This window comes from Martes martes, assembly GCF_963455335.1.
Source record: "Martes martes genome assembly, chromosome: 8".
NCBI lineage: Eukaryota > Metazoa > Chordata > Mammalia > Carnivora > Mustelidae > Martes > Martes martes.
In genome coordinates this window covers 37,686,982-37,975,339 of record NC_137895.1, presented here as the reverse complement: position 1 = coordinate 37,975,339, position 288,358 = coordinate 37,686,982, and the positions used below count along the sequence as shown (strand labels likewise).

The 288,358-nt window shown below is 38.0% G+C and overlaps 2 protein-coding genes across 5 annotated transcripts in view; one reads left to right on the top strand and one right to left on the bottom strand.

Annotated features, from left to right (window-relative positions):
• Positions 1–50,995: 50,995 nt before the first annotated feature.
• LIN7A (lin-7 homolog A, crumbs cell polarity complex component) lies at positions 50,996–170,797 on the bottom strand (the record flags this gene model as incomplete). 3 transcript variants are annotated; one of them, XM_080810563.1, is made up of 7 exons in its annotated part: positions 50,996–51,123; positions 57,743–57,961; positions 86,031–86,240; positions 88,606–88,677; positions 128,672–128,790; positions 169,818–169,904; positions 170,716–170,795. In XM_080810563.1, the coding sequence occupies 3 exons, from the start codon at positions 88,663–88,665 to the stop codon at positions 57,743–57,745; spliced, it is 489 nt and encodes a 162-aa protein (XP_080666689.1). In that variant the 3' UTR covers positions 50,996–51,123. The 3 variants fall into 3 exon arrangements, with proteins under 3 accessions (XP_080666689.1, XP_080666688.1, XP_080666690.1); XM_080810562.1 differs by lacking the exon at positions 169,818–169,904 and having other exon boundaries at positions 170,716–170,797; XM_080810564.1 differs by lacking the exons at positions 169,818–169,904; positions 170,716–170,795 and adding an exon at positions 155,258–155,274.
• A 106,821-nt stretch (positions 170,798–277,618) lies between these two features.
• The window catches only part of ACSS3 (acyl-CoA synthetase short chain family member 3), a 156,551-nt gene continuing 145,811 nt past the window's right edge, over positions 277,619–288,358 (top strand). The window contains exon 1 of one of the 2 annotated variants that reach the window (XM_080810786.1): positions 277,619–278,045. In XM_080810786.1, coding sequence (XP_080666912.1) covers positions 277,732–278,045 — 314 coding nt within the window. In that variant the 5' untranslated portion in view covers positions 277,619–277,731. Of the gene's footprint in view, positions 278,046–285,346; positions 285,465–288,358 lie in introns of those variants that run through there. The other variant, XM_080810787.1, reaches the window with a different exon arrangement.

The following is a 288,358-nucleotide window of genomic DNA, read 5'->3' as shown; positions in this document are numbered from 1 at the left end:
AAAAGCATGTGCTTTGTTTTGTTTTTTTCCTACTAGGTTATGAGTCCCCTGAATCCAGAACCCCTGATATCTAGTCTTGCTTCAGGCACATAAAAAGTATAAAATGAATGCTCATTGAATCGATTTCTATATTCTTGAATCAATTTGTATACATGAGTAGAACCTCTACTGCAGGAATTCAAACTTCTTTCCATATTTAATTGTAGATCAGAACATCCATCCTGTTTTAAATGTTGTAATCTCTTTCAGAAGGACAGGATATATGATATGAATAGTCTCATACAAATTTAGAATCAATTCAACATGAAGAAATGAGTATCCACTACAAAGACATCTTTTTACAATCACAGGATTAATAACAGAGCTGGAAATAATTGCATCAGGCTGCCAACATTTGAATGGCAGAAAGAATTTTTTTTTTAAAAGTTCCATGAAGAATTTTGAAAGTCTTTCATGCTTGCTATGCTGAAAGGATAAGTGTCTTTTACGCTGACACGTTGCCAACTCAGAGCATCTAAAAGTCGTTTCAGAATAAACAAGAATCATTTCACCCACCTCTGGGCTGGAATGTGACAGCTGGCTAAAGGAAGCATAGCAACACTACACAACAATGTCAAACAGGATGAATGGCTTAACCAATCAAAAATAGAGCATCAGAGTAAAACTGCTCAAATTAGATTTCTGGCCAGGCCAGGGAGGTTGAATGTTCTGTATTGGTATGAAGTCCCTAGGGTCCTTGATGACCACAAAAGTCATCTTAGTGCAACTAACTGAGTTTAAGATGTGATTCAATAGCTCAAGAGTTTCTTAATAACACATAGGGCTTCTTTGGTTTTCTGATCCCAGCATACAGAATGTAGAAAGCGATGGGTATAGTTAAGGGAATGAGCAGCAAAAGAAGAGTGACCTTGGACAAGTCACAGTTTCTCAGCTTAAAGGTTGATCAAGCTACTTTTCCTCTCTGTGCTGTATTTTCCTCAGTCATAACACAGAGTTCTTAATACTCGGCTCTGCAAGCTGTTTTTAGGATTAGTTATACACGTACCATGTATCAAGCTCTGAAATCAATTCCTATTACAGAGAACCCACACTATACATGGAAAAATTCTGGTAGGCAGAATTCATACAAAACACTGGGGAGGGAATTCTGAGACATATACTCCTAAATACTAAATTTTTCTTAACTTAGGGACCTGAAAGTTGTTGGCCCAAGAGAGAGTCTGGTTTAACTTAAGATGCTTTAGCAATAGCAATAGATTATACACCTTGTATAGTATCTTTCATAGCTGAAAGATATGTTTAGGTAGAACTAGAGAAAACACAAACACACTAATTTTTTGTTTTGTTGTTTCTGCCTAACAATAAATATTCAATCAAGATTACAAAATGAGTTGTTTCAAACTCAGTTTGATAAACTCTAGAATTTTCAAACAAATATTAATGTTTATATAGGACGTTATATAATGCTCCAGTATTAAATAAAGTTACTTAAATTAGTTACCTAAAATCATTATTCCTTTTATTTTGATTAATTTATAAGTTTTAATAAAATCTTACTTTCATCACCAGAACTATATCTTCTCCATTCCATCTCCTTTCTGAACTTTGGTCATCATTCTCTGAATTAATAACTGAAGATGTAAATTTTAAAATGTTTTCACTATATAAATCAAACTCTGAAATGTTAATAAATACATGTGTGCATACAATACAAAAGTGCTACAAAAACTATTTTCTAATAATCCTTAGAGAAAAATATCTGAGTTATACTTTGAAATCATATACTAGCGATTGGCATAAGTGAGTTGCAAGCAAATTACGATCAAAGTGCTCTTCACCTTGTCTGGGTATGTATGGTTACTTCAGCATTCATGAGAAGATAATTTTTCATTCTAACTTGAGTGTGGTAGGCGAAATCATCTCTTTTAAAATCGTTGTGTAACCAAAGTCGAGTGACAAGACTCATAGCTCACTGAAACTTAAATACATAGGATTCTAATTGTTAGTCTAATCCTGTCCGGAGGTTAATTCTTACAATCGTGGCTATTAAGTTTCATGTGTTATATTTGCTATGGCACTTGGGAACATTGACCAAGTGTTGAGGGTCTCTGGTATGTCCATTCTAGCTTTAATCACTGAGCCATATCACTTGCTGGTAAGTTATATGGAAGACTTCTGTTTTTATGGGTGGTATTTTAAAAATTACTTTATATATTAGTTGCCAGTAAATGGTCAGGCCAAAGTAATGACACTTTATAGTATGTGGCAAATTCTTCGTACTATAAATTCCTGGATATTAATGTACAAAGAATGACAGCACATCTGGGTGAGGGAACTCTGGATATAATTGTCTCATTATTTTCTTCTTTTTAGTCTTTTCCAAGTTTTTTTAAATGGACACTTGAATAAAGAAAACAAAACAGTGGATAGAAACTTCATACTCTTCTTATACCAACATTACTCAATCTGTAAAGTCTTTTTTAGAGAGTTAGTTGATTTTGAAAGTAGACCTAATGTTTCATGTACTGTATACATCTAATTCCATAAGTTTTAACCATAAGAAGGAAGGATAGGTTGAGAGGGAAGGAAAATGTGTTTGAGGGTGGGCCCTGGTATATTTACCAGACTTAGTAAAAACTCATTGTACAGAATTCTGACAAAAGCCGTTGTGAAAGCCAGTTGGAGTGTATCTCCTTACTCCCCTACTGATTACTTAGACCACCCCCATCAAAATATTCCTCCCTACATATTATTTATCCTCAGGACATCTTTGAGAAAGATCATGTTAATTTCAAGACAGAAAAATATTGATTTCAATTAAAGACTTTATCCAAAGTCTATTTCAGAGCCAAGAATAAGTAGTAATAATTATGACTCCAGTATCTCTGCTTCTCACTAACTAGCTTTCTAATGCAAGTATTAGTCTTAGCTTACTGCAATAAATAGCTTACATTAATCCTCTTTGCATAATTTAAATTTTTATTATTTTGCAATTTTAACACAAGTCTATTCATATATTCTTATCAATATTTACATGTGGATTTATTGCCAGTATATCTCTAGTATTTTTTTTTTCAGTACACAGAACCATCTCCCACTGAAAGAGAAGATACTTAGCGTCATTTGGAGAATATTCCAGAAGTCTGAGGAAAATATTCGTCCTTATCGAAGGCTAGAAAGGAGTGAATTGTAAAGCATAATAAAATCCACACAACAACTTAAAGATACATATTTTGTGTGAATTTCTCTAATAGATTCAGAGAAAAAAATCCTTTCTAATGAACATGATGGACTGGCCTATAAGGTAATGATAAAGAAGACAAGATGAATAAATATAATGTTTTGGTAGAATCTTGCTGAAGCAGAATATAGGGGATTGTCAAGGATAAAATTGTGTGGCTTCCATGGAAAATCTGACCAGAGGAGGAAAAAGACACGGAGGCACCTGAAACACGTTTCTCCATTGTTCTTCCTTGCCTGCAAATCCCTTTCTAGGTTTTTTGTTCATGTTTTTACCATAGTGGCATATAGCTTCATACTTCAAATATTCTCCCAGTGAATTATGAACCCCAAATAACTGTGAGTAATGTGCGTAATGCTTGCCTTCTAGAGAACTTAAGCTGGGCTGCATAGTTTATAGCTGATAAACTCGGCGTCTGTCTTTCACTGCAATGATGTATTCACCGCACTAAGAACCATTTCCACTGTAAATTCATTCTTGAAATGTTGGACCATAAATGTCATCAGTATCATTACCCAATCTGCTCCCAGAAGCAGTGACTCTGTCAGTCCGCTGCAGGTGCTAGCTTCTGGAAGCAAGGTGCTCCAAATCAACCACATTAAACCATGACTCCATTCTTAAGGGCAACTCCTTTCAAAGGCCCCTTTACTTCATGCTGCTTGGCAAAGAGATTAATGGATGCCATTTCTGATATGCAACTGGCTTGGGGTTTGTTTTTCTTTTTCTTTTTCTTTTTTTTTCCCCTTCTGGAAGGAGGCACCTTTAGTGCCTCTTAACAAATACATCTCCCAAATGTTGCCCCTTTAGAAGAATGTGCCTGTTCAGTCAGAATCCATCCTTGATATGTCTGCATTTAGAATACATAGACCAAAACTATAATCTGTTATCATGTCTGTATTGGATCATCAGTGCACAGGGAACTTCCTCGGGATTGTGTGGAGAGATCCAAGCAGCAGACAACACAGGGCTGGGCTTGGACAGCTTGGATTCTGGTAGGGTGAGAAACAACTCCACCATGGCAAGTCAGGGAACAAATAATAAGTGAATCTCATTTCAGGTATCAGTTACTTCATCATACATTTTGCAGTGTTAACTGGGGAGAAACGTTCTTGGGGAAATCTAAGTAATGTGAAGGTTTAAATCCTTGGCATGAATTTTGCAGAACACTACATCATTTGGAATATTAAATTGAGTCTACAATTGCTACATAGTTTTTCTTATTTATCTTTAGATGTTCTCTTCTTTCTAAAGTATTCAGATTAAACTCAGTGGACTGCGGATCAGATCTAAAGCCCAGGAGACATCGATCTGGTGAAAAACAAACAAACAAACAAAAAACCTTAGGGCCTGCTGCAGAAAACCATTCTTTCTTTAATGTGTCTTCTGATTTTGTGTTCTAGGAAAGTACAAAAGAGGTGTTCTGCTCCTTTAGAAATTGGTAGGAAAATGTTAGAAGCCATTCATCTGAAAGCAAAAGCCTGACTGAATAATTCTAAATTGGTGTTCAATCAATTCAAGGAATGAGTGGCAACCCAGAGCACCCCAGCTCCCGACATGTATTTACGAGCCTGTAGCCAGAACTCGAGGTGCACTGCCTTAGCTCAATAACGGGTATTACAGAAAGACACTCACTGCACTCACTCTTTGACATGCATTATTTTTACAGATTATGAAATCAAGGTGAAGAAATTTATAAAGTACCTGTCAGATTTTTTTCTGAAAGAACAACACTATTCACTACCTGGAAAAAATAATTGGAAAAATATTTTATGACCCCTTCCATGATGAACAAGTTATGGAGACTATTTTCAAGGGTTTACAATCACATGTGGAGAAAAAGCAACAATAACAACAACACAAATATTTTCACCTTTGGGCTTTAACCTGACTGACAGTCCCCTTCAAGCACTAATTACTAAACTCACTGATTAATGACATTGTAGCATCGGAAAGATCATAGATCATTCTATCCATCAAAATATTTACTGAGCTGCTTTTAAGAAACTTAAATATAAATATTGAGAGCCAACTGGATATATATGTTGGAAGTTAAAAAAAAAGACTGAGACAGAAATAAGATTTTGAAAAAATTTTTTTAGATTCTTTTTAAAAAATATTTTATTTATTTATTTGACAGAGAGAGACACAGCAAGAGAGGGAACACAAGCAGGGGGAGTGGGAGAGGGAGAAGCAGGCTTCCCACTGAGCAGGGAAGCTGATGTGGAGCTCGATCCCAGGACCCTGGGATCATGACCTGAGCGGAAGGCAGAGGCTTTAAACCACTGAGCCACCCAGGCGCCCAAGATTTTGAAATTTTTAATTAGCTGAATATTCACTGAATCCATGAACCTATAGGAAAGCATGTGGAATGATGAGATGGTCCCTGAAGACTGACTATATTTAGGACTCAAGGAGAGGTGGGGCGCGTGGGTGGCTCAGTCGTTAAGCGGCTGCCTTTGGCTCAGGTCATGATCCCAGAGTCCTGGCATCGAGCCCGCATCAGGCTCCCTGCTCTGCAGGAAGCCTGCTTCTCCCTCTCCCACTCCCTCTGCTTGTGTTCGCTCTCTCACTGTGTCTCTCTCTGTCAAATAATTAAACAAAATCTTAAAAAAAAAAAAAAAAAAAGAACCAAAGAGAGGAAGAAGAATGGGTAAAAGAAGCAGGAACGAGCTCTCAGAGAAGTCTGCACAAACTAGGAAAGTGTTGTAAGGAAGTCCCGGATACGGAATATAATACATGAGATTGTTTCTTAATGTTTCTTTTTGTGGTAAGGGACAGTATTGGTCGTTCTTGATTTGATGGGAGAGTGAAGATGGGGTTATTTATCATTAAAGGTTGTGTTCTGCATTGCATCTAGATAGATGATATTAAAGAGCTGATCCCTTATAAAAAGGGGGGGGTGAGGACACGGAGGACTCTAAGAAAAAGAGTTGGACTTGCGGTTTCAACTCTGACACATAAAAACCTTAGAAATCAGCCACCTGTTCTTCAACTAGAAAGAAAATGAACAAACTGAAAACCAATAATTTTTCTTAGACCTAACAGAAAACTGAGGTCGCAATGCAAATTGTCCCCCTGAAATCTGAAAGACACAAGAACCCGGGGAAACACAGCCATTATCAGCTTATCTGGAGCATAAGGGGCTGGAGTCATAAACTGACCGGAATATTTAGACGATAATTTTGACAAATTGCAGAGGATCCGTGTGGACCAACCTGAGAGTGAGATGCTCTTGGGAGCCTCAGTCTTAGAAGGGTCCCCATGCTCTCATGTGTTCTACCTCCAGGAACCCACTAGGTTTTCACTGTAGAGCCAAGAAAAATCACTGCCCATTTTAGGCAGGGGATGGGGGAAAAGTTACCGTTTGGAAATACACCCAACACCTTCTCCATAACAAAGTCCCACCCTGGGTGAAAACAGAAGTGAAGGTCACAGCCCTAGGGCATAAGTCAACTAAAAGTTGGGTATTTAATCATAGGCTACAGAATGCTTACATTCGAGCCTGAGTCAAGATGGCGGAGAAGTAGCAGGCTGAGACGACATCGGGTAGCAGGAGATCAGCTAGATAGCTTATCTAACCATTGTGAACACCTATAAATCCAACGGGAAATCGAAGAGAAGAAGAGCAACAATCCCAGAAACAGAAAATCGATCACTTTCTGAAAGGTAGGACCTGCGGAGAAGTGAATCCAAAGCGACGGGAAGATAGACCCCGGGGGGAGGGGCCGGCACCCGGCAAGCGGCAGAGCGACGGAGCACAAAATCGGGACTTTTAAAAGTCGGCTCCACTGGGAGACATCGCTCCAGAGGCTAAACTGGGGGGAAACCCAGGCGGGGTCAGCATAACCCCAGGACCCGCGGGGTCACAGAAGGACTGGGGATGTCTGAGTGCCGCAGAGCTCGCAGGTATTAGAGCGGGGAAGCCGGCTATAGCGACAAAGCCGAGGAGTGAGCTCTAAGCCCGGGGTTACCTTGTGCCGGTCGCAGGCTGGGTGGGCTCGGAGCGCGGCCGGAGGCCACGGAGACAAAAGCGACCCGGCGCTTTTCTCCAGCTCCAACAATTGACTGCTTTCCTCGAGGCGCGACCGCAAGCCAGGGAGGCGGGGCTATTGGGCGCTTTGCTCTGAGAGCGCACTGAGGAGCGGAACCCCAAGCTCTCGGCTCCTCCGGGCCGAGAGATTGGGAGGCCGCCATCTTCATTCCCGTCCTCCGGAACTCTACGGAAAGCGCTCAGGGAACAAAAGCTCCCGAAAGCGAACCCGAGCGGATTACTTAGCCTGGCCCCTGGCAAGGGCGGTGCAATTCCGCCTGCGGCAAAGACACTTGAGAATCACTACAACAGGCCCCTCCCCCAGAAGATCAACAAGAAACCATCCAAAACCAACTTCAGTCACCAAGAACAGCGGAATTCCACAGCAGGAGAAAGCAAATCCTACCTGGACAAAATGACAAGGCGGAAAAACTCACCTCAAAAAAAAGAACAAGAGGCCGTACCGAAGACTGGAGACCTAATCAATACAGACATAGGTAGCATGACAGATCTAGAGTTCAGAATGACAATTCTCAAGGTTCTAGCCGGGCTCGAAAAAGGCATAGAAGATATTAGAGAAACCCTCTCCGGAGAGATAAAAGCCCTTTCTGGAGAAATAAAAGAACTAAAATCTAACCAAGTTGAAATCAAAAAAGCTATTTATGAGGTGCAATCAAAAATGGAAGCTCTCACTGCCAGGATAAATGAGGCAGAAGAAAGAATTAGTGACATAGAAGACCAAATGACAGAGAATAAAGAAGCTGAGCAAAAGAGAGACAAACAACTACTGGAACACGAGGAGAGGATTCGAGAGATAAGTGACACCATAAGACGACACAACATTAGAATAATTGGGATTCCAGAAGAAGAAGAAAGAGAGAGGGGAGCAGAAGGTATATTGGAGACAATTATTGGAGAGAATTTCCCTAATATGGCAAAGGGAACAAACATCAAAATCCAGGAGATGCTAAGAACGCCCCTCAAAATCAATAAAAATAGGTCCACACCTCGTCACCTGATAGTAAAATTTACAAGTCTTAGCGACAAAGAGAAAATCCTGAAAGCAGCCCGGGAAAAGAAGTCTGTAACATACAAGGGTAAAAACATTAGATTGGCAGCGGACCTATCCACAGAGACCTGGCAGGCCAGAAAAAACTGGCATGATATATTCAGAGCACTAAACGAGAAAAACATGCAGCCAAGAATACTATATCCGGCTAGGCTATCATTGAAAATAGAAGGAGAGATAAAGAGCTTCCAGGACAAACAAAAGCTGAAAGAATTTGCAAACACCAAACCAGCTCTACAGGAAATATTGAAAGGGGTCCTCTAAGCAAAGAGAGACCCTAAAAGGAGTAGATCAGAAAGAAACAGAAACAATATACAGTAACAATCATCTTACAGGCAATACAATGGCACTAAATTCATATCTCTCAATAGTTACCCTGAATGTTAATGGGCTAAATGCCCCAATCAAAAGACACAGGGTATCAGAATGGATAAAAAAACAAAACCCATCCATATGCTGCCTACAAGAAACTCATTTTAGACCCGAAGACACCTCCAGATTTAAAGTGAGGGGGTGGAAAACAATGTACCATGCTAATGGACATCAGAAGAAAGCTGGGGTGGCAATCCTGATATCAGATCAATTAGATTTTAAGCCAAAGACTATAATAAGAGATGAGGAAGGACACTATATCATACTCAAAGGGTCTGTCCAACAAGAAGATCTAACAATCTTAAATATCTATGCCCCTAACATGGGAGCAGCCAACTATATAAACCAATTAATAACAAAATCAAAGAAATACATCAACAGTAATACAATAATAGCAGGGGACTTTAACACTCCCCTCACTGAAATGGACAGATCATCTAAGCAAAAGATCAACAAGGAAATAAAGGCCTTAAATGACACACTGGACCAGATGGACATCACAGATATATTCAGAACATTCCATCCCAAAGCAACAGAATATACATTCTTCTCTAGTGCACATGGAACATTCTCCAGAATAGACCACATCCTGGGTCATAAATCAGGTCTCAATCGGTACCAAAAGATCGAGATCATTCCCTGCATATTTTCAGACCACAATGCTCTGAAGCTCGAACTCAATCACAAGAGGAAATTTGGAAAGAACGCAAATACATGGAGACTAAACAGCATCCTTCTAAAAAATGAATGGGTCAACCAGGAAATTAAAGAAGAATTGAAAAAATTCATGGAAACAAATGATAATGAAAACACAACAGTTCAAAATCTGTGGGACACAACAAAGGCAGTCCTGAGAGGAAAATATATAGCAGTGCAAGCCTTTCTCAAGAAACAAGAAAGGTCTCAAATACACAACCTAACCCTACACCTAAAGAAGCTGGAGAGAGAACAACAAAGAAAGCCTAAACCCAGCAGGAGAAGAGAAATCATAAAGATCAGAGCAGAAATCAATGAAATAGAAACTAAAAAAACAATAGAACAAATCAACAAAACTAGGAGCTGGTTCTTTGAAAGAATTAATAAGATTGATAAGCCCTTGGCCAGACTTATCAAAAAGAAAAGAGAAAGGATGCAAATAAATAAAATCATGAATGAAAGAGGAGAGATCACAACCAACACCAAAGAAATACAAACAATTATAAGAACATACTACGAGCAACTCTATGGCAACAAATTTGACAACCTGGAAGAAATGGATACATTTCTAGAGATGTATAAACTACCACAACTGAACCAGGAAGAAATAGATAACCTGAACAGACCCATAACCAGTAAGGAGATTGAAACAGTCATCAAAAATCTCCAAACAAACAAAAGTCCAGGACCAGACGGCTTCCCAGGGGAATTCTACCAAACATTTAAAGAAGAATTAATTCCTATTCTCCTGAAACTGTTCCAAAAAATAGAAATGGAAGGAAAACTTCCAAACTCATTCTATGAGGCCAGCATCACCTTGATCCCAAAACCAGACAAGGATCCCACCAAAAAAGAGAATTACAGACCAATATCCTTGATGAACACAGATGCGAAAATTCTCACCAAAATACTGGCCAATAGGATCCAACAGTACATTAAAAGGATTATTCACCACGACCAAGTGGGATTTATTCCAGGGCTGCAAGGTTGGTTCAACATCCGCAAATCCATCAATGTGATACAATACATTAATAAAAGAAAGAGTAAGAACCATATGATACTCTCAATAGATGCTGAAAAAGCATTTGACAAAGTGCAGCATCCCTTCCTGATTAAAACTCTTCAAAGTGTAGGGATAGAAGGCACATACCTCAATATTATCAAAGCCATCTATGAAAAACCCACCGCAAATATCATTCTCAATGGAGAAAAACTGAAAGCTTTTCCGCTAAGGTCAGGAACACGGCAGGGATGTCCGTTATCACCACTGCTGTTCAACATAGTACTAGAAGTCCTAGCCTCAGCAATCAGACAACAAAAAGAAATTAAAGGCATCCAAATCGGCAAAGAAGAAGTCAAACTATCACTCTTTGCAGATGATATGATACTATATGTGGAAAACCCAAAAGGCTCCACTCCAAAACTGCTAGAACTTATACAGGAATTCAGTAAAGTGTCAGGATATAAAGTCAATGCACAGAAATCAGTCGCATTTCTTTACACTAACAACAAGACAGAAGAAAGAGAAATTGAGGAGTCAGTCCCATTTACAATCATACCCAAAACCATAAGATACCTAGGAATAAATCTAACCAAAGAGGCAAAGAATCTATACTCAGAAAACTATAAAGTACTCATGAAAGAAATTGAGGAAGACACAAAGAAATGGAAAAATATTCCATGCTCATGGATTGGAAGAACAAATATTGTGAAAATGTCTATTTTACCTAAAGCAATCTACACATTTAATGCAATCCCTATCAAAATCCCATCCATTTTTTTTAAAGAAATAGAACAAATAATCCTAAAATTTATATGGAACCAGAAAAGACCTCGAATAGCCAAAGGAATATTGAAAAAGAAAGCCAAAGTCGGTGGTATCACAATTCCAGACTTCAAGCTCTATTACAAAGCTGTCATCATCAAGACAGTATGGTACTGGCACAAAAACAGACATATAGACCAATGGAACAGAATAGAGAGCCCAGAAATAGACCCTCAACTCTATGGTCAACTAATCTTCGACAAAGCAGGAAAGAATATCCAATGGAAAAAAGACAGCCTCTTCAACAAATGGTGCTGGGAAAATTGGACAGCCACATGCAGAAAAATGAAATTGGACTATTTCCTTACACCACACACGAAAATAGACTCAAAGTGGATGAAGGACCTCAATGTGCGAAAGGAATCTATCAAAATCCTTGAGGAGAATGCAGGCAGCAACCTCTTTGACCTCCACCGCAGCAACTTCTTCCTAGGAACATCGCCAAAGGCAACAGAAGCAAGGGCAAAAATGAACTATTGGGATTTCATCAAGATCAAAAGCTTTTGCACAGCAAAGGAAACAGTTAACAAAACCAAAAGACAACTGACAGAATGGGAGAAGATATTTGCAAACGACATATCAGATAAAGGGCTCGTATCCAAAATCTATAAAGAGCTTATCAAACTCAATACCCAAAGAACAAATAATCCAGTCAAGAAATGGGCAGAGGACATGAACAGACATTTCTGCAAGGAAGACATCCAGATGGCCAACAGACACATGAAAAAATGCTCCACATCACTCGGCATCAGGGAAATACAAATCAAAACCACAATGAGATACCACCTCACACCAGTCAGAATGGCTAAAATTAACAAGTCAAGAAATGACAGATGCTGGCGAGGATGCGGAGAGAGGGGAACCCTCCTACACTGTTGGTGGGAATGCAAGCTGGTGCAACCACTCTGGAAAACAGTGTGGAGGTTCCTCAAAAAACTGAAAATAGAGCTACCCTACGACCCAGCAATTGCACTCCTGGGTATATATCCTAAAGATACAAACGTGGTGCTCCGAAGGGGCACGTGCACCCGAATGTTTATAGCAGCAATGTCCACAATAGCCAAACTGTGGAAAGCGCCTAGATGTCCATCAACAGATGAATGGATCAAGAAGATGTGGTATATATACACAATGGAATACTATGCAGCCATCAAAGGACATGAAATCTTGCCATTTGCGAAGACGTGGATGGAACTAGAGGGTATCATGCTTAGCGAAATAAGTCAGTCGGAGAAATATAACTATCATATGATCTCTTTGATATGAGGAAGTGGAGATGCAAGGTGGGGGGGTTTGGGGGGAGGTAGGAAAAGAAAAAATGAAAAGATGGGATTGGGAGGGAGACAAACCATAAAAGACTCAATCTCAAGAAACAGACTGAGGGTTGCGGGGGGGAAGGGGGATGGGAGAGGGTGGTGGGGAAATGGACATTGGGGAGGGTATGTGCTATGATGAGTGCTGTGAAATGTGTAAACCAGACGATTCACAGACCTGTACCCCTGGGGATAAAAATACATTATATGTTTATTAAAATAAAAAAATTAAAAAAAAAAAAAAAAGAATGCTTACATTCTCCTGCTCTTACCACCACATCAGCAGAGCTCTAGCGCCCCAAGAGTAGATTATAATGGAAAGAGCTGCAAGGCTCAGACTCTATTTAAGAAAGGATTTTCTATTTAAGAAAGGATTCTTAGGGAAACACAAAGACACAGAAAAAGACAAAAATAAGGATACTTAGGAATTTGAGGCTTCTGTTATCTATAGCCCGGGAAACATTAAACACAGCCCACCTCCTAGTCAGGTGAACATAAAACCTCTCACCAAAGTTCTATTCACCTCAGCTTCTGTTACTTGATGCATTATGCCAGGCTCTCCACAAAGTACTACAGTCGTGCTAAAAGGCAGGAAGAGACTCAGGGTGAAGACAACCATCAACCATCAGAAAAAAAAAAAATCATATATGACCCAAATTTTGGAATTAGCAGACATGGGATTTAAAATAACTCTGATTAAGAGGTTAAAGGCTGTAATGGAAAAGGTAAACAATATGGAAGAATGGATGGGCAATATAAGCAAGGAGATGGAAATTCTGAGAGTCAAAAAGAAATACTGGAAACCAAAAATGCTACCACAGAAATGAAAGATGTTTCTCATAGACTGTCTCATCAACAGGCTGACCAAGGCCAAGAAAAGAACCAGTAAATTTAAGGAGACATCAATAGAGACTTTCAAAACTGAACTAAAGAAAAAAATAATAAAAAAAAGAATAGACTATCCAGGAACTATGGGACAATTTTATTTTACTTTATTTTATTATTTAATAACTATTTAAAGATCTTATTTATTTATTTGTCAGAGAGAGACCACAAGCAGGGGGAGTGGTAGGCAGAGCAGGCAGAACAGGCAGAGGGAGAAGCAGGCTCCCCACTGAGCAGGGAGCCAGACTCGGGACACAAACCCAGGACCCTGGGATCATGACCTGAGCTGAAGGCAGTCACTTAACCAAATGAGCCACCCAGGCGTCCCAAGTATAGGACAATTTTAAAAGGTGTAACATGCGTGCAACTGAGATAGATATATGTTAACTAAATTTAATGTAGTAATCATTTCACAGTAAATGTAAATCAAATCATTATGCTGTACACATTAAACTATGCAGTTCTATTTGTCAATGATGTCTCAATAACACTCCAAAAAGAAAAGAATATCTTTGTGATGTTCAGATATAGTGATGGATTTCTTACATAAGACATGTAGCACAAAGCACAGAAAAGATGCTAAATACTTGTCCATTAAAATTTTTAGGTTATGTCCATCAAAGAACATAATAAAAAAGTGAAAATACATGCTACAAATAAGGTAGTTACAACACATAGCCAACAAAGGATTGTTATTATATTTTATATATATAGTACTTAGTATTTATACAATATACATATTAAAGCTATTCAAATCAATAATGTAAAAAACAAATTATCAAAAGGTGGCCAAAACATATAAGCCAAAACATCATAAAAGAGGAAACTGGAAACTGGAATGCTCAAAAAGACATAGATAGTTGCTCAACTTCATTTACAATGAAGGAAATGCAAATTAAAGCTACAATTGACTCTCATTTTATGCATACTGGATTGGCAAAAATTGAGAAGTCTGACAATTGTTGGTAAGGACGTGGACTAATGCTGGTGGGAGTGTTCATTGGAAAAACCATTTGAAAGAATCATTTAGGATCCTATAACACACTTAGGATTTTATAGTCAGAGGACATTTCATTTTTAATTAAATTTAAATTTTATGTGTACTTTTGTTGTGCAGAATTATGATAGTGAGCTCAATAAGAGACAATGGGTCATAAGCATAGGGGTGCATATATCCCTTTGAATAAATATTTTGCATTTTTGGGGTAAATACCCAGTAGTGTGATTACTGAATTATAAGGTAGTTCTATTTTTAAATTTTTGAGGAATCTCCCACACTGCTTTCCACAGCGGCTGTACTAGTTTGCATTCCCACCAATAGTACATGAGTGTTCTTTTTTCTCCACATCCTTACCAAGACTTGAGTTTTTGTGTTGTTGACTTTAGCAATTCTGACAGGTGTGAGGTGATATCTCATTGTAGCTTGGTTTGCATTTCCCTGATGATGAGTGATATTGAACATCTTTTCATGTGTCTGTTGACCAGATTTGGATGTCTGTCCGTCAACAGATAAATGGATAAAGGAGCTGTGGTATACATACAATGGAATATTATTCAGCCATAGAAAGAATGAAATCTTGCCATTTGCAATGGCATGGTTAGAGGTGAAGAGTATAATGCTAAGTGAAATAAGTCAGTCAGAGAAAGACAAATACCATATGATTTCACTCATATGTGCAATTTAAGAAACAAAACAAACAAGCAAAGGGAGAAGAGAGAGAGACAAATCAAGAAACAGACTCTTGGGGCGCCTGGGTGGCTCAGTGGGTTAAAGCTTCTGCCTTTGGCTCAGGTCATGATCCCAGGGTCCTGGGATCAAGCCCTGCATCGGGCTCTCTGCTCAGCAGGGAGCCTGCTTCCTCCTCTCTCTCTGCCTGCCTCTCTGCCTGCTTGTGATCTCTATCTGTCAAATAAATAAATAAAATCTTAAAAAAAAAAAAAAGAAACAGACTCTTAACTATAGAGAACAAACTTATGGTGACCAGATGGGAGGTGGGTAGGGGGATGGATGAGATTGGTGATAGGGATTGTTATGATCACCACTGGGTGGTGTATAGAATTATCGAATCGCTATATTGTACACCTGAAACTAATACAACACTGTATGTTAACTATACTGGAATGAAAATTTTAAAATACGAGTCATAAAAATTATATTGCATTAAGATTAAATGAGCAAAATGGGTAGAAATACAAGCTGGAGAGAAAAACTGTATGTTTTAAAGTTGATGAGTTTAAGCAGAATCAAAATATGAAGTAGAGTACAAAATATCAGATCATATTATATGTAGTAAGAATAAGTGTCATTTCTTTAAAAATATTCTTTCAGTTATATACGCATGTGGGAATGTGTGGGCGTGTATGTGCGTAGAGAATCATGATGTAAAAACATTTTTGTGAGAATAGCCGCAGAAATCACTCTGACTCAGATAATTCTGATGCGGTCATCCACACATTCAGAACTAATACTCTAGAAGCAGTAAGGATGAAAGGGAAAAGGTTTAAGACTTTGGCTCACCAAACAGATATATTAATGCATACGCACGTGCATGTGTGGGTATGTATAAACTTACTGAAGATCTCAAAATACATACTTGGGAATCAGACTTGAACACTTGAGAAAGACCTGGTAGCAAAGAATGCAGTGTTTAGGATCTTGTAGAGTACAGACAACATTCAGTAGCCAGAAGAGCCTTGAACTTTAAAAATGAATGCCAAGAAAAGAAACAAGTACATGCAAAAATACCACAGTAGTATGAGGTAGGTAGATGAAGAGAGAAAAACCTATTAAAGCCATCAGATCCAGCCGGGACAAAACCATAGACACACGGTGGGACTGAGTTTGGGGGAGAATCTGATGCTACGAACAACTGATGAAAATCTATCCCTTCATGTCTTGGGTTAGGAAGCTGGCATCCCTAGAAGTAGGTCCCACAATGGGGATTTATGGAAAGTCATTGATTAAAGAAGGGCTCCCAGAAAAACCCTGCAACAGAGTGTATGAATCAGAATAGAGAAGAGGAAGAAACTAAGAAAAGATGGGGATTTCAGACAGAGCTCCAGCATCAGCCCGATCGCTGGAACATGAATTCTATCTCAGAATTTGTCCTTACTGGAGGTGCAGGAATTGGGTTTTCTTGTCTGAGAATCAAATCAGTTATTGGCTAAGGGCTCTGCTGGTAATGTCCTAGGAAATTCCTATCTCTACACTTGGCAGAGTGGCTCTAGCCAAGGTCAGTATTTGTGGAGAAACAAGGATGGAACCTGGAGATGGGCACAGACAAGATAGAAGGGATCTGAGGGGACCTGAACAGGGCAAGCATAGTGTCTACTGCTCTTTAAAATAGTTTTCTCTTAGTAGGAGACAATGCTGTAGAAAGAACCAGTTGGAATCTACCAGAAGGGTAAAGTCGGCCATAGACAGGAAGGTCTCCAGAGGCTCCTAGGACATTTAAAAATAAAATCAATCCCCTTTCCAATAAAATAATTTTTTAAAATGGGAGAGCTGGAACTGAGGCTAGAGTGCTTAGAGATATATTCTAGTTTTCTTCATTTTCTTCACTGGTATAGAAATAAAATAACTTTGGCACGCTAACATATTACACAAATATGATTTAATTAATGTGGGCTTTATAAGCTCTGAGAAGGTTTGATATAATTCAGAGGGCAAGGGGAGGATATGAGGAGAATAAATTTCTTGCGTTGAGCCTGAGCCCTTGCTATGATGATCCTGCCAGTTTGCTGACTGTATCTCTAGCTACTAGAAGACACTCAGGACAAGTGTGTAAGTGCAAATGTGGGATTTGTCTTCAGGGTTATGAGGTAAAATTGACAAATAAAAATTGTATTATATTTAAAGTAGACAACTTGATGTTTTAATATATGTGTACTTTGTGAAGTGATCACCACAATCCAGCTAATTAACATATCCATTAATCTATTACTTCACATAGTTTTCTTTTTCCCTCTCTCTTTCTATTCCTCCCTTCCTTCCTTCCTTCTTTCCTTCTCCTCCTCCTCCTTCTTCTTTTGTGTGGTGAAAATCTATTTCTTAGATTTCAAGTATACAAATGTTCCTTGGCTGCTGTCAGCACCAAGTGAGGGAAAGACAAGTCTGGAATTTAAGGCTTTATAAGAATGAAGATATAAAAATGAAATACCAGTAGGAGTTCTGATTCAGTGTAGATGTGATTAATAGTGCATATTAGAGTAAGTTGCAGATTGAAAGGTTTAAAAGATCATCTTCTTTGGAATGATCAATGATAATTTTAAATGGATCAAAGTTGGCCCTTCCAATCATATATCAACTAGAAATTCTTTTGTTCAAAGTAACAGAAAACCCAACATATGGTGGATAAATGAATAGGATAGCATGGTGGTTAAAGCACAAGTTCTGGATACAGATTTTATAGATTGAAATGTTTGGTAGTAAACTTAAGCAAATTAATTAATTTCTTTGTATGTCAGCTTCCTCATCTAAAAATGGGGGGGAATAATGATAGGATCTACTTTATATTTAGTTCTAAGAATTAAACTTAACATATGCAAAGTATCTGAAATATACATGTTCACAAAAGGGTACCTGAAATGTAGTAACTAATATATAAGTAAATAAATTTTCTTTTGAGGTTATATAAATGAGACATAAAAATGGTTTTATTGTCATGGATTTTTTATTAATCCTTAGAGTAAGTTACCAGAGGAAATAGATATTATGTTTATTTCCCAACAGCCTAGGTGTTATTTATAGGAGAGGGATAATTAATTCTGTGCCTATTCATTTTTCATGCAAGTGGAACACTACCTGTTTTTCTTTACGTTTTGCACCATGTTTTAAACAAAATTTAGATTTCTTTCCATATAAGCGCATGTAGGTATCCCTTATGCTTTTAAAAATTAGTATAGTATCCCATTATATGCCATCATTTGTTTTACACTTTCCATACTGATGAACATTTGGCTTGTTTACAAACAACACTGCAGTGAATACTTTTATAGATCTTTGGATATCTATATGAATATATTTGGAAGGCAAAAATAACAGATAAGCATTTGATGTAGACTTACCCTGTGTAAGCCATTATAGCAAAGATTAAGAAGGATTCAGGAAGATGAGAAAAATAGTGGAGAATGTTAAAACTAGAGATTTACATATATCCTACATGATTTTGAACACTCTGTAGTTAAATCTAACTAAAATGTGTATTAAAAACTAGAACTGAATATCTTAAATTCCATTTGACTGATGCCATACAAGAAATCTACTGTCAACAAGCTCAGTCTGTGTTTAAAGAGGTTTTTTTTTTAAATCAGTTTTTTACAGCCAAGCTTTTCTATGAGCAGACAAGCAAGAATCGGTAGATGTATCATGAAAGAAGCAAAATAATTAGAAAATAAAAATTTAGAGGAAACAGGGACTATGCAGAGAGAAGAAAACCTCCAAAATCCTGTAAAAAATATCCCCAGAGAGATTCATTTAACAAATATTTGAGCATTTACTGTGTGCCAAGCACAAAGTATTCAGTTGTTTGTAGAACAGACCAAAAATTTAGCCCTTGTGATTCTTAGAAATTATTGTATCAAGAAACAAGAAGAGGGGCACCTGGGAGGCTCAGGCATTTAAGCATCTTCCTTCAGCTCAGGTTATGATCCTGGGGTGCCTGGATCAGGATCGAGTGCCATATTGGGCTCCCTGTTCAGCGGGGCGTCTACTTCTCCCTCTCCCTCTGTCTCTCCCCCTGCTCTTTCTCTCTCTTTTGCTCACTCTCTCTCTCTTTCTATCAAATAAATAAAATCTTTCAAAAAAATAAAGAAACAAGAAAGGATCCTACAGAAAAGGAATATTCAGAGAACAAAAAAGAACTCATGGGAAATAAAAGCACAACAACAAAATATTCAGGAGTAGGACTGAAGAATAAAGTCAAAGATGCCTCTCAGAACATAGAGAAAAAAGAGCAAAGAGCGAAGAAAAGACTGGACATCTTATTGGACTATGCCAAGTGACTTAACATCCAAATAATAGAAGTTCTAAAAGAAAGCAGAGAAAGAAATAATTCAAAAAATTCCCCAGAAAATAAGAAATGGAATTATCAGATTGAATGAATCTTTTGAATGCTCAACACACTGCGTGAATATTGACTCAAACCAAATAACGTCAGTATGCAATTTCAGAAGATGAGGACAAAAAGAAGATTCTAAAACCTTCCAGAGACAAGACCATAGATTTTACACACATGATCAAGATCCGAAAGCAATAAACATCTCAAGAACAATACACAAAGACAGAAGACAGCAAAACAATGACTTCATGATCCTATGTGAAAATGAATTTCCATCTAGACATTTTTCAATCAAGTGTGGAGATAGAATAAGGATATTTTTAATAGAGATGCATAGTTTCAAAAATTTACTGTCTTTCAGAAAGTTACTGGAGGATATATTTCACTAGTAGCAGGGAGTTTACAAAGGAACAAGTGAGACATAAGACCCATGAATAAACTAATGACAAATTTTGAGAAGACAGCTGTTTGGCTGACCAATCAGATTGGAGTGAGATAGAATTTTCCACAGGAAACATCTTCAGAAAATGAAGAATACCTCCTGTTTTTAAGTGAACAGAGAAGAGATTAACAGCCCAGTGAGAGAGAATTTGGGGTTGGATTAATATAAACGTACAAAAAATTCACACAACAGACAAAAAAAAACCAAAACAAATATTAATTCTAAGAAAAAAAATATTAATTCTATAAAAAACCAAAAAGTTGTGGATGAAGGAAAAAATAACCCATATACTGTGAGGCCCATCTGTGAGTAGCATTTGTAGAACTCGATCACCATTACTCCATTACAGATGGAGTAATCTGGAATACAGACGGTATCATAGACTGGTCAGTGGATGTTCGGATGTTTGAAGTCAATTCTCAACTGACTTTGACCATAGAATTTCAAGTTTATGAGTTGGTCAGATGGACTGAAAAATATATGGCTACAGTATTTTGCTGCATCTCAGCAAGGGGCTGACCATGCTGCTTGCTTTGACACATAAAATGTGGTATAAGTAATATTGTACAGGTTTTTGAACCTAGGATTCAAAAAGCCTTGCAGCTGTCACCTTCACCCCATTGGAACCTTGAGACTGTCATGCTATGAAGAAGCTCAACCAAGCCTCTTTGAGGAAAAGAGTACATTGAGAGAAAAACCCTGCCAACCCAGCTGCCCCAGCTGAGCCCAACCCCAACCAAAACACCAAATGAATGCGGCAGCCCCATGAGAAAGCTCAAGCGAGATCAGAAGAGCCATCCAACCCACCCCCGGAGTTATGAAAAACAATAAACTGCTATTGTTTCATGCTATTAAATTTTCAGCCATATTTTTGTGCAACAACAGATAATTAAAACAGTATATAATATTCATTTGCTACTTCTGCTAAAACTACTTCCCTTTCTGGCCCAATGTTATCAACCTTCCCGTAAATGTTTCTAACCGTTGCTTTGTCTAAGACACTAAGTATTACCATGATTCAAATTTCTTTACATTTGCTTGCTTTCATATCTCTTTCTGACATAAATTCAGTACCTATGATGTTATTGTGCTTCTTTGTACATACGATCTCCCCTCTGCCTTCGTTTCTGGACATTACGCCATTCCATCACTTGACTTCGCGATCCTCCAATTGGGACACTTACCTCATGACTCTTAGTCTTGAAGACACCGTTCCCTCTCTCTGGAATAATTTCCCTTCCTAATCAGCCCGTCAAATGCTTTACGTAGACATACTGTAATACTGTTATTGCCCTGCAAAGTTTAAAATCCACACTGTGAGATCTCCCGTGACCAGGTCTTACTCAGTAGACTCAAAACTCCTTCACTTCATCTTCCAGCAGAGCCTGTGTCCTGATGCCATGGTTCCACACTTACTGGAAAGCCTCCACTCTCTCCCAAACACAAGCACAGTGGCTGCTTTCACTGTTTTTTTGTTGTACTAGTTTTGAGGCTTGTGAAACCGCGTGCTTGGGAAGGTTTTCACCTGCTCTCCACGTTTGTTCAGCCACAAAATCACCTTCAGCACATTCCTGACTTGCCACTGCTGTTGACATATTGAGGCTCGTGTCCCAGGATGCATGCAGTAAAGATCAATCATTACCTCTGCCACGTGCTCTGCAAGACATTGTCTTCCTGAAACTTTTGAAAGTTCTAGATCAATCTTGTGCAGCTTTGTGATAGAGCTGTTATAGTTTTTCCTTATGACCTTTTGGTATTCCCTCATTGCTTTTAGAGACGTTCAGTTCAGCTTTAATCATTTATCTGATTCTTACATTTCTCCCTTTCCTAGGTAGGTAGAATTAGCATTATTTGCTAGATTCGAATGTCTTGTTCTTTCCTTTCTCTCCTTTGTTTTTTGGCTCAGACTTCATTTTTCTTACATAGTCATCTAGATTTTGCCTTTTTGGCATCTTCCATAGAAATATGTAATTTATGGCACCACTTAAAAGTCTCCAGTATTCAAACAAATTGTGTCCCTCTTTATTCCTTGCAAGTCAGATCATCTCACCCAGGAGATATTCTTCTTCAGGCAAACATACAGGTCAGGCATGGACTCTAGTATGGTTCTGCCCAGTTTTCAGTAGGATGTCTCATCTTGTCTGTGCCTTCCTTTGGATTTGGAATGTCCAAAGTTCCTGGCACATATTCCTTCAAAACACAGGCAGTACTTGCTAGCCTGCTGACAATTACTGTCACCCTGTACAGTCATTCACCAGATCATTCTTGAGTTTCTATAGCGATCTTACAGTTTTGGGGTTTTTTTTCAATAGGTGCAAATTTTCTATATTGAAACTGTCTGCTGTAACCATCCTAGTTTTCAAGGGGGCTTTCCAAGTGTGCTGACTTTGACCCTGCGGCCCTTTAATTGAACTATGTGACTCAAGGTCAGTAATTTCTCAAGTCCTGTTCTTTGAAAGGCAGTCATCCTAACCTACTCTTTAAGATCTGGCATCCCTTCTTCTATTAGAAGTTATTGTTGGACCCTAGTTACCCCTTGTGAATGACTGAAATGATTCCTCTAGTTTATATATTCTCTCTAAATGAAATGAGATCTGAAAACACTTCTTTTTCTGTTTTTTTTTAAGACTTTAAAAAATATATGTTTATTTATTTATGGGGGTGGGTGGAGGGACAGAGGGAAAGAGAGAGAGAATACTGAAGCAGATTCTTCACTGAGATCAGAGCCTGATTCAGGGCTCGATCTCACAATCCTGAGATTATGACCTGAGCTGAAATCAAGAGTCAGACGCTTAACTCACTGCGCCAACCAGGTGATCCACCCTTTTCTTTTTTAGTATCTGTTTCTTACAGTCTTGAAGATCTAATGTCATTTTCCCCTTCATATCTCTCTAGAATATCTTCTATGGTCTTAACATTAAAGAATGCTTTCTGGGGCACCTGGGTGGCTCAGTGGGTTAAGCCTCTGCCTTCGACTCAGGTCATGATCTCAGGGTCCTGGGATCCAGCCCCGCATCGGGCTTTCTGCTCAGCAAGAAGCCTGCTTCCCTCCTCTCTCTCTGCCTGCATCTCTCTACCTACCTGTGATCTCTTTCTGTGTTAAATAAGTAAATAAAATCTTTAAAAAAAAAAAAAAAGAATTCTTTCTCTTCCTCAAGTTAATTTTTTGCCTTCCTTGCTTTATTTTTATTCTTCTCTTGTTTCTTTCTGAGTATATGTCTGAAGCCTAATTTTTTCAAACCAATTCTTGGGCACTGCAATTCCAGGAAACATGTGGCTACAGGCATAGACCTTTACTTTGCAAAAAGTTCAGTGAGCACTTTCTCGGTCTCCAACAAAGAAGAAAGGATATCGTCTTTATGGGGAGGAATGACATAATTTTATTTTTTTTCATGAATACTAAAATCGGCCGCATTAATATGAATAAAATCACACTTAGGGCCTCTCCAATGTGGAGGTCAAAATGGTCAGGACTCATGTAATGAACAAAACCACAGCCATCGAGAGCCACTGAGTGATGGCGGTAGAGGGTACACATGTGCAAGCATGTGGACAGGGACCATGAATCAAAGATGTTAGCTCTTCCTTTGCCAAGAATGCAGTTGAAGACAACACAAAGGAGGGGATTTCAGGCAGCTAATACAGCACCGTCTGTTCAGGCCTGGCACCAATGATTTAAAGTCTGAAATTCACTACTGGGGCCCACTTGGAACCCGCCGGCATGTGCTGTGCGAAGTCCTCCCTGAAAGCCTGACTGAAAAACAGCACAAACGGCCAACACTTCTCTCCCTATTAATGTTCAGAAGGAACGAATCCACTTTCTGTCCCTATTGCAGTCCAAGTCAAAATAGAGCTTATGGTCAAGCTATGGCTGCTTGCCTTCTAGAGCCTACGCAGCAGACATCTGCCAAGGCCATTATGGCCCATTTTTGCTGAGATACAGTCTGTTGCCTGAGGATAAAGCCACCTTACACTGTGATGACCTGTCAAGGTCAAAAGAACCATGTAGCCTGCACACAAAAAATGCCAAGTCTTAAAGACACTCACCTAAATCATGTCAGTTTCAAGTCATCTCCACAACCTTAAAAGCATGTCAAATAGCACAGTTTTGACCATGATCTAAGTTTAAAAAAAAAAAAAAAAGTTGGTTCAGTAAATCACCACCCAAATCTTAAGTCCTGGTTATATGACCAGAAGACTAAGAGCAGAGCACGATACATCTGCTAACAGCAACAGATCCCAAAAGTCCAGCGATGCCAGACCAAGCATGCTTGGTTCCTCTCCTCTGCATCTCTAAAGAGCTAAGTCATTCCTCCCTCCCAAGAGGCCTAGAATTTTATTTGAGGGCAATCATACTATATCGTTAGTTCTGTACTGGGAGCCATCTTGCCTCAGTGGCAATGGCTGGAGAAATTTTTGGCTGTCAAAATCGGAGGGGTGTTGCCGGCATCTGGAGGACAAAGGCCAGAGATGCTGCTAAACATAGTACAATGCACAAGAAAGCTCCCACGACAGAGCCTTACCGGGCTCAAGGGGACAGTGGTGCCAGGCTGAGAACAACCGCTCCTTACAGAAGTACAAAGGTTGGGAAATAATACTTCTTCTTCACACTTAGATTCACGGCCTCCCTAAAATTCCACGTGAGGGAGGTGGACAGGACATTCCCCAGGACAGCAGAGTGCGGGTAGAAAGGGGGAAGATACTAGAGAAGAAAATGATAAACATCCTTTTCAAAATGATGTGTGTGTATTTGGAATTGTTAACTGTCTATAGGGCAGTATTTTAGGGGACTTCATTGTAATGTTGTCTTTTTTATTTATATTTTATTTATATTTTATTTTATTTATATATATATTTATATATATATTTATATATGTTTCTACAACGGTTAATTAATATTTCTTTAGTGCTACATTTTAAGAAGGAAATCGCTTCCTTTACTTGACCTGAGGCCAAGTCAGGGGAAAAAGAAGATATCCTGTGACATGATTCTGCACTTCCTGGAAACACCAGGGGGCCTGTGTCCCCAGTTGCAATATTGCAAAGAAGTAGTCTTCAGATTCTGACAGTCCTGCTGGGAATAGAGAAGAACTTATTACAATTATTATTATTTATCTTTCAAGTGGCAACAGAACTCTCTCTGCTCTGCAGAATATAAAGGAACAGATGACTTGGCAAATTCTTCATCACAAGTTCCCTGACGCCTGCATTCTCCTCTTTTGTGTTGCATAACGGGGGAAGACAGAGTTGCTTGACTCTTAACGTATTATTAACTCTAAATCACGTCTGAAAGGAGCCCTGTGAGGAGGATTTAGATAACGACACGTCAAAGAAAAAAAAACACAGTCTAAAAATATTTGGCTTTAAATCTCATTCACAAGGTGCCAAGTATTATTCTCCTTGACATGCTCTCTCGCCTGCTTTTGCAAAACCATAATCACAATAATTTCCCAATCATATTCAGTGGGGAAGAGGGTGGGGATTTCGGGACCCAGCTGGCAAATTTATAGAAACTGATGAAAGTCCAGTTCAGAGAACTCTCGAATCATAAAATTCTAGAGTAAAAAGATAGTTGTGATCATCCAAATTAACTTCCCTATTTTGAGAAACACGGAAACTGAGGGTCAAAAATGGAGGTATACCTTGCTGAAGGCCACATAGTATGTTAATAGAAAAGCTAGATGTTCTAACTCCAGTACCAGTCCTGTCTCCGCTCTGTGACACTTTCTCATCTACTGCTTCATCCTTCCATCAAATATTCATTGAACATCCATTATATGCCTTCTTTTGCATTCATTCAAAAATGAAGCACAGATACCTTACGGAGCTAACAGTTGCGGAAGAGGAAGGACTTGCGTATCGGTAATTATAAGAACAGACGGTAGGTGACACATGCCCTAAGAGAGATCCAGGCACTAAAATTGAAAACCGGAGAAATGAAATTCAAACTTCCCTAGAAACAGACAGTTTACATAAACAAGTGAAAGACACTGTGTGTGATTAAAGGGATTAGTGATGATGGGGCAAACAGGGACTCCAGAACATTTAGATGTCAGGTCTCGCTAATTATCACCAAGAAGGAATGCAGGCCCATTTTTTTCCCCCCAAGAGACACTAAGCATCTCAATTTTTATGTAAAATGGTCATGTTTGTAAATTATGTCGATGAAATAAAATTGTTTTCAAATCACGAATTTTGTACGTGAGTCGTGAGGAAGGGAGGACTGATCTGGAGAAGAGGGAAAAGGGATAGACCCACCAGAAAGGAGCTGACAGGTTTGGGGACGAGATGGCCAGTAGACAGATGCCAAATACTATGCAGGTTGGCAGCTGACCGTGCAGCAATCTCTCTCCTTAGAATCCTGTTGTGTTCCAGATTGAGTGCTTTGGTTTCGTTTTAAAATAAGGTAATTTTTTTTTAAGATTTTTTTTTTAAGATTCTATTTATTTATTTGACAGAGAGAGAAATCACAAGTAGGCAGCGCAGCAGGCGGTGGCCGGAGGGGAGGGGTGTAGTGGGGGGGGGCGGGGAAGCAAGCTCCCTGCTGAGCAGGGAGCCTGATGCGGGGCTTGATCCTAGGACCCTGAGATCATGACCTGAGCCAAAGGCAGAGGCTTAACCCACTGAGCCACCCAGATGCCCCTAAAGTCAGGTAATTCTTGAACGAGCTATTTTGTATGTGTTTTCATTATCTCAATAATAACTGGCACATTTTCTGATTCTAACAGGCTTCACAGGTACCCTGGGTCCTACCATTTGCCTTTTTCTTACAGATTGAGATGTGAGACATCTCTGCCGCTCTTGTGCTACCTCCTTGAACCTTAGGTGGGCAGTGAATCTCTTTTGTGACAAGTCCATATTGAAATTGCAGAACAGATGGGAGTTGGTTAGAAATCATAAAGAACAGAGAGAAGCCAGCCATGAATTATGATTGCCAAGAAATCCTCCAAAGTTATTCTATATTAAGTAGCATGGAATATACTGGAAAACTCAGAATACTGGAAGAATAATGGAGTTCGTTGTTTTGCCTTTTTGCCAAAGAATCGTAAAAGCTTTTTGATAGATTTTAAGCACCTGCTTTGTATCTCCTGAGACAGAGTGCAGGATGATTTCCTTTCAGACCTGGAATGGTGAGGGTACTGGGTGGGGAACAGTTGGTACCAGGCCTTTCTACCACCCACAACAGGAGGAGCTGCACCACTGAACTGAGAAGTCTTGTGCAGTCAGGGGACTGCATAGGAGACCTGGATTCTGTCCTTTAATGTACTTACAAAATACAGCACGTGGAGGCACGAACTCTATTTCAGCCATATACTGGTTTAACAGGAGAGGGAAATTGCGTTACCCTTAAATCAGATCAAGGAAAGCACGAAGTAATTCATTATGGGTGATTTTCTCATTTCCATAATTGTTCTGTTTGTCTATGGAGAAACCATACAACCACTGGGATAAAGCATTTCCTGAGTACTTACTATGTGCACGGCGTCTCCTTGCTATTTGTCAGATGAACAGCATAGTTCTTGACATATACCATGTTCGACTTGGACTTGGAAAGGCCATTTCTTCTTTCCGAACTGCAATTCCCTTCTATTCATTATTCAGATTTCAGCTTAAAGAATCTCCTTTTGAGGAAGCCTTCGTGGCCCGGCAATGCTGGGTTAAGAACTCTCCCCTGTGCACGCTCCTAAAAGCCGGTGCGTGGCTCTGTCGTGGGACTGACTTCCTGTCTCCTCCTCCAGACTGTAATGGAAGGTAGAGTTTTATCCGACCTACAGCCTCAGTGTCTCTCCTGGTGCTTAGTGTATTGCACACACGCAGTGAATGTTCGTGGTATGAATGAAGACATGAATCGTTGGATAGATGAATGGGTGGACGGATGAAATATGTCAGGAATATAGAGGGAGTGACTTCCTTCTCCTCAAGGAATCAGCAAGGACTTTACAGAGAAGATAGAAATATTTGTTGGGACTTCTTTTTTTTTTAAGATTTTATTTATTCATTTGAGAGAGAGCTCACTCATGAGGGGAGAGGCAGAGGAAAAGGGAGAAGCAGACTCCCCGCTGAGCAGGGAGCCCAGTGCAGGGCTCGATCCCAGGACCCGGAGATCATGACCTGAGCCGAAGGCAGACGCTTAACTATCAAGGCCACCCAGATGTCCTTTGCTGGGACTTTAAACATTATTTAACTCACTTAGTAAAGCTTTCTTGAGGGTTCACTCAGTGCCATATGCTTTTTAAGGCAGTAGGAATATAGTTTAGAACAAAACTGCCAAGTTCTCTGTTCCCAGAGTTTACAGAGTAGGGCTAGAGAGACGAGAGGAAGAAGGAAAGAAAGAAAGAAAGAAAGAAAGAAAGAAAGAAAGAAAGAAAGAAAGAAAGAGAGAGAGGGAGGGAGGGAGAAAGGAAGGAAGGAGAGAGAGAAGGAAAGAACACATTAGGTCATAATAAGTGCTATAGGAAAACAAAACAATATTATATGAAAGGGTGTGAATAAGGGCAAAAATGAGTAAAGCTTTTACACAGCAAAACTCAACCAAAAGTCTATAATTTTCTTAACTGATTCTGCTCAATTCTCAAGCTTCCTGCTTATGGAAGGTGTCAAAGCTGTGTTCTGAAGGATGATTTCTTTAGTTGGGCAGAGCCTTTGCTGTTTTTTCCTTGTTTCCATGCTGAACTTCTTGAATTTTTCTACTACACTCTCAACAAGACCCCTTCTTTCTGCTTAATTAAGCCTACAATCAAACTCTAAATCTCTTGGAAAACCACCTGTATCCTTTTTGCCTCCATAATGAAATGATCCAAGGAAAATGAAAGGAAATAAAGAAGAAGGTGGTGTGTTTTGTTTAGGCTTAGAATGAAAAGAATGGATTGCAGGAGTGGGCGGTCACAGCAGGCACTGTGACAACACTCTTCCTCCCAGATGGGAGAGTCAACACTGGGAAACTGTCCTGTCTTTGGGCTTTTGGCATGGATACGTCATAAAGCTTTGGCAGCATGAGATGCATGGCAGTCCAAATTCTCAGCAGAACTACGTAACTAATAATCAAGGAATTTAGATACTGGTCAACCCAAAATATATATTACAATTTAAAAATAACCAGTGGAGGGGCGCATGGGTGGCTCAGTGGGTTAAGCCTCTGCCTTCGGCTCAGGTCTTAATCTCAAAGTCCAGGGATCAAGCCCCACATCAGGCTCCCTGCTCAGCGGGGAGCCTGCTTCCCCCTGGCTCTCTGCCTACTTGTGATCTCTGTCTGTTAAATAAATAAATAAAATCTTAAAAAATAAATAAATAAAAATAACCAGTGGAAGTGTTGAGGTGTCAACAGCGTTGTCAAAATTCTCTCTTTGATTGGATGTGAGCATATTCAGGGTAGGCCTCTCATGACTCATGCCCATAGGCCCTGTGGCCGTGTTCCATAAAAATCCCCAAATTCAATGTAAGGACCATGGATGCTCAATAAGTCAAATTCCACTCATGCTTATTGCATGTTGAGCTGTGTGTTCTTCCAATGGTAATGCATAGGTGTTAGACACTCAGACTAACAATAGGTCACTTTTGTTGTCTGAAACATCCCTGAGCATGAAGGATAATATTCACTATTCTAGCTTCTGCATCACGCAGGCAAAAATAATCCAATTTGGTGGTAGAGTTAAGATGTCTGTATTACATACAGCTATCCCCGCTTTTCAAAAGTTTGTGTTACAACCACTTTGCTCTATTAGTAACTGTTTTCACTAACCGAAGGACATCCGAAAAGAAACTTCACTTCTACAAAAAAGGTGAAAAGCACAAACTAGTGTTCACGTTTGTTTTGCTGTGAGCCATTATGGACGCAGCGCGTGTCCCGCAGCCTTCTCTGGGAACTACTCTCCCACACAACAGCGTCTATGCTTTGTCTTCATTCATTTTGTTCACCCATGGGCAACATGTGTCCTAAGGTACCAGAAGAGCCTAAGGGAGGTTAAGTTTGGTGTCTGGGAATGCTTCAAATTTTTCTTATATAAATTAATAGTAATTGTCTCTTCACTTTATGCGATTTCACCTTATGAAAGATTTCGTAGGAACACTCTACTTTTGGATAACAAGAGGAAACCCATAGCTTGCTGTTTCCAACTTGGACCTTTCAAGGAAATGAATAGGCACTTTAAGAAAGCTGCCCTGTTCCACTAGAGCCATATATATATATATATATATATATATGTATATATATGTGTGTGTGTGTGTGTGTGTGTGTGTGTGTGTGTGTATAGTTCTGAGATCAGACTGGACCGGTGGGTTGAGGCTAGACCTTGTAGGGTCCAACTGGCCACGTTAGATAATTTGGTCTTTATTCTTAGAACAATAGGAATCTCTTAAAGCATTTGAAGCAAAATCATGGTCAGGCATTCAAATAAATTTTTTGTTAAGTATGCCTTATCCTGCATTTTAATAAAAATGAATAAAATCTTGTTTTTCTGTGCCATAATGGTGGTAAACATGCTCTTGTCAAGAGTTGCTCAAGTTGTGAACATGTTTTCTTCCTTTCAGATCAGTAGAGAGCACCTCACTCAAAGGAGATAAAGACCTGTTGTACCTCAAATATGAACCTGGATGGCTCAGTGGGTTAAGCCTCCATCTTTGGCTCAGGTCATGATCTCAGCATCCTGGGATCAAGTCCTGCATGGGGTTCTCTGCTAGGCAGGGGGCCTGCTTCCCTCCCCGCTCTCCACCTGTTTCTCTGTCTACTTGTTATTTCTCTGTCAAATAGATAAATACAATCTTTTAAAAAATAAAAAATATATATTTTCAAAAAATTTTTTGAAAGTTCTAAAATGCATTTATAAGGAACAACATATACAAAAACATTATATAATCAATTCTGGCATGGCTTAGGTAACTTTGGGTCTAACCAATCAGAATAAGGCTGATACCATTGCAAACCAATGGAATGTGAGACCCTTCAAGAGCTCTGGATTTCCCCAACTAGCATACAGCCTGCTGGTCAGACCATGAGCCATACTGACCCTTGTGTCCTACAGAGTGTGCAGAGCTGACTGCAAATTGCTACATGCAGACCATTATGTATCCCCTACCCTTGGCAAAGACATCTGCAGGTGAGACCTTGAGATAAACCTGCTGGCGAGGAGCAAAGTCTTAGCTGGTGGGAAAGACACACCCTTCCAGCCCCACTCCATCTGGCTTACTTGCAGATGTCTCTTAGCTTCTAGAGGAAATAAAAAATTAAAAGCTTTTTAAGCTAAGTGGTGTTTATGTACAATTTTTCTTGGTATCAAAAAAACCCAAATGTGGGGTGCCTGGGTAGCTCAGTTGTTGGGCATCTGCCTGCGCCTTAGGTCATAATCCCAGGGTCCTGGGATAAAGCTCGCACAGGGTTCTCTGCTCCCCGGGAAGCCTGCTTCTTCATCTTTTACTCCCCCCTACTGTGTTCCCTCTCTCGCTGTGTCTCTCTCTTGTCAAAAAAATAATTAAAATAAAATAAAATATTTTTTAAAAATTAAAAAAAAAAAGAAAGAAAGAAAGAAAGAAAAAGAAAACCCCAAATGCCAAGCCTGGGTCCTTGTGTTGACCTTAGCTTTATTTCCATAGACTGAAAAAGGCATATCTTTTGAAAATCTTTTTTTTTTTTTTTCTTTTAACACCAGATGGAGAACTGCCCCTCTGGACACATTTTAATTTTGTTTGTTTTGTTTTGTTTTGTTTTCCTTCATATTCCTGATCTACAAATGTTAGTGAGTCTGTGATATCTAGGGTACCTTAGTGAATTCCTTCCACCTCGTGGCTTTAAATATACTGGTCAAATTTGAAGACTCTCAAATTTATATCTCTAGCCAAGATTTTTCCCTCTGAACTATAAACTCATAAATCCAGCTGTCTGATCAACCACTCTGCTTAGATGTTTAATAAGCATCTCAAACTGCACATGGGAAAAATGGAATTTTTTTTATCTTCCCCCCTCAGTAAGGACAATTCATTATTTCAGTTGCTCAAGTCAGAAACCTTTGACTCTTTTTATTTCATAAGTTAATATGATTTATTAAAACATTCTGGCTCTACATTCTAAATATATCAAAAGCCAAATAGCTTCTTATCACTTAACTAGTCTCCCCACTTCTGCCTTGCCCCTTTCAGTCTGTTCTCAGCACAGTAGTCAGATCCTGGTGAAACATATACTTGAACATGTTATTCCTCGCTCAAATATTTCAGTCGTTTCTCATCTAATTGAGCACAAAAGCTAAATTCCTTAAAGTGAGCTACAAAGCCGTGGAAAAGGAGCTTCCTTCCATACTCCTTCTCGAATCCCACCTCTACTATTCCTCCCTGGTTCTGGTTCACTCTGCTCTAGCCCATTGGCGTCTTTGCTGTTTCTTGAACACATTAGTTCACTCTCACCTCAGGACTTGGATTTGCCCTTTCTTTTTCTTTTTCTTTTCTTTCTTTTTTTTTTTTTTTAAGATTTTATTTATTTATTTATTTATTTATTTGACAGAGAGAGAGAGAGAGATCACATGTAGGCAGAGAAGCAGGCAGTGGGGGCGGGGGGAAGCAGGCTCCCCACTGAGCAGAGAGCCCAATGTGGGGCTCGATCCCAGGCCCCCGAGATCATGACCTGATCTGAAGGCAGAGGCTTTACCCACTGAGCCACCCAGGCGCCCCAGGATTTGCCCTTTCAGGACCTGGAATGCTCTTCTCCCAAATACCCATCTGGCTCACACCTTCGCTTCTTCTAGGTCTTCATTCATATATCACCTTCTCAGAACCCAAAACTGTTTTCTTGACTGTCCCCTATCCTTGCATACTTCTTACACCTGCTCCCCTGTTTGTCTCCTATAGATTTTATCATCCAACATAATCTATATTTTACTTATTTATCTTATTTATTATCTGTTTCTACCAGCAGAATGCCAATTCCTGAGGGGCATGGATTTTTGTCTTTTTCATGTTCTCTTATTTTCTCCATGGCCTGAAAAATTGCCCGACCCATAGTTGCGCTCAACATATATGGCTCAAATGTAAGAATTCATGTTCACAGCACAGTGAGTGAAAATGTAGTGAATGCAGCCAACAAAGCACTCGGTAGCAGATGGAAATAATTAATTAGGTAAACAAATAGTGTCATAAATAAATATTTTTTTAAATCAAGGTAAAATGACCCCTAAATATTAAAATTTGGTGCTTTGATGCATTTGAAAAGTACACCATGGTGATTTGATAAGTGCAGACATTGTGAAATCTTTAAGAGCATAGTGATGAGTGAATGAAAATAAGATACAGAGTATAATCTTTCACATAGTAATATTTACACTGTTTAAAACCCCATTATGCTGAAACAACATCATGTTTCTTGCAAGTATATCTATCTACAGGAATAAACGAAATGAGAGAAGAAAATAATGGCGATGGGGGGTCGAGAGAGAAAATAAAAGCAATTAAAACAAGAGAGGAACGTTGTATGGACTGGTGATGATACTATGCCATGAACCGAAAACTGTGAGTCACTCGGCTCTTGACACCCAGGGTCCCCAAAATAGCGACACACGCAAATGGGACTCACTCCTGACACAGTGTGGAGAATGGCTTGTAGGAGGCGAGAGCCCATGTAGATGACCAGCCAGTGCAATTGTCCGGGGGGCATATGGTGGTAGGTTGAGCTAGCATGGCAGGAAATGGAGAGAAATGGATGCATTTGAAAGGTACTGGGGAGGTAAAAATCTTAGGGTCTGAATTGGCTCTAGAGTGCGGGGAAAGATAGGGAGATTTCAAAGACAGTTTCTAAGTTCCTGCTTCTGATTTCATCAATCACCGGAAAAGGGAATGTTGGCATAGGAATGTCCTCATCGTTTTTGCTTTGATCGTATATTTGTAATTTTGACCATCTAGACAAGACACCATCAGGTAGTAGTGTTCATGAAGCTAACATCATAATATTTTTCATTTGATAGGTGCTTGAAGTATGTTTTATGGGATTCATAATTCACATTTCCTGATTCATTTTGACTTCAGATAATGAGATGAATTAAATTGAGTTCAGTAGTACTTTAGATTATGGGAAGTTACTATATTAAAAAAATAATCTTTCAAACTTCAGGATTCAGGGCTTTGTACTTTGCAAAGCTTTACTTAAACAAATTGAGGGAATGACAAATGAAGAGCGTAGAGTCTGATAACATAAAATAAAAACCAGAGCAATTATTTGGAACGGGCTGAGGTCAATTTAGTCGAAGCATCTTGCAAGAGATAAACACATGCACAAATTTAAAATGAACTTTAAAAGTGAATATCTCCGCGTATTGGAATTAATCATTCTCATTCCTGTCTCTCTATTGTGCTCTGTACCTTTATGATAGCACTTATCACATTCTGCACTGAATTATAATTACCGGTGGTACATGTCCTATGTTTCCTACTCTTCCTGGGCGAACACCATGTTTCATCTGGTATTCTACTCACTGCTCACACATTGCTTAGTGCATAATGGTCACTCATTTTATGTTTGTTGAGTTTAGTTATCTTTTATTTTTTTTTAAGATTTTATTTATTTGAGAGAGATAGAGAGAGACAGAGAGAGAGCTTGAGCTGGGGGAGGGGCAGAGAGAGAAGAAGAGAGGGAATCCCAAGCACATTCCATGCTGAACATGGAGCCTGATGCGGGGCTTGATCTCACAACCCTGAGATCATGACCTGAGCCAAAATCAAGAGTTGGACACTTAACTGACTGAGCCACTCAGGTGCCCCGAATTTAGTTTTAAATTTAAGTGAAATTTAAATTTATCTTTTATGTTAATTAATTATTTTAAGTTACTGATTTTGACTTTTTTTAATAATCAGAAAAAGTTCCTAACCAGTTTTCCTAAGAAAATGACTTACAAATGTGAGTTTACATTGGACAAACTTGACTGCTGGACTCTGAAACATGTAAGGGCTGTGCTTATTACCTTCGGAAGCTCCATTCAAGGAATTTGCCATTTTCCTGTCTTTCTGATTCCTGATTCCTGTTCTTCTTGTTATGGTTTTGAACCGATTATATATGAAGAGGGGGTGATGACTATTGTGTCTCAGCATCTACCACTGATACCTGAAAAGCAAATCTTAGGCAAGAAATGATGATGCAAGTCTGTGTTAACAGAAGCTTGGATTTTGTTAATCATGTGAAAGAGGAAAGCAGGTAGATATGTATGTGAAATTGCTTAGATCAGTAATCAATAAACCTTCCGTTTACCTTGAATTCTGTCTTTGCACTACTTTTCTCCCCTCACATCATTCAGCAAATATTTATGGAGTGTTTTAGGTAGGGACACATCAATGAAAAAAAACGATCAAAATCCTTGCCCTTGTGAAGCTTATACTCTAGGAGAGGGAAATCGACAAAATAAAATAAGCAGCACAAAAAAAAAAAAAAAGGACAGAGAAGGAAGAGAGAGGATATACCAATATATATGACGGGTGGTGGTAAGTGCTAAGAGAATAAAGCAGAGCAGGGTAAATGGGTTCAGAGCATGAGGGGTGAGGACGGGCAATTTGCATTTGGGAACTAGAGAGGTTAAGATAGGTCATACTGTGAAATTAAGACCTGAACAAAGCTTTGAAGAATCTGCAGGAATTCGTCAAGCAGTTGTCTGGAGGAGAGTATGCTGGAAAGAGAGAAGAGCTAGCTCAAAGGCCTGGCGTTGTTGAGATACAACGTCAAGGACAGTGTGATCCAGAGGAGTGGGCTCATGGGGCCTTGGGGATGTTGTAAGAAACATGGGGTTTACTCTGGGTGAAGAGTCATCACAGGGCTGTGAGCAGAGGAGTTACACAATCTGGCCTGTCATTTTTAAGGATCTGGCCACTGTGCTGAGAATAGACTGGGGGATGGGGAAGTTACTACAGCCATTCAGGTGAGAGATGGTGGCCGAAATCAGAATGATGGTAATGTAAGTTGTGGAAAATGGTCGGCGGCTGGGTAGGTATATTTTTGAAGGTGGACTCCATCGAATTTCCTAACATACTGGATGTGGGGGTCACTCCAAACAAACAGCAGGGTGGGGCTGTCATAAATTAAGATGGGGGACCTGAATGTGGGGAAGGGGTGGTCAGGAGTTCAGTTTGGGATGTGCTGGGCTTGAGATGTGGGCTAGTCATCTGAGATCCTACCTTAATACTTCTTCATTGGGAAAGAGCGTGGAGATTACGGTTATGCGCTATTTGTTGGTCTAGTCAATAACATTTCTTTACGAATGGAAGGGTTCATTTGTCAAAAAGATTGGACGACTTGTACAGGGTTCTGCAGATGGCATTGTTGTCATGAACAGTTGTTCTTGTAAACTACCGTCTAGGCATTAAATCATAGCCAAGCTCAGAATGCTCTGGCCTATTTAAGGGAAAACCTGCCAGGGGTAATGACTCCAATCACTCGAGAAGGGGCTTATAAAAAAAAAAGAAAAGAAAAGAAAACCTCCCTTGTAATGAAGACGTATAACTAACACTCATTAAGAGTTTGCAACACGCTAGACACACTGTCCCATGATCTCACTTAAGGCTCAAGCAGCTCCATGAGCTAGCTGCTATGACTACTCTGTCTTACAAAAGATGAAAAGAAATCACTCAGAAGTTAATAAATTTGCTAGTAAGAGCAGAGCTGAGATTTAAACCAGCATTCTGAGTCTAAAGTTTTGGGCGGTATCTTCTTCCTTCGGCTTTAAGCATTTGAGGCCTGTAACACTTCGGTTGGTGCTCAGAAGGGTGACCTGGAAAGGTGGTCGCTGTGTCATTTATAGCAATTGAGGTTGTGACAACAGGTGTTGAGCAATCATGTATATACTGGCACTGAGGGAGGATGGTGGGGTGGGGGTGTACAGAATGAAAAAAGAGTTAAGGAACTGGGAAGGGAAGATTAGGACTGCCAGATTTCAAAGACACATTTTCCAACTTAATTCTAAGACCAATTATTTTTTGGAGAAGTCCTGTTTAAAATAAAAACCCAGGGGAGGTTTTTGAACATTAACTGATTACTTTAAATTAAAGGCACATGGCAGGTTGATCTTACATATTCAAGGATAACTTGTGTAAACTTGCCTATAAACCAGAATTTTTACCATGATTTTATTGATTGTATAGCTGATAGCCTGGAATTTAATTTAGAATGTGTCAGTGACTAAACTAAACTCTACTGGCACTGACACACCAAGAGAAATTGTGGATTTGCTTGTAGTTTTTCAGCTAGATGTGCTAGCACTCAGGAGAACTCCTTAGGGAAGAAGTCCGTGTTGAAGGTTTACTATGGCAATATCACAATGTCCCCTTTTTCAGACAGGTGAATTCACTTCAGGAAGTAAACCGGGTGCGTATGTTGCCCCTTCCTTTCTTTAGTAGTTGCTCACGTTCAGAGAGAGGAGGCACTGCCTCCTCAACTCAAACCAGCAACATGATGGTTGATGAAACCATCATATCTTTAAAAGATACTGAGATGGAAAATGGTTGAGATGGCTTGTCGTAGCTACACCTTCTGGCATCCTTTATTGTTAAAACAAAAGAACCATCGTGTTCATCAACGCACTTTATTTCTTTGGCTTTATTTGCGTTCCCTCGGTGGTAAGGTTTTGACATTTTCACGTCTAAGTGATTGAAGAGCTCGTCTTTCAAGGCCTTTTTCTGCCCCCTGGTGGTAAGATCGAAAATTGCACCTGCGAGCCGTGGAAAGCCATTTATGTATTTCCAGGCCACGTGAAAAAATTGTATTTCAAATTTGCATGCGGAAGTTCATTGGCTCTCATTTTATCAACAGGTGGATCATGCATTAGGTTACATCACTGTTTTCTTAATTTCACTGAAGGTTTTAAATGACTCTTTTATTATATAATGTGTATCCTAACCTGTCTACAAATTTCTATTTGCTTCATTTCGAGTGTATAGAGTTATAGTTTGGGACGTCAGTTGTTAGGAAACAAAAAAGGAGAGAAGCAAGATTAAGAGTCATTCCTGGAAGAGAGAGGAAGACTGAGATTCCTCCCAGTTGCTGGAGCGGTAAGACCAAGGATTTCCTCTGGTTCCTTTACTTTTTCTTTAACACACACACACACACACACTACACACACACACACACACACACACACACAGAATGGTGATTCAGTTTCCTCTAAGAATAAAGTGTGGGTAATGGCTTTATGTTTAAATTAAATTCCAACTTCTTCATTCAATCCCCAAGGTGCATTGCTGTCTCTCTCTCTCATGGGGAAAGAGACCTCCTTCCACCCTCTGAATTTGCTGCTCTTCAAGTCTTTACCGTCACCATGATGGAAAAACAAAACAAAATCCAGACAACCTTAGAAGCTCAGGGCCCCTTCCCCACTATTTTGTAACTAATGACAATTCTCATTAACTTTACCATGCTTCCCGTGATGAGAAACCACTCTCAAGATATACCTCTTTTTTTTTTTTTTTTTTTTTTTTTGCTAAAGTAAAAGACCCCTGGTGCTGCTTACACTATAAACCTTGGCCAGAGAAAGGTAAGCCACGAGTCTCAAGTTTTTATATAGCAGCTCTGTGTTTTGTGGGAAAAGGGGCATGTGTTTGACTTTTTTTTGTTTAGCGATTTCTAGTCAAGGTATGCGAGAGAATGACATCTTCCTACTGGGGTGTATTTCTGTCCAATATGAAATAGGAAATGCAAAACTCAATGCTATGTTGAATGTGATCTCTCTCTAAAAGTATATTTGAAATGAAAATTGTAAATCCAACAGCTTGCTTTTTTCCTGAACATATGAATTTCTGAAAATTTCTCAGCACAGCACCACAACAGGCCTCCATCTCTTGGCCCAGGCATTTTCTGTTGCAGGCCGGGAAAGCAAACTCTTGTCTGCGCAGTGTGTGTGCCTCTCTCCGACCTGAACCAAGCAATCGTCTACATGGAGCAGGCGGTAAGGAACAGCACTAAGGAGATTTCATTTGCCTTGCGTCCAAATAAAATATGTCTTATTAACGAGATTACTGCTTTATTATAAAAGGATGCAACTCAGAAAACTTCATGAACGTCACCGCGGTCGATCCCTTGCGGCTGATATCCTGACCAACCAGCTAGAGACTGGAGGTTCCAGTGACCCCCATCATGGTTTCTATTAATTTGCTAGAGTAGCTCACAGAACTCAGAGAAACCTTTTATTCACTAGATTACTGGTTTATTATAAAAGGATACAACTCAGGAACAGCAAGCATAGGACAGGGGTGGGGAAAGGGCATGGAGTTTCCACACCTTGGGGCACACCATTCTCCCTCAATCTTCCTATGTTCACCAACCCGGATGCTCTCTGAACGCCGTCCTTTTAGGAGTTTTATGGAAGCCTCAGGACAGCAGCGAGATAAATTACATCCTTGGCCATTGGTGACTGAACTCAATCTCCAGCTCCTCCTCCCTCCTGGAAGGGTACAGGGGAAGTCTTGAATGTTCCAGCCTTCTAATCATGTAGTTGGCTCCACCAGCAATCAGTCCACATCCTTAGGTGACCTAGGGACTTTCTGAAAGCTGCTTAATTAACATAACAAAAGACACCTTTATTGCGCTCATCCCAAGGGTTTTTGAGGAGCCTGGTGCCAGGAACAGATGAAATATTTATTATAAATAACAGTGTCACACAAGACAGTTGCTCTGATTGGTTCACTTTTGAAACAGATCATTGCTGTGATCGGACTGTATTCTAATGTAAGCACTCACAAAAGGGTAAAAGAAGTTTAAACTTAGAATGAGAATTATTATAAGTTCATGAATTTGTTGAAAATCTCTGTATTCTATGGTTTAAATGATATTGTTCTTCTGTTTTTCAATTTTTTTTCAGCAATTTTTTTTTAATTCTTCCTTGCAATCCTTTTTTGGCAGTATCTTGGGCAGATTTCACAACTTTCTGTTTGCTTTTGTCCATTGAAATGAAATCTTGGTTCTGTTTAAATCTGCAATCTTTATATTCGATCCAGAGTTGTTCTGCAGAGTGTATGTAGGCTGTGCTGTTTGTAGCGGTGGAAAATTTTTACCTTCTTTCCATCTAGATTCTTTGGTTGTTCTAGTAACTAAATGGACACGTGACAGGTTAACAGGAGAAAAACAAATTTAGTTTAGTCCATATGGGAGCCCCAAACATATGACACTCCAGGGCAAGTCAGGCAGTTGAGGCTTATATGCCATCCAGAGCTAAGGCATAGGATGGGGGCCTTCAAAGGGGAGGAGGGTAATTCACAGGGCAGTCAGAAGAGCAGATGTTTAGTTTAGTAATGAGATGTTTGCCCTGCCCTACCGATAGGTCTTTTCGATAAAAACTTATCTCATAATAGCTCTCTTTCTGGGCCAAGCCCCATATCTAAATTCTTTTAGGTAATTAAGGGAGGGGTAAAATTTTTCCTTGAGTCTGTTAGGTCTCGAATGCCTTGAGCTCAAAATAATCCTTAGGCCAAAGTGACCTATTCTGGCAAAACCTGCTCCCTTTCACTTTCAAAGTGTGGTCGATCCATGGACTCTTTTTGGCCCACAAATGGTTTACTACTGGTGAGAGGCAAAATAAGTGTCTAAGCATTTAGAAACTTGTTTAACCACTTGACATTGATGTAACACCCAAGTTCATTCAAGCACCTCCTCTAAATTCTATACTTCATCGTACAGACCTATTGGCACTACTGAGAACCCTCTTCCGGGTATCCTGAGGACCACAGGGAATTGGAATGAAACAGATTTGTTCTCCTCAAGCACCACACTCCTTTCAAGCCTTGATGGTGCAGGCCTTGGAGGAGTCTCCCTGTCTTTGGTCTCCTTGTTCATGTGTGCCCCACATCCAAGGGACAATCTCAAAGCTCTCCTAAGAACCCTCTCATCGCTCTCAGCTATAGAAGTAACGGCACTTTGGGGGAACGATGTTATTTCCACAGTTCAGCAATTGTTCAGGAAAGGAGTGAGTTTCCAATGATTTTTTCTTAGAGTTACCCCTACGTCTTTATGAGAGATTGTCTTAAAGCTCTCCTCTCTCACATGGCTTGAGCTGGATGGGAGTGGAGGCAGAAATGGAAAACTTCTAAAAAATTACATATTCTATATCTTTCTGTCTCTCTCCCTCTTTCAGCTGTCGTGGTGTTTGGTGATTGGGTAGAGGTTGACGTGAATGGGGCCAAATCTGCTACCTCTTAGAAAGTCTAACACTGTCTTTCGATTCTGGCAATGTTTGGTAAATTCTGATTTCAGCCTCAAGTCTTAACCATAATTCTTGCCAGTGGGGAGGGGGGGAAATCCTCTCAACATCCTATTACATCTGCCTCATTAGATTGCATTCTCTTTGGGAGGAAGAAGTTGAAACCATCTGTGATGGTTGATTTTTATGTACCATCTTCACTGGGACAAGAGATGTTCAGATAGCTGGCAAAATGTTATTTCTGGGACTGTATGTGGGGATGTTTCTGGAAGGGATTAACATATGAATCAGTGGACTAAGTCGAGATCACTCTCACCAATGCAGGTGGACAGCACCCAGGCCATTAGGGGCCTGAATAGAACAAAAAGGCAGAGGAAGGGTGGATTTGCCCTCTTGCTGGCACGGGGACATCCATCCTCTCCCACCCGCTGACACAGGCAGTGCAGGTTCGCAGGAAGTCCCAAGGCCCTCAGACTCAGACCAAATTATACCATCAGCTTTCCTGGTTCTCCATTTGGCAGATGGCAGATTGTGGGACTTCTCAGCCTTCAGAGTAACATGAGTCAATTCCTATGATAGATCTCTATCTATCCTCTATCTGTCTGTCTATCTCCCATTGCTTCTGTGGCTTTGGAGAGCCCTAATACATCATCTTATTAGTTGTTATATTCTACCTGGGCAGCTGGAAACCCAAGCAGCAATTACGCAGAGTAATCTGACTTCTGATGACAACAGCCCAGAGTTCAGGGAATTCCTGGCCTTGGACTCAACTATGGTTCCTTTTCTAACAATAAGATCCATCCAGACTTCCACAGGCAGGCAATCTATTTCTCTGAAATGAAAGGTGTTGTAAGAATTAAAATGTGTCAGTGCATGTTAGGCTCTTAGAACAGTGCCCGGCACACAGGAAACACTTAATGTTAGCTGTTAGCTATAGCTTTGTCTACCCGGGATGTTTTCTCAATCATCTTATTTTCACAAAAGCATTGCTGCAGACTGAAAAATTGCTCAGTTTTCTGTCCCTCTCTGTATTGTAATGTCCTTTGCATTGAACTTCTCCTATCAAGTGGGAGAGGCTCTTTCCCCAATCCTTGAATCTGAGCTGGCCTTGTGACTTGTTTTAGTCACTAGAATATGGCGGAAGTGACATTGTGTCCGTCTGAGCCAAGTTCTTTGTGGACTTCAACCCTCTCTTCAGAGGACCCAATGCTGGGAGGTCGTGTCACCAAAAATCCAGTTATGGAGCCTCTCTGGGTCTCCTTCCATGGCCGCCAGTCAGCACCCTGCTCTTACAGCCTGTTTAGATATAACACAGTTAGTGGACAAGAATCCACAGGGAGTTTATTAGACAGGTAGCAACTCAGCTCTTAGAAGCTATGTTGTGTTCATGTAGGAGATTTCTTGGAGTTCTGTTTGTAACTTAAAGAATTCAAAAGAGTGCAGGTTTCAGTCTCTGTGCGGCAATTTTCCTGTAACATACTGTGTTTTCTATCTTGTGGAGAGAAATAAATGAATATCATGCTTAAATTAGATGTTAAATAGGTTTGGCACAGACATGCCATACTCAGATAAAACTATGTTGGCCATACAAAAGACCACAATGTGTGACTGGGACTGGAGAAATTTTTTGATTTCCATTAACTTTTATTTTCCTGTATAAGCTAAAGCAGAGACAATATATTTAGCCTCCCAATCCTCCATTGCAGATGTAGAGGCTTGGGGGCTCAGGGAGGGGGAGGACTAATAATAAGTAGGTAGGCCTGTATTCTAGTGAATGGCAGAAACAGTCGGGACCATTATTACAGGACTGGACTCTAATCAGAAATGGTAACACGGTACCCATCTTGTTTGTTCGGTTGCTAACTTGAAACATAATTTTACCCTTTACTGTTTTCCCCATGTAATATGCAACCTAATAAATACATGGGGATAAGCCATCATTAAAGTCATTGTATGTGTGTGTATGTGTGTGGAAGGGGTGGTGGGGGGGATGTCTAAAATGTTTATATCAACCTTCATATTCATCCTGAGAGCAAAAAAATCAGATTAGAGAAACCTAGGAAATAAGTGATAAGAATTAACACTATTATCTTTATGTTTTCTTTTCTTTTTAATAAAAACATTCAGAAGTACCTTTTTTTCCTCTTATTTATTTGACACACACAGAGAGATCACAGGTAGGCAGAGAAGCAGGCAGAGAGAGAGGGGAAGCAGGATCTCTGCTGAGCAGAGAGCCTGATACGGGGCTCGATCCCAGGACCCTGAGATCATGACCTGAGCCGTAGGCAGAGTCTTAACGCACTGAGCCACCCAGGTGTCCCCATTTTTTTTCTCTTTTAAAAGTGTCTGGTGTTGGGGCGCCTGGGTGGCTCAGTGGGTTAAAACCTCTGCCTTCGGCTCATGTCATGATCCCAGGATCCTGGGATCGAGCCCTGCATCAGGCTCTCTGCTCAGTGGGGAGCCTGCTTCCTCCTCTCTTGCTCTGCCTGCTGCTCTGCCTACTTGTGATCTCTCTCTCTGTGTCAAATAAATAAATAAAATTTTTTTTTAAAAGTGTCTGGTGTTGAGTCCTCAATTCAGATGAGTTTCATGGGTGAACTACTGAGATAGACCCCCAAATAATCCAGAAGTCATTCTGTGATGTTGACAAATGAAAGGTAATTCCTCTTAAGAAATAGTAAGCACCCATTCCATAGATAATTACTAACTACAGGGAAAATTAGAATAAAGGCACAAATGGTTATATTATAAGCTAAGAGAAGAGCTGGAGGATGGTACAAATACCACAATAGAGTTTGATGATGGAGTAGATTGTATCAGGCTTGGAGGATAAAAAAAAGCTTCTTTGAAGAAGGACCATTTAAAATGAGCCTTAAAACTTGAGCAATTTTTTCAGGTATAGATAGAGGAAGGCAAGAGACATCTCAGAAATAATCAAAAGCTCAGGGGAAGGTTTACAGTATAGGTATTACAGTATATTACAGTATAGGTCTTACAGTTTTCAGTAATAGGTAGTGGTCAACTTGGACCACGAGACAGAGCAAGATGGCTAAAAATGCGATGCTATGTAGTAGGGAAATGCATCTCAACCTATACTCTTCCTAACGTTAGCATGGTAACCCATCTGTACACACACACACACACACACACACACACAAACACGAGCGTGCACACAAGCACGTGTGGACACACACACCCCCTACCTCAAGCAAATATTCTGGAGTTCGTGGATCATAATCTGATGGAATCTTGATAGATATCTTTGCTATAGAACACTGCTAGTGTCTCTTTGTTTTTAATTTCACCTTGAAAAAGAACTTGTAATTTTTTCAGTGTCATGAAACTCGTGACTTCTGTTTCACAATCCATGCACCAGATATCAATATTATCACATTTCATGTTCTGTATTTTACACTTGTGGGTAGGAGGGCACTCTAATGTCCTCTTTCCCCAACACCATACTAGTGTTTTGGTTTAGACTGAGAATCTGACTTTGTGTGTGTGTGTGTGTGTGTGTGTGCATGCGCACGTGTGGAGGAGGGTGAAAGGAGACCTGTCAGAGGATTTTGAGCAAAGGAATAGCTTCAGTTGGGGGGAGGGGATTACCTAGCATTGACATATAGGGAAAATTGGGGAAGCATGTTGTGAAAATAGTTAAAAGCTCATGAAAGTCTTGCTAAAAAATACTCAGGTTCTATGCATGGGTAGGAATAGTAAGAATGGGTCAAGGAAGATAATTTCAGGAGACTTTGCCAAAATGAAATCCAAAGAATCTAAGACTAGATATAAATAGAAGTGAGAAAGATGATAATATTTGTACAAAGAATATTATAGAGAAATAGTAGAAATAAAGAGGACAAAAGGAGGAGGGAGGTGGAGAGGTGTAACCAGTGTGATTTTGGATATAAAATATTTGAATGTTCCCCACTGGTGTATGATGTGCAAAGCTAAACTTCCTAAAATGTTAACTATTTTGGAGGGGCTAATTACTTAGTACTGGGGGAGAGTAATGATTTTAAAGTTTTCTTAAGAGGACCCCTTGCTGCCACCAACAGGAACCAGCACTTAAGTTGCATGTTGTGCACATTTAACTGGGAGGGACAGAGAGAGAGAACACATGTAAATCACGTGTAGGCTTCTTCTTTGTGAGTGAATAAGATGAAAGCAGGAGTTTGCTATTCCCACAGAAGGGGTCAGTTCCTGTCAGCCTCTGGAAATGTGGTCACATCTGCCTGACTGTTGTTCTAACGTTAGGCCAGTCTCAATTTCTGTCTTTCATATTGGATTCTGAACCCACCCCTTCAAAAATGTGACCCCACTGTACGGTCTGGACTGAAAAAGTACAAGGAAATTGGCATCCAAATATTCAGGCAACTTCAGCATCTAAATATCTTTCTATATCCATGTTTTATTATTATTATTATTATTATTGTTTAAAAAGACATAATTAAAAAAAATTTTTTAGAAATAAACATATAATGTATTATTGGCCCCAGGGGTACAGGTCTGTGAATCGCCAGGTTTACACACTTCACAGCACTCACTGTTTTATTATTTTTAAAAATTGATTTGAGAGAGAGAGAAAGAGTGAGTGAGTGTGGGGGTGGGGGAGGGGCAGAAGGACAGGGCGGGAGAATCTCAAGTAGACTCCACACTGGGCGCAGAGCCCGATGCCGTGCTCGATCTCACAACACTGAGATCATGACCTGAGCAGAAACCAAGAATCAGAGGCTTAACAGACTGTGTCATCCAGGCACCCCTACACCCTTTTTTTAAATGAACTTAAAAGTCATTTGATAATGAAGACAATACTTCCAGTCTGGTGTCTAATACTTTTACTTCCCAGCAGCATAATACCACTTTGGTCAGGTTGAACCACTGCACAGTTTTGCAGCTCTTTCAGAAAAATAAAGAAAACAATTGGAAAGACGCGATCACATGCAATGGTGAGAAAATAGTACTATTGCCCGATCTTTCCCTGGAAATGTGAAATATCCTTGGTTCAGCTTTACACTGTGTGTTTATCAGAAGCCCTTATAGCAAGGGATTTTGTTTCTTGTAGCACCAGATAGACACAGTGGCTAACACATAATTCTGAAAAGTCATTGACACATCTATCACACGTCAAAATTTTTCGGAACCTGCACTTTATCCGTGTCCCCGGCTTGGCGTGTTCTTCTCGAGAGTAAGCTGTTAATGTAAGATTGAGTTCTCAGTCTGCTTTTGCCACTGATGGACTGTTGACCTTCATACTGAACCATCTCTTTGTATACTACTTTACAACTTCAAAGTACTTTTATATACAGTGACTCATTTAATGACCCGTTTATTTTAATGGTGTCCCCCAAACCGCAGATCATGGTTAGACACATGAACTCTTAGGTTACACTGCATGGGTTCAGATCCCCATGCTAGCTGTGTGACCTGGACAAGTCACATAACTGTGCCTCAGTTTTCTTACCTATAAAATGAAACCTACTAGAGTTGTGGAAGGGATTCAATGGTACAGTCTATGGAAAGTACCAAGCACAGCAGAACCTAGTAATAGCTAAGTGTTATGAATAAATTATTACTTCCCTACCTTGCTGGGATCTAACTATGGTGTATGGACAAACTGAGTAGTATTTCTGAGTGTTGCTTTTAGAAAAGCAAGCTCCCATAAAGTATGAGCAGGGGGTCTTTCATGATTTCCATGAGCCAGGGGTCTTCTTTCTTTATGTCAGCTATGAAGAGGGAGATAATGGACAGTAAACCCTAGCTATCGCCAGAGTAAATGTGGAGGAGTTCCTCACAGTAAGCCCCAGGAGCGCACTACGTCTGTCTTGTTTGCCATTGTATTTCTAGAACCTACCAAGTACTCGGTGCACAGGAAAAATTTGTTAAATGAATAAATACATGGAAAAGGCTTAGTAGCCGTGATTCATCTTTAGCTCACGTATGGTCTAGAAATCGAATGGGAAAGAAGTGATCTTTTGAAAGCAGAAGATTTAGAGATGTGTCCCCAATTACTATGAACTCCTTAGAGAGAAGTTATCAGAAAATATGAAAGGTGATATTAATCATAGTGCTTGATGTCATGACGTTTCTTCCTTTTTTAAAAATTGAAACAGAATATTTTAGAAAACTCATAAATGGAGTTCTATGTTTTTTAATCGCCCTTACAAAATAACTCAGGGAGCTTTCATAAAGAAGTAGAAAGGCTGAGCTTTCTTCATTGTTAAAAACTTAATCCCCAAACACTATGCCTCATCTAAATGGCCTCAAATCCTTGAAGCTTTTCAAGTAATTGATTCCAAATTCAATCTATCTGAAAAGTATTTATTTATGAAAAGAGTCAATTCTGGTTCTATGAAATTCAGAAATTACAGTGCCAATTGCTGTATGCTGGTGAAATTTTTCAAATTATCTGAAGGCAAGATTCGTTTATTTGTCTACCGACCTAAACCCAATCCTCCATTCATTCAGCAAACACCAGTTGAGCGCCTATCATGTGCCAGGCCCCACACCGGATGGCAGAGATCTGGCAGGGCCACAAAGCCGGCACAGACCTTCTTCTCGTGGAGTTTATGATCCAGAGAGGGCCACACTGGGTAGGACTGCCCCAAGTTTGGGGAGCTATTGCCTAACGTTGGCTTCCCTAAGTCTTCAGAGCATTGATTTCTACTTCACAGCCCTATCGAAAGCTGGTCTTATTAACAGGCTGTCTGTATAATAAACACAAACCAGCTAAAAGATGAGAAATTCAGGCATTATTCACCCATTCACAGATATCTATAGATGTTTAAGATACCGTAGACAAGATCCCCCAGCGTCTTGGAGTCCTATGGCCACAGCTGAGTAAAATGAGCTGGGATCACATCCGTTCGATTTGTCGCGGTTGAGAACCGCATTTGTAAATTGATGTAATCCATCTCTAACCAAGTTCGTCAGAGACAGCCTTGAATTCTTAAAAAGCCCCTGAAAGCCAGATTTTACATTTAGATTTTAGCATTGTCTTAAAAGATAGGAGTAGTTCACAGAAGGAGAGAATTCCCCATTGATTACATGATTGAGGAAGCACAAAAGTCTGTTACTTTTCCAAAAGTCAATTGTAATTTAAGCTCATTATCTCCCTACGGATGTTCTATTTCAAATGGCAACAGAATCAAAATGGAAATGCCCCAAATGGAGAGGTTCAGGTATTCTTTTTACTAAACTGTGCTCTTTTTACTGAACTGTGTACTGCCCTTCAAAATCACAGCAGGAAAGAGTTTAGCAAAACCTGGCCACCCACCTGACCAAAGGAAAGAACTCAAATTCACCAGGATCATGGAAGAATAGTCATACCAGATCTCCCCCCTAACTTTGAATATCTAATTATGAGACTCAAAAGTGACATTCACGTAAGAGCAACCTGATATGTCCTTAATATGATTTTGGACACGTCAGTGGCTCTACCAGGATCATTAATAATAAAGAACATTAGAACATTAGTACAAGTTGTAGTCAATTTTTTCCCTTTCCCTCTGGCTTCGGTGAAACTTAGAGAACCACAAAGGGGCCTCTTTAAGTCTTAGGAACAGAAACTTTTGATTAAAACTTTAAGGGAAGGTTTATATTTCAATAACCAGATTTTACTGAAAACAAAACAAAACCCAAACCTGGCCGTGTGGTCATTTGTATGTAGGACCACTGTGACATGTAATCTGTCCTTAGATGCCTTAGGTGTGACGGATCGCCCCTTCACTTTGACAAAGGACTTGGCATACATTTATTAGCATTTAACATTATGCAAATGAAGCATAACATACAAAGACATCTAGAAAACACAAATGTAAGGTATTGGTTCATTTGATAGCTGCTTCTATAACACCATGACAATATATATTGATGGAAAAACATATGATCGTTTCATATCAACCATACGCTTACGGTTAAATGAAAACAAACCTTAAGCTCCAAATTTACACAAGGCATTGAAATGTGTTGAAATGACCATTTTCTCATTACAAGGGTGCAATGATTTCCCTTTATGAGAATCTGTGGCATCGTCTGAATAGCTTTTATACCTCTTTGTTAAATGATAACTAAAATATATGTTTTATTAAATTTTTCTTATAAAAATGAGAACTACCTCTTTCAAACTGAGTAATACTCACGCGTAGTCTCCATTCACTCCCTTTAGTCATGCTTATCTCTTTTGTAAACCTATTTTACATAACATTCAGGGTCCTCCCTCCCTTTGCCCTCCCTCCCCTCCCCCACCCCAGTTTTCTCCAGTAAAAAATGATATGTTTACAGGAAGGTTGTTGAAATTGGTGTAGCTCCTAGTTTCCTCGCTCTTTGCTCTCTGCTGGGTGATGTGTTGTGAAGAACAGGCAGAACTTGGTATTGACAATACTACCCCTTGGCAGGGCAAAAGAAAATGTGTGGTTTTATTTTATTCTGACTGGTTTTATCTTGTTTTCAAGCAATAGCTCTTGAACAGAGTTTCATTGATTTCTTATTTGGGGGACTATCTGAAATGTAAACTCTATGTTGGGGAATCAATTTCTGCATTTGAGAAAAGGGAACATCCAAATATTTGCCTCAGTTTCAATGCTCTTTCTAGAATGTTTCAGCTGAAACATTTATTCTTTTTTCTAGTACATTTTTGTGCCTAAGTTATTTAAGTGCCTAAATGATTATTGCTTCCTATTCATTCCATTGAGTAAAGTCAACTTATGTGCTTAGATTTATCATAAGTCAAAAGGGATGATCTGTATAGGGGGCTCCTAACAGATCATTTTCCAGCAACTGTTACTTCCTGAAAGATGGTATCTCCTTGTCTATTTTCCTACATGTATATGTGTAATGAACGAGGCATTTTTTCCCTCTAGAAGGGACAGCTTCTTTTCATTTACAATATTATATCCTGGGTTACAGCTGCATAATTTTAAAAGGAATAATACTTTTGGTCTTAGATTGCCAAAAATGTCCAGTTTATCTTTGGGGAAACTGATCTAAACTTTGTGTGACATATGTATTTGTGTGTGTGCGTGTATATATATATATATATATATATGAACACATATCATAATTGAGCTTTGTAAAGCTCTCAGCTTTAAAATATTAAATAAATTTCTATAACGACATATCGGTGTAGGTAGAAAGAGTTTAGATGTCTCCAGAGTTTATCAATCAAAAAATATAAAACTTAACCAAAAGCTAAGTCTGTTGCTAGTGTTCTCTTACCAGATTTGTAACATTTGGTAAGAGAAGACCTCAGTTTGTAGCAAATACACTCTGATAATATATATTATGTCGAATAAATATACATTATATTGTGTTAGAATTAATAATCATAGATAAAAGCAATACTTAAATTAAAAAAAAAATACCCTACGAGAGTTCTCTTCCCTTGCCTCTAGCAAACCAAAAGTTGGGCAAAAATTGTTGCACTCCATTAATGCATAATTAAATTCATGGAGACAGAATAGAGCTGAATAGAGCATAAATAGCATAACTTGCCATTTTGAAGAGTGGGGGGGTGGATAAATGCTAAATTTGCAATTAACTGGAATTCTATTTCGGACAATTCAGCAATATGGATGTGGACAAGGTCAGGGTACAGGTACCCTGAGTAGGTTTCTTGTTAGTGATAACAACCTTGAACTGATGCAGTTTGAAATACAGCCTAATGAGGGGTTCGTTAATCTCTGGAAAAGCTATAGACCAAAGATTCACTTTGTCTTGGCCTGGTGATTTATCTGAAAGTCATGGACTTGATTCTTCTTGTTCTACTTCAGTCTGCAGACTGGAAAACCTCTCCCTTTACACACTGAGAATTCCCACTGCCGCGAATGGAAGGTCTGTGTGTGTAAAGAGCCCGTGAGCAGTGGGATTCAGCCCCAGAGAAAGACGGTGTCGAGTCGCCTTGGTAAAGAATTCATACACCACGTGTTCACAGCTTCTTGACAGGTATAATTATCAATGTGGTCTCTTCCTTTTACTATGTGCTGGGATTCGGAAGCCCGGTTTCGAATTTGTGACTATCACATCTTTGATCAGGTAGCTTCTCTTTAAGGACCTGAGAAAGGGGGAAAGAGTGAAGGGAAGCCAGTGATTAGTATTCATTTGTCAATGACAATATGCTAAAAATATCAAAAGAGCATGTGCTATGCGAGAACAGCAAGAATTATTTTAGGCCCTGTCACTCATGCACAATCTTCCACATATGAAAAAAAAAAAAGTTGCTTGATGTTTGCAAAGGAAGTCATTATCAAATGAGGATGGAAAAGACACAGTTGTTCCCTAAAATGAAATACAGAACACCAGTCGGGAAACATTTCAAAAGTACAACATTTCTGCTTCCCACTTCCGGATGCCTCTCTTTTTCTTCACGAAGGCAAAGGCTAGCTAACCTTTACAGTGTGATTCTTAGGGCGATTAGTAGTGCTCTGGTTGGGGTACCACCAGCAGAGACTCCCACTGACAAGTGGGAAGCACCAACCTCCCTGCTCTGAAGCAGATTCTCAGACCCGATTCTTCTCGCACAAGGTCAGCCTGACACCGAGTTGAACGGAGTGGGCATCCGCCCACATGCTCGGACCCCGAGAAGCAGCCTCATATGAACACTCTCCCCGAGGCCAGTAACTCTTCCCCCATTATGGGATCATTTCAGAGACAACACTGCTTTCCGATCTTTGTTTCTAAAGCTGCAGATATTTTTATGCCCAAGAATGTCAAGCATGCTACACAAAATGGATTTTTACAAATCGTGGCCGGCCTCGTAATCTGCCTACTTTGCATCAACCCCCTCCCCCCTTTCTCCCCACCCCAGCGGCTGGCATGCATTCAGCAGACGTGCCTGGAAGTCCTTGGGTGGGGCTTCAAAGCCCTGCACAAGGCCATTGTGCTTCTTCAGGACCCCTACTACAATAGCACAACTACTCTAATTGAGTGCTCACTAATTGCCACGTATTTTGTTAAAAGTTCTACATATTTTTTTCTTAATCTCCATAACAGACCATTTCACTGAATCTTCTGTTGAATAACTTCCTATAGGTCCCCGGGGTGGGCAAGGGACAGAGATCTAGAGACTGAGTTTTTAACAAATTAATTTATTATATAGTACATGTCCCAAGGGAACGGGACTCAGAACAGGTGAATTTTAGTAACAGTCTTGGGTCTTTTCACCTTTCCAGAGAGTGGGGAGGGAGGAGGCCTGAGAGATATGCCAGCAGCTAAGAGATCACCGGGCATCCAAAATGTGGGTCACTGAAATACCCACTGGGAAGAACCATCTGCACCAAATGTTCTCATTATTTCTCTCATTGCTTTGATTTGTAATTCAACAGATCACTGATTTTTTTACTTGTTTAAATAAAAGCCTTTTTTCCCAATTAGTGTAAATTTTATCACTCAGATTGCTTTGCTAACTTTTATTTTTTTTATTTTTTTAAGGATTTTATTTATTTATTTGAGAGAGAGAGAGACCACAAGAGAGGGAACACAAGCAGGAGGAGTAGGAGAGGGAGAAGCAGGCTTCCCGCTGAGCAGGGAGCCAGACGTGGGGCTGGATCCCAGGACCCTGAGATCATAACCTGAGCCAAAGGCAGACACTTAACGACAGAGCCCTTCCGCCATGCCCCCTTTGCTAACTTTTAAATGAGCCATTGTGGTAGGCAGATTAATGGACCCTAAATCTATCCACATCCCAGGAACCTGTGAATGTTAGATACCACGTCAAAGGGAGATTAAAGTTGTGGATGGAATTAAGGTTGCTAAACAGCTGATGTTAAAACAGGGAGAGGATCCTGGATTGTCCAGGTAGGATCTGTAATTAACATAATTAAAAGTGGAAGATGGAAAGAGAAGGAGGAGCCAAGGGAGGGGATGTGATGTGGAAGCAGATGTCAAGGGCAGAGCAGTGTGAGGGCTCAACCACCCTTGCTGGTTGTGAAGATGGAGAAAGGACCACGAGGCAAGGGATTGGGAGAGTGTCTAGAAGCTAGGAAAGGCAAGGAAATGAATTTTCTCCTTGGAGCCTCCTAAAGCCCAGAGAGACTGTGCTCGACTTCAGTCCTAAAGAATTACGGGATAATAAATCTCTGTTCCTTTACGCCACCAAATTTGTGGTAATTTTTTTAAGGCAGCAGTTAAGAAATGAAGACAGCTGACGCGATGGGGTACTTTGAAGTATAGGGTAAATGGTAAGGGTGAATTGGATGACTCTAAGTAGCGTAAGAAGGAATCCCTGGAAAGCTCATGTGACCATGTCTGTGAGGAGGGATGGGGGAATGTAAGGGCAGATGCCATCAAAGAAAGCAGAAGAGTAGCGTGGCGATGGAGAGAAAGAGGCTTTGAAGCCCATGTTTCTGGGTTCGAATCATGGCCCTATCACTTACAAGCTGTGAACTGTGGTATAGATTTTTTAAAAATCCTATATGCCTCAGTTTCTCCCTTTAAAATGAGATTCAGGGGCGCCTGGGTGGCTCAGTGGGTTAAAGCCTCTGCCTTCGGCTCAGATCATGATCCCAGCATCCTGGGATCGAGTCCCGCATCGGGCTCTCTGCTCAGCAGGGAGCCTGCTTCCTCCTCTCTCTCTGCCTGCCTCTCTGCCTGCTTGTGATCTGTCAAATAAATAAATAAAATCTTTAAAAAATATAAAATAAAATGAGATTCAAAATAGTGCCTACTACTCATAAGATTGTTGTGAAGATTAAGTAATTGAACATGGATGAAGCAATTAGAAGAGGTTTTTGGCACACCCTGATTGCTTAATAAATGTTACTTGGCATTATGATGATTATTGCTATTATTCTGGTTTTCTGCTTGGTGACTCTGGGTTCCTTGGATTTGATTTTATCAGAGTCATCCTTTGAGGTTGGTTTCCTCAGTTCTGCAGTGGGTCCCTGTATTGGACAAGCAGGACGGTGACTGGGGCCCTGGTTGTGGGAGGTGAGATGGTCGGTAGTGGACAAGGGAAGGAGAGTGGGGGCCTGACAGTTGGTGAAGCCACTGGTAAGCTCCAGCTACTTTGTAAATCTGTTAAGATCCAGCCTGGTTTCAAATGCAATGAATTCTCCACTGTCAACCCAGCAACAGGAGGTCAGAGAAATTTGACAATCTTTCAGTCTTGGCTTCCTCAGAATGTTGACCACTCAAGAAGGATTCCTCTTCCTTCCTCCTTTTACTCTTTGTGAATCTGAGTGAAAGAGATGTCTATAAAATGATGCTTTAAAAAATGAGGTGCTTAAAGCTGAGTCAATGTAGTGCTCTTTGCCAAGAAAGTGGGGGTAGCATAAAAATAGCTATATTCCTCTTCTCTGTTAGGTTTCTATAATTCAGTTGTATAGTGATCATCTCTATTACCTTTTAGAAAATGTAATCTACTCCTGATTATGAAACATGGAAGTTAGGGGGAAAGACAAGTGAGTTTTATTTCAGGGGAGTTTGAAATTAAAAGTGGGCATCAGAGATAGTCTCCACATACCACTTGCATTCAACTGTTTTCCATTTGTATGCACCACTTACCATTACTTAATAAGTTACACCATTTTAGATTTTTAAAAATTTCTAATTTAGAGAACAGAAATTGTATTTTGCTTGATAAACAATAAGACTATCTGACAAGTATGTTGCTTTATTTGGTCTTTGCGTGACTTGTCAAACTTAAAAAAAAAAAAAATCAGAGACCAGTTCAAAGTAAATTAGTCAAATTAGCTTCAAATTTCTTCTCCAAAGCAACCATAGTATGAGTTAGGAAGTGTAACAAATCCCATTTAATCCTTAAAAATTTAATTAATTAAGAGTTGAACAAGAGCTAATGCAGGTCTCTTTGACTGAATTCACCATAAAATCCATGGGTGACACGACTCGGTACCACTTCGCTCCTACTTAAAATGGCCACTACCATTTCACCTCAAGGGGCCACGAGCGTGTGTGTAGCAAAGGGCTGTCTTGGCAGGCATAAATGTAAATTTCACGTTGATTTAAATAGAACTTTCCCCTATCCTCTACACAAGAAAAAGAGTTTGTAAATATCTTTTATTAAAAATATTAGTCTTTGGCAATGCGACAATAGGAAATTCTGAAGTGATTTAATGAAAACTGATGGAGCAGAGAAATGAAATGGAGTGCATGGCCCAGCCAAGAGTCATGGCCAAGTTGTATCCTTCCAGAGATGATTGAATAGATAGAACAGTGGAAGCTTTTAGTAAGACCTCAGAAGTCTGAACGGCAACATATTTCTTTTAAAACACTTTAGAATAATTTCACTGTGGGCCAGTGTGGCAAATCAATTAGGAAAACGGTGTAAGTCCGCATTACTGAGGAGGGAAGAAAAAAATGAGTTAGTGGAAAGAGTTCCATGTTTGACTAAAGAATTGTGGATGGATATTAGAAAAAAAAAAAGACCTTTGAAGGGATTCTGACAGTACTGGGTGAGGTGAAGTACCTTTGTATACGCAATGGGTTAGAGAGAACGATGTGGGCAAACTGACTTGCTCACATGCACCCTTATCACCCTATCCCAACCCTATCATCCTGGTCCAACCACTGCATCTGTTGCCTGGACTGTTCTGTAACAGCCTTCTAATTAGTCGCTGCTCTCACTCTTACCTTGCAATAATCCATTTTCCTCAGAACAGCACGAGTGATCTTTTTAAATACATAAATCAGATCATGTCACTCCCTTGCCCGAAACATTTAGTGGCTTCCACCGCAATAAAATCTAACTTCCCTCCGTGATTTAAAAAGCTTTCTGTGACCCGGCCCCCATCTACCTCTCTGTCCTTACTCATTATTTCCTAACTAACTACCCCAGCTTTCTTTCTATTCCTCAAACATCAAATAGCTCATGTCTCTCTTAGAGCCAGGCACTGGCTAGCTCCTTTCCTTCTTATGCTCATTTCTGGCTTCTCCTCAGCATTCAACCTCAGAATAAAAGTCCTCTCCTTTGAGACGTCTCTCCTGATCACCTAATAGAAGGTTGTCACCTAGCCAGTGTCTATCAAAGCACTCTACTTGAACTCTCTGAAGTACTGGTCCCCATAGGTTATTTTCATTTACCTGGATATTAACTATCTCCTCCAACCAGAAGGTAAGCATCATGATGCAAGGACTTTGCTTTGCTCAGGCTGTTTCTACGGCCCATTGAACAGTGTCGAGCCCAGGGCAGTACCAAATTGATACTTGTTGCTGAACAAATGTAGTTTTTAGAGTGAGCGTTAGGTGGGGCGCCTGGATGGCTCAGTTGGTTAAGCAGCTGCCTTCGGCTCAGGTCATGATCACAGAGTCCTGGGATGGAGTCCCATTATGGCCTCCTTGCTCAGCAGGGAGCCTGTTTCTCCCTTTTCCCACCGCTCCCCCTGCTTGTGCTCTGTCCCCACCCCACCCCCTCTCTGACAAATAAACTCTTTAAAAAAATTAGAGTGAATGGAAGGTGATTTTTAGTTGAAGTCACCAAACTATGGCATATATACCATAAAACCTACAAGCTATGAAAGAAAGTTAGACTGCTGAATTCTCAGCCATGTCTGAGGACAAATCCTGTAGTCTTTATACTTCCCCATGTAGCTTCTCCTTTTTGTGAGAGTCACAAACCATTGAAAGTCACATGTTATATCCAGTGTTTCTGGTTGTTCCAACAGTAGTCTGATAAAATCACTATTGCCTATTGCCATTTTCTCAAGAACATCTGGACCTCCCTTCAAAATCACATTTGCAGACATCAAAGTGGAGAGGTGTGTTATGCTATTAACTACCCTTCCAAAGGCAAGCAAGGACAATTTATAGAACTCCAGACTACCTGATGTTGGCAGATGAAATGGCTTGCAACAGCAAAAAGGAAAATAATTCTACACTCCTTGAAAGTGTGGTTGTGAGGGCTCCATGAAGCCACTGCAACTTCATATCATTCATCTAAAAAACGGGGTTTTAGAGATACTTACCAGGAAGGATTTTTCTGAGGATAAGGAATAGCATGGGAGAAAAGCCTAGCACATAGGAAGCACTTCAAAGATGGGGATTCTTACTCTTTACATTTTCCCCCTTAATGTTCTTAAAAGTGTATCTCAAGACCTGACTAAGAATTTTTGTAACAGTGGTAGTTAGAAAAAAGCAAGAGCATCACCTTTTCAGTGAGCACCCACAGAGAATTTCGGGTCTCTGTGAGCACCCACACTGGTAGGTCTCCCCGTCATTCTTCAACATGGAGTAGCTTTCCAGAATTTGTATCAGTATTCTAAAGGGATCTTCCCAGGATCCGCACTATATGGTTGTTAAGTCTGTACACTGTGCAAAGGCAACTGGCCAAGAGGGTGAGTGGGGGGCTGGAATCCAGCCCGCACTCTTGTCATTGAGCTCTGTGCCCGGGGTCCTGGGTTGCACAGAGGCTGCATTTCCCTCATGTGTATAGAGGCACCCTAGAGAGCCTCTACCTGGCCCTCCCAAGTATATTATTTTCCAAAATATCTTACATTTGCCCAACACGGCTGAATGGCATATAAAAAGTCAGCAACTATCTTGTTAACATTTTCTGAGGTCTTCATTGTTTTTATTTGCTTGACTGATTCGGGGGCACGGGGGTCGGGGTGGTTAAATCTAATGCTTCTGTCCCAGCGGTCTCAGAAACCGTATTAAAACCCTCAACAAACTCGTCCGTGTCAGGGACCGCGCTTGTGTGTGAAGAAGGCGCTTCTCACCTAGGACATGTGGTTCTGCTGTGTTTGCTGCTGCTGCTGCTGTTGCTGCTGCTGAATGAGCAGCTGCTGCTGCTGCCGGCGCCGGGCCGTGCGGAGCTTCTCGAAGCGCGCCTCCATTTCCTCCAGGACTTTGGGGGTGTAGCGGACCACCAGCTTGACGCTGTCTTTAGCAGCCTTGAGCAGCTCCACCGCTTTCTCGTGGTGCTCCCCTTCCACGCTCTGAAAAGACAGGGGCAGCGCTTAAAGGGGAGAGCTCGCGCCCTCTTCTCCCTGTGAGACCCATCTGCGATTAGGGTCTCGTTCAAATCCCGGTTTGACAGGTCAAGAAGGCACGGCAGGTGGGACGCGCTGCTAGGACTGTCGTTATTTACTGCGTTTGTGGTCGAAGGAGAGGCAGGTTAGGGCACACTAGGGAACAGGACGGATTGAGTGGGGGTTCAGGTTTGGAGGGTGAGAAGCCATCAAGACCTAAGAGACCACACTAACACTGAGCATGGGATTTCTAAATTTCAGCTGGAAGAGGAAATGCACTGGTCAAAGAAATTCTGAAAGAATTTAAGAAAAAATAATACAAAGAGGAACTTTCGCTATCAGAGACTGATGTGGTTGGGAATCTATCACGATTAAAGCAGTGTCTTATTGTTGTAGTGACAGACAGAACACAGAGTCTAGAAGCCGATCCATCGTACGTAAAACTTTGTTATATGATCAATGTGGGATTTAGACCAAAGGGGGAAAGGACGGCTAAATAATGATGCTGAAACAAATAATCATTAAATGATAGAAAATAATGTAGAGCCCGATCTCCTAGACTATGCTAAACATAACCAATTAAAAATTTACATGGAAAAATAAAACCATAAAACAACAAAAATGAAGCAGAGCTGAAATGGTCATCTGGCAACGGAGAAAGAATGCTTAGGTAAAAATGCCAAGGGGGGAAAAAAATCACAAAATCAGATTTACAAATTGTAAGTTTCTGTATCTCATATACAATAAAAAGGCCAAATAACAAACAAGAAAATATATTCCCAATATATGACAATTTGTTCATATTCTTACCATGAAGGACTCTGAAGAATCCATAAAGACCTAAGCAAGATGGGCTCATGAACTCAGGACAAATAATTAAAAAAAAAAAAAAAAAAAAAAACCTTACGAAAAGATGTTTAAGCTCCCTTGCCATGAAGGAAGTACAGATGAAAATAAAATACTTCATTTATAATTATAATTTTAAAATGGTGAATATGTATTTTTTAAAATAGGGTGCATTTGCAAGGACCGAGGGAAATGGGACTGTCATACAAGGCTAGTAACTTAACACAAACTGACACGATTTTTCCAGAGGGCATTATTGTTATGCATCAAATAAGCCCTTTATAAAGAATAGTTTATTTTCAGAAAAACTTACTAAGGATACAATCAGATATGTACACATACCTATAAGGTAGGAATGATGAAGCAGAAAGCAAAAAATAAATCACTTCTTGCCTTTTGAGTTCCAAGTCTTGTAGACATCATGGTATAGATAATAGTTGGGAAACTATGTTTTTACTACAAGTAGGTACAAAGAGGTTTCTATTCCCAAATCTTCTAAAGATTCTCCAGGTTGGGATTAGGGAGAGGCAAAACAGAAGAAAGCTGTAATCAGACATTACAGGTCCCCAAGAAAAGGAGATAATCTTCCCCGTTAGCTGATCCTCAGGGCAGATAACCTAACTCACATTTTATAGGATCAAAGTGCATAGATCTTTTTGACTTGCTTCCTGGATAAAGCTCCCAGAAAAAAAAGTCTGCATGAGGAGATAGGCTGAGAGAGTGTCAGAACACCTAAGAGTGGACTGAAGTGGCCGGGAAGACCACCCCAGGTTGGTTGAGATCACATTTTATAACCCAAGCAGAAAGGGGTCTAAAAATGGTATTATATCGAGCTACAAAAAAATAAAGTAAGTTGCATTTCAAGCACACTTCAGTTACATCTATGGAGACTCACGATTGCCACATTATACAGATTTGGAGACAAGAGACTGTGTTCCAATTTTATCACTTGCTTCAGCAAGGTAGATGTGGACTGAGAAAAAGGAAGTGCTTTGAATTTAGCAATGAGGCAGCCATCATGGTGTGTAAGAACGTTGCTTCATCACATGTACCAAGCAGATACTAAGGATTTAAGAAATGACCATGATGAGCCCTGGAGACAATTTACAGAACCAGCCTTTCCCCAAGTCTGGGGTCAGTGGAGAGCAAGGGTTTATAAACCGTGGCTGAGCAGAGTGAGTTTTTGCCGGTGGCTAACGCCTAGGAAAATAGGCTTGTTCATTGATCAATTCATTCTCTTAAATATTCATTCAATCATGGACTTGGTCCCTCAACAGATGCTTCTTTAGCATTTATTCTATGAGTTTTATTCTACAAGTTCTTGGGAAGAACATTAAAGGATAGGGGAAAACTCTGACCACTTTGTACAATATCATCCCTGTTTTCAGTGTGCTCAAAATTTCTTTCTAATTTGCCCCAAGATAAATGGTTAAGATGTGAAAAATCTCCTTCAAAAGGAAATCTGGGCGATTTGATTGTTTCCACCTTTCTCTAATTTCTTTTTAATATTAAAATGCATGTGTTCATATATTTCAATAACATTGAAATTGGTTCAATTTCATTGGTTCACCCGTTTTCTGGGCCAGAATATTAATCTCCAAACTCCTTTTTGGCTTTTGTTCTGTTTGCTTTCATTTAATAGGGTTGGAAATTCCAGGCCAGACCTTTAGAGGCCCATTATCCCCGTGTAGGCACTATGCCTGCAATTTAGAGTTGCCACGGGAGGGCTGTGGTGCTGATACATGGGGCTATCAAGCTCTCACCACAGGGACAGAGAGCTGAGAGAAATATGGCTGGTGTGCCATACTCAGTCCCACTGAACCCTCAGCGTTACCCTCTCCCAGCCCAACTTCTGTTCCCCCCCATACAGTTAGCAATTTATTAAAAAGCAGACTCCGTGGTCTTTGAATTTGGAATGTTTGCCCTGATGCTCTCTCTCTGGTTTAGATGATGACTCAGGCTCTCCTTCAGCTCACCAGCGATACCAGGTCTCCTGGTCTGACTCCACCTTCCGCCTTGCTTTCTTCACCAGGGCACAGAACCTTCTGATGGAATCTGGGCATAGTGTCGTACTTCTGCTTCCAAAAATGCTTGGTTCAAAGAGTCTAAAGTTTGTAATTGAAGGGTACAAGAGAAACTAAGAGGTAACTCAGAGATTCGAAGAAATAGAAGTATGTTTGTAGAATGTACTATTTCAAACCCTCTTTAACCTTATTTTTTAATTATTTTCAGCAAAATGTCTCAATTCTTGTCTTAATGACTGATCTGGATGGCTTCTTCCACTGGCCTTTGCCTACTTTACAGATGCTTTTGAATGCAGATGCTTGCCTCTTTAACCTATAATTTATCTCTTGAGTGCTTTTAGTCCCTTAGCTCAACTTATTAGAAGAATAAGGCTGTTTTCTCTTGCTTGCTTTCTTTTTCTTTCTTTCCTTCCTTCCTTCCCCCTTCCCTCTCTTTCCTTCCTTCCTTCCTCTCTCTCTCCTTCCTTGCTTCCTTCCTTCCTCTTTTTTTTTTTTTAAGGTAAGAATGAAAAAGCAGATCACCTTCCCATGGAGGTCTTATTCCATCCATAAAAAGCCACCAAACTATCTGCTCAGTGAGGGTATATGTGTTGATGTGCAAACACTTGTTAATACGTGTTCCTTGAGCCCTGAAAGTTGATCACCTATCCCTACTTTTGGCTTCTCCTACTTCTCACTTTTAATGAAAGTATGCCTTATTTTGAGCTAAGTATATAAAACATGCTTTGAAATGTAATAGTTCATTTGTTGGCAATTGAACTGTTTTTGTCAAAGCTCTATGTATAAAAGCCATCCTGACCCAGAAATTGTCCTTTGTGACACCTCGCTCAGTTGGAGCGGTCACTGAGACCCTGTGGCACCAGCTCGTCACAGATGGGGAGAGTGTGGCCCTTCTGTACTTTGAAGAAACCTCGAGGGGCTTCCCATTTTAAAGCAAAATCCCCTCTTGCAGTTAAAATTGGAAATTCTATATGATTAGATTTCATTCTCTTGCTTAAAGAGTTTTGGTGTACCTACTGCAATTTCAGGAACCCATAAGCAAGGATTCGTTTAGTAAAGACAGCTGGTGAAAGATGTTATTTAGAACACGAGGGGTGGTAGAGAAGGCATGGCGGAATAGTAGGTACCTAAGAAACATTTAGACTAAGAAGAATAGGGTCCTGAAAGAGAAAAGGCCCTACAGAGAGATATTATCTGCCCCACAGTTACACATACTTTGGCCATAATCATTGACCAAAATGAATTAAAAGGCACTAGGAAGAACAGACATTTCTATCCTGAAAATACATGTTTCTCCTGCTAAATCTTTTAAAAATACACATAGAAATCAGTATGAGAGAATATTAATCATTTGTTGTCACTTCCAAATGCATAAATACAAGCTAATAAAACATTAAATTGATATAAACCATAATCCTGTAATGTTACTATATAAGAGAAGGTATTTCATTCAGGAAGCCGGGGAGAAAATAGCTCAGTAAAAACCAGTTGCGTACTGGTTTCATCAGCAATCTCATGCAGTGGTAAGTTCTAGGAAGCTTTGAAGTTAGTTAATTTGATGAAAGTTTAATAAATCAGTGGCTGGTAAATGAACCAACTTAAGAACATGGCTGGCTTCTGCTCTTTCAATAGCTTTGCTATTTCCATAGGTTGGGAGATAGCAAAATGGTTGCTAGTTCATGGTATGCTCAATTTCCTGGTTGATTAAGAATTCTGTCTAATAAAAGAGAATTTTGGATCACACTGCAGACACTAATTTGCTCATGACTTGTGTTTCTTCCCCGCCGCAATAGGGAAACTCGTTGTTAAATTTTGACCCTGGCTGGCCCTCAGATAGAAGAGATGCCCGTCCTGGGGAAGAAGCTTGTTATCTGTGCGTAATTAGCTGTCAGATGGTCCATGCCCAGGTCTTTATGCAGGTCTCACTCTGTGGGGACTACCCGAACATAATCCTGAAAGAGTTTGCTGATAGAAAAGTTGCTTAAACACTTTATCAGATAACCAAGTATTCACTCTACCTCTCTGTTACTCTAGGCATATCTGGAGACAGGGTTATGTATGGGCTCCTACCATGACATCAGTCATTCCTTTGCATTAAGGGCCAAATGATCCAGGGAGTAAAATATAGTAAGAGTATTGAGTCATAGGAATCAGGTAGCTCAGAAACTCAGAACATTACATCATACATCATACATACATACATACATACAACATACATCATATATCAGCTGTAAAGACCCTTAGAAACAATCTTAGTTAATCCTTTTTTTAATCTTTGTCTTGTTAACATCCATCACCAATTATAGTTACAAAATGCTTTTCTTGTGACAAGAACTCTTAAGATCTACTTTGTTAACAACTTTCAATCTTTATTAATACAGAATTATTAACTACAATAGAGAAGCAATACAGAATTATTAACTACAGTTGCCATGCTGTACACTATACCCTTCTGACATATTTATATCTGGAAATCTGTACCTTTTGTACAGAGATCGGTTTTTTGGGGTGATGTGAAAGAATAGGAAATAATGACAAGGGTGAGATTTGTCAATTCCTAGCTCTAAAGTGCATGCATTGTCTAGTGAAGGAGCAGCATGAGGCTGTGTGAAGGGCTCCCTTTGGGTTATGGTTCTCACGTTGGAAATGTTCCAATATAGTCAAAGACAGACCTACTCCTTTTCCACAAAGTTTCCAGTGACTGACCATTTTGTTCTTAGGATAGTTTTTCTTTTAGTCCATTAAGTCATTTTATTATTTTAAGAGTACATATGTCTATATATAAAAATAAGTGTGTGTGTGACATTTATTGAGCACTTACTAAGTGCAAAGCACTGCTAGCTACTTTCTGTGCATTATATCTAATCCTCATAACTCTATAAAAATGGGTATGGAACACTTAAGAAATTTATCCAAGGCCTCCAGGTAGTATGTGGATCAGATTAAAATGAACTGAGATCTGTTACCAGAGATTAGACTCTTACTTACCAAATTCATTGCATTAAACAAGATATTAAAGAGAAATTAAATATCATATGGGGGGTTATTCCCTATTTGTGGTTTTTTTAAAGACCAGTAGTTCTTAAATCTGGATGTCCATAGGAATCAACTGAGGCATTTTTTAAAAATATTAGAGGCCTGGCTGTATCTCAAACTTACCATATCCTCAGCAACATGACCTAGGAATATGTGACTTTATAAAACTCATACAGCCAGCCAACCAGGCACGGACAAGTGGATCAGTGTTTGGGCACAGTACTCTAGACTATAATTAACCCAAATAGTAAACAATTTCTCTGCTATGTTATTCTGGGAAAGAGAGCTGAGTAGGTTAGAAAATCTTGTAATTTTGCCGTGGCGTAGCTCTAGAATCATCATTTTTGGTCACTGAGAATACCTTACACATATTAACTGGGTATTTAATTAAGAATGGAATATCTCTGCACAAGCTGCAGGACATATTCAGAAAAAACTTTTATGACTTTTTGATCCATTCCTTCCCTCAAATATGTTAATTTCCTATTCTAAATGTATTCTCTTTTGCCGAAGAAAAGTGACAAGTGTATAAAAAGTATCACATTTATCCCTTGGAAAAAATATGCTAATATTCTCCCATAGTACTCTTTTCCTGCCTAAATGCTAATATCTACTTCAGTGCACTGTAATTTATCAGTTTACAGTCATTCTGCTGTCACCAGACTGTCCAAGGGCAAGATGAGTCTTACTTATCTCTATGCCCAGCATCTATTGTGTGTACTGTGTGTTCAATTAATAGTCAATGAACAAACCATCTTTCTCCCTTCCCCCCTCCCTCCCCCCTCCCCCCCACTCATATACATATATACACACACAACACGTGTCTCATATATACCTACGATATGACACGTGGCACATACATATAATGTGTGTGTGACATGAGTCATACATATACAAATACTCACATATATACATATGCCTATAGATAAATGTATATACATATATGTATGTGTGCATGTATATAGCACTTTTTCTATTAAGCTAAGGAGTCAGTACTGCTTTGGTTAGAATTTGAACTTCTTCCCTTATCAGCTCTATGAGCTCAGACAAGTTGGTTGGTACCTCCAAGCTTCAAGGTCTTCATCTGTAAAACTGGTATCATAGATTATCCACTTCTAAGGATCATTATGGGCATTGAACTTAATGTACACAAAGACCCTGGAAAAGTGTGTGACATTTAAAGAAGGTCCAAGAAACGCTAGCTCTTTGCGATAATCTTACTGTAGGGCTTCAGGTGCTTACGGACAATAGCAACAACAAAATCTAATTCTGGAGTTAAGTAGACTTTTCCTTTATAATATCTAGGGGCCAAGTCTGTTAAATAAATTAACAGTGGGTGGAGTTTGCTGGAAGGACGTTTACAACTATTTAGGTAAATCAACTGCTTCTAATCACTGTCAAGTAATTTAGAAGTACCATTTCCATACATACAATCGATATGTTAATTATAAATGATCATTATTTATTCATGAAAAACTATCCCTCTCAGTCCCGCCACTGTGTCCCACTTCGTTAAGGAGAGGAACAGTGGGTAAGAGATTTGCTTGATAGTAGCACGCATTAGGTAAGCGAATTGGAGAGGGGAAAATCATCGACTGACCCAACACTACAAAAGAGTGGAGAGGTTGACTGGAGAAAAGAGTGTCTATAATTACACGTATTTTCATCCTGTGGGAGTAGTTACAAATATAAAAATTTCTGAACCATGACAGCAGAGAATGCAGAGCATTGCCAGCTGGCCCAGGGGGCAAAAAACCAAGAGGGGGCAAAAGCTTTAGAAGAAAAATCAGCACCAGAATACACTAGCATTTGGGTGGTCTCAGCCCACCTTTCAGATCTGGAGGCTAAAACGGAAAACAAATGCAGCTACGACACTTCAGTTGTAATGCTTTGTAGTAACTGCTCAACTCATGATGTTCTGGCTCCAAAGGAAGGGAAAAAATTCCTGATGCTTGTTCAGTTGAAGATTACACACACACACACACACACACACACACACACACATTCAATAAATATACATACACACATGCACATACACACAGTAAATATACACACATATACACACACACAGACACACACACACATCACCATCTTCAGTACAAATGTGAGCACTAGAGATCAGAAACAGAAGCCAGCTGCATGGGAAAATATTCCTAGAAAAGGAGATCTTCCAACTGGTCTGTTCATTTCTGAGGAGTGAGTTTCAGCAAGAAGTCGAGGTTACAGCGAACCCTTCCTAGTCATGGTTGACCTGATTTGGGCTGCTAACATGCATGCTGTGTCCATCCACACTCTCCCAAGCCACGGACTCTGTGACACCAAAGCCCTCTGCTGCAGAGACTCTAGAAACAGTCCTGCAGAAAATGCTGGTTCTCAACATCTGCTTCTGGGTGTGGTTTGACAACTGGGAGGGGGTGTGGTGGTGTGATAACCACCATCCCACATAGCCCTCCCAAAACTGCCTCCCCCGTACTCCCCACTATTATACTCCACTGAAACACGCAAATATATCTCAGCCTCTTGAATTTAGTGTGATTTTTCAGCAACTCGTCAGACTGACCCTTGTATAGCCCGTGTGACAGGGCTGAAAGCCCAGGCACTGGAGTCAGGAGGATCGAGGCATGTTAAGAGTAGACAAACCACTGATGAAGAGTGTGATCCTTAGAAAATGCCCTTCCTCTCCGAGCCTCAACTTCTAGATAGAGACAGTCTCTAGTTTGGGCACTCATGTCCCAGGAAATGCCTCCATCCCTGGCAACCTGTGACAGTTGTCACTCATTAAGATGCAGGAAGACGTTACAAAAATATACATAGTAACGTGTGGTACATCCTCTTTCTTTGGTAAATCTTTGGTTTTTTAAAAAATCATCAGTCCTTGTATAGATGAATTTTCAGTGGACATGAGGGGAAGCAGTTTTATCAAAGGACAGGTCCGCTGAATACCAAAGGCAGCATGAGGAAGGGGAAAGGAAGAAGAGATCTCACTTAAGAGAAAAGTTGGAAAGAGTAGGTTTTCTGGCACCTCGGTCATTAGTGCTCACTTTGCAATTTTGCCCAAGCCGGGAAAAGCCCACTAAGTGGGATCTGCTGCTACTGCAGAATCCCAAGCCCGGAGGAGGCTGGCTTTGACTTGTCAAACTAGTTTAGAAGGAGTACCCAGATTCAGTGGAGGTCTTTTAAATGTTGATGAGGTAGTGTTGCGTACCTTGACACTGGCTGAGATCCCTCAGGTCAAATTCCAAAGCCCACTCTTCAAACAGTCCCCACTGAATTTTAGGATGGGTGGGCTGTTGCTGTGATAGGGACAAGGCTAATACTGGAAGGTTGTATGAAAGATGTTGCAGGTTATAAAAAAGGCTTCATCTCTAGGGGGCATAGGGGAATCTTATTTAACTAAGCACAGTACACATCACTCTGTCTTCTCTCCCTGCAGTAACAACTGGGACTCTGTCAACCAGAATGGTGTGTTTGGTTTTGATTCCCTCCCCCCTCTTCGGTGTCTTAACTCTAGTGATCTCGCAGAGACCACTGTTTTCTAAGGGGTGTCAGAGAAAATAATAGGTTCCTGAAATTATTCAATCAAACCCTTCAAAGGATACACGGTTAAATAATAATTTAACCAGTTTTAGAATCCTAGACGTCCAGGCAATTCATATAAAGCATTCGGGAGAAACATAAAAAATCTAGGCAGAAATTGTCTGAGTCCAGAGCTGTCAAATGTGGTGTTTTGCTTTTTTTTTTTTTTTTTGAAGTGTAAAAAGCAGCAGGGACATTTATGTTGCTGTGCATCATGAATAATAAACATTAATAATAGCTATAACATTTAATTTAATTGTGGAGACTTAACATTACAGATGCCTTCTTGCAGGAGAAGCGAACATTTAAAGGCTATTTTGGGTTTACTGTCCAATATCTCTCTGGCTCTGCATATAAATGTCTTTTCCAATTAAAAGCACACCCACAGAATATTCTTGGATTTGTCACCAGTGACTTACACTAAGATTTTTCAGGTAGGTCCACAAAATAAAACTTATTTCCAGTGCTTTAACTGGCTCTAACCTCCAAAGCTTCTTTTCACCTTCCTCTCTGGTTCTTGCTGTCCCTGGCCATGCAGCCACCCACACTAGACGCTCTGGGGACATCTCTTGCATGCTCCCCTCGACCAGTTAGCCACCATACTGATCGACATTCATTCCCCATTTACCATCTCATCTCTCCTCCCTCTTATTTCTTATGATACCTTGCCTGGATTTTAAAATATCCTCTATCTTCTCTCTTCTCATCAAAACTGTTTTTCAAAAACAAACAAACAAACAAAAAAAACTGTTCTTCAGAGTCTTGTCTGAGTCCCTTGGTCTTTCCATGCTGTTGCTTACTCCGGTGAGGAGCAGAATACGCACAGCTCTGGCAGACACTGTCCTAGAGACCAGGGACAGGGCCACATCAATCGTTTCTCCCCAGTACCCAGCACAGGGCACAGTACGCACCCAGCGTCTGCTTAACCTATCTGGGAGAGCTGGCTTCAAAGCTTTGACCCAAAGATTACCGGCTGTATGATTTAGGGCAAACTATATCATTTCCCTGAGCTTCAGTTCCTATGCCTGCAAAATGGTGTGACATTTCCTTTAGCGGTGTCACTTAAGGATTAATGAACTACCCATGTAAAGCAACACATAGTAAACCTGGCCTACGGAATGCACCCAAGAAAGGCAGGTTCCTCTACCTGATGAATATTTTCCCATAACTTTGTATAGCATGCAAACTACTTCCCTCAAAAAGGTGGGTCCAACCCTGCTTCCTTATATTCATTTCCAATATATGGTCAACTCATATTCTGTTTTTACCATGTATTTTCATGTTTCCGTAATCTCTCAGTCTTATTCCCTCAGCCTAGAATGTCTTTCCTTCATTCTCCTGTGGTAGTAAATCCCCACCTGGCATTCAAAGTCCATTCCAGATAGCACTTCTCTATTAGGTCATTTTCTTGGTCCAAACACGCTACAGTGACCTACGAGGACCTTCCCTCTGCACTCCCAGCTGACCTCTTCAACTTTACCTCCTAAGACTCTCCCCCTCATTCATACCTCAAAATCACACTGGAGTTCTTTTTTGAATTGTACATGCCTTGTTCATTTCTGCCAGAATTTAGAGTGACTAGAGCCCTGTCATAGAGTGTCCAAGTAAAAAAATGCTCGACTTTATTACTTAGGGAGTTACAGAATAAATCCAGAATGGGACAAAAATTATCCATTTATTTTTAAAAATGGATAATGTATTGCCAAAGACTTGGTGAAATTTATGTTCTCATACAATTGTAGAAGTATAAATTGTAGGTCAATTTGGCAGTGTCCATTAAAATAAAGTATGCCCATATCTCCCTAACCTTAGCCCATGTCAGTATTCACGTCAGAAAAACAGTCACTGGTAAACATGAAGATTTTCATTAAAGCCATGTTCACAATAACAAGAACAAACAAACAAACAAACAAACACAACCAAAAACAGAAAGCCAATTGGGTAACAAGTTAAATGTCCATCACTGGGGGAATGCTTAGATTAACTGTGGTACTCACACACCACACAATACTACAGAGCAGATTAAAAATGTAAGCATATGGGGCACCTGGGTGGCTCAGTTGGTTAAGCATCTGCCTTGGGCTCAGGTCATGATCCTGGGTCCTGGGATCGAGTCCCACTTCAGGCTCCTTACTCAGTGAGGAGCCTACTTCTCCCTCTCCCTCTGCTGGCTGCTCCCTCTGCTTGTTCTCTTTCTCTCTCTGTCAAATAAATAAATAAAACCTTTCTTAAAAAATGTAAGCATAGGGGCGCCTGGGTGGCTCAGTGGGTTAAAGCCTCTGCCTTCGGCTCAGGTCATCATCTCCGGGTCCTGGGATCGGGCCCCTCGTCGGGCTCTCTGCTCCACAGGGAGCCTTCTTCCTCCTCTCTCTCTGCCTGCCTCTCTGCCTTGTTGTGATTTCTCTCTGTCAAATAAATAAAATATTTTTAAAAAAATGTAAGCATATACTGACAAGGGAAGATATCCAAGACATACTTCTTAAAAAAAATATTTATTTATTCATTAGGGAGAGAGAGAGAGAGAGAGTGAGAGTCAGCATTGGGGGAGGACAGGGAGGGGCAGAGGGAGAGGGAAAGAGAAACCCAAGCAGACTCCCTGCTGAGCACAGAGCCCAATGTGGGGCTCGATCCCATGATCCCAAGATCACGACTGGAGACGAAACCAAGAGTTGGATGCTGAACAGACTGTGCCACCCAGATGCTCCCCAAGACATACTTCTGAGAAAGCAAGTCATGGAGTAGTAAGTACATATGAAAATATCAATGCGTTTTTAAAACTTACTTATAAAAATAGCTTTCATTGAGTGTTTACTATTAGATATTGTTCCAAGTGCTTTAAATTTATCAAAATAGTTACCCTTCCTAACATCCGGGTGGGGTATGTAAGGTTATCATCTGAATCTTGTACGAGGAAACTGAGGCTCAGTAAGTTTCCAAGGACACAAGACCATTAATGTGTAAGGACTCTGCCTCCCCACTTGCCTTATAATCACTGTTCTGTATTGCCTTGTATGTTTAGGTTTAAAAATAAATAAGTAATTAAATAAATCTGTGTACTCGAGCACAAAGAAAAATGTTTGCCTAAGTACTCACTCTCATAGTGTTTCTTCACAAAGGCAGGTGGAGGGAGGAAAGAACTAGAATGGAATGAAGAGAGGGAAATGGTTAAAAGGGCTTTTTTTTTTTTAATTGACTGGGGTCTTTTCACACTGAATTATTTGCAAGTTTTGTAAGGATGGATTCATATTTTTTGTATAATTTAATACACTAGCCCAATATCATCATAAAGAAAATGAGAGGGGAAAGTCATTCTAGAACAAACCGAAGAAGGTGGGACAAAGGGTAATTTTGTTTAAAAAGTGCTTTGAGGCACAGCTTTTAAGGAATTTGAGCAAAAATAAATTATAACTGTAATTGCCTGGGTAATTTGGGTGAAATGAAGGGATTTTAGCTGCATTACTGCAAAAGTTATAGATGTAGAAGTGTGGTCTGTGAAAACCACGGAGATTCTGTTTGAACCGTCATCACCGAATGTTTTTTTCTGCTGGTATCGTTAATTTTCTGAAACCAGCCTGAGTTTTCCTTTCTTCCACGTCCTCTCGGTTGTTCATTGATCTGTGCTAACATTTCAGTTACACGGCCTGGTAGATCATTCGTGCTGAAGCAGGCATGGTATATCTCCAGGTTTTCAGGGAATGATGTTTGACTGAGAAATGGTAAAGAAGAATTATGAAATACTGCAGGTTTAAATTTTTGCTTTTCACCTAATGGCTCCTGAGTTGAAAAACGGCAGTGATTTCAAGCTTGATAGATGTGAGATCCCAGAGACGGGTATAAATCAGTCCTCCCAGGAAGTTTTTTGAAAATGACATGAGTTGACTTCATATTCCTTTATATTCATCTCTATGATGATTATCGATCCTCTGCCCCCGGTCGCCCAAATAACAAGGTGGGGCAACAAATCACGAAACAGAGCTATTCCCTAAATAACAGATTCATAATGAGATCTGTTTCTCCTCTTCCTAAGCAGTAGTTACGCCCACGCCTGGTCGCCCTGCCTCCACTTGGGGCCCTCTCTGAACCACTTCCACACTGCAGTTGCAGGAAGCATTCTACAATGCATATGTGATCGTGTCACTGCCTTGCTTCAAATGCTTCCGAGTAGCCCAGTCACTTAGATACAGCCTGAAGTCGTCAGGCCAGTCTGCCTCATCACGACCTGACCCCTGCTTATATTTTCAGGCTCCAAACAGAAGAGTTGGCCACTTCGTCTCGGGTCTAGACTCTGTTCTAGCTCCCCGTGAGGTGGCTCTTTCATTTTCCTCACTGCCTCCCTCTACCTGCAGCATCTACTTGCCTGTGAGTCTCGTCTGCAGGAGGAGTCTCATCTGGCCCTCCCATGACCCGGTTAGACGCCCGTCCACGATCTCCCACAGAGCCCCACACTTAGGCCTATTTCTTCCCCAGACCTATAAACATGAAATCAGAGGTGTTTATTTTTCTGTCACCAATGACTAAGACAACACCAGACCCAGTAACATTTTGCTGAATGAATGAATGAATGAATGAATACCTAAATTTTACAAATTGGTTAACGTTCATCAACAACTTGGTAAGTTAGCTATACTGACACAACTCCGAGAAAAACAATGATTTCCTAGTTAAATTAATGGCTGTTGCCATAATTATAAACTAGTAAAAAGGATCATGACCAACATTTTTTCAGTTCTTACTAAGTGTCAGGGACCACGTTACTCCATTTTAATACCAAATCATAAAAACGAGGTAGCCACTACTATCATCTTCTGTGGTGAGGAGAGTAGAGCCCAGAGAGGTTACCAAATTGCTCCTCAAACTCCACACGCTCCACTGAGTTAGTCTGTGAGAGTTCAATCGCCCAGGGTATTCAGAGTGCTTGGCAGATGCCTGGGCTATAAGATCTCCAGGGAAGCCTTCCCTGTTACTTTTGTTCCTGATTTGGGGAGTATGCTTGTTCCTGTGCCTGCTTCATTTCTAAGTCTAACATCTGGGGATTTTTAAGTTGCCATTTTTACAAAAGATTTTATTATTTATTTGAGAGAGAGAGAGAGAAAGAGAGCATGAGACCCCAAGAAGAGGGCAGAGATAGAGGGAGAAGCAGACACCCCCACTGAGCAGGGAGCCCAGTGTGGAAATTGATCCCAGAACCCTGGGATCATGACCTGAGCAAAAAGCAGATGCCTAACCGACTGAGCCACCCAGGCACCCTTTAAGTTGCCATTTTAAAGTAGTGGCATATATATTGAGTAGAAGATTATTTTTTAAAAAGTTACATAACACAGAGAACATTGGGTGAAGGAGAGGAGAGGTGAGTTGGGGAAAATCAGAGCGGGAGACAAACCGTGAGAGACTGTGGACTCTGAGAAACGAACTGAGGGTTTTGGAGGGGGAGGGGTGGGAGACTGGGAGGGTCTGGTAGTGGGTATTAAGGAGGGCATGTACTGCATGGAGCACGGGGTGGGGTGCATAAACAATGCATCTTGGAACACTGAAAAAAATAAAATTAAATTTTAAAAAAGTTGCATTTTTTTAATCAACAAAAACTTTCAACATGAAAACACAGGGAAGGAGCTACTACCACTGACCTCATCTGTAGCCCTTTCTTGCTTCTCCAACATGCCAGCTGCTCTTCCGTCTCAGGGACCTTACACTGACTCTTTCCCCGGGATGGCATGTTCGTCCCTACACTCTCATGGGGCTGACCCCCTCATCTCCTTTCATCCTTTCCTCCAATATTACCTCACGGACGCCCCTCTGACCACTTAGCACCACACGCTCTCCTCCCAGTACCCTGGCACTCGCCATCCTTACACCGTACTGATTTCTTTTCTTTTCCCTTAACGCTTGCCACGATCTAACATTATAGATGTTTATTTATTTCATTTATTGCTTATCTTCCCTACTGGAATAGAAACTCATGAAGAAAAGAACTTCCCTCTCTCTCTCTCTCTCTCTTTTTTTTCTCACCAAAGGACCCTGACTGCCTCCGATGGTGCCTGGCACCCTATAGATGCTTAAAAAATACTTTTTTTTTGCCCAAATGAATGACTATTACGACTATAACCGGGCAATGTTATATAACCTCGTTTGGCTACATATGTGCTCTAGACAGGGAATTTAACTATCTTTTGTCAGCCGATAGCCTGATTCTTCTCTCTCAAACTAAAATTTTGGTGGAGTAACTAAGCAGCTAATGTACTAGAGAAAGCAGACGATGTGGTTAGATCCAGAGAGAGTAACATGAAAAAGACAGTTGAAGTTTCAAGTTTGACTCAGGTCCCATATTTCTATAGATAATATAGATAATTGATATAGATATATAGAGAGTAACATGAAAAAGACAGTTGAAATTTCAAGTTTGACTCAGGTCCCACATTTCTATAGATAATACAGATGAAATGTTAATGACTATATTTGATTTGTTTTATTCACAGAATAATCAAATGTGCCTAATAAGTTGAACATAATAAATTTCTTGATGATTTTCTTAATAAATGTATTAGAGGTCAAGCAGGTTAAAAGTGATTGGGCTTCTTTGTGGAACACTCCAAATATGTGCAAAATATATTCAATACAACTAGAGGAAGCATTTTTAACATCTACAAATATCGACACCATAAAATGATGTGTGATCTGATAACTATCATCATACAGCATTGTACTATCCCTCCTGCCAATTTCATTTAGTAAAATAAGACCCAGGTGAAATGGTGTGTGCAGTGGGTTCCTGTGGGAATTAGCTCTGTCTCAATTGCTATAGCATGGCCAGTGATATTTAAAGTTGCTTCTCGGGGTGGCTGAGTGGTTCAGTGGGTTAAGCTTCTGCCTTCGGCTCAGGTCATGATCTCAGGGTCCTGGGATCAAGCCCCGCATCAGGCTCTCTGCTCAGCGGGGAGCCTGCTTCCTCCTCTCTCTCTGCCTGCCTCTCTGCCTACTTGTGATCTCTGTCAAATAAATAAAATCTTTAAAAATAAATAAATAAATAAAAAGTTGCTTCTTACATTAAGAATGAATAACGACATAATAATCATTTATATTTTCTAAAAATTTAGACAGATCGTAGACACAGCAATAAAGAGAATTTCAGGGTTAGGAACTGTCCCCCCTCCCAGCCTGGTAGTCAGTCTCATTCCAGACCCATTATAAAACTCAGAGGGCTCTCAGGATCTCAGGTTCCCTGCAGATTTGAGTTCTAGACTTTAATAGAATGGTCAAATAGATACTGTGCCATCTAGATTCAGGTGGAAAAGTGGAGAGGTCTTAGCCTATTTCTGTTCATAACATAGTGACCCAATATTTCTACCAATCACCCAAAGCTAAATCTAAGGCCAATTATGGGTAATGTAGCCATTTCTATTTATGAAAGACTTAACTTGATGTTTCCAGGATAATTAGATAAAAGCAAGCCCCTTCGTGGTATGATCTATGTTTTGCTAAACTGCTCCTTTCCCATTGCCAGCCATAGGTGCACATGGTTAATAATTCTTTTTTGGCAGTCTGATCGAATCCTTTAAAGTGATTTCTCAAAGTGCTGCCAGTCTGTAGACACAGATTCACTCACAATGAGCTGTCAGTCTCTTTGCCTTTGTCACCCACGGTAATTAAAGTCAATGGCAGGGTTCCTTCTCATGGATCCTATCATTCTGAGACAAGCCTTGGATGCAGTCTCCTTTCCAGAATGCTGGAAAGGAGCATGCTACTTGCTATGATTCTGTAGAAGTCTATGGTTCAATATGACACACTTTGCAACTTCATTAAATGTGGTCATACCCCCTGGCTAACTTAGAGAGGTGTTGTTCTGACACCACGACTGCCAAGACTCCTTCCTTCCATTTCCTGTAGCTGAGGCTCAGCAACTAACATCTAGGTTGGGGGGGATGAACCTCCCAGTAACCACACAGAGCTTATGATTTGTTATATGACTGCCATTTTTATCAGCATCTTCTTTCTTTGTAAATGTAATCAAGAACAAGACAAGATCAAAATCCATTGTGGAAAACCCCACAAACTTGGCTTAACTTGGTCTGCATTTCATTAGGCATAGAATCGTGGTATATTAACAACATCCTAACTCTGCTTTAGGCTGGTGCCAGCAGTCTGTGGACCAACATTTAATGACCTAAAAGAATGCTCTTTCTTGAGCCAGTTAAGCTTCAACTGAATCATCAAGCACAGCTCTTAGGCAATAGAAATTGGCTTCTCTGCCAGTGGTTACAACAATAACTAGTAATTGAGTTTGGTGAATTCCTCAAAGCCAAAATGATGCCAGAACTCGATGTAGCACAGAATTTGAAGACAAATGCTGTATTCCTTTGAGATAAACCACATGGTTCTCAGCCAACAGAAGAAGGATGATTACTTCCATTTTCAGCACTTGCAAATTAAGACTCTGTAGCAACAGGAAATACAGACAGACCCATCTGGGAGCTTGAGGAAAAAGGCTTTTTGATAGTAATATACAGCAATAATGGTGCATTTTTTGTGTGTGTGTGGAAAGATAGTCTTCTTTTTGCCAATGCTATCTATATTTATTAATTCTCTCTTTTACCTTCAATACTATTAAGCAAGGTAGATTAGACAGGTGCTCTTATATCAGTTTTGAAGATGTAAGAACACCAAGAAATCCAATGACTTGTCAATACCAACCAATGAATAGGCTCCAACTACCTCTGGACTTAGAATGGTCAACAGGGGACTTTTACTGTCTTTTGAAGATAAACAGAGAGCAGAGCAAAGGAAATAACTTAGCCTGAAATGAGAGTTTAAATATACATACAGGAAAAATTGTAAGATAGGAAGGGGACCCTTACCTGTCTTAAAGGAAAGTTATTTACATTAACAGTTAATATAAATAACCATTAGTAAGAATTAATGGCAGATATTTTCACATACTTTCTCTTAGTTAATCACATCTGCCCTGCAAGAAAGGTATTGTCATTTCTGCATTATACATGATGAAACAGAGTTTCAAAGAGTAAATGATCAGGCACCTGGTGGCTCAGATGGTTATGCGTCTGCCTTCAGCTCAGGTCACGATCCCAGGGTCCTGGAATCGAGTACCTCATTGGGCTCCCTGCTCAGTGAGGAGTCTGCTTCTGCCTCTACTCCTCCCCACTGCTTGTGCTCTCTCACTCTCTCTCTCTCAAATAAATAAGTAAAATCTTTAAAAAAATAAATGATCTTATTATGGCTAGAATATCCTTACACTCCTCAGAAACTAGGAGAACTCGAATTTCAATGTCTTAATTGAAATGTTGAAAATATCAATTGGCAATAAAGTAAAAGTGTTCTCATTTGCATTAAAAGTAGCATAGAAAGACAGAAAATGGCTTTGAAGTTGTTAGCAGGTGCCAGACCTTAGTCAAGTGGTATAAGGGTATAGAAAGAAAATGTAAATAAGAGACCAAAAAACACCATCCTTAAATAGTGGAAAAGTATCACGTGTTTCATTTCATAATGAATAACCACAGAAGCTATCAGAAATCCTTAGTCTATCACCAGGTTTCAGTGATTCCTCTTGCACTTAAAAGGAAATAAAACCTCTTTGGCTGCACCTATAAGAATCTGCCCCATTCCCAACCAGCCCTTGAGTTCATGGTATCTGACTCTCCATGATGCAGGCGCCCTGCTCATATTGGCCAGTCCCATGTGGCAAGTCACGGACTTCAGTACCTGGGTGCCCCCACACAAACTCTCTCCTCTGAGGACAACGGACTCTTCCTTGCCCTCTGTCTCAGACAGACTATCCCTAGCGGTTATTAAAAGTAGCTTCTCATACTCGTTTACACAGCACCTTATTTTCTTCTCCTTTTCCCTTTCTGGCACCTGTCACAGGGCTTAATTATGAGGCAGTTTTATATCCAGAAGAGTAAATTTTTGTGTTTTTTGTGTGTTGGGTCTCCCCACCCCCCATACCCTTGGCTTCCTTCAAACCACACCCAAAAAAGGACTCAAAAAGAGCTGAAAACCTTTGGCTCTTCCGCAGAAAGAAATGGCAGCACTGTCTTTCATCATCCAAAGATGAGATAGAATTGGGGCTGGGGGAACGGCAAAGAGGAGGCCAAGGGGCTTCATCGACTGTATAGACAAAAAGTGAAAGGAGAAAAGTTCCCAAAGTGGGAGGAGAGGATCAGGAGGAAGGTGGACAAGAGTCACCACATGCTTGGCTAAGAGTGGAAAACCAATTTGTCCCCAGCCTGTGAGGCTGTCCTATTCCATGGTCTTGGACACCCGTAAGCCCTCTGGATTTAGCACACTGCAGAAGGCCGTAGAAGGCTGGTTTTATTCCCTGGAACTTACAAAGGGACCTTACAAGGAAAAAGGGGCTTTGCTGATGTGATTGGATTAAGAATCGAGATGAGGAGATTATCCTGAGCAATCCAGGTGGGCCCTAAGTGCAACCACAAGTGTCTTTATAAGACGGAAGTAGAGGAAGGTTTGACACAGAAGAGAGAACGGTAATGTTACCGTGGAGGCAGAGATTTGAGCGAGGTAGCCACAGGTGAAGGAATGTCTGCAGCCACTAGAGCTAGAGGAAAGAGAACAGGATTGTCCTCTAGAGACTCAGGAAGGGGCAGAGCCCTGCTCACCCCTTGGTTTTGGGTCGTTCAACTGATGTCAGACTTCTGGCCTCTTGAACTCTGAGAGAACACTTTTCTATTGTTTAAGCCATCAAGTTTGTGATAATTTGTTAGAGCAGCCATAGGACTGCCCCTGTATCACTATCTGGAGTGAAAATCTCATTATTCTGGCCAGTGTAGAACTGAACTCAGTCATCAGGGTGATTTCCTTCAGGTTGGGAGAAGTGACAGATATATCACCAGTACCATATAGATTTATGTGTATATTCTCATTATCACTGTCAGCATCACTTTCCTACTCTCTACCAGGCAGAAAGTTCCATGAGACTTACAACCTTTTTTATTTTGTTCACCATCTGTACCCAGGGCTTAGCTCAGCAGCTGTCACATAATAATTGCTCTACAAATAATTGTTGAATGAATGAAAAAAAATTGCTTAAATAGCAGCACAAAACAAGGAAAACACAAACAACAAATGGTAAAAATAACTCTGAGAAAGACTGCACTAGCAACTACATTGAACCGTCAAAAACCCATTGTCAGCAAGCTAAGCAGAGATTTAGGTCAGTCTGACCCCATGTGTAGGAGTGCTTTTGAGCATCTAGAGATCTGTCCTTTATTACTGCCTACCTGTGAGTGTGTCCTGGCACTGAGCCATTTTCAGTCAGTTTTACCAGAACAATCTCAGTGGATGCTCGAAGCTCAGGTTGAGCTGTTCATGTCTGAGAACCAATACTCACAGGGCCCGCAGCAGCAGGATGAAACCACAGGGCGGGAAGGCAGCAGCTGTAGCCTGTGAGCTCTTGTCACCTGTTCTGTCGGGGTGGCCGACCTCACGAGCCACCTCAGGACGAAGAGGACCAGACCACCCCCTGCTCAGCGTTGCCACATACTGGAGGATATGGTGCCTGGTGCCTTGTGTGTGTCCCTCCCAAGGTGACTGGGATAATCAAACAACACAGTTGTACTTCTTGTGGCTCCTTCACAGTTGTGAGTGGAGTGTCTCGTGAAGACATCCAGAGAACAAAAGTTCTCAGTACTTAAATGAAGTTCCAGCTTGCACTCCTATTTAACTATAACTGAAACAATCTGCCACTCAGTTGCCAAGAAGGGTGAAGAGTCTGGAAAAGACTCCTAGGCAGAAAGAAGGGAGGAGAATCGCTTTCCTCGCGGCCCCACGGTCTAGAATGGAGCTGGGGATTCTCACAGCAGGCCTCTAGGGGAAGTGAAGACGGAGGCTCTGCTTCTCTGCCTCCCCCCGCTGAGGTCTATGCCTGCTCCCCTCTAACGGGCAAGCAACGTGGACACTGGTTGTGGGTCAGTCGGGGCTGTAACTGGTGGTTCCGGCCACGCTGTGGCCTCTGAAAGTTCTTCGTCTGGCACGGAGTGGGGTGAGGGGTTAGACAGATGTGGACAGCTCAAATACATTCAAACCAAGCTCTTCAGGCCCCTTCCGTATTCTGAGCCACCTGAATTCAAGTAAACGCGTCCTTTTCCAAAACATGACTATTTTTAGGAATGGTTCTTAACTTTTGAAAGGTCAAAGCCCTTCGTGAGAGTCTGAGAAAAAGGACAGACCCTTTTCCCACCAATAATGCGCTTATGCAAACCCATAAAGGTTAAGATACCTTGATTTTTTTCCTACATATAGATAAAAGTATGAATTTATTAATGGCTGAGGTATATATTTACCTTTATGAATGAATAAGGCCAGACTGCCTGAGTTAGAATTTCCAGCTCTACAGTAGCTGTATGACCTTGGGGAAGTTTCTTGATTGCTCTCTTCCTCGGTTTCCCCATTTGTAAAATGAGAGTACTAATAATAGCACCTACCACAAAAGATCATTATGGGGAAATAACAAATTCATTATGTAGAGCGCTTACAGTGGTGTCTGGTGTTCAACGATTCGATATGGAGCCTTGTCTACATACAGTGACTGTTCAAGGCTGAAGGTAAGTTAATGAACAAAAATGTGCTATGGAGAGTGCTGTGAAGTGTGTAAGCCTGACGACTCACAAGGCTGTACCCCTGGGGCCAATAATACATTTTATGTTAATAAAAATAATTAATAAAAAATTATTGCTGTCACTGGGCACACATTCTGATGTGGAGCTTAAATTTTCATAGAAATCTAAATACCTTTCATAGTAATTTTAAAAAATTATTTTATTTGTGCTTTCTCTTTGTTCAGGTAACAGGTAAGTAAGATTTTCACACAGATTTCCCTTCTGGGATACTGTAGCTCCTCAGAGCTCAAATCTAAGGAATTCTAATTTTTGTTTCGCCCTCATTCCACACCTGACAGCATTTCTGCATAAGTAATTCAGACTGTGAGTACTCAACCTTAACTTGGCATAGGTATTTGTAAAATGGGAAAAAAGCCAAATTCCAGGAAAACAATTTATTCTGTTCCATCCCTAAACTTTTGCTCATTCATCTGTTATGCTTAAAAATCAATTAGCACTGTGCATACAGTGTATCAACAGCTTTATTTAGGATTAACTACAGAGCTGGGCAAATTTAACTGCAATTTTCCCACCAATGATGCTCTAAAAACACGCATGGATTTCAGAGGCTAATGAAGGCCTCTTCCCACTAGGACATATTTTTAAAGTTCTAGTGCTTTTATCTTTCTGTCTTCTGCTGTCTGCTTCCCACCTGCCCTCTCTTCCATCAGTACCAGTAGGACCTCATATTTCAAGTTGATGCTTTTGAACTTTCTCTGTTTAAAAAGGATTACTAGAAAATAATTACAGAGTCATAGAAAGTTGAAAAGAAATAGAGAGGGAAGCCCCACGTACCCTTTACTCAGCTTGTCCCAATATTAACATCTTGTAAAAGTACTGTTTAATGTTAAAAATAGAAAACTGAGGTTGGCACAATCCATGGAACTTACTCAGATTTCACTGGGATTGACTTTTTAAATAACTAATAGTTAACATTTGGTAAGCATCAGTTATGATCACAATAAAGACCGGAATTCTGTGCCTGTGTGTGTATTTCGGTGTGGGCTTCTGTGTATCCATTTCTGTGTGTGTGTGTGTGTGTGTGTGTGTGTGTGTGTGTGCGCGCGGTGGGGCGGGGAACAAACTCTGGTCTAGCTACCCATTTCATGCTCGACTATTCTGAGGAACAACTGGGAGAGTATCATGTAAATGCCATTCATAAATTGTAAAGTTCTAGATAAACAGAAAGTATCATAGTGTAGTAGCTTCCTAATCGTTCTGTTCAGGAAAAATCTCTCATTAGTAATGTGCACAGAGAGTAGTTGGAACCTACTTACCTGTATAAAAAGGGGTGTGTGGGGGTATGTATAGTGGTCTCAGGGAAATTCCATCTAAGGACACAGAATCATAGGTACAGAGTTAGAAGAGAACTTGGGGCCAACTATCCCAGCTCTCTACACATACTCTAAAATACTCCTTCAGGGTGGTTCTTCTGTTCTCTGATTAAAACTTCAAATGATGGGCACATACTGTTTCAGGATTCAGTCTTTCCCGATTTATAGATCTCTATGTGTTTAAAAGCTCTTTAGTATAATAAGCTTGGAATACCTTCCTTATGACTTCTACCGAAGGGCCTTGGTTCTGCCATCAGGCACCTCACACAATGCGGGATGACTGAAGACAACCATCCTTCCCCTAAATGTTATCTTCTCCATCCTAAACAACTCCCTTCCTTCTTTAACATGTTCATTGGATACAAGACTGCTCATGTCTGGATGAACTTAATTGTTCTCCACAGGGATGGAACCAGGATTGGAGCACAATAGGGTGTGACATGAATAGCACATTCCAGAGCGGGACCAGTTTCCTCCCATGTCTGTACACTATATTTGTATTAATGCCCTGACATTCACATTAACATGTTTTTGTGGGTTTTTTTTTCCAACTTCCCTTATATTCCTCTTGAAATCAATTGAAATCCCCAAACTTTTTTTTTCCTCTCTGGTTTTGATGTTTAGTCATTCCTCCCTGATTGTGCACAGAGGTAGCTAGTTTTGTGGGCACAGGAGCAAGACTTCATGTAGATTCTTATTAAATTAGACCTATTCTACCATTCTACTGAGATTTTTACTTTTACTATCTGGGCTTTATCACTAAATTTATTTATTGTCGTTCCGCCTCCACAATGGCTGCGCCCTTTAAAAAAAAAAAAAAAAAGGCTTACACGCTTTAGTCCTTTCTCAAAATTGCTGATGACATACTTGGGCAGAGAAGGGTGAAAAGAGGATCAATACAAAGCTATAAACTCCAACTGTAACATTTTGACCCTCTGTTAATGTTAGGTTTTAATTGAGCGTTCAGCTCTGTTTTTACTGAGGGTTGACATAAGAAGTAGCCCTACACAAAAGGCCTCTGTATTTTCTAGAAAATCGTATTAGGTGATTCAAAGTCCCATTTGTAAGACTCCCATGGGAAATTTCTCTGAAGCTCAGGTTTAGAGGGAAAAAAAAAATTCCCTCCAATGATAGCTGAGCTGGTATGAGTTTCCTTCTGTTTTGTCTTCCAAGACACTAAGAGAGAAACTGAAAATCACTTGCTCCATTGCTGTATCTTTTCTTTATATCTACTTATTTATTTTTCCCTCTTTCCATTAACCCACTTTATTACCTAATGCGCCATGTTAATAGTTCTATATATATATTTTTTTATCAGACATTATGACATATCGTTTCTAAAAGGAGGCAGGGAATAAAAACAAACATACATAATCAAGACATCCTTTCAAATATATTTTCAGATATTTAAAGACCCATGGAATAATTTCTTCACTTTTTAAGTAGGACTTTAGGCAATGTTCCCCAGAGTATTTGTACTAAAGTAGTTTAGGTTTGCTTCAGCCCTTCAGATCATTTTATTCTAATTTTTTTTCTCCGTTTATAATGACATGTTCTCAAAATCTTCCATAGTAATTTCCTCAAATGGTACTTTAAGGTGTTAAGAGAAATAATTTGATCATTTGCTAATCTTTCCTCTTTTTTAGCTCTTCCATTATAGGGCTATTGTTATTTTTTCTAATTAAGTACTTCTATCTGACTGAAATTTATACTGAAAGGACTTCTGGATTAGGTGTTAGAAGCCCAGGGTTCTTGCCTGGGATTAACTACTCTTTGCATGGCTAGGAGAAACTCAAGAAGTTTCTCATCTACAGAATGAAAACTACCTCTTGATGAACATCTAGTCAATATTAGGCACTCTTAAAATGTATACAACTTACTTTTAAAAAACTTTAAAATATGTAGCTTATAACATGTAGTTTAAATACATGGATGTGCAATACTTGAATCCCCAATTTGAGAAGCTTAAACCAGTCTAAGAGCTTGGCCACCGTAAAAGCATTAATTATACTATTTCACTGAAAAAATGATGCTTTGCTTACTAGCAAAAGTATATCAGAAATGGATTCAAAATTGGTAAAACTAGTGACTCATTAACTACCATGATAAATGGAACTTCATTGGCAAGATTAAGAGTTTTAAATATACGTGGAATATTAAAAGACTTTTGGAGACATTTGCCTTCTTTGCACAAACAGGGTGCAAAAATCTTGAGGAGGCTCATGGCCCATACCATAGGATTAGTGGCCTAAATCTGATCACTAAACCTTCTGATTTCCAACTGCCAGTTTAATAGGATTTCTATTGTCTGAGACTGAATGTAAGGGTAACAAAATCCTGGCCCTGGAATGTTGTTTCATCTGCCTCAAGTGAACCTTTTTTCCCAGGTAATGACTGAAAGAAACATCTGAATGGACAGAGAACTAGAATTTCATCAACTTCTGAAAGAAACTGAATGAGTGCCTTTTTGCTAACATGTTTGCTGAAATAGGCCTACATGTAGGGGTGCCTGGGTAGCTTAGTCGGTTAAGCGACTGCCTTCCGCACTGGTCATGATCTCAGGGTCCTGAGATCAGTCCTGAGTCAGTCTCCCTGCTCAGTAGGGAGTCTGTTCTCTCTCCCCCTCTGTTCCTCCCTCCTGCTCGTTACCTCTCTTTCAAATAAATAAATAAAATCTTTAAAAAAAATAAAATAAAATACGCCTGCTTGTGTAGTAGAACTTGCCCTAAGACATACTTTTAGCAAGGCTAGCATTAACTATCATGGGGCTACCGCTAACCCTCTTCAACCTTCTTCAGTAAACACCCTTACTTATCAAAGGGTGTTTCACCAAATTATCACAGGACAGTTCTTAAAAGACAGTCTGCCTCATTTTAATCTTCATCAGGGCCCTTCCTTACAACTCCCCTTACTGTGGCTAGGGAATTCAAGTGTAGGGGATGTTAGCTTATGATATGATATGAAAATTCATATGAATTTTGAGAGATAGAGCCTGATGCGTCTGATTCCACTCTCCAATACTCCCTGCGGCCGCCCAGATAAAGTCACATGGTCATTTCAAGGACTAGACGAGAGATTATGAAATGCCTACAGCTGTTTCCTTGCAAATACATGGGTTAAACATAGGCTCTTTAGCTCCCTTGACAGGTATTTAAATGTCAACCAACCACCCATTAAATCGATTTCATTGACATTTATTGTTGCTATATATAATCACAATTTCTATTAGTGTATTTTTGGTTCTTTTCTGTACTTTTCATTTTTAAAAAAATCTATACTTTCTTTTAATCTTCCCTATATATTCAGATAAACTGTAGTAAATTCATACACTGAGGTACAGATTACTTTGTGACATATTTGAATGACCTAGCTCTACTAGAAAGTTGGACTCTGAAATGATCAGTAGGACTATGCTTTGAAAAAGTCATAGTTACCTAAAGGTCAACAAGAAAGCTCATCTCAAAGCATTGTTACATAGAAAAAAGTAAATGAAATGGTAATTTTAGAACTGGAATGCTGAAGGGACATAGAATATTCATGGATTCATGATTTTGATGGTCATCAGAGGTCAGCAGAGTTGAATGAGTAGTCTGGGGTTCTGTAAAACTATTAGGCCAAAAAAATAAAAAAAGAAAGAAACAAACAAAATACAAGATATAAATACACAAGAATTTACCCCCTCGCTACCGATATCACATTCCAGATGCGTTTTATTTTAGATGTTGTGTTCTAAGCAGAGATCAACATGGCCACAAATTACCCAGATCTAGTTGATTAATTAAAATCTTAAGTTCTCAGGAAAAAGCTGTTAGGAGAATAATACACAGGTGAACACTGATCTGTTCCTATTTAAACTTCTGAAATTTATGCTTTTCCATTATTTTTGATGTAAGTAGAAGCTAGGGGGAGAAAATGATTCAGATAAAGCTATTTCTTAAGCAAGTCCTTATTACATGCAGAGGTAATGGCATCCAAAGAATGCAAGGATATGAAAAAAAATATGTTCATACTTCCACTTGAAAATGTTATATATTTTAATCTGCCTTAACTTCATGCCAAAATGAAAATATACAGGATGAATATATAACATAATCAAGCTTTTTTGGGGAAGAGGCTAATATATTTTTATTAGAGCTGTACATTAAGGAATTAGCTGTGTGTTATCTTTTTCCATTAAAATTATCCTTCCTCTTTAATTAAAATAAAAAATACAGGGTGAGGAGTTTTATCTTTATTTCTTAAATGCATATATTTTTCTATAGTAATGTGAATAAAAAGTGCCTTGGGATTATTATGTTCTTCTAAACATTAAATCCATTAGAGTGTTGTATCAGGGAAATTTCTACTACTTGGGATGACTTCTTGGGATGGTTTTCTAACTAGTTCATACTAATCATACCCAAACCAATGAAACAAGAACTGAAAACTATACAAAATGACTGCTTTTGTGGGTTTACCGTCCATCACACGCTGAGGAAGCTGTTTGGACACAAAATTCTGATTTCTTCTAAGTTTTCAACATTGACTTCAGTAATAGCAGGGGGGGGAGAAATGTGCTCAGGGGAGAAAACCTCTGGTTATTTTATGAACATACCACTCCGTTCACTGATAGCAGCTGGTCTCCCCTTTTGAGGCCTCCGTGTCTTTCGGCCACCCCTCCAGGAATGATGCGAGAGATATAAATGGGGGAATTTTGCTCCTTTCCTCCCATCACGTTAAAACCAAGGCCTTCATCAGTCTTTGGCAGTTCGACTACCCGAGGGTGGGAGTGGCCTTCACTAGCTGCAAAAGCTGCAACTGTTGCCTGAAAGAAAAGATGGTCATTTGGTAATAAAACGAGGGAAATAAGGCTCTTCGTATGCTTTGCAGTGGGTAGGGTCGGGCATCTCCTCTTATTTTTATAGCATTCTCCTGTGGAAAAAAAGAACACGGTGGGGAGGGAGCTTGCTTCACTTAAATGTCATCTAGGAGTCCTTTCTTTGGCAAAGCCCCAACTGGCTATTTTCGGCTTTCTAGAATTTATCCATTATGATACAAATTTTCCCTTTTCACCAAACTCTTTCCCAGGTACCTGAGACAGCTGAAATTCCTCCTTTTCCTGCACTCCAAAATAGGGTTGGTCCATAGACTACCTCCGCACCCTACACATGCTCTAATGATTCCCTGTACGTGTTGACCGTGAGCACTAGAAGGGCAGAGATTACATAATCCGCTTCTCTGTGTGACACACAGTCTTGCCCAGTGCTTGCACATAAATGCTCATGGATATTTACTCAATGTACTTAGAAGCACTTATACATATAAACTCTGGCGGATACGTATATAATCTCACTCTGGACTGACCACTGGCTTTGCAAATTTAGTTTTGGATTTTTTTTTGTTTTTGTTTTGGGGTTTCTTTCTTTCTTTCTTTCTTTTTTGATTGAGGATACTTAAAGGAAAATAAAAGCTAAACAATAGATTCAAACAGATTATTAGTATTTCACATCAATGTTTGGCATTATTATGAGAAGTCTTCTTATCTGGTAAGGATGTTTTCCCCTACATTTTACATTTAATATTTCACCTCCTGTGGGGTGGTGGGCAAAAATGAGCAGCCTATGGTTTTATACCAACACGTCCAAAATTTCATTTAATATGGACATGGTTTTAAGATTCATCTATTAATTTTTAAAAATACGTTGAAAACACAACTTACCATTAGTTCCCACCCCTCATGGAAAGAAAAGAACAGCCCCGAAGTAGTTTCTACCAAGAAAATATTCTCTGCCTGCTTCTTATTTTCCACTTGCATTCACTTGCCTTAACCACAGTTGATCAGAGGCCTACCATACAGTGATTTACTCCACACGCTGAAAATACTGATTGCCAACTACTGTACATTCTTTTCCACACACAGCATTGTCACATCAATTGAGCATTATGCTACTGTCTGCATTTAGTGAAATTTAGTGAATGATATGGAAATAATGGCTTGTTTTTAGCTACATGCATTTGCTCATGCAAACCTCGTCGTCATGCATAGATTTTAATGGCTGACATGGATGCAATGCAGACAGCCCAGAAACAACCAGAAAATATTGTGCTATTGCAACAGTATGCTGCTATCCTGCTGTTCTACATGAATAAGAAATGAGAATGGTAAAACACTACATAATTCACTTTCCCCTTAATTAAACCATGTAGGGATCATTTTTCTGTGTGTGTTCCACTTCAGTACAAGCAAAGCAGGATATAATGATAATAACACTCTCTTTTTGTCTGGGTTCAAAACAAAACAAAACAAAACAACTTACAAATCTACACTGTTCAGTTACAGAATGACAACTAAAAAAATCAGGAGAGAAAGCAAACGAGGTGATATAACACAAAAGAATTAAATGGAAAATGCTGATTATTTTCACCAGTTCTTGTTTCTTATACATTATTAGAAAGAGAAGAGCTTTTAAAAAGCAAGTTGTTGTGCATTTATTATAACACCTCTGTGTTTGTAAAATAAGAACTACATCAGTGATCTTAGTTTAAAACTGTTTTTTCCTAATGGTCTATTTTCCAGATAATTTCATGATCCCATTGCTATAAGATTTCTGTTAGGGTAAGAGTTCCATTAGATTTCTCTGCAGTCTCTGGATTTGAGTCTTCAAGGAACAAATGTGGTCAGTACCACAAAAGGTGATGGGCTTTCCCTTCAGGTCAAGGTCACATTCTTTCAGCAAGCTACCCACCACTCCCGCTGAAGACAAGGAAGAATCCTAGGTCAGTGGGTCTCAGGGGAGATCCCTTCAAGTCTGCCTCAAGTCAAATCTTTCGACTTGTGCAAATAAATCTTCATGCACTGAATAGGGAACAAGTTCTTTTGGGTCAGAGACATGTGTCAGAAAACCACATATGATCTCATACAATGAACCAGTAGATTTGCTTGTGCCAAATGGACGTTTAGTGAGTTTAATGAAATCATTCTCCTTTCTTAAGCTACAGAAGCAGCAGAAACGTTCAATTTTCCATTAGGATTTTTACCTGGGAAGTAGTACTGGTTCTAGACTCTGGGCTGCCACTGATGTCTAAATTCTCTTACAGTGTACACACGAGAATACCTGAAACACACACGCGCACAATCAATTACTAGATCACTGGGGTCAAGTATATTTTCAAAGTTACTCAAGCCTTACCTTTGCTGTGGCCCTGGCACGGAATTCAGGACAGCCATTAACAGTGATCGTTTCATGCATGTATTGATACACCTAAAATGTTCACATAAAAAAAAAAGAATGGGTAAGAACATTACAAATATCAATTCTTTCATTGCGATAGGATGACAAATTTTCATTGTAAAACACAAGTTCTATGTCACAATGCGAAATAGCTCTGGGTCAGTTATCCTGGTGATTGGGACCAAAAGTCCTTCCTTCCTTTTTTTTTTTTGGTGGGGGAGGGTTGCAACAGAGAAGACGAGCATTTTTATTATTGGCTATCTGCATTCATCAAATATAAAAACTTTTATATTTGGTTTTATAAAAACTACTTTGTCAGTAAGAATTTTTACCATTCCATAAAGTGCTGTCTCTCAAATATGTGATAAAATTATATATACATATATATACATATATATACATATATGTGTATATATATATATCCTGAATCTAAGGAACACTTTAATTTTTTTTTAAGATTTTGTTTATTTATTTGACAGAGAGAGAGAGAGAGACAGTGAGAGAGGGAACACAAACAGGGGGAGTGGGAGAGGGAGAAGCAGGCTTCCCCTAAGCAGGGAGCCTGACATGGGACTCGATCCCAGGACCCTGGATCATGACCTGAGCCAAAGGCAGATGCTTAACGCCTGACCCACCCTGGCACCCCTAGTAAAGTAACACTTTAAAAATATTTAAAGTGTTTTTTAAAACTTTTAAAAATTTATTTTTAAAGTAACACTTTAAAAATAATTTTCAGGGCGCTGCGGTGGCTCAGTCAGTTGAGCGTGGGGCTCTTGTTTTCTGCTCAGGTCATGATCTCAGGGTAATGGGACAGAGATAGAGCTCAGCACAGAGTCTGCTTGTCCCTCTCCCTTTGCTCTTCCCCCTACCTCCGCTCCCGCTCCCACACTCTCTCTCTCTCTCTAAAATAAATAAATCAAATCTTAAATAGTTTCATAAATTAATATTCCACAAAGCTGGGCTAACAATATCTTTTCCTTGCATATTGGAATGTATGTTACCATTCATGACACATATTCATAATTCATAAATATAGAAGATAAATGGTATTTGGTATTTACTTGAGGGACAAGTAAAGAGAGAGATTCTTAGGACTAGTTGCAGAGAGGAAAATATCAGCTATGGTCTCATATTAACATTTAAATGAAATAAAAAGAACAGAAGTAAAATCTGGACTAAGAACGATATTGTACTAAGCACATAGTTTTTGCTGACTAATGGACCAAAGTTTAAGCCTCGCAGTCTAACTGGGGAACTACGAGGTCCTGGTTGAACCACTTCACCAGTTTGACCTTCTTTTTGCCCATCTGAGAAATGGGTAAAGAATATTTATTTAGTATAGTTTTTTCTTGAAATAATACTTTCAAGAAATAATACTCTGGCACCTAAAGACCATTCCTTAAATAGCAGGTATTATTATTAATTACGATTTTAGGCACAACTATGAAAATTGTTACAATGTAGTAGAAAAAAAATGTTTTCCTTCTAAATTGTCAGGGATAGGGTTATAAAACCTGTATATCAGTGCTAAAATACATTGCTTCATCATAAATAAGCTTAAGTATAGAGAAGGACCCTTAAAACATAGTTGAAAAAGAAAAAAGAAAAAAGAAAAAAGAAAAGAAACCAGTAAGGTTAAATATGTTAGACTCTCTGCCCATTTTAAAGATTTAAATAATAAAATTGTAAAAAATCAATTATATGATGTGTAGAGGTAAAAGTCCATTTGGAATTTTGCTGGGGTATTTTTTTGAGTGACCAATTAGCTACTTCAGTAAAAGATGAAGTAGAAAATTATTTTCCACACTTAAGTAAAAAGTTATTAAAGTGAATTCAGAATGTAATTCATGCATCCATTCAACAATCGTTCTCTGAGTGTCTCAGATGGATCTCTTCCCAACATTTCTTAGCTGGCTCGTCATTTCTCAAAATACATTTGGTTGAGTCTCCATTAATGCTGACGCATCTTTCCCAAGGGGCATGTTTAGAAGGAAAAAGACAAGGTGGCTTGGACTAGAAAGGTAGGGGCACCATTCAGAATCTACCACTTAGCCCTGTACTTCACTAAGAAGTAGTGAGAAGTCTGAATGGGAAGGGAATAGTTTTCCAGGAAAGCATTTGTGAAGCCTGCGACTTGTTAATGCAAATTCTCCGGGTTACCAACTGCTTAACATGTTTCCATGTTATTTTCTTGAAAGTGCATCACTTTGTTTTGGAGAGCTCTCTCTTCCACAAATTAATTCTACTTATTTGATCTTACAGACCATTTAAGAGCAAGATTCTCCTTACTCTGCTTTTCTTGTTAATAATCTCTCTTAAATCTGATCCCTTCATTCTACCTTTCTTCTAAAAGATTTTTATTTATTTGAAAGAGAGAGAGCACGAAAGAGAGTGAACACAAGTGGGGTGAGAGGCAGAGCGAGAAGCAGTCTCCCCACTGAGCAGAGAGCCCTATGTGGGGCTTAATCTTGAAACTCCAGGATCAAGACCTGAGCCAAAGGCAGATGCTTAATCAACTGAGCCACCCAGGTGCCCCTCCTTCGTTCTTTCGTAACTCATTATCTTTTGCTCAAAGCTCTGATTAGTGTCTTCATTGGGTCTCCCACCACCAAACACGATTAACTTTAGTTACCATTGTCAAGGACCTACCTGACCATGTCACTATTGTGCTTTTAGCTGTCTTCAACTCTTAGAGTAAAGGTTGCAAAGTCAGATGCCTCCAGGAATTAAACCAACGACAATAACGCAGAACCTACCCTTTTCTCATAATTTCATTTCCCTACTTGTTCTCCTCCACCCTCACTGTTCCCCAAACATATCACACCTTTCCAGCTGCCTACATCTTTGCATATACGGTTTGCTCTGTTTGGAATGCCCTTTCACCTGGCAGCCCCTTGTTTATACCTGTTTAACGCGATGCTAAAAGACCCAATTATCATTTTCTCCATTTCTTGTTCCTGGCTTCATCCAAGCAGAGAAATCTCTCCCTCCTTAGTTTTAAACCATTTGAATTTGTCTAGAGTCATTTTGGTGATCTTTTCCAGGGAAAGTTCTATCTTTGCTTGCATCCAAGGACGTTTATGAGGACAATCATTAGCAAATAATGAGGAGGTTGTCATCAACGGATGAAAGCAGAAAGCAATTTTGTGAGTTTCTAAAATAAAGTCAATAAAAATTTAAGAATAATTATCTTTAATATTCCAATTTGAATTGTGAATTAAAAAGTGGAGTATGCAAGAGGCAGTTTTATGGATAGATAAGCCACAGGTCCTGCAGATGCCACGTATTCATTGTACGTTCTGGGTCAGCTACTTGATTTCACTGGGGTTCAATTTTCTCATTTGCAACATAAACCTTAGAGTTGTAACTAACTTCTAGGTCTGTTAAGAGGATTAAATGAGGTCAGAGCAGTTTGCAACACGTAATAAGTTTATTAAAAAATGAGCTATTATTATGATGATGATGATTAATATTCAATGGGATCTTTTGGGAAGCATCTCCTGGGACTGGTAGTCATAAACACATTTTACAGAGAATCGATGGGAGACTGTAGTTCTCAGCTGGGGTTGTTTTTGCATAGTAGGAGACATTATTTGGCAATGTCTGGAGACATTTTGGGTTGTCACCGATGCGGAGGGGGATGGTGTTATTGGCATCTATTATTAGAAGACCGAGATGATGCTAAATAGCCTACAAGGCTCAGACTAGCTCTTCAGAACAAAGAACTGTCTGCCAAAATGTCAATAGTCTTGAGATAGAAAAACACGGAACTAAGAAATCATGCTTTATCATTTCTTCTTATACATAATCAATAGTTGGTCATAAAAAGACACTTGTGTAGCACTGGGTAAAGGATCTTGTAAAGGATCTTGTAAATGATTAAAAAAAAAGGGTCTTGTTCAAAAAATATCTTTTGGAGTAAATAGTCATGATTCTGGTGAGCATTTGATGAAGACTTGTTCAAGGCCAAGGGTAATACTAAGCATTTTATATTTGTAAGTTCATTCGATGCTCACAACTTAGGGCTCAGACACTCTACACACAAGGAACCAGCCACAGAGACAGTAGCATGCCCGTGACCACACAGGTAATGGCAGATTTGATGTAGAGATTCAGATGTAATTGCCTCCCAAATCTTCCCTCTTTCAGCCACACGAGGCTTTCTTATTGAGACAGCATCAGACTATTAATATTTTGGCAGCACTGGGGAAACAAAAACTTGGAGATGTCACCAATATTTGTTTATATTTGGAATAAATCCATCTAGGTTGAATATGATCCCTACCATTATACAAGTGGTGGCTGCAAATGTATCATACGATTTGGAAACTAACAAATTCATCAATCCAAATGAAAGTGAAATAGCATTTTTAATTCTTTTATGATTATAATGTACTAATAGTCAAAGAAAAGAAGCCAAATATTATTGTTAGTCTTTTCTTCTGTAAGGCACCGCAGATTCTGATCTGTTGGTTTTTAAACACTGGCTGACATGGTCGAGTTAGAGAGTCAAGTCAAAACTGGGAGATACTAATTCTATTTCCATTAGCTATGTTGCCTTATGAAAGTTACTGAGCTCACCATTTTCTGGGGACAAATTTATCCCTACCTATCTTACTTTTCAAAGACAATTGTGCAAACATTTGTAAAACTTTGAAGGAAGTTGTTATAGGAAGTTAAATATTTTACCAGATGCCCTGAAGAGAATTCTTAAAGGGAAAACAGAAAAAGGTTGCATGAGCTTCAATCAGGGACAGTGGGGCTTACAGTTTCCAGAATCAGTTGGGTCTCCAAATGTCTGGACAATTTCAGCTACAGCATTTCTAAGTACTTTCCACTTGGGTAAGATGGGTTTAATTTTCCTACCGACAGTCAAGTGCAAATTTGTTAATATCAGGGTTTAGACACTGAGAGAGGAGAGACTAAAATGTATTTAAAAAAAAAAAAAACAGATTCTAAAGATAGCAGAGTTCCATTTAATATTCACTCGAATAAGATAGCAATCAGGAATTCTCTTGGCTGAAAGTAGCAGAAAATCCAACTTCAGTGGCTTAAACAAATAATAAAGAACTTCCAAAAAGTCAAGAGTAAGAAAACAATCCAATTAAAAGCTGGATAAACTCTTAGAATAGACATGTCATCAAGGAAGTTCTATGGGTGACAAATATGAAGATCCTCATCACCACAGATACTCAATATCATTAGTCACTAGGAAAATTCAAATGAAAACGATAATTAGATACATCTATACTCTTTTAATATGTCTAGACTTTTTAAAAACATTGACAACACCTACTATAGGCAAGAATGTTGAACAACCAGAACTCTTGTACATTGCTGGTAGGAATGCCAAATGGCACAGCCACTTGCAAAAACAGGATAACATTTTGCTATAAAATTAAACCTACACTTATCTTAAGATTCCCTTATCTACTTCCAGCTATTTGTCCAAGATAAATAAAAACATATATTCATAAAAAATGGTGTGCAAATATTTATAGCAGCCCTCTTCATACACACCACAAACTGGAAACAATTCAAATAGCCTCCAACGCCAAATGAATAATTAAATGGAAGTACATCTGTACAAAGGAATACTGCTTGGCAGTAAAAAGGAAGAAACTACTCATACATGTGACGATGTAGATGAATCCCAAATGGGTGTTGCTTAAATGAAAGAAGCCAGAATCCAAAACTATTTCATTTCTGTGACACTCTGGGAAAATAATAGGAACAGAATATAGATCAAAGTTGCCAGAAGCTGGGGAGGGGGAAGAGTTGACGGCCAGACATGAAGAAATTTTGAGGGTCTTGGAACTCCTAATCTCGACAATGCTGATGATCATGTGATTGCCTGTGACAATTAAAACTCTTAGAATTGTACACTGAAAAGAGGAAATATTATTACTTTATGTAAATTATACTTCCATGACCCAAATTTTAAAAAAAGCAGAAAATATTTTGAGATGAAAATATTCTGAAACTTCATCATGATTTTGGAAATGAAACACAAGGGCTTTGAAATACAAAGAACAACATATATTTAAAGTGCTTAGTAGAATGAAAAGATGACATCAGTTCCCATGCCTTAAAGTTTATAAATGTGGAAAGCAACATATACTTTAATGGATGGTAACATTTCTTTCAAGTACAGGATGCTCCAGAGATTTTGTAGTACCTCATTACGAAGAGGCTGGCTCCTAAAATGTCAATAGAATTACAATTAGAATTAAATACACTCCTCTATATCAGTGACTAGAAAAAAGAAATAAACCTTTCAGCAACATTGTGAAAAATGAAAATTACATTAGGTAACTCGAGAAGGAAAAAAAAAAGTGGAAAGACAAACGATCAGAATTATCAGAGCAAATTAATGAGAAACAAAGTCCAAATGGGAAAATGATATGGTCCAAATCCTACTACATTACAGCGTTCATTGAGACTTATGAAATCTATAGTTTTTATTTAAAAAGCAATTAAGAATGCACATTTTGAAGATAAGAAAAAGCCAGTAAAAGTATTAAGACTGATACTTGTATCTATATTTATAATTTTTAGTGGTTTTCTTGATTTTTCAGATTTGGGAACTCAGATAAGAGTTGAATAAAGAAAGTTATTTGATATGGTATCTTGATTTCAAAATATTTAAATATTCTAATGATATTAAAAGCAAAGATTGAGCCCTTCTCATATCCTTTTATAATTGCAGCCACCTGGGTAGTTGGACAACATCTACAATATTAAGTCACAATATACCTATCATAATATACTAAAAATATGGAAGGTTTTCTGAAAGCAGATTTTAGGCAGGGGAGGTATTAAAATGAATTTGTGGCTCTAAATTTAACTGCATTTAGTGGAGTGGAGTCCATGCATGCAAAAAATCAAGTGCCTTGATGTGGATGTGCATACTATACTTCATATGGCTAAAATAAAATAGAGATAGAGCTTAAGTTACTGAAAATACAATCTGCTTATTTTAAGAGGTTTTGTAGAAATAATCTCAGATAAGCTCAAAATTGGTTCATCTATTAACAAAGAGATAGTTCAAAAAATACCTAACTTTTGCCTTGAGTTCTTCTTCCATTTTGGAAAAATGGCAACCATAAATAAATGTTATGTATTTAAAACTATAACTATCTATGTATCTATCATATATACTTTCCATATGCTTTTGTAGCAGCCAAACATTTTGTTTAAAATTGCAGTGTTAGAATTCCTATAACCTAAGGAATTTAAGGTATAAAACTTCATGTCTAGAACGAACCAACCATTGTTTGCAAAAAGGAACGAAAATGACACATACTGGTTACCAATCATGTCTGCTACAATTATACCATCAAAGGTCAAATTAATCCTGTGAAAGTCCAAGAAGGATAAAATTTCCAGAGTAATGTCTTTTTCTACAGCTTTCTAATAGCCATCAACTTTGATGAAAATATGCCACCCGCTGGACAAGAAAAATATTGACAGGTATAAAGAAGCAAAGGACAATATATCTCTATTAGGCTGAAATGATTTGCAAAAGAGGGTTCAGTCATTAAGGCAGACAATTGATGGTATTGTTGGAATAATCAATATGGCGACTGACATTGCTTCCAGAAATGGACCTTGAAGTAGAAGCCTTCCTCCTTGGTTCAGTGACAACTGTGCCATGTAAAATACTCTTTATGTCCTCAAACCAGGAAGGGGAAGACAAATGGACTCTGCAGTTTTTAGTCACAAAACACACAAAATACCTTTTTTTAGGGAGTATGCCTCAAAACTTCATTTTTTTTTTCAACAGTGCTGGTACCGTATATAGTAAATGCTTTTGAAAGAGAGCACTTCCTTTCAGCACTGAAGGAAAAAACCTCAATTAAAAATTGCCAATACAACTACTGTTCTCCAGAAGCAAATCAGCTTTCCTACAGAGCCCCCTACTTCACCAGTCTCCTGCCAAGATACAGCTGACAACCAAGTCATCAACAGGATGGCATTACCTATAATTAAAAGCAAAAATAAAAAACAGTAAACACTGAATTTGAAGATCTTAAACAAATATGACATTTGGGACTAAAAACTTCTGGCCCTCCCTCCCCCATGTTAGCCTCTGCATACCTGCTTACTTTTTGTCCCAGTAGCCACAGGGAAGGAAGACGTGTTGCTCATGTGTTTGGTCAGCAACCAGGAACTGTGTTCGGCCACGGTTTTACTAGTGGCACTGATCATGTTTCTAAAAGCTCAGCCGTCATGAGACACCCCTTCAACCCTTTCTGTATCCATGTCACAAGAAATCAGGCAGGAGATGCCCACCTGGGGCAGATGTAGCTGGCCGTGTTGTTTCATAGTCTACTTTCGCAGGCTTAACCAGACATCACAGATTCAGACTGGAGAAAAGGTAGGTTCATTTAGGTGTCTGGGCCCAAGATTCATTATCTAATCTATGTTTTACCAGACAGAGCTCCCCTGCAGAGGATTTGGTTACTTTCCATGCAATTAACAAAGCAGTAATATGTTTCTTATTTGGTTTTGGTCCTTTCATCTAGTGTCCTTGGTTGGTAACTCCCTGAGAAGGAAGGGTGAAATGCAGAAGAGGATTTGAGCACTCCTGGACCCACTGGCTATGAAAATATCTTAAGAGTGCAGACACTTCAGGTCTGTCTCTCACAATCCACTTGTGTAAGTCCAAGCTCAACTACCTGACTCAGACTTTCTGCTGTCATGTGACACGTCCATCTATGACTTTCTTCAAAGGACACTGAGTAGACCACAGCAGTAGAAAAGCTGTATTGAAAGGGTCCATAATTTGTGACCAGTCCCATGTCTTCGAGGATTTATGTGAACATAGTATTATTCTGCTGAAGGAAAACATAGCCTCAATTCGCAAGTGATCTCTAATGCTTAGAGTTAGATAAAGATGAAGAATATTTTGGACAAAATGATGCCTTTAAATATCTACCCATCTGCCTCACCAAGTTACAATGGAACTAAGAGTTTTTTTGAAATGTTGTTTATAGGTTAATGCTAACAAGAAGAACCATTAAGAAAGTTCTCCAGCACTCTACTGCTTAACTGATGTGGGAGGGATGAGAGGACCCTTAAGGAGGATATTCTGGGGTCACTTAACAATGAGGATTAAATGCCCCCCTCACGCCTGACAGTAAATGGCATATCTTTTAATTTGTTTTTGGTTTTGTAGGGACTCAGTAGGAAAGCCTCAAAACTATTGGTATGTTACATAACACAGTCCTCAGATCTCTACCAATTGTGAAATTTCCAGAGGTTATTTATATCGCTTGTTTTAAATGAATTAAAATGACAGTACTTATGCTTATTTTTCCAAAGGGAAGAGAAAATACTTTGTTCAGTTTTATAGTTTTGCAACTAATTATTCTGTTATATAAAAGTACAATAATTAGTTGTTAGGCTATAAAACTGAGGAATGGCTATAATTTAAAAGAAAACTGTGTCATTAACTATTAATTTCTCTACTTAGTTTTATGATGGGTTTATATTTCCTAGAAGGTTCTTTACCCATATAACTTTCATAAGGTAAGACAAATTAAATGCTTTGTACAAATCACTTAATAACTGTAGGAAAAAAGGGAGATCATAAGTAACAGCATTTCCACAGGGTCCACATGGCAGGTGGCCAAGCCACCAGGGAGAAATCTCTTTCCTTATGGTTGTCTAAAAAAGAATTCCCTTAAGGCAGCTGTTCCCATCCTGTCCTTGTTACACAGCCAGAGTCCTCTGTGACAGGAAATGCCTGAACAAAACATTGGGAAGATGTCATATCCAATTAGTCTAACACCATTCAAAGGGACTGGATTATCTCTATTTGTTTATTCGGGGTAAAATTCAAATGAGGTTTGGGGCTTAAAAATCTGTCTCATTTTAGTGATTGGATTAAGATGATGTGAAATTTCATGAAGGATCCCAAAACACGAGAATATTGCTCACTGGGAGCAATTTTAAAATTTAAAATTCACCAATGTACTTAAAACTTTGCAAGTGTTATAAAATTCTACTTCTTAAAACAGGTGTTTATGTGGTAAGCGAACTAATCATTTGGGTCATTTCGGTGTATACGGTCATTGTCACAGGAGTCATAAGAACTAATAAGTAAACACTAAAGAAAAACTCAACTCAGTTATTAAAAACCAACCCGATTATTCAGTTGACTGAACTGAAATTATTATGGCTAATAACAGGTTTCCAGAGGTAGCAGTAAAAATACAGGATGCCCAATTAAACTGGAATTTCAGACAATGGTTAGATTTTTAGTTTAAATATGTCCCACATAATATTTGGGACATCATAAATGGATTGTGGTTGAAAAAGAGACTATTATAGTTTGGGAGGCCAGAAATGTTGGATAAAATTCAGAGGAAAATAGTCAATACAATTACGGTGTAGACTGAACGGAATTTGCTGTTAGTAGGCTCTGGGTGAGAAAAGATGGAAAGAGGTCCAGTGTGGAAGTGTGGACAGGGATGCTGGATAATGGGTTTGACTTTGGATGATATTGCTTGAGTTGTCTTGTGATCTCCAAGAAATGTTCAGTAGATAGATAGCTAGATATGTAGATCTGAAGGCCAGAGAAAGAATATAGACTGTAAGATACAATTTGTGAGTTATCTACTTAGTTGGCAAATGAAGCCCTTTGTGTATATGTTATCCTCTAGGAGAAATTTAGAGTGAGAAAATAGGGTCTTGAGGGGCTGGCTCTAACATCTACTTATACAATTTATAAACTGAGCCTTAGTCTTACATTGAACCAATGGAGCCAAGTCATCTTTTTTGAACTTAAATAATTCACATATATGCCTTTTCCAGTGAAATATATCCAGAGTTGGTGGGTATTAAGGCGGGCACGTACTGCATGGGGCACTGGGTATGGTGCATAAAAAATGAATCTTGGAACACCGAAAAAATAAAATTAAATTTAAAAAAAATAATAAAATAAAAGGAAAAGAAAAAGAAAAAGAAAAAAACTATATCCAGGAGAAAAAGAATACAAATAAATACATTTTAAAAAAGTGAGTTAACAGCAAATATAATTCACATACATTATAGAAAATTTGTACAATATAGAACTGTACAAGCAAAAAATTAAAATAATTTGTAATTCCGTATTAGGATATAACCACTGTTAACATTTTGGGAGATTTATTTCTAGTCTGTTTTATTTGTTCAATTTTAAAAATCAACATCAATTCAGTCACTATACACTTTTTGTAATCTGATGTTTTCCTTAAAATATTGGGAATGTTTTCCTCATGTATTAAATACTCTTTCACATTATTTTAATGGTGTCATCGTATTTAATCTTATACTGTACCATATGTATTTATGAAAAGATGAGAGAAAAATAAAAGGCACTCTATACCTTATGCATAGATCTTATCATCTGTTCATGTGAAAGAGTTTATCAATTACCATTTTCGCTGTAGTTTATGCACTTGATATTTATTCCTTCCTACCTCGTCTTTCTTATGTTCAGATGGACTCAAGAAAATACAGACCCATTTAGTTGTAACTAGAAGTCTGTTAAAAAATGGAATAAATGTGATAGGGTCAATAGAAAAGAGAAGCGGACTGTAATTACATCCTGATCAAATACAGTACGTTCACTGTTAAATATACATTAGACTTGTCTTGATTTTCTTTAAATCTTAAGCATATAAATATAACACATAAAATTAAACTCTGCATTTTACCAATTAGATCATAACCAGCTCATTAAAACACAAAAGCAGATTATATACATTATCACTGCTCATCAGAATCCTCATGGCAAAACCATGCTAGGTAGTGAGTGGGTACTGATTGTCATAAAAAAGTGTGCATTAGAAAAAATCCTATTGGTGACAGACATGATTTTTCAACCATAAAAGTTTGTTGCTAATGCAAAAAAGAATTGGGATCAGATCATGTGACTTATTTTATAATCTACTAATTACTTTTGTTTTGTTTTCCTTTTTTCTTTCTATTTGATTACTTGAAAATTTACTGATGTTAAAACTGAGTTATAGAAAGTTGAATAAAAAGAGAAGATATTAACAAATTATTTTCAGTAACTCCCCATCTGTACCTCCTGCCAATTTAAGTGATACACAGAAACAAAATTTTCTTACACTCACTACAGGAAGCAATTCTTGCTATAGATAAAATTTACCCTAACAAGTAAGAAAATTACTAAAACAGATATTTCTGAAATTAAGTTATTACCAAAAAAGATTGCTTGATAAATGAAGTTTCAGAACAGGAGAGGCCACAGACACATGTTGAAAAATGAACAGAAAGAATCCCGAGTTTTGGGTTGAGTTTTAAGACAAAATTATTGCATAAGCACCGATTTTTCCAAATGTTCCATGGCTCCTTCTACTATTTAAAAAATAGTTTTAAAGTGAGTGCTAATTCCCCATTTAAAGACTTTGAGATAGGAGTTGTGCAGTCCTTGAAATAAATCTTCAAAATAGAGAAGTAGAAGATTTGGTTCTTTTCCAAAAAAGTTATCAGATGGCAGATGTCATAACTGTCAAAGCTCTGACCGAGTCTTCCAGCTTGCGCTACCTTTACTGTGAGGCACATTTTGGTGATCTCTGGGAAACTTATAAAAATAGTTTTATCATAATTTCTGAGTCTCCTGGAAAATGATAAATCATGAATCTTTATAATTATATATTTATACATATTAATTGCATTCCTAGGCCTGATGTCTCCTCTTGAATGATTATATTGAAAATGAGCACTACAACTGATTCTTGTGACTTGCAGTAGTTAAGGTCTATTAAGTGTCTGCAAATGCTGAATTAGCCAATACTGAGCCATTGTTTCCAGGGAAACATGGGGCTAGGCTCCTGCCGTCTCTGGTCACAACATCCTCATCAACCAACCAATTTATTAACTTGTTTTATGTGTGTTTTTGTTTAAAGACACTTAATTCAATAAACGTTTTTGATCTCTAACATTGAACTCAAGGCCAACAGCACTACCACTTACACCGGAATGAAGTTAATCAAGTAAGAGCTTTCTCCTGTAAGGCAAGTCCCAGCCTTCTTGCAGGGAGGAACACTGGCCAGAACGTCAGTGCTATGCTTGGGGGCCAATCCCAACAGCGGAATCACCAAAAAAATACAAAAATGAGATAGACTTGACACTAAACAGACCATGAAAAGAACCCTTGTTTACGGCGGAGCACTGCCTTGCTTATTTTCAGCCAGGAACATGAGGGTGCTCACCGGGTGACTCACGTTTTTCACAACTGTGCATGTATTCAAGAATGACCGCAAAATAAATTTTAGCAAATAAGTGAATTCATAAATACTGCATCCCTGAATAATGAAGACTGATTTTATGAAGATAATTCATTTAAGAAACTACAAAATGAAGAGTATCAGAACAGGCTTGCCTTTCCTGACCCTGTCCCGGCTCACCATTACCAAAACACCAGACTATCCTCTGCATGGACAGGACTTTTCCATTTCCTCTTCTCTGATGCGCTCTATTAAATTCAACTTCTGTTCAAGGCACCAGGCTTGGCTCTGTTCAATTAATCTCATAAAGTGCATAAAACGATCACTAAGTTCTAATTTGTCATCAAAGATGACTCCTAGCTCTTAAACATGTGCAGGTCTGATAAAAAGAGGGAGGGAGGAAATGAAGGGGGTTTTTTAAAACTACTGGCTTAAGAACTCTAACAGAGTTAGAGTTCTATTTCAAGCTCATTCATTCAAGGGCTAAATAGACACACAGAAGTGATTTTGTTCTCCATTTTCTTGTTAGATTAAAAAGGTAATTGAAGGGGTGCCTGGGTGGCTCAGTGGGTTAAAGCCTCTGCCTTCGGCTCCGGTCATGATCCCAGGGTCCTGGGATCAAGCCCCACATCAGGCTCTCTGCTCGGCAGGAAGCCTGCTTCCCCTCTCTCTGCCTGCCTCTCTGCCTACTTGTGATCTCTCTCTCTCTCTGTCAAATAAATAAATAAAATCTTTTTTTTTTTTTAAAGAAAAAGGTAATTGAAGCAGAGCAAGTAAGCAAACATAATTAAATATGAAGGTAGAGCCTAAAAATGGTTCTAAGGCCAGTCATACAAAAGGGCAATGTGTCCTCTCAAAGACAAGAGAAAGAGAAAACAGAATCACTTATCCCTAGGCACACCCAAACTTAACCCAGTTGCTACTAATGACAGAATTTATTTGGCTTGAATTACCCAGACTGTTCTGGGCCCTCCCCCTCTATGCTGGTGAGTTTTTTACTTATATGTCCTATGACCGTGATGGCTCATTCACCCAAGAAGGAGAGAGCTGGCTCAAAATAGCTCCCCTGGTGGTAAATAGGTTTTGAAAATGAGACTATTTTGGTCTGGCTCATCAGAAGTGGCATTTTGACATAGTTCTCTTAACACAGACAAGTATATTTAAAATGCTGTATTTTTCAATGACCAAGCAAAGGCTACAACAGATGTTTCTGGTCTTTACTCCATTCCTATCCCATCTAGTGGTACGGGTCAGTCTTGCAGGGAGACTGAGGAATAAATCGTCATGACTTTCAGGACACGCACACCTTTTCAAGATCTTGATTTCAATTCTTTTGGATGAATACTCAGAAGTGTGACTGCTAGATTATATGGTAGTTCTATTTTTAACTTTTTGAGGAAACTACATACTGTTTTCCACAACAACTGCACCATTTTGCATTTCCACTAACCATGTGTAAGGGTTCTAATTTCTCCACATCCTAACCAACACGTGTTGTCCTCTGTTTAAGCTAAATGAAATAAGCTAGTCACAGAAAGAAAAATATTGCATGATTCCACTCATGTGAGGGATGTTAAAATAATCAAATTAATAGAATCATACAGGGGCCTAATGGTTGTTAGGGCCTGGGGGAATGGAGAAATGGGAAATTACTAAACAAGGGACATAAAGTTTCAACGAAGCAAGATAAATTCTAGAGACCTGCTGTACAACATTGTACCTCTGGTCAAAAGTACTGCATTGCACACGTAACAATTTGTTAAGAGGATATATCTCATGTTAAGCATTCTTACAAGAATAAAATAACATTTTTTAAAAAATGAATAGAGTAAGGACACGTCTTGTGCATATCAACGGAAATTCTTTTTTAAAAGCTAACTGACAAAAGGCTTGTTTTCCGGAACATATTAAAATGTTCCTTTGAGGATAGGGCAGAATCAAACATTCACTAACCCCAAATTTTTTTCAGTTTTGTGAGAATCTCAGCTGCATTTTTGCAAAATTTCACATTTTTGTTCAATGTAAAAAGATTTGTTCAATTATATATTGACCATACTTATAAAAGGATTTGCTAAAAATTATTAACACATGTCTTTCAATATTTTCATCTAGAAAAATCCCAAGAATCAAAGTTACATTCCTAAGTGTAAGGACATATGATTGATATCGACTGTATTTCTTTCTTTACTGAAACCAAATCAGCTCACCCGGACCTAACATTCAAGATGACATGGCAAATCAATTTTAAGAGTGCATTCACAAGGCTTGAACCCTCTGCTCCAATGACACCCGCACCACTTTAAATACACCCACTCCACTTGGAACCTGCATAAGATTTTCCAAAGTTGGGTCAATTTGAGAGCCAGGGGGAAAAAAAAAAGTAAAAAAAGAGAATCACTTTACGGCTGCAACAGAACACAGCAGAAATGATGTGGAGAAAATCATGGACTGTTTACATTGGCCATCTTTGATAAAGGCATTTGAATTTTCTTACTTTCAAAAATTATTGTTTTTCTTTGCCAGGAAGTAGGCATGTGTTTCCATTAGGGATATTGTTGGAAGATCCCTACAAAGAAAAACATCTGCATCATTATCACTACTGTCAGAAAACTTCTCTGGCAGACAAAGCAGCAAATGTCACTTGTCTCAAGCAGCAGAAATGCTAACTCATTGCATAGCCCAGACCTGAAAATGAGCTAAACTTCATTTAACTTTTGGAAGTGATATGCCAGGTTTAATTATAGAATGTAAGAAGAAAGACACCAAAATGCAACATTTTTTAATGTGAAAATATTTCATGAGACTTTTTGTCTCTTGAAGAAAAAGTGGGTCAATTTTATCAACATCAAAGATGATGGGAATCTGAATGCATTATTAACCTGTCCTTATGCGGGACAAAAATCCACCTTTGTATTTCCATATCCTTCCAATTAAATCCTATAAAAGAAAATCTAAGTCTCAAAAGGGGGAAGAAAAGCTCAAAGATTAATCAGCTTGAAGTGCTTCATTACTCCCTACCCTCAATCAGTTAAATGCTATCCATTCAGATTGATACAAACAATCTCTCTCAGTCACTGATGATTCCTGTCACATTGCCACTCATTTTTTAAAAAGATTTTATTTATTTATTTGATAGAGAGAGATCACAAGTAGGCAGAGAGGCAGGCAGAGAGAAAGGAGGAAGTAGACTCCCTGCTGAGCAGAGCCCAATGCGGGGCTCAATCCCAGGACCCCGGGATCATGACCTGAGTTGAAGGCAGCGGCTTAACCCACTGAGCCACCCAGGCGCCCCTGACCATTCATTTTTATTAGAGCTAATTGTCAGCACAACTCAGCATTAAAGGGAAACAACCCTGTGATCTCGTGTCTGTTTTTTTAAAAGATTTCATTTATTTACTTTAAGAGAGAGGAGGGGCATGAAGGGCAGAGGGGGGGTACAGCAAGGAGGGGCAGAGGAAGAGGGACAAGCAGACTCCCCGCTGAGCAGGGAGTCCAAAGCAGGGCTTGATCCCAGGACCGTGAGTTCATGACCGACCTGAGCTGAAGTTGGATGCTTAACCAACTGAGACATCCAGGTGCACTTCAAGCCTGTTTCTAAATCTGTGGTGTCCTCTTCATGTTCTTACTACCTATGTAAATGCATATTCTTAAAAAGTCTTTTATTTAAAGAAATAGATTGGGTAGTCACTTTTCTAATCTGTTGAGAAACTTATCTCTCTGTATTGTACCTATCCCAGTTTTTATGACCTTACTTGAAGACAAAGTAGGAAATGGAGGTCCCAATCCAACGACTGAACAGGGGAGAAGAGAATGGGATCCATGATAGCTAGGGGATATCGAGAACATTTTTACAAAAACTGGAAGGTTTTTCTGGAAGCCATCATGTTAGATTATGATGTACTGTGATTACAAACAAGGTTAAAATTTAGGGAACCAAAAATAACCACCCTTGGGCTGGGGTGACACTGAAATTCTCAGCAAGATCCTGAGTCGGCAGCACAGTGTTTTAAAAGTGTGAGAAAGACACAGACTGCTGTCCTTTGGCTCTTGATAAGGAAACAACTGATGGATTATTGCTCTCTAATCTCTACCCTGAGAAAGGAGAAGACAGGAAGTTCCCCTCCTCAAAATACAGAAAGTATAACCTTCTGGAGAATAGAAAATGAGAATTCCTGGTTGAATCCTAGAATTATTGCCATGATTCCCAGTGAGCTGTTAGTTTTGTTGCCCGAGTTTCCCCATGTGGAGTGTAAGTAGATCATTCCTTAGATGGTTTCCTAAATTCAATATTATAATAATTATGGACTACACAACAAGATAAGATATCAGATGGACTTAATCTAGGATGCACCAGGGGTTAAAACATGATGTGTGTATATTTGCGCATGCACGTGTGTGTGTGTGTGTGTGTGTGTGTGTGTGTTCAGGGAGATTTGTAAGAGCTGACAAGGATAATGAATCTTCCACTCTTGAAATTATATATAACAGAAGCCAATATTTGTTTCTGTTGTGTGGACATTCTTCAAAGACCAAATTTAATAAAGATGGAAGGATTCTCTCACTTTTAATTATTTTACATAAATTAAACGTCAGGTTATTAAATAGACATGAAGTTTTATCAAAGGAACTAATCAGTAAGACTACTCTATCAAGAGTAGTAGGTACTTGATTACATTTGAATATGGTTCAATTAAATTGCTAAGTAACTGACTTAGAGTTCCTCCTGAAAACTACGAAAGCATTTTTGACTCTTTATTATACTCTCCTTAATATTGTTTCTATTTTCTTATTCAGTGTAGCTGCTCATACAAATAATGTTTTTAGTTTCTTTTTTCCTTTTTTTTTTTTTTCTTAGTTTGAATTCTGTCATTTCAGTTAGGAAGCACTTGGATGGAAATAACAAAAGATATACTTCAAAATGGCTCAGACCAGATGGTTTCCAAATGTTGCTACATAATGGAATCACCTGGGGGGTCCTTGAAATATACTGATATCTGGCTCCCACCCAACACTCTGATCAGACAGCAGTGGGGTGAGAGCTGGGCATTCAGATTTTTAAAAGTTCTGCCCATGATTCTCCTGTGCAGTTTGGAAAATACTTGCTCAAATACTGAGAAAAGCTAGCAACAAGAAAGTTCAAGATAAGGAGAATCTAGAAATTAGTTCAGGGACTTAATCTTTTTATCAAAAACCCAGGCTTTTACTCCTCTGGAATGTTCCAAACATCTGTTTTGTCTTTGGAGGCTTGTTCTCCTTATAGCCCTCAAAAGGCCATCATAGTTCCCAAAAAATCATATCCAGACAAGATAAGATCCAGTAGAAAAGAGGTATTTATCTGTTTCTATGTCTTTCCTTAATAGCTACAATAAACTCCCCAGAAACTTGTCATTGGACTTCCTCTCTTGCCACGTTAGCTGTATCAAGGTCACTTCCTCACCCCGCTAAACCAATCATTCACAAGGGGCTGACACTGGGGCACCTGCCTTACTTTAAGCCAGTAAGACTAACCCCTCTAACTGAGGGAGTAAACTCACCCTTCCCTGAATTATTCTGGGGGAGGGATGCAGAGGTAGGCAGTGTAAGCACCTAAATAAAAGTCATCATTCTGGCCGTTGGAGAGAAGTGAGGGAAGCTGTTTGGTAGGAAATGTGGAGTGTCTGCTCTATTCCTTTCTTCCCCATTCTACTCCCTCTACTCTGTCATCATAAGATAGGTTTCATCTTTTTTTTTTTTTTTTTAAGATTTTATTTATTTATTTGACAGGAAGAGATCACAACTAGGCAGAGAGGCAGGCGGAGAGAGAGGAGGAAGCAGGTCCAGGCTGAGCAGAGAGCCCGATGCGGGGCTCGATCCCAGGACCCTGGGATCATGACCTGAGCCGAAGGCAGAGGCTTAATTCACTGAGCCACCCAGGCGCCCCAAGATAGGTTTCATCTTATGTAAGATTTCTATCCGTTTTCTCACATTTTTCTTTGCTCCATAAAAGTGAGAAATTATGAGGATGGCAGGGCTCAGAGGAAAATCAACTGGAAACAATCTCGTTCTCCAAGCATGCTTCCTTGGTGGTATGGTCTTATTATAGTAAAATCCAATTCTTTCAATTTGCATTTCGTTAGTACTTGCAACCCATCCCCTTCAGGCCCAGAAATGTATCAAAGACATATCTGCTGCATGGGTATTATATTGCCAATTTAACGTATTAGTAGAATTTCAGTTTACATTTAAGTATACTTCAGATACACAGTCCACACCAAAATACTGATCCCTAAAGTGTTCCTACACTGACAGCAGAGCAAAAGAAAAGCTGGAAGCAGCTAGTCTGGGCCTGCGGTAGTGGAATAATGGATGGTTAGCATCTTGACCGCACCTTGGTAGCAATTCTTATCTTTGGTAATGCTGAAGTTGCCTTCCACAGGAGTGTAATGGTAATTATGGGAGGCCATCTGCTTAGTAGCGAGGTCATCACTCAGAGTTCTTCCAACACGTCAGTGTTTGCCTACTCAAGGATCCAGAGACATCAGCCCTGCTGGTAAGACAGGAAAGAAACTGGCAGGAAGTATGCCTTTCTCCACGGCCGTGTGCCATTCGTCTCTTAGGTCAAACTTGCCGGGAACTAATTAATTCAGAAACCAGGACATGGCTAGGATCTCACTTAACTGTCTCCTGACAAGATAGATCAGAAATGCTACCTGCCAAACTGCTCAGCAAACTTATGGCTCAGCTTTAATTAACTAAGTGAGCACAGACACCTCGTTGGATAAGATCACTGGAGGCTAGAACTCGCCTCTTGGCTGCTTTCACAAGCAGTCCCTGTTGGTTATAATCACTATGTGTTGGCGGGATTGGATCCGCCTTGAGGAAATCCTAGAGCAGAGACTCTTCTCCGGTGTCCAAAAACAGACCCACTGCACTGGAACTGCTCTGCATTTGACACCTAAGAAGGTCGATAAGGACGTGATCTTATCTAAACAAGGACACACTTGCAATTGAGAAGAGTCAAACTGAAGCCACAAGAGAAGCAGCTCAGGTGAACTGAGTTTTGAAAAGTAGGCGGAGAAAAGACATTGGCATTTAACAGTTTAATCCAAAATATCTGAAACGTCATTTTAAAATGTCACGTGGTATATGAGACCCTCGAGCAAAAGCCTGTGAGGCTCAGCTAAAGGCTTCGTGGGAACTCCCTCTGGTGTTTAAGATGCCTGTGCTTTCCGGTCACACGTAAAGAAAGAAAGCGTTTCGATACGAATTTGAGGATTCCCCGGTGAGGAGAATGCTGGGGACACGTCTGTCCCTTCTGCCCAATTCACACTGCTTGGGTAGATTGTGGAGTTGGCCGGGTGTGGAGTCACTCGGGCAGAGGGCACTGTACTCCATCACAGCTGTCATGAGTTGGCAAAGAGCCCTAGAGGTTTGGGCTGAGAACCATGCCTGCTGGGACCCTGTACTTTTTTTAAATTCACATCCCAGGTGTCCTTAGAATAGACATATCCTTTTTTTTTTTTTAAGATTTTATTTATTTATTTGACAGAGAGAGATCACAAGTAGGCAGAGAGGCAGGCAGAGATAGAGGGGGAAGCAGGCCCCCCGTTGAACAGAGAGACCAATGCAGGGCCCGATCCCAGGACCCTGAGATCATGACCCAAGCCAAAGACAGAGGCTCAACCCAGTGAGCCACCCAGGCGCCCCGTGAATAGACATATTCCTAATTTATAAACTTTTTGGAAATCGTTTCACTGAATAACATGTATTGTGGAAGATTCCAAGAAGTAGATGGCCATACAACGGTGTATGTATTGTTAGAAATTTAGAAGACTGTAACTATTAAGAGCATAATGCAACTGAATTATCCCTAAGGCCATATATATATAATCCCCATGGGGCACTGAATGGGCATGAATTACATAACAGTGTTACATGTAAAGCAATCAGGCAAAACTTAAAATTATAGAATCAAATATTTTCAGCAAGCATTTCTCATGAAGTTCCACATTTACTATAGACAGATAACCAGATTATAGAAAGGATGGGAGTTAAAGGATAAGAATGCTTAAATCAGGGAGAGGAAGCTTGTTGGTTGTAAGGCTCTGGGGACTTTGGCTTACTCCTAATAGGTTTGGGATCTCTCTTAGAATCTCAATGTACAAAGTACTACCTTCCTATTATAAATGTACAAAATGACAAAGAACATGTTATGGGAAATCCCATCTTGTACTTAGCATAATTGGTGCCTCTGTGCATGTTAGAGAAAGCTGGCCCTTCTTCAAGACACAGCCACCTGCCAGGACATCATAGTAATAAATATTCAAATCCAGGATGACCACAAAAATGAATGATGTCCCAAAAAGATGCAGTGCACAGTCTTACTTAGGATCCTTGAGAAGTTCCAGAAGAATAGCTAGTGTATACCTCCTCTTCAACAGGAAGAAAGGGAATCCTGCCAGTCCAGGTGATCAGCTCGATACTTTAAAAATTCTGACAAGTCCTGGGCACAGAGTGGAGGAACAGCAGCTGATGAGAAGTAAACAGAAGTTGGGGCTGTGGGGGAGGGAGGCACAGCAAGCACAGGGGACTGAAGACACGTTCCAAAGATGCATTAAATTGCAGCTAGCACCACAAACACCTTCGAGGTGTCTGGTGCCATCATCTATGGCTTACTGGGGGAGACCACAATGGAAGAGAAAGTCTGTTGTGACCAGAGATCATAAACAGGAGAAAACTTGCTGAGCTGGAACTCTGGCCAGATTATGCGTAGCAGAGTCATTCCTTTCCCTGGGAGCTCCTCTGGGTGCTAGCTACAGACTGAAAAAGTCACTGATCCAGGGCCTAATTTACCACTGTCCATGAACACCGTAAATGTAATATGTTTGTATTAATTTTAGCAGCAAACAGGGAGTCTAAGGGATTATTTGTATACCTTAGGAAAGGTCAATGGAAAAGTCTGCTATAAATGGAAAAAGCATTCATGTAGAAATGGTCTAAGCCCCGAGGCCCTAAAACTAGTAATTGCTACATTTTTAAAAGAACCAAAATCGCAGTCAGAATTAAGAAATCTTCAGCTGACAACAGTGACGGGGGAGTGGGGTAGGTATCCTTCTCACTCAGCTTCTTTCCCTTTTCCAGACACATTCAAGGATAGAAGCAGTGGGATGAGAGGAGGTAAAGAGAATGTTTCAGTGGTTACCTGATTTTTAGATGCTCAGAGAAAGGGAAGGTAGTGGAGAAGAGCGGGAAACAGGAAATGTCCCTGAGAGTTAACGCACAACACATAATGATTTTATTTCCTAAATAACCTGCTACATTAAGAATAAATTATGTATATTGAATTGCAGTGTCTGAAACAGTATCTCTAAAAAATTATTTGTTAGCAAAGCAAGTCAATAAGCTTAATTACAATGCATCTGGTTTTAAAGCCAACTAACTAGTTTTATATATTGAAATCAGTTACTGAGGAAAACTCTCCTTTTACTATTTTTTAGCTGCCAATATGTATATCAGTACCAAATACACTGAAGTATATAGTTCAATAAGCATATGTTTTCCTAACAATTATAAATATTGCTTTCCTAAAAGAAAATCCATGTTTGTAAACATCTGAACATTTGACATTGAATAAACAAAATAGCCTGACAGATGATGAAGTTGTGAATATTTTGCTTATAAACTCATGTTTAAGTATCCACTGTAAAACATCTTTCAAAATTAAATGTAAGTATTTGATAGTCAAAAACTTTCTGGAACCTTACAATAAGTTAACAAATGTAAATCTTACTATCACTGGTAATTCAATGAAAAAATATTTTATCTCCTACAGAATGGAAATATTTTATGAAATACAATTTTATGAAATATGAAATATTTCTTTTTCTCACTAGTAGATCATTATAACCAACTCGACTAAAGATGGAATAAATGTTCTGAGGGGTTTTTTTTTTACTAAGTTATAGCTTAACAGGGTCCAATTTTCATTATATAGAAATTCAAGTTAGGGAAAATTCATTTACATAGTCACATGTTCAAATGTGTGGCTACCTCAATCTGTTTTTATACTTGGCAATGCAGATATTATAAAGCCATAATTATAATAATAAGCAATTTCATTAAAAACAATTTTAATACCACGATGAGTAAATCAACATTTTAAATGGACTCTTTGTTACCCAAGTTTATCCTTTCTAAGATGAAAATATGAGTATCAAGTATGAGTCAGTGGCTCTCCTATTTTCCATCAGTAAGTTATGGAAATCTTAAAAATTCCTCCCTCGGCTGTAGTCATGTGCCAAAATTAATTAAGGCAAATGAACATTCTAAATGAATCTCTTCCTCTTAACTATTGTTTGAGTAATTGCCTATGCTTGACAAGGTATTTTGCATGAAATATCAACAATGTGATTTGAATCATATAATTACAAACTCTTCAACCATAGTAACTAATAAATTATTGTCCTCTCATGGGACTATCTTCAGACATTTAAAATATTTATTATTTAGAAGTTCTACTGAATAATTATGGTGTCTTTATAATTTTCTAAGACCTCAAATTTCTTCCAACTTTATGATTTGGCTATTTTAATTTTCACTGAAATATACTCGACACAGATCTTTGTCATTTGTGGAGAAAGGACATATATATATTTTTTAACCTTGTTTAGGAAAGTCTAATTTACTTAGCTAATGTCTAGCAGTCCCAATTCTCTCAGTGTATAGTGGCATTTGGCTAGTCTCTATCCTGGACACAGAAGTAATTACTGTCCCGTCTGTGAGGAAACAGAGTGATTTTCAAAGAAATGTAACAGAACCCAGTTATAATTCACTTTCTGAAATAAGGAGTAAAAAAATATCTGGCAGTAATGCAGTAATAAAAAAAATCTATGCAGTAAAATCATAAAGAAAATTTAACACAGAGTATTTTTTCAACTAGGAACTCTAGGAGGTAGGATTCTTTAATTTCGCTCCACAGCCAGTAACCTTTCCCACGCTGATTCCATATGGGCTTATAGTCCACGAGTATTCTTTAGAAAAATGTGTGTGGCACTATCATCCTTGTTATGACCACATGCCTGTATTGTTATCCTCAAGTGGATAGGACCGGAAAATTGTTTAGGAAATGATTTCTACAAAATCAGTGAGAGAGAAGTTATCTGTTCTACTAGATGTTCCAGAAAAACTAAGTCCCCTCTTCTTTCTTCACCTTAAACAAAGAGGGACATTACTGCATTTAACATGGAAAATACACATCTGTCCACTGTCATCAAGGCAATGCTTCTTGTTGGCTATTCAGACCTCCAAGAATTCTCTGTCACTGGTGTCCCTGGTCACTGGCCCCACCCTTCTAGAAGCAAGACTGAGGAGGAGAAGAGGATGTGTGCCTGTTGGCCCCATTGCTGACTTACGGGAAACAACATGGAAAAAATGTAGTTCAAAGGGTTTCCAAGTATCAGGCTTAATAAATATTTGGCATCTCTTATATAATCAACAGGTAGACAGGAGGAAAACAAAGTAGTCTGGAAGACAAGATTACCTGTAATAGATTTTTTTCCTCCAACTAGCATAGCAGGCATTCTCCCCAATATAGCTGTTTGTTGAAAATGGTGTTGCCGCCTCTAGGACTAACTTACTAAGAAAAGGACTAAAGGCATATTTGAATAGACCTGCATATTTGTGATAGATTCTGAAACACATTTGCTAAACTTTGATCTTAAAAATACTAAATTATTCTAGTAGAGGCTGAAATTTTCTGCAAATGCCGTAACTCTTTCAGTGATATGATGTCAATTATGCAATGATTAGTAACTAAAATTTTTACGTTGTCTCTTGGAAATTTGGATTACAAATATATGAGAGGATATAATACTAAACCACAATGTATTGTCTTGTGTTAAATGAAGCAAAGGAAGAACTAGAAGGCAAAAATTTTAAATAATGTTGTTGGTACACATGGAACACTGATATGAATAGGAATTATGGAAATGGGAACCATGATGCCATTTTCCAATTATTTTGGTTCATTACTGATAAATAGTGAAATAATGTTTCATTGTTCCCACATTTCAGAATGTTCTGAAATACTGTCCAAAGCAAGGGGAATTAGAACCGGACTAGCATTCAGGAAACTTTGCTCTGTTACTAACTCGGGCACTAACTAGCTTGAAAGACAACTTAAACTTTCCAGTTCTTATTTTCTTATCTGTAGAACTAGTTATAATAGATTAAGACCCCAAATGGCTCCGTTTTAGAGAACTTACCAACGCCCTGCATTTATAAAATCTGCAATGCCTATTCCTTAAAAAATGATTCATAATTTTATAAGAGTTGCAATCACAAGATTCACAAAGAAGTGTATAACTCCCCTTAAGTCTAACTTCCACAGGAGCAGGGTCTTTCTAAGGTTCCTTTTTGACCTATACACATGACTAAATTTTATGTCAGCTACAATAGTTATACATTCACCACATGAACACCAATGTATTACATATACGCACACCCACACCAGTGCATACATTTATACAAATACATAACAAGATTTGGAATTTTTATTTTAATTACTGGTTAGTTTTCACAGTCGGAAACAATTTTTAAATGTTAAAAAAAAAAGTATTTGGTTTTAATCACTGATCACCTTTCAAGGTTGGAAGCCATTTTAAGGTAAGTAAGATCTTATTCTGAACTAGAGGTGTTATCAGGTTTTACCTGGGATTTGTATGAGCTCAGGGTTCCATTTGAAAATCAAGACCCATGAAAATCAAATATATGTTTGTCTATTAATAAAAAGGTCATCTTAATGAATTTCTTATGCATACAACAAGTATTTATTAAATGCTCACTATTTGGCAGATACTGTGGTGGGCACTAATTTTGCTGTGATAACTGAAACATTCTCTGCCTTCAGCTGAATAAGATAAATGACTTTACTTAAAACCTTAATTAACCTTGATGAAAGAAATTGAAAGAGACCCACAAATTACGAATATGAAACTGTTCTGTATGAAAACATTAAACTATGGTATCCCCCCCACCCACGGGACCTTAATGCAAAAAACAGAACTGGTGTAATAAAAATCTTTAGTTTACGGCACATACTCATCACTGTTCATTGATGCATGAATGGTTTGCTTTCATCAATTTCCTTTTGTGCGCGCGCACACACACACACGTAATAAGCACTCATAAATCTCCTAATAAAACAAAAGCTAGGATTAAAACTATACCCCCCACCGCATACTCATTACCTTGCCTCTCCCAAAAGAAATAAGTAGGGCATTAATGAAGGGTTAGATAAATTGACCAATTAATCAGAAACCCAGAAACAGATCCATGTGTATAGTTCAGTGTGTATTAATATGGCAAGTCACAGAAAAAATTATGAATTATTCAATAATGGAAAAGTGAATTGAGGCAAATCAGAGGGGGAGAAGAACCACGAGAGACTATGGACTCTGAGAAACAAACTGAGGATTTTGGAGGGGAAAGAGGTGGGGGGTTGGGTGAGCCTGGTGGTGGGTATTAAGGAGGGCACATACTGCATGGAGCACTGGATGTGGTGCATAAACAATGAATCTTGGAACATTGGAAAAATTAAATTAAATTTAAAAAATAGAACATGGAATAGTTACCCTTATAAATAAAAGACAAAATCAGATGCCTACTTCATACAATATACAAAAAAAAAAAATCAATTCTAGATGGATTAAGAACATAAATTTCAAAAATAAAACTTCTACTTTTATAGTAGAAAATATAGATGAATATCTGTTAGACATTGGGGTAGGAAATACTTCTTTTTTTTTTTTTTAAAGATTTTTTATTTATTTATTTGACAGATATCACAAATAGGCAGAGAGGCAGGCAGAGAGAGAAAGAGGGAAGCAGGCTCCCTGCTGAGCAGAGAGCCTGATGTGGGGCTCGATCCCAGGATCCTGGGATCATGACCTGAGCCGAAGGCAGAGGCTTTAACCCACTGAGCCACCCAGGCACCCCTAGGAAATACTTCTTAAGTAAGATACCTCCCAAAATCATTGATTATTGAAAAGATAATTAATGTGACTATTTTAAATTAAGAATTTTATTTATGAAAGACATCTTGAAGACAAGTTATAACATGGGAAATACAATGTAGGAGAATTACATACACCATCAGCAAAAAATTAATAACAAGATTATATAAAGGGCACTTGGGTGGATCAGTTGGTTAAGCAACTGACTCTTGATCTCAGTTCAGGCCTTGATCTCAGGGTTGTGAGCTCAACCCCTGTGCTGGGCTCCATGTTGGACAGACTACTTTAAAAAAAAAAAAAGAATATATATAAAAAATGTTTTAAAAAATAAGCATAAGTCAGTAAAAAAAAATACATGAACAGATATTTAACAGAAAAAGAAACATAATGGCCAATAATTACAAGAAGAGGTATTAAATAATGTAGTGATCAATTAAATGCAACTGACGACTACAACGAGATACTATTTTAATATATTCAGTTAGTATAAGTTTAAATGTCTCCTATGCCAAGTTAGAGGTAATGTGGATACACAACTTCTATATTACTTGTTAGGGTATAAACTGGAGCAACCAAGTTTAAAAATAGTTTGGCATTATTTCTTAAAGTTGAATATTTTTTACACCTTATGATCCAGAAATTCCAGATCTACATATGAACCCAAAAGAAGTCTTGTTCATGTGACAAGAAATGCAGGTATGTTAATAGTAGCACCTGGAAACAATTTAAATGTGCCTCAATGAGAGAGTGAATTAATAAAAGGTAGTATATTTATACAATGGAATATCACACAACAGTCAAAATAAGTGAACTACAGTAACACCATAAAGTACGAGTGGATCTTGGGAGTAGGATATTAAGTGAAAAAAGGACATCTCCCAAAGACTTCAGCAGCATGATACCTCTTTATAATATTTTAAATAGAATTAAAATAAATACACATGAGGGGCGCCTGGATGGCTCAGCTGGTTAAGCATTTACCTTCGGCTCAGGTTGTGAGCTCGGTATCTAGGATGGAACCCCACACTGAGCCCTGGATAGGGGCTCCCTGCCCAGCAGGGAGTCTGCTTCTGCCTCTCCCCCTGCCTTGCCCCCACCAGCTCATGCTCACTTGCTCACTTTCTCTCCCTCTCAAATAAATAAGTAAAACCTTAAAAAATAATAAAATAATATATTTGAGGAAAATACACAAACACGCAGACTATATAAAAAACACGGAAATGATGAATACAAGATGTCGTGGTCAGCAGTCAGCCCTGAACCTTGTATGAAAGAAAAAGGGCAGGCAGGAGAGAAAGAAGGAAGGGAGGGAGGAAGTTAATCATCACCTTGCATATATTTGAATTATAAGTGATACTAATATGCAAATCACACCCAAGGGATAATAGCAAGCTGCTTAAAAATGACAATTTGCAATTTAACATTCACTTGAGATGGCTTGTACAAATGGACTTGTCTGCACATATGTTGGCAGTACTGATGCAAGAAAAGGCTAAATGACTTGTTCACTAAAAAAAAAAAGTTGTCATCCATGGTGCCAAAAATAGAAGTTCTGATTTCCAGCCCTATCATCTCAACAGAAGACAGGATGTTCACTTTATCTAACTGATATAAAATACAACTTCTCTGAGGACTCCATCATTTTGAACTCCTATGTAGGTACATGTAATTACAAGCCTCTAGAATTATGAACTGTTTATCATTTGTTACAGCAAATAGAAAGTCTGAGCTGAGTATTTACCCAACAGTGGATGCTAACAGCCTTCAGAGTCATTACGGACTATTTGTGAGGTTCTGTTTAGATATCTTTAAGATCAATGACCCATTAGTGCAATTACAGTCTAAGATGGTTCCTGCCACACAGACCCCCGTTCTCACTACCAGAAAGTGACCTGTTAATGCTATAAACACTCCTCACATTGTTACAAATGTGTCTTTCCCGAGAAATATAACTTAGTTTAAAGATTCCGTTTCCCATGCGTTAGTCATTCTGTTTTTGCAATTTCCTGTGATAAAATTATAATTATATTCTTCGAAAAACTCAATAAAATGAGTACACTTATTTTTCTCATTATTTTTAGCAGTTTAAAAATCTCCATCGTATCTGTCTTCCCTATACCAATTATATACGGTCTCACAGAGTCACATATTCCTACCATCCATACATGCTCAGCCTTCTAGAATTCCATGTCATTTATGTGAAGAAAAACATATGTCACTTGCTATGCAATTACAGATTCATAGAACTGGGAGGATCTTAGAGAGGGAGACCAGCTGAGTTAAGTAGTACATCTCCACTGATACCAGAATCTTTCATTAGGGAGTAGTCTTCATTTTCTGGGAGGTGGAGTGGGAGCCTAGATCATGGGCCCTTTTGAGAATCTGATAAAGTTATGGTGTTATCCCAAGAAAAACGTAGCCATGTGTGTAAGTGCTCATGCCATGTTTTGCTTTTGACATTGAATTAGTTTTATTAAGATTATGTGATTCTTTTCTTGTAAAAATGAATGGCTGCTGTCTGGAAAATTAATCGAATTAACCAAACCATATACAAAGAAGAAAATTCTGTGTCTGCTTAAAATATATTTCAATGAGAAGCTTGTTTGATTTGGAAGAAGTTAAAGTTTGGAGTGATCTTTTACACGGAAATATTTGTGTCCTTTTTAGTATTCAATCAGTTCTGAGTCTGTTTTAATACCAGCAAGGGCACAAAGCTGCCACCCACAGCACTTTCAAAGCAAACAGAATTAAGCTCCATTATGGCAGAACAGACTTATGTCAAGACACCTGAGCTTCCTTCAAGACACTTCAAGTTGAATTTAGGTCCTACCAAATCCCGTGTCCTTAAGGCAAATAAAGTTATTTTTGGAAAGGTTGGCATCAACAATGCAGCCTCTGTCAGCAAAGAAAGACGTTTGAAATCTTTTTTCCAATTTAAATCATCTATGCAGAAGTAACCTTTAAAAGAGTTTTGCAGTCTTTTCAGTTGCTCTAGTTCTTTCCCATGGTTAAACTGACAAGGCTTTCTCATTTTCAACTCCCTTTCCCCTCACAAATATCCTTGCTTCAGCTCTGGAAAGGTCACAAGTTTTCAGTTCTAATGTCTCCTTCCAAAATGGCAGACATTTCTAGCAGCAATCATACAGTGACTCTGGAATCTGATGACTAGCCTCCTTCTTACAGCCATTTTAGATGTTACTACAAGAAAGTCTAGCCACAAATGAACCTCTCTTGTCAACCTGTTCTAAGATACCAGGAAAAATAAACCCGATACTTAAAAAATGAATAAATAAAGTGAAATTTCTGACCCAAGTTCAACCAAGTGCATTAACACTTATCCTTGGGAAAGCCAAAAAAACAAAAAAAACAAAAAACAACAACAACAAAAAAACAAAAACAAAACAAACAAACAAAAAAACTTTGACAGTAAAGAGAACACAGTTTGCTCCATTTCTAAATAAAACCTTAGAAAGATACAGGTTCTAGGCTATGGCTTTGAAAATTATTGGGCCACTTTTCCCAGAGCAGGCAAGATATCTTTTAGGATAATTGTCAGAGTCTTTGACACTAATGCCTGCTGATGTTGAAAAGTAATAAATCTCCATAAAAAGTAAAAGCTCCATCTTCTTCTCCAGAGTAATCAAGCTGGATGTTGGACCCAGAAACTCCACATGTTACCCCACGTGCACTCTGAATATGAAGAGTTTTCTTCCATCTGGAGTTTTGCAGAACAAAGAAACTTTTTACCGTTGGAACAACTTGGGTCTTTAAATTACCCGTGGGGTAACACACACACACACACACACACACACACACAGACTTCAATAGGACCATCAGCACTCACATGATAGATAAAAATCAGAGATTTACCCAAACAATCAGACTTTGCACCAATTGCATGCCAAACAGCTGCTATTTTCACCATAACGGGTTTCAAAATAGTAGCAAAATGTCAGAGTTCAGGAGTAGGTTATAGCAAATGAACAGAGGCACTCTTTGAGATTTTTGTTGTTCTTGTAGTTCTGAGCAACCCACCCGTTCAGACATTTCTAGAGTACCTGATTTGATCAAGCTTTCCCCAATTATTTATGGTTCTTTTGGCTTGGAGACGTGTCAAGACACGCTGGGACAAATACAAGTTTTGGTAAAGAACATAAAAATTCTCTATCGTGCAATGAATCTTCAGGATGCTCAGAAATAAGATTTATTGACTTCATGCTCTTCTTGGCAGGAAACATATCACACAAGAAACAATCTAGCTTTTGTGTCCTATCACATTTGGCAGTGCAAATAAAATCAAGGGAAATGTAAGAGCCATCAAGCTTTCTTTCGTCATCTGCCAACTTAAGCTAAATTCAATATGAACAGAAAGATACGTGTAAACATATGTCAGACACATTTTTTGTTAATTCTCTTGATGTAATACTATTCTAGATGCCATTATATAACAGATTGATAATTTTACATAATGAACCCATGCCATTCTATCCATGTTTAAAGTAAAACATTAAAAACATATTTTTCCATAAAATTTCTCCACACAAATGGAAGGGAACAAAAATAAGGCATATAAATATAAATTCTGTACTCTATATATGTATATGTAAGTATATAAATAAATTACTAAAGCATATAAATATATTTGCTTTTACTTCATCTACAACATGAAGTTTATATGTGACATTAAGTTAAAAACTCTTGTGCAAAAATGGGTCTGAAATATGACCATCCAACCTCTGCTATTGTTATATAGGAAGCTTCTTACATTATAACTGAGCTCACTGGTGGTTATTGCTAGTTATCTGTAATCTGCTACTTTTCACCCAGTGGTCCACATTGGTTATATCCCTTTCACTTTATCCTACCAAATATTAAATGACAAATATGTTACCCACTATTTTTTTTTCTTTTGTGGTTAACGATCACCAAGTCCTTAACTTCTTGTAGAATAACAAGGTTTCCAGATTCCTTACTACACTGGTTTATTCTAAAACCACTCCAGATTGTCAAGATATTTCTTAAAATGTGAGCCTCCTATTGAGAAAAAGATTTTTCACTTGTTTGGATGATTAATAACTACAGAACAATTATTCTTTGTATTTATAACTAATATTTCCATTAGATCACAATAAAATTATATTGTCTTGTCAGTAAAACCACTGATTTTTTCACCAGAGTAACTACCATTTCTTACCTGCTGCTTCTTTTAGCTATACTTTTAGTTACACTGTGTTAGTCGAAGTATTTTATACTTTTTAGTCTCATTTGATTTAACCTTCCCAACAGCCCCACAAAGTTATTATTGTCTTCCTTTATGTTAAAAAAGAGGATAAACCTGGGCGCCTGGGTGTCTCAGTTGGTTAGGCATTTGCCTTCAGCTCAGGTCATGATCTCAGGGTCCTGGATCGAGCCCCGCTTCGGGCTCTCCGCTCAGTGGGGAGTCTGCTTCTCCCTCTCATTCCCCCTCCGTGCTCTCTCTCTATCTCTCTCTCTCCCTCAAATTAATAAATAAAAATATTTGGGGGGGAAACCTGGGTGGCTCAGTCGGTTAAGTGGTTGCTGTCAGTTCAAGTCATGATCCCAGGACCCCGCATTGGGCTTCCTGCTCAGCAGAGAGCCTGTTTCTCCCCCTCTCCCTCTACCTGCCACTCGGCCTACTTGAGCTCTCTCTCTCTCTCTGTCAAATAAATAAATAAAATATTTTTAAATAAAATAAAATAAATTTCAAAAAATCGTTTTTTAAAAAAAGGATACACAAAACCAAGAATATAGAAGTTAAGTAATGAGTACAGCAAGAGCGTATAATTAAAGGGCTAAGCAATGATTTGCGTCCAGGTTGTCAGGATTCGTTGTCAGTGCTCTGTATGACTCCATGTTCTTGCCATTTTTCCAATACACAACGCAAAGCCATGATTCCACATCAGTCTGCCACCCATCATTCCTTCCTTCCTACCTTTTTCTTTCTTCCTTTCTTGGTTGCTTCCTTCCCTCTCCCTCTACCCTTTCTACCTCCCATCCCTTCCACTCTCCCTTCCTCCCATCTCTTTTCTCCTCCTATGTATCCTTACTTCATCTCTTGTCAGTACTGATCCACGTATGTGTTTTCTTAAGGTAATTATAAATCTGTATTCTGCCATACCACCCACCATGAGTTTTCTCATAAAGCTGATTAAACTTACTGTCCACATTTTCATCCACACAGTAGATTAAGATGTACAGAACAGCACCAAAAACAAACATGTGTGTCATAAGGGTATGTCCCAAATGGTCGTGACATTAGGGTACAATGGCTCTGTTAATTTTATTTTCATGATTAACATTGGGGCAATGAGTAGGTCTATTAGTCTTACGGGTTTTCTTAAATCTAGCCTATAGAAACTAACACTTCTCCCCCCACCCTGTTTTCTGTTTCCTGACTTACCAAAACACTGGACCTAGGGATAATTTGGGAGTTTACTCTTTAATTACAATAGCATCCTCTGATTGGATGCCAGACTCTGTACTATGTGACTTTACATACAGGATCTCTAATAGTCAGAATCATTTCAAGACTGATGGTATCATTCCATTATTAAAAATTAACAAATAAAATATTACAGAGGTCTGAAATAAGTAGCCAAGTTGGGATTCAAACATTGGTCATTGACTCGACTACAACACTGCTCTAATGATGTTGCTGCCACACTGACAGAATGCATCCCAGTGACAGTTAGTACATTCCTGGTGGGAGGCATTGTGGTGATAATTCCTAATCTATAGATCCCTTCAGGGAAAGAATCTCACTCGAGAGTAAGAGCCATTGATTAACAGACTGATACATTCTAAATATCTCTTCTAAGTGGCTTATAACTTTAAGTATATAAAACAAAGAAATCCCTTTATAAGGCAACAGTGTAAGACTTAGATGGGGTGGGAGGTGGTGCTGGAGGGTTAAGGAGCTCCCCCCTCAGGGAGAAAAAACAAATGAGAATAGGAGCAAATGGAAAATAATCTAGTAGCAAAATCCATGACCTAAGTATCTCAATTTAAAATTAATGAGTCACCTAATGGGCATAGGTACTTATAGTGGTTATCAATTTCAATTTCATATAGTTTTAAAAAGATTTACCCTAGCTTACTGAAAATAACAACATACACTTTTGTTTTACAGCAGTTAAAGGGTTGCTTGCTACAGCTTGTAACATTTACCCAATTTGGGTAAATTGGCTTGATGGTTGTGTATTATCAGTCAGGATGGCTTGAATTATGTTGTGGTACTATAACCCCAATATCCTTAAAGGATATTTAATCCTAAAGGATAAGGAGGCTTAAAGTAACAAAGGTGTATTTCTTGCTCAGGCTACATGTTTGCAAAAGCTTGGCTAAAGCCCATATTTCTCATTTTCTCCCTCTGCAGCCCAGGCTGATTGATCATTTATCAGGTAAAACATCACTAGTCACATGGCAAGGGGGAAGGAACACAACATATCACGCACTGACTCAAAGGCTTCACCAAGGCAGTGGCACACATCACTTCCATTCACATTTTCTTGGCCAAAGCAGTTGTCATAACCACATCCTGCTTTAAGGAGTTTGGGGAAATCCAACTGTAACATGTGCTAAGAAGGAGAGGAGAACTGGAATGTTTTCCAACAATCCTACTGACTCTCACAGAAGGATTCCATATGGAGTTGGATTACTTTCTTAATCTACAGTTCTACTACAGTAGAGCACACTAGCACACAGCATCTGGGGACCGGCCAACAAGGCAGTCTTTGGTGACTATGTCATTGGGTTTTGCATTGTTGGTTCTCACATGAATATGATAGTCATAAATGTGGGAGCAAGTCCTCGCCACAGACCGCGCTCAGCAGCACATCAAATACCGGATCAATGAGCATATCACCCTGGAAATCAGGAAGCCTGAATGTTGTAAAACTTGGAAGATGATGGTGGTAAATAAATTCATTCTGTTTTTTGTTATTTTAGTTTCAGAAAGAATTTCTTTGAATTTTGTTGCAGAAACTGGACGTCCTCTTAAAATATGGCCACTCATATACTATTGATTTCTTTCTCTGAGGCACAAAGAACATGAAGTGTCAGGGAAAATTTCATCTCTTGGCAATCGAGCTATTTGAATTTAATTCAAGTTCACCCCCCAGTTCTCATGGGAAATTCTCTTATCCGAAGTCAATGTTTTATAATCCCTATATATCAACCCTATATTTCCTTATATTTCAATTTATAAACTTAGGTCACTCAACCTAAATAGTAGGGTGAGGAACTAAAACTTGAAGAAGCCACTTAAAATCCCAGAAATGGTCTTTACTGGGAATATCAGTACCATAAAATTTAATTTCATTTCTCATTCAAAAAGTTCTGTGAACTTTCCCTTGTCAGCCAGTGCCTCTCACTATGGGAGGGCAGAAGCATGTGTCAGTTCATTTACCAGCCATGGTACTTCAAAATTACTTGCACAGAATAGATGCAATTTAATTATTAATCAGGTCCTTTTAAGATCTTTCAGCAAGAAAACATAATATCAAGGTACTTAAGTATTGCAAACTACTACCTGTATTCTGTGGCTAAAGCTGTGTGTGGACTGGCATTCAAGTGAAACTCATTAATAGATCGATGTCTTTTTTAGTTATATACATAAATGGTCTTGCTTCAGTACTGAGCTCAACATGATTTTGTCCATCTTTATTAGAGATCACAGAAGAAGAGTTACGAACAGAAAACATCAAATGTCTTTTAATCATTCATTTGCAGCAAAAAACAAAATAAAATTTCATGAAACCATTCCTCCCATATAAATACTGCCCATAGGCCAAGAGTTGATTCAGTGGTTGCATCCAAATGTAAAGCAAAACATGGGATTGTAACAATAACTACTGTTACACTTGTGTAAGGCAATTTAAAAAATTGGCCATTGATTGTCCTGCCCTTTTTTTTTTTTTTAAGATTTTATTTATTTATTTGACAGACAGAGATCACAAGTAGGCAGAGAGGCAGGCAGAGAGAGGAGGAAGCAGGCTCCCTGCCAAGCAGAGAGCCTGACGCGGGGCTGGATCCCAGGACCCTGGGATCACGACCTGAGCTGAAGGCAGAGGTTTTAACCCACTGAGCCACCCAGGCGCCCCACCTTTTTTTTTTTTTTTTTTTTTTTAGCATAATTTGGATTTTACGGTCTTATTGACAATGACCTGCACCTGTTTTTGCTCTGGTACGTGCGACAAAGGATAATGCCCCAGGAGTTCTTTGTCTTTTCTCTACCTGTCATGACAAATTCATAACTTTCACACTGGAAAGTATTAACTAGAAAATATTCCTGAAAAATCAAATAATTTAATCATAGAGATTCTGAGCATAATTTGAGTAAGAATAATAACTGAATAATAATTGAATACAAATAAGAATAAAAATTGAATAAGAAACTGTAACTTCAAAGGTTTCAAGGGCGTATAATAGTACCCAAGAGACCAAGAGGGAAAGGATCCTTGACTCAAAAAAATTTAATTTTCAGATATTTGCTGTTGTACATCGTCATACTTCCTAGCTGCCCTTTTCTTTCCTGGCTTGTGGATTCACCTGTCTGGCAACATGGGTTCATATTTTACATTTTTATTGAAGACCTTTTTACTACATGGAGATACAGTACAATTCTATGATTCAGAATTGTTGTATACATATTGCTATTTTTACCGTTACCTCCCAGTTAATGTAGAGTGACATAATGAGAATAACAAGGAACATTCCAAACTTAAGTACGAATGATATCCTAAAACTAGTGTGGAATATGAGACTAGATGAAGTGATGAAAACAATTTCTATATAACATGCATGGCCCTTCAGGACAAAATTATTATAAGGGCTTTACTGTGAACCTAAAATTAATCTCATTAGTCCAAATTTATAAAATGTAAGGCAGATAAATTACATCACCTATGTCCCTCTGAAATTGTTGGACTGCCCATAGTTCAGTTAGAGATTTCCGTGGGTCACTAATGATACACACAGAACACTTTACCACAGACGGGGTTTGGAAGATATGTTTCTAGTGCCAATATAATGTCTTCATATTTATTTTCTTTTTTACTTTTATTCTCTTTTTCCTTAACAAACTCTTTAAAGAAAAAGGGCTGTGCATTTGTTTGAACATATATCCATAACACAGTTACATCTCCAGACCCAACCTTCCTCCAGGCTCCAGACTCAAGTGCCTGCCAGACTCTCTAGCTGGATGCCTGAAAAGCATCATCAACTTACTCTTCTCTACAACAGAGCCATTGGACAGTCCAAATTTGGTCCAACTGCAAAGATTCCTACCCAATTATGTAACCATTCATCCAACTGTTCAAGCTGAAACCTAAAAGGCGACTGAGACTAGTCTCTCTCATCTGTGTACCAAGTGCATGAACAATTCCTGTTAACTTGACTTCCAAAAAGCACACATTGAACCTGACGACTTACACTGTTAACCATGCAAGCTGCCATCATCTAGCCTCTCACTTGATCTGCTCATTACTTTGTTCCTGGACTCTCTGATTTCTTCTCTTGCCCACACACTTGTATTCTCTCACAGCAGTCAGAAGGACCCTTTTAAAAATCCAGTCAGGTCAGGGCAAAACTCCCCGAGGGCTCTCTCCCATGCTTAGACTGAAATCCACTGTCCCAACCTTAGCATGCGAGGCCTTACGTGATCTGCTCTCTGGCTGCCTCTGGGAAGTCTACCTTGCTTATTTTACTGCAGACGGTCTGGTTTGGGGGATATTCCTTCCATGGACTCAGACCATTCTTGGTTTTTGCACTTGTGGTTTCTTCTGCCTGGAAAACTCTACCTCACTTATATTTGTGACGTGTTCAATTACTTCAGTTAGGTTATTTTCTTACCACCTCAACTCAATTAGGTTATTTTCTCACCACCTCAACTTAACAGAACTTTACTCCTACCTCCCCTAACCCTGCTTTATTTATTTCCATAGTTTTGTCACCCTCTGACATTTTATTGCATACTTATTTAATCATATTCTCACTGGAAAGTAAATTCCATGAAGATAGATATTTCACATTGATCATATGCCAAACTCCCAGTGAGGAGAGTTATATATTTGATGTGTCCTATCCTTCAGTTAGTTCTGTGGGAAGTAAAAGAGATGATAGAATATCTAAAAATGAAAAATCGGCCATCAAATCTCAGAGGAGTAGCACTCTGTGAAGGAAGAAAAGTGTGTGTAGGGGATCTAACCTTGATCTACAGAGTAACTACAGAAATTTACCTCAGAGAGGCCCACAGGGTTTTCACATAGCTATACCTTTCCCACTGAGCAGCTGGTGGCCAAGAACTCATACACTTTGAGAAATTTCCTTTCAGCTTTTGGTTAAATCCACAGTTTTGAACTTGGAGACACAATTATGGTTATTTACTTAAGCTGTGTTCATTATAAAGAACACTTCAATAGCGAACAACTTCACCTGATAAAGATTTAGCACAAGCCCAGTTTAAGTCAAATCTCAGCAAAATCCAAACTGTAACCACACTGGATAGGCTACAGTTTAAACTTGTAGTGAAAGAGGTTTTGTATGTCTCTATCTTAGTGCCCTAGGTTTTTCCTGTGTGGTGACTGTTAGCATTGTTGAGGTAAAAATAAATGCATTAGCTACAGGTAGAATTGCAAGGAGAAAGGGAAGTTGATAACAAGTATTCCTTGTCGAGTGTATGTCCTCCACCAGAACAAACTCTCCGAACTGTCACTGGGTTCAACCGGCTTTGGAGAGGATGACAGTAGATAATTTATTATCGGGGGCTTCTAGTGGAGCAAATATGCTGGATTTAGGGACTTTAAGTTCTAAGTAATTATTTTTTTTTAAAGATTTTATTTATTTATTTGACAGAGAGAGAGATCATAAGCAGGCAGAGAGAGAGGCAGAGAGAGAGGGGGAAGCAGGCTTTCCGCTGAGCAGAGAGCCCGATGCGGGGCTCGATCCCAGGACTCTGAGATCATGACCTGAGCTGAAGGCAGAGGCTTTAACCCACTGAGCCACCCAGGCACCCCGGTTCTAAGTAATTATTAAATAATGAATTATTATTTAGAACCTGATGGGGAAGAAATGATGGGCTTACTTCATATTATTTTGTTCAAAAAACAATATGGCTTATACATCCCAAATGAACTCTTTTGTAACCAATTAAATTCATTAGTGGACTAGTCAATGCCACCACAAGTCAATACAAAAATTCAGTCATTTCTACACACTTGTGTACGTTAGGCTTCTTGCAACCACCAGCAAGGAAAGCATTACAAAAATTTGTTAGAAGGGCATAGCAGTCTGTTCAGAGATTTTCCATTATTTCACTAGACAGCAATGTTTGGATAATTATAACATTAGTCCGTAGGAAGTAACTCTTCCAGATTTATCTAAGATTCAGTTGAGTGTCCTTTCAAGAAAAGCTCAACCCTCACGAATTATGACTATTTTGAATTGAATTTCCATATGACTGCATGTGGCCACGAAGTAACTTAGACTACAAGTAAGTAACAGTTAACCTGCTGAGGGAGTGACCTCATCGGTACCATAAGGTCAACATTTGGTTTTACACGAATGTATAAATCCTGACTGGATCTAATTTAAGAATTTAGCAGACTAAATCATATTTTATCATCTGTCCAAGGAACTAAAAACAGAAAGCTTAAATGTAGCTCCAGTCTTAACTATTCAACTGTTTGTGTGGAAAAGACATGCTTTCTCTTCAGAAGACATATGGCTAAATATAAGTGATTAAAATGTAAGTGATTAAAAGTGTCATACCTCTCGAATAGCAGTACAAAACTCACTCTGAAGCACTTTTTTGAGGGATTGTAGCTTGTGCACTGGTACTTCTCCAGATTCCTGTAGTTTTTCCAGTAATTCAATTGCTCTGGCAACATCTGAAAAAAAAAAATCAAAATAAAGACATCTAGAATCAACGGTATCTCATCAGCAAAGTACTATTATTCCAGTTGAATGGTGCAATGAAAAACAAGTGGAATGAATTGCAAAATCACAACTTAAAATTCATAGCTTATTGATCTAATCTTTTGGTAAAAAGTCATTTTAATTTGTTCTACACAATTCATCGCTGAATATGCCTTCCTCGGTGGCATTTCATGTATGTTATTTCTGTCACACACACTAGTTTGAATATTCTCTTAGCAAAGAAGAGTAGGAAAAATGTCTTTTATTGACACCCAATAACCAAATAAGTCCTGTCAATTTTATCTCTGAGATGCTGTTTGCAGTCTGACTCTTCCTTTCCCATACTATATCACATCGGCAATTTTACATTTATTAGTGTCATGATTTGATCAATGTGCATTTCTTCCACTTACTGATAAACTCTTACAGGGTAGGAACTTATCTAAGTTCGGTCACCTTTGCATCCCCAGAGTCTGGTATAATACAGTGACTAAATATCTGATGAATTAATTAACTAATGGATCTATCCATTTAACTGCCTCTCTATTATTCTAAGCCCTCATCATTATCTCTTCTCTGTTCAGAGAGAGTCATTTCTTCTCCTCCAGTCCATAAGGTTATCTTCCTAAAGAACCTGATCTTGTACCCACCTACCAACTTCTAGAACAGTACCAAGCAAAAGAATTTTCTGTAACAATTAAGTTAAAGGCTCCTCTTGTACTTGTACAACATCAAAAGTTAATGTATCAAGAACCATTGTCTTGGGACGCCTGGGTGGCTCGGTTGGTTGAGCGGCTGCCTTCAGCTCAGGTCATGATCCCAGCGTCCTGGGATCGAGTCCCGCATCGGGCTCCTTGCTCAGCGGGGAGCCTGCTTCTCCCTCTGCCTCTGCCTGCCTCTCTGTCTGCCTGTGCTCACTCTCTCTGACAAATAAATAAATAAAATCTTTAAAAAAAAAAAAAAAAAAAAAAGAACCATTGTCTTTTATACCCATAGCTTTAAAATTCCCAGCATGGTTTTGTACTGCCAAGAAAAAAATGATATGATGAAAGACCCTTTTAAAAATACTTATGGTCTCTTCGGGTCAGGTCATGGTCCCAGGGTGCTGGGATCGGGCCCCGCGTGGGGCTCTCTGCTCAGCGGGGAGCCTGCTTCCTACTCTCTCTCTGCCTGCTTCTCTGACTACTTGTGATCTCTGTCTGTCAGGTAAATGAATAAAATCTTTGAAAAAAAAAAAATACTTATGGTCTCTGAAAAACAATCTGAGGGTTTTGAAGGGGCGGGGGGTGGGAGGTTGGGGGAGCCAAGTGGTGGGTATTAAGGAGCACTGGGTGTGGTGCAAAAACAATGAATTCTGTTATGCTGAAAAGAAATAAAATATATATATATATATAAAATAAAAATACTTATGGTGATCTCTTCTACCTGTTGTTGTAGTCAATAGCTCAGTGAAGAGTCACGTAGGTATTTATGTGTAAGATTGAGGGTTTTCAGTTCCTAAGGGATTAGTTCCAGAAAGCATCCCATATCCCTGCCATCAGATTTTAAATTCATCCATCCACCCACCCATCCATCCACTAATTTGTGTTCCTGTTAGACCAGGCACTAAGTCTGACAGTAAGAATAAGACACACATCCCTTCTGAACTCACAGTCAAATGAGGAGAATATAACAGCGTGGCTACCTATAATAAAATCATTACCTCCTCGGAATTTAGGAGGGGTTAGCATACATGTATGTACCTAATCAAAGAAAATAACCAGTAAGCAACTTTAATGTAGACTCTCCCTTGAAGTATTGCCAACTAATTGTCAATTGTGGCCCAACGAAGCAAAAATCATGAAATCGACATAATACTGCCAGTTTGAAAACTTGGTCTTTTTGTACATAAACTGGAAGTCAACATAGTCAATTGGATAATACCAGCCATATTCACAATCAGTAAGTTACCAAGCTAAGAATTTCATGCATTTTTTACTGCACAGAAGACTCTACCTAGATGTCCACAGGTATATGGAATTCTCCACATGTTAAAAACGGAGCTCAGTAATATTTTTCGTGAAGCTAGTTCTTCTCTTTCCATATTCCATAATTCCATTAATAACACCCCACCCAGCCTGTCCTGCAAGCTAGACAATGGCAACATTGTTCACATTCACCCCCACATGCAGTTAGTCAGTGGCAGCTGAAGATGCTATCTCAAATATCCCTTTTGAATGGAGCCCTTTTGCTTGATTACTTCAGAAAAGCCTTTATTATTTTTCACTCACAGAACTGAAACATCTCCCAGCTGTTCTTTATATTAGCCTTTTCTTGCTCATTCCATCCTCCACCTTGCTTCCAGAAGGACTACCCTGAATGATAAACCTCATTATTATCTCCCCCACGTAACACCTTCTCTGGCTTCCCACTGCTTACAAGGTGAAGTTCAGACCAGGTAGGGTTACACTCAAGGCCCTTCACAACCAACCTCTTCTGACTCATCTCTAAAAACTCTTCCCTGCTCATTGTTATTTTGAACATCCAAAATTTCTGTTATTCTAGGATGTGGCACAGAATTGCAACCTATATGGCTTTGCACACATCATCCCCTGTTCCTGGATGAGTTAAGTCACTCATCCGTGCTATGCATAGGATACAGTGGTAAAGGGCACAGCTGGCTGTTGTCCCTTTCATGACATTTATAGGTTTGAGGAGTCACAGACACTCAGTAAAGCGGGCATGTCCTATAGAAGAATCACCACAGGTTGCTGCATGGATCTAATGAAGGCATTTATCATCATTCAGGAGGCCAGGAAGGGCCTCCTCATGGAATTAATAGCTAAGCAGAGTCTTAGGTAGGAGCTGCAGGGTGGGGGAAGGGGAAGAATGTCCCCAGCAAATCAACGCAGACTGAAGTCTGGTCAAGAGAGTGTGGGGCACTCAGAGAACTGAAAGGAGTTCAGTATGGCTCAAGTTGAAAGCAAGGCAAGGATAGCAAGAAATGAAATAGAGAGAAATCACATCATGGGAACTGTTTTAAATCATGGGGGAAGACTTGGCTTAAATAGCATCTCCTTGGCATGGCTTTCCTGATTCTCCAAGGCGGATGAAGTTGCTCCCTTATCTGTGATCCCACAGTTCTCTTGACTCATCCGTTGTAGTAATTCCTACTCTCTGCTATGTCTCCCTCCTTTACCCTTGCAAATCTATGAGCTTCTTGAGGGGTCAGAACAATATCTTATTTGCCATTGTATCCATGGTTCAATGCAGAGTACTTGACAAATATCAGAAGTTTAATACACACTTACCAAATGAGTGATAGATTTATTAATGAAACTAACTCAGGAAAGCAGGGGTCAGAGGTTTGTGTCTACAGGGACACATGACTTCTCGTGAGACTAGACCTCCTTTGTCAAGACTGGCATAGATCTGGTGTGGGAGAAGGAGGCAAGCCTGCATCTCTAAGCTAGAGGCCACTGAGTAACCACACTGAGGGAAAATGACCCCAACCTGAATACTCAGGAATTCTCAACCTTGGCTGCACATTACAATTATCTGGGATACATTTAAAAATTATTAATGCCTAAGACTTCCCAACCTTGGCTGTAGATTGGTACCACTTAGAGAGTTGTAAAAACCAAAGATGCTTGGGTCCGACCCCAGAGATTCTGATGTGACTGGCACAGTGTGGGGCCTGGACATGGAGCTTTTAAAAAACCCTCCAGGTGATGTTAAAGTGCAGCCAATGTTGAGAACTACTGGTCTACTTGGCATGGGTATTTTTATAGCCCCTATGTGATTCTAACGTGCAGCCACGGTTTAAAAGCTCTGATACAGATTAATGTCTCTAAACCATGAATGTGCCTAACAATCACCTGGGGGAAGTTATTAAACCATATGTTCCTGACCCTATACTCCCACTTTAGAGAGGTTAATTCAGAAGGTGTGAAAATAAGGCCCGAGAATTGGCCTTGTAAACAAACACTTCAAGTGATTCCGAAGTTGTTGCTTCACAGACCCTGTTTGTTGAGAAAGTAAATAAAATGGATCTTTCAGGTTCCTATCAGTCCCAGCATTCCAGAAACCTAACATTTCCATTATTCTTTACTACTCTGTGTAACACTGAATAGGGTTTTTCCAGGAGCCTCAGAATGACTGGTACAAGTTCATGGATGTTAAGTACCACCCCATTCTAAAACAGTGTTCCTTAGAAAGGCTGTCTTTATTTTTTTTTTATTTTATTTTATTTTATTTTATTTTATTTTATTTTTTCAGTGTTCCAAGATTCACTGTTTATGCACCACACCCAAGGTTTTATGCAATACGTGCCCTCCTTAGTACCCACCACCAGGCTGGTTGTCTTTAGAATCACTTGTGGAGTTTTTAAACCAGCCTGCTACCCTACACTAATTAAATCAGAATCTGTAAGACTGGGATCCAGTCATCAGAATTTTTGTTTGTTTAAGCTTTCAGATGATTCCTACGCCCATCCAAGGCTAAGAGATATTATTAAAAAAAAAAAAAAAAAAGATCGAGGAAACCAGGCACATCACATTAAAAGCTGGACCAGCCCTATTACATTACAGGCTAGGCCTTTTCCAGTCCTTATGAAGAGGTAATGGTGAGAGGAAGGAAAACTCATGGAGAAGTGTTATGTCATTAACTTAGGTCAGAATACTAAGTCTTTGCTTCCCTTCTGTCCACTGAGGAATGTTCCCAGGAGAACCCATGATGGCTGCTGGGGGTGCCTGCAAGAAGGGAGACTGGAGTCTTTCCTGGTTGCACAGACAACGGACTTGGAGGCCTGCATGCCCTGTGTGCCTGTCTGGTCAGAGGGAGAAAACTGGAAAGCAGAGCCCACTGGAGCCTAAACCATCTTGCTGGAAGTCACCTAAGAGAATCGAGAAGGATGAGGTCATGGGATACACAGCAGTTGGTCAAAGCCAAAAGAAGTCTAAGGACCAAAAGTGGTAGAAATCAGGTCTCACCACCCAGACCTGGCTGGTGCTGCAGAAAGTTGGTGAGTCATCAACGCGATACAAACTAGAGTTTTCCATGGATTTCTAATTCCCTTTAGCTCTGTAAAAGTACCAGAAAGCTGCAAGGTCAGGATCTGGAAGGGAGCAAAAGAAGCTTTGGAGTCAGCAAAAAGCTTGTTCTTAAAACCACGGCAAGTGTGCCTACTTTACTGATGAGTCCCCTCCAGGTTCTTATTCAGAACCTCCTTGAACTTATTTCATGAACCTATTCTACCAAATTTGGTTACTAATATAGAACTTTGGGTTTACTAGTTTAGCTCAGCCTAGAAGGAATATTAGATAAGGACTGGGAAGGCTGCCAGACAAACAATGAAAATAAGATCTCAGAATATTTTCCTGAAACCGACTCCTCCTCTGCCTCCTGCCAATTCTCAAGTTCATCCCTCTAGGTAGCCTTTATCCCGTAAGTGCTGGGGTATTACACTTGCCCCCTCACTCTTTCTCATATCCTGGGTTCCATTAATCCTCACGTCTTTATTTTAATTTTATTTTACTAATTTAATTAGTATACAATTAGTAATTACTAATATAATTTTTATTGAAATATAATTAACATAACTCCGATATTGGTTTCAGGCATACAACATTCCAATTCAAGAATTCTATCCACTACTCAGTGCTCATTGCAGTAAGCATAGTAATATCTGTCACCATACAATGTTATTATAGTTTTTTCTTCCAGGTACAGAATTCAGTGATTCATCCCTTACATACAACTCCCTGTGCTCATCACAAGTGTCCTCCTTGATGCCCTTCACCGATTTAACCCATCTCGGTGTCCCCCCGCCCCAGCCACTTCCCAACTGGTAACCATCAGTTTGTTAAGAGTCTGTTTCTTGGTTTGCTTCTCTTTTTCCCCCCTACATTCATCTGTTTTGTTTCTTAAATTATACATATGAATGAAATCATATGGTATCTGTTTTTCTCTGACTGACTTATTTCACTTAGCATAATACTCTTGAGCTCCAACCACATTGTTGCAAATGGCAAGATTTTAATCCTTTTTATGGCTGAGTAATAGTCCTGTGTGTGTGTGTGTGTGTATACACATATATACCACATCCTCTTTATCCATTCACCAGTTTATGGACATTTGGGTTCTTTCCATAATGTGGCTATTGCAGATAATGCTGCTATAAACATAGGGCATGTATCCCTTCAAATTAGTATGTTTGTATCCTTTGGGTAAATACTTAATAGTGGAATTGCTGAATTACAGGGTAGTTCTATTTTTAACTTTTTGAGGAACCTCCATACTGGTGCAGAGTGACTGCACCAGTCTGCTTTCCCAGCAACAGTGTAAGAGTGCCCTCCTTTTTCTGCATCCTTCCCAACATGTTGTTTCCTGTATTGTTAATTATAGCCATTCCTGAATCCTCACTTCTAAAAGCAACAATAACAATAAAGATTTAATGCCTATGAAGTAGGGGGCATTGTATACTAAGAACTTTACATCTTTAACCCATTTTATCCTTACAACAATCTTTATGTGGTAGTAAATATCCACATTTTGCAATGAGAAAATTGAGGTTTCTACAGAGTTTTAAGTACCTCATTAACAAACAGGATCTGAGTCTGGAGTCCAGATCTAAGGGATTCTAAACCCTGTGCCTTTTATTTTTATTCCATTCACAGCTTTTCTTTTAGCAGCTTTTGCCTTCAACATTCAGTACTTTTATAATAGCTCTACGCTCTGCAGGCTTTCCTGGTCGGAGGCTGAGCTCTTAATCTTTCCTCCCTCAATAAAGATTAACCCCTATTTCATTTGCCAGTCTACCTCTCTCAGGTAGTACTCTCTGATCATCAGAATCACCTGGAGAGCTTTAAAATGGCAGGGAGGAGTGGTTTTCGGTCTTGGCTACCCACTGTCGTCACCTGGGAACACTGGGAAAAAATAAAACCACGTACCTAGATCCTACCTACATATATTTCTGATTTCATTGTTCTGGGGTATGGAGTTGACATCAAGATCTTCAGAGCTCCCTGGTGATGATAATGTGTGGTCATATTGAGACTCACCGATAGGGAATCTCAGTGCATAGCCCAGGGATTTTAAATAATAATGTTACTTTTAATAGTATTAGCTTTTGTATCTAGTATGTAGTATGGCACTGATTTAAACATTTCACTCCTCTAACAGCACTATGAGGTAGGTACCATTATTACTCCCATTTTACAGAAAAGGAAACTGCGACCAGTAGAGTTAAAATGACTTCCCCAGGGAAACAATAAGTTGTAGAGTTAAGATCTGAATCTCAGCAATATGGCTGTAGAATCTGGGCTACACTCAGGCGTGACTCAGGAATCCATATTCTCAAAATCATTCCCAGCAGTTCTCCAAGGTTGTTAACAGAGATTAAGTTAATCTGATCAACAAGTCCTTGCTTGAGGCCTGAAAGCAGTGGTTCTCAAATTTTAGTCAACATAAAAATTTAACTCTGGGGGCGTCTGGGTGGCTCAGTGGATTAAGCCGCTGCCTTCGGCTCAGGTCATGATCTCAGGGTCCTGGAATCGAGCCCCACATCTGCCTCAGCATCCCTGCTGAGCAGAGAGCCTGCTTCCCCCTCTCTCTCTGCCTGACTCTCTGCCTACTTGTGATCTCTCTCTCTGTCAAGTAAATAAATAAAATCTTAAAAAAAAAATTAACTCTGGGCCATTTATTATTATTAAAAATTGAGATAAAAAAAAAGATGTTGAAGGTTGACTGAACCTTGAAATCTGCTGTTTTAGTAATCCTCTCAGATGGGGCTGATGCAGGCAGTAGATCACAGACATACTCTTTGGGTTACTACTAACAGTTTCATATGTGATCCGGAACAGGGTGAGGTCATCATCTATTCAGCGCTTATTTGCCCTATTTATATCATTTTATAAAATCCTCAACCATACATACAAGAATTACTATTGTTTCCACTGTACATTTAAAGAAAAATAACAAATAAGGCTTAGAAAGATGAGTTATCTGGCTCAAGGCAATACAAGTAGTAAATGATAGGGCCAGGATCCAAAACCATACATGTTTGACTCCAGTGGCCATGCTCTTATTTATTTCTCTACCCTGCCACAGAAAAGGGATTAGAAATAAAACAATAAAGGTATAGCAAAAAAAAAAATTTAATATAGCACCATGGACCACTGTAAGCTGGGGCAAAGAGTCGTAACACTGCCCAGAGACCCAGGAGGTAACCCCTCAAAACATTATGGTATAATCAATATGTTCATATTGATAACATATTTTTTAAAAAGATTTTATTTATTTGAGAGAGAATGAGGGAGAGGGAGAGGGAGAGAGAATTTGAAGCAGACTCCACACCGAGCACAGAGCCCAACACAGGGCTTGATCCCACAAATGCAACAGCATGACCTGAGCTGAAACCAAGAGTTGAGCACTTAACCAACTGAGCGACCCAAATGTCCCTAATAACATATTTTGATCACTGAAAAATGATCAGTCATCAAGTACCTGATGATAGTAGGATAACCTATTTTGGAAAGATTTCCTTTAAGGTAGGTTGGACATTACAACCCCAAACAAGAAAATATTGAAACTTAATGGCATGAGCCCTCAGTGATCTAGAAAAATCAAATTACCTTTTTCTTTTTCCTTAATGATGAATTTTTATTAACTTGACTGACATTTAGACTGCAGAATCTGACCTATGACTCATCTCCTTCTGGAACCTGGATGAAGATGAAGCTGGGTTATTTAAAGCAGATTGTTGACTAGTCCCATAAACATTTATTGGGTACTGTGGCAAACAATATGAATTATCTACTCTAAAGCCATCTAAAACCTTCACGTCTCTTGCCTTCTACTATGAAAGCTGGAAAGCAAACGTACTTCTCTTTCCAGACTCTTGTCATTTGGCCAGTTGTTTTAAGTGCAAAGACATTGGGCACGGTTTCTAGGAAGGCTTTTTAAACGGACAAACTGCTGGCATAGGCCTTCAGCCATTTGGTCTTTGCACCCTTCCTCTTTCCCCAGTTTGTGATCATGCAAAGAACCTTCACTTGTTAAGGAAGGCGGAGCAGGAAAAAGAAAGGATCCCAGCCCTTGATGCCATCACTGAGCTGTTGTACTAGCCTTGAACTGTGCAGCCCCATGATTCCTGCGTATGAGACAAATACAGGCTTTACTGTTTGGTTTTCTGTGACTCGCAACCAGATATGAGCTAGCTGATACATGAGCCCATAACTTTAAAGACACTATTCTAGGTTGCAGAGCTAAGGTTGAAGATATCGGGTCACCTATGTTGGTCTTTTGATTAAGATGGTCTTAGAAAGCCTCCCTGGAAAGGTGACATTTGGAGTGAAACCTGAATGTTCAGAAGGAGCCAGCCTTATGCAAATCCAAAGCAGGGGCATCCGGACAGAGAACAGCAAGGGCAAAGACCCTAAACTGAGGGGAGCAAGTCTGCATGTTAGAAGAACAGGCAAAACCAAGGTCAATGCAACTTGGTGAGTGAGATGCGGAGCGCGTCAACAGTGGTGTCCTGGTAAATAATCCACAAACAGTTCCCCACAACAAAAAGACAAAACAAAACAAGACAAAAGTTCTGATCGGTAACACTTGCTGACTTCCGTTATGTAAGTACTCCTACCACAGCCAATTTCAAACTACCAGTATGGTATCACTAGATTGCAAAATTCCTCACTACTTACCAATCAGCTCCCATTGGGCAGGTAAATGGTCAGTTTAAAAATCTAATGCTGTACAGCGGAGCGTATGTACCAACCAAATAAATGCTCAATAATGCTGTGCACTTCCATGGCTCTGTTTATGAAAGGAAACACTCTCACCTCACAGATTACTAATGAGACACAGTCAGTATGCCCTTCTCATGTGCCAATCATCTCTGCTTTGATCCACCACCAACTTGCCATGTTCCTCAAATGCAGACCAACTGGTAAACTTGAAAAAAAGAATTATCCCAATTTAAATGTGCTCAACTTAAAAACCTCACTCACTATGTTCTTTAAAATATCCAACTTTATGTTATTTAGCAAAAACAGAATGAGTTTTCTTCATGGGATTTGGGTGATACTGGAATATATAACAACAACAAAAAAAGTTTGACAATACTAGAATTTTTAAGTCATGAATTTATAGAATGACAAAATCCTGGCCCAGACTCTCTGCAAAGTGTTTGCCAAACCTACCACAACCAAGAGAACAATTTGTGCTACAAAATGAAAAGCTGTAGTTGCTAAGAGATTCTCTGAAATGGAAGGTACCTATTTCATTTGAAAGTGATTACTTACCCAATAAACAAATCTTTAGGTATACAAAGCTTAAGATACAGTTTTCTTTGTTAAACAATCCATTATGTGGTCAGAATGAGTAATGTTTCCCAGTTTTTCTAGGAACTATAATCAGCATTTTGTTCTTTTTCTTTTCTTCTTCCTCCACACCCACCCCTCCCCCTTTTAAAATTCGTCTAATTTTCCCAAACAGCTGAACCTGAATCTTGATTTGCCTACCACTCCCCAAGACCTCAGGAAGTCAAAAGTTGCACGTTCCTTTTTTTGAGCTTTCTTTGAGCTCTATTGTATGTGATGTCTTCCCTTTCCTTCTATATTTTCACCTCACGTCCCTACTCAGTCTTGCATCCATGTCTGTACATCATGACAGCCAACTATAACTTATTCCTAATGGAAGTGAAATTAGCTCAGTCCATATTTTCTTATTTCCAACTTTCATGGCATCCATGCAAACGAACAGCTGACTTGAATGTGTTTTGGGAACCTATGAGGGATTAGACCTGAACTAAAATGTAAACTGTCTTTGCATGTCTGAAAGAATGAAATGAAACAATCTACTATCCTCTTCTAGGCTAAATACTAGAACATCTGTGTCCTACTAATTTTTGTATATTCCATTGTATCCAATTCAGAATCATGACAATTGTAGGCACTTAAAAAGTGTCTGTAGAATGGCACTGATTGTATGGAATTAAATTTTCTTGTTATAGTTCTATTGTATTTGTATTCATTACTTAACAGTGATACTTGTGTCGGGCCTCACTGACAAGATTTAGGTTTCTTACGAAGTGTGAATTCTAAGAAAATGAGAACTTAAGGGACCAGACCCTATCTTTCCGTAATGATCAACTTAATCTTTCTTCCACAAGCAGGAGTTAGAACCCATGGCTATGACTTAAAAGTGTATCAAAGTTCATTTTAGCACTTGTGAAAAAATTTAGAGAAGTCTTATTTTAAGCTCTCTAGGGAGGTATTTTAAAATACGCTGTCCAGATGACAACATTTTGTATGCAGACAAACTGTTTCTGAAGTTTCTTAGAACATGAGTATGATGAACACTTATTCATTAGCCAATTAACTGTACTGGGTATAGGACTGTAGGAACACAATAAAACCACCGTATCCAGATTAGCAATAGGATACCTCCACAGTGCACCCCCAGAGACCCAGCCTGTCCATCTACACTATTATTTATTTCTGCTTCATTTATGACCTCAACTGACCTTAGATGCAGCTGGTTGAAAGACCAGAACTTCTTTCACAAAGCTTTAGTTCACCTTAAAATTAAAGTCTGTGTATTTTTTACCTTCCTTTCTACAACTCCTTGTCTGTCTAATGATTCCTCAATGAAAGTTAGTAAAAAAAAATAATTATTATTTGACATCTTAAAAACACTAGACCCAAAATGATGTGGACCCTTAGGCTCTATAGTAATCTGTATAATATTTCCCTAACTTAGTACCTAAAAGAGCAACCAACTTTTTATATTGGTAGTGATTCCACCTGGGTCTATCATAAAATTGGGAGGCTCTTTTCATAATTATCATTAGTAAATCCCAATTCCCTTTTTCACAGTGCTCAGGAAATTGGAAGGGAAAGACTTTATCAAGAAATTGCTGGAGAGACACCCAATCAAACAGGGTGTTTTCAGAGAGCTTGTTACAAAGAAACCTTACAAATTTAACTTCTCATGTCCTCCAGTATCTCCTGTACCAGAAAATGGATGAATGTTTTTATCCAAACTGACACTTTGATGTATTATTTGGCTATCGAGCTACTTAACAATATGTTTGCTCTTCCGTGTTCTCGCTACTGTATCATACTGTCATCCAGTTTCTTAGTTACTTTGGAATTATGTGGTTGAGGTTAGTGTGGTCTATCTACATCTGTAAAAGGTGCTCATGGGACAAGGTGAAGCTTGGACTTTGCAGAAATTGTTATGGTGAATAGTTTATGTATTTTCTCGAGAACATGATTACTATTAAGAGGATTTAAACTGCCAAGTGAAACACATGAAATAATGAGTTTCTCCTCATTATGTTAGATTCCTTGGGGCTGCTTTCTCAGATTTTCTATTGATGTTTCCTTTATAAACTAAATCTTGGGAATAGAGAAGGAGGAAAAGTAATTGTTTAGTAACTTACCTCATTTGCATAACAAACTACCAGTAACTAATGAAGTGTTATTTGATTTAAGTACAGTTTTATGAAGTATTGGATAAAATTAGAGATTATCAAAATGAATTTGAGTATTTTTTCCTAATTATAAAATAAAGTCACATCTTGTGGGTTTATAGGGTAAGTCTGAAGCCCAGTCCTGTGCTCTAGACACTTTTTCTTTGTTTAAAAAATCTTTTAACATGTTCTATTACTAATCATTTTTTCCCAAAATTAAAATGAAAAATTTCAAAGATGATTCAAAATAATTTAACTAAGTGAATAACTTTAGGTTAAAATGGAAAGTAATTATTTAAATTTCTAAGTCTTAAAATTCATTATTTTATCAAGAATTGCAATCATGGGGGTCACCTGGGTGGCTCAGGTCATGATCCTGGAGTCCCGGGACTAAGTCCCACATTGGGCTCCTGCTCAGCGGGGAGTCTCCTTCTCCCTCTGACCTTCTCCCCTCTCATTCTCTCTCTCTCTCTCAAAAAAAAAAAAAAATCTTTAAAAAAATTGTAATCATGGGTATATAGTGATTCCATTCTATAAAATTTTAGTTTTATGATAATCATTTACTTTGTCATCAGATCATTCTTTATATTAGAATTAATAGAATCCTTGGCCTGCCTGGGTGGCTCAGTTGGTTAAGCGTCTGACTCTTGATTTCAGCTCAGATGTGATTTCAGGATTGTTGGATCTAGCCCTACGATGGGCTCTGTGCTCAGCATAAAGCCTATTTAAGATCCTCTCCCTCTCCCTCTGCCCCCCACCACTCATGTTTGCTTGCTCACTCTCTCTCACTTGCTCTCTTAAAAAAAAAAAAAAAAATCCTAATATCTTATTTACTGAGTTACCAAATATTATTTTCCCATTAATTTTAACATATACTCTGGAATAGGTAAAATACTTTAGAAGTTCCTGTTCTCTGAAGGACAGATCTTTATAAATTCATTTGGAACTGGGACCCTACAGTAGGTTTCAGCTTTTCTTTTCAGTTTCTTCTGCTATTGGGCTATTCCAATTTTCTCTCACTTCATTGTCCTGTGGTCTTAGAATATACATTTCATCTGATTTTCTCTTTTTAAAATTTGTACCAGTGCTCTTTTTCTTGATCAAACATGAAAACATTTCATTCATGATATTGGTCATTTCAAAAATCCAACATTTGGTTTTATGAAATATGTTTTGTTTCATTATTATTTTACTTACTAATATCTTTATTACCTCCTTCTTTATAGTTTGCTTAGGTTTATGGGTGTGTTCATGATTCTGCATGAATTCTGAGGAATCAGAATCACACCATAGCTGTATCTTTCTTCTTTTGACAGAGTGGATCATTTCTTTCCTGTCTACTGTTTAATTTTAATTTCTTATTAAGTGTTTTTTAAAATTATTTATTTATCTGAGACAAAGAGAGAGAGCGTGCAAGTACACACCCGTGAGCACACGAGTTGGGGGCAGGGGCAGGGAGGATGGAAAAAGAAAGAATCCTAAGCAGATTTCCCACTAAGCATGGAGCCCAACATGCAGGGCAATCTTACAACCCTGAGATCATGATCTGAGCCAAACCAAGAGCCAGTCTCTCAACCAACTGAGCTACCCAGGTGCTCCCAAAGAAAACATTATTTAGAGGGGAAAAAAAAGTTACCAAGGGAATGCTTTTAGAAGGACTATATTTTTAATCTTTATTTTGTGATTTTTTTACATATTGATCAGAGGAAAAAATTACTTGTTTCGTTTTTCATTTTGGGTTTTAATAACAAATTTGGAGTCATAGCACAGATGCTTGAAAACTTTAGATGATACATATACAAACCTATATGTATACTCGAGTTTGTTAAAATGACTTATTGAAATTTCAACTGGTCTTACATTTTTGTCTATTGGAGCTGGTCATCTCTGAGAAAGTTGTGTGAATTGCTAATTTTTCCCACTATCAGTTTTTACCTCATACACATGTATTTCAAACTCTGATCCTAGGTATGTAAGGATACTAATACATTCTCTAGGATACTAATACATTTTTTTTTTTAGATTTTATTTATTTGAGAGAGAGAGAGAGCATGAGAGAGGAGAAGGTCAGAGGGAGAAGCAGACTCCCCACAGAGCTGAGAGCCCGATGGGGGACTCAATCCTGGAACTCCAGGATCATGACCTGAGCCAAAGGCAGTGGCTTAATCACCTGAGCCATCCAGGCACCCGATACTAATACATTCTTAGTAATTTTTCTCTAAATTAAGTATCATCCTTGTCCCATTTAATTTTGGCTTAGATTTTATTTTGACTGGTATTTTAATATGATTTTGCTATATTTTTCTAATGTTTCCCTAGGATTTCTTCTTTCTAGTGTTTTTGCCTTTTTCATTATTGTATTCCATAAACTCTGATAGGTTCTTTACATCTTTCATCTCTTATTTTCAAACTCTTTCTCTATGATTGTCTCTTCTTCACCTCAGCTTATTATTTTCTTGATTTTTCTGATATTTATTTTTTAAAGAATGCAATGTTTGCTCTATTAATTCTATCTCCTCTAGGATAATTATCTATAATCATATAAATATATGTATCGTCATAAAGATGGTCATTCTTAAAGAGCTAGTGACTGTTTTTTTGCTTTATTTAATAGATATACTTAACAACTTAAACTATATGCTTCTGTAATCAAATAGGCATTCCCATCCATCTGTGAGGGGATAGAGTTTCTAATAATAAAAAACCTATTTCCAGGAGTAGACATGTCAAGTGGCTGAGGAACCGGCCTCTTCAGCAAAGGGTAATAAAGAGATGGTTTGTCCCAGGGTATGATGGCTCAGTTGCTCCTGGCTTTTGAAAAACATCTGGGGATTATTGCTATGCTTTTCTCATCTCAGCTCCTACTCTGAAATTGAAATGTCTTCCTTTAGAGAGTAATGCTGGAGCTTTTAACCGAGGAACGACTGCTGCTTTTTTGAAGTCTAAAGAAGAAAAGAGAAGGGATTCACTCTGTCAGTTCAGTTCTTTAATCGATCACCAAATGTTTGTACCAGGAATCTCTTCTGCCCTCTCTATGTGAGTTTAGGGTTCTTCTCCGGCCTTCACTAGGAGAATTTGTCCATACTTTGCTCTCTCAGGTTCATGCTTTCGAGTTTTAGTCCTCTCTGTTCTGCCAGAGTATTACAGTGGTTAGAAAGGAAACAGGGACCCGAGAGGCAGGGAAGCTGAGGGGTCTGGGCAGAGGGTATTAGATTAGATAGGGGTCTCAACCTTGTTGAGTTTCCTTCACCGTAAAGCAAAGAGCATGATAAAATCTACCCCAGAGTGTGTGCATGTGTGCGTGCCTGTGTGTGAGCATTACAAATGATAATGCTCAGCACTGTGCCTGGTACATAGTAAATGCTTAGTGAATGCTACTACTGATCATTCTTATCATCATTGTCACTCACCAATCTGATCCTGTCTGCTTGCTCACTTCTAGGAATTCTTCAAAACTTTGTGTTTTAGTAACAACCCTTTATCCCCCATCATCTTTTAAAATTTATTGTTTGTTTTACATCTATTTGACATCGATGATTTTTGAGGTGGGGGGGAATCACGTATGCTTAACCTACCACCTTGATACAAATCCTCCTTTTATCATTAACTGCTTGCTCTAGAAATGCCTTATGATATTATGGAAACCACAAAAGACTGGGAAGTCAAGAGTCCTGGTTCATAGTCCTGAAATTGTTGCTATAATTTTGGAAATTTGCTTAATTTCTATCAACTTCAGCATCTTTATAAAATCAATGTTTTGGACTAGTTGATTTTTTTTTTTAGCCTTAAAAAGTAAGTGTTCTGCTTAACAGGATGGCTCATTTATCAAGAGTGCCATTAATTAATGGGACACAAAAAAAAGAGTGGTGGGAGAGGATGGCTTGAGCCCCGGGAAGAATGGGGCCCAATACACAATTATGCTAAGATGGTTATGTGCAGGAGAGTTCAAAAGGAAGAACGCTCACAAGAGGAGGTAACAGAAAGCCCTGCTACTGGTAAATTAATAGTAAATAAAAGAGTAAAAGAAAATGAGTTATTTAAAAGTGTTCTCCATAGACAGCCTAATTCAAATTTTGTACATGCCTGAAAGTAATAAATCGGAATAGAAGCAATAAACTATTCAAACAGGAGTCACGCTAGTGATAATCAAATCAGATCTATAAATTTAAAGATGAGGAAATCAAAACCAAGTAAGATAAAATTACTGCCCACAATCTAAAGGTTGAGTACGGGGGCTCCTGGGTGGCTCAGAGGGTTAAGCAAAGCTCCTGGCTCTTGGTTTCAGTTCAGGTTATGATCTCAGGGTGAGATCGAGCCCTGTGTCAGGCTCTATGCTGGGTGCAGAGCCTGCTTCAGAGTCTCTGTCTCCTTCTTCCTCAACCCCTCCCGCCTCCACATGAATGAACTCTAAATAAATAAATAAATAAATAAATAAATAAAATTTGTCTAAGTACTCAAGTACTTAGACTAAGTAGTCTGAAATGTTACTTGAGTACATTTAAGTACTCAAGTACTTAGACGAAGTAGTCTGAAATGTTACTGATAAAGCCAGAACCAAAACTAAGATAGTCTGAATCCCAGGGCAGATCTTCTTCCACTATACTACTATTCAATAGTTAACTGAAATCGTTCAGACTTGCTTTTGTCCTTGAGTCCTAATTAAAAATAACTTTCTGTATACATAAATGTACCAATTATAAGAATGAGTCCAACATTTCCTAAATCAATACTCACTTATCTACTATATCAAGGTTTACCTTTTTAGTGTAATTCAGATATATTGGTAATGAGAGTTATAGTAAAAATTTGACTCAGGGGAAAAGGTTACAAAAATAATCTAAATAAATGTTACAGTTTTAATATGCACAATTGTAAGAGGAGTATGTCTTACCAGAATCTGGTACCTATATGCCTCTATTCCCACCATAGATGGGCCAAATGTAGGTGAAGAAGACTATTTTTGCTTGATTTTTTATCAAAAAGTTATCTCAATTTTAAGAGAGTAGTATCACAGAGTTGGAAGGGACTTTGTGTTCCAAACTCTACATTTTATATCTGAGGTCAAAGGACACAATATGATTTGTCTAAGGTTTTGAACAGGGAAAATTTTCGGAAAATGAGTGTTTATTATCAAAGAAAGGTGATTACTGGAGAAAAGACTGACAGCATTGAGCCTAGATAAGACCTCTTATATGAGGGAAGAGCCATTTCTATACTGTTCTGTAATTAAGACAATAATCACACAGAGTAAAGTCTACCTTTTTAAAAATAATACACAGAAATTAGGACTTTAAGAAAAAAAAAATCCTAGTAGGAATCTTAGTGTAGTTTTAATCTGCTTTTCCCTGAACACTGGCTGAATATCTTCATATACTTATTTACCACTTATTTATCTTCTTTGGTGGAGTGTCTATTTAAATCTTTTGTTTATTTTTTTATTGGGTCATTTTATTTTCTTTTATTGTTGAGTTTTAAGAATTCTGTATAGATTCTGGGTGAAAATCCTTTATCAGATATGTTTCAAGAGTGTTTTCTCTTATTCCTTGGCTTTTTAAAAATTTTCTTAAATAAAATGAAAGTAAATTGATTTTTTTTAAACCAGTAATTTTAAATTTGACCCTGTTTTCTATTATGGTTTATGGTTTTTACAGTCAATCTAAGAAATCTTGGATTAGGGGCGCCTGGGTGGCTCAGAGGGTTAAGCCTCTGCCTTCGGCTCAGGTCATGATCTCAGGGTCCTGGGATCGAGCCCCACATCGGGCTCTCTGCTCAGCAGGGAGCTTGCTTCTCCCCCTCTCTCTGCCTGCCTCTCTGCCTACTTGTGATCTCTCTCTCTGTGTCAAATAAATAAATAAAATCTTTAAAAAAAAAAAAAAAAAAAAGAAATCTTGGATTAGCCCAAGGTCTTAAATATTTTCTTCTATACTTCCTTTTTTTATTATTATTACTATTTAAAATATTTACTTATTTATTTGAGATGGGACATGGGGGAGAGAGAGACTCTCAAGCAGACTCCCCACTCAGTGGGGAGCCCAACACAGGCCTTGATCTCAAGACCTTGAGATCATAATCTGAGCAGAAATCAAGAGTCAGACATTTAAACAACTGAGCCCCCAGGGGTCCCCCCTGCTATACTTTCTTTTAAAATAATATAGTTTCAGGGGCGCCTGGGTGGCTCAGTGGATTAAAGCCTCTGCCTTCGGCTCAGGCCATGATCCCAGGGTCCTGGGATTGAGCCCCACATTGGGCTCTCTGCTCAGCAGGGAGCCTGCCTCGCCCTCTTTCTCTACCTGCCTCTGCCTACTTGTGATCTCTCTCTCTCTCTGTCAAATAAATAAATAAAATCTTTTAAAATAAAATAGTTTCAGATCTTACGTTTCTATTTATGGCCCATTTTGAGTTGATTTTTCAGCATAGCATATGGGTATCCAATTTTTATAGTACCATTTATTGAAAGGATTAGCCTTTCTTCACTGACTTTCCCAACCCACGTGCTGAATATCAATTGGCTATATATCTGTGAGCCTATTTCTGAGCTCTGCTCTATTTCATTGACCTGTATATTAATACTTACACTAATATCATACTTTCTTAATTACTATATCTTTATAGTAAGTTTTGAAATGAAGCAGTAGTATAAACCCTCCAACTTTGTTCTTGCTTTTCAATTTTGCTACTCTATACCTTCTACATTTCATATAAGTTTTATAATAATTACATATAATTACCTTGTCAGCTTTTGTTTTAAAAAAGACTGTGATATTTTAACTAGGATTGTGTCAAATCTATTCGAGAAAAACTAACATCTCTACAATGTTGGATCTTCCAAAACTGTAAACATAGTATGCCGTTCCACTTATATAAATCGTTAATTTCTTTCAGCAGTGTTTTGTAGCTTTTTTGTAAATAATTCTTGTACATATTTTGTTACATTTGATTCTAAATATTTCATGATTTTGATACTGCTCACTGTTATTATGTAGAATACAATTGATATTTTAATGTTAACCTTATATTTTCTCATCTTATAAAAATCAGTTTTAGTAACTGTTTTGGTAGATTCTGTAGGATTTGCTATGTAGACAATCATGTTGTCTGTGAATAAAGATCAACCACTCCAGTTTCTACTGGCATCATGTTCTATTTTGAACTTTTATTACAGGTTCACTCTTCTTTATCTGTCAAGTTCTATCTTGCCACCAAAACTTGTTTTTGTTTTTGTTTTAGACCCTTTATTCTTTGCCAAGTAAATGCCTATTCATGCTTCAGATCTCAGGTCAAACATACTTTCCTCAGGGAAGCTTTTTCTGGTTTTGGTTTTTTTTTTGTTGTTTTTTTTTTTTTTTTTTTGGAAGCCTTTTCTAAGACAAGTCTCTGTGCTAGCCCTTTTACTCCATTATTCTTTCATTAATCCAGCAAACAAAGATTAAGTGCCTCCTATTAAATGCCTACCATGTGCCATCATTCTTTCATAGTACCATCTACCCTTGCTTCCTAGTATTTATTATTATTTTAACTTTTACATTTATTTCCATGATTATTTGGCTACTCTCTCTCCTGCAGATTGTAAGCATCATGAGAACAAGAACCATGATTGCTTTTTGTTCTCCTTTGATGTCCATTCCTAGCTTAAGGCCTGTAACATGACAGGTACTCATTAAATATTTATGGAATAAATAAATGAGCCAAAAGAAAATGCCTGTCCAGAAGATGGAGGAAATATTTGGGGGGTAGGGTTGAATTGCTCAATGCCATTCAACACACACTGTTCAAAAGACTGTTCACTGATTCTATAATCATTATTCAAACTCTGTACACATGAAAATGTATCAGAAATATTTTTTAAATGAAATTTTAAGGCAGCTCTAGGAGATAAAATTGGAGGTTGAGTTGTAGATTCTAAGCATGAGGAGTTAATTTTTAAATTCACAAGTAAAACATTTAATTGGGTAAAAACAGCTGCTACAAGCTCATATTAGATTAAATAATAATTTAATATTTTGTCAGATGAAAAAATTTAAACCCATAGACCACTAGATGTCCTTGAAATTATACTTGTACCTTTTCTATTTCATGAGTCATTAGGATCTAATTAAGTCAAAATAAACAAGCAAATGCAATAAACTTGAAATGACTTACTCAACAAGGTCTTGAATATACAGTAAATAACTTGGTTTTGTTCTATTTGAGAGACTATTAAATAAAAAGCTTGGTTTTATCTTTTGAATGAGATAAGGTCCTAATCTTTAAATCTGATCATGAATTCTCTTTTTTTTTTACTGCAAGACTAATTTCTCATACATAAATGAGTTTAATTTGAGAGGCATTGTTTTTCAAGTGGTATTAATATAAACCACTCCTGCCATAATTTACGGAGTGGTTTTATCCTATCTTTAATTGTATGTGCACTGAGCACCTTAACATAGGTGCAAATATTTCATCACATTGTATAAATGCTTTAAACACATTTAGTTTTCTGCTACATTTATCAAGGGTATCTCTAACAAAAAAAAATAATGTGTATCTCTTAGGAATCACTTTTCTTTTACATGAACCTCAGTGTTAACACTTATCAATGCATAGAAGCACTGCAAAAGAAAGTGGAAATTACTGTGTTGGTTTATTAAGAACTGATGGTGGTAGCTTACTGTTTTTACCTGATATTTCAATAATAAGAATGCCAGTTCAAATGCCCCTGAAGTTTGAAAGCAGTGACTGAGAAAAGTACATTCTTTTGTTTATTGAGTCATTTGTTTATTAAGTCATTGTTTATTTAAAGGCACTGTGTTCTTCTCATGTATGGGGATAGATAAGGTACTTGACATGTGACTATCACATTCAAGGAACATTTTAAATTGAATTAGGTATGAAATCCCTATGGTTATTCTTCCCCCCCACCTTTTTAAAAAGACTTTATTTATTTATTAGAGAGAGATAGCGAGAGAGAGCACAAGCAGGGAGGAGAGGGAGAAGCAGACTCCCCGCGGAGCAGGGAGCCAGATGAAGGGCTGGATTCCAGGACCCTGTGATCACAACCTGCACTGAAGGCAGACGCTTAACCGACTGAGCCACCTAGGGGCCCCCATATGGCTATTCTTATCATGAATCATAGATCTACTTTAAAAATGCATACTATAGAAAACATGTAATATATATTTTGAAACTGAACAGATCTTAAAAGTTACTCAAGTCAGTCTCCTGAAAAGTGCAAGAAGAAATCCTTTATGTGTGTCAAACCACTATACTTGCATTTCTATTATCATAACATATCATACAATTTGAATTGTAAAATTCAAATAAGCATTTTAGGAATCCCCAAATACAAATGTGTTATTGCATTCCAAGAAAAAATAAGAGTAAAAAACATAGGGGGGTTTTTTGGTGAAAAAAAATCAGGATTTATTGTTTTTATTTGCAATTAAAATGTCAAATGCAAGAATTCACATGGCAGGGAGTGAGTTGAATAAAACACAGGTGCCTAATTCAGGAGCTACAAAAACAGTATAAAGGTGACCATCTGGGGAGAGCTGGCTGATTTAATTTTCCTATGAGCTTACCTTCTGCTCCCTATTTTTCTTCCAAACTCCACATCCTGACCTTGAAAATGCATTCATAGGTTTTGCTACATCCATTTCCTTCTAAACATAAAAGTAGGTAGACTTAATTATGTAAAGGATATTAATACAACAAGGGACATAGTGTGTTGTATTTTATTTAATCTCAGCTTTATGATATTTTAAAAGGTTTTGTTTCTAGTGATGGCGCCTTGTCAGCTTTTCAGCCATTCACTAAATTCCTGCACTTTCCATGATACACCTGCAAGGGCTGACAGGCACACTTCTAAGAATAAATACTTCTTTGCGAACTGGTGGTTCTCAAGGAAGCCCAGAAGGCAGACCCCTGAGCACGTCAAGTTGAGGCTATGGGAGCCTAGCACTGTAATCCTGATGTGACACAATGGGCCACCCCAAAGACTCAAAGGAAGGATAACAAAGCTAAGAGTGTGGAATTCCTGACTCATCGCAAAACTCTGATTGCCCAAGTATCCTGAGTATGTCAGGATTTCTGAAGGAGGCATCACACTTCCCTGCCATAGTGAATTAATATGCTGAGCAGAAAAACATTTTTTACATTGGTTTTCTTTTTATATCTCCATTTGAATACTGGAAATGATGCTAGTCATGCTAAAAAAAAAAAAATACTTACTTTCAAGTACTTGTTGCCATATCTTTTCTAAAACTAGTCTTTTGCTCTATCCTGCATTTTTTTCCAAAAAAACCAAAAAACCAAAAAAAAACAAAAACAAAAACAAAAAACCCTGTAGCTACTATTTCTTCAATATCCTTAATCAGTGCTCTAATCATTCCCATTATTCCCAACACGGTGTACTATATGGTGTCTGTGCTTCTGAAACTTCCTTCAGGATCAAAGCCCTAACTTATATATGGTTGTCCTCACAGCATCTCAAAACTTATTAAGTCCTAAGCTAACTCATCAGCCTTGTAGATCAATATGTTTCCCTTTGGGCTTTTCCCTTTCCCTGTTTTCACCCCCTATTAGTCAATACATGCCCATTATCACCACCTCCTTCCTTTCCATTCCCATAATTCTTCCTCAGGTTCAGGTTTGGTCATCCAGATCACAACGAAAATACAGACCAAAACTGTCAAACTGTTCAAAGAATAACCGAGTTTCTTGAACAAAGAGTTCCTTCATGTGCCTAGGACCTGGAGATTCAAAACCATGTTGTGGGCTTAAAGATGTCTGTAAGGTTTACAGACATCTCTAAGTTTGCTTAATCCAGCACTTTGGAGACCTGATATCTCCTCATTCCTTTTACCATGGAACTTTTTTCAAAGTGCATCCAATAAAATCTCCCAGAGTCATGTTTGTAAAACACTGATCTTCATACATTTCAATCTTGCAGCTAATTTTCATATTAGTTAATAAATTCACAGCTCAGATCATTTCACTTCCTGCCTTAAAAGTTTTAAACATTCTTGATTATCCATCAAACAAAGCTAAGCACCCCTATCTATCTGCACCGTATGTGTTTCATCTTATCTTTTATTACTTCATTCATCTGTGTAGTTCCCTAAATGTCGGGCTTAGGATCTGTAGTACGACAACTGACCATCCTCGGATCAAATACCTGTGTTTCATCACATAATTGTGTACCATCCCTTAGCAATGAATCAACCTTTGACACACAACTATGGCACTCCTTTAGAAAAGACTTTAGAAAAGACTTCATGGTTTCCTGATTCTCTCCAAACTTAAGTCAAAGTCTACTTTGTTGAAGAAAAATAAGATTTTCTTTCTTTTTTCTGTGATTTGAAAAACTCTGCTCCAGATAATTAAAGCTACCTGTGCTGAATATTTTTAGCAAATTAATTTGTCACATCGCATGGTTTTTCTGAAATAAAGGTGGTATGCGGTGCTTTGCATAATTAAGTCAGCTGGGGAACTGGGGAGTAGATGTGGAATAATCATATTATCTGTGATCGCTTCATTTTTTCACCAGTGTCAAAATACATATGCCTGTCCAATTTAAAAGAAAAAGCAATGTCAATTGAAAATATTTCTAAATGATAACAAATTTGAGGTTCTAATTTTAACTGAAATGGTACTTGTTTAAGAAGTATTTAATTGTGCTTCTGCTGTGGGTCAAGTATTATAGTAGGCAAACAAAGTTAACACAATGGACAGAGCTGTTACCACAACATAGAATTCTTACCATTCTTACAGACACAGAGTTTTAAGTATGTCAAGTATTCTACTTTCTTCCAGCTAGTCTATGTTTTCTCTAAACCTTTGAAAGCAAATTTCTCCAAAAACTCATTCATTCTGTCTCTAAAATACCTGTTCCCATCCTCTGTTGTACCTATTTCAATGAAGCTTTCACCTGCTATTCCAACAAGTTGTCAGGACCACCGATGAACTCCACACTGCTAGACACCATGGTCAATTCCTAAATGATATCTTATCTTACCTGTTTGCATTTCATAGAGATAATCCTTGCCATCTTCTTAAAAGACATTTACATGGCCTCTGATCACCACTCTCTTTTGGTTTTCCTCTCTAGCTCATGCTTCCTCATCTTCTCAACCTTTAAATTTTGGAATTACCCAGAGCTGAGTCAACAATCTTCATCTTTCCACCCTCCAGATGCCTTAAATAACATCTATATGTTAATAACCCTATTTATATCTCCATCTTGGACTTTCCCCTTGAGTTCCAGAATTTTATATACAGTTGCTAACTCAAACTCATTTGTGCATCCTATAGATACCTCAACATGTCCAAATTTGTATTCCTTTTGGAATAACCCCTTCCCTCTGCTCTTCTGTAGTCTTCCCAGTCTCAGTAAATTGGGGTCCCTCTTTCCAGATAGTCAGACCAGAGGCCTGATCATGATTGACTGCTTTGTTTCTCTCATACCCTATATTCAAACTTTCATCATCTCGCTGGCTAAATGTCTCCAATGTATACAGAAGCTGACCACCTATCACTGCTTCTCCTACTACCTAGGTCCCAAATGCCATCATCTCTGATCTAGATTCTTTTAATTACTTTCTAACTCTCCATGGACTTTTTACCCACTATTGTCAACTTAGCAGAGAGCCTGTTCAAACTAAAATCCCTCTCATGGCTTTAATATCTTAGGAGTAAAAAACCAAAGCCCTTAAAATAGCAAGCCTCACCCAGTCCGTGGGTGCAGTGGCCTCTCTCCAACGCTTAGCTCATCTCCACAAAAACGTCCACACCCTCTTCCAGGAGGCAGCCAACGTGGCCCTCAGAAGCCATGATCGTGGGGACTGGCTCTGTGGGACCCTCACTGCTGCGATGGCCCCAGCAGCACGGAAAGGAGCTGGATGCTGACCTTCTGCTGAGTTAGCTCAGCTGGACCCGATCAGTCCCCAGGCTGTGACCAGGAACTGCCCTTCAAGCCGGTGGGCACCACCATGGCCACGCCCTGACCTTGGGACCGGGATCTCTGAAGCGGAGCAAGCCCCATCTGAGGCTTGAGGAAAGGAGTTCCTAAGCCCACCAACTTTGCAGAGGGTTAGCTACGGGGTCCTCTAGAATCAGTGGTGGACACCCAGCTCCCAGCCCCACACCCCACATCCTGAATTGGCCTGTGTCGCCTGGTGCCATCTCACTGCTTGTCCTGGAGCTGTTGGGCCCCCGGCACTCCTTTGAACCCTCACGAGGCCAGAAGCTATACCATGTCCCTTTTCCCTGCACCATGCCCAGCTCTGTGGTAAATGTACCAACTAAAATGACATCACTCCTAAAATTAAAAAAAAATTTTTTTTAAAAAGTCCCTCTCTGACTTCATCTCCTACTACCCTTTCCCTCCTTCACACTGTTCCAACCACACTGGCTTCATTGCTGTCCTATAAGACTTTAGAACATTCTAGATTCAAGGCATTTACCCTTGCTCTTTCCTCTGACTGGTCCATTTCCCCTAGTTATTCTCAGGGCTAATGCCTCATTGCATGAGGACCTCTCTGGGCCCCTGTGTCCGTGAGCCACTCTCCAGTTCTTTGGCTCTCTCATCGCCCTAAGCTTGCTTCCTGTGTCCTCCTGCTACTTATAATTAAATGAAGTACTATGTATTTACTTGTTTACTTTCGTCTTGCCTGCCCTCGCCACCCCAACCACACCAGAATGTAAACTTCACAAGAGTTCAGATGGTCTGTTGTGTTTGCTACTGCATTCCCAGGGCCTAGACCAATGGTTGAGATGTCGCAGGCGCTCAAAAACTACTTGTCAAGTGAATAATTGAGTAATGTTACAGAAGGGAATTATAAGGTGCGGCAGAAGTATAAAACAGGGGTCTAAACTAGGCTGAAAGAACAAGAAAAGATTTCTTGCAGAATCTGAAACCTGAACGCTGACAAATAGAGGAGTTTTCCAGGAAAAGGGGAAGAAGAGGATGGGAGGAGTTTTCCCACAAAGTGAACATGAGCCAAGACCTTGAGTTTATCTGTTTCTTCAACAGCTATTAAACACCTGCAGTGTACCAGACTGTGTTCCAGGCATTTGGGACCTAGGAAGTAAAAGGAAGAGGTCATACACAAATAAATATTTGGCATATGCTCAATTAATAAAATTAAGAACATATAAAACATGTTAAGAATGTTGGACAATGAGAAGTCACTGAAGAGTTTAATGCAAGGGATGACATGATCAGATTAATTTCTCAGAAAAACAAAACCCAACGTAAGCCTCACCCCCAGTTCCTGGCTTGTTTAATATTTAATCCACAATAGCCTCCTTTCAGGTTCCCCAGTAATTTCTAATACAAGCCTATAACATCAGATAAAGTGAAAATGTTGCTATGTAAGTGATTTTTTCCCTGTATGTGAAACACAAAAATGGTCTTATACACTGAAGTTTTTAAATTTTTCAGAACTTTAACCTAATTGAATAGCATTTTATTTAAAAAAAATCTTTCAGCATTCTTTTCTCATGTTTTTCAATAATGTTTTTCAAATGTGCCTATTAATTTTTCAGTGTCAGCTTATTTCCTTATAGTTTCCATTCTTTTAAAATACATTTTTAAAATAATTATAAATATGTTTATTTTATAGTCTCTTTCTCATTTTTTCCACATCAAATTGTTTTTGTTTTACAGACATACCTTCTCTCTGAATTTCTGTTCCCTCTGCCGGAAACGCAGGGTTCATTCACTCACTGATTGGTTGTGAAGACTGACTCAGTCCAAGGTTCTAGCTCCTTCTGATATGGTACTAATGTTTAATTGTGAGCCTTCCTTTGGCAGGGATTATTTGTTCTATGAGAAACAAGTGTAGCTAGATGTTTCTTAAGAGCACTGTCTTTCATTTTACTTCCTCTAGTTTGTTCTAGACTAGCAATCATTTTATGTACATTTCTTGAGAGAACATTTCCTGAATCAACTCTGTAGCACATATTTAAAATCCAAGCTAAGTAATTAAGTATAAAGTATGGGTATAGAGCATATCTAACACCTCACCCCTAGCTCCTGGTTTGCCCCCAACCATGGGGCTAATTTATAAGTCTGGAACCACCTGACATGTTTTCCATCTCCCTCCCTCCACTTCTACCAAGATGTCATTCCAGCCTTCACTTCCCTTTTCATTTCTGGCACCTGAAGATTATGCTTTCTCACTTGCAATCTAAGCTATAGATAGTTTTTTTAATTGTTAGGTTTTATCTGGCACAACTTGATGTTTGTAATGGGAGAGGTTCTGTGTTAGCTCAGTCTGCCATATTACAGATTCACTCAAATTAGTCTCGGAATTGGATTTTAATTTGAAATATGAATAACAACATAAAGACAGTCTGCCTAACCAAATAGTTGCTCAGATGTGCAAATCGGTACTGAAAATTAACTAAGCTGTAAAAAATGCTTTCAAAGCCTGTCTTCCCAACTGGGAACACAATCCCTTACGCAACTAGGTTAGTAGGAATCACAGCTCACACAGATTGAATTAACCTGGCAAAACAGTATTAACAAAGTGTGTAGAAAATCCTTCAAGGCGAAAGGAGGAGTGAGCACAGGCAAATACTCACCGGCTTTTTCCACAAACTTTTACTGGGAGCTCATTCAGAAAGAATGGATCAAGATGAGAACCGGAAGTGAAGACACATTACAACAGGAAGATGGTAAAAGAAAAATTCTCTACCACAAGGGGGAAGGAAGAGGCAGGAAACTCCTAGTTCCAGGATCCTATGCCAATACTATCAGAAATCTCCTACCACTAGGGAAGGCGCGCTGAACTCTCCCACATAAGACCTTCCAGAGACGAAGGCACAGTTTTTAGTCTGTAGACCAAAGAGAGGCAGGATCATTTAGAAAAGGCCATCCTTGACACTCAGGCACAGGGCCTTCCTGAGACTGAGGCTGGGCCAGGACAATAGAGAAACCCCTGCGACCCCCACGACCAGACCAGTATCCCAAGTAACAAGCAACAGCAGTCTACCCTTAGGGGAAGGTAGAGAGCAAGGAGAGTGAGCCATCTGGGACACAGTTGCACAAGAAAGACTGAGAGCTGAGGGCATAGACCCTCAAATGGTTAAAATAAAATAAATATAAAAGACATATTCTCTCCTCTATTTTTTCTAATGCTCTAAAAGCAGAGGTCAGCAAGCCTTTTCTGTAAAGAGTCAGACAGTAAAGAGCATGGGCTTTGCAGACCAAATGGTCTGTCGCAACTCCTTGACTCTCAAAGTCTTTCTTTACAGCTGGAGAACAGCCAAGTACCATATGCAAATGAATGATCACATGGTGTTCCAATCAAACTTCACTTGTGGACCCTGAAATTTGAAATTAATAGAATTTTCTTCTGTCAAAATACTCTTCTTTTGAGTTTTCTAACCATTCAAAAATGTAGGAAAAAAACCCAAAAAACAATCTTAGGTCACACACTAAATTGGGTTTGGGGGCTCTAGTTTGTGACCCCTAATAGCAATGAATCATGGGCTTCTAGCATAGGTACAACAATAGGGCAAAAGATGGGAAGAAGCAATTTGAAGTGTATTGTTTGAAGGACAACCGTGCTACATTAAAGATATATCCTGTCAACCCTAGGGCTACAACCACAAACAATCAAAGAAAGGTAATAGCAAGATATGCAAAGGCCTACATCAATAATAGATCAGGAAAGTATTATTTGAATATAAGACAATTGATTAGTTAGAGCTCCTTCACATTCAGAAGACATATAATTCACAAATAGAAAATCTCCTCTTGGAAAATATCCCGGAGAAACTTTTAAGAAAAGAAAAATTAAATATATTTTCTTCAAAGCTCTGAAAATAATGGAGAGCAATGCAAGGCAAGAAGCTTTGAAAACTTGTTAGGACATGTAAAGCAGAGATTTCTAAACCCAGAGAGGGGAAAAAATGAAACCAAAGCAGGAAATTAGGCATACCTTAATGCCTATCTATGCACAGCAGATCTTGCCGGTGGCTAATTTGTTCAACTTCTTAGGTCAAAGGACTGCGGAGGCCAAGATCATGTGATGACTGCCACTCTGTCCAAGCCTAGATGGCTATAACCAAATATCATCGACTAGGTGGCTTTAAAAAAAAACAGGCATTTATTTCTTACAGTTCTGGAGGCTGGGAAGTTCAAGATCGAGGTGCCCACAGATTCCGTTCCTTCAGCTCCTTCCTACCTTGCAACCTCTGCCTTCAGCATGTGCATACTCACCCGGTGAGAGAGTCCTTTGGTCTCTTCTTGGAAGGGCATCAATCTCAACATGAGGCAAACCCCCTCATGACCTCACCTGAATCTAATCACCTCCCCAAAGTCCAAATACTACCATGTTGGGAGTCAGGGCTTCAACGTATAAATCGGAATGGGAGAGACACTTTGAGTACATAGCATATGCCCATCTGAATATTCTGCTCCTCACAGTTATCATTGGGATGCCAAATTGGCAATACTGGGAATGCATGTGACATCAGAAGAAATGAGTGTCTACACGATCCAGAATACTTCATTTATCTAGAGGCATGTATCTGTCACCCTCATATAACTAAAGGAGGTCTGAGAAGCTGGAGTGATGCAGAATTTCCCTTTCCTGTCCAAATAAGTATCCCATCTTTCCTTCAGTAATGTGCGTTAAGTTTTACTGCCTTATTTACCATCCACCATTCCTTCACAAAAATCCCATTTTCTAGAGAACATACACGGTATCAAAGAAGGAAAGTAAATGAATCCTATATTTTTTAAGTTAAAAATTAGTAAGTTTGGGGCCTAAAGGAGTAGACTTCAGTCATCTGGAAGTTTTACGTCGGTGCAACCTCTCCTCCACACTTAATGCTACATAAATACAGCATTACTTGCACCACTGAAATCCGTATTAAAACAGCAACACATATATTTTAATCATAATGGGTAAGCAGAGTGTGTTTACAGTCTTCAAGACACTGAAAGCTAATTTTGAAAGAGAAAAAGAAGTCACAATTTTCTCTGTGTGCCTGAAATTTGAGTTCTGTTATCTTCCCGGATCCCTCTCGCTAATCCCACTTAGAGGCAAAGACTGTAAGGAAAGGGGATTTGGGACATTATTATCACTCCCTTAAGAGAGTCTGTGAAAATTCTGGTTCTATAAAGAAGTTTTGGCTGTTTTAGCTGTGCAGTACAGATCGCCAAAACATAATCTGAATGCCACAGTCATTATTTTTGTATTCACCGGCACAGCATGGGAAGGAACAGCATATTGCTAGTACTTTCTTGTAATTCTATCTATGGGTATTTTCTCTTTGGTACTAAGAAATGAATACTAAGCACAGCCATTTATTAAACGCCTGCTATTTTACAATAATTGTGGTAGACTTTTAAAAATACCTCACTTAAATTAATCTTGAGCAACAATGGTATACATTCCTTTTGCAAGCACTGGACAAAGTCATTTCTCTCAGGGTATCATGCATTCCTGGTGTGCCTTCTGTCTGTCTGTCTGTCTGTCTTTTGAAGACTTTGCAAGCACCTCTGCATCTTTTGTCCCTTACAAGGTCAAATTCCCCAAAGCTTGCTACAGACCCTGTTACACACCTATGCACCTGCCCTCTGGCGTTGCATAGTGATGAAGCTGCAGGCCTCAAGAATCAACCAGCCTGAGCCTCAATCACTTTATTTAGCCCGTTTATGCCTCAATTCCCACATCTCCAAAATACTAAAAGCATCTGCCTCAAAGTCTTGTTTTGAGGACTAATTGAAACGAGACAAGAAGAGACCTAAGCAGAACGCCTGGCTGCCTAGGAGCCCATGTAGTATAATGCAGTGTGATGTAGTAAATGCTCAATGCGTGAGCCATTGTTCTAATACTTAAACTATCTTATTATGAACTATCTGCGTAAGGTCTCTCTCCCCTAGACTGCAAGCTCTACCTCTAGCCCTTGACTTGGTACCAGGCACAAAGCAGACTCATTCGCTGTTCCTTGAACGGCTAAGGGAGGGAAGAATCGAAGGGATGGATCACCATACAAAGTGCGTGTCATTATTCCTGTATTAAGAATGAAAGAAAGTGGCGCCTGGGTGGCTCAGTGGGTTAAAGCCTCTGCCTTCGGCTCAGGTCATGATTCCAGGGTCCTGGGATCAGGCCCCGCATCAGGCTCTCTGCACAGCAGGAGCCTGCTTCGCGGCCCCCCCGCCTCCCTCCCCGCCTGCCTCTCTGCCTACTTGTGATCTCTGTCTGCCAAATAAATAAATAAAAATCTTTTTAAAAAATTTTTAAGAAAAGAATGAAAGAAAGAAGATGTGGAGAGAATAAGAAATGTCTTACGCTTTCACAGATAGTAAGTGGCAGAACTGCAATTCAAATCCCCATCTGTCTAGATCTGAAGCTTGCACACTTTGCATTTATTGCATTGGGAAAAATGCATGCCCTGGGGAGAAGAGGTAGGGAATAATCCATCAGGATTGAGCATCTATATGGACCTGGCAATGGTTTGAGCACTTGCGTATGTTTTCCCAGTTCATTTTTAGAGCAACCTCAAGAGGTAGAGAGATATTATTTCCAATCTTACAGATGAAAACAAAAAAAAAAAAAAAGAGAGAGAGAGAGAGAGGGTAGCAACAGGCCAAGTTGACATAGCAAGGGAGAGGTAGGGATAGGGAGGAATTGAACCCAGCCATCCAGATCCGGAGCTCCTACCCCTCACTGGCATCTATATGCCTCTCCCTATTCTGTGATGCTTAACAATGAAATAGCACTACAAAGGAGAGGGGAAAAAAGTTGCTCTTGGTTACGTTTTCCCCAGTCAACCATTTAGAACACTCTTGCTATCCGCATACAAATAAAATAAAACAAAAACAATGAACATCTACATAAACTCTAATCTCTGTTCTAAACTTTTACTGAATCTTAAAGTCACTCAGTAGCTTTTCCAATCTGTCAGCCAACTTTTGCCTGTACATTTCCAGGAATCCAGTAGTAAGATGTTCACTAATTTCTGGAAGGCACCCATTTGAATTTTGAGCAGAATAAATGTAGATAATTTTTTTTCTTAAATAAAAATCTGTCATCTTGTGTCATCTGCTCACCTACCTAGGCTTACTCCCTTCACATGCAACATGTGAAAACCAACCGTAATTTATTCAGCACACATCTGAGTGCTTATCTTTCAGGCACTGTGATAGGTAATGGGAACAACAAGATGAATGCAAATAACTTAATTTTGCTGGGGTGAGAGCAGTGTAAAAAAAAAAAGAAAAAGTCAATCTTGTGTGCTAAGTACTCCAATGGAATTATGGGGGGAAAAACTGTTAATCAAGCATCAAGAAAAAAGTGATTTGGGGAGAGTGGGTTGGCAAATAAGGTATGTATACAAGAAACTTGGTTTTGACCTCCAAGCATCTCCAAATGCATCTTGCTTCTAGAGAATACCAAAATAAATAGTCCCTGTCTCTTAGGATAGCCTGAAGAGAAGAAATATTATCTGTCTCTGGCCCCTGGGAGTATGGTGGGGTGACAGAACTTCCATGACTGAAGGAAGAAATAATTACCATTGTTGAGTGGTTACTAGAATGACCTAATGTAATATGTACAATAGTAATACATACTTCATAGGTATTAGCTCATGTAAAGCGAACATTTTATGAAGTCAGTGCTATTTTTGTCATTTGACATTTTACAGACAAGAAAATGGAGAGTCAAAAGAGTCTAGTAACTTTGGAAGTTGCAGAGCTAGTAAATCCAAAAGCTGGGATTCAAAACCTGGCAGGCTGACTCTGGAATGCTTCTTTGCCATTTGAAACACCCCCTACACCAGCCCAGGACCGAGGTCTTCCAGGTGGCTGAGTGCAGTTGGTGGGGCAGTATTCACTGGGCAGTATGACCAAGAGCAGTAAATAGCCAGGGTTGGCTCCTTTTTCCTGGTGAATGAATGAGGACTTTATTCATTGCCCCTAAATTTTATCTCTTATGCTGTAACCTGCCATTCAAGCCAGGTATAATTTTAGAACATTGATATGGTTTCTTTAACCATTCGCTATCCTGCTTAGTTCTACATCATCTATACAAATCTCCCAAGACCCTCATCCAAAATATCGGTAACAACAGTGAATAGGACAGAGAACCAAACTGCCCTGGAGTAGTGTTTCAACCACTAGAAATCCTAGAATATGACCATCCACTTCATGTATTTCTACACTTTCCATAAGGCTTCTCTAAAAGCTGAGATGTCATGCGTATTGTAGGGTCATAGCACACACCTGAAATTTGACAAGGTCTATTCTCAGTGATCTCATGCAGGCTCTGCGGGATCACCACTTTCTTTTATGAGTGCCAAAATCCTGTTCTTCTATTACTGTCCTTAGATTTTTCCGCCAGCAAGCAAAAACTTGGGAGGTTGGGTGAGGCTGGTGGTGGGTATTATGGAGGGCACGTATTGCATGGAACACTGGGTGTGGTACATAAACAATGAATTCTGGTACACTAAACAAATAAATAAATAAAAAGTGGCTGATCACTGCCTTTTCTGTAAAAAAAAAAAAAAAAAACACAAAACCAGTAGATTGAACTACAGTTTCCTAAAACATTTTTCTCACCCTTTTGGAATCAAGGGTATTTGTCTATCAGCAGTTACTGCTCTTCTTCAATTTTCCTCAAAAGATCACTTTCAGGAATCTCTCAGCCACATCCCACAATTCCCTCATTTTTATTAAATAAACTCAGCTGGGATTTGATGGTTTTCTCCCCCATCTAAACTGGGGGCTTAACTTGTATTGCCATTTTGTGATTTATATTCTAGCCTTTTTTGGTTAAAGACAATTCTTTGATAGGAAAAAAAAAAAAACAGATTTTATACTGGAATATCCTAACTATCACCACACTGGCCAAGTAAACAAAAATAGCAGAACCAGTTGGACTTGAAATAGCTACAGTGTTTCTAGGGGAAATTGCCATCACTTTAAAGAAGGAGCTATAGTTTTCTGTCCAAGATAAATAACTATCCAAGTATAAAGTCAAAGTAAGTCTTAATTCAACATAATTTTTTTCCAAGTAGTGTTTGGGCATATTTATTTTTTTATTAGACCAGTCTTCAAATTCAGCTAGCACAAAATGTTAGTAAAATTCAATCATAAAATAACTTGTCTACCACCTAGCCCAGAAGTAAATCATCAATGTAATCAATATGACTTTTAAAGCGTGTTCCCCCTTGCCAACACATAGTGATTTCAAATTAAATCCGTTTTAACTTGCTTATCAGAACACAGCTTTATCATTCATACATTTGTAGTTTTTTAAAAAAGGGATGAAGCAGTGTAGATTGTGTGTATGTGTGTGCACATGCATGTGTGTGTGCACGTGCACAAAGGAAATTCTGCTAGACCCCTCTACATACAAATACACACACACACACACACACACACACACACACACACACACATTTTTTTTTTTTTAACCTTTTCAGCTGTATTTTAGCATTAGCTTGAGTGGTTCAAATAACAAGTTAAAATTGCAGGTGGATGTGAACGATGAAAGTAGCCCTTGATATCAACACCAGCACTTTGCAGCCTTTCTTGGCCCTGGGGAGCACGCCACTTTTAAGAGTCTGCTACACATACACAGACACAGAAGCAAAGTGATAGAATAAGGTAGCCACCTTTTCACATTATTATAGGTTGGAAGGCTGTTTTTTTTGTTGTTGTTGTTTTTTGTTTTTTTGTTTTTTAAACATTACAGATGTGTCCATGAGAGGCAGTCCAGCTAAGTCAATTTCATTCGTTCGTTCAATCAGCAAATATTAGGAGCGTGCCAACTCCGTGCCAGACAATGTGTTGAGTTCTACATAAACAAGCCCAGCGCCCTGACCTGATGAAGGCTGTATCCTAATAGACTGATATCAGGACTAAGAAAAGAATTCTCTCCAAGAGGTATTGGCTTTGCACCTATAATAGCTTCCCCAGTACCCAGTATACAGCACCCCATTTGACACTACTCATTCCATGTTTCCTTCTCCTTACTAGCCCTAGTTGTGATCCCCCAGGAAGCACTCCAAAAGCAAAAGCATTAGTTTCATAAATGACTAGAGCACACCAAATATGTCTCAGGGTTTGAATAGCTACTGCACCAAACCAGAGAGTATATATCAGATATATTTTTTCCTTTTTCTGGAAGCTCTATCATTAATTTCTTGATTTCTTTTCAGATTTAAAACTGTACATAAAATTCCCATTACATGCAAAATACCTTTTTTTAAATAATCAACAGATTTCTAAAATTTGAGACCTTCTTGTTGCAACTTTTCATTATCAAAGGAAAAGAGAAGATGGATATGGCGTAATTCTGACTCCTGGAAAATGTTGTGTAACTAACTATATAGTGAAGAATGAAAGACTCGGATATTGATTTGTCAAAAAAAAAGTTCAATAAAAATAAATTTTTTAGGTGTAGCGAAGCTCACAGAAAATACGAGAAATCAAGCAAGCACTTAATGTTTGTAGATGAAAACATACTTGGCTACTGATGTGAGAAGGTTTTAGGACAAGAGCCATAAGACAATGTCGATGCCTCTTGTCCTTCCTCCCCCATCAGGGCATACACGTGTGAAACAACAGAAGAACTACCTTAATTTTTGTTTTCCCTTTTCCTCTATCGCTCCTCATGTTAAAAGAAATAGCAAGGAGAGTGAGGAGGGGCAAGCCCCTTTGGGCTGTGAGCAAAAGCAATTTTCAGGCAAATGCAGATTTTATAAAAATGGGCAAATACAGTTGATTAGAAAGCTATAGGGCTGCCCAAGGCCTGAATTGGGAGATACACAAAGTAATAAGCTCTGCATGCCTTGAAAAGTGAAAGGAAAAGAAAGAAAAATTTTAATGTATCATAAATTCCGTGAAAAGTGTGGCACCCATGGGATTTTCATTTGCATTCAATTTTGCACTTTTTTTTTTCATGAAGTTGAAATCCACAAAATAAAAGCTCTTGGTTTTATATTAGAATTTTTAAAGGACTAAAAGTTTCATTTTCTTAAGGAGAAAACACAGCAAGATTTGTTTAATCAATATCTTAGATTATGACTCTTTTCAGAAACCAAGAAATCAAGATTTCCATTTATACTTTTGTGACTTATCCAAGTTGCATCTAACTCAGGGATATCAATGTTTTATTTTACGTAGGCACCTAATATAGATTGTAAACTATTAATCATGTCATTAACAAAGTCTCAAAAGTTGATACAATTTTAATCACACCTAGAAATTGTTTTATTTATCCATAGTTCTCTAAGACCTATTTTTGTGTTATTTGTTTATAAGCCTTAATTTAAAAAGAAAAGGAAAGGAAAGAAAAAGCAATTCCGATTAAAGTTAGAGGGGGGAGGTAGAAAGAAGTGAAATTTTGAAGAATTCAGTTGTGTTATCTTTTCTGACCTTGAGATGGAAAGTGAAGGAGAGTTGGAGCTATTGTATTTAAGAAAGTGCCTAAATTCATGATCTTGAATGTAGTGAAGTATTCCTGTGTTCTTTGTTATGAAAGTGTTAAGTATCATGGATTGCATCCTGCCTTGTTCTCTTAAGTTTAGCTGAAGGTCATTCCCGGTTTTAGAGATTATAATCGGGGACAAACTAACCTCTGGTGTAGGGAAGAATTGCTATAAACATTTTCAATTCTGGCAGAGAAGACTCCACACTAATCTCCTTATCAGGCTCTTCTCTCTGCCACAAGGGTAAATTACAGGTACTACTTTATACATCACTGTCTAATATAAAATATTAGACTAAAAATGACTATATCTCATAGTATGACCACTTGGGTTCAATATGTAAATTTATGCATAGTGATGTGTACATTACAGCTCTCAGTATGTCTTTAAAAATCTAATTATATGATATTTTATCCCACCAATAAGAAGAAAAAGCTGCTCTATAGATTTTCTTGGTATACTTAAAACCAAATTTCTATCCTAGGAGTCACATTTGGAGTGTTACTACTTCTTGGTAATTTTTCTTTTGGATCATCTGTTTGGTTCTAGATGTATTAATGGAATGGTAGCCAAGCTGTACGCAGTCAAGTTGCTTTTACGTGTATCCTTCCCTTTATCCAGAATGTTGTTCCTAAAAATTGTATTAATACCTCAGAACTCAGTTTTAAATTTTGCTTTCTCATGACCTTTCTTTGCCTAACACCATGTAAATAGGTCCTTCCCCATTCTTTTCCATCTTCATATCATTTCTGTCTTCAGACTTTCAACCAATCTAAAATCCACATCATAACCTACATCATCCGATTCCTGGCCACCAACTTCCCACATTCACTTTCCACCACTCTTCCCTGTGCTCTCCTTTTCATGTAGACTTCCGTGATGTTCCTAGGATGCACAGATAACATCCTTCTGCAGAGGGCACCCCCCCATCACCACCACCCTACCCCCACCATGTCTGCAGAGTTTGCTTCCTTATTTCCTTTGGATCTTTTCTCAAATGTCATCAGTCCAGGAGGGAGGGCCTTTCTTGACTCTCACATCCACAAGAGCAGTCCCTGCCACTCTCCTTGGTCCAGTCTTAGCTTTTCTTGGTGGCATTGTACGTGAATGCGTTCTGCGTCTCACTCATGAGTGTGTAAACTCCGTTAGACTTTATCTCTTTTGTTCATTAGCCACAAAGCTGAAAATAATGCTTTCCATAAGGCTCACACTCAATACTTATTTGTTGAATTAACTAATCAGTCCCTTATTTATTATCTGTTTCCACCACGACACTCTTAAGGACCAGAAAAGCAGAAACTTTTGTTTCTGGTATTTCTATAGTATATTATATATAGAGAGAGTAGTATATCATATGTATACCTTATGCGTATATACATATATGATATATACATTCAATGAATGAATATTTATTGCATAAGTGAATTTTTTGTGTATGTGTGTATGCATATGTATTTAGATGGATAATCTCTCTCTCTCCCCATGGTTTTTAACTGCCATGGAGACTAGAATTATGTCTGTTTAGTTCACCACCGTGTTAACCAGTTAGCCTTTCTATAGTAGGGTCTGCCTTATACCAGGCATTCAATGAGTAAGTAAAGAATCCAAAGGACTAGGACCAGGGTGAACAGGAGCCAGCTCTGGCCATAGCCACCAGAGGCCTTTTCAGGCTTAATATGAGGTCTTAATGGAAGGTGGAAAAGAGTTTGGAATATTAAGTCCCTGTGTTCATCTTTTCAGAGCCCAGCCTCATCCTGGCAAAATCTTGCTTCCCAAACAAGGTCCAAGAAGCTGGTGTAGACTTCTGAGCTTCTTACTTTCAGATAATATCTTTTGAATTCTGGGAGGAGTAAATTTTAATTTCAATCCACAGGTTTGATTTCTTTGCTTAGAACCTTTGCCCTGAAGATTCCAGATAAATCGGTTTATGGTGCCAAAGGGCATCGAACAAAGAGATTTAAATTTTAGCATAAAATCTCCCACTAATTAATAGAGTAACCTTGAAAATACTTACTACTTCTTCAATGTGTCTCACTTGAAAAGGAAAGATGCTAGGAAAAAAATCAAATTATGAATTTATGCATTCTGATTTGCTGAGATGCCTTTGGGAGGCTTTGTCAAGCATCTTCTTTCCTTCTCCTTTGCCTACCTGCTCCAGCCCCCCATGGTGACTAATCACAGCTTCAGTGAGCCATGGTTACTGATAGGAATCTGTCAAGCACACAGAGGGAAAGAAAGGTTAAGAACCACTGGCATGTGTTTTTCCTGCCATCTTTCCCAGAGCCAAAATGTCATGAATCTATGAACTGTACCTTGGTTCACTACTAAATCCCTATCTTTTAACATTGTTTAAATTACTGCAGTCCTTAGTTCACATTAATTTTTGATCTTCTACCGTGAGTCAGGAACTATGGCAGGCACTGAGAATATGAAAATGAATTTAGAAATGGTCTCTTCCCTCAAGGAGCAACCATTCAGCAAGGAGACAGATGCACCAGCATGTGAGAAATGCTTTGACGGGGCCAAATCAGTGGGTGACCTCCGGATACATCAAAGGTCACTCAAACAACCTAGGAGAGAGACTAATCTGGAAAATCTTCCAGTAGATGACCAGAAACTGAGTTCTAATTTCAACTAATTGACTTATAGACTACTAAAGTTGCACAGTGTCAGAATCATCTAATCCAAATTCCTTACAGCACACAGAGGAAAACTGATGCCCAAAGATGCTAACCAACCCATCCAAAGCAAGCATCACAGTTCTAACCAAATAGGGCCCAGATAAGTATTATTGGGCTGTCTTTCTAAACAGACTTGTATTTTTTTGTAGGAACATTCTTCAGAACTCTTTCTCTCATTGGTTTAATGATGCAATTAATCAAATAATTAATCATGTTTTAATAAGGTAGAGGGAAAAATATTTATACACACTGACTTCATGGACAGCAATGGTGTCAATAACTCATCAGCCACAAATCAGACTTTGCAGTTGGCTGATGGTTAATTTATTCAGCTACATCTAGTCTCATTCTGCCTCTTGAGCTACTTACTAAATGGACCTAATCACACTGGAAAGGACAGGTACAGTCTGGCTGTGAACAAGAACAAACTTTAAGAATAGATCCCGGTCTGACTGCACTTCTCCACAACTGCGTCAGGAATCTCAGGGCTAAGGTAAAACCCAAGAGGTGAAATACTTTTAGTAGTCTTAATATATAAAATTGCTCAGGTAGGCAATTTTCTTGCAGTTGGTTTTTTTCTCCCAGTATAGTCGTTTTACTTGGGATATTTAAAGGCTGATTTAGTAATGGGACGATATAAGAGCTCATAACATTAAAACAGAAATTTGTGGGAAATCCATAATTTCTAATAGCTTGCCATCTGGCTCTTAGTGGCAATGGATTTATCCTGCTTAGTGTAGATGATGATACTGGGGTGAAATCATGGATTATGCCCTAGATTTTTGAGTTCTTTAACTACTGTTATTAATTTAGTAGCTTGCAAATCAACGTTTCCCAACATAAATCAATTACTACATTTTTAAATTTAATTAAATTGATTAATTAATTTATTTATTTTTGGTTTTTATTTTTCAACTCTTACCCCAAGTAAGGTTGCTATGGGCACTACATACTATCTGTTCTGGCGCCAACAGATTGCGTTAAAGTCATCCACAATCTCTCCAAATTAAAACCCCACTGAGTTCCCTGGCTCTTGCACCGTACTCGCAGCGGGATGCTCTTTTGCTTTGCCCCACAGTCCAGTTTAATCCGCTAGGAAGAATATTTTTAGAGGCACATCGGACTAAATCATCTCCGACTGAGCACACCATTTCCAAATGGCCGCCCAGGGTCCTAAATCCGGCTGCTGCGGTCGGGGACAAGCAGGTGTCCTCCGCAGCGGCGTCGTGGGACTCCCGCGCCTGCATAACTAGACGTCGGAAGCCAGAAAGGAAACCTGAACACACAGGCACAGGTACAGCCTCGTACGCGCGCTCCAGAGAGGCCCCCCCACCCCACCGCAAAGCAGCGGGGGGTTCTAGCCTCAGGCTTGGCGAGGTCCTGGGAGGAAGCAAACACGGCTTCCCCATTCAAGTCAGAGAGCAAGACGCACCGGGTCGCGGGTCAGAAGTTGAATTTCAAGCCAGTCTGCGCTGCGTCCCAGCGCCTTCCACAGCCGGGGTTCCGCGCTGACACCGGGCTGGGGAGAGAAGGAACGAGGCTGGCCGGGGCAGGAGAAACTGAGTTGCCACCACCGGAGCGCGGCGGACGGCGGGGGGCAGAGGAGACCCCGGCCGCCTTCGGAGCACGAAGCCGGAAAGAGTCGGGCTCCGCGGCAGCGACGCTGCGCCCCCAGCTCGGGCACTGCTGCCGGTGCTCCGCCTTGCCCTTTCGGCCGAGGGCAGCTCCTCGCCGCTGCAGCCCAGCCGCCGTGCGCCCCGGCACAGGCCACCCCGGGGTGCGCCTCCTCCGCCCCCGGGCGGCCGCCTGAGCAGCCGCAGCCCTACCGACCTTCGTTCCCCCGCGCCCGGACAAACTTCCTCCCTCTCGGGCCCGCGGGCTGCGCAGGCTGGCAGGCGGCTCCCTCGCCAGGCTTCCCCGGTCTCCGGCTGCAGGCGCCCTCGCCCGGCGCGGCGAGCTTCCTCCCTGCCCCTCTCCAACCCCGAGCCCCGGGCGCCTACCGGTCTCTGTGCCTCCGCTCCAACAAAGCCGGCGGCCCGGAGGCGACCGGGCGAGGGGCTGGGAGTGGCAGCGGGGGCGCCAGAGCCCGGCGAAGGCGTCCCTGGGCCGGGCGAGCGCAGCGTGCAGGGACAGTGGGGACGTGGCGGGCAGAGAAAGGGGAAGAAAGTATCCTGCTCTCCGCGCGAACGCCTTCTACGCTCGTTTTCGCTCGTCCTCGCTCGCCCTGCTGCCCCTGCCCGAGCGCGTCCGGCTGTCCCGGTGGGAGTTGGCAGGGGCGGAGAGGGAGGCAGGGGGGACGCAGTGGCCTGGCGGGCGAGCCGCTCCCTTACCTCTGTCCAGAGTGAGCGGCTGGACCACTGTCAATGTCGCCATGTCTGCCGTGGGAGCCGAAGTGACGCTCGGCTTCAGCATCAGCAACCGCTTGTAGTGAGAAAAAGAGGAGGAGATTGGGGGCGGGGGTGGAGAGGGAAGACGGAAAGGAGGGGGAGGAGGGGGGAAGGAGGGAAGGTGGTGGTGGTGGAGGAGAAGAAAGCTTGGGTGGGTTGGCAGCCAGATGGAGACGCAACTGTTCCGCGGCGGGCGGACCTTCAGATGCGGCGTGAAGCCGAGCAGGTAGCGGAGAGCGGCTGCCTCGCCGGCTCCGGGCAGGAAGGCTGTGCCCTAGAACTTTGCTATTCCACCCCAAGGAGTGCAGCCGGTGTGTTGCTCTCTTTCAACTTTCCACTCAAATAAAAACGGTCAGAGTCTTCGTGCGTCTCTCGGGATGGGAGAAGACTGAAAGGAGATGGGGCGAGGAAGGGAGGAAGGAAGATGGATTTTTTTTTTTTTTTTCAGATTAAGAGAAATTGTCAACCCAGTAATCCCACCCCTTAGAAAACGCTTCTAGTTCAGAAATGTCAGGATTTCATTATAGTTGCTGTTAATTTCTGTTAAAGTGTTTTTTGGAATGTTGAGGTATAACAGTATCCAGGATAACGGACTTAAGGCCCGTGTTCCATCACTAGGTCTCCATTAAGGACCCGAGTGTATTGCCTAGAAAATAATATACCTTAAACACAAACTTCTTAAAAATGGTTTTAAATTAAAAGCACATACACACAAAGAGAAATTTCTGTCACTCAGTTTGAAAAACGTGTACCTAGCACTTTTGGGGGTTGATTTATAGCCACTGGTTACTAAGAGTTGCCACTCGCTGATTCATTGACGTGTGTGACAGGAAAGCTAGGAGGGTTCCTGCCATGTGCTGTGGTTTCACTTGGGAGTTGAGGACAGTTCCTGCCTTCATGTGGCCTGTGGTCTGGTGGGAGATAATGTTATTAAAAGGGTCATTTTAGAGTCAGTTGATCAAGATTCAGTGACTGGAACCTTCAAATACTGGCTGTGACCCCTTCACCCCAACAGATGGCTTCCACTATCCTGCCACTGTAGGGACTTTCATTTCCTGATCAAGAAAAATAAGAAGCATATAGAAATCTTACATAAGCAAAAAGGTGATGACTGTGGGTTCAGGATTGGAAATGACAAAGCTGCCTCCATCCCCTTCTCTATGACAAAGCAAAATTGTTTTGGCTAGCAATATATTCCTAAAGGCAGACACTGTTTTACAGCAAGATATTTGCATGTAATCTATTTCATTGTCTTCTAGTTACAATGTGGGTGGTTTCTGAAGATCTTTTCCAACCCATTTTTTACATTTGAAAAAAAAAAAAAGGCAAGATTTCACCAATGATTTGAGCAAGTCAAAGATGACTGGCCATACACCAAGTAGATCCTAAAGACGTACTTAAAATAGTAGTTCAGTATGCCTATATTTTCATTTAGTGTTTTAAGAAAGAGCTCTGATCTTGAAATTCAAGTCTTAGTTATGGGCTTTTCAGAAATCACATAATCTCCCACTGATCCCTTCTCCTCATCTGTCAAACAGAGGAATTAATAACCTTCCATTTCACTGAGATTCGGTAAAATGAGAGCACTAATTTTACTCTACAATCTCAGTTTTGTGAGGGTCTATGTGCATGTGACTGTGCTTTGAAAACAATATATACATTTACTCATACAACAAACATACACCCCACCTGAAGCACGTGGCAAGCACTATGCTAGGGGCTGGCAACACAAAGATTAAAGAGATGTGGCCCTTTCCCTGGACAGTGCTCAGTCCAGGGTGGGAGACAAAAAATGAGCCAGCAGTGAGAATTCCATGCAGTAAGGGCTCTAAGCAGCACAGAAAGGACAGGAAGAGGCAACAATTCTGGTTGATTATCATTATTCACATCCCCTAAATCAAACAACTGAAAAAAGTTACATTGTAACAATAAACAGGGTGCCTGTTCAGTGGATTTGCACAAAACATCAAACCTCATTCAATAATTGAGGATGAAAGGAATATACAAATCCATTGGTCACTAATGCAGTACTTTTACAACATACTTCATTATGAATGTGTATTTGAGCAGCTTGATTCATAAATCTAAAAGCCATAATTGTAGCTATTTCAACACAAATCCCAGATTGTGAGGTCTAGGAAATTAGGGTTTTTGTCTTTTTGTTTTCTGATGTATACCCAGTACCAAATATTTTATAGCATGTTTCTGGACTTACACCTTGAGCTCCCTAATTGAAAATTTGCTCTGCCAGAATCTCTCTATGTTGACTTTGTAGAGTTTTTGTAAGGATTGAAAGAAAAAGTAAAAGCACAAATTACCATTTATTCATTAGTTATTCTTTCTAGTAGTGACAAGTTCAATACCTTTAGCTTATGTCTATGTAGGTGTAGGAAATTAATAACAAACACTGCATATCTGTTAGAATTTGTTTTTTTATGGAAGATGAGTAACTATCCCCGATAGTATTTGTGAGTTTCTACTTTAGATATGCAGAGACATTAGAAAAGTTCCATGCCCTCTTCTTTGGCATCAGGAAATGTGATCATACTTAGGTCTCATGAATAATTGCCAGGACAACTATTGTACTAACCATAGTATTCCATCATGGTCAATGTATTTGATCTACTTGTATGTATTTCATTTTGTTGATTGTGTATTAATCAAGGAATTGTTAAAACAGGTAATTATACTTTTGTTTTAGCTATTTGGTTACACAATCACTACAATTTTTCATTAAATTATATATAGTAATTTAGTTCAGCGGTAACTATTTTCAATAGAATTCATTAATTCAGTAAATACTTATTGAACACTTAATATATGCTAGGCTTGGTGCTAGGTTGGTTTCTCTCTCCTCTTTGAAGCCCAGAAAAGTAGATATTGTTATCCCATTCAATAGATAAGTAAACTGAGGCTCATAGAGGTTTAGCAACTTCCTTAAGAATAGTAGCACTCAGATTCAAGAGCCCTGTGCTTTCCACTAAGAACTACTACACTTTATTTTGTATTACTGAAGATTTAGGGATTCCAGCATTTTATAATATATATGTTATATATGTACTATATTACCTATATAATATATATTATATATTTATACATATATTTATATATTATATGTGTAATATTATTACACATATAATATATACTAGTTACATAGTATATACTATATATTTATATAGTATATATTACACATATAATATATAAATATATGTATAAATATATAATGTATATTATATAGGTAATATAGTACATATAATATATATATATTTTTTATATATATCCTTTTTTGTTGTTGTTATGCTTGAGTTATCCTCAAAGAGAGGAATGCATGGAGGAAATTTAGATCAAAGGAGAAAAGAACTACAATGCCTCTTCCATTCTATATCCATATAGGTTAATATTAAAATGACTACCTACTTTGCAATATAAAATGTGTTCTTGCTAAAAAATTCATCCAAAGCCACATTAAGGTAGGTTTCACTTAATTGAATCCTTCTGAATTATATGACAAAATCAAGAGAAGATTTGCGTAAAGAATTTAGTATACCAAGAGAATGAGTTTAGTTAGATTTTAAGTAGGGTATGATAAGCACAGTGTCATATGAGGAAAATAGCACCTACAAACGGGAATTCTTTCAACTTTAGGTGTTAGAAATTATTTTTGACTGATTCAAGATATCACATTATCTTCCTTAATTCTCACAGCTTTGTCAAAATAACACTACATTAAGATGAAGTGCCAACCTATACTTTGGAATATAAATGTTTGTGTTATTTTTTAAAAATCAGCATAGAGAATCTTACTATATTCATTTAATCCTTGCATCTGTTTTGATAATTACTTATTTGTTTATTAAACAATTAATGCACTTACTTTATGCTATGCAGTGTTCTAGGCACTGGGATTTTGCAGTTAAACAAGAAAAAGCTCTGTTCTCACTTGGCTTATGGTCTGAAGGAGAAAGAAAGACAATAAACAAAGTAATAAACAAATAAGAAAGAGATCAATTAGTGACTAAGTAATGTGCAAACAATGAATGATTTGATGACTGAATCCAGTCTAGATAATATCAGGTTTACAAAAAATAGTGGCAGGGAGAAGGGCATCCTGAGAAGCAAGAGAGCAAAGCCAAGGATGGGCGAGCACACATAGTGTGTGTTTGGGTTTAAAAAAAAAAAAAGGCTATTTAATTTGGAGAAAAAACAAAAACAAAAAAAACAAGCCACAAGGGGCCTTTGAGAGTCAGGTTGTGAAAGATAATACAATGAACAGGAATGTATTGAAGCTTTCCATGAGTTACTTTGTGCCCATCATAAATGAAATGTACCAATACAATCCAGGGCAGGAAAAAAATTTGTGTTGTAGCATCCACAATAAAAATTACATCAGAATGAAATGCAGAGTTACTAATTCAGAGTTGGATGTTAGGAAAATTAAAGGTGAAATAAAAATATAAAAAGTCAATTTTAGGGACGCCTGGGTGGCTCAGTTGGTTAAGCAGCTGCCTTCGGCTCAGGTCATGATCCTCAGCGTCCTGGGATCGAGTCCCACATCGGGCTCCTTGCTCGGTAGGGAGCCTGCTTCTCCCTCTGCCTCCATCTGCCAGTGCTCGCTCTCGCTCTCTCTCTCTCTCTCTGACAAATAAATAAATAAAATCTTTAAAAAAAAAAAAGTCAATTCTAATTATTTTTTATTTCTTTCAAAAGAAATAAGAAAGAACTTTGAAAGACAGAAATCTGAAATCTGAGTAATTATTCCTCAGTGATAGGGTCTTATTTGCATTATTTTACATTACCAGTTATCTTGGAAATCATAAATATAATAACTAACTTTTTCTCTAATTCTGCCATGGGAAATCACACATATAATAATTCCAAAGTCTTTTTTATACTAGGGTATTTTATTTATGCCTATTTAACTCATTAAATATAAAATGATGTTTCATTTTGAAATGAGCATTTTTCTATTTTCATAGTTGGAAATTATGATTTATCTTTTTATAATGAAATTTAAGTTCACAACTTACAATTTTTTTTCTTTATGCACCCTAATGTCATATATACACCACTGACAAAGCCTAAGAGATTTAAGAGGGGCAAGATAAAATGATTTTTTAAAATGATACTGGACTCCTCTCTCTCCCCCATTGACTCACGAGTCAAATATTTAAAGCCTACAACCTTTAGTAAAGGCTTAATAAAAAGAATTATTACCATACCATACCATACCATTTTAAAAATTTAGTATATTCAATTTCAAGTGGACAATTAAATATGTGTTTTACCAACAGATGTTCGATATGTCCTTGCTATACACCAGTCACTGTTCTATGGCTGGAGAGATCTGGTGGTAATCATGGAAGAAGTCCCTTTCCTTATGGAGCTTAGTTTTTATGAAGGGAAACAGAACAAAGAAACAACAAACCAGATCATCCTAGGTAATGGTAACGGCCACAAACAGTGGTACGCTGAAACCTGTTGACTCTGTTCACAAGACGCAATGACGTGCATGCAGTCCCAGCATCACTTGCAGGGACATCATGTTAGATTGACCAAGGTGGGAGCATTTACACCCTGCGTATGGGCAGATATATATTGAAGTTTCCTTTTTTTCCCTCTGGAAGGTCAGTTGAACATTTACCAACACACCACAAAGTTCACAAAGCAAATAAAATAGGAAGTTGTGATGAAATATGCAGCAGGGGGGAAGGCCACTTTAGAATGGTCAGAAAATAGGTTACATTGTACTTGATAGAATTTTTTTTTCAGAAAAACTTTTTTTTAGAAAAACTTTTTTTTAAAAGATTTTATTTATTTATTTGACAGACAGAGATCACAAGTAAGCAGAGAGGCAGGCAGAGAGAGAGCAGGAAGCAGGTTCCCTGCTGAGCAGAGAGCCTGATGTGGGGCTCAATTCCAGGACCCTGGGATCATGACCTGAGCCAAATGCAGAGGCTTTAACCAACTGAGCCACCCAGGTGCCCCCAGAAAAACTTTTTAAATGACCCATCTACCCTGTAGTTGATTGAGTGCTGGCTAGGATGCTGGGCCTCAGAGAGAGTTAGAAGAAGGAGACATTCATGTTAGTATTGAAGAGTTTATAAAATATCCAGACAGGAAATAGGAGCATCAGTGAAACGGCATAGAATTAATTACAAAATGAAGCATCAACAAGAATAATATAATTTAGAATACTATAATATGGAATGCTATAATTATAAATTATGTATTATAATGTTTATATGTAATATATATTAAATATAAATTATATATTATTAATATAATATATAATATGTTATGTTATATTATATATTATAATTATAAATTTGTGTTAAAAGTATACAGAAAGAAAGGACAATCTGTATTCTGCAAAGGCTTCTTGGAGACAATTTACAGTCACTTTCAGAAGAAACTCGGAGGAGGTTCCTCAAAAAGTTGAAAATAGAGCCAACCTACAACCCAGCAATTGCACTACTGGGTATTTACCCTAAAGATACAAATGTAGTGATCCAAAGGGGCACGTGCACTGGAATGTTTATAGCAACAATGTCCACAATAGCCAAACTATGGAAAGAATCTAGATGTCTGCCAACAAATGAATGGATAAAGAAGATGTGGTGTATATATATACAATGGAATACTATGCAGCCATCAAAATAATGAAATCTTGCCATTTGCGATGACGTGGATGGAACTAGAGAGTATTATGCTCAGGGAAATAAGTCAATCAGAGAAAGACAACTATCATATGATCTCCCTGATATGAGGAAGTGGAGATGCAACATGGGGGGTTTGAGGGGTAGGAAAAGAATAAATGAAACAAGATGGGATCGGGAGGGAGACAATACATAAGAGACTCTTAATCTCACAAAACAAACTGAGGGTTGCGGGTGGGGGGGTGTGGTTGGGTTATAGACATTGGGGAAGGTGTGTGCTATGGTGACTGAAGTGTGTAAGCCTGGAAATTCACAGACCTGTACCCCTAGGGCTAATAATATATTATATGTTAATTTAAAAAATAAAAATAAAATAATAATTTTTTTTTAAAAAAAGAAAGAAAATCTGAACAGATCTTCCTCCCTGGAGGGTTTCCTCTAAAGGTGGGATCTTACAATCAAAAAAAAAAAGAAGAAGAAGAAGAAGAAACTTGGAGATATATTTTCTTTCCGGCATGTAGATAATAAAACGTTATACCTTTGAGCGGGAAGATACTCATTGCAATTTTGAATCAAAGGATTGCTAAGTGGGCCAGGATCTTCTCATGAGGAACTAATGAAAAGGGTGAGATATGATCGTTATAATAGGGCATCTTTGTTGTTAGAGAATCTTACAATGGTGAATGGAGAATGCTGTTACCTCGATCCTTGAAAAGGACGCTAACTATGGTCAAAGCTTGTTTGTTTTGGGGAGGCCTCAATTTCATTTAAAGTAGGTTTTTAAGGAAAAGCATTTCAATCCTGACTTTAAAAAAAAAAATCCAGCTCAACTTACTTCTTTTTCTCTAATTTTGGTACTATGGAATTAATTAAGGATATTAGGAAGAAACATATGAAAAGGGCATCTTTGAATTCTTCCCAGATTAAGAGACAGTCCAGTAATTGAAGCTAGTAACAGAATTTATTGTAGGTGTGCTAAGGGACACATATGTCAGTAATTAACAAGTTAGAGAGCAAAATGCAGCATTAACAGGAACGGCACATTCAGAAGAGTTCAAAGCTCTCATTTTTATCTTTCAATGCTCAAATTTAAAACAAAAATTAACAATTTTAATTGGTTTGCATTTATTGAAATTTTGCACCCAACCCAAAGCATTGTTATTTGGTTTTGTTTTTTTGTTCTGTAACTTATCAGCAGGATCAAATTACGTTCTTTTAGAGTAAGTTCTTCTCTCTCAATTTGTCTGCCTTCCCCGCCTCTCTGGTCCTGGATGAACTCTTACCCACTTGCCCATTTCGGTGGACCTTTCTAATACTTATAATATTATTTTGCCTTTTCCTGAGTCTGTGGTTATAAGGCAGATCTGCCTCCTGAAATAGTGTCTCTGAGAAATTTCCTCTTTCAAAGATTTCTTTATCTTACTTCTTGCTGAAAGCATTTACTCACATAATAAATCCAATTATAACTTCTATTTTGGCTTCTTGTGGATTTAACTAGGATGAGAAAAAAAAATGAGGTAAATAAAGATGGTTTTAACTCTGAATATCTTCAGGTTCCTGTCACCTGGAAATTTGCATCGATCAGTAGTGGCAAATCAAGCCAAACAAATATTTTTGGCAGATAAATGGAGAGAGGAAACAAATCTCTACCATTTTTATCTAGGACAAATCAGTAAACTAGTCTATTAAATATTTTATATAGTTTATATATTCTTCTCTTAACAAGTACTTTTGTTTTGAAATTTTAGGTGTAAGTCAATGCACACAGAGAACAACTCTCAAAAGGTATTACTCACTCACTGCAAGCAATATATGTTAACAGGGATTTTTGTGTGTGCGTGTATTCTTCCAGAAATTTTATATATGTGTGTGTGTGTGTGTGTATATATGTATATGTGTATATATCTATATGTGTGTATATACCTATATGTGTAATATGTATCTTATATAATATTTTAATTTATATAGATACATGCGCACATACATGCACTTTTTTTTTTTAATCTCAAATAGCAGGATGCTTGTGTGGCTCATCGGTTAAGCATCTGCCTTTGGCTCAGGTTATGATCTCAGGGTCCTGAAATTGACTCCCGCATCAGGCTCCTTGCTCAGCTGGGAACTTGCCTCTCTCTCTGCCTGCCACTCCCACTGCCTGTGCTCTTTCTCTCTGAAAAATAAATAAATAAAATCTTAAAAAAAAAAAAAATAAAGCTCAAATAGCTTTATAGTATATACTATATTTACACCTTGATTATTTTATAGAGTGATATTTTCATATCCACATAGATATATATATAACATTTCTTTTTTTTTTTAAGATTTTATTTATTTATTTGACAGACAGAGATCACAAGTAGGCAGAGAGGCAGGAAGGGAAGCAGGCTCCCTGCTGAGCAGAGAGCCCGATGCGGGGCTTGATCCCAGGACCCTGAGATCATGACCTGAGCCGAAGGCAGAGGCTTTAACCCACTGAGCCACCCAGGCGCCCCTATATATAACATTTCTTAAGTACTTCATAAAATTCTATTGAAATAGTCTCATATAGGTGTCCTTTCAAGCTGTTTCTAGGTTTTTGCTATGTCAAAGAAGGCTACAGTTGACAATCTTTCATGTTTACATCATCATTATGAATGCAAATTCCACTCAGTTACAGCTACTTTGTACTTTGGCTACAGGGCTAATGTGGCCATTTTGAATGCTATCCTTCCAGATTGTAATACCTATGGCCATATTATTCCTGCTCAATTGTAAACATTGTATCATACACCAGTTGATACCGTTTACCTACAGAAATGTTATATTCAATTGAATTTCTGAAACTTCAAACGACAAAGTGATTTTTAAAAAAAGGTTGCCGTAGACTGAGGATCATTATTCTGTTTTAAATACGTGGTATGATGCATCACCCAGCAATTCAGTAAGTCAACGATGATTACCATAATTTTCAACTAAGAAGCTAACAGTGCATATGTCTAAAGCAAGTTAGGAATTAAAGGCCTAAAAATCCACTTGTAGATGTTTTTTATTGAAATTTTCATTTCCATCCAATAAAAGGAGGTAGGAATACAATGAAAACACAAGGAGATGTTTAAGTACCTTAGTTTCCAAATGAAATAACACCTTGATTACAAACTGGAGGAAAATCTAAGTAAGATTTAAAAGGAAAAATAATATTCTTCCATTAAATGCCGTTACTAGTTAGTATTCAAAGGAGTGTTTTAAAAAGTTAGTGCATGTAGTGCTCTCTACTGGTCTTACGTTTATTGCAACTACAATCAGTGTCAAATGTGGTTGCAAAAATCATGTCTATTTAAAAGGGATACCAGTATATTTATTTTAATCTCTATCTGGTTTCACTTTAAGTGTGTGTGTATGCATGTGTACATGTATGTGTGTATGTAAATATTTATTCTTGAATTTCTATAGTGAAGTTAGTTTTGAACTTTGCAAATGAATTGCTGCCATACATTATCACAAACAATTATAGAATAAAAGGCTAATACAGGAAAATGGATGTGGAGCTTTAATGTGTGGCATAATGTTTTTTGGTTCTGTTAATAAGCAGTAGCAATATCTAAGACACTTCTTTTTCCCTGATTCCTGACGAGCACAGGGAAAGGTCTCTCAGGAGAGGGATGGCTGTATATATGTGCAATTCACAGTAAACAGTGACCGCCACCATGGTCTCTTTCCTCTTTTCCCTCTCTACCATTCCTTCTGGAACCACGCTGCAAATACAAAAAAAAAAAAAAAAAAAAAAAAAGGCATATTGGTGGTTCTTTTAAAGCTTAGGAGAAAATTTCATCGCAAGTACTTATGCAAGCCATTTGTTTCAGAAACGCTTGTGTGTGTGTATGAGAGAGAGAGAGAGGAAAATATATTCATTCATCCATTCATTCCATGGTTTCATGTCAGGTGATTACTGTGTGCTAAACATTGATGATAAAGTAGTTTTCAAGGCCACCAATACCCTACTGGAATTATTTGTATTTGTCAAATTATTTCTCAATTTGAAGTTGTAAATGCTATTAAGGAAAATCCATGGTACAATGGGAGTCTATAACCTAAGCCAGTCTGGGGATTCAGAAAAAGCTTCTCCAAAAATGAAACATTTATGGGGTGTTTAGGGAGAACCCTGAACATATTTCAATACTTCTAAGGGAGAAGTAGCTTGCAGGGATGGAAGGTTGATATGAGAAGTATATGGATAGTATATGGTTACCAAGAAGGCAGGAGTGGATAAGAGGGACCCAGAGAAAAGGTGGCAAGACAGGCCTTGGTAAGAGGAGGAGAATTCCTTCCTTGGAGCCGGAAGATGAGAGACTAGACGCTGTTGCAAGTAGATTTGTAGAATCTGGGAAGAGATTGGCAAAGTTCCCTGTGGAAAGCTTCTGTGATTTCAATGATATAGGAAACAAGCCCATGTGCTGAGATAAGAGTGGGTCTGGGAAGGGTAGAGACTATCTGAAACAACTATTGTACAAAGTTGGTAAAAGTGGATCAAGGTCCAGGTTTAGTCAGCGTTTGAGGGATTTTTCTAATCCTGAGTGCACTGATAATACCTGCATCAGGTAAGGTCTTCTGATTCTGAATCCCTTCAATGCCAAACTGTGGATTCTGTGAATGGCTTTGTAAATTACTCTCTTTAATGTTCCTCAAAGTAGATCATAACACTCTATGGTTTAGCCATTGTTGAGTGTCCTTACTTCCCTCCTGTAGCACTGAGCTGATCTGGGGAAAATGATCTTTTCCATCACGACGGTCTGACTGAAGAAACATGGCTGGAGGGAACACTCAACTTTGGTGAACTTCCTGGCCAGGATTTAACAACTGGGCCATTATGTGTCTGAAGCAATACATACTAATCCTAAATTTTCTTTATTAACATTTTGTAAATTGTACTAAGCCTACTAAAATATTTGTTTGAAGCTGATCTCTTTTTTCTTATAGTTATTTGATTTTACTTAGTTAATACGTGTGCTCGTACTGTATTTGGTCTGTACAGAGAGAAAGCAATTTAGTTATTTTTTTAAAAAGACAGCATTGATATTGACATATATATTATTGAAAAGTTGCATCCACTGATATCTGTTTCTCTAGAGCCCAAATAAAATATAATAATATTTTTGGGCCATAAAAGATGGTAAAGAACATCAAATCTAACCAGCACTGATAAATGAGCTCCAGAGAGATTACATCAACTTCTCAAATTTTCCTAGCTAGTGACCCAAATCCAAGTGACAACAAATCCTATGCTTTTTATATTACGCTATGTTGTAATACTAGATTGCAAATTTCATGAAAGAAAAGACAATGGTTGGTATGCCACTATATACTCATTGCATAGCATATAAACAATGCTCCATAAACATTAGTGAATAAAAGAATGGGTAAAAGAACCATAATTCCTAGCAGATAGACTTCATTTTAAATACAGTTTACAATGGAAATTTAGTTCAACTATGTTTATTGATTGCTTATTTCACACAAGATATTTGCTCTACTATGTTCTATGGAGATTTACAAGAACAAGATAAATATAATATGGTGTCTGTCCTGTAGGAACTTACAGGCATCATAATCATCTGCAAAATAGAGTAAAATGCAAAATGCAATGTTACAAGACAGATGAATAATGCATTTTATGGAGTATGGAAGGCTTTATAGAAGAGATGGCATTTATGCTGGGTCTCTAAAAATAGGAGGATTTTTTAGATGGAGACAGAATTGGAAGACATTTTATTTGAACTGAACGAAGCATGTAAACATGTGGAGTCAGGAGAAAATGGCATGTATGTTATTGTTGAAACAGTCCACTTTGCTGGAATATGGGAAGACCTAAAGGAAGTGACACAATGTTAAGACTAGAAAGAAACTGATAGGGAAAGGGAATGGCAGGCACTGTAGGAGGCTTTGGGAGTCACTCTAAGGACTTTAGAGTAGAAGGCCTTCAGAACCTTTTGAGCAGGTGCTATGTGGTTCTTCTTGAAATACCATATTAAAGTTTATTAGAGAAAAATGATTATAATTTCTAAATGGATGTAACAGACAAAGTTACCCATCAACCAGAACGTCAACTAATGATGCTGAAAAGAACAGATCCATTCTGGGACTGTAGATATAGGCCTTTACCCCAAACTATAGCTTGATTCCTTGGTGAGATGGCACTCACCACCACGTTCTGTATTGTCCATCATGGCAGACGTGAAAAAAAATTTTCTTTTTTGAAAGCTTATGACTTTGGCTGCAGAAACATTGTTAGTTTACAAAGGGAAAGTATGCAGGGACCTATGTTTGAAATTCGGAGGACTCAAGATTTCTTAAAGCCTCACATCTTTCTTAAAATATCACTGTAAGTGCTCCCACCAACCCTACTAATTGTAGTAGCTTGTCTTAGCTACAAGTAGTATGCAAAGAACAATAATGAAATGGGACGGGGGAGAAATTTTAATGGAAAATAGGATATAAACAAAATACAGGTATTATACCAAGGATAAGATATTCATTAGGGAAGGGTTTAGGCAATTACTGAGGAAACCTCTTCATTCCAAGATGAGTCTTGAAATAATGATATGTTCATTCCGTCGAAATATTTTGAGAAAACTAACTGGGTGAGGAGAGAGAAACTATAGAGATTTAAATGACAGTGCATAGACTGAGTCATTTATATCAGTTCTGTCTTAATTACTATTAACATCAATTTTTAAATTAGCAATGAAGCCTGGGGGAAAAAGTGGAACGTGTCACTGAGCCTATAGAAATTACATTATCAGTTTGGAGAGATCTTCCTCTCTTTACCCCAAATCTTTATGTGGACAATAGTCCTACTGTAGATTTTCAGCATCATAATGCCTTAGCACATAGTGATTGCCACTTGTATTCAGACTAGTGGTTATAGAAGACAGAAGTTCATATATGTGTAAGACATATTTTAAGCAAAGATGTTAAGATTTATTTTTCATTTTCATATAGGAGGTATATAAATGTTATACCTCTTAAGATATAAAATATCTACATTTGACGTCAGTGGAACTTTCATATTAGTAGATGAGATAAAATATTTAGAGAATAAGAGAGATGGTAAATGAGCAAGTTAACAGTTTTGCATTATATGCAGCTCATAATTGTGGTTCTGTGAAGAGCTCCATTGAGTCAATGGGAAGTGTGGGTGGAGGTTAGTGCCAGGTTAATTGTTGCATTCAACATCATTCAGGAGAAAAAGTAGAGATAAAATTGTAGCTTTTATAGTCCTGCCCTTCAATTTTCCTTCATCTCTATACTTGTTAGATTTTCTTCACTTGTTATTATTTACATCCCATGTCTGATTTTTTCCCCCTCCCTTAACTCCTTGGGTTATTGAAGAAATACATTCAATAAGGTTGACTTTCAAGACATTTAAAAAATAAAGAAAATGCCATTCATCTACTCATTTTCAGTATAGACTTGGAAATTCAGTTTCATGGAAAATATTATCAAGTAACCTTTTGAAAAATAGATTTTGTGAAGAAAGAGGTATTTTACTAGATGTCTCCATGGCATTCTAAAGATTGTGGTATATCACCAAGCTAAGCCTGCAGGTAATTTTAATTATCATCTGACAGATCATTTTTCTTTTTTAGTATTTTTCTAGTCCTCTGGGATCCACCTACTAAATGATTATAGAAATTCCTTCCATGTTAGGAAAGAACTTTTGACTTCAAATATACAGCTTCAGTAATTTGGCTTTTATATTCTCTGAATCCTCATCTTTCCAATGTGATTTGGATCTGGATTATACTACAATAATGTTTTAAGGATACTATTACCTAATTGTCATCGATTTCAGGTTGACATTGTCTTTAAATGTGAGACTTCAGATTGCTATCAACATTGTTTAACTACTTTGCTAATTCAGAAAGTTAATATTTATGTAAATTAAAGAGTGTCTGTATTTTTCTTCCCATTTACTAATGTATTCTTTTCTTCATGCTCCCACTCTTCAAATTTTCCACTTCTATGTTCCCTTTTATCTTTTTCCTTTTTATTGATTTTAATATTTCATTTCCAAATGTTTATCTTTTGAGACATCCCATTGTTCAGTTTGGAAAGCATTTACACAAATCTTGAAGAAGTGAAGGTAGCAAAAAGAAACATAAAACAAACTTCTGTGAACTCTAAATTGTCATGCTTATTAAATGCAAAAATTACTAAAAAAGGAATAGGTGAACTTTTGTGTCTTCACCTTTCAAAAGGATGTCTGGAAAACAGCAATCCATTGGGTTCCAAATTTTATTGGATGGTTTAGTGAAACACTCAGAATAAATTTGTAGGCCTTTGTCATCATGTATATGTTTAAAATTGTCAAGGGTGCCTGGGTGGCTCAGTAGGTTAAGTACCTGCCTTTGACTCAGATCATGATCCTAGGGTAGGGCTCATTGCTCAGCAGGGAGTCTGTTTCCTCCTCTCCTTCTGTCCCTCCCCCCAACTCCTGCATGCTCTCTCTCTCTCTTAAATAAATAAATAAAATCTTTATTGAAAAAACTGCCATTATCTTGCTTACCTCACAATTTATGTTTTATGTCAGATAATGCCCATTTGATAAAAAATAATCACTAAAAATTGTCTTAATTTTTGCAAAACTGAGTGTATTCTGTGGTAGAAAAGCTGATTTAATTGCTCATAGGGTTATCGGTGATTTTGATTTTTCTTTTATCTGTGTGGAAACCATGAGTCATACATTTATTTTCCTGAATTTTTCTTTTATCTATGTGGAAACCATGAGTCATACATTTATTTTCCTGGATTTCCAAACTTCATTATAAAATATAAACTAATTAAGTAGGATGCCCTTCTACAATTTGACAATATCCTTATACAAGGCGATCTGCTCAGATGAGCATTACTTTATTGCATTGAGGGAATATCAATGTGTTTCCTTCAGAATGAGACATAGGTTGAGCTTCCTCATCTTATTGGCCTGGGTTCTCTACTTCCTAAGGATTCATTTAATCATACTCTGGTATTATTCATGACTTATAAGTTTTTATTTGGACAGGACAGCATTTGGGCATCAAACTGTCTAATTCTATTTGTATTATTGTAACATTTAGAAATTAAAATCCAGGAATCCTCACCAAGAAAATTTTAAATGTAGAAACATAAAAATAGAATACAGACAACTGCAATTGATCTCTTAGGTTCATAACAGATGGCCTTTTTTTTTTTAAAAAAGATTTTATTTATATATTTATTTATTTGACAGAGAGAGGGAGAGAACACAAGCAGGGGGAGTGGAAAGCAGAGGGAGAGGGAGACACAGGCTTCCCACTGAGCAGGGAGCCCAATGCAGGGCTCCATCCCAGGACCCTGGGATCATGACCTGAGCTGAAGGCAGATGCTTAACCTATTGAGCCACTCAGGCACCCCAAGACGGACATTTTTAAGAACTAAATACATTATTTCTATTATCTACCAATTAAAGGATGTTATCATGATGACAAGCAAATGCATTTACCAAATTCAAAAGGGATTCTTCAATCCTCTTCTTTTCCCAGAATTTTATCTATGAGAGTTCTAAACTGTAAATATCAAGACATAATTCTAGGCATCTTAGGTTTTTCTATGGTTGTAGGCAAAATACCTAGTTCCATTGATTAATATTTGGCATGTTTCTAAGAGCTAAGGCATTACTGAGAAATATGGTTGCTCCTTACTTGTTTAAAGGGCATAAGCTGAACATGTCTGGATTATGTTTTATTTTGTTTGGTCCACATACCTAACACTTAGCACTGAATGCATTATGAAAAGATAGAAAGAAGGGAGAGAGACAGTAGAAAGGAACAAATGAATGAATAAATGGAGAGTGATTAAGGCTTCCTGGAAAGGCAATACTGATAAAAATACATTTCTAAGTACTTATTTTATATTTTACATTTCATATACTAACTGCAATACAGCAGGCAAACTGATGGTACCTAAACAACGTCTAAGCCCAAGTGAATAGATGAATTATCTGCAGTTGGCACATCCAAGCACCTGAGGGAGGGTTGGCTTCTACTCCCATCGCGTTTGCTTCAGGGGCTGGCTGTGATTTTGCAAATGACCGTGAACTTGCTTCTTCTCAGGGTTAAGTTCGTTTAAATATTTTTTAAGATTTTATTTATTTATTTGACACACAGAGAGAGAGAGAGAGAGAGATCACAAGCAGGCAGAGCGGCAGGCAGAGAGAGAGAGGAAGGGAAGCAGGCCCCCGCGGAGCAGAGAGCCCGATGTGGGGCTTGATCCGGAGACCCCGGAATCACGACCTGAGCGGAAGGCAGCGGCTTAACCCACTGAGTCACTCAGGAGCCCTTCAGGGTTAAGTTCTAAAGTCAGCTAGTGAGGCAACACTTGTCCTTGAATTCCTTTATATCATCTATACAATTTGATTTGGGGTATAGGCTCTTATACAGTAATTCTTAAACGCATTAAAATCTAAGGGGTAGGGGCACCTGGGTGGCTCAGTGGGTTAGGCTTCTGCCTTCGGCTCAGGTCATGATCTCGGGATCCTGGGATCGAGTCCCACATCGGGCTCTCTGCTCGGCAGGGAGCCTGCTTCCTCCTCTCTCTCTCTCTCTGCCTCTCTGCCTACTTCTGATCTCTCTCTGTCAAATGAATAAATAAAATCTTAAAAAAAAAAAAAAATCTAAGGGGTACTATACTAAACTTAGCACAAACGTTGAAACCTTATTGGCCTGGGCTCTCTACTTCCTAAGTATGAGTGACTCAGTGCATGGTGATGGTGATGGTGTGGCCCAGAGTTTAAGAGTCCCTGCTTTGAAATCAGCTCACAGACTTTGAATCATAGAGCCATCGCTGAGTACCTGTGTGACCTTGGCTATCTGACAACATCTCTTGCTTTGTTTCCACATCTGTAAAATTTGGATTATAATTGTACCTACGGAATAGGTTGTTGTGAAGATCAAAGGAGATCATCTGTGTCAACTGTTTGCTACAGCGTCGGGCCTGCCCTAAGTGTGTGCACTATTCCTCCCGACTTGATAACTATAAAAATCCTAATAGAGAACAAATGATGGATGAGAATTATAAAATGTTTCTGTTTGCCTGAAGGATTTACTCCATTCTGTTTTAATTAATAAATCAACCTCTGCAAACCTAATGAATATAAATAAATTGTTTCCTGGGAGGAGGTAACAAGATAAAATGTCACTCGCACACAGTAGGGAATGCTTACTGGGTTTTAATCTAAATCTTGCATGAGCAGATGGACATGCATACTATTCTTGGAAAAAATATGGAGCTGACCTTGATTGCCTGCACCTCTCTTTCCAGTCTGTCAGTGCCTTTGGAGGCCCTGAACAGGAATCAGGCTCATGCGCTTAGGCATTAAATGCCATTAAATAAGGGTTAGGTTCTAAATCCACCCCAAAAGCACCTATAATGTAACTCCATTGCACTAAGATCTGCCAATTCACTCCTTCTACTTAAAATGTTTTCAGCTTCTTGGCCAGAAAGCCTCCCATCTTTTTGTATCTCACTAAGTTTCAATAGCATATCCAACCCCAGCTAGAATTCCCCAAAGGAACGGTTTCTTTAGGCTTTCTGTCTTAAAGCCCCGGGGTCCTTTAGCCACCCTGTGCGCGCATGCGCGCACGCACACAGACCTTCTGTAACTCTAGTTACTTAAACTTCTACCCCTTTGTCACCATTACCTCCATCAAGCTTTCTCGTGGTAGAGCAATCAGATACGGAAGAGCCCTTGCTTCTGCCAGTAAAAGGGCAGACTGTTCTCCCTTCCTGCCGAAATGTGGTGACAGCTGTGTTTCCAGCATACCCAGTCAGAATATCTCATTCATTGAACCAACATTTATTCAATATTGTAGCATACCAGAGATTGCATAGTGCACTTAGGAGACTAATGGGTGGATAAGACATTCTGATCTCATGACACCTATGAGCTGGCAGGAGAGAATGAAAATTTCTTAATGACAATTTGCTGTAATCTATACCACTGGAGCAACCTTGTAGCTATCTTTCCTTTGTAGCACAGCAAGACCAGAGTACATCCTCTTCAACTATGAAATACTTGTCAGCATTCGGGTGCTATTCATATTTGAGTGGCAAATATAGTCATATGAAAAGATAATCATTTCCCCCCATTCTTCTTTTCTTCTGGGAAAGAGAGAAGGTTCAAAAGAGCTTGATGTTTTTTGTTCATTTTTCTTATTCTACCAGTTGTTACATGATTTCATTCAAGACTAATTTCGTCTTTTTTTTTTTAATTGCAAAAGGAGGAACATACTGTTTTATAAACACTGTACCTTTGTGCCACATTTAAGTAGAAATTATTATGTGTTCATCATTTTTTCTCATGCGGACATGAACCAAGTTCCTAGGATATGAAACTGTATTGGCCAAGACCCATTACAATTATTTATTAATATTTGAACATGATATAATGAAACAACAATATCACTTTTTTCTGATGCTTTTTGTTGCTTATGTTGTAAAATAAGATTCAATAATAATTGATACAATGATAGCTACGGTGATTGAAAGCTTATTTCATCCAGGGACACACAAAATATTAACTAACATCATTTTATTTAATAGCTCCTGTATCTCTCTGAAGAAGATACTATTCTCTATTTAAGAAAGTCAATACACAGGCTAAGGAACATAACCACGTGCCTTCATGAGCTTGATTTCAGAAGCCACCTTTCTTTCTCTCTGTCCTATTGCCACCTCTCAAAAAACTACTTTTAAACACCGACCCTGGACCATATCAGCTTTTCATTCACTGCGCGAAAGCGAATTCACCTATCAATTCCCCAGTCTTCCTCGTTGATGGTTCTCATATTAATATTCAAGGATGACAGCTGTTTAAATGCCAGCAGGTTAGCTGGCCAGGAGGAATAGTATTGATATGAACACGACTTTGAATAATGTGGACAAAGCAGATAGAAGTGCTGTAATTATATTAGATAATGAGGACCAGTGTGAGATGGGTTTGTAATTACAGCATATTTCTCATAAAAAGAACACACTCAAAATGTTTTCTTCTAGCTTTTCATATATATGTGTATAACTGGCCCTCAGAACTGAGCAGTGGTTTGAACGTAGTACCACGTACATGGAAAGGAATGTTGTTTCTTTTTCATTTAAATCTCTTTTCTTTATACATATAAACTGTGCCCGTCTCCAGCTTCTCTTGAAAAACCTTGAAGCATTCTCAAAGCACAACACCAGTGCCTTAAAAACAATTTGCATTTTACATTTGGCTATTTCAATCACTGTGAATGGCTCCTTTTAGTTTTGGCTCAGTTTTTATGCTTTGTTCTAGGATCCACATGCCTTTGAAAAGTTTGGAAGTTTAAGAAACAGCAAAGGACCATATGCTTTAATCTCCTTAGTGAGCTCCTTTTATCTTAATAATATTTCTTGCCTGGTTTCAAAGTAACTTTTGACATATTTATGTTCTCCAACATGATGGCTTTAAGGCAATGTAAATCAGAGACATATATGTAATGTCTCCAAGATGTTTTCTGCAATCACTTCCTTGTCGTGTCCCTGGGCCCCTTGTCTCCCCTATTTTATTTTTTTCTATTCTTTTAAAAAATTGTACTCTATAACTTCATATTGCCATGGACTGAATGTGTCTGCCCAAAATTTAAAATTTAAAATGCAAAATGTTTAAATCCTAACCCCCAATGTGATGGCATTTGGATGTGTAGCCTTTGGGAGGTGGTCTGGTCATGATGATGGGTTCTCATGAATGAGATTAGTGCCATTATAAAAAAGACCACAGAGAACTCCTTTGGCCCTTCCACCAAACGAGGACATAGGCAGAAGAACCAAGAAGCAGGCCTTCATACAATCTGGTGGGGTCTTGATCTTGAACTTCCCAGATTCCAGAAGAGTGAGAAATAGATTTTGTCTTTAGGATTCTGTGATAGCAGCCTAAATGGACTAAGACAATTATGAAACTGTCCATTTATCCACACACTAAGATTTTAAAGAAAACTCTATAATTTGCATCCAAAGTTATCATATTTCCTCTAAACACCGAACATTGAAATTTATCACTCCATCCTTTTTATTTTTTGTAACAACTTTATGGCATTATAATGTACCTGTCATAAAATTCATCCACTTGAAGTGTACAACTAAATAGATTCACACATTTGTACACCCATCACCTCTATATAATTTCAGAATATTTTCATCACCCCAAAAGAAAATACTACATTCAGAAACAGTCACTCCCTATTCCCACTCCCCCCTATGCCCCTAGCAGCTACCAGTCTTTCCTCTCTCTAGATTTACTTGTTCTGGAAATTTAGTATATACAGAAGCTATACAACATGTGACCATTGGTGTCTGGTTTTGCACAGTCCATGGTGTGTCAAGATTTATCCTTGTTGCAGCGTGTATCAATGCTTCATTCCCTTTTACAGACAAATAATATTCCCTTTCATAGATACAGCCATATTTTTTATCCATTTTCCAGTTGCTGGATATTTGTGTTGTTTACACTTTTTTGCTATTATAAATAATGTTGCTATGAACATTTATGTATGACTTTTTGTGTAAACAGATTTTCATTTCCCTTGGACATAGATCTAGGAGTCAAATTGCTGGATCTTATTGTAACGCTATGTTTAAGAATTTTAGGAGCTGCCAAGATGTTTTCCAAAATGGCTGCACCACTTTACAATTCCACCAAAAAAGCTGTTTGTTTAGTGACTTACTTAAACTAATTCAACCTGTGTTCTTTGTTGTGTGTCGCCAATGAAGATTCCTCTCGACTAACTTAGTGATCAGCTAATGATCAGACAGGTATTTCCTTAAAAGCCTCGAACCAATGAGTCTTTACTGATGGGCTCTGTGCATTAGGCTATGTCTACAATGCCCCCTCACACAGTTAAAACTCTGCCTTAGTCTTTACTTTTTTCTTGGGCAGAGCATCATTAACAGCCAAAGAGGAGAGATCAGAGCGTTCTCAAAAGTCATTCCTGGGTATATGTGCAGCCTGGCATCTGGGCATGTTCTTCTGGATTTCCAGGAATATGTTGGACCTTTTCAAATCCCCCAGTGGACATCTGGAGTATGGCAAGTTAAAATGCCACAGAGCTCATTGTTCTCATTGTGATTTAGCCATTTTTCTAAGCTTCATAATTGTTGTAAGCCTTTGGCTAATTCCCAGTGTTTAAAAAAATTGATTTTGAGAATTATTGCCAGTGTTCTCATTGTTTTTATACAGATTTTCAGAGATCCATATTCTGCCATTCAGGAAGTGCCACTGTGGTCATCCCTTCGTGTCCGTTCCAGTGGTATCTTAAAGTCAACATCCCAAACGAACTCATTGTGTTTAACATCATCTTTCCTCTTTAATAATCTTCTTCTGCAGTCTGTCTCAAAGAGTAGCTCCAAGACCCATCAAACTGCACTAGCCAGAAATCTAGAGGCTAATCTTTATCCTTGTTTCTTTTTCTCTCTTTTATCTCCCGGCCCATATTCCGTCTATCACCAAGTCCAGTGCATATTATTTCCTAAGTGGTATTTGAATCTATCCACTTGTTAGAATCTCCAGGGAAAGTATCATGGGCTCAGGTGCTCAGAAACAGACGCCCAGATACTATAATAACCCTTTAACAAATGTACCTGAATCTGGGTCAACTCCATTTCATCATCTATCCACATATTAGATTGCATGGCATCTTTTAAGGGCAAAAATAGCTATCCCATTTTGGTTAAAATGTAATGCTTTCCTACTCTCTTAAGATAAAGCAAACATTCTTACCATGATCTCCAAAGTTCCTTCATGGCCCGCACTAACTTTCACCAGAATGTAGTAGCATATATCCTTTCCTCTACCTGGGAAATATCCCCTCTTCTCTTGTTCTAGTGAACTTTTATTTACTCTTTACATCGGATCTCAAGTGTGACTCTCAGAGATTTTTCCAATTCTCTGACTGTGCCACATAGCACCATGTACTTGTCCTTCCTATCAATTATTACAAGAGCAGTTTCACACTTGTTTATGTGATTATTTAATTAGTATCTGTCTCTTCTATTGGATTATAGGCTCCACGAAGACAGAGACCCTTTTTAATGTTACTTGTAATTGTATCCTTGATGCTAATTTTGTGATCAGTAAACATTTGTTAAATAAATGAACCTTGATTAATCTATGCTGAGGCTATCCTGGAATAAGCAAAATTAATTCCTACTCTTCAGCCAACATGTTAAACAACGTAACTATCGAGCAGTCAAAGGGATCTGTCTGTTTCACCTTTGTTGTTTTACTCTTCACTGAAATATTAGTTGCTTTAAAAAACAACAACAAACTATACAGACATCATGTTAAAGCAAACATGTATAGAATCTGTATGCTCAATTTGGAGTTCATCAGTATACTCAGATTTTGACAATTATTTTGACAATTAAGTTCCTGATAGCACATTGTATGATTTTTCTATATTTAAGTATCAACCTAGAATACCAATAGCTAATAACTATATTCAATTTAACAGATATTCTCCAATCTAGTGTCATGGAATTGATAAGTTAAATTGCTTTATTACCTTGACTTGTTTGAGGACTCTGTTTTATCTTACTTTCTAGGTAAAGGTGGGATAATTCTAAATGTTTTTCTGTTACAGCAGGGAAAGCCACGGAAACCATTGATTTGTGGTTAACTATATTCAGAATAGTATGTTCTTTTGAAGGGAATATCACAGTCTTCTAAAAGGTTACATTACTTTCTTACATTTGAATAGGTTGAAAAAGATATTTCCTGAGGATGGACTCAGGGTCTGCCCCTTTGCCTCTAGCATCAGAAGCCCAGGGTATCCATTATACCTTATTCCAAAATGACCTTCAGAAATACCTGGTTTCTCTTCCAGAAAGTTTGCCAGTGTGACTTCATTTGGCTTAGAATCATCATTTTAAAACTAAGCATGTTGTCATCACTGAAAATGCTTCAGAAGATGGTTTTGGATTTTTTTTTTCTTAACTTTTTAAAGCATTCTAACTCTAGCCATCTCTAGAATGAACTGTGTCAGTTTTGAATTTATTCCTGGTTAAAAAAAAAAAAATGCCCTTGCAATATAGGCTGTACATTTGTTATCTGAAAACAGTATTTTCTTTGGGAAATATGTTTATGGCTTACAGTATTTTTTTTTCCTTTAAATATAGGAAAACTTGTTTTCTTTCTTCTTATGCTGATTTTTTTTCCTCGAAGGTACAAATGAACTGCCATTCTATCGTACTGCTCTCTCTAATTTCCCAGACGTTGTGCTAAATCTCTTACTGCTTTTGGGTAGTTTCCAAAATACAATGCTTGAATTAAACATATCCCCAGTAGATTTTACCCTTTAACTGCATCCTTTTCTCATGTTTGTTCTGTGATGACATAGAACCTCTGAATGACTTTATTATATTTCAGAGCATGACTGTTATTTCCTGCTATTTTTGTCTTTTCTACTCAAAATAGAATTTCTTATTTCTCTAGTATTTTTAGGATCAGAGCCCATTAGTACAAATGCAAAAGCTGCAAAAATTTTCAAGTAAACATTTCAGTACAGTAAATTACTATAAGAGAATAACAATATTTGGAACTTTTTTCTTCATTTTATTCTGCTTTGTTAGATCCATATGATGAAATAATTTCTATACCTAAATATGTAAGATATGACCATCAAATACAGTAACTTTTTAAGTGTTTCCTCCCAAATCTTTAAATAAAATTTTTCCTTTAGAATCGTTTTAGATTTACAGAAAAAAATATAAAATTAAGACAGAGAGTTCTATTTATCCCAAACCTGGTGTCCCCTATTAATATATTAGTATGATATATTGTTACAATTGATGTGACAACAATATTGATACAGTATCATTAACTGAATTCCATAGTTTATTCAGATTTCCTTATTTTTTACCTATGTTCACTTTTGTTCAAGAATTCCATCCAGGAAATGACATTACATTCAGTAGTTATGTCATCTTAGATTCCTTGTGGCTGTGAAAACTTCTCAAATTTTCCCTTGTTTTTGATGACCTCAAGAATTTTGAAGAGTACTGGTCAGATACTTTTGGAATGCCTCTCAGTTGGGATTTTTCTGAGATTTTTCTCATGATTAGACCTGGGTTATATATTTTGTAGAAGAAGACCACTGAGGCAAAGTACCGTTCTCATCCCGTCATATCAAGGGTACATACTACCAATCTGACTTACTCACTTGTCGATGTTGACCTTGATCACCTGGCTTCAGTAGTGTTTGTCAGGTTTCCCTCCTGCCAAGTAACTCTTTTTTTCCCTTTTTCTATACTGTACTCTTCAAAGGAAGTCACTAGCACAGCCACACATATGAAATGGACCGTTAGTTATGTTTCACTTCCTTGAGGGCAGAGTAGCTACATAAATTATTTAAAATTCTTCCTACTGGAGATGTTTCTATTTTTCTCCGTTATTTATTTCTTCAGTCATCTATTTATATCAGTATGAACTCATGGAGATTTATTTTAGACCTTGAGTTATAATCCAAGATCATTTATTTATTTATTTGTTTATTTATTTACTCAAATGTTTCAGCTTTCATCATCCGGAGTACCTTTACTTGTCTCTTTGACATGCCCCTATTAATGTTAATTTTGCTTTTTTTTTAATCATTTCTTTATTTTTTGGCACTATGAGACGCTCTGGGCTCACACCCCATGTATTTCCTGCCCCAGCCATAGAATAAACCATTTCTCTGAGCAGCCCTGCTTCTTTTTACTGGAGAATGGTTTAGAAACCAAGACCTAGGCACTAAGTGTTCTGTCATATTTTTTCAACCTAAAACGGACAAGACTTTATATATATATATATATATATATATATATATATATATTTGGTATTCTGCTATAATCTAAGCCAGAGATTGGCAAATGTTTTCTGTAAAGAGCCAGATAGTAAATATTTTAGACTTTGCCACCATATGATCTCTGTCACAACTACTAAATTGCTTTTGAAGGGAAAAAGCAGCCATAGATAAAATGTAAACTAATGGATATGGCTGTTTTCCAATAAAGCTTTATTTACAAAAATAGGTGATAGGCTGAATTTGGTCTGCTTGATATAAGCCAGATGTGTGGCATGTGCGTGTGTATGTGTATGTGTGTGTGAAAGACACTGACAGAGAGACAGAAGGGGAGAGAGAGAGAGAGAGATGAATTAAATGAATCAATCCTTAGAATAAAGGAGTGGGGGAGGGGCGCCCAGGTATCTCAGTCCAATAAGCATCTGCCTTCAGCTCAGGTCATGATCCCAGAATCCTGGGATCTAGTTCTGCATAGAGCTTTCTGCTCAGCAGGGAGCCTGCTTCTCCCTCTGCCTGCTGCTCCCCCTGATTGTACACTTGCACGCGCTCTCTCTCTCTTTCCCCTGCCCCCCCACTGCTCATTTTCTCTCTCTCTCTCAAATAAATAAATATAATCTTTAAAAGAAAGAACAAAGGAGTCAGGGATTGAGCTCAGGTGGTCTCGTTATAAAGCCAGTGTTAATTGTATTTCACCCTAATGTCTTCTAGTCAATAACTCTTCAAATTACATTCCAGCAGTTCTTTGTATTTTCTTTTTTCAGCTTTTGGAAAGTAGTAGACAGTTTCATGGATAGAATTCTCAGACACAGTCACAAGTGGTACAACTGTAAAAATGCTGGTTTTTCGTGTCTTGCGTGGATATCAGTCTTATTTATGTTGGGTCGCATGTTTATGGTTTTAAACTCCAGATTATTAGTCAAGACATCAACCTAGCCAAAGAAACTGTTTGCTGAAATATGCTGTCGGCAAGAGACTTTCAAAGTAAAGCCATTTTTCCAGCTCACACGGTTAATGTGTAATAGGGAGCTTTTGTTTGCCAGCAAAAACAAGCAGGTGGAAGTAACAACTGAATGACAGTCTTTTCTGGACTCTAACATGAGAAGACAATGAGGAAAGGCACATATGACAATGTTACGATAGAATTAAGTCCTCAAAGAAAGAGAAGAATGAGAACCAAAGAAAAATGAAGAGACCCTAAGGTGAGCCAGACTGATCTCTTAGAACACTTTAAGTGCATTGCTGAACCAGATAATTTCACTCCACATCTGTTTATCTATCTTTTCTAAATAATATTTGCATATTATTCCTTAGTGTTAAGCCCTCATAGTCCCACATTTTTCTATGAATTTATAATTCTGGATGCTAAATCCATTGGTCCGAGCTCCTCTCACCAAGGCAGTCCGGCTACTGGAAATAAACTCCACTTGTTTCAGCCATGAAACAAGGTTACCTATGTGGTATCTGTTTTCTCCTTCAAACTGTTGTAAGTCACAGGTAATCGATAGAGAGCTGGAGAAAGATAATGTATTAAAGGTAAGTCATACAATATTTCTTGACACGTTTGCTTTATGTGGGACATAAGAACTCTCTTATTATTGATTACACATTTTTCTAATTGTTCAAAATCTGTTCTCCAAAATACCAATGATCATTCTTAGACTGGTGTCAAATGAAATAAATCTTTCTACCCATTAAACCATTGATCAATGATAGATATAAACCCATAGTGGTGTATTTAAATGAGACACCAGTTCATATAACTATTGATCGTTCATTATATATTTGCTTCTGGGTCAAGGATGAAGTCTGTGGGGAAAAGGACTAGAGCAGTGCATTGGAAAAGTCAGGGAGGAATGTTGTACTGTTAAATTTTGTGGTTCCTAGATAATGTTTCAGAAGAACATTATTATTATTATTATTAATACTAATACTATAAGTGACATATATAATAGAAATAATATAATCAAATAATAAGAACTATGTCTATCCGTCAGGAAAACAGAAACCACTAGATACTTGAAGTGCAAAAGGACTTAATGCTCAGTATTAGTTACGAAGTTTTTGCCTTGAACCACTGCTGGTACCACATTACTGGCTTTGTTCAGGAAAACACTGCCCCTCCCCTTTCTCTCCATGCTTAACATGAGTAACTAACCCAGTCATGGAACAGACCCATCATTTAAGTTCCTACAACACAGCTGAAGATGAGGCTATCACTTGGCTGGATTTTACTGAAGGCTGGAGATACAGAAATGTTGTCAAAACACAGAATAAGTTACAATTACAATAAAATAAGGCTACTTTTGGAGTGCACCAGTGTGGGCCCATCCTTGAAGAGTTCCAGTGCACAGGGCACCTCTGAGCTTTGTTTCCTAACTGCCTCTAAAGGGTCAAGGCCAAGTAACAATTACCACAGAGCATGTTTTTGAGTCTAAATGTATTCATCAGGGTCCTGGCCCACTGCCCAAGCTCCAGTTAAAGAAGTCCCTCTCTCATCCCTTTTTAAGGCTGAATTTCCCAGATTTTATTTCCTTTCCCTCACCAAGAAAAAAGTATCCAAAAGTGGGATACAAAGGATGACTTCTTGTCCTGTCCATGACTTACTAGAACACTAATGGGTCTACTCGAAGCTTATCTGATTGTCTAAGAAGATTCAGTTTTGTTTGATTTACTATTTACTATTGATAAAGTTCCAGACTCTGTGCAGTTAGATGTAACCTTTAGAAGACTGTTAAATTGCAAATGATTTTTGCTCAGTTGAGATACAAATGATTTCTGTCTGATAGAAAAGATAACCCCAAAGGTTATGTTTTATGGTCCTGGAGGATATTAAACAGTTTTGTATTTAATTTAGCAATGCCATTTCAGCATTTTTTTCTTTCTGTGTCTATGCACACTTTGATCCTTCCTGTACTCCATTGAACTAGTTTAACCCTTGGCTTAGTCCCTCGTGAATGTTTTTGACATGAGCTTACTTTAATGTTTTTATGAGTTGTATTTTTAACTTGTAGAAAATTATACTTTGATACTCTGGCTTCCTCACAAGATTAGTACAAATAGAAATGTCCACTTGCTTCAGAGCAAGATTCACCATCAGAATTACACCTAAATTTGTGAGACCAGGAAAATATGATAAATGTAGGTCCATACACAATAAGATTAAATATTTAAAAGTTATAAATTAGAGTTACAGGCTATTAAATGAAATCCTGTCTTTCTTTTTACCTTGACAAGCATCCCTTCATAATGAACCCATTGAAAAATATGCACTAAGCTTTGATAATTTTTATTACAGAAAGTCAGTAATATATCAAAAATGAACAAACTTAAATATGATGCATGCTTGGTTATTCTACTGAAAGGAGCAAAGTATTTGGATGAGTAATAAGGCAAAATAAATCATAAATTATTAATATTTATTTCATATCACAAGTTTCTAGCTTCCATGTTAGTAGAATTACTCATTTTATTGTTATAATCAAGGTTTTCAAATAATTTGTACCCTACTGGTAGTAATGCCAAATTAGACCTTTGTCAAATCATCACAGTGCTTCAATAGGATTTATTTGCTTTAATAACTTCAATTTGGAAAAAGTTGGAATTGTTTATAAATTTATAGTGCACTAGTTGGAATTATTGAGTGTTTGAACATTGTATTGAGGGTAATTGAAAAATCTACACTTCGTAGAAGCTATTGTAATATTTAATTTAATTATATAATTTTGTATTACCTATATCAAATTTTTACCATTTCATAAGGCAACATCTAGAACAATACATGTTTCTTTGACTTCTTTCAGTGCTAAGATATTATCAAGAAAATTTAAAGTCGTAATATATGCCTCAGTTTGCTCAACCCTATCCCATCAAGACCATACTTTGAACTTATAATAGCTAGACAATAGTATCTGTAGACATTAGTTTCAGTATTATTTGTATATGGATCTTCTCCTTTATAGTTATGCAAATATTTTCATTTCCTTAATTTCTTCATATCTTATTTGCATAAAAAACTGCATATGCAGTTTTTTCAGTTAAAAGCCTATTTCCTCTAAATTTTGAAATAGTGTATTTTTAAACTGTCTAAAATTGAAGCATCCAACCTTAGATTTGTTTATGTATTTAAGTGCTTTCTAACATATTCAGTGTCAAGCAAGAGTTCATACCAAACCATTGTAGGTAGCACAAGATTAAAACTGTTTTCGTTTCAGGTCAAAGACCATAATTCATTCTTTTGTTGTTGGTATTTAAAAGATTGTTTTAATATTTTAATACCTTATTTACTTATTTACCTTAATCCCAGTGGAGCTTTTGGATATAAGATGAATATTTTCTGCAATTAATTTTGTGCAGCACGTGTACAACAATTTTGAACATTACCTGTAAAAAAAGGATAGATTCTAAAAATAATGATAAACATTGAAATCTCAAATTACCATCACAGTCTAAAGATTTGATACCATTTCAAGGGTCCAACTCCACATTTGTACATAACCCATGAGATTCTCAGACCTATTACAGAATTGGTCAAAGAAGATAGAAGAGTTCTGCTTAAGATAAATTCTTCATAATTTGGGCTTTCTGAGGGAATGTATGAACTAACTCATTTCATTTAACAAGATAATGAATGTGATATATTGGTGTAATATTTGGATAACGTATGAAATACAGGAGTTTTATGAATCTCTCCCCAAACAGAGCAAGATTCAAGCGTCCCCTTTTCTCAGCACTTTTAGAGTTCAGGGTCTGGTTTCACCCATCATGTCTCGTTTTCCTTCACTTTCTTAGTGTGGCTTGTTTTAACACCATGTAATAGACATTTTCACAGTGAGTCTGAGAGTGGTTATAGGGTGGGATTTGGCATTTATTTCACCAAATATTTCAAAAAATTTTTACATTGTTGGCCTAGTTGAAGTCACTTTTGTCTGTTCGTTTGTTTTTGTTTGCTTATTTGTTTGCAGTAGTTTCAAGTGGGCTCACACATTAGCACGAAAAGCAATTCTGGGTGTTTGGCCATAATTCTTGAACTTAGTACTGTTTCCTGAGCTTGCCTTTGACATTATTAACGTGAATCATGTATTTTATGAGTCTTTTAATTCATTTAAATAAAGTAAAATAAAACATTTAACTACTTTTTGAAATTTCAATGAAATCTTACTAAGAGATTTTGTTAGGCAACACTGCTTGCATAGCTAAGAGAAGGAATATGAGAACTTGGTTAACTTGTCTTTTCTTCCACCTTTTGCCATTCTTCACCACTTAAATCATCCCCTTCTTTGGAACTACTATGGTCTGCCTCAAACTTCAGCAGCATCACAGCATGGAAACCTACCACCAACACCTACTAACAACAGTTGCCTTTGTTTCCAAGACACCAACACACAGGGCAAGAGATGTGGAGCCTTTCCCGACAAGGGTTTGTGATATGTGGATCCCTGGAAGGGACTGGACGCATCATTTACTTCTTGGTTAAAGATCAGATACGCCTTACCTCAAGTGACGGAGACTCACCTCTTTTTAGTTTATGAGTAACTTCCCAAAGAACAATACATACTCTTTATAAAGGCAACTACTTTGCCTTTGCAGGGCATCCTGTTTTAAGCATATTCAAGACAAAACAAAACAAAATAGAGAGAGAGAGAGGTAGGTAGGTTTTGGCCAAAGGAAAGAACAAGTACTCAGAAACAGAGCTCTGATTTAAAAGATCCAAATAATTGCCCCAGTTTCCTTTAGGAACAAAAAACAGGAGGCAGAGAACGTGCTTTGTTTATGTGTAACTGAAGAGCCTAGGAAGGTGTCTCCCTTCCCCAACAAAGCATCTGTGCTTTAAAGGACTATTTGAATTCTACCCTTTTCTCCCAAGTTTCTTTCCAGGTCTCTTTTCCTAATTTTATCTGACCTCAAAATACAAGAATAGTATTTTTCCAAGTTGAGATCTAAAATGGTTAATGAGTCATTTTTTTTCCAAGACATCCATTCATCCATATAAACATGTTGTATACTGAATCTATTTCATTTCAGCCACTATTCTAGCTGCTGGGAGTAAAAATGCACAATCAATGCTTTTGGTCGTTTAAAGGATACATGCCATTGTCTGGCTTATTTATATATCCAAGTGAAAATATTTCTGTAGGCAAGGCGCCTTGGGAGCACAGAAGGGATCTATTAGACAAGCAGGCATAGCATCCATTCCCAGTGCTATTTCTCCAGAGTAATAAGAATTAAATTCAATTCCCTATATTAATCTGCATTCATTTTTTGATTGTTGATGACCTTGAACCCATGAATAACCGCAATTCAGCTGGGGGATTGGAGAACCCAGCTGAGACTCCTCTCCAATAAAATATTGAAGCCAAGAAAAAATAAATCCAGCACGTTTACAGCCACATTTTGACAAATCCCCACAACTGTTCCCATTGCATACAACTGTTTTTTCTGCTGGAGGGATCAATGGATTATCTGTTGTTTCTGATAACTTGTATCGTTATTCATCTCTTTTTATGGGTAAAACGGTGGACTGAAAATAGCACAATTAAGATGGAAGATAACACAATGTCTTTTAGGAATTAATGTGAAGAATACAACTTGTTAACTCTGTATAGTCATTGGATTTACTGTTTGTAGTTGTAACACACGTAAAAAGGTCTGGGTATATTTCTGAGTTTGCATTCAACAGCCCAGAAAAAAATGCTGTGAATGCTGACCCTTGAGGACTTACTGGAGTGATCAGAAATAATGAACTCGAGAGGAAAAAATCAATGGCATTTATTTTGAATCATCTGAATCAGAGGATGTAGTAAATCATGGATTCCTTTTTTTGACAATATATTGAATGTATCTCTGAAATTTTATTTACATGAAAGCATAAAAATCTTATTACATATTCATTCTATAGCTCCTCAACAGCAATTAATACTAACCACATTTATATATGTAAAGGCTTGTCGACCACTTCTTCTACGCTGTTAGTATTTCCCAGTGACCCAAGTCTCCCTATACCTCATCAAGTAGCCCAAAACATGTTCGCATATATTATGCCATTTATCCTCATAATAGCCCCTATGAGATACAGGGGATTATTATTATCACTTCCTTGGAAATAGAGAAGTGAGGGAACAATAGGTTAAATGAATAGAGGCAAGCATAAACTGATTTATAGCTTCAAAGTCCTGCAAAATAAAATCATGCTTAGTTTACAATTTATTTTCAGAAATAATGGTTTCCCAGATGTTTTAAAGACAATATTTATCGCCTTAGACTTTATCTGATAATTATAAAATGTAGTGGTTTTTCAATTACCCTGGAGGCTCATATTTTACTTCTGGAGGTATACTCCACATAAGAAAATAATGCCCGAATGATGTGTATCTAAATATTACTACGATTTTGGTCAATAACTAACATATGAAGAAAATTCAACAATTTCCACTTAGGCACGAATAGCTGAGTAATTAACTTATGGATAAATGTCAAAAAGGCAATTCACGTTTCCTGTTGTGGCTCTACTATTCTGAACAGATCTCGCATAATCATTCCCTTTCAAATTTGTCATATTGAGAGATTTCATGAAGATGTGAACGGCTAATATATAATTCAGATCACTTGTATAACCTTTCCAATGAAAATACAGGCAGGAAAAGTCCAATATGCTTTAGTTACACAAAGAAACAACAAAAACTCAGACAATAAATAAGATGATCTCTAAACCTTGCCTTAATAGACAGTCTGCTCTTGTGAGGCAACCCTTGGGGAATGGTTTAATTTATGTCCTAGCCTAAGGGGGTGAGCCACAAAGGCTCTCAACCTGTGTTCCACGATTTGACTCTTCCCTTCATCTCTTCCCAGTATTGACATTATTTTTTCTTTGCTGATCTGACCATATAAAAAGTTTAAAAAGTCAGAAGCAAGATGACAGAATCCTTTGTTTACTTTCTTTCTTTGTTCTTTCTTCTGCCTTTTTTTTTTTAGTGAAAGTGGTTACATACATATATTTTGAATATGATTACATTATAGGATTATCCATCTCCAAAATATAGTTTCTAGAAGGAAATTGTCAGTAGGCACCTATAGCCCCTTATGAGCTTGCATTCTTTTGTGGGAATGTGCACACCTCTCTTCTGTACTGATAAACCTTAGCTACATCCATGGAGTCTCCGTGTCTATATCCCAGTGAGAACTGCAGAAGACTTGAGCGGTATTTATCAGAGGCAGAGGTTGATGCCTGGTGAAGTAGTCCACCCAGAAATGGAAGGGCACCTGGAATGAGGAAATAAATACATGGTATCTGGCATACTGCCAGAGTAGCACATCGAAAGCGCTAAATAAACCTTGGTGACCTTCTTCTTCCTTCCTTTAGATTGTGGACATAAGCTAAGTCATCGTCCCATGTATGGAATATCATCCTCTACAGTGAGCCTGTGTGAAAAGCTCAGAGAGGAAATTTTTAGCTCTCTGCACATTGAGGCTTAATAACCACCCTCCTAGATGTCAATGACTCAGAGTCACCAGATGCATCAGGTTGGGTTGACTACTTCATCCACACACTGTTAGTTTTTCTAAATGACTAGCTCATTCACTGTCAACACAGCGCAAAAGAGCTTTGGTACTCCCAGGCACTTGAACTTCTTCTCATGGACTCTTTTTTTTTTTTTTTTTTTAATATTTATTTACTTGACAGAGAGAGAGCAGGAACACAAGCAGAGGAGTGGGAGAGGGCGAGGGGGGTTTCACGCTGAGCAGGGAGCCCAATGTGGGGCTCGATCCCAGGACTCTGGGATCATGACCCGAGCCGAAGGCAGACGCTCAACGACTGAGCCACCCAGGTGCCCCATCATGGACTCTTTTTTAAAATCTGGTTGTGATAAGAATAATTCTCCTTTTCATATCTGTCAATAAAAACAACTGTGATAAAAATGAGAGTGTTCAGTGAACATAATTCTGAAGATATTTTCAAATCTGAATCACACTGACTTTACGTGTCTCTATGCCTGGAGCACAGCTCGGAGCCAAACGCAGAGAGGCAGACAGCAGCGTGAATCACCACATTCATAAACCAGTCTTGTGATGGAAAACTGTTTTGACTGGATTTGGACCAGGCCTGAACGTTGGAAGGGGGAACAGTGTGAGCGACAACACAGAGGAAGCCGATTGGGTTCTCTGGGACGAAACTGCTTATAGTTCTTCCCGAACTTCACTAATGTTTTTGAGGGCAGTTGTCTTTGGCTAGTTTTTTGTTTTTTGTTTTTGTTTTTGTTTTTTTTTTATCTTGCACAGCACCTGGTGCAGTGTGAGCTCACCCAGGAAAGCACACTAACAGGTGGTAAGTCACACTAATAAGGTAAAGAGTCTCCCCTGACCACATAATAAAAAGTGATCCATTCCCCAGGCACTGCTTAGCCCATCACCCTATTTACTTTTACATGTAGCTCTTATCACCATCTGATGTCTTCTAGTTCATTTGGTTTCCTGTTATTCTCTGGTGTCCCCACGAAGGCAGGGCCCCTAGCATACATTAAGCTGTCTGAGCTATTCTTGCCATAAAGTAATTATTTGTTATGTGAATAAATACGTGTAGAATGGTAAGGGCGTTTTTGGTTTCTGGTTTTCAAGATTTTATTTACTTATTTGGCAGAGAGAGACACAGCGAGAGAGGGAACACAAGCAGGGGGAGTGGGGAGAGGGAGAAGCAGACTTCTGGCTGAGCAGGGAGCCTGATGTGGGGCTCAGTGCAGGACTCCATGCGGGGCTCGATCCCAGGGCCCAGGGATCACGACCTGAGCCACCCAGGTGTCCCAAGAGTGGTAAGATTTTTAAGGGTTTCCTCTTCAGGAAAGTAATGATTGTTGTCAGGCTTCCTTCCTTCCCCTCATTTCTCTTCTTTCCTTCATTCTGTGTGTGTGTGTGTGTGTGTGTGTGTCCCTCTTCTTCTTTTTTTCTTTCTTTTTCAATCTTCACCCAGTGTTTGATACAGGACAAGAATATTGCTAAGAAGTTGTGGTTATAAAGATAAAAAGCTGGGGCATTAACAATGCCTGAGTATGTTACTCAGATCATAGATCTCGGGTTCTTTTCTATTTGAGGATGACAATGACAAGACACATTCACATATACTTATTTTAGTTTAAGAACGTGAAGCTACTTTATTGTTAGCTTTCACTGAGGGCGCCCCGTATGAGCTCTCCAAACAGAAGGAATAGGAATTACTGTGTATCTTAAAAGGCTGTGAGTCACCATTGTATTGTCGTCTTCTTGCTAGTAAGGAGATGGTAAGTTCATCAGCATGCCCCTGCAGCCGACGGAGCAGGCCAAGAGTTTGTGTGGCTCCATCAAGCTGTCCTTAAACGGAGGCCTAGCACCCCCACTTTTTAAGGGACCAGACAATTGAAACTGTGGTTGTTCTGTCATCTCCAGAGATGCTCAGCTGGCTCACGTCAGTTCTTCCCAGTCAATAATACTATTTAAATACAAATCAACATGTACCTCATCATTACAAATTATTTTCATTCTAGGACTCAAAACCTTTTCTGATTGGGTTTGGTGACCAACCAGAGAGTTTCAGCAACAGGTAAATGTTATCCAATAAGCCAGACCTGGAATATTCCCAGCATCTTTTGTGGTCATAGGCACAAACCCTGTGTAAAAGAATTTACAATAGTAAAGGTAGAACAACAAAAATGAGAAGCTATAAAAAAATACATAAAATTAGAAGGTGCTTATTTTCTATATTTGGGTAGTGCTTAGTAGTCAAAGCTTTCTATGGAGTCTCTTCCAAGGACAATCTTCCTTAATCTTCACAACACACCTATGACAGAAGCATACTTTACTAACACAAATGTGCAAGGAGCAATGCCCGTAGTGGTGACATTCTATCCAAGTCTTCCTGAAGAAATCAAATCAATGGACCCTTCACAGAAAAGATGAGGTTTGGAAGGAAGACCTGAAGAATGTTTAGGAATTTGTGAGTCATATAAGCACCCCAGTCAGATGGAAAAACATGGTGTTGGGAAAGATATAGTTTGGAGGAAGTGGAGGGAACTAAGGCTTAATCGGTTCAAGGAATCAAAGCACAAAGTGACTTTTGAACTATGCTAAAAAGTAGAGATTTCATAGTGTAAGTGATGGGGAACTACTGAAAAATTATGAGCAAGACGTGACTATATTATTTGCTTAATGAAAAAAAAAAAAAACAAAATAGGGGTGCCTGGTTGGCTCAGTTGGTTAAGTGCCCAAGTCTTGGTTTTGGTTCAGGGTATGATCTCAGGGTCATGAGATAGAGCCCTGGGTCGAACTCTGCAATTAACATGGAGTCTGCTTGAGATTCACTCTCCCTCCCCTTCTATCCCTCCCCCAACTCATGTGTGTGCACGCCCTCTCTCTCTCAAATAAATAAATAAATAAAATGTTTAAAAATAAAGAAAATAACAAAACAAAACACCCTGTGGTAATGGAAGACAGGTTGGACTAATACAGAAGAAGACTACTGACTTCTTTTTTATATGCATAGATACAGATAAAGAATCAGCTGGTGTAACAAATATGGGCTTCAAGGACACACAGTCCTGGGTTCGACAGCTAGCTTTGATACCTAGTAACTTTTTGACTATGGAAATATTGTTTAACCTTTTATAAATTCTGTTTTTCTGTAAGTGAAATATAAATGATAACAGTACTTATTTCATCAAATTGTTTAATGATTTAATAAGATGATTATTATAAACTCCTTAGCATAGTGCCTTGAACATAGTATGCACTAAAAACTACCCTTAGTATTATATAAAATGTATCATATAGTATCTGACATAGTTGTTTCTCAGAAAATGGTAGTCTTTACAGGTATATTTATAGATAACATCTTTGTCAGTGTATTTCTCTACATACCTTGGTTGTAGTACCAGAATGTATTGTAAAAGAAGAAATTAGACGACTGGCTGAAAACAAAGTGAGTAGAAAAATAACACTCCAAGGACTCTTTTTCAAAGGTGAAAGCCAAAAATGAATACTCTCTCTCCATGCATCCCCATAATGTCTCATAAGTAACCATAGCTCTTCCATAACACATCGGAGAAGGTCCCACACGTTGTCCACGAAGAGATATCTGATGAAAGCAGGAAGAAAACTCTACAAGCTGTGATATTTCAAGAATTAGGCGGTGGAGCTCATTATGCTACAGGCACTATGGTGGTGACCTCAGCATAAAGCAGCAGTAGAAAACTTTCCCTCTTTTGTAGACAATCTGGATGGAGCTACAGTAATGCCAAAACAAGGGATATGGCAACATGAGAATGGTTCTTATAATAGTTAATGTTTAATATAAACTCTCTTAGGGGTGTCTGGGTGGCTGAGTCAGTTAAGCATCTCACTCTTGACTTAGGCTCAGGTCATGATCTCAGGGTCCTGAGATGAAGTCCCAAGTTGGGCTCTACACTCAGTGGGGAGTCTGCTTGAAGATGCTCTCCTTCTGCCCCTTCCCTTTCCCCTACTCTCAAAACCTCTCTTTCTCTCTTTCTAAAATAATTAAATAAATCTTTAAAAATAAAATAAAAATCTCTTAAATGTGTGAATAGAATTTGATTCCATAGGACTTAAAAATAGGTGTGTGGTAATGCCACCAACATAAATGTATCAGATTTCTTTTCTTTTTTAAAGGATTTTATTTATTTATTTGACAGAAAGAGATCACAAGTAGGCAGAGAGGCAGGCAGAGAGAGGGGGAAGCAGGCTCCCCGCTGAGCAGAGAGCCCAATGTGGGGCTCAATCCTAGGACCCTGGGATCATGACCTGAGCCGAAGACAGAGGCTTTAACCCACTGAGCCACCCAGGCGACACTGAATCAGATTTCAATAAGAAAAAAAAAATGACTCTAAGTTATCTGAGAAGGAAGATATTTAATACAAGGAAGTCAAAACTTGGAAAACCACTGGATATGTTGGAAGAATAAAGATCAGGAAAAGCCTCTAACTCTCAGGTTCTCTGCTAGCTTTCTGAGACTCAAGCAACTTCAGGAAATGTAGGGATTCACCATGTATGTTCATAGCTGTCTCCAGCCTCAAAGCAGATAACTTGCGGGAGAATCCTCAGATGCCATTGTAAAATTTCACATCTGCTGAAGCTCACATGCATCCCACTGTCGATCCAGGAGCAATGGTTTGTATTTCTCACAGAAGGGCTTCTCATCGGTAATTCTAGGCCACAATTCAATTGGCCTAGTCAGGGAATAAAATGATTCAGGAATGTTGCAAAATTGCCAACAAGCAGAGATAATAATGAACAATAACTCGTATACCGATCCAGCTTAGTGTGACAAAGACAATCATAAAATTTTTAACCTCTGTGTGTCTGTGTGTGTGTGTGTGTGTGTGTGTTTGTGTTTTATTTTGTTAAAGCAGGATGGAATTTATTGGTACAGGTATGTGTTATCGTATGACACAGCAATTCCACTCCTGGATACATATCCAGGACAATTGAAAACATATGTCCGCACAAAAACTTGTCTATGACTGTTTACGGCAGCATTATTCATAATAGCCACGCTGTGGAAACAATCTACATTATCAGTCAACTGATGAATGGATAAATAAATGTGGTATATCCATACAGTCCTATTTGTCCCCAAAGAGAGTAAAGTATTGATACATGTTACAAGATGGATGAATCTTGAATATACCATTTTAAGTGAGTGAAACTAGATGAAACAGACTATATATTATACGATTCCATGCATCCAAAATGTACAGAACAAGCAAATCCATAGGGACAGAAAGTAGATGGTGAGTCCTAAGGACTGAGATAAAAGAAGAATGAGTAACGATTGAAACAGGGTTCCTTAGGGAGTGATGAAATGTTCTAAAATTAGATAATGGCGAACATTAAAAACTACTGAATTGTATACTTTAGATGGTTGAATTTTATGGCATGTGAATTATATCTCAATAAAACTAATTTATAAAATAGCAGAAGTGAAACCTGAAAAAACAAACAAACAAACAAAAATCCCACCTAACAATAAAATGCATGCCACTTAACTCTTATGTGGACAGATCCTTAGAAGTATTATGTTTAAAAATACAAACCATAAAACAATGAAATGAGATTTTTTTTAATTCACAGATGTATCAAATGAGAAGGGATTTAGAGTGCTTTATGAGTTAGATCGTAAATGATGAGATGGCAACAAGCATTTATGTTTCGTACTATAGTCAACATGGTGCTAATCCCACTCTACGCCAGATGCTTACTACATACTTTTAATAGTGCTTCTCTCAGTTCCCCTCCGGTGTTGCAATATTAAGAATGTGCAATTCTGGGCACCAGAGTGGCTCAGTCAGTTAAGTGTCTAATACTTTAGACTCAGTAAAATTAAATAATCTGAAATAGATGTTGATTTTAAAAAATCTGTTAGATGTACATTCCCATAAAATAAAAATAATAAAATGTGAAATTTAAAATGCTAAAAAAATATTAAATAAGGAAAAATTGGGAGAAATTTGGAAGAAAATATAAGTTTTTGTATATACTATGTTTCAGTTGAAGCAAAGAAAATGGTTTCTAAAACCAGTAATATCGTTCTTATCTATAACAGCAGCATGAAGATGACTAATTTTCCTAGAAGAGAATGATATTAAATTATTCAAGAGAAGTACTTAAAATTTTTTGACAACAATGGCAACCATGAAAATGAAAATAATTAATCAGCATGTGTGAGTTTTAAATATCTACACAAAGATGAACATTAGGCACATTTAAATTTCAAATAAAATCTATGATATTCCTGGCATTGGCACTGTAGCAAAATGTTATTTTTCTTATATACAACTCTTAAATGCTTTTCAGCACTGGGGATGTTTTCCCTTTCATGGTTGTTAATTGAAAAAGAAAAGTAATTACAGTAGATAAAATAACTCATGAATGGATTATCGTAGCATCCTATATAATTATTGCTTTTTTCCCCTTTGCCTTATCTGTACTCAGTCCTCATCTTATCTCTCTAAAATCCATTTTTAAGTTCTTATTTCTATCTTATGATCCTATCTTGCTTTTTTTCACTGTTTTACATGACTACCTGTTCTTTTTACATAATACTCCTACTCTTAGATATCAATTTCATTCATCTGCTTTGTTTTATAAATCTGCTTATTAGATATGAAAATATTTTCCTTTTCTCCCAATTTTCAGTATTTCTAAAGGACTAATTCACACAAATGGAAAACCTATAGCCAGTCTTTAAAGTTAAACCCATTAAAAAGATTACTAGTAGCAGTTTTGTGTTGTTTTTTTTTTTCTCACCAGAACTATTTAAATTTTCTAGCTATCCACAGGAATCTTTTTTTTTTTTTTAAGATTTAATTTATTTAATTGACAGAGAAATAGAGAGCGCAAGTAGGCAGAGAAGCAGGCAGAGGGAGAGAGAGAAGCAGGCTCTCTGCTGAGCAGGGAGCCCGATGTTGGGCTCCATCCCAGGACCCTGAGATCATGACCTGAGCAGAAGGCAGAGGCTTTAAGCACTGAGCAATCCAGGCTCACCCAGGTGACCCTATCCACAGGAATCTTAATCATCTTTACAACCCATAGGTTTTCAGAATTTACTACACTGATGACATCCTCTTTGGAGCCAGTTAACAAGAATCAATAAGTATCCTAGATACCTTGTATAACACATAATGGGCCAGAAGTTGGCAAGTGATCTCCATGAAAATTCTGGGACCTGCTATCTCTGCGCAGTTTCTAAAGTGCCAGTGGCCTCTGTCATCTTAACATATTCCCTCCAAAATAAAAGACTGCTACCCCTCTGACTCCCCTATGGTTGAGAACAAAAGCTCTAGATTCGGCATTTAGCAAGAATTGCCACCTCTCCCTCAGCCTATACGGTGACATCATGGAGAGGTTTTTTCCTTTTCTTTTCTTTTCCTTCCTTTTCCTTTCTTTCTTCCTTTCTTTTTCTTTTTTCTTTCTTTTTTTTTTTTTTGAATAGATAGAGCTCCAAGGGGCGGGTGGGGGGTGGGGGAAGGGGCAGAGGGAAAGAGAATCCCAAGGAGACTCCTTGCTCAGCGGGGAGCCTGATGTGGGGCTCAATCCCACGACCTAGGTGCCCCATGAAGAGTTTCTTATAACCAATTTCATAAGAAAGAAAAATTTCTTTTTTGACACAGAAAAAGAGATTTGCAGCCTGTCAGAACTAGAGGACTAGAGCAGAACGACTCCACTCAGTTGGGTCCTAGAAGGATGGGAAAGAGAAATCTTCCTGATAGATGGAACCTTGAGCAATGCATTCGGTATTTCATTTTGCTGGTCATGGAAATGACCAGATGGATGGATATATACCAATCATAGATGATTTTAATGGATTGACTAAATAGCAGCAAATATGGAAGGAACACGACTGGAGTATTGGTGACCAGAAGTCAGAGGAGGAGGTAAATGAAAGATCAGCAGAAGAGGATGTTTTAGGTCATTACTTAGTATAAGGATATTTGTATCCCCTAAATGCACTGCCTCGCCAAAGGGTACACACTGCCAAAGAAACTCTCATAGACAAGATGATTTTGATCTGTGCATGTTAACCTCTGTCTTTCAAAAACCACTCTAGTATTTCCTCAATAAACTAAAAAACAGTATTCAAAGTAGTTTGGATGGAAGTCATGAAAAGTTAAGCCAAATGACGGGACTTCCTCTAAAGCTACTCCAGCCAGTGAAAACTGTTACTGAGTACCCAGTTTGTCAAGGGCTGAGATGAAGGCTGAGTCCCCAGTGCTGCACCATCCCCTACCATCAGCCAGTCATGGGGTGCCAAATGGATACATTGAATTTTTATGTCTCATTAAGGGTAGCAATTTGAGCTCTGTGGAATAGACACTGTGGGTATAGATACTCCTTCCTAGTCCCATAAACTTTGCTAGCAGCATCAACCTTGGACTTCCTGTCATTGGATCCATTGTTTCTGTCAAAGGAAACTTTGTTTCTGACCAAGGAACTGATTTATTGCACTGTAAGTGAGGTATTAAACTAACACCTGGAGGATTCACGGGTTTTACCAGGTACCCCATCACCTAGAAGTATAATGAGAATATAAGGGTCAGGAACTAAGGAAATAAGTGGGAATGGCTCCTTACATTCCTAATGTCCCAATTCCTGTCCTAATAACTTCGACTTCCTGTCCTACAGGAGGAACGCTTCTACCATAGGACAAATGAAATTTCTATGAAACTGAAAGATGAGATGCCAATGAACCAACAGACAAAGAAGAGGTTCACTAACCAGTTTGGAGTGAATGGTCTTGATTATTAGGGGAAAATAAGATCTCTGCTACACAGTGGGGTAGTATGCAAAACAGCGGGGTTTTTCTAGGACGTTCTTACTGCTTTCATCTATGGGAAGAGACACTGATGGAGGACTGTAGCAACGTGAAGGCAGTTGGGACCACTAAGATTTAGGGCAACTCACCATGTACAGAATTATGAGCAGTTCAAGTGCCAAATGAGCACAATTGTGACAAGACTGTTACCGAAAAAGAAAGTTACTAAAATCAATATTTGGTTCCTATCTAGGTGCAGAAGTCACTGTAGTGCCAGACATGATTCACTATGAATATGCTTGTGTATGTTTACCTATATTATTTTTTTTCTTTCTCCTACTGTATTATATAAAGCATTTTGGTGGTGGGTAACTTTAAAATTTGTTGTTTAAAGTTTACCCAACAGTTTTCATGACCAAACTAGAAGGATAAGAAACATCACTCTGCTTTGGATTAAGTAACTGGTGGAATTTGGTATCTTTCCTTTCTAAGAAAAGAGTGAGCACACCTGTATTTGAACAAGAAATTATTTCAATATGTTAGATTAAGAATTCTGTTACTTTTTTGGTTGTTTTTAAATTTAAATATAAGTGTCCAAATGGATGCTGAATGGTCAAAGGAGTGACTTGCATATTATTTTTCCAAGAAAAACCAGCATGCACTTTTTTTTTCCTTGCTGTCATCATATCACAGTGACTGAGTCTAGGAAATGCATTTCCCAGAATCCTTTGCCAGCAGCCTTCTGGTTTAGAGTCCAGCAAGCAGAGACCACAATGTTTGAAAGAAGCTTCAACACATACAATTCTTTGCAACTCCTTTGGATCCCTGGAAATTGTTCATCTGGTGAGCTGAGATCATTAGTGAGATCTGGAACTTTCTAGTCATGCCATGGCTGCTGATTGTTAGGGCCAATTTAATGTTAAAACCTGTTTAACTATTAGGGCCTGCTTAGCCATATTGTTGTTTACATCCATGGACTTCATTCCGGGAATAAACACCCCAGTAGTTCCTGGAATGGTTCCGGATATCAATTCCGGGAGTAAACCCCTTAACAAGAGAAGCCACGTACCTTGGGTCTGCGGTTATGCCCTATAAAACCAGCCTGTGAGTTCCGGAGAGGGTCACTCTCTCCGGAGGCGGCCGTGGCCGGTCAGTCTGACTTCTAATGCTTGGTATAGAATAAGGCTTTGCATAACCTTCACTTTGTCTCTGTCTCCTTCCTTCGATAATGGACCCCAGCAGTGATAACAGTGAGTAACATTGAGTAATAGTGAGTGCTTTCCACAATCACTGCTCCTGCAGCCCTTCTTATGTATTTTTAAGTCACTAGTTCACTGCACTAAATTTATTTCCTGCTTGAAATTGCAGAGTAGTTTTTTTTATTTTTCTGACTGAACTCTGACTGATATCACAAAATTGTTTGAATCAATCCTGAAAATTTGAGATTTGGCAAGTCTGCTTCTTTCAGCCTCAACTTTTTCAATGAAAATTTTATCAACTCTTAGCACACTGAGCAAAATCCTCAAACAGGCTTTACAGGATAAGAAATGAGAATACTATTGATTTTGGGAGAAGAACATGCCAAATCCATGATACTCTGTAATATAATTATATTGAACTAACATTTCTTGAATGTTTAGCTTGTGCTAGGCTCTGTTCTGAAAACTTTACATATCTCATCTCATTTAATCTTCTCATCAACTCTATGAGGTAGACACTATTAGTAACCCTATTTTAAAGATGTAAAAACAGAGGCTCAGAGAGGTAACTGGTCTGACAGGGCTTAGCTCCAAATGGTAGAGACTGCATTTGCATTCCAGGCGTTCTGACTCCAGAGACCTTATTCAAACATTTTAATGTGCTGCTTTGTAATGCAATAAATAAAGGTTAATCCAAAGAGGCATAGTCAATAAAAATGGTGAAAATGAATAATGTAGATGAGCATAGGTTTTATATAAATTAAATTATTTTTAGAGGCTGCCTATGTGACATGAATGCTCTCCTTTCCCTATCTTTCTGTGCCCCAGAACTTCCACTGATATTCTGGTACTATTTGTTAAAAAATGGTGGTGATGATGATGTTAATAGCAGGCACCTAGTGTGCACATACTGACCAGGCACTGTACCAGACACTCTACAAACGTATTTCATTCAATCCTCACCAGAATCTTATTATGACCACATTTTACAGACCGGAAAATTGAGGCTTGGGTGAGTAAAGGGTGTCGCAGGACGGTGACAGCATAAGTAACAACCTCATCTACTTGCTCTGGAGCCTGGCTCTTAGCCATCATGTTTTGGAAGCCGGCACTATGAAGGAAACACATTCATGTTCCTTGGAGAGAGCCTTGATATCTTAAAGGCATTGGAGAAATTCAAATTTAAACTTCTCTCTCTCTCTCTTCTTCTCTCTATAAATACCTCTGTGAAAATAAACTCATGCCCAGGACTTAAATTAAACTAAAGTGGCAAAGAAAATGAGAACACTAGCCTAAAAGAAAATCTATTTTCTGCTTTGCAGATAGTGGATTTTTATGGGATGCTGCTTCTCAAGGAGAATTTTGGATTTACTTCCTGAAGGTGGAAACTTTTATTCTCTAAGTTTAAAAGAAAGTGGAACTAACCGGGAGGAAGAAAGGCTGCATCCACGGAAGGCAGAGCTCTGCAGATCTCTTGATGCTTGAGACCACCAGAAGACATTTATTTGCCTTTTCATTACTATCTTTCTCAAGTGATGTGAACACCTAATTTGGGGTTGATAAGGGGAAGAAAGCTGGATCCAAGGCCTTTGAGAACTCCAAAAGGAAAGGAGGATTAATAAAGTATGTCAGCAGACTGACACCCCATACATTGCCCTGTGTTTCAGTTTGATCTTCATCAAACACATCAACTGGAGAACAGCCCTGGACCCATCCGCCACCAGCCTTAATATGATCCAGATTCTACCTTCATCGTAGCTCTGAAAAATACATTGCTTCTCTCAAGGCAGTTACCTGCCAGATGCCTCGTGATGTGTGCTCACAGCACCCTATTAAACTTTGGGGCACTAACCACAGTTGTGATGTATTTGTAAAATTAATCTTTTTATAATTGTCTTCCACACTGTCCTGGAGATTATATTATATTGTAGACTAAAGAAGTTGGCTTAGTTGTAATTATTGTTAAATTAACGATCAAAATCTCTAGCCACAAGTTAGAAAAAAATAATAAGGAGCACTTTTTCAGGAGATAAACAGTGAACGTCATTTCATATTTTAGAACTTTGTTGGATATATCACTCAGCAGGAAAATAACCTCGGGTTTAGAGCAGGCTTTGCCAATAATTCTAATTCTGTTGACACATGAATATTTGGGGTAGCAGCTGTCAAATCATTGGGTGAAATGTAAATTTCGTTTGCAGACATTTATTGCATGTAGATTATGTTATGGTTAAAATATTGCAAATCTTACGCTTGGAAGCAACTCAAAATACAATCAAATATCCTAATTTTACAAGTGAACATGGTATGTGCTCAAAGTCATAGTTACTCAGTTTCAAAGCTGAACTTAAAAGGTATATTCTTATCAATATCTGTACCCCTCCTGATAAACAGAGGACATTACTAAGTTCCATAAATCTATATCAGCCAGTGAGTGCCCTCTGTTGTGAGCTATAGAAATGGACTCTGGTTAACTTGAGCAGAAATGGAATTTATAGAACATTTTCAGGAATTGTGAAATACAAGCCCTGTGAATTAGGTGTCTGTTGGGTCAGCCAAGAGGCAGACTGGTCAGAACTCCATCAAATTTCTGACTACAGTAAGCTCCTTCTTACTGACAGACTGCAGTGGTGATGGGTGATACTGGGAGCTAACTGGGCTCAGTGTACCAATTCCCTGAAATGTTTGGGCAAGTTACGTGGGTGACTAGTCACAAGTCACTTTAGGGAAGCAAACAATTAGACCCATGTCAGCTGACTGAACTAGGACACTGAATCAATAAATTCTGGGAGATGTGCTCATACTGATACCTTCAGCCCAGTTTCAAATTATATTGCTCCCTTTTGTTGAGCACACTTAGAATCTATTTTCACTCATGTTGCCACACATTTACAGAAGTGAATATCCATGTTCTGAAATTCTTTGAGCCTGTAAGAACCATGTTGATACATGATTCCTAACTGGAACCCTAGAAACATGAAAAATAGATCATTGGATATGAAAGAAAGTGGCTTAATTTTCTTTCTTTCTTTCTTCTTCTTCTTCTTTTTTTTGTAAACAGGGCTTGAACCAGCTTACACAAAAGCAGTTTAATTGACAGTATACAATTTCCAAAATATAGTTTTGTAAGAAAATGGCAATAGTGAAGTATAGTCTTTACAAACAATATTCTCAGTAAATTCCAATGTACTTCAGCCCCCTGTGCACGAAGACACATGCTCCTCCTGTCTCCTGAGCAAACTAACATTCACTAATAACAAAAAAGACACTCATCAAATAGTAATCCCCTCCCTTCCACTCAGTGTTGGGTTTTCACCCAACCTGAGCAGGTCAGCTCATGACAGTCATAAAAAATAAGCTATTGCTTTACTCTTGCCCCCGCAGCCTTCCTGAACCTTGTTCCCTTTGATTCTTAGTCCTGCTAGTGGAAGATCCATATGTAAAAGCTCATTCAAAACTGTTTCTTGACAGAAAAGGATCACTTACACTCCAAGAAGTATAGACCAGCATCGCTCCTATTGTGGTCCTCAGGCCCTCCCTAACCTTGCTGCAAATTGGCTTAATTTTCTATTGTAATACTCTTATGCAGGGGAATTACAGTGTTTTAAGCAAATGAGAAAGGGTTTCTTTATCTGGCAAGAGGAGTTCAGTGGCATTGGAAGATGAGGATATTTCAAATCCCCCAGAATCTCACCCATATAATCAACGCTATTGTGGTCCTCACTCTCTCAACCAATGCCAAAATCCATGAGCCAGAGATATGAGTCTTAGGTAATTTTAAATTTTCTGGAAGTCACCTTCTAAAAAGTAAAAATTAAACCAATGAAATTATCTTTATATTGTATTTAACCCAGTATACCCCAAATATTATTGTTTCAACAGATAAACAGTATAAAAATTAATAATGAGGTATTTTACAGTCTTTTTTTCTAAGCACTAAGTCTTTAATATCTAGGGTTTAGCCATATGGGGTTTGTGGCCACCATAATGGACAACACAGGCTTTATTCTCTTTTCTTTCTTTCCATATAATTATAAGTAGCTATCCCACCTTACAGTCTTGAATTCCTCATGGCCTTGTGTACCTTCATTGCCAGATTTCTACCTGTCATAATTATTCTCATTCTCACTCTCTAGCCCATAACCAATCCAAAAAATCTTATTCTCTAGCCATCCTCATTCTCTAGCCCATAACCAATCCAAAAAATCTTACTTCTCTAAGCATCCGTTGTCAACAATCTATTCCCAAACACCAATTTCTTCACCAGACCTTTTGTTGTAAGCAACACCACTAATTCTGGAGAGCTTAAGAAAGAAAATATTTTTCTAAATAGATAATGATTAGTTCAACAGTGCATAGGAAAGCTGGAGAATCGGTCCCAGGAAATAAACATACAGTAAAAATTTAGTTAAGACTCAGGGAATATAGTCAAGTCTATGTGAAGGATGCCACTCTTGGCACTTCAACAAGACTTAACACAGCTACACTAACATCTCTAGTGGTACTTGCATCTTTGCAGATTCAAGGTCAAAGCTGAAGAACTTCACTAGTTCAGTATCACGGCACTCTCGGGAGTCAGGGAGATGTGATACCTGGATATTTGAACTTTTGTATTAGAAGATAGAACTCTGATCACTTGAATCAAGGGAATTCTTCCCAAATGAGAAGAGTAGTAGGATAATGGATGGTAGGATAGTGGGCAGCAGGATAAAGAAGGCAACTGTCTACTATAAAAACACCCAGGGAATAAATACAGTGGAATAAGTGCATTTTCTAGTTTATGGCAATGAATATATAGAGGGTCATAAATATGTTAAATAAAAACTAAGGACTTACTGTCTTCTTTGAAATGAGAGTTCCATTATTTTTTGTGATCAAATTTATATTGTTAGGTATTTTAAATTTCAAAAATAATGTTTGTGGTTTTAACAAGTTAAAAAAAACCCTCGTAATACTTCTTGAGGTTGCCAGTGTTAACAGTTTGGAAGGATTTTTCCTGGAGTGAAATTTTAGAGACTTCTCTGACCAAATATTTTGAAGCGATAAAGAAAAGTCTTGCTCAACTCTTTAGACTTTTAATTTTGATGTTGTCAGTCTTAAAGTCCCTAAGAAAAGGAATCATTTAGCTCTGAGCACAACTTTTTAAAAAAGGCATAAAAAATCTTTGTTATGGAATCAAGGCAGTAGCCTTCAATATTTAAGTAGAAAAGGAAGACAGTCATGGAACTCACCATTTACATTAATTTCAATGTCACTGCATTAGGATTCAAAATGTGTTTTTAGGGGCGCCTGGGTGGCTCAGTGGGTTAAGTCTCTGCCTTCTCCTCGGGACATGATCTCAGGGTGCTGGGATCCAGCCCTGCATCCACTTTCCGCTCAGTGGGGAGCCTGCTCCCCCACCCCCTGCCTGCCTCTCTGCCTACTTGTGATCTCTGTCAAATAAATAAATAAAATCTTTTTTAAAAATGAATTTTTATTGCCATTTGTCATGTTACCAGTTCCAAAGTTTGGAAATATGATGTGTACTATGGCCCAATCTTTCCCATGTTTCATTTTTCTCTATGTAATGAAATGTGAAAATGCCAAGACAGTGAACTCTGCGGATCAAGGGACTGTGTAAAACCTCATCACAACCAACCAGTAAAGCCTTCTAATCAAGAAGAATGTATACAGGACACAGCACTGCTGAATTGCAGTCCAGGGGCTGGCAGACATAGCAATGAAGAACTATGAAAATTTTAAAATGAGCAGCAAAATCTAATTTTGATTGACTCTAAATGGAGAATGACACAAGGAAATTCAGGTGCTGGATGTTGTAGGGTGCAGTCTATTTTTCCTAATTTTCTCCACTGATGCCTCTGTACACATTTCAGGTTAATCAAAAACATTCATTGATAACTAACAGAGTTTATAATTAGGACAATATTCCAGAGTCATAATGTAAAGAATAAGTCTAACATTACAAACAAAAATCAGCTATGAATTTACTTTATTTTTCCTTCCATATGTAATAATTAACATTTTAAGTGCCTACTAACAGCACATACTGAGCGCATAATATTAAGCCATATAACTAGGCAATTAATTCAACTTCCTTATAATGATTTGAAATGCCAGTTTGGTAAATGTGTCCCGGCTGATTATATTGGAAGCAATTTGATGTAATCAGCCTGCTAAGTGATTTATCTCCACCTGGCATATTGCTACTTCCTTCATCCTGCATCAGGCACCAGTGCCAAAATGAGCTATGATCGGTATTTGCTGCTTTGGTAGTGATGCCCCTACCTACTCGGTTATAACGGAACACTTGGCTTCATTAGACATTAAAGAGCACCTTAAATGGTAGAGGAAGCAATTATACGGGGGTCTTTATTTACTTAGTACTAGGCGTACCAGAAGATAGGGGAAAAAATCAATAGAGACAGAGCTGTCTTTTATTTTTCAAGCTCTTACATTGTTCTTGGCAGTGAGAAGCAAGTTACAATGAAGACGACTGAATGAGACACAAAGTCTGGAAATGGAGAAGTGAACTCTCACTAGCATATCTGCTTCAATTTTCTAGCTTCTGTTATAACCTCACTCTTCATAGCACATACTCAGCTCATCATTTAATATCTTCATTGTCAATATGAATCCAGAGTACTAAGAACTTCATTCTCATTTTCTGTCTCAAGATTCTGCCCAATATTATGGATCTATATGACTAGATATGTGTTATGTGGAAATACAGAAACTTACACAGACCAACTTTTGTTGGCACATCTTACCAAGAAGATTACATGCTATATTGCATAATATAATAAAAGATGTTTTATTTAAAAACATTCTCTATTACTTCCTGTAACACCTTTGACATTTTCTATATATACATAATGTCTATTTCACTCTAGGTTTTGTTTTTTGTTATTTAACAGATATTTATTGAGAACTATGGCAGTCCAGAAACTATTCTAGTAGCAGTGATTAGAGCACTAACAAGGGCATATTACATCTCTGACATCACAAAACTTAAATTCTAGAGAGGGGAGGCAGACCATAAACAAATAAATAAGTAAAATATAGCACAGGAAGATAAATTCTATGGAGTGAAATAAATCAGGGTAGGGGACATTTGGAAGTATATTTTTAAATAGGAAGGCTAAGGAAGGCTTTGCCAAGAAGATAGCATTTGAGTTAAGACCTGAAAGAAGAGGAAGATCAAACTTTGTGTATATCACAAGTGAGTTATTAGTAAGGAAATTGGTCTGGTGGCTGGTGGTGAACTACATAAAAATACATTAACGTAGGTATCATAGAAATTATTAACACGGGGCACCTGCGTGGCTCAGTGGGTTAAAGCCTCTGCCTTCGGCTGGGGTCATGGTCCCAGGGTCCTGGAATCGAGCCCCGCATCAAGCCCCGCATCGGGCTCCCTGCTCAGCAGGGAGCCTGCTTCCCCCTCTCTCTGCCTGCTGCTCTGCCTACTTGTTATCTCTGTCAAATAAATAAAATCTTTTTTTTTAAAGAAAGAAATTATTAACACAATAACCACAAAATTGCTAGAGTATTTTTGACATAAGTATTTAGCTTACTCTCAGAAGCAGAATCCATTCAGCACCCTTAAACGATGAATCAAATAACAATGGGAAGTTTGAATTAAAACTGTTAAATAAGAGTATAAAAAATATGGTGTGTTCAAAATTGTATCCAAACTATAGTGTTAGAAATTGACTGAACAGACTATAGCAACTTTTAAAAGGTAATGATATATGATAGTTTGAAAAACGCATGCAGTGTAATATTATGAGATGGTTAGTCCTCATTAATAGAAATCTACTGCTAGAGTTTTTAGAGACAATTTTGTTAGCGGGAGGAGATACTGTACGAAGGTGATGAATAATGGGCTTATATGTAGAAGGCTTACATGTAACTTGGATTAGAGTAGATCTTGTGTATCAATCATTATTTAGAGCCCGTTACTAAAAACATGAAAATTAGGAACTAGAAAATACTTCTTTTTAAGAGATATTTTAAAACTTACACAAATAGATATTAATTTCCTTCCTCAATTTTTTTTCTTAAATTTGGATAGCCTTTCATTTTATATGTAAAAGCTAAAGGAATCCAAGATACCAATTAGTTTGATCATATCATACATACAAATGAATCAGATCAAATTTACCAAGAAAGTCACATAATAGTTCACTAGGTCATATGAATAATTAATAAGTCCATGAAAAGAAAATAGACTATTCTAATGATTTACTTAGCTTTCTAAATACTGAAGACATTCAAATAGACAATAAGCTGTTTTTCTTTGGATTCATTTTATTTTTTTTTATTATCCTACAAAATACCTTTTAAGTCAGCCACCACTCTTGGTACAATTCCCTAGATATAAATTCAATTTAGCTTCTAAAATGTTAATCACACATTCTTTGAATAGACACAAGATGCCTGAACATTAATTAACTTAAAGTTAGATTAGTTGATGAAAAAGTTTAATTTAAAATTAACTTCAGTAGAGATGAGATGCTATAAAAAGTATATTCATATATTCAATGAGCAGACACTGTGGCAGAGAGAAGATCCTTTCCGCCATAGCAGATTTATTAAGTCACTATAAATATTTTACAAATTCAATCTCCAAAAAAGTAGCAGTGGCTTAGTTACTTATCTTTCCATTGCTCTCCTAGAAATCGTACAAAGCGTCAAGGAGAATGGATGGGAAAAAAAAGAGGAAGTCACAAATTATATTTTCTGCAAAACCATGCAGGATGAAAATTAAATGTACATATAGCAAAAGCATATGAGACTTGTGGAGTCAGCAGGAGAAACTGCCAGGCGCGAGGTGTCAGGGATGAATGGGGAGCTCTGATGGGCAAGTACCAGACATTAATGGAAAATAATATTTCTCAGAGGAAGAGAGAGCTAAAAACAGTAAGAATTTAGAAACTTAGTTCAAAAAAAATTCCTAGAGAAATCATTTGTTCAAATAGAAAATAAAATCTGCATTAATAAAATTCATAGATATAAAGAAAAGAAAAATGAGAATGTGTAAGATAGACAGCCAAATGTATACTTATATGTGAAATGACATGCTTTAAAGAAGGTATTTTGTTATTAAGAAAGAAGAAGAAATTAATATAAATTATTCAAATAAAGAATACAGAAGAAACAAAAATAGTTAACAGAGCATATTGGAATGGAAATAAATGGGATCAAAGTAGAAAACTGAAAATTTATAAAACTTTAGGATGGAAGCACAATTTGTCAATTTAAAAATTTTGACTTCTATTGTACTTGTTTTTGCTTTTGCGTGTTTGTAAAGGGTGGGAATGAGGAGGAGGTATTGTAAGATAGACTATAAACTCTCTGAAAAATGTAATAACAGAAAAAATAATTTTAGACATAAAACAGGAGAAAAAGAAGAAATATGAATTAGTTTTAAGAGACTGCTTTTCATAGACCTACTAATAAATTGGAAAATCATAATGAAATAGATACTTTTCTGAAAAGTTTCCAATATTGACTCCAGAAGAAAAAAATTCTTAATAAATAACCATGATAAAAATTAAGATGTATTATTAAATGTATTTTAAAAACTTACTAAACTTATTTAAGAATTCTTCGCTTAATGGCTTTATTGCAGTTGTGACTGGTGCTGTATAAACTAGTGAAGCTTAGAAAAATGGAAACTATTTTTCTATCATTTTCAAAGTTAACATATGTACTTCTGAGATCAAAATACAGGAAAGAGCTCTCTCTCCCTTTCTCACTTAATGGCAAACCTGCTTATGAATATGTAGAATTAAAAAACTTTGGAAGTGATTGAAAATGACAATAAGCTAATAACCCTCTACAACCTCATTTAGTTATTCATAGGAATTCAAGGACATATTAATATTAGGAAATATATTGATATATCATAATGTATTATAAAGAAAATACAACCATTACAACAAATGACCAAAATAATAGATAATAAAATTATATACCTAGAAGGTGGTGAACTAGGGGAAAAATGAGGTAAACATGGTATCATAGAAACCAGAAGAAAGAGTCTCAATATCAGGGTGGGTGTTGTTGGTTCTAAGAGTTGGAATATGATGAGGATAGGAAAAAAGCCCTTGCAGTCAGTAAAATGAAAGTCACTGTGGCCTTGATAAAGAGAATTTCAGTGAAATGCAGGAAGCCAAAGGGAGAATAGAGAGGAAGAACACAGTGAGGAATTATAGATAAACTTAGGGTGTTTGGCTATAAGGACAACAACATATAAATAATTAGATCATGTGGCAAACAACCCAACTTCTTTATATTAACCTGGGAATAACTAGAATTAAAAACATGTATACCCAACTAGTGAGTCTATTATTTAGGAAATTCATTCACTTTTTTTTCTTTTGTTCATCAGTAGCAGCTACAAAGTAGAAAGCACTGTACCACGGATTTCAAGAACTAAATTCTAGTCTGAATTCTAGTCTATTCATGAGGAGTTTGGAAATTGAGAAAATTAAGAAACAGAAGGGAAGGTTTAGGGCGATAATAAATTTTTCTCCTGGAAAGAAAACACACAGTAGCAGAATATTCCCCATAATTCTTTTTTTGCAGACCAAAGCTTAAAGCATATCACAACAAAACGCATGCTAATACTTTTTAAATTACACTGTGTCTAGAAAATAAAGGTAGGGGTATTTAAATATGTTACACCAAGATAATGTGGAACACCTCGAAACAAAAGGCAATTACTTGGGTGCTTCAGGCAGTAATAAAACAAAACCATAAATCTTTCAAGGAAAACTGTTGGTTATTCAGAATTTCTGTTTGGATGCCACGAATTTCATTCCCTCTCTAAATAGGACCGGATTTTAGTAAAAGTTTTGGATAGTACAAGTGAGACAAAATCTTCAAATGCCAAGGAAAACAGAACTGGACTAGGGAAACAAAAATTACAAAAGTTGGAAAATGACTTAACAATCATTCAGACCACAAGATCATGACCTGAGCCAAAATCAAGAATCAGACACCTAACTGACTGGGCTACCAAGGTGGCCCTGAACTGAGCAGCTTTCAAGGGGTAGATTCAGAGAGTAAAGAGGAAAGGAAACAAAGCCTGCTGCCTTCCCCAATGCCCATAGGATTAAATGGAATCTCCTGAGTTTGAGATACATCATCCTTTTAGTCCCACCCCAGAGGAACTTCCCAGCTTTTTCATCTCTGCTACATTCTACTAAAATTCTACTTCTGGGTAGAAGTAGAACCTAGCTCAGTTCAAGACTCAGAGCTTGGCAAATGCTGTTTTCTACACGAAGAATACCGTTATGGCTGATCTCTTCTAAACATGGCTTGCACATTACTCAAAAAACCTGTCCTAATTCTATCAGACAAGGTTAGGTCCTGCATCCCGAGACCGTCCATATTCCTTTCTTCTGTCTCTACTAAAGATTTTATCTCACCATATCACTCCTCTAGAAGAATTCTTGAGCATTCACTCATTAGTTCAACAACAGCTACTCTGTGCATAAATGTATTAGCCATGGATCTGGGTGCTCAGGATGCAGTGATGGAAAAAACACAAATGATTTCCAGCCTCAAAGTACAGTGGGTGTTGGGTCTGGATTTTATCTGGAGGAGCGGTACCAGGTGGTGATTAAGGGAATAGACTTTGGAACTAGACTGCATTGTTTGAAGCCCACCTTTACCGTTTATGGACTGTGCAGAAGCTACTTGACTTATCTGTGTTCTTATTTTCACTGCTTGTTAGCTATAGATAATACTTCATAGGTTCTGTGAGTATAAATGAGTTGAAATGTGTAATACATTTAGAACGGTGCTTGGCATATAAGCACTCAAGAAATATTTGTTATTATTGTTTTTGTCTCTCATACCTATTGTATAATGTCCAAAACAGAGCAGGTACAGGCCACATACTGTTGAATGAATGAATACATGAATAAATAAATGGATAAATATCTACGCTTCTAGATTAAAAATTACATATCAAAAGTTGAAATTTTATATAGCTCCTCTCTTTTCTAGCTTTTTCTTTTTTTTTTTTTTTTGAAGGAGAGCAAGAGTGTGAGCAGACGGGTGGGGGGCAGAGGGAGAGGGAAAAAGAGAATCTTAAGCAGGCTCTGTGTTAAGCACAGAGCCCAATGAGGGACTCAATCTCCCCACCCTGATCTCATGACCTGAATTGAAATCAAGAGTCAAACGCTCAACAAACTCAGCCAACCAGGTGCCCCTCTAGCTATGTTTTATAAAAAAAGTTCTGGCTATGGGATGTTACAAGTGTATATGTTAATGCAATAACTGCATTTGCTTCTTCCCTACTGCCACTTTCATTTACTCATTCATTATTTCAACAAAATTTTTTTTGTGGTCTTCTTCATTAGAAACAAACAAAAAAATATAGCAGTCCTTTTCCTTAGGAATTTACAGGTTAGACAGGAAAATATGTTTAATCATATACAGTAAGATGTGGTATACAATAAGTACATGAGGGAATTAAATAAATGCCCATTTCAAAGCATACACATATTGTTTAATAAATATTAACTTGAATTATAGGAAATTGCCAACATTTTAATGGTTTAACTATTTTTTTAAACAAGTTTTTGTTTATTTGACACAGAGAGAGAGAAACAGACAGATGGAGAGGGAGACTGAGCAGGGCAACCAATGAGGGACTCAAACCCAGAACCCTGAGATCATGACCTGAGCTGAAAGCAGACACTTAACCGACTGAGTCACCCAAGCACCCCAGTGGTTTAACTATTTTAAATGAGAATCTTACATGGCTCAAAATAATAGCAAATAATAATTTTACATATATAACATGTGTATTATATATATATATGTATACATATACATATATATATACACACTGCATTTATCAGAATAGTACATCATACGTCATTCAGAAGAGGAAAAATGTTCTATCAGGGCGAACCAACAAAACTTGAGGAACGGAGGCAATTGCAATAGATTTGAAGAAAAGATAGAGTAGGGTCAAGGGGTTCAAAGCACTGATTCTCAAAATGTTGTCCCACAATTTTAGATGAGCATAGTGACCAAAATAGTGACCATAGTGCCCAAAATATAGCTAACCTTTCAGGTAACCTGAAAGAACAATGATTAGGTATTTTTTAATAGTTATTTCACTTCATTTTCTCTATTTTTCCCATAGTATCCCACTTTGGAAGTTGGAAGAAGGGAGAGAAAAAATGGCTCAAGACAGAGTGTCTCTAACCAGTAAACATTCTTATAACTAGTTAAATTTTACAGCCCTGATTATTTTATAGACTAAATAGTTTCAAACATCTACGTCTATGTACCATTTGGTAACATTTCTTCCAGGTAACTTCTACTTCACGCAACTTCTAAAATTACAAGTGACTAAGCTGCTTTTCATTTCTCTATTGTGTAGCACTAAAATATTCTCCATTAAGTCAGAAAATTTTAAATTTGACTTCTTGATCCACTTAGACATTAATCAGTGAAATGCAATAAGCATTTCAGGGAATCAACTCGCTGTTCAAAATAAGTCATTTAACAAATAGAAGGATCCAGAGCCACGTGATACTCAATACTTAAAACCCTGTGTAAAAATTTAAAATGCTGTGAATTTAAAAGAGGGATTTTTAGTGAAGTTCCATGCTTTAAAGTGTTAAGTAATTTGAACTCTAATTAAATATGAACTGTTTGTTGGTGTTTCTCACTTGGAGGCTTGGATTTATGCTTTTTTAAAATGGAAATTTCAAAGGATGTGTGTGTTATTTATGATAACTCTGCTTTGCTAAGGGAAAGTTTTGACTGTATTTCGTATCCATTTATAAGCTTTAATGCTAATAGTGTTATTGCAGTATCTTTACATAACATGAAAATAACCAAAATAGCCACTGAGGTTTTGAACAACATATCGTATTGCTCCTAAAACAATGTGTTTTGTCTAAAGTACTTATTCAAAAATTATTTCAATAGACTAACTAATCCATACATTATTCTTTTACAGTTATCAGTTCCATTCCTGAAACAATTATAGACAAAAATGCATATTTAAGGAGACAATGACATTTTGATATTGTGAAATCACTCCCGAACTCCTAAGTCCCCGAACTGGGACTTAGGAGATCTTTGTTCATCACCGGGGAAGTGAAGGATGTAAATTAGATGGTTTTTATCAGCTGTAAAGTTCCATGATGCTAATATCATGGAACTCCCAGAGAATTCCAAAACTACTTTAACAACGGCTTAGGGGAAAATGCTGAGTTTGCCAGAAGATAAGCTCCTTGTCTTGTCTTTTTCTTTCTCATAGTTTAATCTCAGTCTGTACACATCTCCTGTATTTAGGAAAAAAAACTTTAATAGACATAGAAGAGATATTTGTTTAACTGAAATCCCTTCCAAATTCAGCAGAAAGGAGATACAATTCTTCTCTCCGTTTAAATAACCCATATGAATGGATTAAAAATATAGTCACTAATTTCAATTAAATTTTCTGTTTTACAGTTAATTCTTACAAAATAAATATATTTTTATAGAACTAAACACAGGCAAATCTGTGAAGAATCTACAGGAAAACAACTTCTTGCATCTCAAATATTTAATCTTTATACTGGGATTTCTTTCCTTCATCCTAATATCTTTTCTAACCTGGGAAGTTCTTTTTCTCTCTCTGCTAGCACTGAGACTAGTTTTCAACTGTTTCTTCCCTATAGGGCAAGCAGTCAGCTGTTTAAGGATGACTCTACCCAGTGAGAGACACATAGACTTTAACACTGAAGACACAAAAGAGTGGATGCCTAAAGAATGAAATCTCAATATTATAGTATATTTAAACACAATTGTCATCCATAAGACCACCAAACAGATACCTACAGGGTAAGCTGGTCTTATATTTGTACTTGTGTATTAAATTCTAAGAAATCTATTTTCTTGGGCACAAAATCACACTCGCATTGGCTTAAGAGAGTAAGTGGTTTACAAGTTTAAATTATGGATAATGAGGAACTGAGATCTAGAGAGAGGCCATTAAAGAGATTTTTGGCAGTAAGAACAAAGATAATTTATTTGTAAAGCCAATTAAGCATCAACAAGAACCTACCCAGGCAGTGAGGGGGGAAGAGCATCAAAATACCCAAGAGGGGCAGCCACTGTTGGGTTTCAGAGTACATTTTATATCTGGTGTGTAAAACACGGGTGATGTTTATCAAGATGTAATAGAATTTTCAGCATATTTAACTTACACTTGTGGAAGACTGTCCTTGTCCAAGGATGCATGCCCTCTATTTGATCCCTCACTAACCCTACACCCTTCTGAGAATACTAGACAAAGTGAGAAAACAAAAACACCAATCAACCAACAAACAAAATCGGGCAATTTTTACTTGCCTGGTTTTTAAAATAATTTTATAGAATATAGTAAAGTGAAAACTTTAGTTCTTTATACTTGATAAATATAAATATCTCTTCAGTTGTTGAGACAAGAAGATGATGCAGTATTTTTAAATCTAGTTTCAAATAAGTAAAATCTTGGTACAATTAGACATGTTGGGAATAACTAAAAACTTTCTAAGACATAATGAAGAAATAAAAGTCAAAATCCCCAAATGTCAAGTACTGCCATTTCAGGAATTAATGAATTATTCTCAAAATCTTTTAAAATATTTAAATGATAGAGGTGCCTGTGTGGTTCATTCAATTAAGCATCTGCCTTTAGCTCAGGTCACGATCCCGGGTCCTGGGATTGAGTTCTATATCCGTGGGAAGTCTGCTTCTCCCTTTCCCTCTGACCCTCCCCCCTGCCATGAGCACTCTTTCTCTTTCTCTCTCATACTCTTAACTAAATAAATAAAAATTTTTCTTTAAAAAATGAAAATATTTTTTACAAAATATTTAAATGATATATATATTTTGCATAAGTACTGTTTCACTATATTCTAACATATTTCCCAAAATTCAGGTGTATTTGCTAGCATCTTAGTTCCCACATACTGAAATGCCTTCAGAACTACTTAAGAATAAATAGCTGTACAAAGGATGTGGTAGTCAAAAAATACATACATTTTAGGTGCAAGCTAAAAAATCCAAATGGTTAATTGGCTTTTTCACATTTTTAGGATGTTTTGACAATATCAAGACATGCAAGAGTCATTTTTATTTTTATTATGAAGCATATCCATATTATGCCACATTGGTGACTTATCAAGGGGATGTTTAGATGACCAATTGGTCACTACATGGCAGGGAATGGAGTAACATGCACAAAAGAGTATTCAATCCTTTCCAACTTTTTACTAGTTTTCTCACTTCAGTTACTGAGACTTCATTAGCAAAAGTTACAGAAACAAAACCTTTTCGAAAAAAGATTATTTAAAAGATACAAAATATAAACAAAAAGCTCTTGATTATTGGTTATGAGAAAGATATGGAAAACTATCCAATATATATCCACTATATCAATCATTTATAGTTAGTAAACTAACTTAACAGCTTGAAAAGAATTTTTGTCAATAATTAACTTACTCTCTCATTGGTCATTTGAGCAGAGATTGGAATTCTGGAAGCATGGACTGAGAATACTCTGCAACTGACACAGAAGGAAGACAGGATAAACAATAGGAAAAATTCCTTAAGAAAGACAATTTACCAAAAGTGACAAAGTAAAAAATAGTGTCTGAATAGCCCTATACGTTTTGAAGAAATTGAATCTGTAACTTAAAGTCTTCACAAAATATAAAACTCCAGCCTCTACTGGTGAGTTCTTGTAAACATATAAGGAAGAAATAATGTTAATCAAAAGAACAAACAAAAAACGTCTTTGGCATGTAAAAAGAAGGAATACTTCCCAGTGCATTTTATGCAGCCAGAATAAATCTGATGCTAAAACCTGACAAGAACATTATAAGAAAGAAAAGTTACAGAACAATATCTTTCATGGCATATAAGTAAAAATCTTAAATAAAAATTAGCAAGTCAAATAAAGTAAAAAAATATATATGATGTGTTATCATGATGAGGAATGTTTTAGCTCAGGAAAACAGGCTTGGTTTAATATTTAAAAAGTTATAAATATAATTAATCATGTGAAGAGAATAAAGAATAAAAATAATATAATCATATCAATGCATGCAGAAAAATCATCTGACAACATTAAGTACTCGTTAGTGATTAAAAAAAAAAAAGATTCAGAAACTGTAAGGGAAGGAAGTTTCCTCAACTGGTAAAGGATATTTATGAAAAATCCATAGTTAACATCATAATTAATGGTGAACTATTTAATTTTATTTCTTTTTTTTTTTTCTTTTAGGTTGGGAACAAGACAAGACCGCCACTACCACCACTTCATTAAATTTTGCACTATAGGTTCTATCCAGGGAAAAAAGCATGAAAAAAGTATAAAATTGAGGAAGAAAAGGGAAACATGACCTAACTGTGGGTATATAAAACTTAGTAATGTTTATAGATAAACTAGTAGAAATTACTATGTACATTTAGCAAGATTGTTGGATTTAATATTAATATACAAAAGTAAATTTTATTCTTATATCCTGAAAACAGGAATTAGAAATAACACTAAAGTATCATTCATAACTGCACAAAAATCTAATTCCTAGGAATAAATCTTCCAATAGATGGGCTATGATCCGAACAACAAAATATAGTTGAGAGAAGTTTAAAAGTGGCTTAAATAAAGAGAATACCATGTTCCTGGATTGGAAGACTTGTTATTTTATACAAGGCAGAATTGTAAAATGACCTGTAATGATTCACACCCTTATATAGTCTTCTCCTTTTGAATGTAGGCAGGGTCCTCAGCTTGCTTCTAACTCAAGGTATACAGCAAAGATGAAGGGATTTTGCAGATATAATTAAAGTCCCTAATTAGGTGAAGTTAAGGAAAAGTGTCTTTATCCTGGATGGGCCTAACTGATCACATGAACTCTCTAAAGAGGGTTTAGACAGCAAAGAAGTAAGAGACTCTCCTGTTCTTAAAGAAGCAAGCCGCCACGAGTTCTACATAGTAAGGAACAAATACTTCAAGAAGGGAGAGACCCAGTCCTAGGGTTAATGGAGGGAAAATCATATGACCAATGAGCTGGTGAGGACCACCATGGCACTCACCATACTTAATTCAGAGGTCAAGGTAAATGTTATCCTCCCAGTGACCCAGGCTACAATCAACTTCCACATTCACCCCGCACAGACACACAAGAGCTCATCAGGAGCGTTGTGGCTTATGACTGTCCAGCTTCATGTGTTGAACCCCTCTGATGACCAGACCTTGGGCTATCAGCTGCACCACCAGATTATGCCATTCATCTTCTTGGTAGTCAATATTGTCCCCCCCAAGTACTTGTACTCATAGCATAGACAGCTGACACTATATGAACTTCACTGCTCGCATCTACTGGTTTAATCCTGTTGACCTCTAGCTTCCCAGCTTCAGTAGTATCCAAGAGATCAGGAAGAGAATCTTAGGCTAGGTTTACGAGACCCAGGTGAAATTCATCTTTGAGTTGAGGCAGAATGCTAACACAGATCCCAGGCCAGTTTCTCTCCTCTGTGAACTGTGGGGTTGAGGAGTCAGCTGGATTAGGTTTGCCTCCCTGTGCACCAGGACTAACCCAAGGGCAAAAGTCAACTTTTGGTCAAACCTACATTGTAGTACATCACCTGCCTGCCTTCCTCACTTTTAAACTCACTCGGGTCTAAGTGTAGTAAGGGAAAGTCTACAGGAATCTGGTTCTCCATTCCTTCCGATAGCTCCACCCCTCTGACCAACTGACCTGCATTTAAGCCCTCTTGCCCTTCTTATTTTAGAAGGGATCTGGCTTGCCCCCTTACACTGACTGTTCAGCTGCTCCATCCTCCAGGCTCGACTTAACAGATGCACATTTGAAAAATCTAAACCAGGTCTTACCAACCAGAAGAGTTTAATTTAGGGACTCTTGCAGGGCTGCCTTCTCTAGGGTTTATATTTTCTTCCTGTGGTAACTTCCTTTCCCTTCTTTCCATTCCCCTTTGGATTATCTAGGTGTCTCTTCATCTCTCCTCTCCTGCCCTGCATCCCTTCCCTTCCCCTCCGATTTATTTTATATCAAGCTGGGATGTTACTGTAATTGTCACAGCAAGTAGTCAAAAAAGTAACCCATGCAGCAAATTTAAATGAAAAAGAAAATGACAGAGGTACGGGGAGAGAACTCTGAGCGACATTTGAGACCCCAGACTGAACCAACAGTTTGACTGTAGTCAAACAGCTTTGTGAGCCTTGACCCTGGGCAGAGAATGCTGATAAACCATGCCCAGACTTCGGATTATGGAAAATGAGATAATTAATGAGTGTTGTTTTAATTCCCCAAATTTGTGGTAATTTGTTATGCAGCAATAGAAAGCTCAAACACTAAAGATTTTAGACCTCATCCAAATTAGTCTATGTTATGTAAAATCCCAAATTCCCAGAAGCTTTTTTTAAAATAAAAGTTAAGCTAATTCTAAAATTTATAAGAAAATGGAAAGGATTTATATGAGTCAAGGAAATCTTGAAAAATAAAACTGGAGTATTTATATTAGTAGATATCAATACTTAGTATAAATCTATAGTAATTGTGAATGTGTAATATTGGTATGAGAATAGGTATAGAGATTAAGGAATCACAATAAGTTCAGAGACAGATTCACACATATATGTTCATCAGTTTTGTGATAAGAACACCACTGGAATTTACTACAGAAAGAGGGTATTTTCAATAAATGCTGCCGAGACAGTTGGATATTCATAAATAATAGTAAATTTTACCCATAGACACTCGTTAGAGATAGATCATAGATCTCAATATAAAAGGTAAACTAATGAAGCTTCCAGAATAAAATGGAGGAGAAAATTTTCATGTGCTTGAAGTATGCAAAGATCCCTGAAACAGTTCATTAAAAAAGCAAATCATAGAAGAAAAGATTGATAAATTTGTTTTTACGGAATTAAGACTATTCACAAAGGATACTGTTATAAGACTGGGAAGATAATACATTGTCTCATGCACATGCATCAGAGAACTTGCCTCCAGAGCATCTTATTCAAAAAATAATAAAATTAAGGTTAAGAAAACCAATCCACAAGAAAAATGTAAATCACAGTTTTATAAATGGGAAAAAGACAAAGGCATGCAAAAGAAGAGTCAGGTCGCCAAGAAACACAAAATGTGCAGTATCATTAGTCATCAGGAAGTGCAAATTCAAATTATAATGAGGTGTCATTGCATAGCAACTGAAATTGTTAAAATGAAAAGACTGATAATACTAAATGTTGTCTTCTTATATAACTTCTCCTGTTAAAAGAACCAGGATGCAAAGGATGATTCAGATCTTGATTTGAGATTGAGTTTGAATTGATAATGCAGGATCTTATTCTTTTTTATGTTAATATTCACAATGAACATTACAGATATCAATGAGTTAGCTTCTTGAAAGAAAATCTATGGCACTTCTTGGTAACAGAGAGAACTATGATATTCTTCAGTATGGTGGAGTGAAGAGTCCAACATGCCCGGAAGAGAGGAAGCTCTTGGTCATTTATAGTCTAAGTCATTCTCTATGAAAGAATGTGAAGAGACATCTATAGACATCATGTCCCAGGAAATGATTTTTGCACTTCCGAGCATGAGTCCTTAGCTATGCGGTGGTATGTTTTGATAAACTGTTTTACTTCTTTGCTTCTAGAAAGAACAATTGTTTTAAAAGAATGAGTATAATGGCATAATACTTCCAGCCAGCAATGTCTTATTACCGCAGTATTCTGTAAGGCTTCCTACTTACATGGTCTGCCCTCACTGAGTATAAGAATCTTAACTACAATTCTGCTGAAATTCCCTATTTTGATATAACTTTATATCAGGAAGATTTCTTTGACTCAAATTATGAAAAATTGGATAAGAATGATTCATCTCACACTACAGAGAAAACCAAGTATGATATGAAGTTAAACACAATTAAACAACTAAATAATTCATAAATTCTCTATGCTCATTACTAAAGCACTTACACAGACCCTTAGACATAAAGCTAAGGAATTGTGTCTTTGCAAAGTAACTTCCCTGTTCCTTTGTCCAGCCTCTTCTGGTCTCTGTATGTCCCATTTCCTCCAATCCCACTAAGCACTCATAACATTGCATCCTTTTATCAGAAACATTAGTACAAATAGCAAAAATTAATCAATTGGGTCTATTTTCTCCCCCTTTCCCTTCCCCCTTATGCTTCTCCACCCCTTCCTCTTCTTTCTTCTTCTACAACTCTTAAGATTCTTCCTGGTAGATATACTTGAGTGACTCATTCATGAACATTTGACCTTATCTGGACCAATCAGATTCTTTCTTCCAGGAATTTGAAACTATGATTTAGAAACAGGTAGGCAGTCTTTGTACATGAATATGATGCTATAAATTCAGGAACTGTACAGTTCCTTTGCATGGAGACTCCTGCTGATTGAAGAGCTCTAGACTTATCACATAGCAGGTGTGTGTGTGTGTGCGCGCGCGTGCGTGCATTTTGGGAGATGACAATATAAGCATTCTTTCTTTTAAGTGACTTATTCAAACTATAAAAATAACTCATTGAAACATAGAATGCAATAAAAGAAAGAGTTCCTCTAGAGCTCCCAATAATGTGTGCTAAAAAGACCAAAACATCCCTGGCAGGGAATGTCACCATTTAGAGGATTGAAAGAGTTAAGGCATATAAAAACTGTAACACAGCCTCAGGGAAGTAATAGGCAATAAATTTTAGCTGTATTGATCATCATGAAAATTAGGTTTGGTGAAGTGACATGGAATCTCTTATGACAAAAAAAAAGCTGCAGAGAAAGGGACAGTGAAAAAAAGAGATGATATGCTTATCAGAATATATGAAAATATCTTAGAAGTTCTCAAGAATGTGGTCAGAGTAGAAAATAAAACTACTCAGTGGCTCAGTTCTGAAAAGGATAGTTGAGTAACTTTAATGAGAGGGTTTCTTTCCTTCAATCTTTGGAAAATGTGCTTTTTTAAAAAATTGCTCATTTTCTTTTAATCCCTTTAAATATTCAGCTTAACTGGTGCATTTTAAAGTATATCACGAACACATACAGCTTGAGAACCAATGAGTTAGTTAATGAATTACTCTACTGTAGTTTTTTATTTTTGCCAAATCAACCATTGCTGAATGATTAATTTAATTTATAAATATTTTTTATAGGAAAAAAAGAGGGCGGATGAGAGCAAAGAATTGTTTGAATCAAGATGTATGATTTGACTCTCTGTATAAGCCAAATTCAACACATGAAATAACAACAGATTAATTCAGTATTATAGAATAAGTATCCTAGGAAAATTATAAGATACTCTATATAATCTTTCCTTCTAGATTTTGGATTGTCTGCTAATGAAATCATCAAATGAAATGAAAATAAAGCAAGAGCATTAGAAGAATATTATCTAGTGTTTATGTATTTTTTATTGCGTGTCAGAGGTTCTGCTTTGACACAGATTATTTCTTTCAGTCTATAACCACCCTATATGGCAGGCTGCAGGGGAAAATGATTTGGGTATTTTCCACTGCCGTTTCTGTCTCTTTCCTCATTGTGAGCTTGCTATGTGGTCTGTTTACTACTGAGACTATGATCAGTATATTAGCCTAAACCACTAAGAATACTCCTTCTCATTCTTCCCACTGTAGAAAAAAATTTAAAGGACTTCTAAATAGTTAAATCCCAATGAAGCTTAAAGGGCTTGCATATGATGATTGCATATGATGATGGGTAAGGTAGAGCTCTCTTGCTCTGGAGGGAACAGTGTGAGATGGGATGCTCAAAAGTACAACAGGCATTTGACGACCCTGAAGTAAGCCAACATTGTCATGCAACTTAAGAAAAATGAAGCCAGAGGTGTGATCAAGGACTTCTTGAGAACTCTGAACTCTGAATTTACATAGGCCACTGCATTTTGGTTATTGAAGTTTATTTTGAGTAGTTCTGTAAAAGTTATAATCAAGCATCATAAGTCATTCATAGGCATATTATTCTATCCATAACATGCATGGAAAAATTAAATTCAGAAATGTTATATCATTGTTTAGAAAATGTGTTCTAGAACTAGGAGTTGGATTCTGGAAGTCAGAACTCCAGAGTCACAGTGTCTAACCAGTAAGAAAAGTGGCCTCCCTAAATGATGATTGAAAACATTGTAGCATTTACTATCAGTATATTCAAGAAATTTTAAAGAGTATTTCTTTAATATTTACTTATCTAATTTAAAAATTTTGATGGAGAAGTATTTTTTTTTTTCATTTAATTAATTTGGTGAAGTGAAAAGAAAGATTGAGAGAATTATTTGGATGTTTTAGAATCCAAATACTTGGGTGACTCTGTAAAAAAAAGAATTTGGAAAGTATGAATAATTGCAATAATTGTCCTGTTTTCCTTTTTTTTTTTTTAAGGACTTTATTTATTTAAGAGAGAGAGTGTGAGTGGGGAGGAAGAGCAGAGAGGGAGGGAGAAGCAGACTTCCTGCCAAAGAGAGAGCCCAACATGGAGCTCAAGCCCAGGACCCTGAAATCATGACCTGAGTTGAAGTTGGATGCTTAACTGCCTGAGCCACCCAGGCACCCCACCGTCTCATTTTCTTAACATGAAATCATTGTTGGGCTCTTGACTTTCTGTCTTCCATCTCGGATGTATTTAATAGTCCCTTGGGATAGTGGAAGAATAGGAGTTTAGAGGACTAGCCCTTTGGAGACCTTTGAGTTCTGATAAATCTCTGAATGGCTCAGTCTTTGAACCTCAGTGTTTTCATCTATCAAAACTGTTTAATAATATTTTCCTCACTGGCTTGTTGACTAGAGGAAATGTAAACCATGACTAGAAACCATGACTAGAAAAAAAAAAAAAACCCTCAAGAAGTAATGTAAATCATACAAAATATTTTTGTAAATTCTAAGGCACTATAAGGCCTTGTTAGTATAGTAGTTCACATCTTTAAATTCTCCAAGAAATTGTATTCCTTAGATACATGCTGTTAGCAATACATTAATTCCTCCTCTAGAACACTGAAGAACATGAAGAACAAATTTGAGGCTTTATTGGACACATTTGCACATCTAATCACCCTCTGCCAAAACTCCCTGTGTACTTCTTGTTGCATGGTATGTTGGATAGGATATTAATTTTTGTAGTCATGAAGTTCAAATCCTGACTCTGACACTTACTAAACATGCATACTGATCAAGCTGCTAACTTCTCTCAGGTCATTTGCCGAAAAGAAAAAAAAAAATGCAAAGGAAGGAAAGAAGGAAAGAAGGAAGGGAGGGAGGGAGGGAAGGAGGGAGGAGGGAGATGGATTACAAGGGATGACATCAACCACAAAAATAATATAAATAATACATAAAGTGCTTTACATGAATGAGTCATTATATTAATGTAGATTCCCATTTGTCTTTCTGGCCTATCTCCTTCCTCATTGTTACCCAAGCACCACATCAGAGCACTCTTTTATGTGTGGAGGAATCAGCATCATTCTGTTTTAATGAATGAAGTTTATTCTCTTTGAAATCTGATGAAATTAGGAAATTTAGAGACTATCTATCTCAAAGTGTTGAATATAGTTCAAAACAACGTTTAAAACTAAAAAACAGTATTTTCCCCTGTGTTGCAGATGAGTTAATAAAATCCTGAATACCACTGGATAATATTACTTCAAAAATTTCACCTGGCTTAAGAAATGTAGGGTACTTTGGAAGTGTTTTGTTTTATTTTTACTGTGAAATATAAAACCAAATTGTAATTCCATGTATTTTACTGCATGCACACGGACACATACACACACACACAAAATACACACGACCACACAGAAAACAATGTATCTAAATTATACAGATCCAAATCACTTGCTTTTTATTTATATATATATTGGAATTTTTAATCTGAAAAGCACAAATAATTGCCTTAGTTCTCCATGTTTCATGCACTTCATAGATCAACTTTAAATTTCACTCTTTTAAATTAACTTTGCTTGCTGTCCCAACAGACTAGCACGACATAGCATATATTAAATATGTAAAAAAGGTACTTTATAATGCATTATCTTCACCAAAGTAAATTAAGGGTCTTTTTCATAGAAAAAGAATGTCTGTGTAGAATGCTAATAAGCTAAATGTTTATTCTTATGGCATCCATTTCTATTTCAAACAACAATGGTTCTTAAAAAAAAAAAAAAAAAGAATGAAAGAAAAGAGCAGCAGAACAAAGCAACAGTCTAAAATAAAACCTGAGCAGGTGCAGAGTAATGCAGTATTCAGGGTAGAGTAGTGGTAACCTCTCCCTTTGGATATTTGTCATTTATACATTCAGCGTTAGCACAGTGTCTGTAGGAGATTAACTTATAAAAAGAAAACCAAATTGGAACTAAAGGCCTCTCTAAAGGAGATGTGTATTTGTCGGGACTATCTATCATCTTGTGCTCCTGAGATCAGCTCCAACAATGGCCCATATTAGTATGCAGACACTTGTGTTTTATTCCTTTTCCAGTTTTTGTTCTTGGAATGAGGTATCCCCATGAAACTCATTAAACCTCCTATTTCTGCAGCTGACACTCCACTCAGGCATGAATAATCTAAGGGGTAAACAGAAAGTTGATATAAATATGCAAGGATTTTTGATTAAACATAACATAATAGATAACGAAGAAACTAAAAGTGACTCATCCACACAAAAAAGAACATTTTACTTTTATTATGCTTAGTTATGAGAAACTTTAATCTGAGTCTTAAATGCCTGTCAAATGCACTTGGAACTCTTTACAATTGTCAAGTGCTCATAAGATACAAGATATTATTAGCATGATATTCAAAACACAGGGATGAGAAAATTCAAGTAAATAGCTGTAAATTCCTTATCCTTGATCACCTTTAAGACAGTATTACACATGAGACAACAATGGGGGAAGGTTACATTATTTAAAACACTCTGGGGATATTTACTTATCATTGAAAGAAATAAACTGGGATTCACAAATCATACAAACTAGACCTAGACACCAGACCATGCACTTCAAATACATTGTGTACTGTATCTCAAGTAAACAAATTGAAAGAAAATAAATGACTTTTTAAGATAACTACTGATAGAACAATTAAGGTTCATCAGATTGGTCAAATGAATGGTTAGTGACACTCATGATGAAGTAGAACTCATACTTTACTGGTGTTAGAGCCAATTTAATAATCCCCTTAGAATAATGGTTTGGCAGGAGCTAGTGAATACAAAAACCAGCATATTCTTCACCCCAGTACCTCCACTTCTAGGGGCCACCACAGAGAAACTGGTGCTCATGGGCACAAGAACACCAAAGGCAGCATAGTTTGTATTAGGGAAAAATGGATTTCAATGTGGTCACTGATGTAGCAAAAACAAACTTGGAACCATGCCTCAAGGGATAACTAAAGTCTATGGATTAAAGACTCACATGTAAAACTTTATAAAAATGTTAAAGAATGTATAAGACAATTATTTTTCTTACTGGGATGGGGCAGGGGAAAACACAAAGACTTCACACAAGAAGCCATATATAAAAATATGTTGAGATATATACTACATTAAAATGACAAGTGTGTTTTTTTTTCAAAAAGAGCCACTGAAAATTAAGAAAACGGAAATGACACTTTAAAAAAGAGATTTGAGATGCATATAACAAATAGAGTACTATTCTTCAGAATAGATCAAAGAATTATTATGAATCAATTAGAAGAAAACAGAAAAGTAGACAAAAGCTGTGAGCAGGTAATTCAGAAAAAAATTGATAAAAATTATGTTAAAATGCAAAACTTCACTAGTAATCACAGAGACAAAATTTTAAATAATATTTTGATACCATTTTACGCCCCAGAGATTGGCAAATTTGTAACAGTTTGATAATAAAAAGGTGGGTAAATATATGTAGAACTGTTGTGTCTCCTAAAATATTGGTGTAAATGTAAACTAGCAAATTCATTTTTTTTAAACTATTTTAGAGGACAATTTCACAATAGTTAGTGAAGTTGGAGATGCACACACACTTTGATGAAGCAATTCCACATCTAGTCATATAGTTCAGTGAAACTCTTGCATCTGTGTTCCAACTTATAGGCAGAAAATAGTCATCAAGGCATTTAAAAAATAAAAATTGATTATTTTTTTATTTCTATCATCTCATTTTTCGATTTTTCAAAGTTTAATTTTACAGAGTATTTTTATATATTTATTTCCAATTTAATTTTCTTGATACCTTTCACTCATTTTGAGATAATAGGTATGGTTTTAATATTTGCTTACTCTAAATAAATGTTTTGAAGGAATTGAATCTTGACAACAGTCATGTGAGTGAGCTTGAAAGCCGATCATCCCCCAGTCAAGCCTTCGGATACAGACACAGACCAATCCTTGATTGCAGTCTCATGAATGTTAATGAAGCTGAAGAATCTAGCTAAATACTGTACCTGGATTGTACCTGGAATCTCGGGCCACAGAAAATGTCAGATAATAAATATTTGTCAACTTAAGCAGCTCATTTGTTATGCTGTAATAGGTAACTAATATAACTCACATGCAAAATTATGTATATATGCATTATATATCGCTGCGTTATTTGTAGTTGCTAAAAAATAGAGACAATGTAAATGTACATTAATAGAAGGGTAAGTATGTGAAGGTCCAATCACAAAATGAAACATCATGTCATGCTAAGAAGGGACAAAGGATGTTCTCTGTGCAGCAATAGGAAAAGATAATATATTATTTAAAAAAAAAGAAAACAATGTACAGACAGTGCATAGCATGCTATCATTTATTTCTTCACTTAAAACATTTCTGGACAGATACACAAGGAATTAGTAACCATGGGGACCTATTTTGGGGAACTGAGGTGGGTGGAAAATGGGTGACTGAAGTACAGAGGTGGGAGGAAGACAACTCTATAGTGTTTTTTTTTTTTAATTGTTCTTTTTTTTTTTTTTAAGATTTTTATTTATTTATTTGACAGAGAGAGAGAGATCACAAGTAGGCAGAGAGGCAGGCAGAGAGAGAGGAGGAAGCAGGCTCTCCATGGAGCAGAGAGCCTGATGCAGAGCTCAATCCCATGGGATCATGACCTGAGCCAATGACCTGAGCCAAAGGCAGAGGCTTTAACCCACTGAGCCACCCAGGCACCCCTCTATAGTGTTTTATACTTATTGACTTTGGAACCATATGAATGGATTAGAACAAATTAATTGTTTTAATGCCTAAGGGAAAAAATAGGTAAAATATTTAACAAGAATGTATTTACTTTTTAAAAACAAAACAAAACAAAACCCTGTAATGTTGAATAAGGAAAAAGCTAATTACATTCTGGGTGGTGCATATGTAGTTAACCATGGAACAACATGGGTTTGAACAACATGGGTCCACTTACACATGGATTTTTTTTTTCATGCAGTACATTACTGTAAATGCATTTTCCCTTCCTTATGATTTTCTTAATTACATTTTCTTTTCTCTGTCTTATTTTATTATAAGAATTTACTATATAACACATATAACATATGAAATATATGTTAACTCTTTATGTTATCACTAAGGCTTCCAATCAACTGCAAATATTAGTAGTTCAGTTTGGGGGCATTAGAAGTTATACATGGATTTTCATCTATGTGGGGGTTGGCATCTCAATCCCTGCATTGTTCAAGGGTCAACTGCACGGCTTTTAATAGCAGGCAAATCAATAATATATAACTCATTAATACTTGGTTATGTACCAGGGCACCTGGGAGGGTCAGTCAGTTAAGCACCAGACTCTTGATTAGACTCAGGTCATGATCTCAGAGTTGTGGATTGAGCCCTACATTGGGCTCCAGGCTTGGTGGGGAGTTTGCTTGAGGTTCTCTCTCTTCCTCTCTCCCTCTGCCCCTTCTCCCATGTTCTTTCTCTCTAAAAGGAATAAATAAATCTTTTTAAAAATACTTGCTTACATAGTAATAATTCAAAAATATACATGGGAATAATAAATTCCAAATTTAGGCCAATGGTTCTTTCTGGAAAGATAAAGAGGTGAATAAGATTGGGGAAGGGAAAGTCAAGTGACTTTAATAGTAACTTGTCACATTTTTATTTCAGTTTAGGTCATATAGATTGAAAAAGTTCAGAGAAGGGAAGAAATGTAAAAATACTTTTTTTTCAGGTAAAGGAATTATTTTAACAAAGTCTTTCTCATATATTTTATATTTTAGTTTAGTTTAGTTTTTATCTTTTTTCCCCCCACATTATTTCTATGCTGTCTAGGTTGTCCCAAATCATTTCTCTGTTCTTGCCATTTTGAAGAAAAATATGGTACAAATATCAAATCGGAACACTTTCTTCCTCTGCTTTTACTGAAAGTCAATTTTCCAAAGTGCCAACCACACCTCCAGCCCCCAGCTTCCCAAAGTACAAGTCAAAACTCCTAAACGTATATTCAAGGAGGTAGCCAAGACGTAGTTTTACAACCCTTAACTAATCACTCCCCACCAACTTATAAAAGGGGTCAGAGAAGCTGTATTGAAAATGAGAGATCCAACCCTGTAAGTATAAAGGGGAACAAAAAAAGTAACACTGATTTTATTTAAAGATTGAATGAGAATATCACAATGATTACGCCAATATTAAAATTGTTTAGGCTTTAAACTGTTTGTACATCTAAGCTCTTTGCTTATTATTATTATTATTTTGTCTTTTAATTTTTATTTTTTGAGTTTTTTAATTTAAATTCAATTAATTAACATATAATGCATTACTAGTCTCAGAGGTAGAGGTCAGTGATTCATATTTTACCTTATTTTATATCTTATATTTTAATGATACTAACATTAACTAGGATTCTGCAAAAAAATAATATGAAGTTTAAAGATGGTTATAAATGGAATAGTCACTGGACCTATTTAAGAGAGTTCATGTAAAGAGACATAAATATTCACCTATCTTCAATATTAAGAACTATGAAAGTAAAAATGCTAGCATCATTAGGACTTACTGACTACTAATCACTTCATTAAGGCAATTTCATGTTGTATTCATAAAAAACAAATCAATATGTAGCACAGCTGAAGCTCACTTTGTAAAAACAAAGCATTGTACGTTCACTGTAACAATAAAAAACACCAAACCAAACCAAAACAGAAATTGTAATGTTCCAAGGAGAGCAGAACTAATAATAGGTATATACACTCACATATTAGATGAATAATTTTTTAGCACCAACTCCTAAAAATATAAGAATTTTTCTGGAATTCGGGGGTCTTGTAGTTCAACCTATTAACCCAATATAAGAATGGTGTCTATTATGCTCTGGAAGGAGATATTTTAGTTCTATTTTTATCCAGTTAGTCCTAATTATGCCCTCCAGAGATATGAAGTGAAAGCTCAAATCCTCATTGCGTAACACTTTCAAACATTGGGAGATTGTTTAAAATACTTTCTGAATTTCCAAGTTGTACATTCATAATTCCTTCAACTGTCCTTTTTTATGGCAAGTAATCCAGGCCTTGGTAAATTAATTTTTAAATGCTTCAGTTTGTCAAATTCCTTTTAAACTTGGTCTTCAAAATCTACTCTCTGACTACTCTAGGTGCATAATTTAAGTCAAAAATTCGACTCCTCAGTTACAGAAACAGCAAGATGCCAGATGATCTTGCAGACTTATTTGTGATATTGTAAAGATGCAATAAAAGCTGTATTGATTTGGAGTAAAAAAAATTCTATATATTACTCGGTGCTCATCATTTATCATTTATCATTTATCATGATGAGCACCGAGTAATATATAGAATTGTTGATTCACTCTAATGTACACCTAAAACTAACATAACACTATGTTTACTGTACTTAAAATTTAGAAGTTTAAAAGGTTAAAAAAAAATAGTACCTCCAAAAAAAAAAAATTCAACTCCTTATTGGAATTGGGAAGGTAAATTGGGATTGGTAGAGATCATGGTGAACTATAGCCTGCCTACCACTGTCTAAAGGGGGTATATCAGGGGCTCCTGGCTGTCTCAGTTAGTAGGGCATGTGACTTTTGATTTTAGGGACATGAATTTAAGCCCCACATTTGGTGTGGAGATTACTTAAAAAAAAAAAAAAAGAGGCTTAGGCTAACTATTGTAACAAACAATCTTCAAATCCCAGTGGTTTGATACAATAAAGGTTTATCTATTGCTTATGTTATAGCAGAGATTAGCATGGGAACTCTATTCCATGTAATAGTTCAAGGAGTCAGACTTCTTCTATGTAGTGCCCCCATTGTCTCTTATAGCTTGAAGTTGTCCACTTGTATCCTCTGCACCAGGCTATATATAGGCTAAGAAACAGAGAAGTGAAGAAGTGAGTATCATACCGGCAATTTTTTCAGCAGCCATTCCCTGAAGTGATTTTATATATATATATATATATATATATATATATATATATATATATATATATCAGTTTTAACTATATTGGATTGGTTGAATTCAGTCAAACAGTGATACCTGATTTATTGCAAAATGTAATTCAGCTATGTGCTCAGAAAAAAAAGCAAAAAAAGAGGAAATAAAAGGAAATGAGATTTAGTGAACATATAGCATTGTATCTTCTAACGGGATAATAGCTACTCAGCTCAAGCTTTTTAATAGCATGTAGGCATGTCGGTCCAATGTTGCCAGATCTTTGAATTTTTCAAGAGCATCTAGAAATTCTATTTTCTTTTTTTAGCAAGACATCTGATTTTTAAATGTTAGCCACTAAATCACTCTTTCAATGACCTTCGATGAGCCAAACAAAATCTGTCCACAAACCAGATCCTGTCCACAAACCACACTGTAGGTCAACAGTGTGCAAACTTTGACTGTATTAAAATATCCTACAAATAAGCACTGACTGGGGGTCAAAGTTCAAGATCTGTTCTACTGGGAATTGTGGGAACACAGTGTCACAACACTAACATGTTAGTTGGGACTCATAAGAAGTGTTGGTGGTGCCACAGAAGCTAAGGGGAGGGATGAATTTTTATCAACAACAGAGGTCAACAAGGTTACAGCCTGTAAACTAGGATGGGGACACAAAGTCCCAGATCCAGAAAATCAAAAATTAGGGCCAGCCACAAACCTGTAGTAACATTACGCTCTCAGCCCTCTTGAAACCAGAGATAGAGTTGGGAAAAGTCTGCATGCAAACAGAAGTACCTATAATACAATAGCATCGAGACTTTGTGGCGTAGACTGAATACATGAAAATTCAGAGAGACATAAATCATCATTCGGAGTATTTGGGAGTTAGGAAAAGCTTCGAGAGAGAGGGGAGATTCAAAGTAAACTTTGAAGAGTTTCATAGTGCAGAACCTGTGTATATTCACATAAGAAGTGGAAATATGACAAAGAAAGGATACATAGGAATTCTAAGAAGCTGAATTAACTTTCAAGCACTGCTTTAACTAGCTTCCTGAGTGGCAGAGGCTGTTAATTATCCCCTAATCACTATTCTCACTTTCTTCACAATTTTTAGCTTGGCACATGGTTTCCTTGCCTTTAGGTTTGACCATATGTCTAAATTCTAGTGATGGATATAAGGAGAGCAGGGTGTGCAACTTCCAGAAAATGCTCTTAAAGAGAATTCTCTCACCTCCTCCCCTTGCTACTTAAAACAAATACCTAAATGCTGAAATTTCAGCAGTGAACAGGGACCATGAAGTGGCTTTGGAAATGGGGGCCTTTACAGCATGTCACCAAGAACAGAGCTGGGGCTGGAAACATTTGGGCTCCTTAAAAAGAGAAGAGTGGGGGAAAGAGAAATTTCTTATTTGTGGTATATTATGCCTGTTGACCAAATTTTTTCTTGGTTTTCGCTGTTTTTTTTTTTCTTCTAATATTTAGACTTGAACATTTTACTCTATCTTCTTGAGCTAGAATTTCTTTAAAGCAAGGGAGGTAGATTTCTTAAATAGTTCCATTGACATCTTCAGACTTTAATGTTCTGTATGATTCAGTGAAAAACTTTAAAAAAATCTATTTGAACAATCCATGCCATGTCATAGTTTGCATCAACTCGTCTCATATAGATGTGAAAAGTTCAATGACTTACTCAGGTTTTTCCACATATACAGACATTTCTCTTTGAGAAAATATGTGATGATACACACCACACATAAAATATTATAAACTATGTCCCAATAGCAATCGGAATAGAAAAATATTCCAAATTTGTTCATTCATTAACATCACACTTAAAGAAAAAACATCATTAATGATAGTATTAACATTTTTATAATTAATTCTCTCAAACAAGTGATTAACATTAACTTCTACCAGGCCAATCCTTCCCAAAGTAACATTCACTTGTAATCAAATCTTCCTAAGAAATCAACCAAATGAGTACACTGGGGTGATATCAGTGTTTATTCATGTTACCTTTTGAGAAATTCACCAAACCCATTAGAATACAAAAAGCCCTGAGCCATCTCAAACAAAACATTTATTTCTGTTGAATCAGTTATTTCTACATCGAACTCGACCGCAGCCAAAGAGCTTGGGAAACAGTTCTAGACGGTATACTTCTCCAGAATTCTTTCTTTATATCCTGCTGCTTTTCCATTTAGGAAAGTAAACAAAGCCCCAAGGTAACAGATAAGTTAAAACCAGTTTGCTATTTCACAGCACATTCTGCAAGAAAACTGTTTGTAAACCACAGCTTGAGGTTCTCAGAGGAAAACAAGAACGATCAGTAAACTCAGTTTAGACATTGCACATTTAATTTTGCTTTCTGAGCTGCGCCTCTTGAAGCAGGAGTCAGCTTCGAGTCAGAAGTACCAGTGTCAAATTATGAGCATCTGTCAGACACTTGACATACACCCTGGACTTCATATTCTTGGAGAGGGATCTTAAGAACAGAATTTTAGGGTTTGCTTCTAGGCGTTTCCTTGGTAATAAATCTTATAGTTTACATAGGCAATAAATATTCTTTTTGTTAATATCAGTAAAAATGAAAGAAAGAAACTAACAAGTGGGGAAAGGATGATACAAAATAACGTTAGTACTTGGAAACAGCTCCTTTTTGGTACAGAATAATTTATTTTTTTCTCTTAAGTGTTTTGTCTATCAAGAGGAGAAATCATCTATAGGGACTAGGAGATGCCATCTGGTGATTTTATACAATATTACTATTTAAAGAGCTCTATTTTTTCCCAATTGTAATACATCTAAAGACTCATTCTTTGGAGATTTCAGTGACTGTGCCTAGGGAGCAGATTTTTTTTTTTTTTAATTTCTCCTGAGCATTCAAGAAAATAGGGTAAAAGTTATTTTCATTATTTAAAATACCTACATAGATTTGTAATATAAACATAAGGAATGGAAAGAAAAACTGATATGTATCAAGAATCAAATCCATTAAGTTGGTGAGAGTCCACAATATTTTGAAACATGCCATCAAAAATGATCTTAATAAATTTCCTCTGGAAAGACTACCATGTTACAAACACATGGATTTTGAATACATAGAACAGATGGCAAGTTTTCATTTTATTCAATTGCTTTGCAAATGGATGAACCAAACATCAGGTTGAATTTTTATTTTTATTTCATTTGCACTTTAACTCTAATTACATATAATGAAACTCTAAGAAGAGTTAACAGTCTGTTTTATAGAAACATAACAATAATAATGTACAATTATTGATTCAAAACCACCATTCCTGGAGAAAGCCTAGAAATCAGTATGTTGCAAGTAAAATATAAAATAATTGTCAACTTTACATTTCAAAATATGGATGGTCACGTATTGCTGTTTTGGTGATGACTAGCATTGAGGTGTGTTGTTAGATTAAAATAATTAATATATGGCATAAAAAAGAAAGATCATCTTTGGAAGATCAGGCATGAGACTGCCAATTTTGGTTTTTAACCAAACTGAATTTCACTGGGATGTTACTAATTTGACTGGTGGTGGCCATTTGTGTTTATTTTTGAAAACTGTTGCATTTTATATAAGCACAAAATATGATAATACATATACAACTTAGACCAGAAAATACATTAAGCTATAGACCTGAGGCTTGCATTTTCAATTTTGATTTAAATGCTTACTTGCCCACAGCAATATTTTATGAAGCCCCTGAACTTCTGAACGCATGCCATTCTATATGGCTAGTTTCACAGGTGCAATGTTTGATTACTTTTCTGAATGACCACTAATATTAATTTGTGTACATAATTCAGAATATTCTATTTTGAAATCCAGCATAACATTTCATTTCAATCTACTGACTGAGTCCTCTAGGGAGGACAGAGATTATTAAATTTTCAAAGCTTCTTGGTGCTATTCCTGTATCTAATAGAAATAGCCAATTGGAAATAACCGCTGTGGTTTCTCCAGGGAATCTAGCTGTACCTTATTACACAATGTCCATTTTCTGAGACATAATGTAATCATAATTAATCTCAAGCTTATTAAATTTCTCTACTGGCCTTTGGAGATGATTATTTTTATGAGAATAAATTCTAGAAGTTTCTAAAGAAACAGTGAGGCACTACCCATTAATATCATTGTACACCTGCTGCTGTTGTGAAATCTGCTTCAGTAAATGAATTTTATAAAATGAACTAAGTATTAAAGATGACATTTTCAACAATATGTATTTTAAGTTACAATCCTAGAAAATGAAGATAATATTTAAAATATCCTACTAAAATAAAAGCTTCCTACTTGCTTTCACACACAAAGAATCGTAAGCATAATTTAGATGTTATTATAACAATTTAGAGTCATTTTCATGAACAGCAATTTTATGCTTGGCTTTAGTATGGTTACTTTTTTGTCTCTTCTCTGGCTATTATTTAATTATTATATAACATTTTAGTTTGTCAGTGCAGGGCTGAACACATGGGAAGTTCTTTTAAAAATGTTTATGGAATGAATGCATAGATTCTCAAACAAATCTTTCAGTTCTTCTCCTTCCACTTTGATGTGGACAGAGAAATGAATTAACAAGCTTGTTGAAAATGTCCATTCATTACATGAAATACTGAATTGAGGGTCTAGCCAAGATGCATGAATCTTAAAACACCAGGTATTTCAATGGGCCAGAACATTCCTGTTCGCTATCAGTTCTCAGATTATTACAAATGTTGAAATTAACAGAAGATTGACCACTGAGTAAATCAGATGTTATCGTCAAATAGAAAATGACATGTGGAAAATAACATGTTGTACTTTTGGGCAATACGATATGTTAATAAATACATGCATTGCCTTGAATGGTTGTAATATTTAGTCATTGGTTTAGATATTGAAGAAAAGTCACACATAAACTTTCAAATCTGTTCTTTCCACATGTGAGGCCAGAATCAATTCTAAATTATAGTACTCTGAGAAGATAATGTGGTATAAATTGAAAACTGTAAGATTATTGGAAGTTGGGAACTTCCAAGGTTTCTTTATATATTCCCAAACTGTTCTCTGTGATTTTGTTCTTACTAATATTTCCTGGGCTGAATGTATTGATAGTTTGTCTCTGCTATCTCTACATTATAGAAGACTGAGATGTGTTTCTAATCTCATTGTTTTCATGTACTTGGAGTCTATTCCCAGCCCCCGGTGATGTTGACTTGATTAGGTCAGTGATAAACTAGAGAATGGTGGCCAAAAACAAAAGAAACAATGTTGTTAGTTAGTCATTTTTAGAAAATATCTGGATACTGGGAAATAGTCTTTTCATCCAATTGCTGACTTGCTTATATATAATTTCATCAGGCCAATTACTATACTTCTCATCATGTGTTTTTTCTTCTCTTCCAGTTTTGGTACATTTATTTTGCAATGCAATTTTAAAGAATTGATTAATACTAAGACACTAAAAGTTGTTCTTAATTTTACCTTTCAGTACTGATTGTAAAATCCTAATTTTATTTTATACTTTTCCAGAAATTTTTAGATAAAATGACAGAAACTTAATAATAGGCTTATCTATTTTGATTTTTTAAAAAATGAATCTCCATGAACTTGTCTTATAAATAGTAGTACAGGCATTCTGTGGTTCTGATGGAATCCCAGGCTGTCTAGGGTTTAGATGGCACTTGTCTAAAAGCTGGAGAGCATACTGTTTGTAGAACTTCAAGTTGGGGGTTGTGGCTCCCTGTATCTGAGGATGCATTCTAGGGTTTTTACAATAACTTCCTTATACAATTAAAAAAATCTGAGCTTCATTCTGTGTTTGTGAGCTGAGTATCAATTTTTCTTATTGATGAACTTAAATTCAACAACTAAAAACCCAAGACTGAGAAAAAAGAGGCATCAATTCCCTCCATTCTAAAGAATGATAAAAAATAATTAAGAGGCCATGATCTTTCTCATGGCTGGTTACAGATAGCTCAGCTGTTACATATCATTGCCTTAGTCTCTATCCCAGCCTTGTTTATCTAAGCAGAACCTCAGGGAATGAGGCGAGCTAAACATTGTCCAAATTGTAAATTATTAATCTAGGGTTTTCGTTTTGCCTTAACAGTGGAGAAATGGTGTTTACCAAATCCAAGGGAGAAAGGCTTAAGAAGTGCCACTCCCATGGGACACGTGGGTGGCTTGGTCTGTTAAGCATCCAACTCCTGATTTCAGCTCAGGTTGTGATCTCAGGATCCTGGGAGCCCCAAGTGGGGCTCTCTGCTCAGCATGGAGTTGGCTTGAGATTCTCTCTTTCTCTGTCTTCCTCTGGCCCTCCCCCTGCTCGTGTGCTCTCTCTCTCTCTCTCTGTATCTCTCTCAATAAATAAAATCTTAAAAGAAAAAAAAAAAAAAGAAGTTCCACTCCCAGAAATTAGAAGTCAGCACTGACCTGGTATCTTATTCCTCAGTTGAACATTTTCTTACACTACACAGTTGTTGATTTATGCCTATCTGTTCAGAAGTAAGAGTATTAGGTTATGACTATAAACTAAGTTTAATTTATTAACTTGTTAAAAATCTCTTACAGTTTAATATGAAATTTTTCTGGATCAAGATATTTTAATATGACATGCAAGTCTTCAAAACAATATATTCTATAAATGTCATCCAAAATAACTAAAGGTAAAATTTTATTAGAAAAATAAAATAATTGGGGCACCTGGGTGGCTCAGTGGGTTAAAGCCTCTGCCTTCAGCTCAGGTCATGATCCCGGGGTCCTGGGATCGAGCCCTGCTTCGGGCTCTCTGCTCGGCAGGGAGCCTGCTTCCGTTTCTCTCTCTCTGCCTGCCTCTCTGCCTACTTGTGATCTCTGTCTGTCAAATAAATAAATAAAATCTTTTAAAAAAAAGAAAAATAAAATAATTAGAAATGAATCTCTTAGTAAGATTACATTATTTTAAAATTTAAATTTTAAAATATTAGTTAATATATGCAAAGATTAATATCACTTAATGTTAGAATGCAACAAATTTAGGATCAATTCCATTTCTTTTTTTTTTCCATTTCTATTTTTACTACTGTATAGAACAAAAAATATGCTGTCATAAATAAGTTGATAGAATGACAGTATTTTTTAACATAAACATCACTCAATTATTTGAATTCCATGTTATAAGTAAAAATAACACAGTAATCTATCACCAAAAATAACTGTTAATAACCTATTTACCCATAGCTCATTTAGGTCCTCCTTCAATTTTTGTCAAAAGCAAATAATTTGAAAAACATTGACTTGCAAAAAGATTGGTTACTTAGAGGTGAAAGTCACTTACTTTCTCCACTTCTGAGAAGTATTCTTTAATGGCTTTACCAAAATTGACCTAACAATGGCTACCTGCACCTGTTACTCTAATGGCGTCTAGTTTAACTGACTCATAGCTAAGACTTATGCTGTATAGTCTTCACCATGCGTCAGGCACTATTTGTTCCTAAATCTTTTTATGTTAGGCTCAACCATGTGAAACTGAAATTATCAGTCAAAACCAGTTCGACACAGACATTTCATAGAGCTTAACCTATTAACAATTCAACCCAGGTCGCCTGGGTGGCTCACTGGGTTAAGCCTCTGCCTTCGGCTTGGGTCATGATCTCAGAGTCCTGGGATTGAGCTCCTGGGATCGAGGCCTGCATCGGGCTCTCTGCTCAGCGGCGAGCCTGCTTCCCCTCTCTCTCTGCCTGCTGCTCTGCCTACTTGTGATCTCTCTCTGTCAAATAAATAAATAAAATCCTCAAAAAAAAAAAAAAAAACCATTCGACCCTTATTACAACCTTATGGACAGGTCCTGCTAATACTTCATTTTACTTTTTTTTAAAATTTTATTTACTTATTTGACAGAGAGATCACAAGTAGGCAGAGATGCAGGCAGAGAGAGAGAGGAGGAAACGGGCTCCCTGCTGAGCAGAGAGCCTGATGTGGGGATCTATCCCAGGACCCCAGGATCATGACCTGAGCTGAAGGCAGAGGCTTTAACCCACTGAGCCATCCAGGCACCCCCTGATACTTCACTTTAAAGATGGAAATTGAAGCATGGATGGATGAAGTCACTTGCCTAATATCTCCTGGCTAGAAAGTGGTGAAGCCAGGATTTCAATTCCTGTCATCTTGCTTTGGTTTTTCTCTTATTCATGAAATTAAGACTCCCCTCAATCTACCCAGAAAGGTATGGCAAACTAAATTACTCTAAATTTTAATACATATTTGCCAATATAACATTTTTATAATTTTTTTTCTTGCTCTGTGCTTTAAACAAACTGTATAAAAACTCTGGAGCTGCAGATTTAGCTTAATTTTGTTACTATGCAATTTAGCTGGTAAAACCATTTCTCACTGTCAAACCAAAAAACTATTATCAAAAAATTTCCTGGAGCCTTGGCTGGCTTAGTCAGTACAGCATACGACTCTTGATGGCAGGGTTGTAAGTTTGAGCCCCATATTGGGGTAGAGATTTCTTAAAAATAAAATCTTTAAAAAAGACGACTTTCTGACAATGGTCTAACATCAGATATTATAATTTCCAGTAAGAGAACAAAGGCAATAAAGGGGAAATTCTAAAGAAACGACAGAAGAGAATTTCCAGAGCTAAAGGGCCAGGAATTTTAGGATTGAAAGAACCCATCAAATACCTACTATACTAAATTGGGGGGGGGATTCTCAAAACCCATAGTGATGCACTTTGAATATTTCAGTATTCCAGGGATGAAGACAAGATCATAAAAGATTTTCAGTCAGAAAAACAGGTCTTCTTACGAAAGACTAAGAATTATACCAACCTCAAAATGTTATCAGTAACACTGGATATTAGAATCTAATGAAGTAGCATCTTCAAAATTCTGTTGAGAAATGAGTTGTTAGCCAGAATTTAATAAACAACCAAAATATCTCATCAAGCGTAAGGGTCAACTAAAGCCATTTAAAAATATTTGTGGATGCAGTAGTTACCTCTGATAACCCCTTTGTTAAGAAGGGACTTGAGAATGTGTTCTTGCAAAAGTGAAAGTAAATCAGGAGAAGGGGAATGTGGAGCCTAATAAACACTGACTCCAACCCAGAGTGGTGCTCTTCATCAGTAGAAAAGAAAAAAGTGTGTATCCTTAAGTTGGCTATCGTGACCTTTTGAAATGGTAGCCTATCCTATCCTGGTTTGTTTCATTAAATTACACTGTCTCTTGACTGTTAATAGTCGTTTGGCACATACCACAGACTCTTTGTGTGATAGAACATGGATAGAGGTGTACTGCAGATGTTAGACAATGTCCTCTAAATCTTACTTTGGGTAATAAAAATTTTAGCAAAATACAGTGTGTTCGCTTATAGCACAGCTCCTGATCTTGTCTCCTCATGCCCAAACAATACTTTGTTAGAAAATGGCTATCATTGCATTTATTTAATGAATCAATAATGTTAAAAATTGCAAGCATAACTTTACTATGTGTCAAACAAATTGTTGCCCTTGAGCTGATGATACTAACAGTTGGACAAATCATTATGTAGCAGTTTTACTGCAATTACACATAACAGTAAATGAATAAGAGACATATTCTAGATATATCAATATTTCTTTATAATAAAACTTGGAAAACAGAAAAAAATACTTTGTGATCAGGAAAGCCTAACTTCATTTTTCTATTCAAGCAAGCATTTTAATACTCGTTTTCAAAAGTATTATAAAAAACACTGAGAAATATAAAATACGTCTTGTAAAATAGAGTTCTCTCAATCAAGACAAGATTAATTCATATAACAATTTATTTTAAAATTTAAATCAATATGTACTTCTTAGAAACTTCTTTTACCCCAAACTAACGAGTCTAGGAGCTAGCATATACTTTTATTTTTTTGTTAATAAAAAGAAAGTATGGTCATTTTATAAGATGAAATGAGGATTGAATAATTAAAATAAGTATTTCATGATATGACTTGATAAAACAGGTTTTGACTTCTTTGTTGAATAATACATACCAAATTGGAAAGAAATCATAAAAATTTTATCCATGGGTTTTACCCAATGAATCTTGAAAATTTTGGTGGTCTCAAAAAATATTCCAATTATATTGAAAGGATCTATTTCATTAACCTATACTACTTCAACTCTTCAAAGATTTTCTTTTCACTAGTAACATGTCCCAAAGTTGAGAAGAGCTGAAAAGAACTGCTTATATTTATTTTTTCTTAAGATGTATTTATTTATCGAGAGAGAGAACAAGAGAGAGAGAGAGAGAGCACTGAGCAGTGGGGAGAGGCAGAGGAAGAGGGAGGAGGAGAAGACTCCCCACTGAGCAAGAAGCCTGAAGTGGGACTTGATCCCAAGACCCCAAAATCCTGACCTGAGTCCCCCAGGAGCCCCAGAACTGCTTATATTTAATTGCTTGAAAAGAGTTGCTTTCAATATTTAATATTTCTTAGCTATGTTATTTGCTTTGCTTTTGTGGAACTCCCTCAAAATTGGTGCGTTCTTTGAAAATAGTAACATGGGAGAGGTGAGGTCTTTAAACAACAAGGAATGGTACCAATCCGTTTTAAGTGTCAGTTTCTCAACTTTATGGAAAGACACAAGTCCTAAGGTGATTTATATTTCCTTGGTTATCCATTGACAGTGATTTATATTTTTAATACCAATATTTTTAAGTCACTTTGATGTCCAGAGAGAATTTTGAGGTGTGTGCCTTCCTTCTGTGAAGCTGGACAGAAGAGACCGGAAAGAGAGATGGAAGGGGAAGTGCCCCTCAGTCTCTTCCACAGATCATTCAAAACTAGGTTAGTCTTAGGAAAGAATACATAAGAAATTGAGTATATGGGGGCGCCTGGGTGGCTCAGTTGGTGAAGTGTCTGTCTTCGGTTCAGGTCATGACCCCAGGGTCCTGGGATCCAACCCCTGCTCAGTGGGGTGCCTGCTTCTCCTGCTTCCCCTGCTTGTGCTCTCTCTCTCTCTCTCTGTCAAATAGAAAGAAAAAAAGAAGAAGGAAGGAAGGAAGGTAGGAAGGAAGGAAGGCAAAGAAAGAAATTGAATATCCGGAAATTTATCCTCTTTCACCTATCCTTGCTCCTTTATTGCTTTTAAAGTCTTCAGGGTACAGCCATTTGCAGACCTAGATTTAAAGACTGCTTCAAGGGGCGCCTGGGTGGCTCAGTGGGTTAAGCCTCTGCCTTCGGCTCAGGTCGTGGTCTCAGAGTCCTGGGATTGAGCCCCACATCGGGCTCTCTGCTCAGCGGGGAGCCTGCTTCCTCCTCTCTCTCTCTCTCTGCCTGCCTCTCTGCCTGCTTGTGATCTCTGTCAAATAAATAAATAAAATCTTTAAAAAAATAAATAAATAAATAAAGACTGCTTCAAGAGCACTGCAAAGGCAGTGAGTAGAGAATACTGAAGTCTCTATTTGCACACAACCAAGTCCAGACTCTTCAATAACTGGAAGAACAAATGGCGGGATAGACAGATATGCATGTATGTATACACACGTTTTAGATCATCTGATAGCTTCTTTTACCATCATGCCTTGTAATTTCCATGTAAATTTGTGTTTATGATTTCATTCGACCAAGATATAACATAAGACTATGCCTAGTAGTTAATTTGCATATTTCCCAGCCTAGGATCTATAGATCTTAGTAATCCACAGATACATTCTCAATAATCTGTAAGTTCTCAGGTCTATCACTTCTCGGCCTTTTGGCTAAGATCAAGTGTAAGTTCTCAGGTCTGAAAAATTCTTGTTAAGATTTAGTCATTAGGAGGTCAGGCTATCAGAGACCATCTCATTGGGGTCAAATGCAGCTCTCCCATTTATTAGGTGGAAAACCTTAAGCAAGTTACCTTCCTGCTCTGAATCTCAATTTTCTCATCTGTAAAATGAGAAAAAAAAAAAAAAAAAGCTCACTTCCTTTCAGGTTGAATTAATTAAGGGGAACATTGCATTCACTTATAAAATCAGTCAGCCAAAAATGCTATTTCAGAATGATAGAGACTCCTTATTGTTCTGATTTGGATTCTGGGTATAATTAAATAAAAACAATGTATAGTACTTCAAAAATAACCGTACTACTTTTGTTAGCCATCACGATCAAAGTTTTTCTATGCACTTGAAGAATGAGAAACTTTATATTGCTAACAATTAATCAGTCTGGTAGCTAGGATGCAATTTTTTTTTAAATAGCAGAAAGTATATTCATTTTATAAGATGAAATAAGATAAGAATTAACTCTGATTTGAATGAGTATTTCATGACATGATTTGATAAAATGGGTTGGTAATACGGATTTTCATTAAATCAGACTCCCTACAAGCCCAAATTACTCTTTTTCTACTGAAGAAATTGTACAGTAGAAAGATCTTAGCAGAATATATGGAGCATGTAGGGGAAGAAAATATTACTAAACATTAACAAAGGCATTTTAGTGTTTTGCGGGCAGAGGGAGAATATTTTGGCTCTATGGTAAGTACTATACACTTCTCATTTAGATGCACATTTCTTATTGTAAAAATGCAGGAAACATTTGGTAAATAGCTTTCCTAGCGATATCTAGATTAATGCCATCTTCATTTAGATAAATTTGTACGGAATTAATGATAATGTAATATATAGCAACATTGAGTATGTTCAGTGGTATTTAAGAGAGAAAAGCATGAGAAAAGTTTAGAATTTTCTTCATATCCTTTGTATTATTCAGATTAGACTATCTACTGTAACAAATATCCTTAAATCTTGATAGCTTACAACAGTAGGGATTTATTCCTCATTCATATCACATCTAAGACAGGAAATGGTAGACTCTACTCTTTCGGGTTTCTCAGGGACTTAGGCTCCTATCATTTATCTTCACCATATTATAAGGTCTTGGAGACTTCCAAAGGATTTTCTGCAGCTAGATAGCAGAGAGGTACAGAAAAGGATCCTGTTCGAAGGTTTAGGGACCACACTTGGAGAATACACGTCATTCAGGCCCACGTTAGGCTCAGAACTTGGACTCTTGGCCGCACCTCATAGGGGGCTGGAATGTAGTCTAGCAGTGCACTAAAGGAGAAGTGAACATAGGTATTGGTATCAACCAGCTGGGCTTTGCCAGTCTTCCATAGAAATTCAGGGACCTGGGGTGCCTGGGTGGCGCAGTGGGTTAAGCCTCTGCCTTCAGCTCAGGTCATGATCTCAGGGTCCTGGGATCAAGCCTCGCATCGCATCCCTGCTAACCAGAGAGCCTGCTTCCCCCTCTCTCTCTGCCTGCCTCTCTGCCTCTCTCTGTCAAATAAATAAATAAAATCTTAAAAAAAAAAAGAAAGAAATTCAGGAAACTTGCTTAAAATTAACAGACTCTTGCTGATACAGTAATGACATTACATTTTACAAATGTGTCAGTTGCATTCACAAACTATTTTATTTAATCATAAATGATATTAAATTCATTGATTCCTAATTTCATGACACTCTGAAAGATCTTTTATATGTATTGACTTAATTCTATCATAAAGAAATTGAGTTAATTATAACAAAAGCAATTAAAAAATTGCCAGCAGGTTAAATTTGAGTCCTTTTAAATCCAATTTACTAAAGCAAAATCTACAAAGATTAAGTAGAGTTTTCCATAACACCCAAGTAAACAAGCAACAAGCATCTTGAGGTTAGTAATAAAAATAATGATCATAAAACTAAAGTCTCATATAAGTTCTTCTTGTAAACAAATACTACATCTAAGATAAATATAAAATATAATATATAAAAGATATATAAATATAGGATATAAATTTTATGATAATGAGATCTAACAAGAAAGGAATATTACCCAAACTTTGCTTTATATTTTAGAGTCTTCAAAGGTATCTGACTTATAAATATTCTTCAACCTTCTAGTTTATTATTTATTAGATGTTAAAACCTGCTTTGTACTTTCAAAACACTCATACCCAGAACTTTAAGTTTCCTATTCTCTCAAAATTCTAATTACTCAAGGTTGGGGAGCAGTGTCACTTTTAATTTATTTTTATTGCTGTGACATTCAAGACATTTGGGATTTAAATTTAAAAAGAGAGGGGCGCCTGGGTGGCTCAGCTGGTTGAGCGACTGCCTTCGGCTCAGGTCATGATCCCGGACTTTAGGATCGAGTCCCGCATCGGGCTCCCAGCTCCTTGGGGAGTCTGCTTCTCCCTCTGACCTTCTCCTCTCTCATGCTCTCTCTCACTCATTCTCTCTCAAATAAATAAATAAAATCTTAAAAAATAAATAAATAAATTTAAAAATTGAGCGGGCTCAAGTACACAAAATCTGAAATGAAAGGAGAGAAATAGCAACTGACACCTTAGAAATACAAAGGACTGTAAGAGAATATTATGAAAAATCATATGCCAACAAATTGGACACCCTGGAAGAAATGAATAAATTCCTAGAAACATATAATATACCGAAACTACACCTAGAAGAAATAGAAAATTTGAACAGACTGATTACCAGCAATGAAATTGTATTCAGTATAAATAAAATTCCCAACAAATAAAAGTCTAGGACCAGATGGCTTTACAGGTGAATTCTACCAAACATTTAGAGAGGAGTTTATATTTATGCTTCTCAAACTATTCCAAAAAATAGAAAAGGAAGGAAAACTTCCAAATTCATTCTGTAAGGCCTGCATTACCCTGACACCAAAACCAGGTAAAGACACTACAAAAAAAGAGAACTTTACGCCAATATCCTTGATTAACATAGATGCAAAAATCCTCAACAAAACACTAGCAAATCAAATCCAACAATACATTTAAAGAAAAAATTCATGATGATGGAGGGAGATTTATTTCTGGGATGCAAGGGTGGTTCAATATTCACGTATCAGTCAATGTGATATATCATATCAACAAGAGAAAGGATAAAAACCATATTATAATTTCAGCAGATGCAGAAAAAACATTTGATAAAGTATAACATCCGTTCATGATAAAAACCTTCAGTGAAGTAGGCTTAGAGGAAATATAGCTCAACATAATAAAAGTCATATATGAAAAATCCACAGCCAGTATCATACTCAATGGTGAAAAACTGAGAGCTTTTCCTCTATGGTCAGGAACAAGACAAAGATGTCCACTTTCACCATTTTTATTCAACATAGTACTGGACGTTCTAGCCACAGCAATCAGACAATAAGAAAATAAAAAGCATCCACATAGGTAAAGAAGTAAAACCCTCACTATTTGTAGATAACATGATACACTACATCAAAAAGCCAAAAGACTCCATCAAAAAACTAGTAGAACTGACAAATGAATTCAGTAAGGTGAATAGGATACAAAATCCATATACAGAAATCCTTTGCATTTCTACCCACTAACAATGAAGTAGCAGAAAGAGATATGAGCAGTCAACATTTAAAAAAGATTTTATTTATTTGGGAGAGAGAAAGGGGGAGAGCATGAGCAGGGGTGGGGGAGGGTCAGAGAGAGAGAGGGACAAGTAGACTTCCCACTGAGCAGGGGAACCTGATGCAGGGGGAAGAGGCAGAGGGGAAGGGAGAAGCAGACACCCCACTGAGCAGGGATCCAGGTGTGGGACTTGATCCCAGGACCCCAAGGTCATAACCTGAGCTGTAGCCTATACCTTAACTGACTGAGCCACCCGGGTGCCCAAAGCAGTAAACTATAAACATTATGGGTAAAGCATCAACACAGTGCCCTGCCCTCCCTTCTTTCTTTTATGGGCGTTCTTAAGGTTTTTTGTTTTGATTTTTTTTTGGTCTTATTTATTTATCCATTCATTAAGTCAAATGACAAGTCAGTTACAGTTTCTAACACTCACTTATTAAACACCCACTATGTACTAGTGCGATCATAGAGTCCATGATTCCTCTGTATGTTAGCACCTTACCCTCATTGTTTGGGGCCCTCTGTGAAGTACAGGAAGTGCTCTGACAGGGGAAGCACATAACAAGAGGCAGCTACTGTACTTAGAAAAGCTTTCTGGAAGAAAGGACATACAAGGACAGATCCAAAGGCTGGGGAGAAATTAAGCAAGTAAATAAGAACAGAATGATCTACTAAAATGAAACTGTGTCTATAAGCAGAGGGGATGAGAAACAGGCATAAAGAAACCGAAAGTCCAGCGGCGACTTGAGGATGTGGTAGGAGATGCGGAAAGGGAGTTATAGACGGGAAAAATATTGGAGGGCCTTCTAAGTTAAGTTGAGGAATTTGGGGTTTATTTGGAGTGCAATAAGCAAATCGAATTATTTTCCCAATTTCTCTTCTGTCTCTGGCCCACATGGACCATTTCTTGCACCATAATGTGGCGTAAAGGCCCCTTGTGAGTTTTCCCAGCATCCAGTCATGCTTCCATTGTCACCACAGCTGTCACTGTATCTTTGGGGCTGCACATGCTGAACATTTAAACCTTTATACTCTGCTGGGTTCGGTTTCTCTTCTTGCTGCACATGTCAGTGTAGTATCAGAGCAGATACTGTTTTCACACTGACTACAGGGCTATCTAAAACTTCAATTAATGCTATAATGTTCAGCTTCCAGACCATTCCATCTGTGTTTTTATTTCCCAGCATCCAGGAAGACTCATTTCTCCTTTTCTCAAGGTAAGTTGATGCTAAGTACAAGGAAGAACATTACCCTTCAAGAAACAGCATTGTCACACATATATGTGCATGTGCACACACACACACACACACACACACATTTAAAACCTTCAATGACCTCTTGTGGCCCTGAAGATAAATTTCATATTACCTTATGTGGCTTAAAAGGTACTAATATGACCTTATAAGTCCAGACAACGTCTTTACTTAATCATTAGTAATCACTATGTATGGTGAGGCGGAATGGGGCAGGGAGCATGCAAAGAGGAAGGAAAGCACTCTAGACAGAGGTCCCAATAAGTGAAAATAACTGGAGATGAAGATGAGAAAAGTGTATACCCATCTGAATCTCTGAAGAAAAAAATAAATAAATAAAGCTATTTGCATACACTGCTTTTTTTGTCTTGAAAACTTTTTTTACTTTGTTTCTTGTTCAACCCCTGTCTATTCCCACCTTTCTAAGCTTAAAAATAATCTCCTCCAAGCAGCCTTCTCTGGTTTACCTCTTGTCCCACTCTCTTCAACAATGGTCATGGGCTCCTACATTCCCACAACACTTTCTTATAACGAAATATTTAATCTTTTCTCCTTCTTATTAAGTTCCATAATAAGAATCTTGCTCCTGTCATATTCCTATTACCCAACAGGATGCCTTACATGTACCTCTACCTAAGAAATTCATGTGGAAAGCATGAAAGGAAATAACCATTGTTTGGTGTCAACAATGAATGAAGTATTGTACCAAGTACTTCCTGTGCATTATCTCACTTACGTTTCTCAGTACTAACCTCGTTTTACACAGGGGGCAACTCAGTTTTGAAATAAGAGACTTGCCTCAAATCGTACAGCTTGGACTGAAACCGAGGACTGTCTAACTCAAGAGCCTGACCTCTTAACCTCTATATCATGATAATTTCTCTCTGGTCCTCCCGATGATAATTACTCCTTTGTTTTTGATGGCCCGGAACTTAAAGCTTGTTTGGCCCACATCAAAAATTATTGTGGAGAGTGGGAAAAAAATCATACAATTTTAACGCATTCTTAAGTTCCCTTTCTCCATTTTTCTCGCCTTTGGATAACTGTTAGATACACATGTTTATTATCAGTGTTTCCACATATATTTTGAACAGACACATTTCAAATTGTACACCTCAGATTTTATCAATTTACCTCTATAGAATGGATAGAAGTCCACTTCGTTGTTGTTGTTTTTAATAAAGGGGGTGGTTACAGGTAAGTTCAAGGTAGAATTTAAATAGTTGTGCTCTTTAGTTTTTAATAAATCTGTTTTGACTGTGTGACAATTGAATCATTGTCACTTTTTAATGCTTTTTTTTAGACCTATGTTCTGTCTCCAAAGAGAATAGAAGTGGGTTGGGTCTTTCCTTTGCAAGCTTACTGACTGTCATTTTTCTAACCTAAGCTGATTAAGTTGAAGGTATTTATGCTAAGCAAAATAAGCCAGTCAGAGAAAGACAAGTAACATGATTTCACTCATATGTGGAATTTAAGAAACAAAACAGGTGAACCTAGGAAAAGGGAGGGAAAATAAAATGAGATAAAAAACAGAGTGCGAGGCAAATCATAAGAGACTCTTAACTGTAGGGAACAAACTGAGGGTTCCTGGAGGGGAGGATGGAAGGGGGTTGGGGTAACAAGCTGATGGGCATTAGGAAAGGCATGTGATGTAATGAGGACTGGATATTCTATGCAACTGATGAGTCACTGAATTCTACCCCTGAAACTAATAATGCACTATATGTTAACTAATTTTGAACTTAAATTTTTAAAAAATAACTATTTTTTGAAAGGTACAGAAAAGTATTACTACAAAGCCCAAAACCCCTGGATTGAGATCTTACACACAACGTTGATTACCAAAAGTGAAATTGTGACAGTTCAGTTGCACATTCACATCATTGTCTATTTTGAGTTAATTTATAATTATACTGCGGTAAATCGGTCCAAAGTTATTTTCTAATAATATTTGCGGAGAAACAAGTCAACTTTAAGGTTATAGCAACAAATAAAATTTGATTATCGTTCCATTATATACAACATAACCAAATCCCTAGGATATATTTATTTTTTACTGTAGAAGTCTTTGCTCTGTTGTTTTGACTTTCGTCAAAACTTAAGAATTTGGTTACATATCTAAATTACAACATAATTTTAACAGCTTAGATTTTTTAAATTACCACAAATGCATTTACAGTGTTGAGGCTCAAATTTATTTTCTTTATATATAGAGTCTTAGAGAGTGTTGCTACAGGTAGCTGCTTTATGTAGCACTGTCAAAATCAATAAGCATTACACATATGGTAGATAATAAAGAAACATACAGAGGTCCAAGTTAGTTACTTTTCTGTTATTGCTTATCTAATCCTGAAACCATAAGTGTTCATGTTTAAGGAAACTTTCTGTTTTTTTACTCTAAATTTTTAATTCAAATATTGATTGTGGTCTAAGAGTTATTTAAGACAGTATTGCTCAAAGGCAGAAGTAAAGATTTCGTTTAGTTCTTAAAACATCTAATCCCAGGAAGACAAAATATAAAGGGGGCATCCACATAACTGAACTCCTGCTATATTTGTTCTCTTTTTTTTTTAAGACTTTTTTTTCTAGAATTTTATTTATTTATTTGAGAAAGAGAGACAGAGAGAATGGGAGAGAGAGAGCATGAGTGGGGTGAGGGACAGAGGGAGAAGCAGACTCTCTGCTGAGCAGGGAGCCCAGTGTGGGGGGCTCGATCCCAGGGGGCCTTCGAGATCATGAACTGAGCCACCCAGGTGCCCTTCTGCTCGACATGTTTACACAAGGTGGATCTTTTGTTAAGTTTTTCCGTTACAGAAAACTTAACATGAAAAAAGCATGGTCTTGATAATATTGAGGAGGACAGTTTTTGAGGAAAGGGGTAAGAAATATCTTAAAGTAACTGATCTTTAACCTAAGGTTAGTAGGTTAAGAACTTTCCTGGGCACCTGGGTGGCTTAGTTGGTTAAACGTCCAACTCTTGATTTTAGTTAAGGTCGTGATCTCAAGCTTGTGAGATCAAGCCCCAGGTTGGGCTCCACTCTGGACATGGAGCCTGCTTAAGATTCTCTTTCCTTCTCCCTCCACCCTTCCCCCCACCATTCGTGCGCTCGCTCTCTCTCGCTCTCTCTCTCTCTGTCTCAAAACAAGCAAAGAAAGTAAAACAACAACAAAAACCATTTTCTTAAGCAGTTTGAATGTCCTATGCCTAGAATAGCCATGGAATGTACTCCAGTTAGTAAAACAGTGACTAGTATGACACAGAGTAAGTAAGGAATATTTGGCAGCAAATATTCGGCTGTGTTAAAATTATATTTTTAAGGGCCTAATCCACTTAACTATTCTTAGGATTAAGAAACCCAGAAAGGGGTTGAAGATGTTAAAATTTGAGGGTTTGTTTATTTGCTCGCTTTGGTGGGGGAGAAGTCTGGGCAGTTTCCTTATAGCTCTCTAATATGGACCTGACAAGGGAGTTAAAAAGGCAGAGAATGACTGAAGAATTAAGTGCCTGTCTTACCAAAAGGTAAAAGTAGACTGTAACATCTAGGAGAAAGGATTTCCTGAACTTGAGTGAAGGTGGGACTCGGTGCTGAAGCTCCGTGATGGGCAAACATGGTAAATAGAAGAAACAATACACCATCAGCACACCCAAGCCTCCTCTACGGTTGGATGCTTTGAAGACCTTTGGTCACAGATGTAGGTTCAGGAGCTCATGATTATGTCACCAGAATAGGAAGGTCAAAACATCACTTCTGTTTTTGAAATTCATCCAATGGCTCTCAACTGAATTTCAAATAAAATCTAGGCTCCTTTCCATAGTCTATAATGTCCTTCATGATCTAGCTCCTCCTGTCTTCAGACTGCATCTCTCAACCTTTTGACGTGCTCCAAATTCACTTGTTAACTTTCTGACTCCCCTATATGCCAAGCTTGTCCCAACCATGGAAACCCTACACTGGTTGGTCCCTTTGTCTCTCTATCTAAAGTTCTCTTTCCCCAGATATTCACATGCCAATTCTTTCCTATAATTCAAGACTTAGTTTAAATTATCACCTCCTAACGGAAGTCGCTTTCTCACCTTTTACTTTGTCTTATTTTTGCCATGGTCCACATCCTTATCTAAAATATTTATTTATTGTAGTATTATGTACTAGATTATCATTTCCTATATCTGCCCACTAGAAAGTAAACATCGTGAGATCTAGCACCCGGAGTATTTCTTTTTGACCTCTACTATTTGTATATGCCTGACATAGAGTTGACGTAGAGCAATAGCTCTTTGTTAAGAATGTGACCTGAATGAATGAGTGTACGTTGAACTAGCCATATTTCCAAGAGCATCAGAGGAATTTGGAAGCAGGTGAAAGTCCAGGAAGCCTCTCAAGATCTGGAAGATTCGGTGGAGGTCAGTCAAGGCACGGTCAGGACTGGCAAGCTGAATCTTTCATAAATAGGAGTACACAAAAACAGATAATTCTGGGATCAAACACTAGAAGCAAAAAAGCCCTAGAAGACTCCCAAATTATTCCTAGATAGCACAGGTGCTTTGGTTAATAAACTACTCCTTAGGTTAATGCATTTGGCTATTGTACCGACTTGTTTAGAATAGCAAGCATTAGTTTTCATAGCTTCAGATTCCCGTTGCTTGTATCTTAGCCCATTTCTTATTTGTACTATCTCTTTTAGTACAGTAGCTTTTTAACCTATTATTGCAGATCCAGTTTAATAAATTCTAGTGGTTATAACATAGAACTTGCATTCATTTTTGGAACTCAGTGGTTAAACATCATTAAATGCACTGAGGCAGGGTTATTCTTTCTTGATTTGTATGGAATCCTAAACTGTTTAATGTGAACATTGTTTGAAAGATAAGTGTATTAATCAGGTCATGTCCCCTAAAAGTAACAAACATGATCTACAAAAATTCAAATTTCAGTTATCCTTTTTTCAATGACACAAAATGTTTATTTAAAAAAATATATTATGAAATGTGAAGGTAAATTTGTACTTCAGCAGGACACCAAAGGGACAAAGCAGGATCTGGGTTGAGACAGAGCACATCAATTGTTCTCAAGCTTCTATGATCTGCCATTCTCTCTTAAGTGGCACCATGATGTACACACATACACAAACACAAACACAAACACAAAGAACATATCACTAACTGGGTCATCCCTTCAACAAAGTTATGATAAGTACTTCTCTGTGCTGGGATAGCGTAAAGTATGGGGACAGTGAGATTAAGCTAAGATTATACAACATATTCTGACTGGGGCTCACAGTCTTCTAGAGGAGAAGAGTTGGTAAAGGTAATTACAGCAGTGCAATAAGTTCTATAACAAATACATAGACAGGGCAGAGCAAAACAAGGGATCATCTGCTTAATGTGATCAGGGAATACATCCAAGAGATGAAGAGGTTTATACTAAACGGTAAAGAGGGAGTTTGAAAGGTTGCCCAACTGAAGAAGGCACTGTAGTCAAAAGGAAGTTGTGTGGAGATCAGAAGAAATAGTATTTTTCAGAGAATTGCCAGAAGCCAGGTACGGATAAGGCCAGGTATGCACATAGGGGAGAAGGTAGTGTATGCAAAGTGTCGAAGAGCTATTTGGCAACACGGTTGACAGTTTGGATACAATACTTTCTTGTACAAGAAACGGTATTTGCCCATGTTTGTAGCAATCTACAGTCATTATGACAAACCAAAAGTATCCTTACTTTTGGTAGGCAGCCTCCAAGATGGTCTCCAGCCTCCAAGATGGTGCCCACTTATCCAGACTCTTGCTGCTCACACCCTTGGGTAGTCTGCTCCCACTTTGCACCACAGTTTGTGCGCCCGATAGCATGAAAGCAGAGGTGATAAATTGCCTTTCTTGAGATTGGGTCATAAAGGATTGTGGAATCTGTCTTGGTATCTCTTAGTCCCTCTTTGTCTCTGTCTGTCTGTCTGTCTCTCTCTCTCACACACACACACACGCACACACACACACACAGAAACCCACTCTTCTGGGGAAAGGCAGCAGCCATGCCCTCAAAACAGCCCAATGAACTGAAGCCGTCTGCCAACAGCCACGAGTGAGCATGGACCAGATTCTCTTGCACATTCAGATGACCATAGTTCTGACCAACCACCGTGACCACCTCATTAGAACCAGAACTAGCCGGCTAAGCCATTCCAATTTCTGATCCATAGAATCTCATATGATATAATCAATATTTGCTGTTTTCAGTTGCTAAGTTGAGGGATGATTTATTAGTCACCAATAGATAAGAATACACTACTCACTTCCGAATGCCCTCTGGAGAGCAGTATAGATACCAAAGGAAAATCACAGGTCTGTGCTAAGGGCTTTGAGCTTCTCCCTAAAGGCAGTGGGGAGATACTCACATATTTAAGGTAAGAGAATGAAACAATTAAATTATGTTTTAAAAGGACTGTTTTTTGCTGTGAACCCAGAGTTTCCCATTCCCTTCTTGAGTCCTCCACTATTGCTTTTTCACCAACTTCTAAAGGGAGTAACAAACTAGAATGGCGTTTGTTGACTTGCTTTCCTCCTGGCTAGACTGGGAGCTACCTGAGAAGAGAAATGAATTATTGGTCATTATAAATAATTCTTTGTGTTCCTGGAATCCTGCTGAGCACGGTGAGAGGTTCTCAGTAAATACTTGGGTTTGCTGAGTGATAGGAGCTAAATGAGCCTGGAGAAAGGACGCTGGGCTAGCAGACTATTACATTAGCTCACTGCAAAAGCGCTGAAGAAATAGCCTTCAGAGATGTTAAAGAAGAAGAAAGCAGAAATCAGCCAATTTACACACACACAGATTTAAACTTAGTTTGGCAGGTGTGATTATTTTCAAATAACCTAAACCTTTGTCCTGCCTCCTGGTGTTGTCATAGCTCTTAAGCAGATACAAAGAAGACTCCTCCAGTCTGTTCAGCTCAAATGTCTGGCAGAGCCCAATAATAGTATCTGAAGTTTGTAGCTAGAAAACAACCAACCAAAAAAAGGAAAAAGATAAGATTTTTTAAAAAGTAAGTTTTGTTGCTCCTTCAAATGTGATGCGTTGGTTTCTACCGAGCTGATACAAATTTCGATGGGAATAAATAATAAAATGTTATAAACTATGAGCACTATATCCATATATTATAAGTATATAGATATAAAGAAATGAATTTTATATTCATATCAAGATATCAGTGTCTTAATTAAACAAAAACGCAAGTGTAAGCAAGTAACAAAGACACATTAACCAAAATACTTTGTATACATAAAGCATCTTCACTAAAAATTCTAAAATGTACTCTAGAGCTCTTAATAAAATTTACAAAAACCTCTTTTAAAACAGATGTCCTAAGCAAGCCGTAAATATTTATTTGTTCTACTCTAAAAACAGAAAGTTGTGTCAACAACATAGGAATGTACCACAAGAGTCATCTACGCATCTCATCATTCAGAATAATGGTTGGAAAAGGGTGTCCACATATCTCACACATATTTCATGTTTTTTAGTTTTGGGTTTTTTTTAACCTACACTGCTTCCAATAAATAAATGAGACATCTGATTTCATGATCTACCTCAAGTAAGTCATTAATTTGTCCCTATATTTCCTCTAATTTTAAAATAATGCTTTAGGGGTGCCTGGGTGGCTCAGTGGGTTAAGCCTCTGCCTTCGGCTCAGGTCATGATCTCAGGGTCCTGGGATCGAGCCCCATATAGGGCTCTCTACTCAGCGGGGAGCCTGCTTCCCTTCCTCTCTCTCTCTCTCTGCCTGCCTGTCTGCCTGCTTGTGATCTCTCTCTGTCGAATAAATAAATAAATAAATCTTAAAAAAATAAAATAAAATAGTGCTTCAGTTGCGATCCTTCTGTTATCGTGGAAACCAAAAAATTTTTGCTCACCTCCTGGTTACATAGAAACAGCTCTTGTTGTAGTAAACTAACTTTAAGTTTCATTTCCTAGTTTAATTTCATATCCCCTCTGAACAAGCACATTCACAAAAACAGGAAAAAAAAATGACAGCCTAAAATAATGTTAGGTAATTGACTACATTTTATGAAAAAATATTAGTTTAAAGGATATTTCTTTTCCTTTTCATCATTTATTCCCTGACAGTAAGATAATTTCTCATATATTCAAGGTTTTATTACAAATATTTGAGTGCCATAGAGTGGCTTTAGTAGTGGAATATGAATCAGAAACAGGGTAATTTCTTAGGAATGGTCTGTATGGAAGAATTTAAAAATGATCTCTCAAGGATTTTAGTGATCTAAATTAAATATTAATGATTTGTATTGGATTTGCCATCACAAATGCATTATGTGAGAAGGCAATTTTTAAAAGTTTTAATTTAAATTCCAGTTAATTAACATGCAGTGTAATATTAGTTTCAGGTGTACAATATAGTGTTTCAACATCCATACATCACCCTGTGCTCATCACAGCAAGCGCCCTCCTTAATCCCCATCACACATCTAGCCCACTCCCCTGTTTGCCTCCCCTCTGGTAGCCATCAGTTTGTTCTCCATATTTAAGAGTCTCTTTCTTGGCTTGCCTCTCTCTCTCTTTTTTTTTTTCCCTCTGCTCTTTCATTTTGTTTCCTAAATTGCAGGTATGGGTGAGATCATACTGTATTTGTCTCTCTCTGGCTGACTTATTTTGATTAGCATTATACTATCTAGCTCCATCCATGTAGTTGCAAATAGCAAGATTTCATTCTTTTTATTTTTATTTATTTATTTATTTATTTTTAAAAAGATTTTATTTATTTATTTATTTTACAGAGAGAGACACAGTGAGAGAGGGAACACAAGCAGGAGGAGTGGGAGAGGGAGAAGCAGGCTTCCTGCAGAGCAGGGAGCCCGATGTGGGGCTCAGTCCCAGGACCCTGGGATCATGACCTGAGCTGAAGGCAGACGCTTAATGACTGAGCCACCCAGGTGCCCCAAGATTTCATTCTTTTTGATGGCTGAGTAATAATTTACTGTATCCATTGTATCTATTTAGTACATCTTCTTTATCCATTCATCAGTTGATGGATGCTTGGGCTGTTTGCATAATTTGGCTCTTGTGGATGACATTGCTGTAACATTGGACTATGTATCTCTTCAAATTAGTATTTTTGTATTCTTTGGGTAAATACCTAGTAGTGCAATTGCTGGATCATGGGGTAGTTCTATTTTTTACTTTTTGGGGAACCTTCCCACTGTTTTCTGCAGTGGCTGTATTTCCACTAACCGTGCAAGAGGGTTCCCCTTTCTTTTCATATCCTTGCCAACACCTGTTGCTTCTTGTATTGATTGTAGTCATTCTGACAGCAGTGAGATAATATCTCATTGCAGTTTTGATTTACATTTCCCTGATAATAAGTTATGTTGAGCATCTTTTCATGTCAGTGGCCATTTTATGTCTTCTTTAGAAAAGTGTCTGTTCATGTCTTCTGTCCATTTTTAAATTGGATTATTCATTTTTGGGGGTGTTGAGTCGTATCAGCTCTTCATATATGTTGGACACTGACCTTTTGTCAGATTTGTCATTGCAAATGTCTTCTCCCATTCTGTGGGTTGCCTTTTAGTGTTGTTGATTGTTCCTTTTGTTGTGCAGAAATTTTTTATTTTGATGTATCCCAATAGTTTGTTTTTGCTTTTGTTTTCTTTGCCTCAAGAGACATCTAAAAGGAAGCTGCTATGGCCAATGTCAAAGAGATTACTGCCTGATACTATTCTAGAAATCGTATGGGCTTCATTCAGGTCTCACTTTTAGGTCTTTAATCCATTTTGAATTTATATTTCTTATTGGCATAAAAAAGTGTTCCAGTTTCATTTCTTTGCATGTTGCTGTCCAGTTTGAAAATGAATGAAAATAAAAACATAATGGTCCAAAATCTTTGGGATCCAGAAAAAGCAACTCTAAGAAGGAAGTTTATAGAAATGCAGTCCTGCCTCAAGAAGGAAGAAAATCTCAAATAAATAACCTAACCTTACACCTAAAGAAGCTAGAAAAAGAAGAACAAATAAAACCCAAACCCAGTAAAAGTAAAGAAATAATGAAGATTAGAGCAGAAATAAATGATGCAGAAACTAAAAGAGTAATAGAACCAATTAATGAAACCAGGAACTGGTTCTTTGAAAAGATCAAAAAATTGTGTAAACCTTTAGCAAGACTCAAAAGGAAGAGAAAGACAGATAGAGTGAGAGAGAGAGAGAGAGAAGCCAAATAAACAAAATTGTATGTGAAAGGGGAGAAATACCAACCAGCACACAAAAATACAAACAATTGTAATAGAATACCATGAAAACCTATATGTCGGGGACCTGGGTGTCTCAGTGGGTTAAGCCTCTGCCTTCAGCTCAGGTCATGATCTCAAGGTCCTGGGATTGAGCCCCGGCATCGGGCTCTCTGCTCAGCGGGGAGCCTGCTTCCCCACCTGCCTCTCTGCCTGCCTCTCTGCCTGCTTGTGATCTCTGTCTGTCAAATAAATAAATAAATAAAATCTAGAAAAAAAAAAAAAACTATATGTCAACAATTTGGACAACTAGGAAGAGATGAATGAATTCCTAGGAACATGTAACCTACCAAAACTAAAGCAGAAAAAAAATAGAAACTTTGAACAGACCGATTACTAGGAATGAACTTGAATCAGTAATTAAAAAATCCCAACAAACAAAAGTTCAGGACCAGATGACTTTACAGGTGGATTCCACCAAACATTTAAAGAAAAGTTAATACCCATTTTTCTTAAACTATTCCAAAAAATGCAAGAGAAAGGAAAATTGCCAAAGTCATTCTATGAGGCCAACATTACCCTGATACCAAAAGCAGATAAGACACCACAAAAAAAAAAAAAAAAAAAAGAAAGAAAGAAAGAGAGAGACAGAGAGAGAGAGAGGGAGAGAGAGAGAACTACAGGTCACTATCTCTCATGAATATATATGGGAAAATACTCAATAAAATATTAGCAAATCGAATCCTACAATATATATTTAAAAAAATCATATACCACAGTTACATGAGATTTATTCCTAGGATGCAAGGGTGGCTTAATATTTGCAAAGCAATCAATGTGATATGTCACATCAATAAGAGAAAGGATAAAAACCATATGATTGCTTTAATAGAAGCAGAATAAAAACAATGAAAGTGGACTTCCTTGTCTTGTTCTTGATCTTAGGGGAAAAGCTCTTAGTTTTTCATCATTAAGTATGATATTGGCTGTGCGTTTCTCATATGAGACCTTTCTTTATTATGTTGAAATATATTCACCACATACCCGTCAGAATGGTTAAAATAAAAACCACGAAAACAAGTGTTAGGGATGATGTGGAGAAAAAGGAATCCTCTTGCACTGTTAATGGGAATGCAAATTGGTACAGCCTTGTGGAAAACAGGAGGGAATATCCTCAAAAAAGTTAAACATAGAACTACCCTATGATCCAGTAATCGCACTAGAGGGTATTTACCCTAAGAATATAAAAATATTAGTTTGAAAGGATATATGCACCCCTATGATTATTGCAGCATTATTTATAATATTTTAACTTATAATATTATATTATTTATAACAGTCAAACTATGAAAGCAGCCCAAGTATCCATCAAAAGATAAATGGATAGAGAAGACGTGTTTATATATACACAATGGAATATTGCTCAGCCATAAAAAGGGAATGAAACCTTTCCATTTGCAACAACATGTAGAGAGAGAGAGTATAATCTTGAAGGAAGCAAGTCAGTTAGAGAAAGACAAATACCATGTGATCTCACTCATATATGGAATTTAAGAAACAAAACAAATGAGCAAAGAGAAAGAGAGAGAAAGACAAATCAAGAAATAGACTCTCAATGATAGAGAACAAACTGAAGGGAGATGGATGAGTAGATGGGGAAAATGGGGGATGGGGATTAAAGGGTACACCTGTTAGGATGAAAAATAAAATAAAATAAATGAGAAAAAGAAAAAATATATACAATTTATTGGTATACAAGAAAATAAGTATTTTGTATTAAAAGCCAGAATTTTAGAGATGCAAACATTGAAAAGATTGCAATTACCCTGTCCCCAATTTAATTAAAGGTCCAGTTTTATTTTCTGAAGCAGTATAGAAAGTACATGCATATTTAAATTAAAATAATTTCTTTCAAAATTTTCTAGTTGTAAACTTTTAGGTATGTTAATGAAGATGGAGGTTTTTGAGGTTGTCCTTCAGGCTTGGTGGGTTGTTCCTACGCTTTGTTGCTGTCCTAAATTAGCTTGGTTTGCTACTGCCCTGATGCTAATCAATGTATACATATTTAAACCTCACAACAATCATGTAAGGTAAGGATTAGGAGCCTCAGAATACAGATAGTGATATTACAGTGTAGGAGAGTTAATAAATTTTCTAAATTTCTACCTAATAAGTGGCAGTACTAGGATGCAAACTGAGACTCAGTGCCTAAAGATCTTAAGCTCCGTGGCCAGTCAACAGGCTTTGAGTGTCTTAATTTAAAGGCCAATGGTGCACCCTCAAACTCTGGCCTGGATTTGCCATTATTTTGCACTTCTGTACTGAGCTCCCAGAAAAATTTCTAGTCTCATTGGTGACTCTTGTCCTACCTGTCCACTCTACTCCTTGCTTTTGCTTCAACTATGTCTTCACTCATTTCTGATTTGGAAGTTACATTAACAATCTATTTTGTGCAATTACTTAAAATAAGACGGCATACAGCCAGGTCCAGAGATAATGGTTTCACCCAAGCCATGCAGGGGTCTAACTTTGTCTCACACAATCTTTTAATTAATGCGTTTGTTTTTAAGCCCTTAACCTTCATTCTAAACCTTCAGAGGAAACCAGGGCCTCAAAATCCTGACACAGTCCAGGTTTCTGAAGAGGAAATCCCTTTTTTCCACCAAATGAAATTAAATTCAGCACCCTTTCTCCCCACCCCCCAAGTAACCCTGTAAGTCATAAAACCATGAATCCATCTTCATTCCATTCTGTCGTTTGGTTTCTTTTCTCCTATTCTCGTTGTCCTCGAGGCTTTTCCCCACCACTATCACTGTCACTCTTCGATTCTCTTTCAGCGGGGCCCTAGGAATGGATGTGGGTATTCAATTTGTCATATTTTATTGGAAGTCTAAAATCCATCTTCCTTCTTCCTTCCCTCTCGCCCTTCCTCCCTTCTGTCCTTCCTCCTGTCTTACTCTGATCAGTATCATTGGCACACAGGTCCTTAAAGGTGCAGGGGTTCCCAAGCTCAGAGTATCAATGAGGTCTGAATCGTGTTTTGCTTGGTAGCTGTGTGACCTCCAGCAAGTTAGCCTATGTTGCTGCTCCGTTCGTAAACATGGGGATTATAGTTCCCACTTCCTAGTACTTCTTTGAGAATCACAGGAACTAACATAATTTGAAAGGGGAGCACCACCAACATACAGAGTAGGTACCCCTGACTGTCTGCTTCCTTCCTTCAAATCTCCCCCCAGCAACCACATCTTTTACACAAATGCCTGGAGTGGGCATCACTGTAATACAATAGGGGATAATTTGGAGTCAGGGGATCTTAAACACCAGGAAGCAACATTAAGCAACTGGGCAGAGAAAAGGAGAGGGCTAGGAGTTTAAAGGGCTTTATCTCTGAGTTCAAGTAGTAGTGAATGTCTCTTGCTACTTTGATCTGACGCCTTCAGAAGAAATAAAGGAGGCTGCAGGTGGCAGGAAGAAGTCTAGTGCCTTGTTTCCTAGTTGACGGGGAATAACTGAGGTGGTTATTTAAATTTTCTTTGTTTTCCGTTAGATTTATCTCTGTCTTGTTTAACCTTATCTCCACATTATCCTTTTCCTGCAGAGTAGTCTGATTACAGCTTCTCAAGTTTGCAATCCTTCCTAGGGTCCGGGGCATTCCACTCTTTCTCACCTCAGACGTGGGAATACACATCTTTGCATTTAAAACCGCAAATGTTAAGGCAAACAGGATTGCATCTGAATTTCACCTGGGTGTAAAAAGCGGTGAAGAAGCTTTTGGAAATGGTAGACCCAGATAGTAATTTATACTGTCTTTCTCTTTTAATTTTCCCCAGCTTCCTCTTCCTCTGTTGTTTGATTCACTTTATCTTTACTTAGCTCCTCCTTTTGGCTCCCTGCCCCCCATAAAGAAAAGGCCCACAGAAACTCCAAAGAGGCAAACTGGAAGGGAAGAAATGCAACAAGTCCCTTGGGGCAAACCAGGCAGCAGGTGAATCCGGATCCTAAGGGTGTTGCCTTCCCCAGTGGCGGGTCAATCACGCCCTCGAACTACTACCCACTTCAGCGCAACCTTTCTCCACTCCTCCTACCCTCTCAGCTGCCGGGAAATCCTGGAGCAGCCCTTGCCCTGGAGCCGCCGGTGTTTTTAATAACCCGGGACTTAGCTGAGTTTTAAAAACAAAGGAAACGTGCGCTTCTGGGGCCTTGCCGCGGAGCCCAGGGGTATTGGTTTCCGCCGCAGGGTACGCCTCCACCAGCCGGCTCCGCACAGAAGTCGGCCGAGCGGCGCACAACTTGTTTGTTTGAAAACTTGTTTGTTGAAAACGAGATGGGTGCGTCGGCCTCCCCCGGGGGCCGCTGGCGTGTGGGAGAAGGGAGGAGGTTCTGCAGCTCCGGGGCGCTTTCCGTGCGGGAGCTGCGGCGCTGGGGACGCACGCAGGAGCTGGGTTTCTCGCGTGGTGGCCGCGGCCCCTGCCTCCCACCCCCCAGCCCCCACTCCAGCCTGTTGCTTCCCCCGACGCTCCAGGTCGGCTTTTCCCGGCAGCTCTAGTGTTGCTGCCAAACTCCAGCGCCCCGCGCTGGGCTCCGGAGCTGCCCCCGCCTCCGGCACGCTCCCCGCCGGCTTCGGGAAGTCGGGAGCGTCCCAGCTGTCGTCTGCCGAGTGCACTCCGGGACCTCGGGCAGCGCGGCCCGCGGCGGGGGGGCCCGGCCGGCGGCGATGAAGCCGTCTTGGTTGCAGTGTCGCAAAGTCACCGGCGCCGGGGGACTCGGGGGGTCCCTGCCCGGGTCCTCGGCGGCGCGGGGGGCCGCCCCGCCCCGCAGGGCGTACGTGGCCCCCGGCCCTCGGGGCGCTCTCGGGGGCCGGGGCTGCAGAGCGCTGTCGACGGCCGGCGGTGGCGGCGAGTACAAGACCCACTTCGCGGCCTCGGTGGCCGACCCCGAGAGGTTCTGGGGCAAAGCGGCCGAGCAGATCAGCTGGTACAAGCCCTGGACCAAAACGCTGGAGAACAGATACCCGCCTTCCACGAGTTGGTGAGTGACTCCTTCGCCAAGCCAGATCTCTCACGACTTTTGGGCGACCGGGCCCGACGTCCCTTTCGCGGGGAACCTGGCACTGTGTTAGGAGAGAAATTCAAGACTGGAGATGTGCTCAGATCTTTCGATTTGTGTTTAATTTAAATTTTATAGTCAGCTCTTTTGCCGTCTCTTGAGGGGTTGGGTTACTTGTTAGGAGCCCAGTTTCCTATAGCCCAGAGATTTACCGGCATGGCAGGGCTCTGCTTGGCACTGACGATGTTACACGACTAAAACAAGGGTCTGGCCCCCGGGACAGCACTGTCCAGTATGGGAGACAGCCACGGAGGCAAAACAGTGGGATAAACCAGGGAAGTATTACCAAGTATCTACACACTGCAGGGAGAAAGAGAAATGAGGAAAGACTTCAGTAAAATCTAGGGTTTGGAAGGATGGGTGTGTATCTTCTCCAGGTGGACAAGGATCTAATTATTAAAGACCAGGGGTTGGAAAACAGCCTGAAATTTGACTGTTACTGTGGTTGCAAATTATTGTGTTGGGAGGGGGGCTCGTGAGCCAGTTTAGATTAGATCCATATCCCTATTGTCTATATGAAGCCACAATATGAGGTACTCCAGAATTATGCACATACAGGCCAGGTGGTGCTAGAAATCATGGTAGGAATAATTTTTTTTTCTTTGTCTAGAGTTGCAACTATAAGCAGCTATAAACATTATTTTTACATCACAACCAAACAGATACATTGTAGAATAAATGCCAGACTTGTCAGAATAGTAAGGGTGAGGCACACAGTCTGTGAAAACTTGGAATTGTGGCTGCTTGTTCAGCCAAGTGCCTAGTAGGAATGTGGTTGCTCTCATCTGCTGGCTATTAGAGAGAGATGTTTCCCGTAAAAGTTTGAGAAACACTGCAGTGGGGTTTCCCAAATTTCCAAATTCCCAGCAATAGGATTGGGGAAATGACAGGTTTGGATTTGACAAATGTCTCTTTGTTGAAATGGAGAAAGGCAAGCCAACCAGACCCTGTTCTGTATTGTCATCATGCCCCCCTTCATTGTTTGGAACAGTTTACATAGTTTTCCCTTTAGAATCTGAGCACCTTTTCTCTTCCGGTTTAATTTTTTCAGTAGTGTTTGACTAACCCTCTTTGACATGCCTGACAGTGATCGAAGCACCATGTGTATTTATATGTCTATATCTATATGTGTATATATATACATAAATGTGTGTGTGTATATATATGTAGACATAATATAGTACACATAGACATATAAATACACATACATACATATATGTGTGTTTATGTCATATATGTATGTGTATATATGCATATATGTGAGTCATGACGACTCACAACCACTAAGAGCATGGTCTCTGGAGCCAGAACACTGGGTCTGAGTTCTGGGTCTCCCAGTTACTGGCTGTGTGTTCACAGCTGAGTTACTTAATCTCTCTGCTTCAGTGTTCTCATATATAAATGTGGAAATATTATGAGGATTAAATGGGTAAAGAATTAAGACCACGTCTTGGATGAAATAGACGTTATAAATTTTGGAAGAAGAGTAGCTAGCTATCTTTGCACTCTTACACCATAGTTATTTCAGGAGGAGAAAACTCTCCTTGTGTTTCTTAGATCAAAACAAAAATCATGGTCTTTCCTAAGAGTGTATTCTCAAAGTTGTGTGTCTATATATCTGTCATAAAGTATGGTACTGAAAATGATTTATGTGACCCCCCCCCCCCCCCTTAAAACCATGTGAAGAGAAGTTAATTAAGAAGTCATGGGGAAAAAAGAAAGAAGTCATGGGGATATTCCAAGTAAAAACCAATGAAGGCCATATATAAGGCAGTGGTAGTGACAGTGGAAGGGAAAGGAGAAGTTTCTAGAGGGCTGGTTGGGGTTGACAGGGGCCCGAGTGAGTGCAGAGGATGTGGAAGTCAAAGCCTCATCAAATAGGTATTTTAGACCTCGAGATTTTTTTTAAAAAAAGATTTTATTTATTCATTTATTTGCAAGAAGTAGAAACAGCACAAGTGGTGGGGAAGAGCAGGGGGAGAGGGAGAAGCAGATTCCCCTGCTGAGCGGGGAGCCCTTGTGCTGCTGGATCCTAGGACCCTGAGATGATGACTTGAGCCAAAAGCAGCCACTTAACCGACTGAGCCATCTATGCGTTCTTAACCTGGAGATTTTCTTTCTAACTTTTTTCTTCTTAATCTCTAATTGCTTGCCTAAATTTTCTAAAATTGTCTGCATTGAATGTTTTTAATGACATTTTTACCAAAGGGTCTTCGTGTTTTCAAAAATTCAATGCATTTTAAATAACTGACATTCAATAATACTATATCTGAACTCTTAATCTTTGTACTCTTGGAATCACGTGGCCATACCTGTTTTATAGCAACCCAAAAGATCAAGGTGCATAAAGATAAGTCTTTGTGTCCATATTTATTTTAGCAGTGTGATTGGATTTTATTAAGAATTTTGGTTGGCAGAGAAGAGTTAGGCAGGGAAATGAAGGTAGGAGTCCATATATCTAATCTTAAAACTTCAATAAGCACTTTCAGTTTCAAATAGAATCCATTACTGTGTTGGACACACATTTGCAGATATTCCTCATGGGTTAACAGTTATCTATAAAGCTAAATTCAAGGGCAGGATGAATGTCTCTCTCTCTTTTTGTCTTTATATCCCTAGGATCTAGGACAGAGCTGACATGTGAGTTTTTAAAAATGTTAGTGAAGTAACAGAGTACGTAGATGCAATGATTTTTGCTTCTGTATAACTTTGGGAGGTGGTAAGGGGATATAAGCATAATTTGATGTGAAAGAGACTTGCTTATTTTCTGCGTCACTGGGAGCCGGGTAATGGAGATGTGGACAGCCAAATCTTTCAGTAAACCAAGGAGAGTTTGCTACAGCTTTCTTCTCCTAGACAGAGCTGCCTTACCTGGAATCAAGATCTCTGGTGCCCTTTGACTTCTCTGTCTTCCTTATAATCTTGTCTGTTTTTCTTGAAAGTAAACTCCACTCAGCATCTGTAGACCTATCAAAAGCTCCAACACATAAATAGTAATGCATGCGAGCTTTCACAGTGGCATAAACTAACTATCCCATAGCAGTTTACATATGCAGGAGTGTGAACATGGAATAGAAATCCTTAAGGGTGATAAACTGAAGGGACTCTCCATCAAAGTGAATAGCTCTGTAACATACATTTCAGGTACCGTAATCTCTGAGATCTCTGAAAGATAAATCGCAGTTACATGTAGGTGCTCTAGGAAGTTGGGAAGAACCACCTTTTGTTACAGTTTGGTGATTAATTCACATTCTTGATGTCTGGCTTTTGGGGGTACTAAAGCCTCTATTTTAGGAACTTCAGTGGAAAACTGCAGTCAAAGGTGAAGCAATTAGAATTCAGAGTAGTTTCTCTAATCCTGGAACAAGGAAATGGGTGTTTGGGTTATTTTCTCCTCCTGCATTAGATATCCTGCTGCCTAGCTTGAAATTGAAATCCAGCTGCCACTCTCTGAAGTAAAGATTAGGCAGTCCACTTTTGTGTTATACTTTGTGGTTGACTCTTCTGTCTAGGTCATCACTTTATTCTTTTCTGAAAGCATTGCAAGCCATTTTTGCTTATTTTTATTTAAACAACATTCCATGATAAGACTCTCATATACTATTTGATTTAGAATTTAATATATAATAACAGTGACTATAAGCTAAAAAGGAAAAACTCCCAACTAAATGCGGATTACTAGAAAATGATTTCAGCTTGGTTAACATTTCTATAATGGAAAGTGTGTAGGTTTTTCAACATGCAAGATCTCAGTTCCTTACTAGCTATGAGATAAAGGTTGTTTAATTCCTCTAAGTCTTCAAATGCTTCATAAGAGTTAAAGACATCAATCATTCACTTATTGTGTGGATACTACAGAGAAAATGATAGAAGAGATAGTGAAGGAACCTACCACATAGCAGCAGAGGAGACATACATTAAAAAAATTATCACAAAGTTGTTTATTTAGAATTGCAATAGGTACTATGAAATACAATGGTTAGTGGTGGATGTAACATAGTCTTCTCTAGAAGGATTGTAGAAGGAGTCTTGAGGAAATGATGTTTATGCGGAGATCCCAGTGAGTAGAGATAAGACATGAAACGTGGGGAGGAACATTCCAGGCAAAGAGCACAGCATATGCAAAGGCCATGAGGTATGAAGTAGCTCAATAGATTGTAGAAACTGAAAGAAAGCTAATGTGGCTGGGGCTTAGGGAATGACAGGGGAAATTATAAAGAAATGGAAGAAGAGAGCCATATGGTAAATGGTCTTGTGAGTCATGTCATGGAATTTTAGATTTTTTTCCTGGTACATAACATGCCATATAATGGATGACCAGAACATGAATTTCCTACTTTTCTTTCTGTACTTGAAAAAGATGGGTGTGAGTTCAACCCCAGTTGTGCCACTGACCTTGGACAAGCTTCAATATCCTTATTTGTAAAATGAGAATGATGACAGCATCAGAATTTTTTTTAGGATTGAATGAGGGTTTCAGGATAGTATCAGGATTTTTTTTAGGATTAATTTTTAGGATTATATGGGAGTAGGCAGGGACTTGTAAAATGCTTGGAGCTGTGCCTGACACACAATACTGGATATTAATGTCTTTGGAATATGATCTGGGACATTCTCAAAGATATGGAAACATTCGAACTGGATCTTAAGATAGGACTTTAGAAGAAAAATATTTTTGTGTGGGAAGCAAACATGACAAAGGCATAGAGGTTAGAAAGAATTAAGTTTGCTTATGTATGGGAAGTTGGCTGGTAGAAGATATTTTGAGTTACTGGTACAGTAGTCCCCCTTACCCATGGGGGATACAGTCAAAGACCCCAGAGGATGCATGAAACCATGGATGGTATCGAACCCTCATATACTGTTTTTTTCTATATATACATACTTATCATAAAATTTAATTTATAAACTAGGTACAGTACGAGATTAACAGCAACTCATTAAATAGAACAAATATGATAATATACTATAAAAAACTATGTAAATGTGGTCTCTTTCTCTCAAAATGTCTTATTGTACTGTACTCATCTTTCTTCTTCTTGTGATAAAATGCCTACGTGATAAGATCAAGTGAAATGAAGGACATAGACCCTGTAAAAATTTGTTGGGCCTGAGTTTGACCCCAGGTAACTGAAAACAGCAGAGTGAAACCACAGTTAAGGGGGGGCACTACTGCTCTCAAATTCAGAAGGTAGTTTCAGGATGGTTTCAGAAATCTTGGAATAGGAAGCAAAAGGATTTGTCTTCCCTTCTTGGGCTACAAGTCACAATCTGACTCTAAGCCTACAGGTGGGTTTTGTTTGAGCCAGATGCTAAGTTTTTGTTTATTTAAGTAGTTCTCAGTATTTAAACATTGGAAGATTTCACCTAAAATCCACATTTCTGGTATCAATTCAATTTTTGGTCTTCTTTTGACAAAAAAGTGGAACATCCACTAGCAACGGGCAGCACTTGCCCAGAACCGAGTAACTCCTATCCCCAGGCTAAATGCGACATTGTGACTGCCTGAAAGTGGGGTTCAGGGAAGGAAGGAAGTTATGGTAATGGCAGGAATGTGAGTCAGATCTCCAAGTTGGGGAATTGATTGTGAAATGAAAGTTAATTGGCTGAAACCTGGAGGGGGCTTGATGTATGAGTATAGACCTGACTCTAAGTTGAAAAGATGTAGAGTTAAAGCCTGATGAATGTTGAGTGGAGATGGGGGGTGGAGGGAGAGAGAGGAAGAGAAACATACAAAAAACTAAACTTTGGAGACAAGTAAGAAAAAAAATACCTTGTTAAGAGTGGATGAGACTTTGTTAGAGAAGTAGGAGAAGGTAGAGCAGGATGTATCAGTGTCCTGGAGTATGAAGAAGGGAACAGATAAAAGAAGGAACATCAGTAGAGGTTAAGGGCTCTAGAGGTGTTTTAAGGCAAGGGAGGTGTGAAAGAGCAATTTTGATTCAGAAATCCTCAGGGACTTTTCATAATGTGATGTGAATGGAGGGACAGAGCTGAGAGCAAGAGCAGTGAATTACAGAGTGAGCTGATGGTGGGTGAAACATTCCAGGGAGGAATTAGAGACAGGAAGGGGAGACAGAATGGCAGCATGTAGATGCACCTGAGCTATGAAATATGTTCCTCCCTCTCTTTACTTTTCCTTCCTCCCCTTTTAGGAGAAACCCGTGTTTAAAGGCAGAAGTGAAGAAATCTGTGACATAGGAATGTAGGGAATTTTGCTTATTTTGAAACCCATTCCTCATCAACAAGTCTCCCTGTTTTTGCAGCTTTGTGTGGTTTCTTCTCTTTCTTTTGTTTAGATACCAGAAGTTCCTGGAGGAAACTCCATGGAAAAGTCTAAACGATGAAATAAAGAGCTACTTAGCCAGCCTGTATGTTTTTGTTAGATAGTGTCACAGTTCTATTTCTCTAGATAGTTACACATTTCATTGTGAGTTTACAGGGAAGATAAGGAGGGAATTGAAAAGGGATGAAATAATAGTTGTTGATTTACTAAATTATTCTTGGGTTGTTAGGTATTGTATAAATAAGTGGTTCAGAGGAGGAAAAAGTTATTTATCTCGTATTTCCAACTTTTCTGTGAGTTTGACTTTGTTTCCAAGGAAAACAAATACGGACAATATAATGTGAATTTTATGTAACTGCAAAGTAATTTAATTTCCCTAATGAATTTTGGTGCTTTGGCAATCCGTCAGTCAACCACATTAAACTATTTGGGAAATTTAGTCTTTTTTTTTTTTTTTTAAACTTATTGAGATTCTTTGAATTTTCCTTCATATTTATCAGAGTTTTTTGAAATGATGTTTAATTCTGGTTTGAAGGTGAGAGGTTTACCTAAAGATGAAAAATTTGTCCCCTTTTGACAAACTCTAAATGAAATGAATTTATTCATAATATCGTGCACAGTACAGGCATATTTAAAATTTAAATTGTCATTTTCCTATAAATACAAAAAAATATTTTAAGAAGGTACATGGTCGGCATGTAAAATGGCCTGTTAGAAATACAGTCCCGCAGAAAAACCTCTATCGAGAAAGACCAATTTTAAAAGATGGGCCTTATTTTATATTCTGAAGGTCAGCAGCTTGATGCCATGCCATATCTAATTTTCTCAGTCTGTCATGCTGCTGAACCTCCAGGACAGAACAGAGTGAACTACAGGAATGCTGCAATTACATAAGCAAGGATGGATTGCCTGACAAATGGCACAATCAATGAACAATGGAAATTCAATCAGCTGTGACCCGATCAACTGCCAGGTGCATGGGAAAATCCAAACTCTGAGCAAGCACCTCCTGGAAGGTGGCTTTCTTCTCCTTTGTTTGCGCCATATACGATTAGGTGAGGAAACAAATCCAGTGGTTGAAGGTATTGTATCTGCTGCTACTCCTTGTTTTCTTTCTTTTCTCTCTCTCTCTCTCTCTCTCTCTCGTTTTTTTTTTTTTAAGAATTCTACTTTCATAAGCAACAAGCAACAACTCATTGCTTTCCACGGTGGTGTGACATGTGCAAGAGAAGTATGTAATCTAATAATATAATAACCTCTTTAAATTACAATTTTAGAAGCACATCTGAATGTGCAATTCAATTCCTTTATCTAAACCATGGAGATAGAGAAGTTCCTATAAAAGAGATTAATTTTATTTGCTTTTGTTGGAATTATATTTTGTTGGAATTATGGCCAAATGAGGTAAAAAGATAGTGCATAGAAAGGAGGAGTAATATTCTTTTTTTTTTTAACATCTTAATTTAATTTTATTTTTTTCAGTGCTCCGGAATTCATTGTTTATGTACCACACCCAGTGTTCCATGCAATACGTGCCCTCCATAATACCCACCACCAGGCTCTCCCAATCCCCCACCCCCCTCCTCTCCAAAACCCTCAGTTTGTTTCTCAGAGTCCACAGTCTCTCAGGGTTTGTCTCCCCCTCTGGTTTCCCCCAACTCACTTTTCCTTTCCTTCTCCTAATGTCCTCCATGTTATTCCTTATGCTCCATAAGTAAGTGAAACCATATGATAATTGACTTTCTCTGTTTGACTTATTTCCCCAGCATAATCTAGGAGGAGTACTATTATGATATCCAGGAAAGTTGAAGTTTAAGAATTTTGAATTTCGGGGCACCTGAGTGGCTCAGTCGTTTAAGCATCTGCCTTGGGCTCAGGTCATGATCCCAGAGTCCTGGGATTGAGCCCTCACAGGCTCCCTGCTTAGCAGGAGTCGGCTTCTCCCTCTCCCTCTGCTCCCCGCTCCCCATGCTCACTAGCTTGCTCTCTCTTGCTCCCTCATTCTCACTTTCTCAAATAAACAAATAAATAAAATCTTTTTAAAAAAAAAAGAATTTTGAGTTTGAAGTAATCCAGTTGAAAGTCTTAGAATAGCTAAAAATAAATAAATAAATAAATAAGCTCTTTCAAATTCTAGGTTAGAGAGGGTAGAACCTAATTTGTGACTTTCAGTAAATAGTAAATTTTACTGATTTAAAATATAAATATTTCTAAGTGGGAGAAAAGCAATTAAATTTTATAGGTCTTTGACTTAAGAGCTAACACTGGACAATAGGAATACCTTCTACCTAGGTTTTGATATTAGAATAAAAACATTTCCCAAGTATAATCTTTCAAGACATCTCTCCTAAGTGGATGGCTCAGTTAAGTTAAAGAACTTTGGGAAGATTTAAAAAAAAAAAAAAGAATGCTCAGTATCTGTTGTAGACATGAGCAGTGCAGATGTTTGTAAAAAAAATTGGTAAGATAGTAGTCAAAGGAACATAGGGTCAGTATTATAGACTATTAATATAGACTAAATAAATAGAAGCAAAAGCATTGGAGCTTAGAAAAGTCTACTTTTATAGTAATTTAACTTTGCTTTCCAGTTTTTCTTATTTTCATAGTGTTTTATTGATTCTCAATTGAGAGTTAAGTGCTTTTCCAAACCACAAATGCCCTGACATTGCCTTCCTCCCAACTCGCCTTCTTAATCAAGGCCAAATGATGTTTGCCAGTTACCAATGGGAGTTTGTTAGATATCTTATTTTGGTGGGTAGGCGAATAAAAAGTCCAGGATCATTATCAGTGGAGAAAACAAATTGATTCCAGGGTTAAAATTCTGGCTCCACTCCTCAAATAGTGTTTTTGCCCAAATAATTGTAAAATGGCAGAATTAATAAAATTGGTCTGCAACGGGTATTATTGTTCAGCGGTATCTGTTCTCCTCTAGGTCAGGCACGCCAAAGGGTCGGATGTCCCCATGTACACGGAGTTACGTGGTTAGCTTTGGCTAATGCAGTGAGAGGAGGAAGGTGTGTCACTTCAGAGTGAAGCCTTTATTTGCAAAAGCTTCCTTCCTCAGCCCTCTGGTTTGCAGTGGCCATCGTGAAACACATGTGGGCTACAAGCCATCTGCACTGGGGAGCAGAAATGCATTAATAGCAGATCTGGGGAGTCCACTTGAACCCACAGTGAAGTTGCATGAGTAAGAAATAAACTTTTTTTATTTTTGCAAGTCACAGAGAATTTGCGGTTGTTACTGTAGTGTAATCCAGCCTATCCTTACTAATTGAGAAGGCAATAGTTATAACTTTATAGGATTGTTGGAATGATTGTGTTGCTGGTGTACATAGTGTCCAGCATATAGTAAAAGCAGCTAGGCTTTTTTGTGCCCATGTTGTGAGCCAGGTACAATACTGAGTGCTATAATTTATTTAATATTTATAACCACCCTATGAGATGAGGGTCAGTTTTTATTCTGATTTTATGGGTGTGGAGAAGGAGATATGGACAGTTTAAGAAACTTGCCTAAACTTATAAAACTAGTAAGTAGCAGCTCTAGGATTTGAATCCAGGCGGTCCGAAATTAGCTTCTATACTCCATCTAAATACTACATTATAAGAGCGCCTGGCTGGTTCAGTCAGCTAAAAGCCAGGGTCTTGATTTCAGCACAGGTCGTGATCTCAGGATTGTGAGATCGAGCCCCACAGCATGGTGGCACTGGGCTTGGAGCCTGCTTAAGATTCTCTCTCTCCCTCTCCCTCTGCCCCTCCCCCCCTCCCCCTGCACGTATGCGCGTTCTCTAATAAATACATAAATAAATAAAAACTACATTATAGTATTTCTTTACTAAGAGTCTCAGTTAATTTTAGCTTTTCTTTCTTTTCTTATCTCTTCTCCACTGAAGCCACTAAAGTAATTAAAGACACCTGAATCTAATTCTTAGAAACATTTGGAAAATATCCG